General features: G+C 41.2%; 5 protein-coding genes across 9 annotated transcripts; 3 read left to right on the top strand and 2 right to left on the bottom strand.

Moving 5' to 3' along the window:
- The first annotated feature begins 10,148 nt into the window (after positions 1 to 10,148).
- Positions 10,149 to 18,534, top strand: LOC141770864 (extracellular calcium-sensing receptor-like). Its single transcript, XM_074640709.1, has 12 exons — positions 10,149 to 10,174; positions 10,490 to 10,566; positions 13,447 to 13,606; positions 13,797 to 14,103; positions 14,279 to 14,365; positions 14,483 to 14,590; positions 14,722 to 14,888; positions 15,053 to 15,530; positions 15,646 to 15,876; positions 15,984 to 16,107; positions 16,198 to 16,670; positions 16,762 to 18,534. The coding sequence occupies exons 1-12, from the start codon at positions 10,149 to 10,151 to the stop codon at positions 17,200 to 17,202; spliced, it is 2,679 nt and encodes an 892-aa protein (XP_074496810.1). The 3' UTR covers positions 17,203 to 18,534.
- A 17,999-nt stretch (positions 18,535 to 36,533) lies between these two features.
- LOC141771715 (neprilysin-like) lies at positions 36,534 to 115,952 on the bottom strand. Of its 5 annotated transcripts, none has more exons than XM_074642270.1 (23): positions 115,811 to 115,952; positions 69,425 to 69,601; positions 67,658 to 67,693; positions 65,642 to 65,803; positions 54,119 to 54,199; positions 53,597 to 53,692; positions 53,382 to 53,500; positions 52,549 to 52,617; positions 51,905 to 52,039; positions 50,460 to 50,561; positions 50,229 to 50,365; positions 49,972 to 50,065; positions 47,937 to 48,065; positions 43,847 to 43,945; positions 43,659 to 43,736; positions 43,340 to 43,443; positions 42,947 to 43,005; positions 42,732 to 42,851; positions 41,031 to 41,164; positions 40,560 to 40,625; positions 39,568 to 39,663; positions 39,139 to 39,215; positions 36,534 to 38,969 (listed from the first exon to the last, which is right to left on the bottom strand). In XM_074642270.1, the coding sequence occupies exons 1-23, from the start codon at positions 115,935 to 115,937 to the stop codon at positions 38,870 to 38,872; spliced, it is 2,397 nt and encodes a 798-aa protein (XP_074498371.1). In that variant the 5' UTR covers positions 115,938 to 115,952; the 3' UTR covers positions 36,534 to 38,869. The 5 variants fall into 5 exon arrangements, with proteins under 5 accessions (XP_074498371.1, XP_074498375.1, XP_074498372.1 ...); XM_074642274.1 differs by lacking the exon at positions 115,811 to 115,952 and adding an exon at positions 90,717 to 90,781; XM_074642271.1 differs by lacking the exon at positions 115,811 to 115,952 and adding an exon at positions 80,508 to 80,658.
- LOC141771714 (putative G-protein coupled receptor 149) lies at positions 98,208 to 111,689 on the top strand. Its single transcript, XM_074642269.1, has 6 exons — positions 98,208 to 99,972; positions 101,451 to 101,631; positions 101,745 to 102,244; positions 107,451 to 107,594; positions 108,786 to 110,427; positions 110,460 to 111,689. Exons 1-5 carry the CDS (start codon positions 98,962 to 98,964, stop codon positions 109,287 to 109,289), a joined length of 2,340 nt encoding a protein of 779 aa, XP_074498370.1. The 5' UTR covers positions 98,208 to 98,961; the 3' UTR covers positions 109,290 to 110,427; positions 110,460 to 111,689.
- Positions 115,953 to 121,236: 5,284 nt separating the features above from the next.
- dhx36 (DEAH (Asp-Glu-Ala-His) box polypeptide 36) lies at positions 121,237 to 151,156 on the top strand. Its single transcript, XM_074642267.1, has 26 exons — positions 121,237 to 121,834; positions 123,409 to 123,566; positions 123,682 to 123,795; positions 123,932 to 124,166; positions 124,782 to 124,820; positions 124,969 to 125,139; positions 125,322 to 125,401; positions 130,837 to 130,911; positions 132,075 to 132,241; positions 132,339 to 132,420; positions 132,524 to 132,664; positions 134,046 to 134,151; positions 139,504 to 139,591; positions 140,551 to 140,606; positions 140,745 to 140,809; positions 141,387 to 141,530; positions 141,935 to 142,052; positions 143,313 to 143,411; positions 144,322 to 144,495; positions 144,625 to 144,711; positions 144,801 to 144,884; positions 146,302 to 146,401; positions 146,561 to 146,651; positions 147,865 to 147,985; positions 149,386 to 149,538; positions 150,582 to 151,156. The coding sequence occupies exons 1-26, from the start codon at positions 121,562 to 121,564 to the stop codon at positions 150,804 to 150,806; spliced, it is 3,246 nt and encodes a 1,081-aa protein (XP_074498368.1). The 5' UTR covers positions 121,237 to 121,561; the 3' UTR covers positions 150,807 to 151,156.
- A 370-nt stretch (positions 151,157 to 151,526) lies between these two features.
- Positions 151,527 to 180,925, bottom strand: LOC141771713 (rho guanine nucleotide exchange factor 26-like). The gene is made up of 15 exons (XM_074642268.1): positions 180,696 to 180,925; positions 178,500 to 180,250; positions 177,266 to 177,317; positions 176,979 to 177,121; positions 175,035 to 175,091; positions 174,345 to 174,505; positions 171,552 to 171,704; positions 171,285 to 171,414; positions 170,679 to 170,753; positions 170,263 to 170,352; positions 168,787 to 168,941; positions 162,421 to 162,630; positions 153,915 to 153,985; positions 153,618 to 153,722; positions 151,527 to 153,242 (listed from the first exon to the last, which is right to left on the bottom strand). Exons 2-15 carry the CDS (start codon positions 180,147 to 180,149, stop codon positions 153,100 to 153,102), a joined length of 3,195 nt encoding a protein of 1,064 aa, XP_074498369.1. The 5' UTR covers positions 180,150 to 180,250; positions 180,696 to 180,925; the 3' UTR covers positions 151,527 to 153,099.
- Between the last annotated feature and the right edge of the window lie 31,345 nt (positions 180,926 to 212,270).

Here is a 212,270-nt window from a genome sequence, read left to right as displayed (position 1 = left end):
AACTGTGTGTGTACGTACACACAGACTTGCATATCTCAAATTATAAATTAATACCATTCAAACCTCCCTGCTATGAATATTCTCAACCAGATAGTGTTTATATAACTGTTCCATCTTACTTATGAACACTTTGCTTCAGGCAATACGATGGTAAATAAATAATACATTTTTGTGGATTTTAATAGTGTCTACAACACCAGGCAACCACATCTGATGGTTGGAAAGCCTCTTGACCTTAGGTAAAAACATATTTAAACCACAGAGCCTAAGAAATCCAACTGAATACTTATCTGTCTACTGTAACCACACTGAAGCCTAACAACAGGGTGTAATGTAAGTTCTCTTTAGCCTGTATACAAATAACTAAAGGTTGATTAGTTAGGCCAGTCACACATTAAATATAGTATAGTGAGAAGTCTCTTTGAGGAGGAAAAAAGTATAAATTTCACCTCCATAATGTTAAAATGTGAATGTAAAAAACGGAAACTATTTTTACAGCACAACTGAATATTCTTATCGATAACACTTAATTTTACAGATCCGCAAATGTAATGGTAATTAGGTGATAATTAGCAAGTAACCTATTTGAAATTTCTTTGGAATAACTGCCAATTTACCCCAATATTTACCTCAAAATCTATCGATAATTACTTTATTATAAACAATATTTAATAAGTATATTTGCTATTTCCAAATAGCTTGTTATTTATGTAATACATTTCCAGGAAAAGAATACAAAGTTAATTGATATGCCTTATGTCCATGTCTGCTGATAAATAAATAACAATTTGCAAATAACTTATTTGAAATTTCTTAAAAAACTCCCTGAATCATTACATTAGCTACCAGGTTACATTTGTGTAGACAATAAGTCGCACAATGGTGAGATTTGTGCCTGATCAGAAGTGTCTTCTATTAATTTTGGTTTTCCACCGCCGATGAAGAGCAGCACACAGCCACTTCTCAATCTTATAGGGCCACGTTTTAACGATTATATGCTATTTTAGCATATAATTATTAGATAATGTTTATAATAAATATCAAGGTAAATATGGGGGTAATTTGGCAGTAATTCCAAAGAAATTTCAAATAGGTTACTTGCTAATTATCACCTAATTACCATGAAATTTGTGGCCATATAAAATAAAGTGTTACCAAAAGAAGCATGAAGGCACTTTATTAATCCCCTGAGGGGAAACTAAATTTTTTCACTCTGTTATTTTTTTACACACAGTACACAGGCCTGAAATACACACATGCACAAACAGGACCTATAGACATGTATTAATGGAGAGATGTCAGAGCGAGGGGGCTGACCCTAACAGGCACCCCTGTGCCTTGGTGCCTTGCTCAAGGGCAAAAGGCAAACTGGCATCTCTCCAGCTACCAGTTCACACGCAATACTTGGTCCATGCGGGGACTTGAACCGGCGACCCTCCCCAAGCCAAGTCCCTATGGACTGAGCTACTGCAGCCCCAAAAGTTATTTAAAAAAAAAAAGGATAATTCAAGAGCCAGGCCTACAGTATTTTCTCACTTCCTGTCAGTGGTGTCAAAGCATGCAGATAGTTTTGGTCTCATGTGACATTTCGCTCTCTGAAACTGCAATGAATGCATTGAGAGTGACTGAGATTGTGTTTGTGCTACAGCACTGAAAATTGACGTGCAAAAGATGCAACAGCATTATACCTTTTCACAAACAATTTATATAATGCTTAGCTATTGAGACATAGAATCAGAATCAGAATCAGAATCAGAAAGGTGTTTATTGCCAGGTGTAAGGGGTATACACGAGGAATTTTCTTTGGCTTTTTGGTGCGAGACAAACAGTATAATAACAAAGAATAGATAAAACGTTAGAATAAAATAAGAATAAAAATGTACAATTTACAAAATAAGCTATAAAAATAAACATGGTATAAACAGATAGTGCAAATAGAATAGAATACAACAAATGAGAAAAAAATCATGAATAATACCCCTTTATACTGTATGTTTAAGATCCAAATCATTCATGATGACACTATTTAGTTGTCATATAGGATATCCAATTATTACTTGGTAATCATGTTGTCTGCATAGAAAAGATGCAACAAAGAGACAAAACAAGACAAATGTACTGAACAAGTCAAACCTTCTTTAATCTTTTTTCAGATTGTATCACCTGTGTGTGATGCCTGAGTACTGGGTTCTATAGTGCTGTTAATGGCCTTTAGGGCCTCAATTCCTGTTTGTAAAGTGATTAACGTGTTTGAGCCTCTACAGCAGAAATTCAGTGTCCTGGGTTTCACTCTCATACAAGTTATCATATGTATCCTCTAGTTAATTTCTCCTCCTTTTCCATCCATGAATCACTTTTGTCCCAGTGTATGTCTCCTAAGTTCAGTGTTGCAAAGAATATAATAGGGAAGGGGGCACTGCTGTCAGGATATAATTAACCGTTTTATGAAAATAACTTTTTGAATTATATTTGCTCCATTTCTACCTACAGCAGCATTTAAGAAGTAGTTCAATTTGAATACATTATCACAATTACAATATATTAAATGTCCAACAGGTGTCACTGAAGAACAGCCAAGATTTAACATGCAAAATGTAACAGCAGTGTGGTAGGGATCAATTGTTGTAAGTGTAAGCATGCTAACATAATGATAAAATAACAAAAGCTCAAAAGTACATCTAAGTCTAAGGACGTACTCCTGCGGCTCATTGAAATACAGCTTAAACTGCTGTAATTTTTAGGATAATTGACATTTGAAATAATGCAATCACAAAGACAAACAGTGATCAGACATCTTAATACTAATGTGGGCTGTTTTTGATTATTTGACCAAATATACATGTCTAGATTTAACTGTTTATATAATATAATCCATCCATAATTTGTTTTAAATGATTTTGGCACATTTAAATTAAATTTTCTTTACCTTGCATGTTACATCATTTTTAGGGAACTCTGCATTCGGATAAGGGAATTAAAGTTACACTTTTGACAACTGATCAAAATAAACAAATTAACACACCTGATTTAGCAAGGCATTGGGCCATGTGATATTTAATTTGGTGTTATTGTTATTTTTCAGTCAAAGGGATGTTTAATAGTCAGCTGATATGCCTCTTAGGCCCTCTTTAATTAAAAAAGAAATTGTTGTTTGTGTGTTTGTAGAGATGCTTGTTAGTTTATGAAACACTTCGGACCTCTCTAGAGGTTATGTCCTTTGGGGGCTGATTGGAGCACATGTGGTGAAGTGCATGTGCCTCAGGCCTGACCATGACTTGCACCTCAGGCTCTTCCCACTCACAAGCGCTCTAACGAACTAACAAACTCCCTCTAGAGTTCACAGTGTCTCCAGCCTACATCCACACACCGCACCTATCCTCTCAGCTTACACTGGAAACTCCCCGTCATGGCTGTTTCATCATGATCCCCTTACCCCAATGAGACCCGCGGGATTGCTGGCGATCCCAGCTGAGATTAGAGGCTGTAGCGGGCTCGGTTTCATCATATGAAACTAAAAGGCATCTATTGGAACCAACCATAGCATGCTAGGGTCCCCTTGACCTCTGACCTCAGGTTATGTGAATGAAAATGGGTTCTATGGGTAACCACAAGTCTCCCCTTTACAGACATAAATTGGGTATCACTGTTAAGCTGATACTCTTGTGGATCCAATGAGCCCAACTGTATTCATGTGTGATGATGTTAGTATCTATAGTGGCCATTTCATTGTAGTGAGACCATTTTTGAAACTTGACCTCACTGTGTAAAATGACCTCTTGTGACCTCTAGGATAATCACAGCCTCATGAAACTTTACAACCACAAACTACAGACCTAGAATATTCAGAGGATGGATGGGGAGTTTCTGAGCAGTTTCCAGAACAGAAGTGCTCGCCATCCAATCACCGAAATATGCAATTCTTAAAGAAATCTCCAAATGTCAAAAGTTTGATACCAAATCACAGCATGGCTTTTTCTATGGTGTTCCTCAAGGTCTAAGTGTCTTAATGTGGTATTGTAGAGGGATTATTGATCATTTTTATCAATTCTCGAATGGTACAAATGGTTAAATTTAGCACCAAAGCTGTATAACAAATGGTATCAAACCAAAAAAATTGCTGTTCAACTTATGAGACATAAGTGAGCATGGGGATGGCCATCATATACTTTCATCATAATGTTCTAAACACTTGTACACTTTCACAATTCATCTTAATTCATTCATTCCTATATTCTGTCATTTATATATGAATAAATCTAATGGTCAACCTTGTGAAAACATTTTTGTCACCACAATGTCATAATACAAGTATGCACACACCATCACACATTAGTCTTTGCTTTGTAAACTATGAAGCATAGCCATAACATGGACAATGTTGCCATCTCCTGGAAATATTGTGCAACTGCAATAATGTTTGAAATGATGCTGCTATTGATGATGATGATGTTTATTACTAATAGTAGTGTTATATTTTCTTTATATTAATAATAATAATAAAAATAATAATAATTATTATTATTATTATTATTATTATTATTATTATTATTATTATCAAGAAGAAGAAAGTGTTTACAAAGTGCTCTTTTCAATACAATGAAAGCACAATACTCAAAAGTATAAAGTAAGGCAATAAAACAAACACACATTAAGAGACAAATATAAATGTAAATACAAATTAATACATAAATGCAAAATAAGAGATACAAGTATAAAGGTTGAAATGGACCAACATATAAGATAAGATATAAGAAACATCAAGAAATGTGAAATGATAAAAAGAAAAATCGAAATCAAAATATAAAAAGATAAGATTCTGGTAGACCAGAAAGAAAGCTTTTCCGTCAAAACACTTCAAATCAGCCAGAGATTTTTGTGGCCCAGGTGGTGACACTTGGTGGTCCTTGACCAGCCTCCAACAAGCTCCAGGGTACTTATGTGTCTTAAAATAGGGTATAATTACTGTGGGACTCCAGGAATAACTGACCCCAATAAAGACATTGTGCTGTTAGCAAAACCTGCTCAAACTAGTTTTGTCAGTTCATGGTGGGTCATTATAGGAACTTTTCATTTAAGGTCTTTCATGGAGTTTTGTGAACGTTTTCTAAAACACTATTTCCTGATTTGTCAAAAATCTTGACTTTTTTTTAATAAGGTATAACTTTAATAAAGACAAATACAGGGATAATGTATTTAAATCCAGTAAAGCTGTGTCTAAATTCGGGGGCTGGATGCAGCCTACAAAGGCAGGTCATCCAGAGGACTTCTAAAATTCCTCTCCCAATGAGATGGTCAAGCCTTTAGATACCCAAACTACCCAACTATACAAGTGTGCCTCATTAACTTGCAAAATGAAAAAAGTGTATTAACAGGCAGTCAATATATATATAGAATACCCCTGACCTAGAGCATCTATAATGTTAAACAATATTTTAACGGTGCTGTGCTGTTGGTGCAGGGGGCTTTCTGTGGAAAATACCACATAAAGGCCCCAAACAGTGGGCACAGCGTAGGCCAACTCTCAGGGGCCCACATGGGATTAGTATGGGTTTGCCCCTGTCCACGCTGCCCACGCTGCCCACTGTAAACCCACACCTACCCACAGTGGGCATGTTTGCTGGGACCTGGCTGTCTGATAATCATTTTGACACCTAGAGAGGCCCACAAACCTGAGTGTCTCTTGACCAATATCACAATTGGCAGACGATTTCTAATGGTTTGGGGGTGCTGGTGCTGCTACCAGGCTGAATCCCCTCTCTGAAGGATATATGAATACAAAAACATGTGAAAGTGCTTGTGGAGAAAAACCTGTTCAGATCATGCCTACCAATCTGGATGACCAGGTGTTACAGCAGGACAATATTAATTAAATAACATCCAAAGATGAAAAGTTTTTTGAATTATGTGCCAATGAGCCTAAGCCAATGAATTACAAGTTATATCATTTATTTTCTGGATATAGACTTATACGTTACTACTTTGTGTTGCCAATTATGACATGCAGTACAAATTGAACATGTTTTTTTCAGTTATATTTATTTGGCTTCCAATTAAAATAGATGAATCAGATTCCGGTTTATTGCTATGTAGGTTGTCACATACAAGGAATTTGCTTTGGTGTATTAACATAAACATAAGAGAAACATAAATTAAAAATAAAAGGGAGTACAAAGATCAAGAAACATAAACTTAGAATAAAAGAAATGTACAAGTAAAATACAAACAAACAATACTGTAAAAACTATGTACAATATATCTGAATAAAATTTTATAGGAGAAAATTACAATTAAAATGTGGAAAAAATTAGTGTGTTGTTTTAAAGCTACATGATAACTCTGGAGTGTTTTTAATTATCACTTAGGAAAACCATTTGTGTTTTCAATAAACACCTTGTAATTGCACTGAGAATCATAGTGTTAGATTGTGTTGATTATAGACTTTGAGAGATTTGGCACATTTAACCTAAAGATTTTATTCTATTCAATATCAAACTTCATAGTGTTGCTGATATTGAATAATAACTCTAGAACTTTAGAAGTCTTGCTAATTAATGCGAGTGGCTTGTTTTGAAAGAGGTGAGATCGTCTTCCATTAAAATCTGAAAATTAATTAATTTCCAACACAACACCTGGTGAGCTCTCGTTTCGTAGCCTCAGGCCCAGATGTCATCAGTCTTGTTGGAGACACTTGCTTGTCTTTGCTTGCCCAGCCAGCCCCTTGTTCCCTCTCAACCCCCCTGGGTAAAAGGTAAATTGGCAGGTTTAGGATGATGCCATGATGCCACCTCCGGAAAATACACAATAACAAGCTTAAGTGTTTCCCAAGTGTGTGTTACGCTTCAGTGAATGTTATCGACCCCCCCAACACACCACACAAACACACTCATGCATACCTCCTCTCCATATGGTGCACGTCCCAAACATTTAATCATGTCTTCTGTTGTTTTTGTTTCGTAGCTTGTCAAATAAAATATGGAAACCTAAAGGAAGGCCTAGATTATAACCAGCAGTAAATTTCTGGAATATATCTATTTTATAATAAATCTGATCCGGAGTGATTGTTAGACTACCTGCCAGATTAGCCATGGAAGTCCACTTTTGCCATTGGGTTTTATGAACTGATATTTGTCTAAATTAGGACAGATTCCCTCTGGTTTCTCCTCTACCTAAAACTAAATTAATACCGTTTTTTGCAAATGCCAAGAGAACAAAGTTTGAAATTCAAAACACACTGTTTTCAAATAACTACACATGGTCACATAATTCAAAACTAAAACCCTGTGTGTGTTGCCTGCTAAACACTGCCATTGAAATACCTACACTCAATTATCAATCACATGCACCTAGAATGCACCTGTGAAAACACCTGTAACAAATTAGATCATTTAGAAATAGGATTCAGGTTTGCTCTTTTTGTTGTGCACAACAATGGAGGCCAATTTTGAAGAGAGAGTTAGAGGACTCTAGGTGCAATATACTGTATTTTGTTCACAGTACATTACAGTAACTATGTTCATGTCACCTTCAGCTGAAGTCACTGTGTATGATTCTGTTACGAGTATATGAGTATTGAGAATAAACAATTTGTTTGTTTCCCCATTGCATTTGTGTCCATAGTCTATATTTACAGCATGCTCCACATGAAAATATCAAATACTCTAGATCAGAGGTCTTCAACAGGGGGTCCGTGACCCCTAGGGGGTCCACAGAAATAAATACTGCAGCTCCTCCAGACCAACAGAGGTTTCCCGTGTCTTGTGAAGTGACGGCGCTCTGCAACGATGCAGGAAAAGCCAACACTAGGATCAGATCTAAATCATGTTCATGGAGAGACCTTCGTCTGGTCAGCTAACATTACTGCCAAGCAGCTGAAATATAGAGTGATATTGTGGTTTTAGCTGACGTGTGTCGCCTCACTGTTTTGAGCGATGCTCGTTCAGGTATATTTAGAGCGAGCAAGCGCGAGCCCGATGCTGACTTTTGTTAATTTCACGGCCACAGGTGTCGCTGTTAACAAGCATTTCTGAAAGTTACAAATAGTCCCTTTAATTATTATTATCCATTATTATTATTTTATATAGATTTTTGGTTGATTAGACAATTTTTTTTGTCCCCCCCCATTTTTTCTATTGATTCATACTACATGTATGTTTAAAATAACATGAATCTGTCAATTATTTTAATAGCTCAGTATTGTATGCAAGATAACAGGTATGTTTATGCATGGCAGTGGCACTAATAGGCCATCACTCATTTTCGATTCCACATTTGTTTAAAATAAAAATGTCAATTTGAATAGCTAAATATTTGACAGTGACAATAAGCTCAATTTGATAAAAGTTCTAAACTCTCAAATATAAAACATCTGTGGAAGTCCTGCAACTGCATTGGGAACGGTCACAGACATAAACACCTGGCAAAGTACTCAAAACTGATTATGTGGTAGTTCCTGCTACAGTAGGTGTCTCCAGGACCACATTTTGCCATGATGACACACACACAGACTCACTAGGTGAAAACAATACCAGCCTCATGCTGTTGCGGCTGGCAAAATAAAATCAACATTGTGAAACTCACACAATGCTGAAATGCGATGTAGGTTGTTTGAACCTGCTGTTTTAAAAACTTAATGTATTTTGAAATATTTACATAAAAAATCCAGGTTTAGATTTAGGATTGCAACTTGAGTCCCTGAAGAAACTTGTGCCAAAGCGTTTTTGGGAACTGCTTTGTTCCACGGAGCACACAAACCATGAATGAATGCATAATTGAATTAACGAATGAAGCTAAATGTGCAACCCTTAAAGGTGCAATGTGTAATACCTAGCCACCTGCTCCAAGAAATAGGGGGTAGCATTTCACCTCTACTTGGTCTGTAAAATCTAAATTTACAGACATCTGTTATTTAAAAAGGCAACAACTAACTAACAGCAGGGCACGAATATGCAAAATTCAACCAAACTGCTGAAACTCTGAGAGCCTGTCAAAATAACACTGTTATCATATAATCTTCACATGTGGTGTCGGCCTATTTACATTAGCCATCTGTGTGTTTGTGCCACTAACTGGGGTCTGTGTAAGCTTTGATAGTTTGTTTATTCGACCAGGAGACCACCCCTACTAGGAGGAGAGTTTTTGGCACGTGGCATTGAAGTATTTGGCATAACATCAAAACTGTTACATCTCTACACAGTGTTGATAATGTTAGTTCATGTTTTGAATGTTTTAAACTAAAATTATGGCCAGATCTTACATGTTGCACCTTTAAGTGGCCAGAGAAGCTTTTTTTTTTTTTTCTAGATCACTTGATATGGTATGTAAGGTTCAGCATGTGCCATCTAGTCAACAGAGGAGGATAAAAGAAATCAAAGCTTCAACCTTTCATTTTTCAGTCAAATCTCCTCTCAGAAATCCTATTCAATTTTCAATTTCCATGGACTTCCCAAGCACTCCTTCATTTGTGTGATAAAGAATGGCCTTTATGATTGAAGCACCAACATCTCTTTAAGGTATTTTAAGGCTATTGGCCATGCATGGAATAGCTCCACTGGGAGGAGGCATCGGAAATAGATGCCTGTACTGCCTCAACTGAGCAGTGGTTCTACTCAGAGTTCCTTCCAGATATCTAACTTCTGACCCTATCTCTAAGGGTGAGTCCAGATACCCCGCAACGGAAACTAATTTTGTGAGCTTGTGTCCATGATCTCGTTCTTTTGGTCATCACCTAATACTCATGGCGATACCTGAGGATTGGAATGTAGATCGACTGGTAAATCGAGAGCTTCAACTTCAGGTTTAGCATCTGCATCACTGCTGACAAAGCAATTATCCATCTGTAGATCTCACAGTCCATTTTACCCACACTTGTGAAAAAGACCCCAACATACTTGAACTCCTTCACTTGGGGTAGTGACTCACTCCCAACCCCAAGGGAGTATATAAATTTCACCATGGATTACCATCGAGTCAGATCGACCAGGCTGCTCTTCCTGAATCTGATGTTCAACATTAAGGAGGAGTCTTCTTGTCAAGCCCTCTGGCATGATTGTTTCCTGGGAAGGCTGAGCAATGTGATATCCTAGTTGAAGCCAATCACCAACCTGGGCTGCCAGTCTACAGGGTGGCAAGTCAACCAAAACAGCTCCACAATGTCCAGAGCCTTCAGCATCTCAGGGTGAATCTCCTCCATCCCCAGTGTCTTGCCACTGTGGAGCTTTTTGACCTCCTCAGTGAACTCTACCAAACAAAATAGACAAGGTTTTTCCTGTGCCTTCTCCATGTAGGACGCGTCATTCAGGCTTAGAAGTTCCTCAAAGTGTTCCTTCCACCATCCAACAATATCTGTTGTCTGATCATGATTTGCTAGAATCTCTTTGAGGGCAACTGAAAGTCCTTCTCCATAGCCTCCTCCCATACCCAAGTTTTGACATCAGCAACCACAGAAGCTGCAGCCCTTCTGGCCTCCTGATATACTCATCTTCTGCTTCAGGAGTCACCCGAGCCCACCAAGCCCTAAAGGTTTCGACCACAGGTGTGCACTAGTGGGTTCTTTGGTGGCCACAACAAGTACAGACGACCTTCTGTCCATAACTCCAAGAACTCAACTTTAAACAACGCTTCCATTTGTCCAGCCTCCCCCTGAGTGCAAGTGTGAAAATGTTTCATATTCAAAACACTGTTATAATTTCTTTATTGGGGACATTTTGGAATTTTTTTTTTTTTCATCAAAGCAGAACATGTGGGTTTTGACATTTGGTTCTGGCAGAAAAATCTTGTTACCTTTTGGGTTGTATACATTTTCCAAAACACTGACAACTAGAATGGCACTCGGAGAGCGCAGACTTCCGCCAAGGTGCCTGACTTTAAAAATAGATCACAGCTCACAGCTGGCGGTACCGTGAGGTGGTCGGCTTATTATTAACATAGTGTGTTTCTGTGTAACGTATCGGCGGATGCCTCTCTCATTCAGCAGCCTTGTAATGTCTGTATAACGTTACACAATGTTGTCTCTCAGCCTGTCATCTACCGTTGTTTTCTTTCTCACCACGAACGGCCAGCAGCTCCCACACCTCGATGTCTCTCCACACATCCACACACTTATCGCTCTGCTCTCAGAAGGAAGGAGGCTGGGTCATGCGTCATCAATGCGTTATCAGTTACACTGCGCATGTGTTAGACCCAGTGGTCTTAATGTTCTGGCTGATCGGAATCCTTAAAAAAATTCCTGAATTCGGATCAGTATCCGGATCGCCACCAAAATCTAATCGATTGTTAATTATGCCACAACCCACCCCTCCAAAAAAGTTTATTCAAATCCATCACGAACCTTTGGAGAAATCCTGCTAACAGACAGACAGACAAACAAACAAACAAACAAACAAACAAACAAACAAACAAACAAACCAACGCTGATGAAAACATAACCTGCCTTGGCCTTAGCGGAAGTAATGAGGAATCAAATTTATGCAGACTTGACAATCTTTCAAATATAACCCTTAGATATTTTAATACACAAAAATTACTCCTGATTGTTTCTTTGATCCCCTATATTTGTTTGCACCCATCCCCATTTCTCTTTCTCTTGTTCTTTCCTGCTCTAGTCTGTCTGTCCGACTGTCTGTCTTTATTTTCTCCACATCATTGTCTATCTCCCTGTGTATAGCTAATTAGCCTATGTTTTAACTCAGCATACTCGCCATATTTCGCTTCTTGACTGGCTCTCAACTGTTTGTATCTCTCTGTTAGAATCATTCTCACGGCTCTATCTATATGACTGTGTGTCAGCCTGGTTTTCTTTTTCTTCTGTCTTTTTGAAATAACTAATACTCAGGGGCTTTAATTATCTTGAATCGCCCTTTAAGGACAACTGCGATACAATTGCAAAATCCTTTTTGTTCACTTCTAATCAGCTTGTTTTCAGAAAAAAATAAGGCTGATCCTTTTCCCCTGAGTGCATAGAACCCCTTGAGTAAGATCCAGTTAAAGGCATTCTTACAAGAAGAGGAAACAACTGTATCATAATACTAAGCTTTCGCTCTTAGGGCACCTCTGTCCTTCCTCTTCTGAGCGTCACACAGGGACATATTAAATGAATAAGGAAACCTACACATGACCTGAGGCAGTACAACATACAGCACTTTGCTACACACGCTGTGGTGCTCTGTTTTGTAGCCTGCAGGGTTTGTTCTGATAATGATATGCACAACACCCTAATGACTCATTGATTTCACCTTATTAAACCTGTTTAACCCCCCTGAAGGATATGTTACACAAGAATAAGAAAAAAGCCATAAAAAGGACAGAATTTCTGAAAAAATCGTTAAACAGTAAGTTAAAAAAAATATTCTGGTGAAGTTACCGTGATTTTGAAAGCAAACACTGTAACTACTTAAAAGTCACACTGTATGTCAGGTAATGTAATATGCTCACATTAAATGTACATTGAAAACAATACAATGGTGCATCGTACACTATGTAACTCTTTCTATCTGTCACAGTGAACAATCGATGGTTTTGATAAAACTTTGAAGTTTTCCTCTAACTCAGTTCGCTGTGTATCAAGTATGTGTTTATGTGTGTGTTTTGAAGGCCTTGTGACATGCAATTAACGCCTGCTCCACATGCAATTAATGTAATTGGACTGTTGGATGGTACACTACATTTCTGAGGTGTTTATGGTCCACTTGGCTTTCCATAGTTTAGCAGCCCCTTGTGACATGGGTCTGCTACCTGCCTCTTCACATCACTGAAGGATGAGTTCGGCCTAGCCAGGCATGACAGTGTGACATGACACAGCTCTTGTCTTTCTCCATTATGGTCAAGTGCTCGTTCTAGTTCCTTGTTGTTGTTTTACTTCCTTTGAAACTAGGGGCTCTTTTTCCATTGATTTGGGGCCCCGGGGAAATTAGGTCAATTTATTTGACAGTTGTGATAAGAGGCAGGTAGCATACAGTATATATATATATATGTAGGCCACAGGGCAGCATCACCCACTTGACACTTAAGACTGGATAGCTTGTCTGTGCAGTGATGTAGCACTGGAAGTATTTGCTGAAAGCCTTCAGATAAGATTTTTTTTTGTACTAAATGGTTTGAGTTAAAGATGATTTTCCTATCTGACTTTACTAGACATTTTACACCTCTAAATTTCTGTAGATAGTGTGTTGGTCTGAATGGGGTCGGAATGAATTATTTTCTGTGCACTAGCTCTCTCTTTTTACTGACCACTGACAAATTGTTTGGTGCTTTGTCAGCTTACAGGGTGTTCCACTGTTTGCATGGGTTATCCAAACATCTTGAACTGATATAGACATGGCTATCAAGGTTATATGGTGACTTGGCTTAAAGAAGGGATGAATACTTTTTTGATGAGATCATGGAGAAGGACAGAGTTTGTGATTTTGAGTCTCCTATGGTGTGTGTTTTTTCCCAACAACTCCCACCAAGACCAGAGCCAACAATGCAAACTAATCCCAGGCTCCATGTCCCTGCCTGTGCTGGAGAAAAAGGGGGACATCATGTTGGGGGGACTCTTCTCCCTTCATGACATGGTGGTGGAGCCCAGTCTGTCCTTCACCTCTATGCCTCCTCCTGCACAGTGCACCAGGTAAGCTGTTTTATTATCTAGACTTCATATTGCTGTAGCAGCATTTTTTTGTAGTCTCTGCTCACATGGCTACATATGGCAGTCTTGCTTCCATAGTTCTGTGCGGCAAAGTTTTGTGAATTATGTTGAGTGAAATAAAGTTTAATTTAATTAATTGTGTTGAAAATGAACTTCTTCTCTTTTCTTCCAGATTTAACTTCCGGACGTTCCGTTGGATGCAAACTATGATTTTTGCCATCGAGGAGATCAACAGAGATGGCAAACTCCTTCCCAACATCACACTGGGCTATAAGATCTATGATTCATGCAGCACACCCCATCAGGCTCTGAAGGCTGCGACGGAGTTAGTGGGGAGTGAGAAGGGTTCAGTTATTGAAGGAGAGACACAGCAGGGTAAAGGCACCTGTCGTGGGACCGTACCAGCAGTGATAGGAGACGGAGGCTCAACTCAGTCTCTCGTCGTGGCCCGTTTCCTGGGAGTCTTCCATGTGCCGCAAGTAAGTTAGTCATAGCTACTCAACAACTGTGTTTGCCAGATTAGTTTTTTTTTTGAGTTACTACTTCAGGGGATGGTCAACATCAACAGTCTAAATTCATAGTAGCTTTGAGTAATAATGTTTTAATGTTGGACATTGTAAAATTAAATTACCATGCGTGTTTTCTTACATTCAGGTTAGTTATTTCTCTAGCTGTGCCTGTCTCAGTGACAAAAAGGAGTTTCCTGCCTTTTTAAGGACCATGCCCAGTGACTTCTTCCAGGTTAGAGGCACTCAGATCACTCACAATGTGACATAACCTCCATACACAAACAAAATTGTGTCCACATTTATATTTTTGGAACTATCTCTGTTTGTGTCTCTCTTCTTGTATCTCAAGGTAGATGCATTACTACAACTTGTAAAGCATTTTGGCTGGACTTGGGTGGGTGTGATTGCAGGGGATGATGCTTATGGCCGCGGCGGGGCAAACATCTTTGCCAATGAGGTGGGTCACACATCCATAAATAAAGAATTGAATAAGAATAAATTGCCATTTTGTTATTTTCAATGTTACTGAATATATTGTGAACTTAAAATGAAGTAATTTGTCATGTATCCCTTCTGTTGCTCTCTTAGGTAAGAAAGTTAGGTGCTTGTATTGCCCTTCATGAGGTCATCCCAAAGAACCGAGCACAGAGCACCATCTCATCCATCGTTTCCAAGATCCGCTCCTCTGGGGCTCGGGTGATTCTCGTGTTTGCTGTGGAACAAGATGCAGCCGCATTGTTTGATGAAGCTCACAGGCATGACACATATGTTTGGAATCTTCCATAACGCTATAGTAGTTATAAAACTCGCTATCAACTTTTGCTTTTTGTTGAGTTTTTGCAGATAAAGGATAACTGAGTTTGAATTTATGATATATTTATAATTGCAAAAATGCCATCTTCATATCTCTTTAATTCAGAAAGGGGCTCACTGGGATCCAGTGGCTGGCCAGTGAGGCTTGGAGCACTGCCGCCGTCCTCTCCACCCCCAAAAAGCACCACCACATCCTCCAGGGCTCTATGGGATTTGCTATTCGGCGAGCACACATCCCTGGATTGCAAGACTTCCTGCTTCGCTTGCATCCCTCGAGCCCAGACGCCCTTGCAGATCCCTTCCTGATACCCTTCTGGGAAGAGGTGTTTCAGTGCAGCCTGGGTGGGCAGGCTGAAGGTCAGGAACATAATGTCGAGGGTAAACCTCAATGCTCCGGAGCAGAAGAGCTGGGGAGTGTGACGAATATCTATTCAGATGTGTCACAGCTAAGGATTTCCTACAATGTCTATAAGGCTGTGTATGCCATTGTCCATGCACTCAAGGCTATGAGAAGCTGTGAGAAAGGAAAAGGGCCATTTCCTCTGCAGGCCTGTCCAGATGTAATCAATATACAGCCATGGCAGGTACCATCCCACATGTTCATAAATTCAGTCTAGATAGACAAAAGTTATAGTTATAGCTAAAACATTATTTATAGATCTTAATAATGTGGGGAAATGATGCACTTTCTTCCCTTAGCTACTTCATTATATAAAACATGTGGAATACTTGAACTCCTTTGGTGATGAAACCAAGTTTGATGAGAATGGCGACCCTGCAGCCATGTATGACCTGGTGAACTGGCAGCTGAGACTAAATGGAGAAATGGAGTTTGTCACTATCGGCAAATTTGACGAGACGGCCACAGTTGGAAAGCAAAAACTCCAGATCCAGGAGCATATAATTGTGTGGAATGGCAACCAAACCAAAGTAGGGTTTTCAAAAGAATAATTTTTGAATTTTATTTTGTGCAATAATATTTGTTATTATGTGACTGTGTTGTGACTAGTGTAGTATACGTTCCCCCTTTTGCTTAGATTCCCTTGTCAGTATGCAGCAGCATTTGTCCCCCAGGTACCCGGAAGGCAATCAGACCTAACTTCCCTATCTGCTGCCATGATTGTGTGGTTTGCACAGCTGGGGAGATTAGCAATCAGACTGGTGAGGAAAGGCCACTTTGAGAATTTGACCCCACAGTCGCGGTGGTAAAGCAACAGTACAGCAGCTAAAGCTTTCTTGTCATTCCTCCAGATGCCATAGAGTGTGTGCGCTGCCTGCCAGAGTTCTGGTCCAATGCTGACAGGACGGCCTGCATCCCAAAACAGGTGGAGTTCCTCTCCTTTAGCGGCACCATGGGCATCACCCTGACGGCCATTTCCCTCATTGGATCCTTCTGCACCTGCGCTGTGGCGTTCATATTGTCCTGTTACAGAGCCACCCCAATCGTCAAGGCCAACAACTCTGAGCTGAGCTTCCTGCTGCTCTTCTCCTTGACTCTGTGTTTCCTGTGTTCTCTGACCTTCATCGGCCGGCCCTCTGAGTGGTCCTGCATGCTGCGACACACAGCGTTCGGCATCACCTTTGTCCTCTGCATCTCATGTCTTCTCGGGAAAACGATAGTGGTGCTGATGGCCTTCAAAGCTACACTTCCAGGCAGTAATGTGATGAAATGGTTTGGGCCTGTACAGCAAAAGGCAATCATTACCTTGTGTACACTGGTCCAGGTAAAGACTTGTGACTCTTTACATGCTTTGAATAGTTATTATAGGAGCATTTATTCAAATGTTTGAATAAGATGTGTTTCTTTTTATGCAGGTAATAATTTGTACAGTGTGGCTGGTTGTCGCTCCCCCCACTCCGCGCCAACTGATGCCACGCAAGAGCGTCATTGTCATTCTCTTGTGCGACCAAGGTTCACCCGTAGCATTCTCTCTCGTCCTGGGTTACATCGGCCTGCTGGCCTGCCTCTGCCTCCTCCTGGCCTTCCTGGCAAGGAAACTCCCAGACAACTTCAACGAGGCCAGACTCATCACCTTCAGCATGCTCATTTTCTGCGCCGTGTGGATCGCCTTCATTCCCGCTTACATCAGCTCTCCGGGGAAGTACTCCACGGCCACGGAGGTGTTTGCAATCTTGGCCTCCAGTTATGGACTGCTGGGCTGCATCTTTGCACCAAAGTGTTACATAATCCTTCTACGGCCGGAAAAGAACACATGGAAACATCTGATGTCGAAAGCTGCCACTGACAAATTTTAGGAGATCACAGACTTTTACTGGCTTTTTTCCAGATGACTACAATACATATACACTATGATACTTCAAAATGTGTGATTTTGTGGGGGAAAAAAGGAGTGGTGGCAGAGACAAAGTCTGTAAGCCTGCTGTCCTTGAACATTAACAATTACTTCTTACCACTAGATGGTAGGAGTGTTCTGTTATTGCTGCCTTCTGTCATTCATCATGGCCCATCACACACCTTAATCCTAACAAATAACTTTCCCTAATGTCTTTTGTAAATTTCTCCTATAATGTAAATTCTTACCAAAAATCTACTTTAACTTTATTAATTCATTTGTCAGTGGTGTAGGAATAAAAATAGGCAGTATATTAAGATCGGATATCTGGCCGATACTGACTCGGATGCCTGATGTTGCCTTAGACAGTGAGGATCGGTACTCGGTATCGGACGATACCCAAAGTCCAGGTATCGCTATCAGTATCGGGACTGAAAGAGTCGGATCAGTGCATCCCTATTTAAGACTTACAAAAAACATGAATAAACATACTCCTCTCGGATCAAATTGTTATATTTTTCCAGCCATATGACACTCCATTGACGTTGTCCATAGAAATGTGAAGGACAGCTCATGAATGGGATTTGGCAGCAGTGTCCGTGCTGATCTGACCTGAGATAGAATGATGAGGCCCGGGGTCTCTGAGGTATGCTCTGTGGAAATCCCAGCTGTCATTGGTTAATTAAACCCTCATACTCCAGAGGCCTTTACATATAAACATCACGCCTGGCTGTTCCCTGCAATAACAAACTAAAACGTCAGACATTTTTCCGTCTCTCCACAGCTGCTCTCGGGCTAGCATTGATTATCCACCACTGATTGATCTGTTGTTCCTCCCCAAGGCAGAGGAATAAATTGGAAGATGGAGAGACATCGTGTCTCTGACGTCCATCAGGGGCAGAGAGGAGGAGAAGGTGTTGGTGGGGGGCAGATGGACACCAGTGTTTTATTGACTCTGTATTACTCGATTTACATTTATTTCCAACATTCACTCTTCTTATCCCTTGCATTTTTAACTCTTTCCTGTACTCTTCTGCATCATGCATTTCAATGACTATATAAGACAGCAGTGCTTTATCCTCATAGTATACTGTCTGTCTTTGTTACCAGCCAAGACAGCATGTGGCTGGTATTGTTTTCACCTTGGGAGTCTGTGTGTGTCCTTACGCCCCTGGTCCCATCGCAAGATTTCAAGGAGTAATCCTTCAGATCGTAGCACTATTTTCTTGATTTAATTAAGGAAACCAGAATAGATCATCTCCATCTGAGGGTTAGATCATTTGAAGGAGAAAAGACTGTGTGGTAATTTCTTCAATAAGACACACAGATGAAAAAAGAAGTTTGCATGGTATGTGGAAAATATTAAAAGATAGATTGAGTTCAGAGAAAACTTCCAGAATTCATAGAAATCCATTCCTTCAAATATTGAAAAAAGATAATTTGAGACGTGACGACATCGGTTTGCCGACAGCGTAGAGGTAAACACAGGAGGGAGACTGAAAGATGTAATAAGGGCATGACTTCAAGTACGCATGCAGCTATTTACTCAATCTTGTCATCGGTGAGCTTTTGTAATGGGGCCAATGCTGACCAGATGTTTGGACACATGGGGGTTTACCTCATCAGAGATGGAGATTAGAGTAGTAATACAAAATACTGCGTTGTGAATATGAAGTTGTGATATTATATCTTGGGGTGAAAGGAAGTGTTAGCTGTGACCGGGCTAGAGATACAGGGATGGATTTGGTGCAGCCTAAGGCTGGCTTTGTTTTCAGGCTTTAAAAAATCTAGGAGACTTTGGCCAATCACAGGTCATTTCAGAGACAGAGCGTTCCTATTGGCTGTTCATTCAATGGAGGCAGCTGTCAATCACTCGCAAACTTCGATCAAACGCTCAAACTAGGCAGCACTGATCAAATATAAATCAATATTCTGTACTGTAATGCCTATTTCTCAACTCAAATGTTTTCAGAAACATCTTGTAGTGTACTGTTTAGCTGTAAAATGAGAAAGTTTGTGACCCGACCACCATGTTGAGACAACATTGATAACAGTCAGCCACAAGATGTCATACTCTCCGTCCCCCGTTCCATTGCATTCACTTCACGACACGCGGTTGCCCGTTTGTTGCACAACCTGCATTTTTTATGGTCATCAAGTGGCAACTTGATCGCTGACAACACAGAGATACCAACGTTGTTATACTATTGGCTCACAAGTCTTGTCAGAAGTGAGAACCGAATGTCAGATGTCTTCCACAGAGATAAACAAAACATTAATTTTGGACCTGTCAAAAAAATGTTTAATGATTAATTCGCAGTCATAATATATATATAGGAAAAGCCATACTTTTATTCTGCACCTTTCTAAAAGCTCTATGGATGTGTTATTTTATTTGTCTACATAAAAATGTTATCAATAAGATCTTTAATATTCTGTTTTGAGGAAATAGTTTGTAGCAAATATCCTCTGTTAAGTGCCTATTGACCACCCTCTGGACTTGTACGTGACAACTATACTACTTGAGACTTTTTTCCTCCCACCTAATTCTGAAGTGTTTGCAACTTAACACCAGCAATTCATGAGGCACATCACAAAGCAGCAATTAGCAGTATGTGTCAGTTTCAGTCTGACAAGCACCATTTTTGTGAGTTTTTAAGGCAACATAACTGGCAGGAGAGGTTTAGAGACGCGAGATATCTCTTTGCCTAGATTGCTGATGCATCGGACATAAACACTGAACAATGATGTATAACAAGGGGAAAGGTCTCGAAAATGATGACGAGATTTCCAAAATAAAGGGGACACAGATTAGCAAAAGGGAGAAAATATTCACAATGAGACCTATATCATCATTAGGCAAAATACAAATAATTCATTTTGTGACTGCATAAAAGGACATGATGTAGCATGGCAGAAAAGGGTTTTAAAGGTCTAAGGTAAGTGCACGTATCAGTGGCTTCTTTGCATATAATCGTTATGTAAGGCTACAGAGTAGAGTGAGGGAATCATGTCTTGCACAGATTCACATCCATGACCTAAAATCTCTTTTGTGATGATGGCATTTCTTTCACCATAATCCTGGCTTTCTGTCATTTTTTTCCTTCTTGAAACTCACTCTTTTCAGGTAGCTTTTTCTCCAACTTTCTTTCACCTATTATGTAGTGAGAGCCAGCATCACAGAGGAGATGGACACCATAGAAACTGCAGCCGAAGACTAATGGTCTCTGCCACAATAGCACCATTCACCGAGGCCCATGTGGCTGTCTGCATTATATAGGGCAGCAAATGATCTGAAGGTCTCAAAAATCCCCCCAAAATTGAAGCAGCGGTACTGATGATGGCCAGTATGAGTCACTATGCTGATCTAATTAGGCGCCAGGTCCATGTCCGGGTGTTTCTAAAATGGGAGGACAGATAACGAATGTGTTGACAGAATGCAATTGAGAGAGAGCAATGCAGAGTTTCTCACACTGAATAATATCTGCGAGAGCAAACAATTATCACAGTGCGCCACACAAACACTCACACATCCACTGTCTGATGAGTGAATGCTTATGATGGGCTGTCAGGGTGGCACCACACCAACTCATGAGCTGATAATATGATGAAATGTTCATTTCCATTGCAGAAATACATATGCAGATATTTGTGTTACAGTACATTCAGCAGCAACGTTTAATAGCTTATTTAAAATTACGTACACTGCAGATAAAATGAGCGCAGACGAAAAGTGACGATATTTGAATACAAATAACATTGAACATTTATTTATTCATTGCTTCTTTCTTTCTTTTGTTGCTGTTGTCATGATAGACACTATACAGTTTTCAAAAGTCGATACTTGGGCAAATTCTGTTTTTATTTTCATTTGAAGTCTTTTATGCCCTCATCTATTGACCATGACGTTTTCCCAATATATTGCCATCAGGTGTTTTTTTAGTGTTTCTCTGAGGCCCCAGAAGAATAATAAAACAAAGATACAGAACAGAAGACCATAACTTGAGGCCAGGATAGCAAAAATCTTCACTGCAACAGTGTATTTCCCAGGAGAGCTAATGTAGCTAATGTAGGGCACAAAAGCCACCCAGACAGTACAGAAGATCAGCCTGCTGAATAGTGAACAGTTTGGATTCATTAAATTTGTCAGGGAGACAGCTGAGACAGGCCAGCAGACCAACCATGTGAGAAGTCCCCCACAGAGCCCATCACAGATTCAAGAATCTTCTTCCCCAGTGGTACAGGATGTCTCTTTCTGCAGGCTGAGGAGGAGCCAGGGTCAGCCACAGCACACACATCGGCACCTGGGAAAATAAGGTTGGGTCAAGAAATGGAGTGGGAGATTTGTTTAGAATACAAAGAAAATGAAAACTGAAGTAGATATCTTGTAGGAAACAGAAAGCAGTAACCCGCAGGACCTTGCACAAGATGCAAAATCTCTATTTCTATGATCTCTATACAGTAAACGCAACAGGACAAGATTTTGGTATCGGAAGCGTTTTTGTTTCTGTTTGTAGTCCAAGTAGTATTGACCAATCACGTTTGAGCATGCTTTGGTTGAATGCAGGTAAACAGTCCATATGGAGAGCAAAAAAGACGGAACACATCGGCCGAAATGCAATCTCGGAACCCATCGGCTATCGTCTGACAATGATTTAGACTTTTATTGGTTTACAATTTGTAAACTGGGTCCTTGTGAAACAATCCGGTCGTACACGAACTCCGGTCTCTCAACTCCAACTTGCATCTGAAGTTGCTAATCGGACTGTAAACAATGAGCGCATGGAACAGGAGGTCTATGCCCGGATATCCGCTGGCTACATCGGAACCCCAAAAATATCGTCCCCTGCCCCCAGAGGCTTATCTGTCATCAGACCGATAGCCGATGGATTCCAAGATTGTTTTAAATGACCCTGTCCTCATATGGAGGGAAGTGTGAAAATAGATTCCCTAAAGTAATAAATAACAGAAACACAGAATCACCTGTACCAGGGTGCAGACAGAGATGCCAAACCACTGCTGAGCAGGACCCACATAACGCATCAGGTTCTCCTCCGGCAGTATGGAACGCTCAGCAGACAGGAGAAACACAACACAAAGCTGATTCCAAACAGCATATGTCTCAGCATACAGGATCAAGCCTCTGGCTGTCCAAAGAAAGCCAGCGCACATAGGAAGCACAACTTGAGCGACAGCAGGAGCGCGAAGCTCACCTCTGAGTTGTTGGCTCGCACCTTAAAGTGAGGGATTTTGAAGCAAGGAGAAACAGGGATAAGTTACAGCATGGGGTTGGATATGGGCTTTTTTTCAATTTTGATATTAATGGATCAGAACACTGCAATATCATTCCACCATTATTCTCTCAGCATGATGAAACTGCATTGTAATACTCTCCAAAATGTAATTTGTCATCATCTGGGATGGTGCTACACTTTACCAAAGGTGTGTGTCGGTAGTAAAGGAGTGTGGCAAAATGTGGAAGCTGTCAGTGCTGCACAAAACAGCTGAGACAATGAAGAGGAAGGTTCCCACGGTGTCATTGTAAGAAAAGAAATCCACCTGCTGGGGACGCACACTGTTTGGTCTGAGTTGAACCAGAACCGCTCAGGACACCGAATACACTCCAGCGATGCTACAGAGAGACTGAGAAAGCAGATGGGTTATTATTGTTTTCAATATCTGAAGGTGTTGCTTTTCTCTTTTATGAATGTTAAACAGTACACTAGAGTTGAGAGCCTAAAGTCACAGCTTTTTATTTACCTAAACCTCACTCACTCCAGAGTGAACATAGTCAAAGGCACCTAGGATCACATAATCAGTAATATCATAGAAATATTTCATCATAATTCTGAGAATTCAGAGACAGAGATGATGGAAAAAAAGCGATAAAATCACACACCTAATGGCCTCTGCCGGCCGAAGTGTAGACCTATTAGGGTAGCTTCTTCCTGAGGCAGCAGTGTAATACTGTGCAATGCAAATCACAAACGTGCAAGAGCAGAATAGGGATATGGTACTGTAATACAGTATTAGAAATATTTTGCAACAAGCATATGAATCATCATTATGTTTGCAACACATCAGTTATCCATGCCATATCAAACACCCTAAGGGTGTTTGCCACAACAATGGAGGCTGTAGTGCGGGCACCGCCAGCAATAAATGGCACCGTAGGCACAGATCCACATTCTGAGTTTGCCAAAAGGACTTCCTGTCCAGTTACCGTAGCCATTGCTGCTGATAGAGTGGTTCTCTCTGCTAGGCGAGTATCAGCTGCCAGATAGCAGAGGGTGAAGCTTGTCAATTTCCTCCACTGCAAAGATCATATGGCCTGAAGCCAGCGATAAGCTCACTGGTTAAAACTGCAGCAGTAAGATAATAGAAAAAAAGGATGAACATCAGCAAACAAGACATATGATGGTAGAGTGTATTAAAAATAGACTTGGTTCAGCTAAACAAGAACAGAAATTACAGTATATAACTCTTCAAAAATCTTACATTTCAAAGGAAGCATTAACCGTCTCAGTCGGAAAATCCAACTCATGTCCAACAGGGAACGGAGCCCCCAATCTCTACACCTCCTGCCTGATAAACGCTACCTGGAATAGACTTCTCCATCAGCTGGCAGGGCTCCCCTCAATAAACCCCCTGGATAATCCCAGGGAGGCAGCAGAGGAGCAGAGCACAGATAATGCATCACTTGGAAGATAGCAGCGCAGCGAGGGAAATCCAAATGAAGGACAAAGTATAAACAGCATTCATTAGTTAGCAGGTGAGACACGGCACGGTAGTACAGCCAGATAAAAGTGATGAATGTAACACAGGCCAAGAAAAATGCAATATCTTTGTGACCTTTATATCAAACGCTCTTTCTGTTTTTTGTTGATGAAACAGAGGGCAATATATAATATAGTGTTATATTGTATTTGTTGCTTGCTAACAGATATGGATGCTTACTTTGAGCAACAGTGGTTGAGGGTTATTTCTTGTCACACCAAAGAGAGGAAAAGGAGGGCGATGCACTTGATACAAATAAAATCACTGCCACATGGGAGAGGAGGAGAAAATTAGTTTGTTATTGAAGGGAGAGTGAGAGTAATTTGGAACTAACACAGTAATGGAGCAAAACCCAGGTGTGTTCATTCAAGTCGCCGGGATGGCAGTTTCAAAATTGTGTATTCAATTGTGCACACTTCTAAAAGCTTCGGCTTTTCTCCCATTATTATTTGGGTGGCGGCTGTGGCTCAGGAGGTAGCGGTTCGTCCTTTAACCACAAGGTTGGCGGTTTCATCCCCAGCTCCTCCTGTCTGCATGTCCAAGTGTCTATGAGCGAGACACTGAACCCACTGACACTGTAAAAAAAAAACTTTTTTTTTACAGTTTTTTTCAAGAAGTTTTACATTTTTTGTCTGTATTTCACAATGACAGAATTTTTTTTTTAAAAATACATGTTTAATTTGTGATTTATATGTAAATGGTCTTAGATTTACAGTATTTTTTTGTAATCACAATCGTAATTATCTGTATTTAAGCTTTTCTTGATCATTTTTAAAGATAATTATTCTGTTTTTTAAATGTTTATGACTCTATTTTAACAATTAATTTATGTTAGAAGAAAAGGATTTCATGGAATTCTAAAAATATTTCTTGTGAAAATACAGATTTTTTTTGCAAAACTTCTGAGAGTTAATGTAAATTTGGGCTTTTGCAACGTAAAATTACATGTTTCTTTTGTAATTTATATGTAAATGGTCTTAGATTTACGGTGTATGACTATTCTAACAATAAATATATGTTAAAAGTAAAATATTTCTTGTAATATCACAGTAATAAAGGCTAATTATATAAAGATAATTACTGTGTTTTTTTTTAATGCAGTTTATTTATGTTAATTAACGGACAGTATTTTTCCGTTTTTTAACAGACATTTTCTGGTGCCCCTGCTGCCGGAATATTTCCGTTATTTTACACTTTTTTTTTTTTACAGTGTATATATAAATGCAGTCCATTTACCCTTTTGAAAGATCCAGCAAAAACACCTGAGTACATTTTGGATATTTGATGGTCATCAACAACCACACTTGTCAGTGATAGCAGGGGTTTTGTAATTCCATGCAATCATGCAATCAATTTGACCCCATACCTCTCGAATCTCACCATGCTAATGACGGGTTATATGCAGGCATGCTGAGATGTACAATTAGCAGGAGAGATGGATTGGAGTGGCCCATAAAAGATGAGCTGTGTTAGAGGGAGAAAGAGAGAGCTGTCATTTTCAGGAGCAGGCACTGTCACTGACAAGTGTTCATCCAATTACACCATGAGTGCCCTCTCCTCTGCGCTCTCTCTTTCTTCCTGTGCTCTCCACTTTCTAGACCACCTGATCTCTCTCTTCCTCTGCTCTCCCACTTCAGCCTTTGTTGGTTCTTAAAGAGTCCCCAGTAATTACTGCTGCTCTGCTCTCCTCTCATCTCTTCTCTCCCCTGCCCTCTTCCTAGCCTTGAAAGGAATAGTTTGATATTTTGCGAAATATGAAGCTGTGAGCTGGTTAGCTTATCATATCTCATCTTAGCAAAAAGACTGAAAACCGGGGGAAACACAGCTATAGCCTGTCTCTGTCCGAATGTAACAAAATACTGCTCCCAGCACCTCTAAATCTCCTTAATTAACATATCATATCTCATTTACTTAAAGCAGCAGTAAGTAGAATTGGAGCAAATATGGTTAAAAAAAAAAGTTATTTTTATAAAACGGTAACTATATCGTAGCAGTAGTGCATGAGACAGGTAATCTGAAAAGAATAATGTGCCTCTGGTGCTCCTAATGGCATCTGCAAGATTACACAAACCGGAGGAAAACAACCAATCAGAGCCGAGCTGGAGCCTTGCCGTCTCTGAGCAGATGTCAATCACTCACAAAGTCCGATCAAGCGGTCAAACTAGGCAGCACTGATCAAATATGAATCAATATTCTGTTACTGTAATGCCTATTTCTCGCTTCAAATGTTTTCAGAAATATCTTGTATTGTACTCTTTAGCTGTAAAATTAGAAAGCTTGTGACCCGGCAGCCATGTTGAGACCAGTTGAGGAAATATCAAGCACCGCCCACCATCCAGAATAAACTTTCTCGTTCTCCAGTGATTGACAACTGCCTCTGTTGAATGAACAGCCAATAGGAACGCCCTCTCTCTGAAATGACCTGTGATTGGCCAAAGTCTCCCGTCACGGGCTAGATTTTTTAAAGCCTGAAAACAGAGTCATGATGAGGTGCAGAAGTTTAGATTTCTCTCAGAACACTTGAATTACAATATGCTGAAAGGTTATTATGGAATTTTTGCCCAATGATGCCAAAAATATCCTGCCTACTGCAGGTTTAATCTGCAAAAAAATCAAAGTGTTAAGGCACGGTCACACATGCTGGAATGCCGGCGAGTGATCTTCGCCTGCTGAGGCGATATTAGTCTGAAAGTTCACCAAATTCAAAGATGGATTCGAGCCACCGGAAGCAAATGTTTTTCTGCCCCTTTGCTCACATACTGTATATGGAAAAGAGCAGGAGATGAATGTTAGTTTTGCACGTTTGTGATTGTGCCTTTAAAGCCACAAGCTAAAGCTTTATTCCAGGTTGCCATGCAACCAGCTGAGACTACAAGAAGTCACAGCTACCGGCCAAGAAAGAGTTCTGCGCATAACCCCTTGACGTTTCTACACATTCCCAGGTTTTTGTACAGATTAGACAAACAAGATATAACAATTTAGAGGTGGTTGTTGGCGAACTTTGTTATCTTCGGACAGAGCCAGGCTATATGTTTCCCCCTGCTTTCCTCTTATCTTTATGTTATCTGGAAGTAGTTTCATATTTATCCTACAGACATGAAAGTGGTAGCGATCTTATCTAACTCGAACTCGAAGAATAAACAAATTGCTCAAAAAATGTCAAACTTTTCCTTAAGACGAGTTGTATTTGTTTTCCTGTGACTCTGATTTTGACCCATAGTATTGACCTAACTGAAGAAGACCCTCTAGAGAGGAAGTTGCCAGCCCCAGCTGCAACAGCTCCTCCAGGGAAATACAGGAAGAGGATCACAGGGCCTAGCACAGCTGGGACCAGGTCCACAGAGAAAATGATGTGACGGGAATGGCCTCACCTCCAAAAGATGAGGGGGAAAAAAGTCAGTTTCTCTCAGTAAAGTAATGCTTTTTAAGAATGTTAAAGAGAAGGGAACAGGCTAGAGTTAGATGGGACCGCTGAAGGGCTAAGGATGGATTTAAATCCAAGTCCCCCAGATTTGTTCCACCCTTCCCTGCCGGATGCCAGCGTCAACTCTTCACAGCACGGAGCCTGGCATTGCACCCATTACGACAAAAAGATTAGAGCAGAGAGAGGTAAGAAACCCGCATTCCACAAATTGAGGAAAAAGAAATGATCCAGAGTTTAATTCAATACATTGTTCCCACACCCTGCCAACTTTGTCATTATTTCTATATTTGTCTCTCAGCATCGTCCCGCAAACTCTTCCCGGTTCTGCTGATGGTGGGATGGATTGTTGGCTGCACAGCAGTTATCTACTTTGTCTTCATTTTTGCTTGGGTACATGATTCCGTCTTTAAAGTATACAATATGTTTGTATATACATGTATCAGTGTATGAACAACACGGTAGATGGCAATGTCGGTCGGTCAGAGTGTCCACCACTTTGATCCAAAATGAAAATATCTCAACAACTATTGAATTGATGTGAAACTTTAAATAGACATCCATGTTCCTCAGAGTATTAATTCTTGATATTTGTGGTTTTGAGAGAAATCTTTGACAGCTGGATGGAAATCTGATTCACATATTCATGTCTCCCTCAGGCTGAATAGTAATAACTTTGGTGATCCTTCAGTTTGTTATCTAGAGCCATCACCAAGTCAAAATAACATTCCCATCAGCCTCAGCTGTGCTTTGTATTTCGCGCAAATCAGCAAATGTCAGCAAATGTCAGCATGCTAACTAACGAAACTACACCTTGTGGCGTGTTTTTTTTTTTTTTTATGCGCTTAATTTACACGTCAGTATTTTTTCAAACTGTTTTTGTCATGAATACTTTCAACCAGAATGCAAATATTACGCGAAAGAGGTAGATTTTTCTGAGCTTTCATGCCGCAAATAAACCAATCACGTTGTGCGGAACGGGTTGAGTTGTGCCTACTGTATATGTGAAACAACACATAGGCTCCATAGTCCGAAGACGCAACTTTATTACTCCTTTCAATCTTGACAAAGGCAGCACATACCAGATCCACTTATTCCGCCCTTACCTTTCACAATAAAGGCACGGTCACATATGCGTGAAATTATCAATTGCCTTTCGTTCACTTCCATCCTATGCAAGCAAAAGGGTGAAAAAACATTTGCTTCTAGTGGCGAAGCAAATTCACATCTTCGCATTCGTGTGGATTTCATATTTGGTGAACTTTCAGCGCGAATATCACCTTGGCAGGCGATAATCACTCTACTACATTTGTGCATTTGTGACTATGCCTTAAAAGCCATATATATATAATATTTTGTAGTTTATTTATCACACCCCAGTGTAATGTAGTGGTGAAAAGTTGGTGAGCATGTTAGCATGCTGAAACTGCTAAATTTTTAAAACTTACCAGCCAGACTGCAGCTTCAGCCTGCGTGTTTGTTCTACTAATGGATTTTTGATTCTCTTTCTTTGGCAGAAAAGAGGTGCGGGGGGGAGAAATTAAATTCATCACAGAAATGAAGTTCTCCAACCAGGGAACACGGGACAAAAAGATCATCTCTGTGTTTTCATGTTCACTTTCTGTCAGATACATACTGTCAGCTATTTTGGCACATTTGGAAATGCTGGTATAAAAGTGAGCATTGGATATCTGCCATGGTCCAGTGGTAATGATGATTTGCTGTGAAGGAACATGAATAATTGTCTGTCGTGTTATGAATTAATCAAATCAACCTATTTTTCTGTGGTTTTCTCCCCTTCGATTTAATACTTCATATAATCTTTTAGAATTCTGTTAGATTGAAATCCATTAACTCAAACCCTCAAATAGATGTCCCTAATGAGAACACCCACCGTTTTCTATGAACAGTGTCAGATGTGATGCATTTCAGTTTCTGCGTATTCAGGCTGCTGCACTTCTCTCAGCGGAGCCTTTCAGAGATAAACTAGAAAAAAGCAGTGTTTTGTAACTAAGGGGTAGCAAAATGAGGAATGGATACCTGAGTGTGTGTGTCTGTGTGTGTGTGTTTGCATTGCTGTGTCCTCTGTGTATTCATGTCACACTGCTGGGCGTCAAAACTATTGGGTGTTAGTGTTGGCAGCGTCGTTGCCATGGCTACCACAAGTCCTTATTTTGAGTAGTCCCGCACTCTCATAGGATGTGGAGAGAAAAACAATGGAAAGAAAATTGGGTGGGGAGCTGCACTTAAACACTTTTAATTTTAATGTGCAGAGACGGCCTGGGGGGACTTTTTGCTCATAATTTCTTTTATCAATTGTAAGCACTTGATGAACTGTTTTACTTCTGGCACATTGCAGAACTCGAGATTAAAGCTGCTGAATTAAGCTCAAAGATTTCAGCATTTGGATTCCAGTTTGAAGCAATCAAACAGCTAATGTTTGCTTGACATGTCAGCTCATAACTTGCCATTACAACTGAGCCTTCCAAATCCGTAATAGCAGCGTGGTCAGCTTTTAAAGAGCATTTTCGAGGGTGCGTTTAATAACAGGGAATTAGATCGTCTGGTTGTTACTGCAGGTTGTGTCACACATCCACTTTCCAGTAAGCAGGAGGTGTGTATAAGCCTTATAAACCTGCACAGGGCTAAAATCTGTGCACTTGGTGTCACGTTGAACATGTGCGCCGGATGCAAACAGCCTGACCGTGTAACGAGGTTGATATGGAAACTTTCTGTACCACAGCAATGCAAAAGGGGTAGGAGAAACACATGTGGTCCAGCAAACACTTGCACACACATGTTCACGCAGGCAAACACATTAAAATATACAATCACTCTCACACATGCCCACAGAAGCTTATATTAAACACACACACACACACACACACAATTCTTCATAGTAATTGAGCTGAAGCATCTCAGCATCAGGTTATTTGTAAGTGGATAGACTTGTTTAGGCTGTTACCATGCCAAATCTGTTCACGTCAACAACAGCAAAACAGCACCTCCCACTGCCACACACCCCTCCCAACTCTCCCACTCCCAGCCCCAATTTAGCATTACTGTCCTCAGAATACATCATTATGCACCACATGGTGCTGCGTGACAAGATGTCTTCCAGGTGGGGCACATTCATGTTGTGTGTCTACTATTAAGATTCCGTGTTAATTGCCGTACTACTTTCACGATGGAATGGTAATGGAAACCGTGGTTAGCAACCAGAGGTGACAGATGTTCCATCCTAAGATTAGGCTACTTTTAAAGGTGCTAAATTCGATACCCGGTGCATTAATGTAGCAGCAAACAACTGTTTGCTATGTAAAGATATAGAGGAGTAATGGCTACCTGAGCAGAGAATGAAGTCGCTCTCCCTCTGTATGTGTTGTAAACCGAGTTTTTCTGTGCTTTGTTGACATCGCCGGGACGGCAACGCGTGCTTTTAGTGCATGTTCATGCACGTGAGCGTGCCCCGCTGGCTGCTCGGCACTGCTCTCATACGGCGGTTACAGCTGATAACATCGCAGAAGCGTAGCACCCACCCTCTGCTTCCCCGTCAGGTAAACACTGTTATCTCTGTCAGCCCTTCGCTGTTGTTTGCACTGTTAAGCGCTGTTAGCATCGTTAGCTATGAGCCGCCGGCTTGCCGTCGCAATGCTAAAAGCCATTTAGAGGCAATAGAAATGCTCCCAATCCGGTATTTAGCACCTTTAAAGGAACAGTGTGTAACATAGGGCGATGTATTGGCAGAAATGGAATGTAGTATTAGTATGTTTTCTTTAGTGTATAATCACCTGAAAATAAGAATTGTTGTGCTTTCGTAGCCTTAGTATGAGCCGTTTATATCTACATAGGGAGTGGGTCCCGTCTCCGCGGAGTCCGCCATGTAGCACCGCCATGGAACTACAGTAGCCCAGAAAGGACAAAACCAAACACTATTAACTTTTCCTGCTTGGGCCGGAGATGATTACGTTACTCACTCCCATCGCCGCCGCTCTCTCTCTCATGTTTCACCACTCCCTTCTCACGTACACACACATTCTTCCCACTCTACTCTTAGAACAACTGGCTCTAGAGAGGGCCATTTGTGTTTTGGCGTCGGGCACCGTAGCAAACCTACACGCTTGAGTTGTAGTTAAGTTGTAATCTGCAACCTCACTGCTAGATACCATCCAGATCTTACACACTGTTCCTTTAAACACTACTAAATAACAACACAATTGATGGTAGTAATTATTATAAATGGATCTTTTGCACAATTACAGCTTGTTAAACTGTTTTAATCATGAGTTTTTATTAAAATATGTGCTATAAAAACATTCTATTGTTTTGTTTTTTTCATATTTTAATAGTTGTAGCAATATTAGTAACAGCCGTAGTATTAGCAGTACCAGTAGTGGTGTTTGTAGACACGGCCTTGCAACAACCTGGCCTACGGCAGGTGGATTCAAAGCCGAGGGGGAGTTGAGGGAGAAGCCAAGTCTCCTTTGGTCTTAAACGTGTTGAGAATGCAAAAAAGGCCTTGCATGTGAACGTGATGCTCTTGCCTGACTCACAGGGGACTCTCAAGTTGGTTATAACAGTAGCTTTAGGCCAGATCCGACTGCGCTTTAAAAGAAATCAATAAAACCTTAAAATAAATCCAGATGCCAAAAGCCACCATTTGAGTAATGTGATTTTGTTGTGTAACTACAAGGCAGCCACATTTTGATGTAAGCATTACAGCCAGATGCCCAGATGCATTTGATGTGAGGAGATTCATGTACAAAAGGCTTTCTTTAGGAACTGGAAAGGAAAGATTGCATGTCTCTCTTTTAAAAGCCACATTTTTTCCAAACATCTGGCAGTTTATGCCTTCCTTTGATATCCTTATAGCGTGACTTGTCAGCTGTACAGTATCTACGTATCAACCGTGTGTAACGATGCAAGATGAACTACTGTGTTTATGGATTATTTGGCATAACAAGAGCATCGAAACGGAAAGCAAAATGAAAACTGTGACCTTAAGTGGCCCCACGGAGTGCCGCATGTCAAAGAAGAAGTGGCATTTCCCATTGTGACAGAAAAAGTGTTATATCCGCTGAACCAATTAAGTGCTGTGACCTTCATGCCAGTCCCGAACTTGAAGCAGTTAATTAGAATTGCATAGTCTACAGTGTCACTGACTGCACTAAGATGTAAAAGTAATGAAACGGATCTTTCACCTGTCTGCAGCCAACAGAGGATCAATGGTTACTATAATGACGGGAGTTTCTGTAACTGTACCCGATTGTATTTCTCAACAAATGTTGTTTTGTTTCATTAAAGCTGTTTGCTGGTTTGGAACAACGTCTAACATTCTTAGATAGAAGCTTTACTTATTGGGATTAGAGGGATTAGTGCTCCTTTTTGTGGGGATGAGAGGTTGGAAAGGAGAATGTAAGCGTGCTGCTGTAGCTTGGTCAAAACGTGAGGAGAAAAAAAAGCACGAATGGCTTATGCCAGATTGCTAAATTATGAATGGCGTCAGTGAGCTGTCAGTACGTGCGTCTTGAAGTGAGTTAGAAAAAAGCTGTCATGCGGCTTAACCTGTGAGGAAGAAATTAAATTAAATGCAGAAATCAACATGATGTTTATATACTGTTTGAAGGAACAAAATAATGTGTAATATTTGAAGAACATTGTGTTTTGATGTAACCTTTGTGCTACTTAGTCAGCCACCACATGGCTCGGCACAGATATATTGAACAACCACAGGATGTCACTGTTTTACATTAATTATGGAGGGAGCACATATACATTTGTGACAGCTCAAACAGGAGTGTATTCTGGGATGGATCAATTGCAGTTTCTAGATTTCCACTGTCAAATGATAGAGACAGGCTGGCCATTAATGGAAAAACATTTTGAAAGGGTTCATCATTTGTCATGACTCTAATAATTATATTTGAAATAGGCATTTGTTTCTGTCTGTCTTTGGATGTTCACAGTTAAACTTCATATTTTTTTGTGTAAATATTGATTCTTTGAGGCTCGCTGTGTTGCTTGTGGTGATATCAACATTTGTAATGCACAGTACGTCATATCTGACAGGCAAACCACTGGGTGCACAGTGTCCCACTTATTTCAAAAACATAAATCCTTGACACGAGTAAAAAAACACACATTAAAAGGTATGCTGTTTTCTTTGGCTCCCTGTGCACTTACTGAGTAAAAGCAACATGTTTTTAAATGCTGGAACTCATTTAAGCGTTAAATCAAAAGCACCTAAAAAACAGTGAGACTTTCAAACGGGCATGGGACAGAATTATTATTTTTCTTTATACTAGTGCCTGAGAGAGTATTAAAGCAATGGCAATTAAAACCTTTTATGGTAAATCCAGCCTCTTTAGAATCAGAATGGATGGTTATCAGGGGCCTTTAACACTGAGAGCACAGCGAGAGTGCACTTCACAATAAGAGCTCCTTTTGAATAAAGTGTACAATAGCACGGTGTCCACTCTCATTATCTGAAACGCCGTCTCACTTATTATCCTCATACATAATTTGCACGTGTATACGCGTGTACGTGTACCTTTTGTGGTGTGTGCGCACATATGCTTATAATTGTGTCGTTCTCCCCTTTCCTACACCTCAGACACCACACACTGCCACACACACACACACACACACTCTGACAAGCATTCCAAAGGCTGCATGCCCGCCCGCCCGCCCCACACACACATACCACTGGACCCACTGTTAGGGTCGCCCAAAGGGCAGAGAGTCGTTTTATGACCAGAGGGCAACAGAGGGGAGCAGAACTCTGTGTTCAAAAAGAAAAGGAGGTCTAACACGGGTGACTTCCTTAAAACTGCCTTCAAGATTGGCAGGTTTTAAGTGCAACGGTGTTAATTATGATTTTATTTCACTGACACCTTTATTTTCAGTCAAGTCATGCTCTTATTATCATTCTCATTAAGTTTCAAAGTTCCAAACATCCTCCAGGCTCCGTGTTACTTCAGGATAAAACCTCAGCCGTCTATTGATGTACAAAGTGCAAAACACTCTGTTCTGCCTCCCAGGAACATGCTGAGGTGTTGTAATGTTAGCTGTGATGTTAGCAAGCCTTGCTGCTAATGACACGGTGGGTGAGAGCACGAGGAAAGTGGGTGGTGTGAACCTTCAGTTATCCAAGTTCTGTAAGCCACCAAGAGTAAAAGGGGAAGCCAGGAAGTAAATAAGCAACTGACACTGAAGCTGAAATCAATACTTGAAGAGCCTCAGAGTCACACATTCACACAGCCTTGTTTTCATACCTACCATATAAATAAAGTATAAAGAATAAGTAACCATTTGGAAAAGGTCAAAGAAATGTAGTCTGTAGTTTATTTTTAAAGTCAACCTATATGTAACTAAGCCAAATTGGTCATTTTGGTCATAATGACATGTTGTATAATGTGGAGTAAAACCCAAAATATGACATTTCTATATTGTTGTAAGAATGTTTTAAGAATGAATACATAAATAAAATAAAGGTCATGAACTTCCCAACTTTACTTATGTGTATTTTCACAAGTGTGTTGGTTCTGGCCCCTGCTGCACTCCCCCATTCCTAGATATTTTTGACACATGGCTTTAAAGTTTGGCCATACTTCTGGTGCTCCTACTTGGCACCATTGCCCAATACTGTGCATTGCATATATTGTAATTCTCTTTGGCTCTCTCTTTTTACATCTGAAACATTTTTTCTAGACGTCCCTGCCTCTCCAGTTTCAGCCTGGGTACAAGCCTTCCCCCATGCCAGGATATGTGCTCGCTGGTTCATTGCAGCATTGGGTACATTTACCAGTAGGCAGCTTGGGAGCAGCCATAACGATATTGCACATTAATTTGTTTGCATCGTGCCTTGGACTAACTTCACACATTAGCCCGTGCTCCTCCAATGCTTAAAGGTCCAATTAGTGAGGAAAGAGTTTGGGCTAATGCTGCATTAAAATCAACTTATTGTTTTTTTTCCTGTCTCTGTGGAAATTACAAAATGAAACCCCCATATTCCTAATACTCCCCTCAAGTCAGTTCATGCTGTGAGTGAAACAGAATGTAGGAATATCTCTCTATAGCTGAACCTTTTTTTATGAACATCACAGACAGCATAAAAGTAGAGCAAAAGGAAAATGCTGCAGAATTTCTGCTCCGATGTAGATTTCTACAAAAGTTCTATACGTAAAGTCTCTGAAGTCCAGAAAAAGAAAAAAATTTCAGCAGCACTGAGATATTCTGTACACTCACACTGTTATGAAGTATATAATTTAAGTCTGACATTAAAGGAATGTTTATCATTTTGAAGCTCTCTGACAAAAATAATCACCAACTCTCAAATTTAAGAGCTTGCATTTATATGTAAGCCTGATTCTGATGCTAAAACAACCAATGTATCCTCATTCTCGTGAGGTTTCCTACGAATGTAGGTCTTTTCAAAACAAACCTTTTCTTCCGTCTTCAAAAGAAACAAAATGGTTAGGTTGAGGCAACAAATCTACCTAGTTAAGTTTAGGAAAAGATCGACTTGGTTAGGTTTAGGCAACAAAATGACTTGGTTAGGTTTAGGCAAAAAAACTACTTAATTAGGTTTAGGCAACAAATATATTTAGTCAGGTTTAAGAAAAGATCGACTTGGTTAGGTTTAGGCAACAACACTACTTAGTTAGGTTTAAGCAACAAATATATTTAGTCAGATTTAGGAAAATATTGACTAGGTTAGGTTGAGGCAACAAAACTACTTAGTTAGGTTTATGAAAAGATAAACTTGCTTAGGTTTAGGCAACAAAACTACTTAGTTAGATTTAGGCAACAAATCGATTTAGTTAGGTTTACGAAAATATCGACTTGGTTAGGTTTAAGCAACAAAACTACTAAGATAGGGTTAGGAAAAGATTGTGGTGTGGGAACACCGGAAGCAGTGTAACTTAAGTACTGAAGTTACGTGACAAATAATTGAATGTTGACTTCTGGTTACACATGGGATACTAACACCAGTCTCCTCGGCGAAGGTCTGGTGTTTTTTGACCCACCCATCCACCCCCTCCCTTACAAACACACACAAGTACATAGACAAACCTTCGCCCGCAGGCTCAGCATGTTATTTAAATATTTATTTTGAGAGAAAGAAAAAAATGCTCCTCAAGATGATTATCTGTCATTATTATAAAGTATCTAAATACAGGCAACTGAGGTATATCTGTCTTTCTACAGGTGGAGTGCGAGAGAGAGAGGCAGAAAGAAAGAAAGAAAGTCTGAGGGAGTGAGCGGCAGTGACAGAGACAGAAAGCTTGCACAAACAATGAAAAGAACGAAACAAGGGGGAAACAGTGTTTAAAGGCTGGACATGGATGGTGTTGTATACTGTCTGAAAAAGTGGTCTACATGATCATGGCGCATCATTCATTGCACTAAATTTTATATATAAAAGGCAAAGGCTAAAATGTCCACAATTAACGACCTTGTGTTAAAGCCTCAGTAACACTTTGACGTAGAAAATAAAGCCATACAAAACCATGAATACTAAACTCCCCCGACCTTCTGCCTTCAGAAAAATGCCTGCGCTATTAAAAAGTTCATTAGGTTCCAGCAAAGACTCAGCCCGCAGTTTAAAATAGATAAATCCTTCGAAAGTCTAATTATATCACCGTCTGTCAATTGACTTTTGCTTCAATGTTAAAAAGAATCATTAAAAAAGATGGTTCTCTTCATGTGATTAAAGAAACTGAAAAATTGCTACACCTTTCTTAAATAGTTCAACATTTTGTGAAATACACTTGCTCACTTTCTTGCCAAGAGTTAGTTGAGAATAATGATACCACTCACATCACTCTGTTAAATATAAAGCTACAGCACAGGAGATGGTTAGCTTAGCTTAGCATAAAGACTGGAAACAAGGGGAAACAGCTAGCCTGGCTCTGTCCAAAGGTGAGACCAAATCTGCTTACCTGCACATTTAAAGCTTATTAACACTTTATGTGTTGTTAGTTTCATCTGTAGAAAAATGGAAGACTCCAAGTCCTGAAGTCATCACCATTAGGTTGCCAGGCAACTGGCGGAGACTCCAGGAAGTCACTGCCTTCGGCCAAGAAATAGTCCCACACATAATGCCCTATAAAACCACTACTGACTGTTTTTGAACTTTGTTTTTGTACCGATCAAACAAACGAGAAGTAACGTGGTTATTGGAGAGCTTTTGAGATTCTGGCAGGCTTTTTATTTACCGTTGGTCAGAGCCAGGCTAGTTGTTTCCAGTCTTTATGCTAAGCTAAGCTAACCGGCTGCTGGCTGTACCCTATTGTGGAAAGACATGAGAGTGGTATCAATCTTCTCATCTAACTCTTGGCAGGAAAAGGAAAGTAATTGCGAAAAAGTCAAACTATTGCTTTATTGATACATTTTCTTATCCTTTGTTCTCCGGCAAATACCCACACTCACAGCAGCACAACAGATCATGTAAGGCATACCAAATTTGCTTGACAAACAGTAGGCAGCAATCAAAATGACTTAAAAAAGACTGGAAAGCGCATGGAGACACACATCAGGAGGCTCAATGAGCGTATAAAAAGGGGTCTGGTGACTGTCGATTGTCTGCTCAATGATTCATGACCAGCTGTCATCTTTAAAGGCAAAAATTTAATTTTGGTTTATTTGACATACTGCTAATGAACAGCAGTCGCCTGTCAGTTAAATCATCATCATTAAATATAGAACAGTATTGTGTAATATGTGATTACGGTTATATAATGATTGGTCTATTCAGCAAATTTTGATTTTCTCTTATAATCTAGCTCTACGTACTAACAAGGAGTACATTACGAATACATTGTAGAGTTTATCAGTGTGTAGATGGAGGCTGAAACCAGCTGAGGTCTTGCTGAGAAGCATACAGCTCAGTCCCACATACAGTACAGTGGTTCAGCCCTGTTACATGGGTATGAGTGTGAGTGGGTGGGTGGTGTATTCATATGCCAGTGGATTAGAGCACATTTGTCCGTCTGCCCCTCTCTTGACAACTACAGTATTTTGACTGACACACTCTCTCACACACACACTCACACACTCACACGCACACTGGCAGACGCACAAATGATGAGTAAAACAAGATGAAAATGGAGAGAAAAAAAAACAACAAAAGGAGTGATTGTATCCAGTGAGTAGCAGAATAATCAGGCTGATTGAATGAACTACAGTATCAAAGTCGGAGAGACAGTGCTCCGTCTGTCCGCAAGGGTACAGCCCACTGCTTTCCTTCGGAGGAGGTGCATACTGCAGTGTCAGTCCACCAGCCCATGTCCATCCAGTAAAGAGCTAAGGGGAGCTTCCACTTCCCTGTAGCCCCCCCACGAGTGCTCCAACAGTCAGAGGGGAGAGAGGTACTGCAGGGACAGGGGTGACCCACGTCAGAAAAGTCCCCATCCCGGAGGTCTGTGGATCACCACACACGGCAGATGTTGTCGGAGACCATGGCGCTGCTCTTGTTGCAGCTGAACGCTCTGGCAAATTCTGGGAAATTCTGAATGGTGCCCAGTACTCTGTAACACATACAGGGGAGATGGGGTTTAAGTTGCTGTATTAGAAGGTTACTTGAAATTGAAATTTACACAGCATGTCATTTTTCAAGGTTTTAAAATGTTAGCTACTACTGTAATTTACTTCCTATACCCTTTGCCTCACATGGCTCATTGATGTAAAAGAATTTACCTGAATTTCCCTGGACTGTGTACGTCTGATTTAATGGAATTAACAGCTTGCTCTGGTCGGTACGTTCCACACCACACCTAAAAAAGACAGAGATTAGGACACACTGCATTAGACCGGTATCATTTGCAATAGACTGCCCTTTTTCCAATTTATTCCATTCATCCATCAACTAAATCTTCCATCTGTTTCATTCCATCCATTCATCATTCCACCAAATTATCCATCCATCCATGTATTTATCCATCATCTATCAATAACTGTAATCCATACATTTATCATCCATCCATCCATCTATCCACCAGCTAATCAATCAATTCATCCATCCCTTCATTTACCATCCATTTATCTATCCATCATCCATTGATTTCTGTAATCAATCAATTAATCAATGAATCAATCCAACAATCCAACCATACATCCATCAACTACCTGAGCAAAGTTTAAGAAGAAGAGTTGATCGTGGGAAAGGTCGATGCCAGGTAGTGAAGGCTCCTCTCCGTTCGCCGCCTCATAGTTCTTATAGGCCTGCAGTATTAATACGAGACAAATGTTCTCATCTTATGTCACCGCTGTTTAGAAAAATACCAAAAAATGACCTAATTGTCAAAAAATCTAATTTCCGAAGATACTTCCTGTAACTCCTTCACATGCTGAGCTGTTTGGTGAATAATGCATGTTTGTTCTAATGCTGCATTCCAGATAACTCTGAGGTTGGAATTTTCCCTGTTGAAATTTCCAACTTCCGACCTCCAAGAGTTCCAGATGCACGACACAAAACGTAAACAAAAATCATGGCTGAGTGTGTACACACAATTGAACTCGCCACCACATTTTTTCCCAGGATTTTTAACGTTTTACGGAATAACTATTGTGCAGAGAAGATAACTTTCAGATTGTTTACCGTTACCAGCTACCTAATAACATGGCAACATATTTTGATACCAATGTATGTGCAGAACAGGTTTTACTATATGATAGATGGATTTGCCATGAGTTTACAAGTGGGAACTCCGAGTTTGAGTGGCGATTCATTTTAGGCTCCTATTTCTAGTATTAGGTCGTACATTTTCGAGTTCTGAGTTTTCTTGAACGCAGCATGAAAATACAACTGTGTTGTTTTGGATATGCTTCATGACATCATGGTTGGCCTAAAGAAAATTATCTCGTATTGAATTCAAATCTGTGAATACCCTTTCTCTATTCACCTCTGGTAAAAACTGATGAAATCAGCAGCAACATCATGCCCTTCATTGTTGTGTTTACAATAGCTAATGAGCCTATCAGCGACCTGGCAAAATGACACATCTATTAACATTAGCAGGCAGACGACGATAACAAACCACATGCTGAATCCCATCCTCTGTCATCTTTAAACCAGGGCTCATAAACCGAGTTCCCTCCTTTGTGTTCAGGCTCATTACCTGATATGCCTGCCGTATCCCTCCATTGTCAGCAATGTTCTCCCCGAGAGTGTTGTTACCATTTAACTAGAGAGGGGACATAAAGGAGAGAAAACACAAAGATTGGCAGGGGAGAAAAAAAAGAACAGAGGGAGATGTATTTCTGTATTTCCAGCAAATCACTTTTTTTTTTGAAAACAAGAAATCATTTTCCCAGGGGATAAAAGAAGCATTGTTCAAAGCAACAGGACAGAGGAGGAGAAACAAAGAGAGAGATGGATATGTCAACACGAAATACTAAAGGCACCTGAAGCAGCTATAGAGAAGAGATGAGCCTGCAAAACTGTGAGAAAGATGGAAAAGGATAGGCTGGCAAAGGTAACAGGAAAGCAAATAAATGAGGCAATGAGCAAGTTTGGGATAATATTTGAGTAAATTATATAAAAACTATAAAAAAGAAGAAGGAGAGAGAGATTGTCTACCAGGACATACATGGAGTCCATTGGCCAGGTCCCAGGAAAAGTTACCATACTGATTGACGATGCACTTGGAGAGGTCCAGAAATTTTTGAGTGGAGCCTGGTGTCCACCAGTCCTTCAGGTCACCATCCTTATCATAGTTACGACCTAAAGAAAAGATGCCAAATGAATGAAAATTTGGTTGGTTGGATTTAATTAACCCTCTGAGACCCGCGGGATTGCGGGCCATCCCAGCTGACTTTACTGTTTTTCAAAGGCTGTCGCAGGTTCAGTTGTAGAGGTAGAGTGAAGTGACAGATATTATATGAAACTAAAAAACCTAAAGAATCCATTATCCAACCATGTCATTCTAACTTGTTGGGAAGGAGTTTAAATAACGCACCAAAGTTAGGCAAAATTTTGTCGGGGAAAAACTGGCATGGTGATTTTCAGAGGTCCCTTGGCCTCTGACTTCAAGATATGTGAGTGAAAATGGGTGCTATGGGTACCCACAAGTCTCCCCTTTACAGACATGCCCACTTTATGATAATCACATGCAGTTTTGGGCAAAAATCCTGCAGTTTTTTGAATGCAGTATACATTTTTTGCCTCTAAAATGGTGTATTTGAATATTTCTACATACTGGGGTCCCTAAACAGTCTTGGAATTACATAAATTGGGTATCACTGTAAAGCTGAGACTCTTGTGGATTCAATGAGCCCAATTGTACTCATGTGCGATGATGTTAGTCTCCAAAGTGGCCATTTCATTGTAGTGAGACCATTCTTTGAAACTTGACTTCACTGTATAAAATGACCGTCGGTGACCTCTAGGATAATCACAGCCTCATGAAACTTTACAACCACAAACTAGAGACTTAGAGCATTCAGAGGATGGATGGCTTTCCTAGGTAAATTGAGAATAAGGGGATTTCTGAGCAGTTTCTAGAACGGAAGCACTGGCCATCCAATCACGTAATGCAATGCAATTCTTGCAGAAATCTCCAAATGTCAAAGATTTTTGATACCAAATCACAGCATGACTTGTTCTATGGTGTTCCTCAAGGTCTTGGTGTCTTAATGTGGTATATTGGAGGGATTATTGATAATTTTTATCAATTCTCGAGTGATAAAAAATGGTTAAATTTAGCACCAAATCTGTGTAACAAATGGTATCAACACCAAAAATTCCTGCAACAACTTATGATATATAAGTGAGCATGGGACTGCCCATCATATACTTGTATCATAATGTTCTCAGCCCTTATACACTTTCACAATTTACTTTAATAAATTAATTCAAGTTTATTTCCGATTTATGACCAGAACAACAGTGACACACAGTGTTGACCTGCTAACTCCCCATAAAGATCACATCTACCCCACTAAAAAAAAAAGACAAAAACGGGTCTATTGTGTATTGTGTCTCAGAGGGTTAAAAAAAAAAAAAAAAAAAAAGATTGTGACCTTTCTCTGTGCCCACACACCCATTATCTTGTTAGCTGCACTGAAATGCTGAAAGTGATGTCAATTACATGTTTTCATTGCCTTTCATCCATTTCCATTGTGTTTCTGGGTGGCATTTTAAAAGAATCCTGACATTGAACATAATAACTTCACATAACCCAGTTGAAACGCAGTGGAAAATGATCTGAGGCGGCATTTTAAAAGGCTTGTTTTCTGTGGTACAAGTTTCAGTAAAAAATTCTACCCAAAGGCTTGTTGGAAAATTATACCGTTGTCATCAAAGCCATGTGTGATCTCGTGACCGATCACCATGCCGATGCCGCCGTAGTTGAGAGACTTAGACTGGCCTTTGCTGAAGAAAGGCGGCTGGAGGATACCTGCAGGGAAAACTAACACCGGAGAAAAGCATAAAAAGGTTACAAAACTTTACAAAATGTTGAATAATTATACACACGTATGTATGCATGTGCACATGTGGAGATACCTATTTGGTTTTTGCTGGCTGAGTAGAAGGCGTTGACGACAGCGGCTCCAGTTACCCACCTGCAAGGAGGGTGGAAATACAGTAAAGTGGCACTATAGAGCAGCACGATTCAGATTTGATGAAAGATATTAAAATTAACTTGCGATCAAAAGCAGCGGAGCTAATATTAGCATTCCTGCTGTGCTCAGTGGAAGGCTGAACTGTATGTGTGAGTAGGAGTTTGTGTGGGAGAATGTGAATGCACTGTGCTGAATGCAAGTTGGTGTGTCACACCACGAGCACCATAAGTCATTTATTATTAGGGTTTTAGTAATACTTTAACATTGTCACTTTAAATTACTACACAGATAGAATAAGTATGTTTGCAGAGCAATGATTTAATCCTGCCCTTACTCCTCTTTGTTGACTTTGACCCTGAGTTTCCGCAGGCGTTTCTTCTGCGCATGCTCCGTGTTCTGCAGGATGTTTTCAAAGTACTCCTCTGCACTGTAGCGCAGCTAACACCAACACACACAGCCAGAGAAACAGGAGGATTAGTCCTGACGAGAGCTATCAACACTTGGTCATATGTTCTCTAGCATAACTCATAAAAGCCAAAGAATTCAGCAAGATGTTATCATAGAACTTGATATGCAGCTACGGTGAACCCGCTCTTGCACTAATTCGATGAAAGAAGAAAAACATGCGCGATCGCATCTTTTCAGACACTCACAGCTTTGTACTCGTTGTTAAGATATTTGTCATCCATGATGTGCTCGGAGTAGCCGATTCGTTCCCGAATGGCTCGGGCCTGCAGAAGAGTAGAGGAGACAATTTGACAAAACAAACGTCTTAGTCATCGTATATCCTAAAGAACAACAGTACAATGCAATACAATAGACAGTTCATTATAAGCAATACCTTCTCCTCAGCTAGTTTCTTGGTCTCTGCATCCATCCAGGTCTGGCCTTCGAGGTCACTAATAAACACTGCCCGAATGTCTTTAATCATCTCCTCCATCTGATGCCCACACACACACACACACACACACACACAAAGAGAGAAAGAAACAACTGATATTTGACAATCAAATGTAGGCCCATATCATGAAAAAAAAAACTAAGTGTCAGTCAGTAGAGAGTGTGGGAGTTTTTCTCATACGGTCTGCAGATAGGACCCAGTGGAAAGCAAACACACACAACAATCTTGCAACATATTGTGCAACACAGTCATAAAAATAAACTTCTCTGAACCAGGCCTCATCATTGCATTAACACATATCAATATACAGGACAAGCACTCTGGGTCACACTCCCTCTGGGTAGAAGTGTGGTGGCCCTGGGTAATATTACCGGCAGTGTAATAATGTTTTGTGTGATTAATGTGACAGATGGAATACAAACAAAAATACAAACTATTTTTTAGGCCTGACAAAGTTAACGCGAATTTGTTTTAATGCCAATAACTTCTTTAACGCATTAATGCAACTTGCCCTTATTAATTAACCTCTTAAAAATCAGATTTTTCAGAGGTTCTAGTGGGCTCATTTTTAATCCATTTGAATCCATTGGTACCCACCATGTCATACTAGCTTGTTGCTAAAAAGGCTAAATAACGCTCCAAACTTACGCAAAATTTTGGCGAGGAAAAACTGGTATGGCCATTTTCAAAGGGGTCCCTTGACCTCTGACCTCAAGATATGTACAGTAAATGGGAATGGGTTCTATGGGTACCCACGAGTCTCACCTTTACAGATATGCCCACTTTATGATAATCACATGCAGTTTGGGGCAAATCATAGTCAAGTCAGCACACTGACAGCTGTTGTTGCCTGTTGGGCTTGAGTTTACCATGTTATGATTTGAGCATATTTTCTATGCTTAATGCAGTACCTGTGAGGGTTTCTGGACAATATTTGTCATTGTTTTGTGTTGTTAATTTATTTCCAATAATAGATATATACATACATTTGCATAAAGCAAGCATATTTGCACACTCCCATGTTGATAAGAGTATTAAATACTTGACAAATCTCCCTTTAAGGTACATTTTGAACAGATAAAAGCTGCGATTAATCGTGATTAACTATTTTAATCGATTGACAGCCCTACTATTTTAATGTATGAGGTGAGTCTCATCTTGCGTTTTAAAATGTGCTACAGTCTGCTGTACTGCAACTTTGCAGATGCATTATTGATAATGCTACCGATTTACATTTAAATATTTAAAAGTACTTATACAGCGTAGCTGCATCCAGCAGTTTAGGGATTGTGTTACTGGAATAATCCAAAGCTTTACAACTCTAAACTATCGAAGAGGTACAACTGAACAAATATTTCTACATCAGCATACTTGTCTTCGCATAACATATTGGTCGATAATGAGATTTTCTATTTTCATATGCAAATTCACACAGCAAGGTGCTCCAAAGTCCACATCCAAAGCCCAGTTTGGGCAGGAAGCTGTGGTGCAAGTTTAATGTATTGCTCTTGAGTTACAGTATTTACAAGAACGCGCCTGCACACGGAGAGACAGACTGCCTGACGCCAGCGTGATGGCATAACGCTGTGCAAACCACGTACTGTACCATGGTGGTCATCGGGCAGTAAAAAAGTCAGATCTTGTCCACAAACAAAATAGATTTAGAATAATTTACAATACCTGAACCAAGAATGAAAGCAAAATAGGAAGGGGGAAGAATAAAAACTGCAGTGACTGCGAAGGTCACCCCTCAAGAAGTTGTTTTCTGAGACCGCAGCGAGCTGACAGAGACATTCCAGCGTCTCATCACATTAGCAGACCGCTCGCTAACACACTCCATGACCACTCGGACAACACGCTGCGGTACGCCACAAACAGCCAGGGACCATACTGATGAGGCTTCTCTGAAAACCTTTTAGTATGCAGCATGTGTGTGTGTTGTATGCACGTATAGATGTTTGTGGTCACATGCATGCCTGTCTGTTTCCATGTGAAATGCAAAAAAAATATGATTTACATGGGTCAAATGCAGGGTTTATATACAGTGGTAAGCCTACTAAAGCTGTATCTATTATGATGGATTGAAATGTAATGATTTCTCATTATGGGCACTAATCCACTGCTATTAATTGGGATTGAATTCACTCTGTCTCTAATGAACAAGTACACGTCTTGCATACAAAATCCTTGAGTAAAGAGATAAATAGCATAATCATAATGTACTCTAAGACTCAGAAAGTACTCAACAGTGTTGTAGTACTCGAGATCGATCTTGGTCTCAAGACCACTTTCTGAAGGTCTCGGTCACGTCTCGGAATCAATCACATTTTTACTCGGTCTCGTCTCAGACAAAGAGGACATTGGATTTCATTTCAAGACCACAACTGCGGGGATATCACTCAATTGCCTGTGTATTGTCTGATTTATTTGTTAACATTACGGTGATTGGATGTAAAACATTCTGCTTCAAATGCAACCGATAACTTTACTCATTTCCCGCCCCCCTTTACACGCTAAGGTAAAGGGAAAGGTAAGCTGAGTGTAAGTGACACTAGCAAAGCTAGCTAGTTAGCAATCATAGCTTTATTAAAGGGGAACTACACCCATTTTCAAAGTCCTTACATGTTATTCCTATGGTCTACGGCAGTCAAATAATATTAGTTAGCATGAACAACTCTCCTAAATCCAAAAACTAGATTGCTAAAACTCAAACTTGTGATGTCATAGGGTATAAAGTGTGGAGCTGCTCCATAGACAATGAATGGGGAGAGATGTTCTAGATGATGCTGAGAGCACCCAGAGGAATGTTCTGAGTATATGGGAACATTTTCTGTTTCACAACAGAAAACACTACAATAGAATAAAGCTCATTTGGGTATAAAAAAGAAAACAAACATTCTGTGGGTCCATAAAATCAGTCTCCCATTCATTGTCTATGGAGCAGCTCCACACTTTATACCCTATGACATCACAAGTGAGACTTAATTCTCTGTTTTCTGTCTTTGAGAAAGAGTAGCTCATGTTCACAAACATCGATTGAACTTTACGATGCCATGGAAATAACATATTGGATTTCTTAATTTAGGTGGTGTTCCCCTTTAATGTGTACATAAATGAGTAGTTTACTGTTGTAGTCGGTCATAGTCTCTAAGAGAACATCATGTTGTAAAAGCTGATGACATTTGTTTGTGAAATCTTTATCAGAAAAGTAAGTAGCTGTCAAATAAAGGTCATGGATTAAAACATGCAATGTTTGCTTCTGAATCATAGTAAGGTATAAGTATTAAGTAGCATAAACTCAAGTAACTTTACAATCTATTCAAGTGCAGTACTTGTGTAAAGGTACTTAGTCACATTCCACTGACGATCATATCTGAAATAAATCTCCGTGGCTGAGAGAAGGTTGGTAAGTGAGGAGGGTTGCATGTGTGCCAGCTGCAGGTCAACTCAGCACACACGTATAAAGTACTGCCATGTATTTGGGGAAAGGGGTGTTGATACGTACTTGGAGATTCGTGTGTCACTTTTCACACACACACAAAGGGTGCAAAATGAAATCCACATGGTAGAGTGGGTAAAGGTCAAGAGGATTTACGACGTGCGAGACACTCAGTGTTACGGCAGATGTACATGGTCGCACGCACAAGCTGACACGCATACACACACACACACGTGCGCCCCAGAGTTGAGATTTACAGTGTGGGTGTGTGGATAACAAGGACACCATGTTCAGCCGCTTCCAACGGATTCAAGCAGAAAATACAACACACAAGACGCAAAGAGTGAGACACAAAAACCCACTTAACAACTGAAACATATGTTCTCATACTGTATGCATGAATAACTGAATACATTAACACTCAAACTGTTTTGTTTGTTTTTTTTGCGAAAATACCCTGCAGATTCATTTCTAAGATTCAGTAGCAGTTCCAAGTGTCAACAAACAAGAAAACATTCAATTATGTATTTCACAGAATCCTGCATTAAATCTAATCAAATCATATAAAGTCTCATCCATCCCCCTACTGACCAGCTCTTTGCTCTTTTCAGAGAAGGCCTCCTGCACATACAGCCGTCCCACAGCGTTGTCCAAGTTGTTGTTGACGTAAACTGCACAGTGTCGCCACACCGCTAACTCTGACGTCGTACCATACAGGGCCTGCAGGGAGAGTAACGAGGCACCGATCAATTAGAGCTGCAGGACAAACCACTCAGCATGTTGGTTTAAGAGGCTCGGGATAATTCTTTATTTGCACCTCCATTATGCATTGCCATTATCACCATTACACTTAGGACTATAAGAAATAGGACAGAAGGGAAATGATTAGATTATGAAGAGGGTTAGGATTATAAATGTGGAGGATAAATATGAATGGAGCCGAGTGTGGACATTTAGTGTTTATTAGAGAGCCCGACTGATACTTCAGTATCTGCGTACATGTCAGCTGATACGGAAAGTAGCAAGAAACTGCAGTATAGAATAATTAAAAAACAGTTTTACATCGTTTTTTTTCACAAAGGCACCAACAAGTTTATGTTAGGCACATCGACGTCGGTACAACTTTGATCCATATTAAAATATCTCGACAACTGGATGGGCTGCTATGGAGTTTAGTGCGACATCCGTTGTCCCTAAAATCCCGCTAATTTTGGTGATACCGTGACTTTCCATTCGGCGCCACAACGATGTTGACATTTTTGTTTTTGAGTGAAATGTCTTGAAACTATTGAATGGATTACCATGAAATTCGGTACAGACCATAAATTCACCCCCTCAAATTAACTGTAATACTTTCGGTGATCCCGTAACTTGCCCAAACATCCGCATGTTTGATTTTGATTTTATTTGATGGATTGAAAATACTGTACACAAAAGTGCATGCAGTAGTTAAATTCATCAGGATATCGCAATAAAGTCGCATGACTTATTTTCATTGCAGTCCTGTAGTAAGGCTAGTATGGAGGACGGAACTTGTCAAAATCCTAAATAGATAAATGAATACATACATGCATATAAAAATACCTACAATTTAATAATGAATACATACATTTAAAAAAATTAAAGATATACATTTTAAAGTTAATTTAAATAAATAAATAAAAGGGAAAATTAAATAGAGAAGTAGATGGATAGGGGAAACAATACAAAGGTAGATGGTGCAAGGTAAGGTAAAGAAGCAAATTAAAACAGAAATATCAATTTCTGTCACATTTGATCAATGAATTAATGCATACATTTATTTTAATATAATTTTTGGTACATTTAATGGCGTATCTATTTTTTTTTTTTTTAATTAATTAATTTATTTATTTATTTTTTATATTTGGAGGTTCCTTCCTCCATAGGCTAGAAGGCAGGCAGGAAAAGGGGATGACATGTATATGCTACTAATATCCCATTTTTACACTAATACACTTCACTTCAATCATCAATGTTATACAGTCATAAAAATAATCTAAGAAACACACACAAATTCAGAAACCAGACCAAAGCTTTCAACTGTCATGGAAAGGATGCTTCACTACTCAGCATCCAGTTTTAAGCTGTGTTTTTAAAACTATTCAGAGAACGGGCAGATTTAATTTTGTTTGGGATTTTATTTCACTCCTCCGCACCTGTTTAGAGAAATGTGCTTCGCCCTACTTTACTTCTTAGACTGGGTTGTTTCAGGTCAGATAGTATTCAGGCATGAACATACTAAAAATACCTAGTAAAATAATTTGTACATACACCTTGTAAAATCTCGAAGAACATAATAAAGTTTTAATTGTTGAATTCTATCGTCAATATGGAGCCAATTCAACTTGTTTAAATGGTTTGGATTTATTTTCATTCTTGGACTGAGATTAAGGACGACCCTTGTTAGTTTGTTCCGAGCAGTTTGAAGCTAATCTTTTGTTATTTTAGTTGTGCCACAGCGCAACACTTGTAAAAACACAATGTTGGCATTTTCATTGCATGTGTGCTGCATTTAGTAGTACATTTTCTTTTTAACACTCAAATTTCGATGTTGTCATCCACCTCTAAAATTCAGTATTAGGTTCAGGGTCTTGGCTTTGTTTACCTTGCGGAAGGCCTTTCTGGTGTCCCTGTAAGTTCTGCTCAGACCCACCACCATGTTCATAGCAAAACGCCACACCATGTAGTTCTGCAGATCCCTGTGAGGAGAGGAAGGACGGTCAAAGAAACTCATTTATTCACACAAAGCTAGAATGGGTCAGTAATGGTTGAGCAGCTGTTTTCATTGCAGTGCTCTCCCGCCCCCACAAACAGGCAATCATACAAAAACACAACCACACAGACTCATACAACCACAAACACCTCTTGTTGTATTTGGCCAAGATAAGGTTCAGTCTTCGGAAATAGTTGGGGGAGTAGTTTATGACCTTCTCCGTGTCAGGAACAGTGATGTTGACTGTATCCATTATCTTAGCTGTGAAGTAACTCCAGTCAAACACCTTCAAGACAAAAGAGAAAAACAGTATTAGAAAGGAGGAAGGAAGGTGAAACAAAAAACAGCAAATTCTGACAGCAAGAGGAGTCTATTTTTACCCGTGATTCAACCTCGAGGGTGAAATTGGCGTTCAGATCGCCCAGTTCCATCTTGTTGTAAAGCAACACTGGGTTGTTACGGTCCTCTGGAGTATCAGTAGCCTTGGAGTGAGTAAGACAGAGAGGTAGAAAATCAAGAATGCTGTCACAACATAACCCTCCTGTTTCCTGACACGTGTACAATTGCGGTGCAGGTCCAGCAGCAACAAACATATCTGGAGTCCCGGGAGGCTTCAGGTCTGTAAATGTCAGAGCTCGGACGGTGTGACTGCCTTGTAAAAGCCAGCAGGCGAGTGGAGGGGGGAAGTGAAGCGTGGCAGTGAGCGGAGCACAGAATGACAAACGTAGACTGTGGAAACCTGTTGATGTCTGAGAAAAGTTGTTGTGCGGGGATCAAGCTGGTTAACGGCTGCTTTTACGCAGCAGCTGCTCCAGACTGGAGCCACAAACACACGCAGAGGAGAGAGGATCGGGCTACAAATGGAGGAGTGGAGGGTCATTCGCTCACAAAATTCTCCATTTGTTGTGTGAAGCTGAAGAAGATATAGTTTAAAGTGCATGGCGCAAGTGCATTTTGGACGTGTCCAACTCCACTTTTGCTAGTTAAGCGGCGCATAATCTGGGCGCAAAGTAAGGCACATGGGCAAAGGGGTTGCATTTCATGTCTTTATTAATCATAGGAGCGTTTTTGGCGTAACAAATCAGAGCGCCATCTCCCATTCCTTTTAAAAGCCAGGTGAGCCTGCATATTGGTGCATTGCTATTCAAAAGACGCATTCGGCATTGTAAGGTATAATGTACAGCGAGCCGGTCATTGTTGTGAAATAAACCCTGATAGCTGAAGGGGTTTATTTCACAACAATGACCCGCTAGCTGTACATTATCCCGCTTATTACATGGCTACTTACTTAAGAAATCAATATTTTGACACAAAAATGGGCCGCCAAAGTCCGACATTAGAACTGTGCCCATAGCAACGGTCTGTTATACATAGCAACGGTCTGCTATAAAGAAATAACAGACCGTAGAATGCCGTGATTAACCAATCAGAATCAGATACTCAACAAAGCCGTGTAACAAATGATGAGGAATGAATTTTGCATTTTCCTTAAGATAAGCCTCAAGATAGCGATGCGCCAACAAAGCGCCTGACCACACCTTACTTTAAGACCATGGGTGCACAGATGGGTGTAAGTACATTTGCTACTTACACAACGTGGACGCGAAAATGACAACTGCGTCAGTCTGAAACTAGCAATGAAAGTTGCGTTGCGCTGTGTGCCACTTTTTACCGGGTGTAAGGTAGGGCCCATTGCTGCTGGAAAACATGATCAACTTCTCTGCAGTTTCTCAAAGAACAAAAAAAGTGTTCTTTTAGAGGAAGTTGTCTAACCTGACCACTTATTTAAGCTTCTGCTGGGGAAAAAGAATGAATGCACGCTTACGTTAGCGATGTCCCTCTCCAGGTCCATAACTCGTGTCACCTCCTCTCTGATGCGGGTCTCATTGATGTTCAACTTCCGGTCAGTGCGGATCAGCTTAACCAGGTCAATCATGAACTTCTCGTAGGCCCGACATGGCTGTCAAACACACACACACACACACACACACACTCATTCATGATATTCATGTCTTCAATTTACTTAAACAGGAAGGACAGGGGGTCACTAGTTTGAATTTACGTAATGACCAAAAAACATGTAACTGTAAAGTAAAACCAGAGCAGAGGATGTTTGCTCCGATCACACACATCTGGTCCGGATTGAGACACAACCAAATCAGTTGTTTTGCCTCTTTGACTTTAATCATCACTTACTGCCTCAGAGCGCATTTTTTTTTATCGCATAAACACATGCTCGTAAATGCATGTAAGCGTGCAAATAAACAAAGTAATTTCAAGTGCTGATGTTTCAACTGATGCCCTCCTCATTTTGTGGGGGGCATAAACTCCTGGGGACATAGAACCCTGACTCAGCGGCACTGGCCCAAGTGAACACATGGAGCTGTTTTCACCGTGCAACGGTTGAAATCCTCAATTATATTATATAAAGTATGCGTGCATGTGAATGTGTGTAGACCTTTAACCTACCTCTGCGTAGGGTCCGGTGCAAGTGTAGTAATCTCGGGACAAGAGGCCGAGGTTTGACTGCTGGTCGAACTGCCAAAGAGGAATACAAAAAAGGATACATGTTTATTCATTAGGGCTGTCAGTCGATTCAAATATTTTATCGCATTTTTTTATCCGTTCAAAGTTTTAAAGGGAGATTTCTCAAGTATTTAATACTCTTATCAACATGAGTGGGCAAATATTCAGCTTTATGCAAATGTATGTATATATGTATTATTGGAAATCAATTAACAACACAAGACAGTGGCAAATATTATCCAGAAACCCTCACAGGTACTGCATTTAGCATTAGGAAATATGCTCAAATCATAACATGGCAAACTCAAGCCCAACAGTCTGTAAAGGGGAGACCCGTGGGTACCCATAGAACCCATTTTCATTCACATATCTTGGGATCAGAGGTCAAGGGATCCCTTTGAAAATGACCATGACGCGCCAAAGTTTTGCACAAGTTTGGAGCGTTATTTAACCTCCTTCACAACAAGCTAGTATGACATGGTTGGTACCAATGGATTCCTTAGGTTTGCTAGTTTCCAGTATGCTAGTATCACTCTAGCTTTAAAACTGAGCCCGCTACAACCTCATAAAAGATCAATTGTTTTGATGAAATTAGTGACGTTAAAACAAATTTGCGTTAACAACCCTATTATTTATATACTGTAAGCCAAAAAAAATCAGATTTGAAGAAATTGGTGGGTGTTTATTTTCCAGCTGGATGGATATGATGTGTGAGTTTATATGAATGTAACAGAGAGAGAGAGATGAGCGCTTTCTGGCTACAGTTGCACACCTACATGAATGATGTGCGAATTGGAGTCCCTGTCATCGGTGCTGACGAAAAAGTTAACCAAGAGTAGAGTCCCGTATTTCCGATTCAGCCTGGCGATGACGTCCTCCAACCTCCATGCTATACCTGATTAACGGAGATGGAAGGAAAAGTGAGAAAAAAAAAAAAAATTGCCTGTATGTGACATCTGCTGTGCGTGACAGTGGAAAAAGATTACTCTACCATAGGTGCTCTCCCAGTCGTCCATAGCTATGGGCCACTCAAACACATCATGCAGCATGCTGAGCAAAGGACCCCCTCCTCTGAGCTCAATTAAACCTTAAATGAAACGGAGATACAAATAAGCAGAAATATGTTTCTAATGATGGATACATTTATTTTATGCCAATCAAAATTCTGGAAAAAAAAAGAAAAGAAACCTTTTTATTATTCATATATTGGGCTTGTTATCAAATATAATTAATCTATGCAAATTCAGGGTTATTTGAGGAGTTTAATGATGCAACTTCAAAATGCTTTTGAAGAAAGCGTTTATTTGCATCACATAATCCTGTAAAGCTGAAATATTCTTAATTTTAAAACTAATTATTGATAATGATTGTCATTACAGTTTTTAATGACAGTTTGACAATAAGATAAACTGAACAAGAGACACATAACCTTTGATGTCTAAGAAAAAAAATTCATTTTAGGACAATAGATGATACATAAATGAATAGTGTGTGTTGACATCTGCTGACTCACTCTCATTGGTACAGGACTTATAAAGGGTCTTAGCCTTGGTGAGAGCGGTGGCTTCCCCCTCCACTGTTTTTTCAAGGACACCTACAAACAGAGCAGAGAAACAGAGCAAGCATGAAGGAAAGCAATAAAGAAAGACAGAATGATAAAGGAGGAATGCGCGTATGAACACAGGGAAGGGGGAAAGATAGAGGGGTGTAATAACATAAAGTGTAACGTATACAAATATAATGTAAAGTTTTTTCATGTTTGTTGATTCAAAATAGAATCCAGCTGTTGTCCAGATGCATTTAATCATTTTAATTAAGGCATGTTGTCTGTCCCTGTGTCAGAAAGCGCCGACAAAAATAAAGTGATGACTTCAAACCGCGTCAATGCATAGACACCAGTGACAAAACAGACAAAGACAAACATGTTAAGAATTAATTTAAAGGGGAAAATAATCTGCAAATCAAATTCAAAGCTGCTATGCACAAAGACATGCTATGAAACTGATAGAAAACAAGCAATTCTATTTTTACCTAATATGTACAGCTACCTGAAAATCTTGACCTATAAATGAAGACACTTTTTCCAATGACATCTGTTGGGAAGTTAATGACAAAACTAGCTTTAAAAAGGTGCACTGTGCAATGTCTAGCCACCTGCTCCAAAGAAATAGGGGGCAGCATTTCACTTCTACTACTGGGGCCATTGGATCTCTATTAACAGTGTAGTACTTTTTTACTGAACAAAGGAAGAGACTGATTTCTTTGAGTTCCTTGTCTGTTTATTGAGAGATGAGGGACTCAGTCTGCAGAGTGAGAAAAAACCTGACACTTGCATACTGCATGCTCTTTTTATACACTTATGACATCATCTTATCTATTCTTTCACTTCCTTAACCTTGAACCAACAAAGACCCATTCAATGTCTCTGTTTTTCACACAGGAAACAAGTGAACATGTTTTTGCAAAAGCTTTGGCCTTTTACACAGCAGTAAATCAAATATACTGTATATTATAACAGTAAAAAGGCTGATTATACACTACAACATCAGTTTAAAAAACAAACAAAGCCAACTTCTAATTAACAGCAGTGCAAGGATATGCAAAATTCGACCAAACTGCTGAAACGCTGCGAGCTGGTCATAATAACAATGGCCGGGGCTAGCTGGTTAGCATGCTCATTTCAGTAGATATCTCTGCAACACAACACATAGACCTCTTCACACTCTTTTGATAATGTTAGTTAATTTTTTTAAATGTTTTAAACTAAAATTCTGGCCAGATCCTACACATTGCACCTTTAAAGCTGACTTTCCCTTACTGAACAGACATAAATCAGTGTTCACTATTTTTTCAATTCTGCAACATCATATTATCAAGTCCACTTGACAACTTTGGAAATATTTTATCAACATTTTATCTATCATTGAACACACTGGAATGTTGGAATAATTCACCGATAGGCCAGGAATGCATAACAATAGCTCGTACACAAGTACACGATCATAAAATGTTCCATACTGTGCACGGCCAATCTGCTTTGAAGCATTGAATAAATGATTAAACATGAACTATTTATTAGTTGCAGTGCAATTAATCTTTTCATTAGAGTGGCGAAGATTGTTTGGGTCATTTGTTGTAGAGGTCAACGCTGTCATATAGACCACAAATTGCAATATGAAATGCATATTTTAATCTCTGGTTGCTATAAAGTGATTTCTCAGAATGCCAGTGGCCTCAGAGCGTCGACGTCACAGCAACAAAAAAAAGGTGAAAAGGTGAAACGAAATCAAGGAGCAGCAAAGCTGAAGGTGAGGCAGTAAAAGGCCATTTGAAAACAAGAGTGAACTCCATTGCTTGCTTTATTGCCTACGTTCAACACCTGTTGAGGGCATGGACGCCAGTTAGCTCAGCTTCAGGCTGGATAGCGTTTCCAGGTAGACAGACAGCTAATCAAAATGAGTGATAAGTGTTGGTGTGTAAACTTGCTCAACTGAGGGGGAGGAGAGTGGGACACTTTTCTTTCACTACCTCAAAGCACAGAGTTGCATATTGTAGTTTTTAAAGTGTAACCATTCCTTCAGGATGCGCTGTCGCAGCATCCAACATGAGAGGGAGCGATCATCAAGATTTAACCGAACACCCACATGGTAATTTTGGTGTTTACTAAAAAAACACTGTGGTGAATGCAAGTGTTTTGTTGTGTTAGAAACTCTGTGCCCTCTAAAACAAGAAAACCTCACACCTACTCAACGAGTATCTCAAACTTTAGCTCAACTTCAGCTTAAACTATCTGATGATTTGTCATTCTGTACCACACATAACAAAACATACTTCAACTACTATGTCGAGCCTCATGGGTTGCACGGGGCTCTTTTTAAAGACAATTTTAGAAAAGGATTGTCCTGTCAGGAATTAGGAGCTCAAATCCTGACTGAGTCACTTCAGCAAGTTAGTTCCAGCTTTTATGATTTACAGCACATAGATGTTTAAAGGCACAGTATGTCATTTCTGCCGCTATGGGGTCTCTCAATCAAAACAATAATAAAAGACGGACTTTGACGTCATGAAGTAGCATGGAATCACGAGTGATCAATGAATAACAGTGCTCCATCACGAGTGAGCAATACAAACAATAGTAAACAACAGAATGGATCGCTGACTTCCTTTCCCCCACTCTAAGTCATCGGTCACGGTCTTATCTAGAAGGGAACCCATGATTTGGGCAATTTTGCGAGATGGTTAAGGTTAGGCATTGACCTCGAAAGGTTAAGGTCAGAATAGGTCGTCGGTCGTCTCACGAGAGTTTTTGCAAGTTTTTGCCAGATTTCGCAATTTGCGGGTTACCTTCTAGACACGACCCCCTCGGACTTATCTGATATTTCCTGTGTTTCCCTGGAAGTTAGAGTAACTAGAGGGGGTAAAGAGGATATGACGCCATTGACAGGCGTTCAAATGAAACGCATCATTACCTTGAATAAAATCACAGATTTTGCTCTGTTTGAACATTGTTGGAGACATTTGGAATAATCTAAGTACATAATTCAACAAAACAACATTTGCCTAGTTGTTTTTCGACATTTGAATGCGGAAATGTTACATACTATAAGTACAGAGAGATTTGGGAGGGTTTTGATGTGATCCCTTGAAATCCATAACACCTGGTTATGGCTCAGTGGCACAGCACTACACTGAACTGACATATAAATCACTATGTAGCTACAACAAGAGAGCATAATCATATATTTTTATGTTTCACTGTAGGACTGCGTCGTGAATAATGGATGATGTAAATTTCTTTAAAGTCTAAGCGCATGTGGTAAACATCCTGTACATGCAAAATGCAAATGGTAGACCTCATAACTGCTGTTGCTTATGGTAATTTAGAGGCAGTTAAAGCAGTCAGAAGCCTTCGTGAATTCCACATGTAAAAATGATTAAAATCCATGTACATTTACATTTATATCACATTTGTATGTATGTGCAAGGTCATGAATTCCTTATATGTTTTCTGCTACTATTTCAGAATTATGCATTTGGGTGGCTGATGATTGAGAGCTCTAACATTACTGTTTGATGTCTGTAGTCACATTTGCATGTACTCCAGCCCTCAGCTTTTTGAAGTTTGAAAGTGCTATGAATCATGGGTATCAGATAGCTTAGCATAAGAATCTGCTTCTATTGTGAAATCCCAACGCTGTTGTTGACATCCACCAAGTTAGCTCTCCGAGTTAAGCTATATGCAAACAGTGTGTGCTTCAGTACAATGCGTGTATCAGTCATCGTGACTATCTATTGCTCAAGCTCCCTCGTTCTATAAAGAATGCACAAACTTGGATTAAGGTTAAATTTGCATGTGGCTTTCAGCTCGCCAGACAAACCATGAAGCAAACACAAGTAGGCTATACGTACCTGCCTGAAACTAATCCTGCCTCTTTTGCAACACAATGATCGAAAATAAGTTATGCCGCAGCTCACGTCATCGAAACTAAATCTCTAAATGAAAGTAATCCAACTAGGATTGAGGCTTAGTTTTAGGACTCATGTGCTCATTGGCTTTCTTGATAAGAGTTAGATGAGAAGATTGATAGCGTTCTACATCCAGCTGCTTCCACAGTTACCCTGGCTCCGTCCAAAAATAACAAAATCCAGCTGCCAGAACCTCTAAAGCTCACTCATTAAAAACAATTTGCCGTTTTATGGAGGGTTATGTGCTGGACTATTTCGTGCCAGGCAACTATAGCAGAGACTCCAGGAAGTCAAGAAATAGTCCGGCACATAACCCCTTTTAAAATGGTGATCAGATCATACTGTTCAGATTAAACAAACAAGATAAAACATGTTAATTAGAGATCTTTAGAAGTGCTTGTAGGCAGGTTTTTTGTATCATTAATCTAGGGAGTGAACAGAGTGTTTCTGAAAACGATGAACTTTAAATGTCATTACCGATTAAAAGGAAACCCGCTAAAAGTGTAAAGTGGGACAAGCTTTTGGCTTTGATAAACCATCAACTCACGGCTTCAGTATTGTCTGTCACTTATAAAGTTATCTCTTATAAATGTTGCATCGGGATCAACAGACTGCAGATCTCAATGCAACGCCAAGATCAATACAGGAAAGAGGATGGATCTTGAATTACACAGCCAGCTGACAGGAGACTCCCCCGAGTCCATCACTCATGTCACAGAGAGTTGAGATCAAAGAATAAAGATGAGGAAAATTAGATTTTTTTTTTCTTTCTTTTGTAATTCTCAGGATTTACTGACAGGGCCAATCACAATAAAGACAGTTAGATAAAGTGTATTTAAAACAAGGTTTATCCCTTTAATCTCCAATTTCATTTAATGTCACGTCAGATCATCGTGTCTTAAAAACACCTTTTCTATTATTGCATAATTCATGGACTATCCACGCTCATTCAGTTTAGCGGCCCCAAAATATTCTAAATTTAATTCAATATTAAATCATGATCTTTTTCATTTATTTTCATTTGCTCAGTCAGTTCTATCCCTTCTTTCTGCTTGCATGACTGCCTTTCACTTCAGGCTCTTTCTACCCTTTCATTTTTCTAATCCTCCCATTTTCTCATTACCATGTGTGCACTATTGATGTGCTCATTTAATCTTAATGAAGTCCTGAGATAGGGACCCTTCACGGGGCGCTTCCTGCAAAAGGGCACAGATCATGTGTGTATGATTGGATTACTGACTGCCTGGTGCTAATGTTTAACCACAGCAACGGCTTAACCTCTCTCTCGCTCTCTCTCTCCCTCTCTCGCCCCATGTGTGTGCATGTCTGGATTTATTTGAGAATGGATTTTGTGCCACCTGATGTTTGTTTGAGACATCACGTCAACTGAGCCAAACCGCACGGCATGATACAGAATCCGAATTTCGTCTCTCTGCATTGCCATTTTATCCTCGACCGTCTCTCGTCACACACGGCATTTCACTTGCTGTGTTTTCAGTTCAAGTTGTGCTTCCAATTCATCATTATGAAGCATGTGTTTAAGGTATATTACACGCAGAAGCCGTAAATGAAGTTTTTAAGTGAAATGAGTTGACACTTTGTGAGAATGATTAGTCTCAACCAGCTACAATAGAACTGATTACTGGTCTGTGTGTGGTATAAAAACATACAAAGAAAAATGTTTTTGCATTGACAATAAGCCAAAATAACAAAGAAACAACAAACAAAAGGATTGCATTTAAAATTCTGGTGCCGCTAAAGGTAACCAAAAGCAATGGTTTATTTTTTGCATGAACAAAATAATATTATTTACTGTACAGTGCAAGATTATGAGTAAAATTTGGGGACACATTTGGCAACTGTGTCATGGAGTTTTGTTCCCAATGGCGATGTCAGAGCAGTCTGAAGTTGCCAGAGCACTTATCCGCATCTCTGACTGGCTTCTGCTCCATAGCATTGGCGGCTAAAGACCAAGAGTGCCTTAGGCTACGTTCACACTGCAAGCCCCAGTGCTCAATTTCGGATTTATTGCTCAGATAACTGAGTAGAAGCGCTGCTGGGTCTTTGTGGTAATCACATACAGGTGCTCTTTGGATCCTTCAGGTGCACTGTGCTTATTCATCTTGTGAAGGGCTCAATGCATGGGAGGAATATGATCTCAAAAAAGTACAAAATGCAAGTCTCCTTAAAAAATAATAGGCACACTGTAGAGTTTGAACAAAATTAAAATGCCTTTCTTTTATAATATTTTTTTTAAATGACCAACGCATTGCGGCCGACATGTCTTCGCCAGGGTCATTGTCCCGGACCCACGCAATGAGCCCTTCACAAGATTAAAACAATAACAAATATGTCACATGCAGCATGCTGTCATAGTAAGTAAGTGAGTAAGTAAACATGGAGTTAACTTGAGTCAGCATTTATGGTTTCATTTATAAGCTGATGTGCAGTGGAAGCCAGCAAATTTGTGAGCATGACAAGAATGATCGCTTGGCGTACATCGCCGGTTGGTTGTTTTGGGGCGATTTTTGTCATTTTATTTTGCTAATTTAATGGTTTAACGGTCTTAAAGAACGAGAAAACAAGAGAGAAATGAGAGACAGCGGGGGGAAACAGCATGTTGAGCCTGGCACATTTTCTATATAACTTGGTGAATTATGGCTTTATTTAGAACAAACCAAAATCGGTGATTGTTGGAGTGGATAAAGACTAACCAAGACGGTTTTGGTGTTTTTACTTGAATGATGTGTGTTTTATGGTGCCCTGCTGCTCAAACTCAAAACGTATGGCTTTTTTGGAGCAATAGTTGCTACTTCTGCACAGAAATGTGTGCGAATGACTTAAATGTCGCACGACTTCTGATATTATTCAAAATGAGGTCGCATTGCAAAAAAATCTGACCTGTATCTGATTTAGAAACGGCCCAAATCAGAAATGAAAAGATCAGATTATGTGATTTGTGCTGTTCACACTGTTATGAAAATAAAAACTGATCTGAGTCACATATGCACCAAAAAGAAAATTGGATTTGGGCCACTTTTGCCGTCAGTCTGAACATAGCCTTGGAGCCATCTGCCATGTCGAACTGCCAGACAAAAAAAACATGATTTCTCAGATTTCTTAGAAACAAATGCTGTTGAGGAACATTATGGAAAATGTAAAAAAATAAATTTAAATGGGAACAGTGGGGGAAAGTACGTCCAGAACCAGACGGCTCATCCCACTTTGCAACTATGGTGTCAGCTAAAATCATTACAGTTGTCAAGCAAAACAGTAAACTCTTAGCAAGAATCAAACCATTGACTTTGGTGAGTTCCTGACTTTTCCACTAGCTTTGGCCATCTACACCATATACCAATTCTGTCATTGACTCAGTACCATGTTGTCAGTCAAAGTAATGCCCCTCGGCTAGTGTTACAGCTAATAAAAGTTATGCCCTGTACCCAGCACAGAGAAACAGCTAACAGGGCAGATTTTCACCTTGGTGGAGGTCTAAACTCTTTCCTGTTATTCATAAGCATCCTTGCTGGCAAAAAAAACATATTCAATTCAGGGTCTTTTTCTTCAATATGTTTTTGTTGGCCAAGAATTACCGCATTAATATTCATATTATTTTCCTTGGCCACACTGCTATCTTTATTTGATATGTTTATGGGACATGTTTATGGCATTGTGCAACAGTTCGGACTGGAATTCTGAAGGTCATGTGAACAAACCGTTTATCTCAAAACACTCATTGTAGTCACCAGTATTGTTTGACATGAGTTCTGTTACAGTTATCGCAGGAAAAAAACACAGTCCGAGAGACTGAATGTCTGACAAACAACTCATCTGAACACTATATTCTGACATCACTACGCTCTTTGGTGAGGCCAAATTATATAAGAAACATAAGCTGGTTCCTGTGTCGCACGCCTCTGGGTTTAATTTTCTCTGTACAATGAGATTTAGACTTGGAGTTGTGCAAGAAGCACCTCGTGTATTACTAAAGCGCTCAAGCAGATGGATGTACGCACATAGAGCTTTGCTTGGAGATGACTGCCACATGCTGTGTCACATTTCCTCAAAGCTTTTCTCAATGTACCATCATCCTCTGGCTAAAGAGCTCTTCCTCACTTCACCCCAAAGCCTCCTGGTTATGTTTACTTCTATAGCTCTCCTGTTTGTTCTCCCCCTTCGTCTTCCTGGCGCAAACTAGCTAGTAATTAAAACGCTCACGGTCAATTGGGAAAATCACTACAGAGAACGCCACACCTGAGTATAGGGTGAGGTGGAAAAAGCACAAAGCTGTGGTCCCAATCAGAGTCCTTATTATGAATCATTTATGGCCTTTTTTACAGCAGCGGAGAACAATTCCGAGGCATTTACAAGCGCCCACAAATCTACACAGCTATTCACACACACGCAGCCTGGAGCGCTGCAGTGTCCAGGTGTTTCCAGGCCCCTGCAGCTGTTGACAGGAAGAAAGATCCCTCCGTCAGCGGGCGGTGGTTATCCAAGCAGGTGGCAGCAGCCAGTCCCGAGATCGGAGGTCGCATGTTTGATGTCACCTCCGCAGTAGAGGTCGCGGCTCTGAAGCTGAGGCGCTCCCACTGCCGGGGCATAAATTCTGACAGCTCTTAGGTCTTAATTGCTACTGCACGTGTTCAAGAAAACAGAAGGCACACATACCTCGGTTTGGGATATCAAAGTATGATCTTAAATACACAGCATTCTCTTATTATTTCTCACCCCGCACGCACAACGTAGACCTGAACATGTGTGTGTACAGTACAGTCAGAGACATTCCAACCGTGACTGGTGAGCGAGACACCCTGAAGGAATGAGCACAACAACATCGGTTGGTGGGGCTTTAAGCTGCTGAATGATTGAGACCAGTTCTTTGGCTCTTTCCACTCCTCCTTTCTGCAGTAAATGCAGCACTTAAATTAATCTAAAACATCAACCTTTGCACTTTTTGCCCAATATCTATCATCGTTAGTTTTTTGCAGGAGTGTATTTTTCCTCCATCCCCGCTTTCAGACAGGCCGCAAATACCAGCGCGAGGTCTCTGATAAATCTACCCGGCCGCTGTAAAAATAGTGTGAAGTGACGCCACGCACTTACACGGAGACGTGCCATGTGCGTAAATGCACATGCAGTAACAAAATGCCAAAAATGAGCCCTTGTTGAGCAATGTTTATTTTCCCCCCTCTGTGTGAGTTTTATGGTTGTTAAGCCATGGAGGAAGAGAGCAGAGCGGAACAGAACAGAACAGATAGACTTGAAGTTGTTAGCGATGTTACGACAAAAAGTAGTACATGCATTATTTTTCGGACAATTCCCATACATGCTTTTTTTCCCACAGTTCTATACCAGCACGTCCTGATGGTATGAAATCCAATTAGAGAGCTCTGAATCGCACAGAATCTCATGTTCAAGCAAAGCATTGTGAGCCTGAATTTCAATAACCCACTTTTATAATTATGCTACGCAAAGTGAATGAAAATGCAGTTTTTCCACTACAAGCACCCTCGAAAGAAATGGTGTTGGATACCGACTACATTACATGCAATCTCTAAAAAAGTAATGAATGTTCTATCGATCTGTAAAAAGGTGGTTATCAAGAAGTAGAAGGAAAGCAGGAAAGGAAAAGTGAGGACAGCGAGAGCTGTCAGTGCACAAAGAAAAATCTAAGCTGTAAGAAAAAAGTTAAGACTTAAACCTGCAGTAGAGAGAACATTTTTGTCATCATTGGGCAAAAATTCCATAACAACCTTTCAGCATATTGTAATTCAAGTGTTGAGAGAAAACTAGACTTCTGCACCTCCTCATGGCTCTGTTTTCAGACTTTAAAAAATCTAGCACGAGACGGGAGACTTTGGCCAATCACAGGTTATTTCAGAGAGAGAGCGTTTCTATTGGCTGTTCATTCAACGGAGGCAGCTGTCAATCAATCTCGAACTCCGACCAAACGGTCAAACTAGGCAGCGCTGATCAAATATGAATTAATATTCTGTTACTTTAATGCCTATTTCTCACCTCAAATGTTTTCAGAAACATCTTGTAGTGTACTGTTTAGCTGTAAAATGAGAAAGGTGGGCGGTGCTTGGTATTTCCTTAACTGATCTCAACATGGCTACCGAGTCACAAACTTTCTCATTTTACAGATAAACAGTACACTACAAGATGTTTCTGAAAACATTTGAGGCGAGAAATAGGCATTACAGTAACAGAATATTGATTCATATTTGATCAGCGCTGCCTAGTTTGACCGTTTGATCAGAGTTCGAGAGACAGCTGCTCAGAGACGGCAGACTCCAGCTCGACTCTGATTGGTTGTTTTCACCCAGTCGGTGGAATCTTGCAGATGCCATTAGGAGCACCGGAGGACACCGAGGAACATGTTTTTTTTTTTTTCAGATTACCTGTCTCATGCACTACTGTCAGGACATAGTTACTGTTTTATAAAAATAACTTTTTTTAATCATATTTGCTCCATTTCTACCCACTGCTGCTTTAAGATATGATCATTATCCTTTCAAACAATAATGTATTTGAAAGGATAGCGATCATATTAAATATTTATAATTTTGGAACTACATCTAGCCACTACCGCCCACGTTCAGGTTTATCTTTAGGCAAAATAATCTGCCTGTCATCACAAGGGCAAATGGCAAAAGAAAAAAAAAATAATAAGGTGTCCCAAGACACCAGTGTGTTTTTCAATCAAGATCGAACAGATAAAGTGCTTGAGGCTGCTGCAAATTATCTGAGTCCACCAGACAGGTCGCACTTTAAACCCAAGTTTTCCTTTCCCACTAAGAATCAATCTCTCTCACACGTCCAAATCACTCTGTTTCTCCTGCAGCCAATCTGCACTCGTCGTTAGGCATAGGCCTATATATTGTAAATTTATGGTGGACGAAGAGTTTCAGTTGTCCGTGGAAAGTTTGTGCCCCACTGAAGATTTAGCACCCGCTGCTCAGGAATCGACTGGCCTTCTCACCCAACAACTTCAGGTGAAGTATGGACCCTCACACAAATCCACAAGCGCTCACACATGTGCAGTGTAACTCGACCCTCTCTGTAGCAACCATGCCACTAACAAGACTCTAATGCTCGCTAAAAGCTGGCAGAACACCTGAGACACACACTTGCAATTAAGATATTTCTCACTGCCGGGTTGACGTCTTTAGAAGACAGCTTGAAAGCGATGTCTGCACACACACACACACACACACACACGCCGACAATGCCAGCTCTGTTGACAAACTCTCCGCTCACATGGTGTTACTGAAGTCAAATTCCCATGGCATCTGTGATATCTATATAGCTGCACTCCCTGAAGGACAGTCCTCTTTAGCTTGTGTTCTCGAGCAACTGAGTCAAGCTGTTTTCCGTCCTATTACAAAGCAGAAAAGGGCTCGCTATTCTAGGTTGCTTTACAACTCTTAATCACCGACTAAATGCAGCATCATTGCTCTAATAAAAACAGGCACCACAGGTCTCCAACTTTCACAAATTAGCACCCCTGCCCGTCTGTGTTACGGCCTTTCGGTATATGTGTGTGCTTGCATGGGTGTCTGACCTTTGAGAATGACCTCCATTTCGTCTCGCAAGATGTCAAAGGTGCTGTATCGAGGGCTGGTCTCGGGGATGATGTTCTTTTTCAGCCAGCCTCCACAGGCGTACTGGTAGAAGTTGTCGCAAGGGTCCACGTTTGCGTCCATGTTCTCGATGAGGCGAGACGCTGCATGGACAGAGAGGAGATGCTTACCTAAAGAAACTATGATATACTGCGGGATATAGGATGTGAAATCAACCAACACAAATTATATCAAAAAGCCTCGCTAGTATGATATACAGCATGTGTAGTGATGTTCTTCCTGAGAGTTAGATGAGAATGTGAACACCACTCGCACTATTCAATGTACGGCTACAGGAACACAGGGAAACAGCTAACAGGCTCTCACCTCTATCACAGAGCTTTCCTTAACGGAGATTCCAGGAGGGCCCATAAAACCAAAATGTGTCAGTTTCACAACTACGCTTTTAAACGTATTAAACCAACTACGTATAATGTGTTAATTTGTGAACTTCAGAGGTGTGGAATTTGTTACCTTCAGACTGAGTCAGGATAGCGTTTTCCATCTGTTTTTGATCTTTGTGGTATAAACTAAGCTAACCAGCTGCTGGCTGAAGCCTTACAGTGAATGGCCGAAGATTGAGCTTCTCATTTAGCACAGTTGAGATTATGGATTACTTTAGATTACTTTAATTCCATAATAACCTTTCAGCATATTGTAATTGGTAGTGTTCTAAGAGAAAACTAGACTTCTGCACCTCCTCATGGCTCTGTTTACAGGCTTTAAGAAATCTAGCCTGTGACGGGAGACTTTGGCCAATCACAGGTCATTTCAGAGAGAGAGCATTTCCATTGGCTGTTTATTCAACGGACGCAGCTGTCTATCTCTTGTAGTGTACTGTTTAGCTATAAAATGAGAAAGTTTCCTCCGGCTGTTGGGCGGTGCTTGGTATTTCCTCAACTTATTTCAACATGGCTGCCAGGTCACAAACTTTTTTCATTTTACAGCTAAACAGTACACTACAAGATGTTTCTGAAAGCATTTGAGGCGAGAAATAGGCATTACAGTAACATAATATTGATTCATATTTGATCAGCGTTGCCTAGTTTGACCGTTTGATCGGAGTTTGCGAGTGATTGACAGCTGCTCAGAGACGGCAAGGCTTCAGCTCGGCTCTGATTGGTTGTTTTCCATCTGTGGAATCTTGCAGATGCACCGCAGAACACCGGAGGACACTGGGGCACATGATTTTTTTCCCCAGATTACCTGTCTCATGCACTACTGTCAGGATATAATGAAAGTTTTATAAAAATAACTTTTTTTAATCATGTTTGCTCCATTTCTACCTACTGCTCTTTTCAAAAGTAAAACAGTATTGTGGCACTAATTGGGTTAAGTTCGTCACCAGTCCTCGAGATGTGTGACCTTTTTTGAGCTGCAATTAAATTACAGGAGGCAGCTGACAGATCTCTAGTGACAAGGCTGTCCGTCAAATCTGACTGAACTGGGACATAAGTTTCCCAAAAACGAATGACTGGCCCATCTGTTGCTGGAAACTCAAGGAAGAGTTAGAGATCTTTAATTTAGTAAGGCAGTGTTTTTCATGGGAAATGAACTGTTCTAACTGCAGTCATGTGGTCAATGAGTGCTTGTCAACAAAGTTGTAAAAGCTGAAAACTTGTGAAACACTTCAGTTTTGGACACACGTTGCACATACTGTATATCCTAATAGATTTGCCTAAGCTATATATACACAAGCTTCTCAAGTTCTCTTGATGCGAGAACAATAACCCTTTGCAACATGTTTCTGCTGATCGGGACCAGTTCTGTTTGATCACTGTTTTGACTTAGAGGCAACATATTCACAGTTGAAGTGCCTATTTTCTCTAAGTATGTCTGAAATCCCCCGGGGCTCCTGCAGCCGTCTCAATTTTCGCAATCCGTCCCCCTCTGAGAAAAATCAAAGCCTTCAGAATGAGACAATAAAGAGGACGCACAAACAAACACACGATGCTTACCTGACTGCGTGCAGTCAGCTGTGGTGCAGATTTCATCTATGGGAAAAAGTGAAACAAATCATTATGTAGTGGGATTTTTGCAGTCATCAGTCATCATGTCAGATCTTCATATTGTCCTTCATCTTTCCCTTTCCCTTTATTTTATCGCTATCTCATCTTTCTCACGCATACTACCCCAAGAAGTGTTGCTTTCACTCTGTCAGGAATAATTTAGGTGCTAAACTGTTAATCAAATCCAGTGTGACATGTACCGACACACACACACCAGCGAGCTGTCATTTGACCATAAATACACTGTTCCATGCATTACGTGAGAATGCACATGATGTGCACACAGTTGAGCGCTCACATACAGGTACAAACATGGTCATTAAACTTTCTCGTTTTGCTGACATGGCAGCTTACACATTTATCAAGCACAAGTTTTGCAGAAGATAATAATAGCGCAACACACACACATATGCCAACCCAGACAGTTTTTATGCATCATTAGAGTTCATTATATTGACTTTTTTGACCTGCTGAACTTCAGAGTTGCTCCGTTAGTCAATAATTAATTTGCAGATCTACAAAAAAGCTGTTTATTGTCCATGTTAATGTCTTACCACATCACAGTGACCTGTCATCCTTGGACTTTGTAGATTAATAAATCATCATGTTGCGTAACAAAGACTTTGTGTCAGTACCTGTTAAATAGATCTGATACCTAAGTGCAGAAAGCGAGCAAAGCCGGGATATTAATGATTAAAAAACCCTCATATTGTGAGATTGATCTGAATGAAGCAGATTCGATTGGTTTCCCATGGCGAGGGAAGGCGAGTGGGGGTGTCTGTTCAATCCATTTTAAATCATCCATTTCTCATACTGTGAACTGATGACATTTGCAGCAAGATATTAGATACACTATTCTTCATCATTTACAGAAAAGTCTGAAATGTGAGATAGCACAATGTTTTGAGGTTGTTGTTGTAAAAATGTCTGAGACCACGAAGGAAACTCGAAAAAAGGACCTTTGCACACTGAATTCCTCTTTCTGGCTCAGTGGTTGTACTTTTGCACTATATGTTTTAAAAGCTAGAGTGTCTTCTGTTCACCTGACCAGACGCAGCACGCTCCTTCATGCTCGCCATTAACCACGAACTCAGCTGGAAGTGACAGTCAGTGCATGACATGTGCACAGCTTCAAAAGTTCTGAAAGGTTTGCTGAATATTATGGTGACAACAAGAAACAGATGCTGAACGGCTCCTCAAATATATATATTGTTTTTTTTTACATGACACACTTTTTTTGATCACTCTGTTTTTTCCTCAGATTTACTCAGACTGTATAAGTGGACGTAGTCACAGTGATGTCACCCATTGGTTTGTGGAAGCCTTGAGTTCAGCATCCCCTGCTTTATAGTCTATTTGACTCTATATGGGACCATAATTTACTAAATGAACATCATGCTGTATTGAAGAAGACTTATAACTAGTGATTGAGACCATAAACTCATGTTTACAATGTTTACTGAGGTAATAAATCAAGTGAGAAGTAGGCAAATTTTCTCATAGATTTCTATACAATCGGACTTCTTTTTGCAACCGGAGGAGTCGCCCCCTGCTGGCTGTTAGAAAGAATGCAAGTTTAAGGCACTTCTGCATCGGCTTCACTTTTCAGACCCAGAGGTTTACCAAATTGTGAAGTTGTTTTTTTTCGAGGAGCCACTCAGGTTTTCATATATTTCTCAGTCTCACTCTGTCCTCTGTCCTCTCTTTGGCACTCACCAGTCTTAGTTGTGGCAAAGAGGATGATGAGGGCGACGATGACGATGAAGAGCAAGGAAACGATAGTAATGAGGCCGACCTCCAGGGAGGTCCAGCGGAGCTTCTTGGCCGAATTGGGGGGGCTGGTTTCTGTCATTCTCAGGACTCCTCCTACAACTGTCGGCTCTATCAACTCACCTGAGGAGAGAGGGAGAAGCTCAGAGGTCATTTATCAAGCTAACATGCCAAACATTTGCTGGTTGCAGCTTCATAAATATGAGAATATGCTGCTTTTCTCTGGTTTATATAAATGTAAACTGAGTCATTTTTGGTTTTGGACTCTGGGTCGGACAAAACAGGCAATCTTAAGATTAAGATTAAATTTTTTTACTATTTTCTGACATTTTACTAATTGATTAATGGATTCATTGAAATTGACAATGAAAATAATCACTAGTTGCCGCCCTAAACAGAAGAAAAGAAGCACACTTACATAGATAACAGATGTTTGGTAAAAAAAAAAGGTATAATTCATATGTGAACCAAACATGAACTAATGAATCTAAAGGATTCATCTTGATCACGTGTTTTCATCGTGTCAGCATCATTTAAAAATCCAACTCTAAAAATCAATTCATCTTTGACGTCATCAACCAAAAACCAAACACAAATGTTAGGATTTTGGTACTTTGACAACATACTATTTATTTTCCATCAAAACATATTAATCTTGACATTAATAAAGCAAACATTCTGTTAGATCTTGACACTTTTTAGGCACAAACTCAAGAGAGAAAACACAAAGAGTGAAAGCGAGATAAAAGACACCTGGAAGCGATAAGAAAGCAAATGAGGAAAAAAAAAGACAAAGAGTATGTTTTTTTTTTTTTTAAACCAGTGTTGGAGCAAAAGGTGAGAACAATGGAAGTTCTTACCCTCTAGTGGCTGTACACTCCAGACAAAAACAAGAAACACACACTTCTGAAGAACGGAAAACAAGAGAGACCTTTCCTCTGCTCCTCTCTGTTGTTTTCCTCTCTGGGGCCAAGTGAGAACTTTACAAAGTTCATGTAACAAGCAGTTAAATCTATCTCTGAAGGCAATTAATCCTTAATCCCTTACCGAAAGGCACACACGCACACTCTTGCAATTACGACACACACACACACACAGCCATGCACTCACACTTTTACAAGCTGGTGCCATGAGGCAGATGGGTGGGTCTCTCTAGCGTGCTGCTGGGCTGTGATGAGAGAGCCGCCTGACCAAAGGACATAGTCTCTTAGCTTCCTTTGAACGAGTAGACAGACACACACATCACCTGCTGCAATAACCACAGTCCTGCTGAATGCCAAACCCCCTATCATTCTTCTTCACGGCTAAACAACAGCCTGATGTAAAGTAAACTCCCCCCCGGTTACAGTCATTATCCAGTCTGCTAATTGGCCATCACTGTATACACTGACCACATCTCCCAACAGGCTGATTTCCCAACTCCACACCAGCACTATACAGCATGCATGACCTCACTCTGGGTCAAACAATTTACTATAGGACAGCGATGGCGCCCGGCGTGTAATGGATATCTCTCCTTTTGCAGTGTTTGAAGGGTGTGATTCTACAACAGCCTTACAGTAAAGCAAACTGTGGGCATAAACAGAGTGATTGAAGGCCTGAAACGAGAAGAGGAGACAAGTAGAATGACACAAGCTGATGTGTTAATCAAAACTTCCTGTCAACCCGCCTCTGGGTGGCTGCAGGAGGGGGCAGAAACTTTGCGTCAACTTTTTTTTCTTCTTCGTGCAAGCACACACATCACTGTGACAGCAGTCCCACAGCTCTAATAAAACCATGTGTGCATGCCAGCGTCGGAGGGGCTTTGTATTAGATCCATTTGCTCTAATGAAATGAAAACATGTGAAATTTATTGGAAAGGAAACGGGACGTAAAGGCGGAGTGAAAGAATGTGCAAAAAATGAGCGAGAGTGAAAAACAGAGAGGACACTGAAATCAGAGAGGACACCGAGAGGCCCTAAATCATGTTTTTAAGTGAGCCGAGGCATGTTAGGTATTAACCTTAAGGAGCACTTACTGTACATGCACTTATGTATCACTCATAAGGCTTACTGGTATGCTTCTTCAGATGACTCAGGAGGAAATAGGAATTACATGTGCACGTTTAAAGTCAGGTAATGCTCAATCCCTCTCAACATTGCTTCTGGGCGGATTAGGGCAGTGATTCTCAAAGTGGGGTCCGGGGACCCCCAGGGGTCCGTGGCACTCTGTCAGGGGGGATCTGTGAAATAGTTTTGCTATGAATTATAAAATTCTGCTCTATCATTAAAAAGTACAGATCTATAGATGGGGAACATTACCACAAAATAGAGTGCTCCAGGGATAACGTATATTTTTGTAGGCCAACCAAGGCCTATTGAAGGAGGCTTGGACACGGGTGGACATGGGTCTTGGGGTATGGGGTAGGAACCATGTACAGTGTAACTGAAGCTGCGGTCGTGCGTTGCGATTGGCTCAATTTCGGCGAGTGCAGACCAGATTTTACTGCGCATGTGTTATACCCCAAAGATATGACGCGTTGTTCAGGCGTGACTCAGCCTCTTTCAATAGTTCCTTGTGGCCAACCAGGAAGTTGGCATCGCCCTGGTTCCCTTGACAAAAAGCCAATGGGATTTTTCCATTGGGTTTTGGATTATTGCAGAAAATAAGCTCTGTACATGGCAAACAAACGTTTATGATACTTACAGTAGTATATTAGTACACAGAAAAGTCTAGTATACTTGGCTTATACTGACAATTATAAAGAAAAGTCTAAGTATACTTGGCTTACAGTATACTGACAAGTATACAGAAAGGTCTAAGTATGCTTGGCTTATACTGACAAGTATACAGAAAGGTCTAAGTATACTTGGCTTATTGACCTACTTACTTAATCTTCTGATCAAGATATACTCAAGAAAAGTATAATTAAGTATCCTTGCCTTGTAGGCCTACAAAAAAGAATACTTGGCTTAAAGTTGTCCGTACTTTTTGATAGAGTAGCCTATTAAAGTGTGTGATAGTTTGTAAAAGGATGTTTGGATATGAATTTACTTCAATTCATCAAGTTTTTGGATTATCCGTTCACCGTAGAGGCATGCGACAACAACACATTTTAGTTAATTTTTTTTAATCTCATCACAAATCGTCAAGTCATATAGCAAAAGGAGCAAGTATCTTTATGTATTGCAAAAATCATTGGATAAGTTAAAGTATAAAAAGTATACTTTCATGAACTAAAAAGCAGAGATGCTCACAAGTAATTTTTTTGAAAGTCCAAGTCAAGTTTCAAGTCTATAGCCAAGCTTAAGCGACATCTGATTACAAAGCACCCGGAATATCAGGGCAAAACAATGTGGTATTAACATGATTCAAACTGAAATGTGTTTGTTTATGATTATCAAACAGGTCTTAAGGTATTTCAGATGAAAAGTTTTAGAATAGTTCCAATGGCATCTAAGAGTACAAATGGTAGTAAGGATTATGCTTAAAACTGTGTTACGTTCACGAGGGGGTCCTTGGAAAATGTTTCCCTGTGTAAGGGGTCCCTGGCCCCATAAAGTTTGAGAAGCGAACCTGTTAGCGTATAGCGTATATAGTGTGTGCATGGCACTGATGCCTTTAAGGATGTTTGCTCTGTGAGTGGAAGACAGCCTATAATGTGTGTGAATTATTTGTAAGGTTATATCTGCTGCTAGTGTGACTACTCCCGTTGCAAGACACAAGTCATCGGTTTAACTTTTTGTGATGTCGCTCTGATGAATTGTCCCGAGTGTTTTTTGGAAGGTATTGAACCAAAACTCTTTCCCTGTTTTTTTTTTGTGTTTTTTTTTCTTTCTTGTCTGTCTCTCATGATATATCTGAAACATAAACAGTCGCCGTGTCTTGCGAGACCTCGCAAACCCCCTTCAAAATTAAACCCATCATTCACTGAGACGCCTCAACGCACCCATGCTCCTTCACACACACACACACACACACAGGAGTAAACACGAGACTACTTGCACAAAGTCACTTTTTTTTTTACAACCCTACATCCGTGAGAGCCATGAACATGTCATGTACCTAATTGAGTTTGAATAAAAACAGGAATGTGGCCTACTTTAACTTAAAATAACACCTTCTCTGGGACTTGATGTTCAGCGCTGCATGGGCCTGTAGCTGCACACTGAAGATGGAAATCTTTTACTTTTTTTCTTTTTTTGAGGAGGAGGTGACTTGATGGCCAAAGGTGCTGTGATCCAGCTGAAATGAAGTCCACCTCTTCATAAATTGCTTTCCTAATGGCTTTTCTGATAGCAGTATGAATGGGAAATAGGGAAAAAATAACTTTTAAAGGGATATAACACCAAACTTAAAACATCACCAGAGCCCTTATTGCAGCTGGTAAGATAAGATAAGATAAGATGAACCTGTGAAACACAGGAGAGGTATAAAGGTATACAAAAATTATATAAAAAAAAAACAATAATAGAGATATAAAAGATACAGAGTGAATGGGTGAACATAATGTGTCAATAAATAAATAAAGGTAGTATGTGCAATAAATAAATGTAATATGTACATATGTGCAGTCTATAAAGTTGCATATAGGATGTATAGTGTAAAGTAAGTGTAAAGCGCACCAGTGAACCAAAAAGCACAGGCTTATAGCTGTAGGTCTATGACAGTAGATTAAAGTGCTTTCTGATAGGACCAAATGCAAAACTCGAGAGTGATAAAAATATGCATCTGCAGCTTCGCACACACACGGTGAGCAAGAAGAGACGCAGTTAAATGCCAGATCCACATCTCCTGTTGCACGTCGGGAATTCCAATGGGGGGGTGCAGTTGCATGATCAACTGGTGCATGCTGCTGCCCCGCGTGTCACCCAGCCGGTACACGCGCGCACACGCAAAAATAATGCACTCACACACACACAGAGAGACAGACGGAGACTCACACACAGATGGCACCGCGTAATGAGAAAGGTGCGTGAGAGCGACTTACCAGATGTGTCGGGAAATTTTCGGTCGATGATATATATGGGCATCACATCCACTGATCCATCAAATCCACCAAAAGGAGAGCTCGAAGTGCTGATCGATCTGTTCTGTTCCACACACTTGCTTCAGCCGATCCTTGCCTCTGTCTCCTTCTCTTCTCTTTCTTTGGGCTTTATATTCCAGGAGCGCACATTCACACACTCACTCACGCACTACAACTACCTATACTATAGGCTTATACTGTACCACATCCAGCCTATCTATATCCACCACCCACAGAGGATCACAGCCGAATTCAAAATGACCCATCGGACTCTTGCGCGGCGCAATTGGTCAAGTGTGAGATCCACAGGAGGGGAGATCCCATATTTATACTATACAGCCCTGTGATGACATATAGTGAAGTGAGGAGGCAGTGAAGTGAAGCAGCTCCTCTCTCTGAAGTTCCCCCTCGTCCTTCCTCCGAGCAGAGCCCGTTGCCTCCTCCGTCAGGGCGGCGTTTAGAAGTGACCCTGTTTAGCAGCACTTGCTGTCAGTGACACCCTAAATAGCTCCAGGGCGCATGCAGGTTCAGGTGAGGAGTGTGATGCTGCTGCTATACTCACAGAGCTGCCAATAGCTTTTAAATGCAAAGCACTTTATGGTTAGAAAGTATAGAGTCCCTGCTTTTAGTGCAAATATTGACTACAGTCATTAAAATGTAGAATAACAAATTATTAGTTAATAAAAAAAAACATTTATGAATATGACCAGTTAGGGGTGGAACTAAAAAAAAATTTCATTGTGGATTAATCTCTCAATTATTTTTTTGATTAGTTGTTTAGTAGATATTCCGTTTACTGTCGTCGAGGAATAAAGAAATCAGATAATATTTCCCTTTTTTAGAAGCTGCAATCAGAGAATTTCGATGATGACTCGAACCAATTAATCAATTATCACAATAGTTGGCAGTTAATTTAAAGGGACTGTTTGTAAGAATCAGAAATGCTTGTTAACAGCGACACTTGTGGCCGTTAAGTCAACTAATGTCAGCGTCGGGCTCGCGCTTGTGCTCGCTCTAAATAGACATGAACAAGCATCGTTCAAAACAGTGAGGCGACACACGTCAGCTAAAACCACAATATAACTCTATATTTCACCTGCTTGGCAGTAATGTTAGCTGACCAGACGAAGGTCTGAATCACTGCTGGTCCTAGTGTTGGCTTTTCCTGCTTCAACCTCCCGACCGCGGCCGGAGGGAGACACCGGCCCCCGGTCGGAGACGATAACATTTCTCGCTGCGGAGCCCCGTCACTTCACAAGACATGGGAAACCTCTGTTGGTCTGGAGGAGCTGCAGCAGTTATTTCTGCACAAACGTCCACTGTACATTCACTAGATATTCTCAGAGCTACGAGGTCTTCTGCAGTGTGTAGTGTGCGCGCATGCACGTGAGGTGGAGTTTTGAAGTCTTGAGTTCCGCATTTTGGCCATCTTGGTTTTTGGCCGTCACCATGTTATTTTTTTGCAACCAGAAGTGACACGAGAGGGTGGAGCTAAGTACAACCGAACCCTGAATAAGAATTTTCATGCGACCATAAAGGTTATAATTAATTTAAATGAACTGAAAACACACTGTGAAAGGGTTAAAGTTGTAAGACGGAAATACCGACAACACCCTTGAGCAGACAACGCTGTGGTAGCGACCTGTCAATTACAAGGTAGCCACGCCCTAAAGCATCCTCTGCTTTACCATCTATTCTACTTTAAATGGGAGCATAATTTACTAAATGAACATCATGCTGTATAGAAGAATACTTGAAACTAGTGATTGAGACCATAAACTCATGTTTACAATGTTTACTGAGGTAATAAATCAAGTGAGAAGTAGGCTCATTTTCTCATAGATTTCTATACAATCAGACTTCTTTTTGCAACCAGAGGAGTCGCCCCCTGCTGGCTATTAGAAAGAATGCACGTTTAAAGCACTTCCGCATTGGCTTCACTTCTCAGACCCCGGACGTTGCCCACATGGTGAAAATGTGAATGGCCCTATGGAGCTATGTGTTTGGTTTGTCCATTCTGGGCTACTGTAGGAACATGGCAGACTCTGTGAAGAGGACCCGCTCCATATGTATATATAAACGGCTCATTCTAAGGCAACAAAAACACAACGATTCTCCTAAATGTCACACACTGCTCCTTTAAATCCCCATCCCAATGTAACCACGACTGGAAAAGTTACACAAGGTTATACAACATATGAACTTGATTATAGGCTTCTACATTAACTAGACATCAAAAAAGCTTTTAACCTACAGATACCTAAACATGCACTCCTTTGACATGCAAATCACCGTACTTATGGGTTCCTTTACTGCTGGTCGCAACTGCCCTCAATCAATTACAGAAGCAGCTAACTGCACTATATATGGAGGCGTTGTTTAAATGATAAACGTTTACTGATTGGTGTCACATATAACAGGGGTTTAACCGAGGCGATTGCAACTGCGCTTCCATGCTGAGAGATTAAGGCCGTCACCAGCACTGTATAATGTGTTTGATTCTACTTCAGTAAAAAGCCTGCTTGCTCTGCGATGCTTCGTTACTCTAAACCACAAGTGGTTCAAGAGCCTACATCCATTATTACAGTACCGTGACATGGCTCGCTATCTAGCCCCATAAAAAAAGAAAACTTTTACTTTGATCCATTTACTCTGTTTTGTTGCTAAAGTTCATCAGAGGGTCGATTCCGTGAGAGCAATTAACTCTGCAAACACACGAGGATGTCGGGTCTAAAAGTCAAAGTTAGCATTAAAGCGAGAAGAAAGCAAAGACTACATCCCGCTGCACCCAATTCAACTGGTATCAGGCCATTAAATGGGCGTGCAGAGAATGACCTTCTTTTAGAGGAAGCGAGGGAGTTTACAGGATGAGAACTTGTTTTTGTCATCAGTGACTGATCATAGTCATGCGATCTATGTTAAGCTAGGGTTGCTGATGTGCATTTATATATTTATGTAGGGAATTTTACCACAAAGTTCTACTGTAAGTGAGGGGGAGTATTTATCTGCTGATATAGACATATAAGTAATGAGTATACAGTAATGTCATTGTGAAACTGCACCCAAACCATGTCATGTGGCCCTTAAACTTCATCTCTGCATATGCTTATCACACTATCCATGTTCCATTGCTTCTGATAAATAATGCCATAATTCCCCACTGAGGTATTTCCATATGTGTGTATGCCTTTTTGAATATCTGTGAAGCTGAACTGACAGCATTTTTTTCGCAGCAGCTGCCTGTCAGTGCATCCGAAAGATGTTCACATTTGCCGGCAGTGCAACCTCTGTGATCACATTTTCCATCATTTTGTTGCTGTGCTCTTCAAATAAAACCCCCTCGCCCCCTTCTCTGTTGGCCATTTGAGCTCAGTTCGCTGTCAGTAAACCCAGCATGTTATGGACTCCTGGAGAGCATTGGATTTTAATTGCGCTGTGCCCGGGGTGACACAGGTATTAAACAGTCTTTTGCTACAAAAAGAAATAATAAAAAATAGGTGCATGTGTGCAAACACAGATACACAGACCTGAATGCACTCTGTGTTAGATCGGATAGTATTTCTCAATGAAACCAACCAGTGCCAAACAAATCCGATACACGCATGTGTCAAGTAGCAACATGCACAGTGCGTCAGTAACGTTGATGTGAACCATGCCTCTCTAAGGTGGATGATTTAATGGTGTCTTTCTTAAGAAAACAAACATCTACGCATTTACTTTATATCTGGCGCATCATCACAGTTTTGAGTGACAGCCTTGTGGTTTTGCAATCAATTAGCTCAATTGTTCAGTTTCCATATGAATGATATGTACTGGAGAACCGGACTTGCAGGAAGCAAAAAACCATGACTAATAAGCAGTTCTGCATTTGGTCCACATATGCTTGTGAATCACACAGACGAGCAATTGTGTCACAATTCCAAGAAGTTATTTTTCATCAGGTTCTTTGGTTGGATCAAGGTCACTCAGACAGCTTGTTCTATCAGCACCTCCCCCATCAGGAACTGTCAGGGGAGTAACTGTCCTATCAGCAACAGACGGGCTGTCCAGTTCTGCTCAAAGTCTGCTGTCAGTGTACACGCACGCACCATCTAGCACCAAAGTACAGAACCACACAAACACACCCACAGGCGAGGACTCACATATGCTACACACACATTAATAAGCTCAGTGCTGTCACTCAGAGAGAAAGAGGGGCTTTCAGACGGAGGTTTGTGCCGGTCATGAGGCAGCAAGAAGAGGAACAGAGAAGATGGACTGAGAGATAAGAAGTGGAAAATAGCTAAAAGTGCCAACTTGCCCAATATTTCCAGAGTGGCACAAACAGTTTGGGAGTTTTTTTTCATTTGCTTTTTTTATCGAAGAGGAATTGGATGGTTGGAAATAATGTATTGAGTGTCTCCAAGAAAAGAGTTCCACTGTAATAACAACACTTCAGTGACTTATGTGGTGCAGTTTGAAATACAATGTGTGATAAACATTAGCTGAGTGTACACATGGGAATTAGTCACAAAATTGAAGCAAGGCTGGATGATCAAATGTTCCAGACACACACACACGCAAGCTTGGTTTTGTATATTTACTTCATTCTCTGAAGATTTACAATAACCAGTGTACGTCTAATCAGAACAATTACCCATACCAAGAAACAAGCTTTAAAGGAACAGTGAACATGTAACATTTCGGGGGATCTAATAGCAGAAATATACACAACACTTTATGGTAAGGGTACATAAATGATCATGAATTCAGGCGTGACTTGATGCATGAAAAAGCATTAATTAATCCATGTCGTTCTTCATGAACTATCAGGGATGTACAAGAATTAAGAGAATGTCATGCATGAGTTTATGCAACAACAATACGTTCATTATTGCAATAACTAAGGTTTCTCAATCATCATGACTTCTGAGGTATTAATGATGTCCATGTCTTCTTCATTACGGAGGATGGAACCAAAATCAAAAATAAATGAAAATAATAAATAATAAATGTTGCAAAAATAATATAAAAATATTATGTAGCCATTAATTAAATCATTAAAATCTGACAATAATTTATATTTCTGTTTTAATCCGCTTCTTTGTATTAATTTCCTAATTTATTTATTCTTTTGTTTAATTTTTTATTTATTTATTTATTTTTCTTTTATTCATTTTTAATTTTATTTATTTATTTTTGCATTTATGTTTTATTTATTTTTAAATGTATGTATTTGTTTATCTTTTTATGCATTTAGTCGTCATTCCCGCCTCCATAGGTGAAAATGAAACAGAAGAGAATACAAAGATGAATAAATAAAGAAGCAAATTAAAACAGAAATATCAAGTTATGTCACATTTCATTTCATTTAATTAATGGATACATTTATTTTTGCTACATTTAATGACATTATTTATCGAGTCATTTATTTATTTATTCATTACTTTTTTTATTTTGGCAGGTTCTGTCCTCCATACTTCCTTGGTAAGTCTGCAGTTAAAGTGACTGACCAGTCACAGCAGTGCACATGTTTAACTCCAAGTGTTGTAATCATGATTAACTAAGCTTAATTTTTCATGACTTCATCATGTTGTGGGCCTTCAAATAAAGTGGTGACCTGGTCCCTTTTTAATAGCCTACTGATAAGAAGCATATGATTAATGGTGGTGTATTATGTGTCTTTTCGACCCCTCAAAAAAGGTCATCCCTTCTGTGTATTTAGGCATGCATTTAGAAAAATTACAAAGTCAAATTAGATCATAATTTTGGATTCCATTTCAATTATCGATGCTAGTTAGGAAAAGAGAAGTTGTATGTATCACATATTAGCTTAAAGCTCATAAACCATTTAATAATAACAAACTTTAAATGATAATTCAAAGCCAACCGAGTCAAATGTTCACATACCATGTCACACAAGGAAGCAATGCCATTGTCTTTGCAAAGACACAAGATAGCAGAACATACATGTAAATTCATCATGACTTTTTCTACAATTAGTCACCATACGCCATCAAGTTGCAACACGCAGGTACTCACATTTGTCTATCTTCATTTTCGATTTTCTTCGTAGCTTGCCCGGAACTCCGAAAAGCTCAAAGACATTCATAAATAAAACAAGTGAAATTGAATCAAAGAAAGAGCAGAACTCAAATCAAATGATTGTCTCTAAAACTTCTTTCTTCAGGCCTACATTTGTCTCTTGTACTCCTTTGCTGCATGTGCTTTCTGTTGAAAACTATTGCCTGATTGCTCCTTGCAGATACCGGTTGCACCTGTTTCTATATATGGACAGGGCGGAGCAAGCTATTTCCTCCTTTATTCCTTTTGCCAACATTAAACGCATAGTTGGCATTAATTTCTTAAAACAAAACAAAACAGGCTCTAACAAACACCATGTAAGTCATCTGTCAGAGGGGCAACAAATGGTTAATACACCGTCATTAATCATGTTATTTATCTATATTAAAGAGGGACCAGGTCACCACTTTATTTGAAAGGCCACAAACATGATGAAGTCATGAAAAAGTAAAGCTTAGTTAATACTTAATGTTGTGACTGGTCAGTCACTTTAACCGCAGACTTCCCTTTGAAGAAGACATGGACGTCATTAATCACTCAGAAGTCATGACGATTGAGATACCTTAGTTGTTGCATTATTTAATGTATTGTTTTTGTATTAAGTCATGCATGCTTAATTCTTTCATTTTTCGATAGTTTATGAAGTACTACATGAATTAATTCATGTTTTTTCATGCATTAAGTCACGCAGGAGTTCATGATGATTAATATACCCTTACCATAAAGTATTACCATATTGATAATTATGTTTAAACTATGTCTAAAACTTCTTTATTTAGGCCTACATTTGTCTCTTTTACTTCTTTGTCGCATTTGTTTTCTGTTGAGAACTATTGCCCGATGGCATCTTGCAGATACCGGTTGTACCTGTTTTTATTCGTTGGACACGGCTGAGCAAGCTATTTCCTCCTTTATTCCTTTTGCCAAAATTAAACCCATAGGTGGCATTCATATCTTAAAACAAAACAAAACAGGCTCTAACACACACCATGTAAGTCATCTGTCAGAGGGGTCACAAAGAAGATTGATTCATAAGCAACAAATGGTTAATACACCATCATTAATCATATGTTATTTATCTATACTAAAGAGGGACCAGGTTACCACTTTATTTGACATGATGAAGTCATGAAAAAGTAAATGCTTAATGATGTGACTGGTCAGTCACTTTAACTGCAGACTTCCCTATGAAGAAGACATGGACATCATTAATCACTCAGAAATCATGATTGAGATACCTTAGTTGTTGCATTAATTAACGTATTGTTCTTGCATTAAGTCATGTATGCTTAATTCTTACATTTTCGAATAAATTCATGTTCTTTCATGCATTAAGTCACGCATGAGTTCATGATGATTAATGTACCCTTACCATAACGTATTACCATATTCATAACTATGTTTTCATTACTGTATAATCACCTGAAACTCTGAAATATTGGCTGTTTTCGAAACCGCATACTGCATACTACTGAGGAGCGCAGTATGCAGTATACAGTACATACTGTATACTGCGTTCCTCAGTAGTATGCAGTATGTGACAGTTAAAGTGATGTATTTAGCAGTATGCTAGACGAGGCTTAAGCCTTCAAACCAGCTCTTAAAGCACAGGACAAAAAAACTAACTTGTACCACTATTACAATATTATCAAAAAATACAACTTTGATTTTGTTGTTTATGATGTGCTTGTTTACTTTATAAGATACTGCAGGTTTAAACTATTTATTCTGACAGCTCATAAAGAAGTCCGACAAACAGGATCATCAACGAGGAGAGACGGGAAATATAAAACATTCATCCACAACGTTTACTTTACTCAAACTGCTTTTTCAGTTACAGCAAAAGGACTGCTCTCCCTCCAGATATTAGAGAAATGTTAAAAAAGTGTCATGTTGTCTCATCAGGAACCTCTCTGCCCCGTCAGAAGCTGCTCTTTCCCTCTCCTCTTCTCTCTCCTCTTCCTCTCCTCTCATCTTCCCTCGCCACTCTGCAGCTCTGCAGCCGCTCTGTGAGCGTCACTGGCCGGCTCTCCAGCGAGCTACGCCCGCGGGTGATTGTGGAGCTTTTTAACTCGAAAAAAGGCAAATAAACACAGGTTCCTGTTAATTTATAATGGACATCTGTGTTGTGATATTTAAACAAACTATCCGTCAACAAGGAAATCAAAGCCTCTCGTCTACAGACCGGTCTCTAGAGAGCTCCAGCAGCTCATAGCGGTCTCTGAGCGTGACTACCCGGCTTGCTGGCAGCGACCCGGGCAGGCGCTCGCTGGCTGTCACGGTATTCTGTGGAGCTTCTAAACTCCGACAACGGTGGAACAAATGTTCGATTCGCCATCTAACTTCGTAAAACTGCCGATATTAATAATCTACACAGTTGATTTCTCGCCTCAAAAACTTTCAGAAGTGAATTTAGTGTTGAAATGGCTACAGAAAACGTAAAAAAAGAGCAGCTTCTGGCTGCTGTTTTTATACCCGTAGCCTGTGCTGTTCCGCCGCTTTGCATTGTGGGATACAGTAGGCGAGATAGACTGGTCCGATGCATACTGGAGAATTTTTCCAAATCAGTACGTCATCCGGGTATTTCTGGCATACTGGAGATTTTGCTTTTGTTCGCATACTGCATACTACATACTACATTTTGGCCAAATCAGTACGTACTACTAGTATAGTATGCGGTTTCGAAAACAGCCAACGTGTTTTCTTTAGCTTAGAATGAGCTCTTCACGGTGTCCGCCTATGTTGCTCTGCCATGTTTCTGCAGTAACACAGAACGGACAAATCAAACGTTGGCTCTAGCAAGAGCCTTTCGAGTTTTTACGTTACCCATAGGCCACTGTAGTTCTTCGACGCGCTTGTGAAACTGTGATAACGTGAGTCGCAGAGTGCAAAATCATGGTGCCGCCAGCCCTTGGCTGACTTCCGTTCAGCGTCGGCGTTAGGGGCGGGCCATGGGGGTTACAAATAAAACGTGTGTTTTCTGATAAAGAAAAAAAAGTACGAACGTAGGAAGATAACAAGTACTACTAACCCATCTTTGAGGTGGTTACGTCTTCAGCTCCAGTCTGATCTGGAGCTCACAGCTGATATGTTCCTGGTTTGTTTACATGATGTAACAGAAGTGCAGATTTAACGTATTCAGTGGACAGAGAGCGTCAGATGCGCGACGCAGCGCGGTAGTCGGACGCTCGCATCCAGTTAGGACACGGTGTTAGTTTATAACCTGTTTTTGTGGACATAACAGCATGTGTATGCGTGCGTGCGCACCAGTGCGCATAAGTGGCAGTATGTATACACCTCTCTGTCATTTCTTTCACGAAACATGATAATGTTAAAGATACACTTAATAAAGGCTATATGAGGTGAAAAAAAATGCCCCCCGTCAAACCTGATTTCCCGTCCGCCCCTAACACTCTGGCGCCGACCCTGCTTCCGTTGCTCCTAAAGTTGTGTTATTATGCTTCTGAGTGAGGCGAACGGCGTTACCCTGGTTTCGCAGTCGAGGGCTCACGATACCGCAGTCTTGGAAATGGAGTGAACAGAGGGATACTCAACTGGTTGAAATCTACAACTACACCACTAGATGCCGCCAAACACACTGTACCTGCAACCATATACAAGCTTGTGTCCCCACATGGGAGGTGAGTCCCTATATTGTTACTGTGTAGCCTTTGGTCCCCACAACGTGATTAAGACACACACACATTTTTTTTGTGCAGAGAGTTTTTGTGATGACGTTCTCAAGGTTTTTCCAATTTCATTTGAAATGCATAAGTGGGACAAATATCCATTTTCTCTCTCTTTCGTTTCTGCAACTCCCTGTTTGTTCTCATCTGCGTCATTGCTTTTATGATTATTAGTTTAGTAGTTGTCATGAACAAAACCACAATTGTAGAGACATGTCCTTTCATCAGTTACTATCCTTTTCACATGCCCACACTTGCTTTGCCACAGGGAGTTGATATCTGTAGGAATCTGATGATGTGGAAAGGAATGACAAGTGACTTACGCCTGTTTCAAGGCCCCCCCTTGTGGATCAGATAAACATACTAAAACACCCGTAGTTCTACCTTGAGTAAATTTCTGAGACTCACTTAACACACTAATGAGTGGTAGTGCTAAACCCTCGTCATGCTTATTGTGCTGTCACATGCTTATCCATTCTCTTGAGACGTCTCTTTGTTTCTCCTAACATTCTCTCCACGCCCTCCCTTCGTTTATCTAATTGCCAGTACATGTTGAATTCATTCAGATGCCAAAGACAGCATAAAGTTTTCATGTCATGTGTGTCCACCCAGAAAATACACATATACACTCTGTAGTTGAACCCAGAATATGAATATTTTATTCCATCATCCATCCATCAAGTCTATTTAAAACTGCACTAATGGATGTTTTTAACAATGGATCTAATGACTGAGCAATGTGAAAGGGGTCACCTGTAGTGATGAACGCAAAGAGAATCATCACCCACTCGACTCAGTGTTTTAGCATCTTTCAGTTTATTGTTTTAGATCTAGGGCCATTAGTCTTTTAGTTCACTTTCTCAGCACTCTCTTCAACTCGATTTCCAGCCTCAGCTTGCAGCTGTTTTAAACTTCTGATAAGTCCATTGCTACCTGTCCATGCAGCACCAAACAGCAAATAGATGAGGTTAAAATGTGCTGCTTTAGCAACACATACTGCATCCATTTTCACCAGGATTGTCTAAATATTCTAAAAATGAAAACGTATCCCATCACAATAATTTCAAAGATACAATAATCACATAACAATTCTAATGTCTTTCGTCTTTAGATGAGAAGCATCTCACGGACCTGGCTTGTAACTAACTCACAAACTCACATATGTTGACCTGAGGTTGCTGCAGAGCTGCTGCTTTTACTTTTCTTGGCAGTATAGGTGGGTGGGTGCAGGTTGGACCGGAATTACAGGTCCAAAACGGCAGCTCTGAAATTGCCACTCTGTACTTGGATGATATCTAGAAGGTAGGTGCTTCACATCAATGACAGTGTGCGTCCTTGTTTACTCCATTTCTCACACACACACACACTTACTTACACACAGACAGTCAGATGCTGACAGCTGGAGGTCAAGCCGGTCAAGTCGGTTTTTCTGATCTTTGATTACAGACTTAGAGTGATAATTTGTCCTGGACTAAGTCCCACTAGTTGTCAGAGTCTAGTACAGTATGTGTTGTTGGGTTCCATACTGTACCAGGGACAAGACTGCTCTGCTTAGGAAGAATTTCCCAGTCTCAGTGTAATCTGTCCCAATATGGCCCTTCCATACATGTGCTGAACCCTAAATAGCTCTCTTGCTCTTAATTGCTTCCTATAGGACACTTTAAACAACTAAATATGCATTAATTCACAAATTTGTGTTTATTTGATTGTCTATTTGTTCATGTATGTCCGTCTTCTTGTGTGTCATTGTATTCATGCATGTGTGTGCTGTTCTGAAATGGTCTGAACTATGAACGCTCTCTGATAGCTCTCTTCTGTCAAGGCCACTTAGCATGCCTCCTCCTGAGTGTGTTCTCTTACCCCCTGGCATCTTTGTGCCAGTCTGATAAGCGACTGCATTGTGTCCCACTACTGTACATTCTGTCTTTGTACATAAATGACTTGACAACGGTTGGTGTATGTGTGTGAGTGACTTTCCTTTCATCTCAGTGTCTGTCATTTATAACTAATGTATTCATCAATGGTTAATAAATCACTTGATGGTGCTTTATAGAACACTCATAAGGCATTAAAAAGACATCCTGACTGTAACCATTTCCTTATGAATTTACACCCGAAGTCTTTCCAATTCAGCAATGCCAGCACCAGCCGATTAGACTGTTATCAGGCCATTAAATAGTCGTTATCCATTACTGTAAGCATCATAAATGTGGGTGATTAGCGGTCTACTACATTGTAAAAGTGAAAGCAAAACTTAAAAGCAACACATTGTAAATGGCTTCTTAAGGTTTAGGCAACAAAACTACAACTTCTTCAGTTTTAGGCAACAAAACTACAATGTCTTTGGATTTAGGCAACAAAACTACAGCTTATTTAGATTTAGGCAGCAAAACTACAACGTCTTTGGAATTAGGCTACAAAAGTACAGCTTCTTTAGGTTTTGACAACAAAACTACAGCTTATTTAGGTTTAGGCAACAAAACTACAACTCTTTTAGGTTTAGGCAACAAAATTACAGCTTCTTTAGGTTTAGGCAACAAAACAACGTCTTTAGGTTTAGGCACAAAACTACAACTTCTTTAGGTTTAGGCAACAAAAACACTTAGGTTTAGGGAAAAACATTGTGTTTTGGCTTAAAATAACTAAGTTTCAAAAGCGAAAGTGAGACTTAAAGCTTGTCAACACAAGGACAACTAAACTCTGCTTCTGCCTCTGCTCTGTCATAATTATTACGGTCTCTAGAGGTCGCTGTCATGTTCTTGTATACCTTTTTTTCTGTGATCTGCCATGTGAATAGATGATAAAACCTTCTAGTGGGTGTAGTAGGCCCCTACTGACCCAAATCTATGGTGCTTAAAGCGATAGGTGACGGCTATACAGTGTAATGGCCTGATAACAGTCTAACCATCTGGCATTGCTGTTGAACATGAATACTGTGTTTTCCTTGTAAGAAACTTTTTTCACCTTCAAGGAAAGACGATGGAAGCAAGCGGACATTCAAAAACTTCCTGATTGCTGCCTAATTGCATAAGATACCATTTTTGAAAAGATCTATTCAGTTACAGCAATGAGAATACTTATTTCACCTGTCACTTCACTGCATGCACAGGGTGTTCTGATAGCAATGAATTGATTTCCACACAGATTCTGTTCCTTTGTACCTTTTTAGATTTGATCTGTCATCGCGCCACATGTTTCAGCAGGAATCTGGGCACGACATCATGTGGGCGCGTAACAATGCAGATGCAACGGTGGGATACATGTCTAATCCTGATACTGAGGATGGATTTGACTGAAAGCAGCCACTGATCAAAATGTAAGGCATGTCTAGACGGATTTCCAAAACAAGTTTCTTTGTCCACAGAGAACCGCCACGGTTCTTTGAGTTGATGCTGTGGTATTTGGGGTCTGGGCTGTGTGACTATACTTGCTTTGTGACAAACATCCTTGTGAACGCCAGTGGTCACCTTTGTGTGGTGTTCTGTTTTCTGTGAGTGGACATCACACGGTTTCAAGCAATATTTGTCTTAACACTCCAACACGATTTGTCGTCCACCGCTGACATTCCTACACCACTATTTGGGTTTACACACTCCGTTTCCTCCCCCTCTCTTGTCTTCCCCTCTGTTCTAAATTTTCTAACAGGAAATGTTTTACTCAACTTGACTTTGAACAGTCAGCACAGACAATGTGTCTATCTTTATTTTTCACTCCCAATGCACCAGAAGACTACTTAACTGCTATTTTCCATCCTCCTCAAAGTTTTAGCAGCATACATGTACAGTATGTTAAGTGAGCATATGTTGCGTAGCGGAAATTATGCAGCAAGAAAAGGGCATGAAGGTGAAACACACAGCAGGCTGCACAGACAGACTTGTTAACACTAACTACTGAGTGCTCTCCAATATATTTAAAGGGTTCTGGTTGATCTTGAAGCAGCTGTGGTGCTTTATGTAAAGCCACTGCCCTCTAATGTTCCGCAATGAAAGCACAGTAACATCCACTCAGTGTAAACCTCCTGTGGTGAAACATGCTTGTTATTTTTAGTGATGTTCAAGAAGACCGATCTTTTACGCCAGCCAAATTTTTCAAACTGCTCATCTCTGTCGGGGATGCGCACTGGATTGGAAAGGACCAAGATTGAAAACATATAGTTCCCCAAGATAAAAATCTGCTGCCAGTTGACTTGCTGGGGAGTTGCAACACTTCCACAGTGTTTTGAAGAGTGTTCAAGTTTGATTGCATGCCTGCTTGAAAGGTTTTTAAAAGTTTGCCCAGCCGTGCCTGTCAGCAGGGTGTGGATGATGGCCAAGCTAGAAAACCGTTAGACCAAGGCTCAGTCCCGTATCTGTTTGTTTTAGATAAGTCAGTCAAACGCCTAAAGCACAAATTGTTTATTAAAGGTGTGTAACATTTCGGGGGATCTATTAGCAGGAACGTAATATAATGTTCATAGCAATATTTTCATTAGTATATAATCACCTGAAACTAAGAATTGTGTTTTCGTTAGCTCAGAATGAGCCCTTCATGTCTACATAGGGAGCAGGTCTTCTTCATGGTGTCCGCCATGTTGCTCCTCATGTTTCTACAGTAGCCCAGAACGGACAAACCAAACACTGGCTCTAGAGAGAGCCTTTCGCTTTTTTACGTCACCTGAAGGCCACCGTAGTTCTACGACGGCTAGTGAAACTGCGGTAACGTGAGACACAGAGTGCAAAAGCGTGGTGCCGCCAGCCGCCATCTGACTTCCGTTGCTGCTAAAGTGATGTTATTATGGTAAGGATGGCCTCTGAGTGAGGTGAACGGCATTACCATGGTTTTGCAGTTGGTGGCTCACGTTACCACAGTTTTATAAAGGGAGGAGTGAGCGGAGCGGTTCCCAGTTGGTTTCAATCTGCAACCACACCAGTAGATGTCACGAAACCCTACAAGCTGTACCTTTAAAGGGAATGTACTGTATGTACGTTTTTACATATATAAACATGTTTTAATTGTTTTTATTGTCAGTGTGTGAACAGGTTGTAACCTAACCTAAAAAAACGAGACCTTTCACAACTTTTTGGGTTTCCTCTATCAGCCTGTAGACTGCTTTATTGTTAATAATAACGGCCGTTTTTTCCGTGAAAGTCCAACGGATGTGACGTCATCCGCGCTCGCGATCGCCTTTACTATCTTTAGCTCCGTTACAGGGCTAACAGTGTGCAACCATAGCTAACGTTTGGTTAGAAATGGAGCAACAAACAACCAGCCCCCACCACATCTTAGACTCCAACACAAACTCCACGGAAGCACAAAAAAAAAGTTATATCCAGTTAAGCCTGTCTTACAAAACAGGAATGTGACCGACGTCGGGGGAAAATTAGGATCAACATTGGCCGGGCCTTCGGTTCATGGAGGGATCTTCGTCTGGTTTTTGGTATCAAAACAGACCCTGAGCTGGCAAAATCCCTATTGGACAGATAAGCTAACATTACTGCCAAGCATGTGAAATATATAGTGATACTGTAGTTTTAGCTGTCAATCACGTCCAGACTCGTCTGTGTCGCCTCACTGTTTTGACCGATGCTCGCTCACGTCTACATAATGCAAGCACGAGCGCGAACAACAGGACGCTGACTGTCGTTGACTTACGGTGTCACTGTTAACAAGCAATTTCTGATTCTTACATAGAGCCCCTTTAAAGAAACAATCATATTTCATAATTTACCTCTCATCACTCTGCCTTTATGGCCTCATTTCAAGCTGATGTCTTTCTGAAAACCCCCATTTGATGTTTGAGTTCAAAAGAGTTTATTTCTCAAAGCAATGCTAGATATATTGAAGTTTACCAAATTCCTGTAACAGTGAGCCATGTCTGCTGCCACTCTCTGTCTGCCTCTTTATGGTTATTGCATCAGAGGAATGAATGAGAGCGCAGTAGTTATGGGGCCCAGAGGGGAAAACAGAGGTACTAATGGGACCTTAATGAAAATCTCCAGTCTGCTCATTAATGTAGAAATATACACACATCATGCACACGGTCAAGGGAGGGGAAACAAGACTCAACGCTTGCACTCACACAGAGAGAAAAACAGATGTGTTTGTCATATCACCTCCTTATTACGCCCTCCTTTTATGTCCTCGCTCTCCCTTCACTTACTGCTGTCTTTCACTCCAAAAACAAATGATGATGAGTCTATCACCGTCAGTTTAAATACTCAGACAAGCTACGTTGGTTTGCCTTAATGTTCTCTCTGTAGCCATCCAGGTAAATTACTCTGGGCCGGTTGTTTTCTTGCCAGATGTTTTCTTCCTCTGCAAGTAATTGATTCCATTAAGCCAGGCATGCTGGATGAATTCATTATGCCGATTAGCGCGGTGCAGGTTGTTGGGATGGGAGGTTTGGAGATGGTCAGAAAAACAGAGAGCTAATTTGGCACATTTCTTCACAGTCAGATACCTTGATAATTTCCGTCCCTGAAGGACTGGAGCTGTGACCCACCTGAAGCAGCACTGGATCCTCTACAGTCAGGACACCAGCGTCCTCACATAACACCAGCAGGGTTGCAAACCTGCAGGATAGCAGATATGAGTTCAGAAGACAAATCTGGCTCTGGTTTCGTTCAGCTTATACTGGCTTTAGGCAACACTTGACATTGACCATACTACTCTGGTCCATCACAAAGGCCAGCTTTTCCACAGTGCAATAGGTCCATCTGGTGGACAAATCAGGACTATTTGTGACCTGGTAATACTTAAAGGATACGTTCACATATTTGAATCCTGCTTAGATCAATAGTCAGGTAAAGCCCATATGTGCACTCATTTCTCCTCTTCATACAAGCCCCAAAGAGATCCCTCCCTAGAACGATGTAAGTGATGGTGGACAAAATACACAGTCCATGTTAAAATATGTTCGAAAAATCCGAGTCATTTCATACCCGGCAGTCGAGCCATTTTGGCTTCAACTGAAACTATTATCTGCCTGTTTGGTACCGGCGGGTACCTGTGACAGAAGCATATTAGGAAATTATCTTTTAATGGGTAGTATGAAAAACAACGGCATAAGTATTGTCTTATTAAAGCAGATTTGAATTTGTTTTGTTTGTTTGTTTCTTGCTTACTGAAGCGTAGTCTCAACAGACAACTGTTTATGTTCGGGATTTGTTACAGTAATGGTATCTGTAATGACTGATTAAGGCTCCCAGTGTCACTATGAGCTTTCTGCTTTCACTGTAGACAGATTACCACTGCTCATTAATGTGAATTCCCAGTAAGCTATTGCAATGCCCCTCCCGAGATGGGCCTCCATACAAATAGCACCATATCATTCATGACTGATCCCTCTTTAAAACTGTTTCAATGTGAGTTTAAAATGATCCCATTCATGATCCATTTCGAGTTATGGGGGTGCGAAGTTCTACATATTGAACAGAAAAAAAAAGATGCTTATCCAAAAGGAGGATTTGCGAAAGGGCACCTTATAACTCCCCATAGACTGGATGGGTGACAAATTAAAGGCAAAGCTAACTTCACAGCTGCATGACAGTTATCCCAGCTCAACGATGAGGCGAAGGCTTTTGCAAAATGCAAATGAGCCTAACTCTGCACTAAAACTAAATCTCCTTGAAAAACTTTGAAAAACTTGATGTTGTTCACCTCGATTAAATTTGAATAAATTTGTTCAAGTATTTGTGGTAAGTAGGCAGAGAATGTTCGTTTCCATGGGTACTGCTACTGTTTCACCTAAAAGTCTGATACAGTTTGGCTCACTGATGAGGATGTCACCTTCTCTTAACCCTCTCATAGCACACCATTAGTCACTTCTGCGACTCTCTTGGAAAAGGAAGAAAATTAATATTCAAACTCAGTCAATTAGTGGCGATGCAAACTGAACATTATTGTGCGTGAGAAAGAAAGAGTCGAGGGCGAAAGGTGTTTGTGTATGACCATAAACTCTAGACATTGTTTCCGTGGAAACAGATGCTGTGTATGTGGTCTAACATTACTCTCTGACGGTCTTGGCTTGGAATGGCACACACACACACACACAAACACATACATACATAAACAAATGCAAAGAAACACATTCTTACACTCAACGTCATTTTCTTAACTTTTTATGCTCCCGCTGTTTTTTAATATTTATGTAATAAAAACATCAACATGTAATGGAAACATGCTCAAAGGTTTGGCCTTCAAACACACTTCCTCATGTATTACAGATGACACACTGATGTGCGCTGATTAACACATGCACACGCACATACATAAACAAACACAAAGAAACACATTCTTACACTCAACGTCATTTTCTTAACTTTTTATGCTCCCGTTTTTTTTTTTATATTTATGTAATAAATACATCAACATGTAATGGAAACATGCTCAAAGGTTTGGTCTTCAAACACACTGCATGTATTATAGATAACAGCTCTTAATGTGCACAGATGTGTGCTTTTCACAGTCGTCATCAGTACAGGTGCACGCACAAGTGTTTACGTCCAAATGTACGATGTAAGAATTGCCAAAATTATGCTCTGAATTTGAATTACGCCATCAGAATTTGTCTGTGCATCTGTGAAATTAATCGTTTTGATTTATGTCTGAATTTTAGAAATTTGGATATCTATTAACTTTTTTGTAATTTAGATGCTGTAACATGAGGGCGTCCTGGTGGCTCAGTTGGTTAAGATGCAAACTTCATGTTTCAAATTCATCTACAAATAATTCAAACACTATAGTTCAGAATCATAATTAGCTTTACAGGCCAAGTATGTGTACACAATTCAAGGAATTTGACTTTCACAGTTCATTTAGTGGGCACAACTCATTTCACTCACAACTCAGTTTCATTTATATTTCAAATTAACTTTAAGAAGTGTACGTGTTTAGTTTTTTCATAATTTGAAAGTGGTCTTCAAGAGTCTTTAAGAAATAAATTTGCCCATGAATAATTTAAGTCTCCTGTTTATGTTTCCAATAGTGGCACACAATATGCTGCATAGCCTAAGGTGTACTCAGCAGACCAAATATACAATACAATATGCAGTCTCTGTCCCTGAGAGACATCAGTAGCAAATTGAAGCTGCACTAATCAACGTTTGGCCACTAGGGGGCAGAACACATCTAAACAAGCTGTCAGACACACAGCCACCATAACCATGGCTTAAAGACTAAAGTTGTTGTGTCTGTGCTTTTGCAAACAGTTGATTACTTTCACATCCAGCAGACCCAGAGGCACATTAGCATTCATTCTGATGTTTATATTCACTGTATTAATTTAAAGAGGATCTATTATGCTTTTGTGCTTTTTCCCTTTCCTTTAGTGTGTTGATTTGTGTATGTAAAAGGTCTGCAAAGTTATAAAGTCCACACCAAAAGGGAGTTACTCTCCACCACAGAAACACTGCTCCTGAACTGCTTGAAATGATTTGCTTGAAGTCCCGCCTTTTCTTCCGTAAAGTGGTGATGTCACCAAGTAACCTATTTGCATAATGACTAGTTTGGCATGCCCTCGAACAAAGCTAGTAAGAGCGGAGCTGGAGCGGAGTCCAAGGAGTTTTGTTCGGTTGCGCAGCCGGTATGAGAAAAATAAAGTGTTTCATTTAACATTAAAGCATGTAAACATGTTTTAGTAGAAACCCAAAGTACAAGTATGCACCTGAAAATAAGCATAATAGGTCATCTTTAAGTCCTACAATCACTCTCCTTTAAGCTCTGTTTTGGTCTCCACCAATTCTCAGAAAATATGCCTTGTTCTACCTAGATTTGGCTAGATTCTCACTTTCAACCACGGGCTGATGGTGTACATACAGTAGGATTTATCAGAGCCATAAAGAGTTAAGTGATGCTTTTCTGTGATTTCAGCACTGCGAGAGATACCTTTCTCACAGCACAGTCATCTGATTCAGTGCCATGCCCTGTTTTCCCCTTCTACATCAAGTATATTTTGGTTCTCAAAGTCAATCTCATTCTAAAAAAAACAGCATTTAAATAACCCTTACATGAACTGTCTGTATTTTACATGCTGCACCCTGAAGAACACCTCAGCAGAGAGTCATTATGAATTCATGGCACTAACTGTTCATCCTCCAGTCCTCATTCAGTTTTACTTCTATCTTTTATGCAAATACAATCTTCCATTCTGTTTCTGTCTCTGCATCAAGTGCTGCTTCATTAATATTTGATTCGGCTTAGGATAATGATGCACTTAGACTGTGTGTGTGTGCATGCAGGTGTGGGTGGATTTGTGTTTGGTGGCAGAGAGAGGGAGGAGGAGACACGCCAGTAGTTTAAAGTTACAAACTGCTGGATTTAGGATGCACCACCAGAGGCCAGTAAGCAACAGAGTAAAGACAGTGTGATTTGTGCAAACATGTATGCACATATGAGCATATTATATGTACAACTCAGTACATTATTAATGATATTTGAAGGGTATTCATACAACATATCGCCATCATCTATCATTGATTAGGAGCTTCCATTTCATGGTCCAGATGAATCGTTGCAGAGACACAATGAGGTTTTTACGTCAGAACATTCCCATGGTTTCATTTTTATTTCCATTAATCAAAGTCTCGCTTCATTTAGTTGTAATGTAATTTCGTTTGATTTCACGAGACGTCCATTAAACGTTTATTGAAGTAGACACACAGCAATGAAAGTAGACGCCGTCGTAAAAAACGTCAGGTTTTAGTAAACACCTTTTTTTGGTGTTAACACAAGAACAATGTCGGTCATAACAGGCCTCATTTCACAGATTTTATTTATCATAACTCTACAAAAGGACTCCGCAATCTGAAAGGAATGGAACATTCTGTTAGTGTTTACCAAACAGGGTTGCACAGGATTGACTCTGTTTATCGTTAGACAGGAACATCTGGATGTGTGTCAGGCTGCAGATGGAGAAATATATTTCTTTGATCTAATTTTATTCGGTAGAACGTGGATATTATAGCTAGAAAACATTGTGCTGCAGTGTTTCTGTTCACTGTTGTCAGGCCATTAAATAAGCGTTATTGGTCGCTATAAGCACCATAGATGTGGGTCAATAAGGGCCTACTACACCCACTAGTAGGTTTTATCATCTATTCACATGGTAGATCACTGAAATAAGTCATAAAAGAACACGACAGCAACCTCTAGCAACCGTAGTAATGACAGAAGCAGAAGTAAGGCGCTGTAGTATAGACCAGTGGTTTTTCAAAGTGAAGTCTGGGGACCCCCAGGGGTCCCTTTAAGGGTTCGATGGGGGGTCCCCAGCAAAAGTAAGAATAATTTAATTTCACTATAATTCTATTATTATATTTTTGCTTGTTCAAAACGTTTCATTCAGTTTTACAACATGTTACTTTTAAGTTTCGCTTTCACTTGAACAACGTAGTAGGCGTAGTAGGCGTAGTAGGCCCCTAATGACCCACATCTATGGTGCTTACAGTGACCAATAATGCACATTTAATGGCCTGATAACAGTGGAATTAGTTGAAATGTGATCAATGTCTGGAATTTTACCATTTAAATAGGACAAGTCTGATGACTGCCTAGAGGACTCTGATCTGATTTTCATTTTTGCATGAGGAAAACAGCTATGGCTAACCATGGCAGATATTGCAAATTTGCCATAACTTTAACAAAATGAAGTAGACTTTTTGTGTAATAAATTTCATTAAAACAGGTAATTGCCAAATCTGCTTCACTGTTTATACTATAGGAAATATATATAATAGGTAATATGATTGCATCTTATCCAGCGTTAGCTCATAATGCATCCATAATGCGTGTAAGATGTATTATTTTGATTTGACAGTGCAGATCTACACTGACACGTTATGCATGAATCAGGACTTCAGTTAAAACTGCACTTTTCATATTCTCATATGGAAAATATGTTTCAGTGATTTTATGTCGCTTCCTTCCCATCTCATCATCCAACTACCTTGATATAAAATGTATTTTCAGTCTCCCCTCCTATGAATAGACGATGGGATGTGTTTTGACAGAATGTAAGCTTTTCATATTTTCCAACAAGATTCAGTGTCATTTCACTTATTACTCCTCACCACCAATGCACTTGTCTATGAAAACCTTTACAGAGTTGCACCCTCACCTTGTGCCTTTTCATGCACACATTGCATGCAGTATACACAAACACACACACAAAGTAGGTCACTTTGCTGTGTGACGCTGAGCTCAGCTGGTGTATTTCTATCTGTGTGTGTGTGTGTGTGCGTGTGTGTGTGTTTTGTGTTATGTTCCTCTTGTGTTCCTCTCTGTGTCCTCCTCTCTGGCCCCAGAGAGAGTGTAGTCATTAGACTGGCTGTAAGTCCCTTAGCCCCAACTCTAATTCCATTACAAGACCTGAAGTCAGATGCACTTACAGTCATGTTTGCATTCACATCGATACATGTTGCTCAAGGCTGAAAGAGCTGAACAACCAGTAGTGGTTTAATGATTGTGAAAATGATGGAGGGGTGTATATAAATATGCATTGGGCTGTCATCATGCATGTCCATGTTTGCATTCACATGGAAAAAAAAAAATCTATCACCATAATAAACAGAGCACTTACTACACATGGAGTATTATCTCTTTATCTGACCACTGTGAGGATAAATGAACACCCATGACCCATGTAAACAAACTGAGGAGTCCTTCAGCCTGAAAATCCTTGAACACTACGGGGAAGTATGAGACAAGGCCAACACCGGGGTACAGCATTCACACACACACACACACACAGACCAATCTGCCTCTGTCCAGCCACAGGGAGATGTTTGTCCCTCTGACCTGCTTTAATGTTGTATCTAATAAAACTATCCGGCTTATTTTAATTACAACTTAATCATCCATTAAATTATCGTTTAAAACACACGTGTCATGTGAGGAGTGTGAATTTACCATGGAACCCAAACGCAGAGTTTACAAGCAGAAAAGTAGTTTAAATAAAAGCGAGCTTTAATAATATTAAGCTGAATATCTAAACAACAACCAAAATGCAGGGAGGGGAACAAAGTACAAAAGAACAAATAGAAACATACAACAAAAACCAAACAGAAGACAAAACCAAAAAATCACAAACCAGGGAAACACGAGGATCAGGGCAGGAGGTAACAGGCAAACCGGAGGGCTGGAGAGACAACGAACCGACAAAGACCGAGGGGAAAACACAGGCTTAAATACAGGACATTGATTAAACACAGGTGAAACAAATCAGGGCGGGGCAGACAATTAACAAAGGCGGGAAAACAAACAAAGGTAGGAAGTAAAACCAGACAAGACACAGGAGGAGTGAATTACAAAATAAAACAGGAAACATTGGAATGAGAATATAAAAGAAACCAAACACAAACCAAAATCACATAAACATAACTAATAACAAAAGACTGGCAAAGCCAGAACATGACAACACGCTTCTGGTGACAAACAAGGTGAATATACTGTTCCTAGTGTCCATTTGGATGAGTCAAGCAAGGATAACTTGCTTTACTTCATTGCCTTGAACGTGTCCTTTGCCCTCCCGCCTTATGAGGGCTGCGCCACTCGACGGTAGTATAACATAAAGCAGCAGTAGGTAGAATTGGAGCAAATATGATTAAATAAAGTATTTTTTTTATAAAAAGGTCACTTTTTCCTGAGCATGAGACGTAATCTGAAAAAAAATAATGTGCCTCGGTGCTCCTAATGGCATCTGCAAGATTTCACAGACCGGAAGAAAACAACCAATCAGAGCCGGAGCTTCAGTCTGCCTACTGAAGCTTTAAATATACAGACACACATGCACTTCCTGTAAACTGGCCTCACTTTGTTTTCAATTCTGACTCAGAGAGCATCCACCGTCAACTCATCTCGGATTCAAATCTTATCTAATTTATGTTTCCATTATTAGTTTAGCCCTGGCATTTAGTCCCCTGACTACATTAGGGCCCAAAAAGGTATTGAAAATAGTTTTTGGCATGACCTGAGGAAGAGGGTCGACCCCCCACTCTCTCTCTCTCACACACACACACACACACTGCCCCGCCGACACTGACTCTCCCCCTCTCTCATACACTCTCAATACCACCCTCCTACTGTATCCCTCTCTCTCTCCCTCTGATACCTGATTGTTTGCACACCGGCAATATTTGCACTATCTGTTTATATCATGTTTATTTTTGTTTATAGCTTATTTTTGTATATTGTATATTGGTAGAAATTAAATTTTTTGTATTCTTATTTTATTCTAACGTTTTTATCTATTCTTTTGTTATTATACTGTTAAGCAAATTCCTAGTGTATACCTCTTACACCTGGCAATAAACACCATTCTGATTCTGATTCCGATTCTGATTCTCAAATGAAAACGCAGCCTGATGCTATAGGACTGATTCTACACAGAGAGTGTAGTAGTATAGTAGAATACGCAGCGTTTTGGCCCAACCCCAAACGACTACAGTGGAGAGGAAACGATGATGACGACAGCGCGTAAAATCAGCAGCTGGAGACGAAAAGGTGCTCTGGTTGCGCGGTTTGAAACGGTGGACACTAAATGCCTGCCAGCACTGTACCCGGAGGCTCATCCAAGCATCTGAGACGGATATAAAACCCAAATGTCTCTATCATCATCATCTCCACTGTGTGATTTTTATTTTTTTAAGAGATGCTGTGCCATCTATCCTCACATCTTTTTCCAGCTCGGTAAACTTTTACCAGATAATGAGTCCGATTTGACCAACTAAAAAAAGTTAATTCACTGGAAAAAAATGTCCACGACGCACCTCCTCAGCAGCTCGCCTGCGCCCAACCAGAGCTACCTCTCCACGGCCACTTACGAGAAGAAGACAGACTCGGAGATGGAGGAGAGGCAGATCCGCCTGCTGCTCTTCGGCTTGTGCGTAATCCTCGCCGCGGCTACGTTCATCGGAGGTGTGTACTCGCTGCTCTCTCTCATCCGGATGAGGAGAAAAAAAACCTCCCTGTGTCTTATCGTTGCTTCCATGTCGGTGGACGACCTGCTCAGTGTTGTCCCACTCTCCTTGTTCATGCTCCTGCAGTGGGAGACAGATGTTGGAGGTGGAGGTGGAGGCATCCTGTGCGCTTTATCTGGACTTCTCTACGTGTTCCAGGGGGTTTCCAGCAACATGAAAGCTTGCCTCATAGCAGCATACACTTTTTATGTCACCAAGAGATTCGGAGTGCTCCAGTCTGTCCGCAGGCCTCTCAGAGTGATGTGGTTCATCGGCGGTGTGTGGACGCTCAGCCTGGCCGTCAGTGTGCTCCCTTTGTGCGGATGGGGCAGCTTTACGCAGGCCTCTCTCGGCTGTTTCCCGGAGAGCGACAGCTTTTACGCATTGCTGCTTCTCTCTTTATACTCCCTGTGCTTCTCCGGCTTGTTGTTCTTCTTCATCTCCCTCACCTACCAGCTGCTGTGCTCCAGGGAGCCCCAGAGGACTCTGCTGTACACCCCATGCAGCTATGTGGAGATGGCGAGAGGACTGAGCGGTGGTGGTGATGGTGGTGATCTTCTCCCTTCCTCCTCTTTTTCCCGGGACAGCCTGAACAAAAGTTTCGGTGCCTACAACGAGCTGAGTCCGAGCTCCTGCGGGACGACGGAGCTCAGGGACAAAGAGGACAGCTGTCTGTCTCCGGTGTCCGTCAGCGGACAGCAGAGGAGGACAGCTGCTGCTGTAGGGGACACACCGGTGGTGTTTGCGCAAAAGCGCTTTTCCATGATCCTGGCGTTGGTCCGAGTTGTTTTATGGATGCCAATGATGGTAAGCAGCAGCAGTGATAAAAAGCTAAATGCTACAGTGGTTTGAAGCCAAAAGTGATAACTTTCAGCAGATTCCCTGCCAAAACCATAATCTAATAGAATTCAAATTATTATTATAATCAGAATCAGAATCGTGTTTATTGCCAGGTGTAAGAGGTATACACTAAGAATTTGCTTTGGTTTTGTTGGTGCAAGTTAAACAGTATAATAACAAAAGAATAGATTAAAAACGTTAGAATAAAAAAAATGAATACCAGTTGTTTATACCAGTTGAGTTATGTTTGTACTTATTTCCAACTTGTTTCCATATTTTAAGTATTATAGTTGGAATGGTATGCCCTATTTTTTGTACTGACAGAAAATTCATGAAGTGGAACTGCCTCATTATATTAGAACAACCTCTCACCTCCTATTCGCTCCAGTGAAGCTCACCCAACTTTTGATGTTACTTATAGGTGATTTAAGTTCTTAATGTGGAAGGTGAGCAGAACTATAGGTCCTGAGGGTCAACAAATGATATACTTTCTACCCAAAAGAAGATAGAAGGAGTAAATTGTTTCCCGTATAGGGGCAACAGATGTCAGAGAAGTGCTCAACAGCCAACTAGAAACTCATGGCTGCCAAACATGTCAATGCCATACATCCCCAAATCAAATCACAATTTTTTTGTTTGTTTTCTGCATAGGCTATGAGCTGTAAGAGTTTATAATGTGGACACAAGTAACACAATATGGGATCTTAAGTCAGAATAGTCAGTCAATTATTTAATTATAACCAATTTCCCATTAAATGAACACCCCCTGACGGCCTTGAGAACAGTATTTTGCAGCTTTCAGTCAACACCTAAAGGGCAGCATTCATTGGGTTGCATTGTGAAACAACTTCCATGATTTCCACACAGTGAGTTGTGCTGTTTCAACATTTGTCTTTGCCCGAAAAAAAAAGAAAAAAAAAATTTTAGGTGATAAATGTTGTGCAGCCAACTAGCAGACAATGATCGACAAACAGAATTGGCAAACTTGCAACACTGAAAATGAGCAAAAGCCCTGGATATGATTAACACAGAAAATGCCAAAAAATTCCACTGATCAGAAATACAATAAATACAACTTCCTTAGATATCCACTCTTTGTATCTGTGTTTGCATTTACAGATATGTAATTTTCTCGAAAAAATGTAGAGGTCAATAGGAGCACAATGCTAAACCTGTTGCAAGGCCACAATGGCTGAGTCATAGAAACACTGCAGGCCTTTCATTCTCTAATAAGCAATATAAATGTATACATTCATTTTCAATTTAGTACACCCATACACAGTACACCTCTCTTATATTGTTATATACATATTTTAATAAAAAACAAAGGAGAATGAAAAGCAAAAAATCCCATTATGGGCTTTATTTCCATGTGTCTCCCTCATGCATATTGAATCACGGACTCCTCAGTGAATTAATTTCCCCTTCCCCCCTTTCTTTCACAGACTTTGGTGCTGGTGCGCCACGCCGTGAGCGCACGCAGCTCGTCCCTGGAGGCGCTGAGCTTCTTTCTCACTCTGCTTGCCCCCGCGGTCACTCCATTATTCGTGCTGTCTGAGCGCTGGATCCACATGCCATGTGGCTGTTTCATTAACTGCAAACGGGATCCAACGGAGGAACCCTCAGGTAAACCATGAGGTTATAGTTATTCACCAACAAGTGTGTTTTTTACATAATGAAGTTGTGATATAGAGGGAAAGGGCACTAAAGGTGTAATGAATTTATCTTTTTTTGCACAGCAATGAAAAGAAGATTTGAGTTCAACCTTTCTTTCCAGCAAGGCTATGGAGTTTACAAGTTGTCCCACGCCACCACGTCTCATGACAGTCCACCCCTTGAGAAGCCGGCTTATCACAGCCTCTTTAACTGTGATTTCCCTAACGCCAGGCTTGATGCACTGGAAAGTGGTGGGCTCTCCGGCCTGGGGCCTGATTTTGATTTCAGCACCCCCTGTCCCGTGGACAGCTCCTCTCAAGCTGACCTTCCATTGGAGGCCGGTGGAGGAGAGGCGAGGGCCGATTGCCCTCCACTCCCTCACAAGGACCACGGAGATGACGACAACTTCCGCTGCGTCCCTTCGCTTTCCACTCATCTCCAGGATCATGATCATCTCAATCTCACTGACACGTCATCTGTGTTTGAGGGCCCAGAGAGGAGGCTGTCGCACGAGGACTGTCGGAAAATCGAGCTGACAGACTGGGAGTGGTGCAGGAGCAAATCAGAGAGAACACCGAGACAGGTACGCCACTTGTCCAGAGTTTATTAAACTGATGTTGAAACATTAAATTAAGCCATTTGTACCTGTCATTCTTAGGTGGTTTATGGCTGGCATTAATTGATTTTCCACACTCACACTCTATTGCCCTACCAAACAACTGCAACATATGGTGATGCACTCTAGAGATGGAGTGATTAGCATCTCAGGACCATAAAACAAATGGATTTTCAATCTCCCTTTCTGTGTTCACATTTTGTTCAAAGGGAAATTAGATGCTGTCTTATTGCAGCGCACCTGTGCAGAGAAACAGAGACACACAGCTGTTGGACTAGTCTTTACATAACCAGGCTTTAGAGAAATGGGTGCCTATTTGTGCATTTTTGTCCATCTGAATGCCTGTCTGACTTCCTGTTTGTTGGTCTGTTGGGCTTTTTTTCCGCATCTGTGAATATGCCTCTTTATGATCAAGCTGACAGACTGGGAGCTGAGCGTGTGATTTAGATAAAATGGTTAAAAATCTCCTCTCCTCTCTCTGCACATCTTGTGTTTGTGCTAAGCATCAATGGGTTCTGACTAATAGAGCAATTGATCAAGATACTATCCGTAACAAATGTCAGCCTGTCCTTCAAAACAAAATATTCATTCATTGCTGCTCCTCACTCTAAAATCATCAGACCGACTCTCAAGGCTCAGCTCAGGTTCATTGCTTGAGTCGTGTGGTTTTTATGGGGGATTCAAAGGCGGCGTTTACAGTTTGAAGATCAGTATGAATGAGATTTAGCTACTGAAGGTTAGCGCCCTTATGTGCTCGTGAATGTTTTTGTGCATAGCTGTGATTTGGTATGAAAACTGAATGGGGAAATTCAACACAAAGACATTTTTTAATCATGTTTCAGCTGAATTAAAGTAGAACTGTCAAAGCGGTAATAAACGTGTTAACGCAAATTCCTTTTAACGGCACTAATTTCTTTAACGCGTTAACGCAGCTTATGATTTTTATGTTTTAGCGGGCACAGCTTTAAAGCTGGAGTGAAGATCTGGGATCATATGATAATCGTCATAAATAGCGTTCAAAACTGTTGGGTGAGGAAAAACTGGCATGGCCATTTTCAAAGGAGTCCCTTGACCTCTGACCTCAAGATATGTGAACGAAAATGGGTTCTATGGGTACCCACAAGTCTCCCCTTTACAGACATGCCCACTTTATGATAATCACATGCAGTTTGGGGCAAGTTATAGTCAAATCAGCACACTGACACACTGACAGCTGTTGTTGCCATGTGTTTTATGCTAAATGCAGTGCCTGTGAGGGTTTCTGGATAATATTTGTCATTGTTTTGTGTTGTTAATTGATTTCCAATAATAAAGTTATACATACATTTGCATAAAGCAAGCACATTTGCCCACTCCCATGTTGAAGATTATTAAATACTTGACAAATCTCCTTTAAAGGTAGATTTTGAACAGATAAAAAAATTGATTAATTGTGATTAACTATAGACAATCATGTGATTAATTACAATTAAATATTTTAATCGATTGACAGCCCTAAATTAAAAACATGCTGTCTATATATATGTATCTATAGTGCAGCATTATCTGTCTGCCAAAGTTGTGCTCAAAAAATGTTGCTCAGTCACTCAATATTGCTCTAGAATCGTACTAAATGTAAACAACGCAGCTCAAGACAGCTTGCCACATGCACATGGATCACTATCCACTAATCCGTTTTTAATCCATTTCTTTCTTTGTTGTTGACATCCTGTTCTCTTGTACCAGAAGCTTAATTCTCTCTGTGCTTTGTTGGACCCAATTGAATTGTTAAAGCGAGGTATATCCTGGAATTGTAGACACCAGACACGGTTGAGAAAGCAGCCTCACTCTGTTCCAGAGAAACAGCAGAGCAGCCACAGGCATTAGCTACCTTTTAAACTGCATGTCAGCATAGTAATTGTGACTGTTAGAGCAATGACACCATGAACTCGTTTCCAAAAACTAACTGGGACATGAACAGGCGCGGAAACATGCGTGCATGCATGTGCACACGCACCGACACACTCTCTTCATCTCCGTCCCTGCTCTACTTATAAGTCTGAAATGTTTCGGGTTGAAAATCACCAGAGGGTGCGAAATCCATGGAGCATGCATCTACGGCTCAGCCCTGGCACTCACTTTGCATCATGTATAAGTCTGAGATGCTCACTGCCAGCTTGTGTATATATTTGTGTGTGTGTGTCCTACATCTCAGTAGCAAACTGTGTATATTGTGCTCCCTTAGGCTTTTATCATTGATTGGGGTCGGTATATACAAGTACAGTATACAGTGTGTACGTGCAGCCACACATAATGGAACAAACAAACAAACAGCAAAGACAAAAAAAAAGAACAAAATGAAGCTACACGGATCCAGCAAGCTTCCCCATTGCCAAACACAGTCATAAAAGACATAAAGCTGTATATACACACACAAACCCAAACGCCAGATGAAAGCAGAGCCTAAATAGTTTGGGATTTATAGCGCTTCCTGTCTGTGTTTTGGTCCTCGTTAGCAGGCCAGATGTCATTACCCAGCGTCTATCCTCCTTACTGTCAGCCCCTCTGGCCTTCGGGGGAGGGAGGAGTGGAATTAGAGCTTAAAGACATCTTTACCCTCTCTGTGACTTTATGCTCTCTGCTAGCGAGCACAGAGCTTGGGGGCGCGTTCATAAGCCCTCTCTCCCAGAGGGGAAACAGAGATGTAATGTGCATTCAGATGTAGGGAACTGGAACCTGTTTACCCTTCTGAGAACACATCCCAAACAGTAAATGGATGTTGTTCTCGCCAATAGGCTACAAGGTGGAGGATGAAAAAGAACTATTGATTTGGAATGGACAGGGAAAATAGGAAAAATAACACAACAAGAATCAATAACATGCCAGGATTTATATGCATCAATAACAGACACCTGACAGTGTTGCTTGTATAAAATAGGTGGTAAATGTTTATACTTCATTCAAGTGTTATAGGTACAAAAAGAGTCCACAGCCATGCAACAACTATGCTAACATGCTGATGTTTTGCAGTTATTCTGTGCGTTCCAATACCCATACTACCATACTATTTAGTATGCCAAAAAAAAGATGTAGTATATCAAATGCAATATGCCAAAAATACCAGGATGTACTACATCGGGTCGCATTTTGCAGCATGCTTTTCTAGCTATTCTGACCCACAATCCTCTGCACAGCGAATATATGAGCAAGAGAGTCAAAGGCGCAATGTTATGACAAAGTAGTACGTTCCAATTGTATGCATACTGCATGCAACAGTACATACTTTGTAAGGGCATCTGCAGTATGTACTAAAAGTAAAAAACAAACAAAAATGTCAACCTCATGGTAGTTCTAGAGGAAAAGTAAGGGGATCACCAAAATCAGTAGGATTCTTCCTTTGGGGAACATGAACGTCTTTACAAGATTTCATGGCAATCCCAGTGGGCAACCTCCGGGTCCGAGAAGTGAAGCCAATGCTGGAAGTGCCTTAAACTTGCACTTTTTCCAGTAGCCAGCAAGGGATGCAAAAACAGGTCTGATTGTATAGAGGTCTAATGTCCCTACTTCTCACTTGATTTATTACCTCAGTAAACATTGTAAACATGAGTTTATGGTCTCACTCGCTAGTTTCAAGTATTCAGTACAGCATGATGTTCATTTAGTAAATTATGGTCCCATTTAGAGTCAAATAGACCATAAAGCAGGGTATGCTTTAGGGCGTGGCTACCTTGTGACTGACAGGTCGCTACCACGGCGTTGTCTGGTCTGAAAGTTGTCTGTGTTTTCGTTTTACAACTTTAACCCATTCACAGTGTGTTTTCAGTTCATGAAAGTTAATTGCAATATTTTGGTCGCCTAAAAATATCTTATTCCGCGTTCAGTTGTTCTTAGCTCCAACCTTTCGTGTCTCTTCCGGTTGCAATAAAAACAAGACGGTGACGAACACAATGGTGAACTCGAGGCTTCAAAACCGCAGTCCACAAACCAATGGGTGACATTACGGTCACTACGTCCACTTCTGATATACAGTCCATATGGCAATCCAATTCAAAAGTTGTTGAGATATTTCTGTCTTGACCGAAGATTACAACCGGTTCATTGCCATCTATAGCGCCATGCTGCAAAAGCAATACAGTAAAAGTAATGCAAAATGGAAATGTTTGCATTCATGTCATGCAGGTTTTTATATATAGTGAACTGATTTAGAGACTGGCAACATTACATGTTATAAAAATAAGTACGTGTTGTGAATATACCCAGAACACACATCCATCAATGCACTTCCCACATTGATGGCTTCTGTATTTGATTTACTTGACAATGTCTCTCTCTCTCTCTACAATGATGCAGACAATGACAGGAAAACAGACAGAGTCAGGGAGGACAAGAGATTGACATCCTCTTTGTGTCTATTATGCGTCATAGTCACAATCAGATCATTACATTAAACTAATCTAAATAATTTAGAGGGCTTAATGGGACCTGCCGCAGTCTCCCCACTGTCTAACCGCAGGACGCTTCCCCTTTCCCTCTGCCAGCAATATCTCAAATGTTGACAGAGGCTCACTTTGATGTACTGCGTGGTGAATTAATCTCTATGAAAACAATATGAACATATGACTGAAAAATCTGAAATCTGATTAAAAATGTGAGTGATATAAATGAGCCCTCTAATTTAAAAATGATGGCGAAGTGATAATAAATCTGATTGATGCTTTATACACTGAAATTGTATTATCCAGATTAAATTATTAAAAATTCTGATAAGGGCTAAATAGCTTATAGATCACATAGATCTTTTTGCTGTGTGCCTAAAAGGACTCTGGCAGCTCGTAAGCATATAGAGCCCTATTCTCATTTTACCGGCAGAGTGCTGTTTGGCAGGCCTCTCATGTGTAAGCCTCATTAACTCTTGGTATAGAAATGGTCAGTCAACACATTCATCTCCCTGCCCTTGACAACGCGGACACGATCTCAGCTCAATTAGTTTGAACAAAGGAGACTGGACGCAAAAGGGCCATTACGCTTTGAACTTCCTGTCAATAACATGATGAGCAGCAAGAGGAAATTTAGTAATACGCATCGTAATAGTCTCAAGTAATGAGACCTGCTAGGTTAATGCATAAATAAAGATGTTGTGCTGGATGTTGACTGAACTTTATGTTGCTCTTGTCATTGGTTTTCCTATATGCAGCGGTCAGCAGGTGGTCTGTCAATCCCCCTGTGTGCCTTTCAGGGCACCGTGTCTCTGCATTCCCCCACGGGGAAGACCCTCTCTCTCTCCACCTACGAGGTCAGCAGCGATGGACTCAAGATCTCCCCCAACTATGCCAAGAAGGTAAATGGCCCCTCGGCGCAGACTCTTCTAAAATGTTTAGGGTTCCATTACTATTAATTAGAAGCAATTTATCAAAGGATTTGGAAACAAGTTGTGGTTTTACAGTAGAGATGCTGGTATTTTTGAGCTTTGGAGAGAGTCAGACCAGTGAGCAACCTCCGGGTCTGAAAAGTGAAGCCAATGCAGAAGTGCATTCTTTCTAATCTAATTCTTTCTGGTTGCAAAAAGAAGTCTGATTGTATAGAAGTTTATGAGAAAATGACCCTACTTCTCACTTGATTTATTACCTCAGTAAACATTGTAAACATGAGTTTATGGTCTCAATGGGTAGTTTCAAGTCTTCTTCAATACAGCATGATGTTTATTTAGTAAATTATGGTCCCATATAGAGTCAAATAGACCATAAAGCAGGGGATGCTTTAGGGTTACCGCATTTTCCTCTTACAACTGTACTTTTCACAGTGTGTTTTCAGTTTATGAAAGTTTATTATAACATTTTGGCCACCTGAAAATATCTTATTCAGCGTTCGGTTGTACTTAGCTACACACTCTCGTGTCACTTCTGGTTGCAAAAAAACAAGTTGGCGAAGGCCAAAATGCTGAACTCGAGGCCTCAAAACGGCAGTCCACAAACCAATGGGTGACGTCACTGTGACTACGTCCACTTCTTATATACAGTCTATGAGTCAGACCAGCTGTTTCACTCTGCCTTCAGTCTTTATGCTAAACTAAGTGAATCTCCTCCTGGTTGCATACTTAACACACAGATATGTCATATCAATCATGTAAATCTCTGCAAAAAGAGCAAATTAATGTAATTCCCAAAATGTCGAACTATTCCTTTAACAATTTAATTTTATTACTATCAATTACTGTCAAAAACATCTAGTTTAAATAGGCTTTGTAAATGTCCCTTTGGCATCTGGGGATAATACTATATAGTTGGAATGATTTTGGAGTAGCGATAAATTGAATAGCCCTAAAACAAATCTGTTGGATGACCTGATATGGGACATAAAGTGAAATAAGACACAGTATACACTGTGTGCCAAGATAAAATATGATAAGCCCTGAGGGATCCCTGTGGTGACATTGGGTTAACAGAATTAAGCAAATATTGTAGTTGAATTAAATTGTAACCCCATACAGTTTATGAATAACTCGAATCATAAATCTGCCTCTTCTTGAAAGGTGGAAGTGTATCGTTCCAAATCAGTCGGCCACGAGCCCAGCGCAGACGACCCAGCGTCAGGAGGCCACGCTGGAGATGTGACCGTCAGCGGCGTGGGGATGGGCATGGAGATCGGCGTGGGGATGGCCGGCATTGGGGACACCAATGTCAAGATCCACCTCGAGGTTTTGGAGATCTGCGACAACGAGGAGGCCATGGACAGCGTCTCCATCATCTCCAACATCAGCCAGTCGTCCACCCACACCCGCTCGCCATCGCTGCGCTACTCTCGAAGGGAAAACCGCTTTGTCTCCTGCGACTTGGGCGAGACGGCCTCCTACTCTCTGCTCATCCCCAGCGCCGGCAACCCAGAGGCGGAGACCATCAATATCACTATACCTGACACTGTGGAGGCCCACCGACGGAACAGCCGACGGCAGACGCAGGAGACCTCAGGGTACCGCGAGGAAATACAGCTGCTCAATGAGGCTTACAGAAAGCAAACTGGGGAGAGGGAAGACTGACATAGCCTTCATACAGGATGACAAAAACGTGTCTCTCAGGAGGAGGAGGAGGAGGAGGAGGTTGAAAGAGCCCAACTGACAGCAAAGGATTACAGACAAATTTCCTAATCATTCCATATTTACTTCTTTCTGATCACCACTCTAGGTCAGAGATTCTCAATCTTTTTTCAGCAAAGGACCCCTTACAAGATAGAGAAAATACCGGGGCCCCCTCCTGTATGTATCTTGGAATAGTTTGACACAGCCTGTTTTTCACACTTCTATAGTCTTAGTTATGGGAAAGAACAACACGAGTAATGTATTAAAAAGGTATTAGACATGTATTAAACATATATTTGCAGATTCTAAGAGGTACAGATTTGTTAGATTAGAACGTAATCTATGAACTATTATACCAACCCAGTCGCCAGAAAAAATGTTGATGCGATTGTGCGTTTCTGCAAACCACAGGTTACGTTGATTGTCAACGTTTTGTGAACCCAAAAAACGTTTCATTATTACGTTTCATATAAGCCTCATATCTCGCTTGCAGAAATGCAAAATGAAATGATAGGTGGTTAATGTCGTGAAATGATTGGTTAGGTTTAAGCAACAAAACTACTTCGTTATGGTTTTTGGTAAAATAATAACGTAACAACTGTAACAACCATAACAACGTAACTACATAAATAAACAACAAAGCCCTTACAACGATGCGTAGACGGTACGTTAAACAACAGTACGTTAAACAACGGTACGTAAAACAACGGTACTTAAAACAACGGTACGCAAACCAACGGTACGCAAAACAGCGGTACGTAAAAAGTGCAACGTCGACGTTTACTTTCACACCGGACATTAACAGCGGCCTCCTGGGTGAACATGTAGATTCAAAAATTATAAAATTATTCGTTGAACTATAAAGCCTTTTGTAAGAAAAAAAAGAAAAAAATAAAAAAGATATAATCATTTAAATTAATGAATCTGAAAACTTTTCACAGACCTCCTGGCAGAGTGCCACAGACCACTTGGGGTCCCCGGACCCCACGCTCTAGGTGACCCAAATAGAGACTTAGCTCAAGACTGTTATAGCAGTCTGTTGTGCTTCCTCCTCTGATAGCAACACCAGAGCAAATACTGTACATCACCTGGGTGTAGAGTACATAGAGACAGATTAGCAGTGAAAGGAAGAGAAGTGGTTGTGAATTGGGGTAAACAAGAGTGTGAGAGAAAGGAAGGAAAAGGTAGGAGAGAGAAACAGTATTCCAGCAGAGCATCTGTATCCCTGGCACCATATGGCATCCTTTCACGGATCTAAAATAGATAGATTCACTTCGACGTGGAAAAGGAGGGGCCGAGGTCTGTAGTCACACGTCTGATATGAAGCCGTTGCCGTAGACTACGTCACCGGTGACTCAGCGGTGAGGGGAGGGGTCACTTGACCCATGTGTCTGACTCATCCCGGTGTGTGTTGTTGTGCATTTTTTGGTGTGTGAGAGGTAGCCTCGCCGGTAAGGACGAGGGTATGAGAGTAACGGTTTGTGACGTCAGCTACCAAAAGTATTCACATGTTTCCTTTATATGAATGTGTTTATTCTGCTTAATATTTCTTGGTGTGTTTTCCTTTGCGTCCAGGTGCTATGTCCATCATGTATTCACACAATTAATGTTACTACTATCAAATGAAAAAGACAGACAGGGAGAGCACTATAAAAAGGAAAGGAGAGGAGGGAGAGTGCAAGTGATTATTGAAGAAGAGGTCGAGGGGGATACTTATGCAGAGCAGTTTTCTAGCCTCATGCACATTTAGTGCAATTTAACTGAGTGACAGTGTGAATATTTTACTACGGTAGGCAGCATATGAATGTACATTTCAGAGCCACTCTGGGGGATCATCTCTCTGCTGGCTCAGTTCACTGCCCATCCAATCAGCGAGCCACCGGGGCCTCTCACTTTCTGTTGAATACATGCATACATTAAGGACTGGGATAAAATGTTCAGATATATATGCCTATTTCAGTACTGTTTTTGAACGGTGACATGGACAGTCAGAAGCATATAAATCGTTATTCTTTTTCACAGATAATACCCATTACTTATGCACATGTACATGTGTGTGTATATAATTGCAGTAAAATAGGCTATTTAATATATATATATATTTATTTAAGTTTGTTTCATGATGGTGTCTTTTAAATGTCAGCCGTTTGGTTACTTGAACACAACACTTTGTGGACTTCATTTGCATTTGCTTTTTGAATTGTCCTTCAGCGAGTCATGTTCCATCCTCCTGAAGAATGTCGCCATTAAAGATTCATACCAGAAAATTGCCTCTAACTGGATTGCAATGTCTCCCGCGGGCGAAAAAAAAGAAAAAAATAATGTACAGGTGTATGAATCATAAGGAATGTATAGTTGTGTTCAATGTCAATCATTTTCAGCTGTTAATGGTGCCAAAGGTTTTCAGCTTGAGAGCGCAGCTTCATCTTCGCAGCCTAACAGAGTGGAAGTGACTCGATCATCTGCTCATTCTCACTTTCAAACAGTTCAGCTTCTGGTCAAGCGTTCTCATAAATCCATGTGATCAATAAAACTGTCATTTGCTTTGTTTGTGAGAAATTGAGAGTTGTATATTATAGCTGTACAAGAGCTTCTTTGCTCAGTCGTGCCAACCATCTGGACTAATTCTGCAACACAAACTACTCAAAATGGGATTCTTCATTGCAGATTAAATAAATAAAGTGCAATAATGAACTGTACTTAAAGAGACTGACCGATAGTTAGTCATTGGTTGTTATGCCCCGAGGATGACAGTAATATGACTAATCCACAACAGCTGTAAGGGTCTTTTTATAATGCACTTATCTGTGTTTGAGCTGGCATAAAGCCAGCAGTAAAGACATGACATTTTCTTGTTTTTTAAGGAACAAATTATATTTAATCTTTGTGTTTGTGCAGACATTTAGAGATGTGTCTTTGTGGAAGGTGAGTAGACTGTAAAGCAAATAGTAGGAAAGCAGGAGAGAATTTGAGAGAAGGGTATAAAGCAGCAAAAACAAAAAGTGAAATTATATAAAAACTGTAGTTATCAAAGGCTTTGGCCAGCAGCTAGTCCTAAAGTTTTATCATTTCTCTCTGATCCAAGGACTTTCTCCTCCCACTCCTCCAACCTCTGATTGTGCCGAAGCGTTAAGGTGGAGGTAAGCCTGCATCAAAACGTAGCACCAATGGCACTGCTCGAGACCTCCGGTTCAACACATGCACCATCAATGAATGGCATTTATTATTGAGAAGTCTAAGCCAGAGGAGGAAAAAAAAAAAAAACACCAAATGTTAAAACATGATGCTTTTCATCTGAGGTTTTTCATCTTGGTTAAATGATTCATTACGGTCAGAGGTCATTTGTATGCATCGGAGGTGTAGCCCTGAGGGTATGACAACAAGGTGTGCAGAAGAATCTGTGCGGAGAGGGGGAGGGCGGTTTAGAGCATACCGAGCAGTCCTTTCCCCCTGATAGCCTTTTATCCCCCTCCTCACAAATCTCAGCTTCATTCTCAGCATGTTCCTCTATACTTTCATCCCCTAGTTTCTCACTATTTTCCTGCCTTGCTTACTCTCTTAGCTCATTTTCAATCCTGTTCCCGTCAGTGTCACCAGCTGAGATATTGATTGTGCTTCACACATTTCACAAGAATGAAACCGTGAGAGTCGCTGCTAATTCAAACAAAGTTTAGCTGACAACAGTTGATTTATTTTTATTTTTCAACTGCTCAAAGACAAGACTGAATATATTTCTGTCAAACAGAGCCAGATATGGATTTAATGTGAGACAGCGGATGAAAACAAACTCCTCAAGATGCAGATTGGAACACAAATTTCCCATAAACTAGGCGTATATCTTTCACACAAAAATGACAATAAAGTAATTAATATCATCCGGAAATGATCGGCTTCCACTGTATCTGTGTGGGCAGCTGCATTTCCTTAATTACAAAAAATGGTTCATGACACCGTGAATGTGGACATGCTGCACAATTTTTCATTTCACAGGTTAAAAAATCGATCGTTTCACAACCTCGAATGTATCGTTGCTGTGTGTGAAGGAGAGAAGTTGATTTAAAAGTGGTGATGCGTGATATTTCATGACAGCGACGTTGAGCTCGAGGGCGGGATGTACTCTGCAACCTCTCATGGGCGTCATGTATAAAAACCCCATGAATGACACTCACATCTTTCATTCCTCTCTCTATTCTCTTGTCTCTGCCACATGCTGCATGGCACTAATTGGGCATATATTGCTTTTATTTAACAAGACAAACGCAGAAGGAAAGGGAGAGAGAGGGGAACGAACACATCTTTCACTCATTCCAGCTAATTTAAAACCAGATAATGTTGAGTACAATCCAATTTGTTATTGGCTGTAAGTGTGAATATTCAAAAACAAACAGAGTCAGTGAAGGGTGAAGAGCAGAAATGAGAAAACAGCGTAATTACTAGCCACCATAAAATTCAGAAACAAGAACAATGCAGAACCAATTATTGACTGAAAAGGAGCCTGTTACCTGCTGATTGTATTGCTATATTGTTTTCAGACTAAGAGATGGTTTATTAAAGACATTCAGCCTGAAGCAAGTCATGTAGAGAGGCAGTGTTTTACTAATTGTTGTTATTGTTATTGTTGCCAGTGCATTTTCAGTTAGAGGGTGATAGATTGCTATTGTTTATTAAACGCATAATTTGAGTAGATAAATTACCGTCCTATTTTAGAACAGATTACAGTTTAACTGAAAAGCTGCAGACTTTTTAAATGTGAGGTAATGCTTTGAATCTGCTGATGATATTCACCACAATGCCAACAATACACAACAGAGCCAGAGCCCTAAGGTGATACAGTCTAACAGTCATGGTAGATCTTTTTCATCTGGCTGTAACCTTTAAGGCCCAGACAAGAGGTCATTCCCTGATGCTCCGATGAGCTGGGAGCGGGATGAGCCGCTTATACAGCAGTTGCAGCTCTGACCGTCTCTGTCTGGGCATATATACTGTATACCCTGGTGTGGATTTTTAGAGCTGTGGGACGTTTTTTAATAAATACATTTTTCCAATCCAGTAATCCTAAATAGCCAGAGGTCTCTTTTTTTTGTCTGATGGTCTATAGAAACCAAACAGATATGGTGTGATAATAAAATATACCAAAGAAACATGCCTGACAGAAAATCCCTGTTAAATGAAGAGAAAATAAAATATGAAAATACCATATAATAAACAGAGTATACTGGGAACTAATCAAAGTATGTTTCTAAGAAAATTAGTTTTCAATCGCTTTAAATGCAGGAGATGACTTATAAAGTGCATTTTTTAGTAAACAATATTTTGAGAGCAACGCTTTATTGTTTACAAGATATTCCACCTTTCTGTCCTGCATAAATAATAAAGATTGATGTGATACTACCAAGAATTTGAACATTTGTTACATTGACTATGTGTTATACAATGTGAAAAATACAACAAAAAAAGAAAACAACTGAACCTAGCCAAAAATGTTTCAAGATAATGATCCCTATCAATAAAATATATATGTGATCAATGACAAACCTCTGATTAAGAGTCAGTACATAATTAGTGTCATTGGAGATCCTTTCTTTTTGAAGGAAAAGACAATGCTAAACATTTGGCTCTAATTTTGGTAATGTCAACTTAAAAGTAGACTATAGCTTGCATCAACTACCGTCTTCCAACAGAGCGAGCCCACAATCACAGCAGCTCTAATGATCTTGTTATTAAATTATCTGTCATCAAAGTTTTAGTTAAGATAAGATAAGATATTCCTGTATTAGTCCCGCAGTGGGGACATGTGCAGTGTACAGCAGCAAAGGGGATAGTGCAAAAAACAAGATGCATCAGCTAACACAGTAAAAAAAAAAAAAAGAGCTAAACAAAGTGATAAAATATGAACCATTTAAATAGAAGGACGTATAAAAATAGGAGCAGTACATACAGTATTGATAATAACTATTAACAAAATCGCACAAGTTTTACTTTTATATTGTAGCGACCCTGCAGGACTAACATAAGAGAGACACTTGGGGAGTTCATGGGGGGGGAGATGTTGCCCTAGTTAAGCTGGATAGGTCAGGTTCATTAAGAGGGGAGGGGGCAGGGAGAGCAAACAGTTTAGCTGATTAGCTAGTTTCGGCTACCAGCCTTTTGTTGTTTTGGGCACTCTTCCAACCCCGGGGTTAGCCTGTATCATAGGGTAATAAAACCCGGTTCTCCGGTTAAACTTCAGCCACCTTGTCCTCATCATTTAGCTAGCCAGCCGTGCTACGGAGCCGCGAGCACTACACTGGTGTCAGAAGTGGGATTCCCCACGCCTCCACTCCCCGCACGACAGCTGGCTACCACCGCTAGCTACCGCCGGAGGAACGAGATGGCTGAACAGATTGAAAAGTCGGACTTCTACGCCCCAGAAACACCAATGAGAGAGCCAACAGATGATGGCCCGGTTGTACGGAGAAAAGTGGTGAAGATAACTCACTCACCGCTCGCTACACTGCTGACTGACGTCCCTGCTGTGATGGAAAACAGTCCGTTCCAGTTGGCCGCAAATCCCGGACCATGCTCTGGAGGAGCAGATGTAAACAATGCAGCCGCGTGAAGACCGCGCATCGGCCAATCAGAAAGCGATGACGTCACCAATCTGACGGCTCCCGAAGGTAAAAGGAGTGGCCAACCAAAGTCTATCCCAGAGTTAGAGAAAGACATTACAGCTACAATTGAGGATGGCTTTATGCAGAGAATGAGCATTGCAATGGAGCGTGCTTTTGGACATTTCCTGAATAATTCTAGAGGCAGCCTTATGTCCAGGATGGGAGGAGAACCAAAGAGTTGTGTGACTAGTCCTCTTGAGTCAGAGAGCCATGCTAACCCGGCTAACACAAATAATGCATATGTGGGCACCAACCAAGCCCGTACCAAAACTATCAGAGCTAAGGATGAGTATGCTACTGTTGCTAACATCCGTGACGCTAATGTTCCTGTTGACTGATGGCTGCCGAGTACCCGCCTTGGTTAATGGTCGGTTGACTCACGCCCTGCTCGACACAGGCTCGACTGCAACCCTCCTTCACCCTGATCTCCTGCCGGCTGGAACTCAGCCCCAAGCCACCAATCTTCCGCTAATCACAGTCACCGGGGGAGAAGCTCCCATGCTGGGGAGGTGTGAAGCACAGATACAATTGGGGGCCTATTCACCCTGCCAGCCAGTCTGGGTCGCCGAAGTTAAAGAGGACTGTTTAATCGGACTAGACTTTCTGTGTAGTGCAAGGGCAGTACTGGACTTCAACAAACAGACCATTACGTTCCCGGACGGGACGTCCATCCCCTTTCTGAATGACTCCCTCATTCCTGAAATGACCGAGAAGGTAGTTGGGGACGACGGAATGGAAGGGGACCCACCATGTTCTCCTGATCCTCCTCAGTGGGAGGCCCCTTTCACCGAAAGCCTTTTGCCACTGTCCGAAGACAACCTCACAACCCCAGACACAGCGGTTCACACCAAGCCACATTTACCTGCAGTCGTACAGGCCGCAAATGTGGCCCCAGACCTGTGGGAGAAGAATCGTGAGGGTCTGCACTCGGAGCAGCAGGATAGGCTCTGGAACCTCCTTCATGAGTACCGACACAGTTTCTCCACCAACCCAAACGATGTGGGTCGCACACACTTGGTTCAGCACTCCATCAATACTGGGGATGCACGGCCAATCCGCCAGCGGCCTAGGCGACTTCCCTATGCCCGCCAAGCTGCAGCAAACCAGATGCTACAAAAGATGAAGGATGCTGGCATTATCGAGCCATCAGAAAGTCCGTGGGTGTCACCAGTCGTTATGGCCCTAGGAAGGATGGGAAATTGAGGTTTTGTGTCGACTTCCGACCCCTGAATGACAAAACAGTGAAGGACTCCTATCCACTGCCGCGGATAGACGAGTCTCTGGACTATGTGGCTGGCTCAGCATGGTTTTCGTCGTTGGACCTCCGGAGTGGATATTGGCAGGTGGCCATGGCTCCAGAGGACAAGGCCAAGACCGCCTTTACCATGGGTCGTGGCCTGTGGCAGTTCACCACCATGCCGTTCGGGCTGTGCAACGCGCCAGCAACATTCGAGAGGCTGATGGAAAAGGTCCTTGTTGGTGTGCCCCCTGAGCGCTGCCTCGTCTACCTCGATGATCTCCTTGTCCATGGGCCCAGTTTTGATTCTGCACTCGAGAGCCTAGGAGAGGTACTGGAGCGGATCAAGTGTGCGGGCCTGAAGCTTCATCCCGGGAAGTGCAGCTTTCTGCAGCGGGAGGTCTCCTTTCTGGGTCACAGAGTCAGTGGAGCTGGCATTATGACAGAGCCTGACCAGGTGGCGGCTGTCCGAGACTGGCCTACCCCCACTGATGTCCACCGGCTGAGATCCTTCTTAGGATTAGCGTCCTACTACAGGCGGTTTGTGGCTGGATTCTCTACTGTGGCTGCGCCCATGTTCAACTTACTGCGCAAGGACACACCCTACAAGTGGGGACCAGATCAGGATGCGGCCTTCCACCAGCTGAAGCAGGCCTTATGCAAAGACCCGGTGCTGGTTGCACCCGACCCAGAGCTGCCATTTATCCTTGACACGGACGCCAGCGACACAGGCCTTGGCGCTGTACTCTCGCAGCTGACCCCGGAGGGCGAGCGTGTTGTTGCTTACCATAGTCGCACCCTCGATAAGCCAGAGAAGAACTACTGTATCACTCGCAGAGAACTCTTAGCGGTGGTTGACGCAGTGAACCATTTCAAACACATCCTCTGTGGTCTTCCGTTCACCATCCGTACGGACCACGCTGCCTTGAAGTGGCTCATGTCATTCAAAGAGCCGGAAGGGCAAGTAGCCAGATGGATCGAATAACTCCAGGCCTTTCAGTTCACCATACAGCACAGAGCTGGTGAAAGTCACACAAATGCAGACAGTCTCTCCCGTCGACCGTGTGCCCCGGGCTGTCACCACTGCAACCAGGCCGAAGAACGTGAAGCGGCAAACCTACACACTGGAAAGGTGATCTGTCGGGCTCTGTTACCCGACAATGAGAGAGGGTGGAGAGAACTGCAGCTCAAGGACCCTGATCTTGAAATGGTCATAACGTGGCTGGAAAAAGACATACGGCCACCCTGGGATGATGTGGTTGCCCAGTCTGCCACTGTCAGAGGACTCTGGTCTCAATGGCCTGGAGTGGAACTGCAGGAAGGAGTCCTGAAGAGGTGCTGGCGTGAGCCCGCCACCGGAGAGCCACGATGGCAAGTGATTGTACCCAAAAATCTCCGCAAGGGAGTTCTTGAGATGCATCATGGATCCCCTGGAGTTGGTCACTTTGGAGTGACAAAGACATTGAGACGGCTGAGACAGACATTCTATTGGGGCCAGAGCAGGAGGGATGTTGAGGACTACTGCCGCCGCTGCGATGCCTGTACTGCCCGTAAAGGCCCCCAAGGTCAGTCTCGCGCACCCTTACAGCAGCATCGTGTAGGGGCACCAATGGACAGAGTGGCAGTCGATGTGTTGGGACCACTACCCCGTACCAGTAGAGGGAACCGGTACGTGCTAGTCGCCATTGACTACTTTATAAAGTGGCCCGAAGCCTACCCCCTTCCTGACCAAGAGGCGACGACCATGACTGAGGCCTTGGTGCAAGGAATGTTCAGCCGCTTTGGAACGCCCTCACAGCTCCACTCAGACCAAGGGCGGAACTTTGAATCACAGGTGTTCACTGCGATGTGTAGCCAGCTCGGCATCCAGAAGACAAGGACCACCCCGCTTCACCCACAAAGCGACGGATTAGTGGAACGGTTCATGCGGACCTTGAGTGCCCAGCTGGCCCTCACCACTTCCGCAGACCAGGGTGATTGGGACCTGCAGATACCCCTCATCCTCATGGCATGCCGCAGTGCAGTCCAGGAATCCACCGGCTATACTCCTGCATTGTTGATGTTGGGCAGAGAGCTAAGAACGCCACCCGAGCTGGCCTATGGTCGACCACCCGATGCACCGGACGCCATGGCTGGGCCAGAATATGCCAGCCAGTTACAGGACCGATTGGAAACGGCCCACAGCTTTGCCCGGCATCAATTACAACAGGCCGGGGTCCGTCAAAAGCGCGGCTACGACGCCCATGTCAAAGGTCAGGACTTCCAGGCTGGGGACCTTGCCTGGGTGTATGGACCCAAGAGAGTGAAGGGCCGCTGCCCCAAGTTGGACAGTGCATGGATTGGTCCCTGCTACGTGGTCGAGAGAGTGGGGCAGGTTGTCTATCGTGTCAAACTGGCACCCAGAGGACGCACAGTGGTACTGCACCGGGACAGGATGGCACCGTACCGGGGAGACCAGCAGCCAGCCTTCCCAGGGACACCTACCAGAGCGCAAGCCAGGCCACCTCGCCGCCGGAGAGACCCACCCAGGCAGCAGCAGGGTGTTCTTCAAGAAGAAGTGGTGACACCGCTTGGTGCTGTAGTGCCAAGGAATGCCTCTGCCACACCCAGAGCTCCTCTGGGGGATCATGGAGTCCGGAGGTCGCAGAGGGAACGGCGATTGCCGGGTCGCTTTCAAGACTTTGCTCTTCCTCGGGGACGAGGAATTAGAGGGGGGGGGGGGGCATGTAGCGACCCTGCAGGACTAACATAAGAGAGACACTTGGGGAGTTCATGGGGGGGAGATGTTGCCCTAGTTAAGCTGGATAAGTCAGGTTCATTAAGAGGGGAGGGGGCAGGGAGAGCAAAGGAGTGTGGGAGAAGAAGAAGGAGGCAGAAGAAGAAAGGCAGCAGGAACACGCCACGAATGTTACGGCCAGTTTAGCTGATTAGCTAGTTTCGGCTACCAGCCTTTTGTTGTTTTGGGCACTCTTCCAACCCCGGGGTTAGCCTGTATCATTGGGTAATAAAACCCCGTTCTCCGGTTAAACTTCAGCCACCTTGTCCTCATCATTTAGCTAGCTAGCCAGCCGTGCTACGGAGCCGCGAGCGCTACAATATAGTTTACTAGTAGTTTACTTTTGTATACATTTTGAAAAACATGAATGAATGAATGAATGAATGAATGAAAGACTTTATTTCGAACATAAAAATAATTAAAAACAGATACAAAATAATAACAAACAAAACAAGAGTAATGTGAAGTCAGATCAAGGAATGTCAATTATTCACTTCAACAGTAGAAGCTTATATGCAAAACATCAGAGAATACTTAGGTCAATTCATAAAACCATTCATAGCAATATCTGAAACCTGGCTCAATTCTGAGAAGGAAGCAGATTTCAAGTTGAAAGGATATGAATTAAATTACATGAACAGGAAGTGCAAAACCTGTACATGAACCTGAGAGTAAAAATAGCCTACAAAACATCTTAAAGAGTTATAGTAACATGTGTTTGTGGATTAAGGAGAATTTAACATCAAAGAATAATAAACAGACTATAAACAAAATTGCACAAGTTTTACTTTTATATAGTTTACTAATAGTTCACTTTTGTATACATTTTGTAAAACATGAACCTGAGAGTAAATATATATATATATATATATATTGGAATGAATGTGTAGATGTAGTGTTTTTTTACTCAGACTCATGTGTCTTTGATGTTAAATATCTCCTCAATCCACTAACAAAATGTTGCTATAACTCCTTAATATATATAATACATTATATATATATATATATATATATAATATAATATATATATATATATAATATTATATATATATATATATATATATATTATATTATATATTATATTATATATTATAAATTATAAATTATATATTATATATTATATATTATATTATATTTGTGTATTGAGGAGTTATTTAACATCAAAGACATGAGTCTGAGTAAAACACCACCACATCTATACATCAACTCGAACAACCAATCACAGACACGGAGCGCTGCTGAATAAACTCTGACATCATTTCTGTGCGACATGCCGGATGGAAACCAGAAAGCATCTGCATGTTGTTGATGTTTTATATGAGTTAAAACTAGTGATTCAACACTTTAAATGTACACGTAGCGTTAGCTATCAAGGAATTAGCTGTCGGTAGCAACGTAGGTGCAGCTTCGCATGTTTAACTTCAGTCTTTGTTCCATAAATCCACCACAATACATATATATGTGCAACGTTTAGCTACGTTACCATTAGCGACTAGACAGCGTTGCTTAGCTACTGGTTACTGGTTATTCTGACCAACGCTGGTCTCTGACGCGGGTTAAAGGTGACGTTATGAGTTATGGATATGGAGGTCGAGGAGGACGAGGAGGCAGGAGAGGAGGAGGTCGAGGAGGAGGTGGAGGCTACAGAGATGGAAGCAGAGAGAGATGGGACAGAGGAGGAGGAGGAGGATCGAGAGGACACAGAGAGGACTCTGACCAGGACCGAGGAGGAGGAGGAGGAGGACAACGGGACCGTCCTCCTCCTCACCTGAAGGGTCGTGAGATCGGTCTGTGGTATGCAAGATATGGAGCCGTGAGGAAGAAGCAGAATGAGCGCAGATCGGTATGGATGTTGTTTTGTTTGCATGCTTGTTACACATGTAATAGTGTTGAGCAGTCTGTTAGAAACAGAGATCAGGACCTTCAGCACATACGAGTCTGAAAGGTGACAGTGCCTTCCTCACTTAGTTATTAACACCTGCCCTCAGGTGTCAACTGCAAAGTGTGAGGCGACTTAATTGGAAAATGGTTCATTCCAAAATCCTGCAGATAAGTGGCCACTCAGATCCTGACACATCTTGTCTCCTGATCAGTTTAGTGGGTAGACGATGACCTAAACCAGGGGTCAGCAACCTTTACTATCAAAAGAGCCATTTTAGGCAAAAAAGAAAAACAAATTCTGTCTGGAGCTGCAAAACATTTGATCATTGTGATGAAGGTAACACAGTTTATAGTCTAAGTATATAGTATATAAGTCTAATGCAGTGAGGGTCAAAATGCAAATGTATTACGGAGTATTAGGGCCACATTGAGGGTAAAGAAATCTGAGATATCCAGAATAAAGTCATAATATTACGAGAAAAAAAGTCGTAATATTACGAGAATAAAGTCAGAATATTACGAGAAAAAAAGTCGTAATATTACGAGAATAAAGTCATAATATTACGAGAAAAAAAAGTCGTAATATTACGAGAATAAAGTCATAACTTTACGAGAAAAAAATAAAATACCACGTAAAATTACTACTTTATAATATTATAACTTTATTCTCAAAATACTACGACTTTTTTTTTCTTAAACTTATGACTTCATTCTCATGTTATTACTTTTTTTCTCTTAAACCTATGATTTTATTTTCATAATATTACGTCTTTTATCTCGTAAACCTATGACTTTATTCTCGAAATCTCAGATTTTTTTTTCCCTCAATGTGGCCCTAATACTCCGTCGTACCATAGACCTACAACAATGATAAAAAAAATAAAAATATAAACAAAAAACAGTTATTCATTTCCATTTTTAAAAATCCACAGGGAGCCACTGCAGAGGGGCTAAAGAGCTGGATGTGGCTCCGGAGCTGCAGGTTGCAGACCCCTGGTCTAAACAATAGACACTTTACCTGAAAGTTTTTCAGCTTTGAGTCATAAAACTGAATTCATTTTTTCTGATGATCTAATACTAAATAGTGTGAGAGAAAAAAGGATTTAGTATGTCCCAATACATGGTATGTCAAAAGCAGTATGCCAACAATACCAGGATGTCCCTACTGTATTTTGCAATATGCAAGCCAGCATGCTTTTCTGGCTAATCTGACCCACAATCCTCTGTCTAGTGAGGGTCAAAGTTCAAGATGCAATGTTATGACAGTGTAGTATGTGTGCGCGCACTGCATGCAACAGCACATACTTTTTAAGGGCAGCTTAAAAGTAAAAAGAAAAAGTATGCGATTTGGAAAGCAACCTTGGTTTCAACCCCTGAAGCAAACAAACTTTATTTATATAGCACAGAATCTGCAACAGAAGTTTTGTAGCACTGAAATGCAAAAATAACTAAACAATTTGTATCGTTGTTGGATTTCATCGTTTTTAACTGCAAGGTTACGGCTGAACTTTCCCCTTTTCATGTGTGTGTGCGCAGCGGGCGGTGGTCGGGATGGATGAGGCCAGAGAGCAGCACATCACCAAGCTGCTTAACTCTGTCCAAAATGATCAGCCCGGTCCATGGAGGGAAGGCAGGGATGCAAGAGCCTCTACGTCTGACAACAGGCGGACAGCTGCCAGTAGCAGTGGTCATTGGTAAGAACAGCTTGCGTAGCTATTCCGTTCGTGACTTGTACAGTGTAATTTCGACCTTACCATCAAGAAAATGGGAAAGCTAGATACGATCCAGACTCTTAATTTGTGCATGCAGTTTCTTTGATGGGGATGCGCCTGAAGAAGATAAACTGAAGATGGAGTTGAAATCTGACGAAGAGGAGGAAGAAGTTACTCCAGGCCAGAAGAAAGCAACTCACAAATCACAACGGTAACTTTTTGCAAAACAAATCAGCTCTAAAAATATAGTTTAATATGTGATGGTGCTCTGCTCCACAATCACAGAACAACCAATATTGTCTGGTGGTATATTATGTATAATTACACACTTTGATGTCTTTGTTTAGTTACTTTTCTGCAGCAGTCGTTAAAGATGAGACTCCGGACGCGTGGGATGAAGACGAACAGCAGCAGCAGCAGCAGGACGAGGAGGAGGAGAAGGAGGAGAAAGAGAAACTGAGAAGGAAAGACAAGGACCTGGAGTACTTATATCAGGAAGTAGTCAGAGACGAATCACTGGATGACCGCTTAAAGAGAGATCTGCAGAGCAAGAAATCCGATTATAAGTACAAAGAAATGCTGGTGAGCATCACGCTTTATATACACAGCGGTAAAAGCTAAGGCTTCAATCCTGACGACCTTGGCAGTGCCTTGGTTGCATCTCTCTAACATTTCATTATGTTGAATGTAATGATTATATGTGCCTACAGAATTCAAAATGTCCTGCCAGACATTTATTGTGGGTTTGATGTCCAACCTAATTGATTCTTTTTAGATAAGATGCATATCATTTTAAAAAAAAAAAGTTGCATGATGATTTCTGTGGGGGAGAATAAGGAATATCTGAATAAGGCTGGGCAATATGGTGAATTAATATCTCAGTAATAACAGGAATACTATCATAATATTCCTTATATATGCAAAATATTTTTTTATAATAATAATATTTTCAAAATGACTGCATGGCAGATTAGTCACAGTGTCACAATATTGTCATGTCATATTATTCCACTGAGTGAATTTCGAGGGAATTACTGAATTATTGCCAAACCGCTACACAGAATCTGTGATTATAAGAATTAACTAAGAGATGTTTTGGTATGTAGACTGCACCCATTATCAAGTTATAAAGATAGAATATCTGCACTTAATTTTTATTGATTTTATTAATATGTTTGCTCATTTTTTTGTTTTCAGAAATTCAGGGAAAAACTACCATCTTATGGCAAAAGAGAGGTATGTTTTTGATTTCACACACTCTGAAAGCAAACACTCATCATTGTTTATTCTGCAGAATTCAATTGTATCCTCTATCATCACCCTGTTTCTCTTCCTCATCTCATTATCCTTCCTCTCTCACTTGCTTCTATCTTTCTGCCCTCAGGAGCTGGTTGAGCTGATCAGCTTAAACCGTGTCCTGGTGGTGAGTGGGGAAACAGGGTGTGGAAAAACCACCCAGGTCACCCAGTTCATCCTAGACGACTACATCAACAGAGGCGTGGGCTCATTGTGTCGCGTGGTCTGCACGCAACCTCGACGCATCAGTGCCATCTCGGTATGTACTCTGTTGGGCTTTCAGGTCTGACCGGATTGTGCGTTGCTTTGTGCGTACAGTGGATAGATGTGGATGCACTGCATATGTAATTTCCTGCACGTCATGTCAATTAGATGACTATTCTTTCACAATGCTGATTGTGTTCTTAAATGTTTTTGTGCGTGCGTGCTTCCTCTTCTCAGGTAGCAGAACGTGTAGCAGCAGAGAGGGCAGAGAGTGTTGGAAATGGAAATTCTTGTGGTTACCAAATCCGCCTGCAGAGGTAAGGAAGGCTCTTCAAACATATGTTGCATTAAATGAAATGCTCTGAAGAGTAGAGTCACTATTGTTTGGGTTGCTGATAAACTCTTTTTGTTTAACTGCTGTTCTTAAAACGCTTATGCTCATGATATAATGGCTAAACCCCATGTAATCATAGATAAATACTGAGGATAAAGAGCCTTGATGTTTCATAGGTGCGATGAATTTCCGTTGCAAAAGCATGTGGGGTGTTTTTCATTCCATAGATGCCATTGTTTTGCATTTGATATGAACTGCATCTGCAATGATCCATGTATCGAGACTTTAAAAGTTACATTCTCAAAGATCTCCGTTTCGTTCTCTTTGGTGGCACCCATGGCGATAAGCGGTAATTGCAGGTGTGCTTTTGGATTTGACTTCCCAGAGATCCAAACAGTGGCGTCAGTTAGTTGACAGTCCTTTGGATTTGCACTTGTTTTTGAAGTTTTGTCGTCTGTAGTCATCGGCCTTTTCTTTGTTTGTTTGTACATAGTAACCGTTTACTCTCAACACGGGCAGATAGGGATGTCATGATACCAGAAATGTAGTAGTCAATACGAAATACCAGTGAAATTCCACGATTCTCAATACCAATTTGATACCACAGTAAAACAATAAATACCATGTACTTCAACATGCTCTCCTTTATTACCGTTTGCATACTGGTTCTTGTTAAGAAGTTAGACAGCTCATAATTCCCTCTTGCTGTGAAAACATATCCTTCAATCAACTGTATTTATTCAAGTTTCTTGCCCAAAACTACATTTTACAAGATTACACTTGAACACATCATAACGTTAGAATTTACCTTTGCCCAATAATACTAATTTTTACTCATTCAATGGCACCTCCCGTGTTGAAATCGGCAGGATGGGAGCTAGTTAACGTTAGCGGTGAGCTCCGTGCAGGACTGTGCTGCTTACCAGCTGCTAACAGCTAACGTTAACTAGCTCTCATCCTGCAGATTTCAACACAGATTTGTCGTTCGCAATATAGAATTATCAGGGAATGAATAGGGCGATAGTGAGTTCACTGCGTCCCAAACACATTTTCTATTGTCTCCGGGACGACGTTAGACTTGAACCCCGACGGTACTGAAAGCCGCATATCGTCAGAATTCAGAATTTATTCACCGACTTGGTACCAAAGTATCCCTTCTTGTGAAATCCCTACTCGCAGAGTCCGGAAAAAAACAGTACGCCACTTCACACACAAGTGAGTTGAAGAGCAAGTCTGTTGAGTTAGCTCCGCCCCCACCTTCTTTGGCGGACCAACCACTGCTGGGTGATGGAAAACGCGTCACTAACTGTGCGCAGCTTGTGATTTTTCCCAGGAATGTCGCCACAGAAACCCAGTTCGTAATACTGCAAATGCAAGGGCTATCATCAGCGAGCCATTGGCTCAGTCACCATTGTGTTACCTCATTCAGTGATAGTTACTTAGAGTGGCAGTAGGCAGTATATTTTTGGCATCATTGGGCAAAAATTCCATAATAACCTTTCAGCATATTGTAATTCAAGTGTTCTGAGAGATAACTAGACTTCTGCACCTCATGGCTCTGTTTTCAATCTTTAAAAAATCTAGCCCGTGACGGGAGACTTTGGCCAATCACAGGTCATTTCAGAGAGAGAGCGTTGCTATTGGCTGTGCCCCAGTCATGTGACCTGAACTTCCTTCACAATGGCGGCGGCATCACAAACTTTCTCATTTTACAGCTAAACCGTACACTACGAGATGATTCTGAAAACATTTGAGCCGAGAAATAGGCATTACAGTAACAGAATATTGATTCATATTTGATCAGCGCTGCCTAGTTTGACCGTTTGGTCGGAGTTTGCGAGTGATTGACAGCCGGCTCTCATAGACGGCAGCTGGACAAGGGACCTCAGATCAGCTCTTACTGCTTGTTTTCCTCCGGTATGTGAAATCTTGCAGATGCCGTTAGGCGCACCGGAGGACACAGAGGCACATGATTCTTTTTCAGGTTACCTGTTTCATGTACTACTGTCACGATATAGCGACCGTTTTATAAAAATAACTTTTTTTTTTAATCATATTTGCTCCAATCTCGCCTACTTCAGCTTTAACAGACATTTATTTAAATGAAAACCTTCGACATTATTACTTGATGGATGGGCAAAATTCAGATGGATAAGGAAACTGTATGGGATAAATGAATACCACAGGAAATGGATTTATTTTGAAGGACAGGAGATATACAGTAGTAGATGGGAATGATCTGAGACCATGCGCTTGGGGAGAGAGGCACTTGAGGTGTGCAGACCGAGTGAGCGGAGAGTGACAGGAGATGAGAGGGTGCAGCAATCTAAAGTGAATTATATACAATAGAGGATGGAGTCTGAGATGGATGCAGTAAGAGGAGAGGAAAAGAGGAAACGAGGCGACTGATGATTACTGACGGTCTAAGAAATGGGACAAATAACAAGGTGCTAGACTGTGAATTTTCCATATCATTAAGTATTGACAGAAAGGCATCTCTTAAAGCTTGCTGCTTTGCTGTCACTGATGGAGACCATGGGTGTCTCTCAGCGGGTATACGCAAAAGCTGGCAATTTGTATCTCAATCTTTGTAAAACGTCTATTGATAATCCTCCACATAGCCACTAATTTTAAAAAGTACACACTTCCATCCACACTCTTTACTCTTCTTATGTTGGTCTCTCAGTGGGTAATCAACGTCTTTTTAAAAGCTGAATACAAATTGGCCAGAATGGTAAATGGACTTGGACTTATATAGCGCTTTTCTAGTCTTCCGACCACTCAAAGCGCTTTACACTACATGTCAGTATTCACCCATTCACACACACATTCTTACACTGATGGCAGAGGCTACTAAGGTGCCAACTTTGCCCATCAGGATTTAATCTAAATACTCATTCACACACCGATGGCTATGCCTCCGGGAGCAATTTGGGGTTAAGTGTCTTGCTCAAGGACACATCGACATGTGACCCGGAGCAGCCGGGGATCGAACCACCGACCTTCCGATTGGTGGACAACCTGCTCTACCCTCTGAGCCACAGCCGCCCTTAAAGACATTAAATCTAGCCGTTGGGAACTTCAGTTGCATTTGCAGGGAAGCAGCGTATTAGTCTACATAACTCAGTAAGTGTAGGCAGTCACTGAATTAAATGTGTTATTTTTGGTGTAGTGCAGCAAATGATGATGGGTGGTTATGATAAACATAAAGAAGGAAACTGTTTAGAGTAAATAAGATTGATCTGATTCGTAATATTTTCTCTTACCTATGAGATTTTAAAACTGTCAAACTGTCACAGATAGCGGAGAACATCACCTTTATATATGAAAGTAGCCCCCTTTTAGCTTCTCTACTCTGGTTGAAATTTAGAATTGATGTAGTTTTACTGATCACTACACATTTTAGCCTGAGATTCTCAACCACAATCCATTTAGTTGTTCCACTACCTACTTGAAAATAAAAGGTGATCGTACAATAAAAATGAAAAATGAAAAATGAAAGTACAATATGAGCTGACTAGATGAGAGCCTTAATGTTGGTGCCGTTTACCTGATACCGGGCTGTGCCTTGAAGAGGATCCCCGTGAGAAGACGTAGTTGCAACTTTGCGCTTACATGTAGCTAGGTTCTGTCTCGATAAATGCTTTTGTTGGACATATACTGTCCAAGAAATGATTGCGAACAATGATTAGGAATAGACAGGACTGTTATGTACACAAGTAGTGGAAAAATAGGTGTATATATATATATATATATGTATATAAAACATAGACTCTTGGGCTCTGTTGGCTAAAATATTGGTGATGTTCTTATTAGATTAGATTGTTTATCAGCCACAGGACCAAGGTCGGTGGATTTGTTTTCAGTACATTATCTTGTTCTCTGCAGCACAAATGCATAAATGAACAACATCAGTATGTAAACAACCACATATTTAAACACAAAATCGATATCAGCAAAAATGCTTTTAAGGTCCTGTCCATGTATTATATGATAAGTCATAACGTAATTAACGTGACAGGCCTACATGCAGCATATTACTAAATTAATTTGTGATTAATCAAATCACCGCACAGCAGACCTGCCGCCAGTATTGCAGTATTGAAAAACTGTGCACATTGCACAGAGAGCATGATGAATTGAGGGTTTAATAGAAGCCCGGCAGCTCCTATTTGCCCCGAGGCCCCTCAGCAAGTTAATCAAGCCACAGCGCCTAGCCCCTGGCAAGCTGCTCCTTCAGGAGTTTTATTATGAAGATGATTGATTGCTGTTACCACTCTATTTCACTGCCATTTATTATGTTTACTTGTATTTATTATCTATATTGCTATTGGTGATCTATAATCTTTTTATCAGTGAGGTATAATTAGGTTGACTGTTTATTTGCTTTGGTTGTTTCATTGTTTCCATTGTGTGATGATGTTGTGAAATACTTTGTAACCCCCGTTCAAAAAGGGCTTCATAAAAAAAAAAACTTTATTGTTATTACTGTTATTTCTCCTGATGATACGCTGAATTCATACCAGGCAGCGGCGAAGTGCGGCTCACCGCAATGATTACATTTTTCTGCAGCCTGGAGAATGTGTTTCAGGGGGTAAGAAATTCTTTGTAACATAGGTCAGCATGTCACAGGAGTTACAGGATCTGTGCACTGATTGGCTGCGGGTCCTCTCTGGCCGCACTTTGCTGCTACAAGTTAAACTTTTCACAACTTTTTGTTTGGCCGCACTTCACCACAGAATCAAACGGCCGCAGCTCGCTGAGCTCGGGAGCTGCCGCCGCAGCTTTTCATAGACATGGCAGCTCGCCGCAGGCTGCACTGCGCCACTGCTCTGGTGTGAATTCGGCATTAGTCTAAGTTTTTTTCGGGAAATGTCATGCTTGCATGAATTATACAATAAAGCCTTTAACTTAATGTGGTTTAGGTGTGTCACAAGAGAGGCCGTTTATTCTCTGTTTGGGATTAAAATAAATGAGAAGTCATTTCACGATTGCTATTCAATGGAGTTTTTCATCACTAATACTTATGCAAAGTATGAAGATAGTGTGAACACAAGTGCCTATTACAAGCCATTACATTGTTTGTTAGAAAGCATTTTCTGTATCGACAACATTTTATAGCAACACCAATCTCAGCTTTGTGTGTACTTGTGTGTACAGGCTGAGCATCAAGATACTGCTGCTATGAAATAATCTTTGAGCAACCAACTGAAAAATAAATAAAATAAGTGTGTGCAGAATCCTGAAATGGAAAAGGAGAGTGGAAATATAAGAAAGACAGAGTATTTTACAGACTCATACACAAATATAGAAAAATTAACAGAGACATTTCTGCTAACCTTTGTCTTCACTTTATACTAGTCTTAATTTGTGTCATTTCAGAAATGTTAAGTCTTTTTTTCTCCTCTTATTCCTCAGCCGGTTACCACGGAGACAAGGCTCGGTCCTGTACTGTACGACAGGCATTATTCTTCAGTGGCTTCGCTCAGACCGGTAAGTCGCCCCCTCCCTCCATCCCTCCCTCCCTCCCCCCGCCCTGTTTCCTCATCCTCGTCACATCTTCTCCCAGCATTTATTTCTTCTTCTCCGCTTTTCCTCTGCGTGTCTCGGCTCCAGCTGTCCTTCCTCCGCTCTCTTATTCCATCTGTGTCACTCTGTGTTTTTTCATCCCCATTGATTTGTGGTTGTCTGTGGAAGGAGCATTAGTATGGCTCCCCATTCTCATAGGCAGAGAAATGAAGACACACACACACACACACACACACACACACACACACACACACAGCTTCTGTTGACTCATCCCTGCATGCTCATCCTTGCATTTTGAGTGTCTTCAGAAAAAAACCCACAGAGACTAAGTGAGGGTGCCAGCTTTTCTTGTTGTCTTGCTTCATGGTCTTTCAGAATTGGCACGACTTTAGTGAGTCATTTTAGTACTCCAGCCGTCTGACAAAATGCTGTGACTTTTTGGCATTAAGACACAGCAGCTGGCTTACAAGCTGGCAGTCTGTATGGACTGCAGCTATGTTGACACATGTCAGTTTTGGTGTGACTATTTGTCTCCAGCCATCACGTTAGCGATGCATTTCAGTCACACAGACCCTTTTGACTTATCATTTGACTGCTGCCGTACGGATAAGCACAGAAAACCAATTGTAGTTACAAAGATATCAAATATGTCTGACTGACTACAGGGAAATGTGTATGCAAAATGTATAATGTGTAAACAAAGTTGTGTACACATTTTTTTTACTGGACCTATTTAAATATTAATAAATCTAAAATATCAACTTTTAGATTGCGAAAGATTAGATGACATCTTTTGAAAAATGAGGAAAAATGGCATCTAATTATAGCTACTGACTGGAACCAAAGAAAAATAAAAAATAATAGGAATAGTATTAATAGTAATAAGAAGAATACAAATAAAAGAAATTGCATCTGCTTCATGGTTCAAGAATTATGCTTCAAAATATAGAAAAAAACAGAAACAATTTGACAAACAGAACTAAAAACATTGGTCATCTTGGCAGATGTATCAAATATAGACAGAATGGACACAGAATTGCCATTTTTCAGGCCTAATGAGGACGTACAAACACCTAAAATCAACCACAGACTTAAAACCATTTCCCCTGTTTTTGTGTGTGCGTCAGATTGCTGTCCAGTATCAGCCACCTGGTGTTGGACGAGATCCACGAGAGGAACCTGCAATCTGACGTTTTGCTCGTCATCGTGAAGGACATACTCAAGCATCGAGACGACCTCACGATCATCCTCATGAGTGCCACGCTCAACGCAGAGAAGTTTTCCAAGTATTTTGGTATGCGGTCCCAAGTGTTCAGCATTAATCTCGCAGGTTCCTTGTTGTAGATTGGTCCTCCTTCTCATCTACTCATTTCCATGTGTCAAACCTTTAGACAACTGTCCAATGATCCACATCCCTGGTATGACGTTCCCAGTGGAGGAGTTCCTACTTGAGGACGTTGTGGAGATGACCAGGTAGAACAACACACACACATACAAAGACACAAATGCAAAAAGTGGAAATGGAACCCCTTTGTTTTTATGTGGTCTTATATAAACTGGTTTGTACGTATGCCAGTTATCGCTCCCAGAATCAGGACCGTCGCCCCTCATGGAAGAGAGGCTTTATGCAGGGACGCAACTCCAGACCTGAGAAGGAGGAGAAAGAGGCTGAATACAAGGAGAGCTGGCCTTGTTACGCACGCACACTGCAGGGCAGGTGAGTTGTTGAGAACAGCAGCAGGGTAGTTCAATTGTCAGAGCAGCTGCCAGGGTGATAGATGTGTTGTTTCGGTGGGGAACGGGAGGATTTGGCTTTGTGACATTCACAATTTAAAACAAATAACTTGTTTTATTTGTGAATTTGAACTTCGAGTTTACCTAAATGTGTAAAAAGCTGAATACAGAGCAGGGTGAGTGCTTTGGAACACTTAATAGATTCGTTACGTAAAAAAACTAAATTTATACATCTGCATTGAAGTGTACCCACGCCTCAGGTGGCTGAAGTGTCTCCTGAAGTACGAAATGTGTTTTGCAATGTTGTAGCTTATTTGCGCCTCTTCAAAAATACAACTGATTGGAACACGGGCTATACAAACACTGTAATAACTATAATTTACTACTGAATCTCTGTGGTGCCGTTTTCCCTCCAGCGACTGCCTCAACATTTTTGAGGAGACCACTTAAGGTGTCATCCTCTTCTCAATGACACTCAACAAACATTCTTCTTCATTTAGTGCAGCTATTCGCAGTGCAGTCCCTTTTCTTTGCCACGATTATTGCTGCTCTGTGTCACAAAGTGAATGCGAGAGAATGTAAACATGATTACTTCTAGTGTACTTGTGCTTGTAGAATGTGTATACAAACACAACAATGCATTCATGTTATGACAGTGAGTGGGCAGAGCTCTAGGCAAAGCTGTATGTCTCTTCCTACACTATATGCAGGTACAGCAAGTCCCTGATGCCCAAGTATAATTCAGGCTCAAGTGGCAAATCAAGGTTATATTGCCCATTTCATGGCTGTAACTTAAAAAAATGAAAACATTCCTCCTGTTCATGCTGAGGTTTCATCAGTTTTATCTAGACAGATCAAGTGGGTATCTTCCAAAGTTAGTGTTTTTAGTACAAAGCTTCCCTTTGTGCTTCCTTGCTGAGCTGCAGTGGAGGGATTAGAGTTGTTCCAATATCGATACCAGTATCGGAAATGCGTCCGACATTGCCCAAAATTCAGGATCGGGTATCGGTGAGTACGCCAGTCTATGCACCGCTCCAAAACCATAACTTATTTACCCAGAAAAAAAAAAACTTGTTTCACTGGAAATAAATTCTTCTTTGCCTCTCCAAAACAGTAGCCTTTACTGGGCTGTCACACCTGGATGTATCATGGCTGCCACTGGCAACTACTGTTTTAGAGCAGCAAAGAAGAACTGAAGCAGCTATATTTTTTTATCACGCTGGGATCGGATCAGTACTCGGTATCAGAAACGGTATATCGGGAAGGAAAAAATAGTATCGGAACATCTCTTGGGGGGGATTGTAGCAAGCACGGAAGATGGTGGATTATTTATTTATGTGTTGTCTGTGTCCCATGTTTTACAGATACTCTGACAACACCATTGAGACACTGGAGATGTTGGACAACGATGAGAAGATTGACCTGGAGCTGATCCTGGCACTGATTCGCCATATTGTGCTCAAGCAGGAGGTGAGTTTATCTTTGTGTGTCCGGTTTCAGGGCAGCCGTCTGTAAGTGGATAAAATTCTGGTGTCTTAAATTAGATTTTTAATGAAGTACATTGGTACTCCATTTAGTTCTTGTGCCGCGGAAACTTGTAACATTTGTGTTCTCGGACTTGAAAAGCTCCCGACATTTTGATCGTAGACAGGCCGACAGAGCGGCGGTCCATTAGGAAGATGGTTTCAGATCAAATAAAAGTGAATATTTGTCACAGACGCAGACACTGACTAAAGGAGAGGAGTACAGTGCATTCCTAGGTAGAGCAGATGGAAGGAACAGGAGGGCGAGTGACATTAGATCAGAGGAAATAACACAGATCCTGGCAGCAGATCTGTGCTAATGAGTGATCGAACAGATGCTCTCCCAACGCACATCCAACCCCCTTTTTTCTTTCCAGTTCTTGTTAAAGGAGGAGTGTGTAACATTTCGGGGATCTATTAGCAGAAATGGAATATAATATTCATAACTATGTTTTCATTAGTGTACAATCACCTGAAACTAAGAATTGTTATGTTTTTGATAGCTTAGAATGAGACGTTTATATCTATGTATGGAGTGGGTCCGGCATGTTGCTCCGCCATGTTTTTACAGTAGCCCAGAACGGACAAACCAAACACTAGCTCTAGCGAGAGCTTTTCGCATTTTTCCATTACCTGAAGGCCACCGTAGTTCTCAGACATGCTTGTGAAATTGCGGTAACGTGAGCCGCAGAGTGCAAAACCATGGTACCGCCAGTCGCCGTCTGAGTTCTATTGCTCTTAAAGTTGTGTTATTATGGTAAAGATGGCCTCTGAGTGTGGCCAAACGGTGTTTCCGCGGGTTTTGACCTCAGCGGCTCACGTTACCGCGGTCTTGGAAAGGGAGAAGTGAACGGAGGAGTATTCAGTTGGTGGCAATCTGCAACCACATCACTAGCCAAACCCTACACACTGTCCCTTTAAATTTCCTCGTTTTTATGTAATTTAAGTGTTCAATTCAGACTTTGAATGAATGAATGAATGAAAGACTTTATTTCGAACATATAATAACTAAAAACAGATACAAAATAATAACAAACAAAACAAGAGTTATAGTGTCCGAAAAGGAGTAGGTAGAAGAAAAACTTATATTACCCTACCCCTTTCTCACTTCTCCTCTATTAACTCATATATCATAGAATGATAATATAATATAAAAACTATCTCAGATTTATTTACATCCCAAGTTGAATATATGAACAGCATCCCACATTTATTTACAACCCACAAATACATCCGCAGTTAAAAAGTATATAACCAACCTTTAACACAACTCTTCTTCAACCATGTACCTCCCAAAAATATCTTTCTTGTATAGCTTTTTAAATTGATTTATATTTGTGCTCCCCTTCAACCCATCACCTAACCCATTCCACAAATCCACCCCACAAACTGAAATACACATACTCTTCTTTTTTGTACGAACAAAATGCTTTTTAAAATTAGATTTTCCTCTTAAATTATAACCCCCCTCCCTGTCACAAAACATTTTTTGAATATTGCCCGGAAGTGAATTATGTCTTGCTTTAAACATAATTATTGCGGTTTTAAATTTGACTAAATCCATAAATTTCAATGCATGTGACTTCAAAAACAGTGTGTTCGTGTGTTCTCTATATCCCACATTATTTACTATCCTGATTGCTCTCTTCTGTAGTATGCATAATGGTTGTAAGTTGCTTTTATAAGTGTTACCCCAAACTTCTACACAGTAATTCATATATGGTGATGTATAGAGTATAACGTAAACTAAGTCAGATCAAACATCTCTTTTCTTTGGTGAATATTTTTCAGTAGACACAGTAACACATAGCCTAACTACACTCACATCAGGAGTTGTTTGTGCAGAAGAAATGAAGGCAGAGCAAAAAGTTTGAAAATTGGTTGTTATTTCAGTAAATTCTCTGTTCAAATTTCTATTTGCAGCATGTTTCTTATGTTTTTCAACAAGTGTGAAAACAGAGCTTCACAGTGGAATAGATCATCACAATCAATACCATTCGGTGAAGCCTATTGTCACTGTTAAAAAGGAGAATAACAAGAAAGTGCTAGAATCGAAGAAAGTAAAACAATGACTCGGTCCGCTCTCACTTTTCCTCTATTTTTCCGAGTGAAGTGGAACTAGTTTCACTTATTTGTTTGGCGTATACGAGAGAGGAACAGAAAAAAAAGAGACGTGGCCCAGAATGAGGAGTGACTAACGCAGACAGACAGAATAATTATCCCTTCCCGTATGAAGCTGTATCTCTATCAGTCACGGCCACCCTGAGCCAGTCGAACAGCTGATTCGCCGTGGCATTGTCAAACGGCCGAGAGGGAGCCGGGCTGATTCTCTGTGACGGCGTTCTGAACCGAGGATACGGGCCGTCTGCCAGGCTTTCGACTGTGATGATTGGTTAATTATGTTGCAGGAGTCTGTGATTAGACACCTAGGGGGCTGACATACAGGCATTAATGAACGCCTGCTGGTGCAGCTATGTGTGTGTGTGTGTGTGTATGTGGGTGGCGTGGTGTGTGTGCTAAATAGTAGGCCAACACTACGGAGCTTACTGTGCTGTTTCTTGATTATTTAGTTGGAATTAATCAAAGCCTCTTTCTGTTCTGCATGTGCGTGAACATGTGTTTCCGTCAGGTTGTAACCAGGCACAGTGCCTGCATCTCTCTTCTCCTCCTCCTCCTCTGTTTCACAAACACATGCACAGGCATTAACACACGCATATGCAGTCCCACGAGGGTGCCAGTGGTCGAGCACTGGTAATAATAATTAGCTTTAATTAAAAGGAAGGGGTGCTGAGGGGCCCAGAGGTTACTTTTCTAATGTCTGTTCTTCATCTCCCCTTCCTCTCAGGAAATGAAAAGTCCTTTTTAAAGCGTGGGTTGTTTTGTACCAGCTTAATATTATCCTTAGTATAATTGTTGTTTAAATTTAGGTCTTTATTTCCAGAAACATATCCCCACTGGTGATAACATAAAAGTTGGATTTTGCTCAGGTTTCCGAAGTTTAAAGCTTTTTTACATTATTAGTCTTTAGTTGATATCTGTGCCTTTTGTACAATCTGATCTGCATGTTGTGAATGTCATAAATTGCAGCCTTCATATTTGTGTCTCATGCTTCTAAACACCTTTCAAGACACCCGGCTGTTTTGGTTTATAACTCTTGATTATGTGAGTAGTTAATGATTCCAGAGGCGGAATCAAACTTCACCAACTGAAATGTGTTTGTAGCAACTGACATCAAAAGTCTTGGTTAGGTTCTGTTTACTTATTCTTTGATCAGATATTTTCTGCCCTAATTCAGGAAATGAGGAAACTTTGTTAGTTTTAGACATTAAAAAAGGACCTGTTATTCAGTTTCAAGCACATGCTTGTATTTTGGGTTTCTACTAGAACATGTTTACATGCTTTAATGTCCAAAAAAACACTTTATTTTTCTCATAACGGATGTGCTGCAGCACCTCTTTTCAAACCTACGTTTTGTTTGAGCTCCTGCCCCGCCCCCTCCCAAAAGCCCAGTCTGCTCTGATTGGTCAGCTGGTTCACTCTGTTGTGATTGGTCAACCAAACCAAGCTCTTCAGACTCCGCTCCAGCTTCGCTCTAACTAGCTTTGTTTGTCAAACTAGCCGTTATGCTGGTCTTGTGCAAATGTGTTACTTGGTGACATCACCATGTTACAGAAGAAAAGGCGGGACTTCAAGCAAGACGTTTCAGACAGTTTAAGAGCAGTGTTTCTGTGGGGGAGAGTAACTCCCTTTTGCGTGGACTTTGGGCTTGCAGACATTTTACATAAACAAAAAACTATAAAACACATTAAAGGAAAGAGAAAAAGCATAATAGGGCCTCTTTAAGCACTGATGCATTGAGAAGTTTGGCATTTTATTAAAGGGACAGTGTGTAGGATTTGGCGGCATCTAGTGATGTGGTTGCAGATTGCAACCGACTGAGTACCCCTCCCTCTCCAGGACTGCGGCAACACGAGGCACCGAGTGCAAAACTGTGGTAATGCCGTGATATCTTTCAGGACCTTTGCCTCGCCTCTTTTAGGAGCAACGCAATTCAGAGGGCGGCTGGCGTTACCACAGTTTGGAACAAGCGTGTCACAGAACTACGGTGGCCTTTAGCTAACGTGAAAACGCAAAAAGCTTTCTCTAGAGCCAGCGTTTGGTTTATCCGTTCTGGGCTACTGTAGAAACATGGCGGAGCAACATGGCAGGACTCTCTGAAGAGGACCGGCTCCCTATGTAGATATGAAGGACTCATTCTTAGGTAATAAAAACACAACGATTCTTAGTTTCGGGTGCTTCTACACTAAAGAAAACAAAGTTATTCATTTTTTCATTCCATTTCTGCTAATAGATCCCCCGAAATGTTACACACTGGATCTTCAAGTGAAAAAAGGTTTATAGAAAAACATGTTTATATTTCTCAAAGGTCAAATCTGAGGTATTGTATTGGCACCAGTATCGGAAACTTTCAAACAGTACCTGGCCCCAAATTATATCCATTTGTACATCTTTTCCGTATATCTGATAATATGGATGTCTGCTCTGGTAGTTGACTATAATTTAAAAACAAACTGCAAGCAACCCGTAAATCTCTTTTTAGATGTTCTTTCTTGCAAGTTTGATGCATTGCCTTATTCTCTGTGTCCTGTTCTTTGCTGCTACAATAATAGAGTTGCTCCTCATCAATCATTAAAGTTATATTTATCCATTGTACCATTATGTGATGTTGTTTTTTTTACGTTTGAGGGGCTGACACCTACTTTACGTTAAGTGCTCATCCGTTGCATTGTCAAGACAGCTGAATGTGCAAAGATCTGTTCGCACTGGAATACCTCCAACTCTATTAGCCACCATCATCTGTTATCCTGCTGATGTTTTCTCAGCTTGCATTTGTGTGCCTCTATATATTTTCCAGGTGACTAATTGGTTTTCTTTTCTTTTTTTTTACTGCTGCTGCTTTGAGTGAGTCTATCTCGGTGGTAATGTGAAGTAGCAGAGGCTGCCCATGCCTTGCAGTGGGAAGATGTTGTTGTCATAATGATGTTGGCAGCCAATGTCAGGGCCTATTGTGCGGCTGAATGTGGAGGTTTGGAGCTCAGGGCAAGTCTTCTCCATCTGCCTCGGCTCAGCTCCTTCCGAGGACACGGGCACCTTGTTCGCTTGGCTCAGTTGTTGTTGAGGCTCCTGCGGCTAATGACTGTTTGTTCCTTGTTGTGTTTTCTCTTCTGAAACCCCCGCCGTTTTTTTTTTTGTGAGTCTTTCAGCTGCTAAGTGTTGATGTCATATCTTTGTCTGACAGGAAGGAGCAATCTTGGTCTTCCTTCCTGGCTGGGACAACATCAGCGGCCTCAATGACCTGCTCACGGCTCAGCAGATGTTCCGATCAGGTACACGCAATCATGGCAACACACAAATATATGACATAGAAGTGCATACTAGTGACTTACAGGTTAATATACTGTAGAAGATATCATTATTCTCTTATGGTTGTGCTGTTTTGCGATTTTTAAAGTCCTCCGCCACTCAAAAATGTGTTTTCCCTATTGTTACTTCACTTGGATGTTTGACCTTCAATGTGCAGGCGGATGTTTTTGCAGAGTTTGACACTAGAAGGCTGTTTTCACATTCAGCTGCTGAAGGGAGAAAGTTTCTCTGTGCTCACTTTATAAGAACTTTATAGTACGTGTAAATACGATGAGCATGACTTTGTTACTAGTTTGGAAGCCAATTCCGGTCCAATATCCAACTTACAGAAGTGTGTAGAGCTGAAACTATTAATCAATTAGAAATTAATTGGGTTTTGGAAAATTCTGAATGGCAATGTCACTATTGTCTGATATTTTATAGACCAAGCGTAACTCGATAAATCAAGAACACAAAACTAAATGATACTACGACAAACTGTGACTTTCTTGACTTGCAAAAATGATCTTTTAAATTGACAAACATCATATGCGTGATTCATGGCGCAATTCAAACGGGATCACAAAAATATTTGTCTCTCGCCATTGACGTTCGTACATATTTTTTTCCGAAATAAGTTCCCATGGGGTCCACCAGAAGGGGAGGGAAAGTAGTTCAACTTTTTTTGTGAAAAAAATAGAAATTATTAATATGTCATAAAACATGACTGAAGGGGATCTTGAAATATATTTGATTTTTTAATTAATTAATCTTTTTTTTTTTATTTTGCCAAAGATGAACAAATAACAATATTTACCAGGATATTCAAGGTTGTGTTTTTAGACATAGAATAATGGTTCAGCCTCACACACCAGCAGTATAATCTTATGTTGGCAAATGGTGCTTTGTTTGAGTTTTTCTTGTGTGTCCTGATGTGTTTCAGACCGGTTCGTTATCATCCCTTTGCACTCCCTCATGCCTACCGTTAATCAGACGCAGGTCAGCATTCTTCTGTCTCTCTCTGTGCCTGTCTCTCTGACTATGTCTGTCTCTCTGTCTGTCTGCCGATTGTCCTGCTTTACTCCCTCTTCAATATCAGAAAAGTCCGATCTCATGCTTCTCCCTCACTCTTCTCAGGTGTTCAAACGGCCTCCTCCTGGAGTCAGAAAGATTGTGATTGCTACCAATATAGCTGAGACCAGGTATGTGAATGTGTGTTTGTTTGGGTTGTCCAGCTGTTGTACTTAACTCCCTTTGAAAATGTATTTGTGACTGTTACTTTCTGATAAGTTTGAGAAAAATAAATATAAAAGTCATTCGTGTAGGCGTCTGTGTTTGTGTGTACAAGTGTAATGCAGTGGGTCCCAGTCATTAACAGGAACAGCTGATTTTTGGCTAATTAGCATCCATTTCTTGGATTGATTACTGTAATATTGGCATGGATGGAGCACACTGAGTCTCCGTCAGGCAATTTGTTAACATATTCACAAACTGGGCAAATTAAGAAGCTGCTTGCACTCCCTCACATCACTCCACTAAATATAAACTCTAAACCTACCAGAGGGCGACAATTTATTTTTACTTCTGAGTGATTGTGTGTATGTGTATGTGTGTGTGTGTGTGTGTGTGTGTGTGTGTGTGTGTGTGTATGTGTGTGTGAGAGTGTTTTAGCTAAGCATTCTTGACAGACTGCTTTGAAGTAGTTTTTTTTTTTGGTCTTTATTCCATCCCCTTTTTTTCTTTCTCCCCCTCTTCGTCTCTCTCCACTCTTCCTCGCAGCATCACCATAGACGACGTTGTTTACGTGATCGATGGAGGCAAGATCAAGGAGACCAACTTTGACACCAACAACAACATCAGCACCATGACAGCAGAGTGGGTCAGCCTGGCCAACGCCAAACAGAGGAGAGGACGTGCTGGCAGGTATGTATGTATGTGTGTGGATATCTTTATAACGTGGTCACGCTGTATAGTAATGCCTCTGGGGATGCAATGCTAATCTGGAAGGATTATTTTTTTCCTTCTATTCGTCATCTCAGCTCTCGCTTGTCAGTCTTCCCCTGTCAGCCCACTCCTTCCTGCCTTCACCATCTGTAAACACTGAGAACAGCAAAGCGTAGTCAATCCCAGGTCGTTTCCAGACGTCTTTTCCGTTAGCTAGCTCTGACATCAAAGTGGAGGCAAGGCCCAATTAGCAGGAGATGCTCACTGAGTGACGTGTCATCCAATTGATTTTAAATCAAGCTCTTGTCACAGGGCCGATGTAACACGTCTCCCCTCTCTGTCCCACTTTCTTCTTCTTCTTCTTCTTCTGTGCATATATCCAGAGTCTGTCCCGGGAAGTGCTATCATCTGTACAACGGTCTCAGGGCCAGCCTGCTGGATGCCTATCAATTACCCGAAATCATGAGGACACCGCTGGAGGAGCTGTGCCTGCAAATCAAGGTTGTGTTTGTGGAGAGAAAGAGGGAGACGGTCTGACAGAGAGAGAGAGAGGGAGAGAAATAGGTGTTGGCTGGGGAGTTGAGATGAGGACAAGATTGCTGTGAATGAGTGTTGGGAGTGCAGCGGGGGCGGGGTGGGTTGGGGGGGACGAGGACAACGCTGCTGCTTTTGGTCTTGGCGTTGAATTACAGCCTCTCCTGCTTAACGAGAACTGGGGATGAACAAACTGGGCTGACTCACGCCCTTCACTCTCCAGTTCTCTTTCTCTCTCTGTTTTTGCCGACAACATAATCGTCGTTCTCTCTCACGCTTTCTTCTTCATATTTTTTTTTCCCCTCCTCTTTTTAAAACCCTCACACTCAACTCAGACATATTTCAACCCATGCTAATGGAACATTAAGCCAAAGTTCACTCAGATCTAGTGTTTGCAATGATTGTTCTTTTCACCAGTGGTTTTATTGGATATGCATTTGAGTGTGTGTGTCTTCCACTACTTCAGTTGTGATGTATTGGAGTGTGTGTGTGTAAATGTGTTTTTTTGAAGCTGGTGGGTGAGAGGAGGACTAATGCATCAGTCTGTCCTTTAAAGTGAGAGAAACACTGACAACATGCTAACCCTGAGCGAGCAGACTCTCTAATGCACAAGCACTCCAACACCAAGCTATTAGTCAGACACAGAAATGTGGCCATACTCTTCAGTTTGTCACAGGTAGATGTTTGATGTAGTTAAAAATCTCTATTTGATATGGAAGTGGATACATATTTAGAGAATTTGGTTTTTCATAATATAATATAAGCATGTTAAAATGGTTAACCCTACACAGTGTTGGTTGTTTTGTCACGTACATCTTGTAAACAGCAATATAAAGTAGGGCTGTCCTCAACCAAAGAAATTATTAGTCGACTAATCGATTAGGTGATTTGACAATTGACTTTTACAAATTATTTTATTTATTTATTTATTATTACACAATAAGAGTTTTGATGATTAATTATCAGTAATGTGGATATAATGACAAATAATGACGCTTATGCCATTTTCCGATATCCAAAATCTATGTCAATATCTAGTCTCATATCGCTGATTTCGATATTATATTGATATATTGCCCAGCCCTACTATATTGCCCACAATTCAGTGTTTGCCACCAAATGACAAGCACTTAGACAAAGAGAGGGGAATTTAATGTAAAAAATAATGACATGCATTGCTGATAAATGTATATTGTAATGTAATGTAATGTGATTTGTGCTGCCTAGATACTGAAGCTTGGGTCGATAGCTCGGTTCCTGGAGAAAGCCCTGGACCCTCCCACTGAAAAGGCCGTCAACCTCGCCATCAAGAACCTCTCAGACCTGGTAAGAACGAGTAAAGATCATTCAAAACGTTTTTAAAGATATGTTAAGAACAACACTTAACTTTAGGGCTGCGACTAATGATTAGTTTCATTATCGACATGGTATCTCTGGGCCGTTAGTTAGTGTGGAAAAAAAACGTATAAACGGCTGAGATTGACGGTAAGTGCCTGGGAACGACTTGTTGTGATGTAAATGCGACGGAACGGGGAGGGAGTTATCAATGTTATCAATAGCACCTTTAAAATTATGTCTAATAATGTCTTCAAATAGCTTGCTTTGTCCATTCAACAGTCTTATGTAATAGTAAATTTATATTTTTAGGTTTAGGAATAATAAATACAACAAATCCTAACAACTTGGAAACTGAAATTTTGGAATGTTTGGTCTTTTTGCTTGAAAAATTACTGAAAAAAATTATTAATTTTCTGTCAATTACCTAATTAATTAGTTGACTTATTGTTTTTTTATCAAAATCTATAGTGCCGGCAAAGAAAAGTACAATAGTCATTTGGGAAACAGTAGCATTTTAGCAGAGACACTTTATTAAACTGAGCATGTGGTTTCAAGGTCTCCTGTCTGGAAGCATTATCTACAAATGTGCTAGTTTCAAGGATGCCTATCCTCTAGTGGAGGAGGAAGGTTGGAAAAAAAACAACTGAGGACTAAATGAGAAATCAGTACTCATTAAACTGATTAAGAGGATAAAGCATGACAATTATTTCATGCTAACAAGGTTAAAACACAATGAAAATCAGTGGAGGAAGGTGAGACGTTACTGTAACAAAACTTTAAAAAGAGAGCCTTAAAAAGCCTTAATTAATATGCTATGTTAGCTTAACAAAGGCTTTTTTCCCACTTTATATTTTGGGATGTTAATTTGTGTAAATTCCGTGTGATTTTCTTCTGCTAGAACGCCCTGGACCGTTCAGAGAACCTGACAGCGCTGGGTTTCCACCTGGCTCGTCTCCCCGTGGAGCCTCACATCGGCAAACTCATCCTGTTTGGAGCTCTGCTGGGCTGCCTCGACCCCGTGCTCACCATCGCCGCGTCACTCAGCTTCAAAGACCCTTTCTTCATACCCTTGGTAGGGCACTGAGATGAAAGCTTGTGTCGGCAGCGACACACAGGCGCACTTCAACCCGTTGCCGCTCTCAACCTCCTTCTTCTTCTTCTTCTTTCATCGTAAAGTATTTAATGCATCTGTCTCTCTCAGGGTAAAGAGAAGATGGCAGACATGAGGAGGAGGACCCTGTCCAGAAACTCCAAGAGTGACCACCTCACTATTGTCAACGCTTTCCAGGTAAGACGGCCCCCATCTTTCACATCTGACTTTCATCTCTGTCTGCTGCATTATTTGATCCTGTCTTAATTTACCCATTGATTGACCAGGGCTGGCAGGAAGCCAAACAGCGCGGTGCCAGGTATGAGAGGGAGTACTGCTGGGACAACTTCCTCTCTGCCAATACACTCCAGGTGAACTCAATACTGATGTGAAAATAAAACCACATTACATGTTTAAGTTGACTTCTGCCTGGACAGATAAGGACTAGGGCCAGGGTCTGCCAAATGCGGGGAAATTGTTGGCACTGGCGGGTAAAATCGTCAGGCCATCCGCCACTTTGGCAGGCAGGGAAAACGCTGGGGATGGGAACAGAGAACCGGTTCTCAGTTGTCCGATTCCTTGGCATCTAATGCTTCTGTGTCTATCCATTCCTCTTCAATACTTTCCAACTTTTACGCATGCACAATGACACATACACAAGCCGTGTCATCTTTCAGTTTGTTTGGGACTGGAGCAACGGCAGAAAGAGGGAAAAGTGCCTAAAAGCATGGCGCTACTATTACTAAACCTGAGGGGATGTACCTCTTTTTTCCCCTGATAATGCTACACTGTGAACAACAAATTAACAGGAAGAGAACTAGTAACGTTACCTGTTAGAAGTTGGTGGGCAGCACAGTCCTGCTTGGCTAAATAACGGAGCTACTATCGTTAACTGAGGTTCCATGAGTTACATTATGAGGTGTTCGAGCTCTGTTCATTAAAAATGACTATTGGGTTAAGTTAAATTACAACGTTATCATGAAGTGTTCAAGTGTAATCTCGTAAAATTAGGTTTTTGGCAAGAAACTTGAATAAATCCAGTTGTTTGTAGGAGATGTTTTCACAACAATATAGAATAGATAAGAGAGGGAATTATGACCTGTTTAACTTCCTAACACTAACTCTAAGCAGCTTATAATACATTATTAAAACTACTAATGCCAAGATTTTTTTAATCAAAGCAAATATTTAAATAATCATAATAATTTTAATTGTGTTTTTATGCAAATAACCATTATAGATGACAATAAAAAAGTACACTGCTGTGTACAGTGCCCTCCCACCGACGAAAAATAGGGCCCCCGGAAGCTATGGTGTAATTCCAACACTGTCATTTACCATGCATACAATGTTTTTCATGTAAAATATATCAAACATTGAATGGCATCGGATCTAAAATGTTATTTTATCATTTAGCGCAAAGATTTAAAAAGTGGCAGATACAATTTCGGAGTGGCAGACAAAAAAATACTTGCCTGCCACAGTGGCAGCCCTGACAAGGGCTGTGTATTAGCAAGAATCTAGCGATACGATATGTACTGTATCATAATACAGGTGCTATGATTCAATATATCGTGATACTGTAAGCACTACGTTTTGTGCAATCTGAGCCATTGTCTGCCATGAATCTTTGCATATAAACTATTAATTAAAAACGATAGTGTTTCTGAGAATCGATACAATATATCAAAACATAACATCGCGATACTCAGGGGTTTCAATATTTCCTTACACCCCTAATAAGGACACGCAGCCTTTTCAGTAATAATTTGTCTTTTTGTCATTCAGATGCTGCACAACATGAAGGGCCAGTTTGCTGAGCATCTAATGAACACAGGCTTTGTCAGCAGCAGGGACCCCAAAGACCCCAAATCCAATGTCAACTCTGGTAAGTAAGGGGAGAGTTTTGGTTGCGATTCAACTGTCAGAAAAAACGCTCTCTTAGGAATGTTAAAACCAGGCTGTGGAGCAGTAATGAAATCATATGAGACATGTAAATGTACCAGCTCTCATTTGTTCTTTCTCCAACTCCCACTTCCTTCCTCAGATAATGAAAAGTTGATCAAGGCGGTGATTGTAGCCGGTCTGTACCCGAAGGTGGCCACGATCAGACCGTCTGGCAGCAAGAAGAGGCCCGGGTGAGTCAAAGGCAGACAGGAAAGGGACTGCAAAAGCACAAGATAGAGAAGTGCACAATCATTCTTACTGAACTTTAGACAGAAAAGTGGACTTCACACTGCAAAATCTCATCAGAGCTCTCAGGTAAGAGTTCTGTAAGAGTCCCTCCTGTGACAATCACCTGAGGCTATGCAGAGACCACGTTAGGAAAATTGTCAAAAACAGAGGCGCTTTTGCAGCTGAAGATCAATGCACTCATCATAAAACTGCCCTCAGGCAGCTGCCATGGGCAACGGCAGTGACCCGCGTGCAAAAGTCAGACGCACGCAACAGGGAGACAGACACATCACAGTAGGGCTGTCACTTTTGTTTGTCCGTCTCAGTGACAGCTTTAGACCCAGCTGCGCAGTGAAATTGCCGGGATCGTTTCCCCCTGCATAGATAATTCTCAACTCGTGATACCAAGCCAGTTAAAGTTTTGTCCGCACCACATCTCTGCAGAATTTAATGGATTAATTGCTCCATGAAGCACTTTTTGTTTGTTGCTGCTGCTAAATCAGACTGCTGTCTGGTACAGGCAGCTTTGTTCCCAGCAGTCGAGCAGTCGTTTTTTTGTCTGGCTGACACATACAGAGTTTGAAACGCGATGTTACTTTCATGTTAGAGATGATTTGCCGACTGCATCACAACTTGTCTTTGGTACATGCCATGCTCAAATGGCAGGAGGCATTCTTTGTGCTTCGTATTAACAAGGCAAAAGCACCTGATGGGTTGTTTCTGGAACGACTTTTTGATTCATTTGAGGAATTTTCACACAATTTGGGGCGACAACATGTGCCTACAAACACACACACATGTAGTAATGTAGTAATATAACATGTAGATATGAAATTTGTACAATTATTTTGTTCAAAATTGTACAAAAAATATATGTTGCTACTGAAATAAGATGAAAATGTCTTTACATCATTGCAACACACTAAAAGAGTACTCTAACATTGTTGGACTCACAATGGACAGTTAAAAGAAAGTATCAAAATCGATGCAGCAGAAACAGAGTTATTGTCATTTTCTGGTGCCCACATTACATACAGTGGTTTGGATTACAATGACGGTGATAAAAACTATTAAGTTTTTGTTGATCAAGTGTTGGTGATGTGACTTTTACCAGCATACCTAACCCTAACACCCAGACAATCACACACACACACTCTAACATCTTTTCTCTCTCAGGGTGAAGGCGTACACCCAGGCTGATGGAAAGGTGTGCATCCACCCGAAATCAGTCAACGCTGAAGAGACTCAGTTCAACTACACATGGCTCATCTACCACCTCAAGATGAGAACGAGCAGCGTGAGTAGGCGACGCCGCTGTGTGTGCTTTTACACTCGAGTGTGTGTGTTGATTTTGTTCGTGTCCGTCTGGAAAGAGGGACCCGGTGGTTAAAGGTTGGCGGTGGTGTCACGCCAGCTTTACACTGGATGAATATTTGATTAAAACGCCGCCTTTCAACTCTCTCTCAAAGGCTCTTATGCTTCAAAGCGTCCAGACACAATGTAAGAGGTGGTGGTGGTGGTGGTGGGGGAAAACGGTCAATGCTGCTCCCTGACTGCCGCCTCCACTCCTCTTCCTCTTTCTACCTTTGCCCCTCTTCAAACTCCTATTTCCCCCTCTCTTCCATCTCTGTCTGTCTTTGTTCTTACCGTGCCGTCTCTCTTTGTGAATGTTACCATTCGGCAGGAAAAAAAAGACCTTTCATGTCCTCTCTGATTGCTGCCTGTGCCTTTTTGTCTCTCACTTTGCTGCCTTGGTCTTTATGAAGAAAAGTGTTTTGCTGGATGTCATCATTATCATTATTATTGCCACTGTTACTTTTTTTTTTCTTGTGCACAATGCTATGCGTTTGTGTCTATTATAAAAGTAAGGTTCTCTGAGAGTGCAAGATTGTCAAGGTCATTTGTTTACTGCGAGAGAAAGAGAAAAAGAGAAAAAGAGAGAGAGAGAGAGGAGACCAGAGGAAGAAAGTGAGGGATGACGTTAAACTTTATCTCCTCTGACGCACTTGCCCCTGGTGGTCCATTACATTACACATTCATGGGGCAAAAGCAGTTGTCCCTGCTCTCTCCTTGCTTCTTTTTTTCTCTTCATCTGCCACCCACTCCCTCCACATTTCTCTTCCTCTCTCTGATGCTAATTTTCAACATTTCTGTCTGTTGCCTTCAAAGCTGAAAGAGGTTTTGTTTGACCTCGGTCTGCTGCTTATGTAGTGTCTGTGGCTTTTAACCTTAGAGCTAAGCACTTTTTGAGAGTGTGTGCATACAGATCAGTGCATTACCTACAGAGTATTACTTCTCTGAATATTCCGAATTTTCAATAATTCGTGAAACATATTTACTTTTGTCATTTGTTTAAGAAAACTGTTTTCATTTTGGGTATCAATAGCCAATCTCCTCTGCAAAAGCAGCTGTCAGTTGAGCACAGGGAGGAAAATGGATGGAAAAGAGTGCAACACATTTGGGAGACTCACAGACAGGGCAAGATGACATTTCTCTTAACAATGGAGGCACTTAAACACATTTCAAACTGGCACAGCCTCTCTCCACTAATGGGACACTTTCAGCCCACACCACAGAATAGCTGCCGGGCACGGTGTGTCATAATGATCCCGCTCACTGTCGCTGACTGTTTGCTGTAAAGCTCCTGTCGTTGTGCGTTAGCGACATCTCTCTCTCTCTCTGTCCGCGTGTCCTCAGATCTTCCTGTACGACTGCACCGAGGTGTCCCCGTTCTCGCTGCTGTTCTTCGGGGGAGACATCACGATCCAGAAAGACGAAGACCAGGAAACCATCGCCGTGGACGAGTGGATCGTCTTCAGGTCCCCGGCGCGCATCGCTCACCTCGTCAAGGTAAGCGAAGGACGCGACAAAAGCGAAGATTAATCTCTAGGGCTGTCCTCGACCAAAGAAATTCTTAGTCAACCAACACTCATACATTTTGTCAACTAATTGATTTGATCGACAGATCTGTAAAACTGAGTTTCTCCACAAAGATTCACACAAAAACACCACTTTAAATCTTGTGTTTACCAGAGATGTGCTCATAAGTTTCTTGGAAATAAGTCATTCAGCATGAAAAAAAGCACAAAAAAACGACTAATCGACTAAAAATTTTAGTCGACTAAGACCAAAATGACAGGTTACTCGACTAATCGACTAAGGGCCGGGCCACACAGGGAACGCCAGCAGCTGCAGATCCTCTTAGCTTAGAGCAGTCACACTGCCTACGCGAGCAGCGCAGCTCAGCTGCATGCCAGCTGTGTTTCTTCTAGAGATCCGAGGTCTCGCATATTTTTTCCGTGTGCCGTTCATGGCAACAGTGAAAGTGATCTTTTGACAGTATATTACATCATACCAGCAACATTACTACAGTTTCATTGTCTGTGTCTGTAGAATACAGTATGTCACAGACATGAAAAAAAGTAAAGTAAATTTATTTTTAACTCAACACTACCTGCTTCTGTTTCAAAATAAAAGCCCTCAAGCGTTTTTTTCTGTGGACGGAATTCCTTCATTGTTAACATGAGGTTTTTATTCTGACATATTTGCAGGACAGTGTTGTAGAAAATGCAGTGACTTGCAGGGCTCCATGAATAAACAAAGTACCGGGTTTTAATTGTGGATTATTACTGTTATTTACAAATGAGCACAAGTTCTTAACCTTTTTCTGTCTAAAATAAATATAAATTACATTTACAATGAAGTGAAATGGCCATTATGAAAGGAAAACTCAATGTAGAAAGAAAGGGCTGGCAGCAGCAGCGTGCAGCACAAAGGCCGGTGTGGACAGGCGTGAGAGACGCAGCAGTTCAGCGAGGCAGCCGCCACGTGCTGCTGGCGTACCCAGTCTGGCCCAGTCAGTTACTGACCTCCCTTTCCTGTCTTTTTTACAGAGTTTAAAGAAAGAGCTGGATTCTCTACTGGAGGAGAAAATCCGTAACCCTGCTCCCGTGGACTGGCAGAACCGTCAGTCCAAAGACTGCGCGGTCATCACAGCCATCATCGACCTCATCACCACCCAGGAGAAGCCCACAGGCAGCGCTCAAGGCTATGACAGAACGTGGGCCCCAAGAGGACAACGCATTCAGTTCAATGACGACGAGGACGACGAGGATTAGAAGTGGCCAAATTTCGAGCTGAAGAGAAGAGCCTTGGAAAACGACTGGTTGCATCCTTGGACACAGAGGTCAGTTGGGATATTTATGATAACCAGCTGGCCTCCTTGATGGTGCTCCTGAATGCCAAACCAAGCACGCAAGAGCACTGGAAAATGTTATGCACTTGAATGACTCCCATTATTCTTTTTTTTTGTGCCTATTCTGTCGTTATTTTGCAAGGACCAATCCATGTTCGAATACACTCGGCAGCGGTTTTGTTTACTGTTTTCATTTGTATAAATGTTGCTCGTTTTTAAGCAATGTCACTTAAAAGTCTGCGCAATAAAGAAAGGATGTTAAAAAAAAAAAAACGCCTGGTTTAGCTTCACCTGCCTTACTAGGCTGAAATTTAGAAATTAAAAAATAACCATTACCCTGAAATATTGCAGGTTTTATGGTGGGAAACTAATTGGTTCTGTGATGGGAGAGCACCATTTGTTTCTGAGCTTTGAGAGAGCACTCACTGAAGTCACCTGGGTAATATTTGGTTGGAATGAACACCTGCATAGCTCATAAATATCTGAAAAGGTGCTGCTGGTCGGAGGATTTATGCACATTTCTGATTAATCTGCACAGAGTACACACGGCTAATTTATTGCTACTGGAGGAATAACAGTAGCATTTTTCTTTTTATCTATCTAGCAGTGGTCCTCATGGGAAGTATTGATCATTGAGAGTACATACCAAGCAATTGAGATTTTATTTATAGTGACTGGTTGAAATATACAAGGTTGACTAAACAAGTTTCTGCAATATAAATCTGTATTTTGGAAAAACATATGTTACAATTCAGGCTGTTTTACATATTTACATGTTCACAGGTTATTCACAATAGTTACAAAGTACAGGAAGTGATTGAAATAAAGATCAATTCATGCTTAGATATGTAGTTTTCCCTGAGTGCAAATGCAAAGCTTCTTCCGGGGTTCTCGTGTCCTTCCCCGCTGAGCGCTCTGCCCGCTAACCGTCACACCTCGCTTCGTGTAGCTCAACAGTTTGTGGTTGTCAGTTGGGCCGGGGCCAGAGCATTGGGCTTGATATATGGTGTTATCATCTCACGTTGACCAAAGCCATCCATTTAGTTCGGCTTGGCAACACAAAAAAAAAAAAAGATGACTCGCGCCGGACAATCACATTAAAAGCAGGGGCGCTCTTTTCTTCCGGTCGCACCATCAGCAGCAGCAGCACAAATTAATTCAGCTTGCCTCTGGAACATCACAGATATAAATCCTGAGGGGGATATTTTTAAATACACCCCCCCCCCTGGCTGGCATCGAGTGTGCGTGATATTTCAGGCTGTCCAAACTCATTGAGTGGATGGGGGAGAGAAAAAAAAAACGGCGTTTGTGACACAAATGTAGAGTCTGATTCACGGCGGTGACATTAACCGGTGACAAACGGCAAGGCGGAGAACAGATACTTGGCCCTTGTGCTTAACCTGTGGATGAAACATGAGATTATACCTCCCAGAGGACTGTAATTCTTATCATCCAATTCATTAGGACTATTATTTACACAAAAGCGTCAAGACAATTCATGTTTTTTTCTTCTGCGACTCAAACGTACACCCTATTGTATTTAACTTGCCATCAGATGCTAATGAAACAGAATTTCTACACTAACCCACACACTTTAAAGAAGCTGCCAATCCCCACCGTCCTGCCTTATTAGCACTTTCATAATCAACATCTTCACAGTTGCAGAAAGCTTCTAATTACATGGCGTGATCCTCATTATCAGGCTGCTGTCATTTTCACACTATTTTGCTCTACCTTGCCTCCTATAGCGGATACCGTGGTCTCCGTTATTACACCGCACATCACCTTACACTCAATATGTTTGGGGAAAAAAATAACAAAAATTACAAATTCACAAACAGTTGTTATGTAGCAGAGTGTTGAAAGCAGTGACTCCGGCAGTGGGTGTGAATTAATGAATGTGACAGATCCCACCCACACAGGGGCCGATCGGTGATTAAAGAAGATCTCTGTTCATCTGCTGTGTTTGTTCCCGGCTTTGCTTTGAAACTCAGATATTTCATGGACGCTGAGCAAGAAGTCTTAAAGAGTTATGGCTTCATCTTTAACCCGCTGTAAACAGTCCAGCAGCCCCCTCAGAGTCCCTGAAGGCAGGTCACTGATGTTGTAACTCATTCACTTCTTAAAAAAAAGGGAAGGTCACCGGTGAGTCAACGGATCTCTACCAGCTGAGAAAAGCCCTCTGTGGTTGAAGCGCCGCTCTCATTCATCTGCTCTCACACGTTCGTCTCCAACCCCTGCAGGCGGTCCATCCTCTGCATGTTGCGCTCGATGGTGGCCTGGCACGTGATTGGCTGGGCGCACTCGGCGAGGAACCACCCCCGTTCTCCGTCACGCAGCCGCTCGCCTTCATACCAGCCTAAAGAGGAGAAATTGCACTGATGACGTGAAAACTGAAGCATTTCTTCACTCCCTGCTTTTGATGCTCAATGCCGTCTGTTCTTTAACATGAAAGTCGGTTGCTATGGTCACCGAAAGGGAAATGACCTCGGGCCACTGTGTTTTTGTTTAGGTTTAAAAAAAAAAAAATCTTCAAACAGGTGTAAGGTCCATTATGTGTGTGTGAGACAGACTGGTATTGAAAAGGAGAGAGCATAAAAGTGCATGATGAAAGGACGCAGTTGAAACAGGAAGGTGGGAAATGAGGGGAATACTAAAGAGGGTGAGTGAAGTTATAGAGAGCTACAGAGACAGAGCGATAACGGAGAGAGAGAGAGAGAGAGAGCTAACGTACCGTCTTCTACAGTCTGCGAGACCAGCACCACATCAGCCACCTGCAGGGACAACTCATCCGGCTGCTTGGCTGTGTAAGTTCTGATCACCTCCACCTGCATGACATCTACAAGAACACACAAACACAAATCCATAAATCACTTCAGATAGGTTATTTGAATATATCTGAATTAACAAACCAATTGTGTTGAAATTAATCTAAGAAAAAAAAACAGTTCATCGAATGACCACAAGGTGGTGCAATAGGCTAAAAGGAGAGGTCAGTTAAGAGTGTGTGTGTGTGTGAGAAACAACTTACTGGTTCTGTCCTGACTCTTGTTGTTGTTGACATTCTGGCCGAGAGCGCTGATCCATCGAGCACGCTCGTTCCTAAAAGCACAAATAACGGCACGTTATTTAACCCTCTGAGACTCACAGTAGACGTTTTTTGTCTTTTTTAGGGGGGTACAACAGGTGGTCTTTAGGGGGAGATAGCAGGTCAACAGTAGATGTCACATAGAAGTGGTGTACATCATCTGAAAGCTGAGAACCTGACGATTAATGTGAGATGCAGCTCAGCACTGTGTGTCAAGTTGTTCTAGTCATAAATCAGAAATAAACATGAATTAATTAATTTAAATAAATTGAAAAAGTATATAAGGGCTAAGAACATTATGATAGAAGTATATGGTGGCCATTCCCGTCCTCTATTATGTCTTATAAGTTGCTGCAGCAATTTTTGTGTTGATACCGTTTGTTACACAGATTTGGAGCTGAATTTAACCATTTTTTATCACTCGAGAATTGATACAAAATTATCAAAAATCCCTCCAAAATACCACATTAAGACACCAAGACCTTGAGGAATACCATAGAAAAAGCCATGCTGTGATTTGATAACACAAACTTTTGACTTGGAGATTTCGGCGATTACATGGCAAACACTTCTGTTCTGCAAACTGCGCAGAAACCCCCTTATTGTCAGTCTACCTAGGAAAGCCATCCATCCTCCGAATGCTCTAGGTCTCTAGTTTGTGGTTGTAAAGTTTCATGAGGCTGTGAGAACATACGCAGCTATAAAGGACAGTCCACTTAAACTAAGCAACATCTTGCTTGCATGCCGACAGGCTATTGAGGCAAATAAATAATTAAGTTGGCCGGCGAGTTATGCCTTCCCTCCCTCCTCTCTGTCCCCCGTCAGAGAGAGAGAACAGAGGTGTGTTTTCAGTCACAGAGAACTGAGTAGCACAAGGCCGATTCCCAGGAGGGAACAGACCTGCTTTTGCTTTCCCTTCCTCTCTTGTGGGTTTCATGGGAAAGAAACAGTGGGTGGAGTCGCACAGGTCAGATTCCACGAAACTCTCTAATTTCACCTGTTCTCATCGGCTACTGAAGGAGGGGGTTGAGGATTTAGACAGAGATAAAGGGGGTTCAGGAAATGAACCAGAGGGGGTCGTTGAGGCCCCCTGTGACTCAGCACCACCGGCTTGAATCATGCAGATAGCTGCAACATGCAGACAATCACAGACGGAGCGGCATTTTTGTGGACTCTTCTTCACAACGGCCACAAATGGACCTCGAACATGTCCCGTGAGTCAGACCTCATTATTGTGTTCCCATTGTACACAAGCTGTTTTGATCCTTTCCAGGACACACAAGCTGTAAAACACAAGGTCACGCCATCCTTCCACCACTAATTGGACCGTTTGAAATCACCATAACGCTTTTATAACTTATTACTTTCAATAAAATGATCAACTTAGAGGCCATCAATGTGCATGCACAATGCAATATTACAAGTCTGATAAAGTGTGACCTTTGGAGTAGAACGATACCCTTTACACTCTAGTGTAGTTATGTTCAATAACTCCACTGCCATTTTATGTAGTCCATAGTCCAGGTGGAAAATAATCGCTCACTAGTAAAGTGACGTCATTTTCCACGTTGATTATTTCATATTCATAGTTGGTGTGTTTCAAGCTCTCCCGCTCTACCACTGATTTTGGAGGTTAGCTAAACTAACATTTTGGCGGTCATATTCCTCTGATACTAATATTTTTCCTACCCGTTTTTAAGTTATTCCTTTTGTGAGCCATTGAACTCAATTATGAAGCAACACTTATTTATATCCAAAGAAAAGAAAATATCAAGACTCAAGCAAGGTTATAATAGTTTTTGAATTTTCAATTTTTTATTTAATTTTTTGACTTTTCAAAGTCATTTTAGTTTTAGTTGGTTTTCAGAGTGTGTTTGCTAGTTTTAGTTTTAGTTTAGTTTCAGTTTTTCAAAAATGTTTAGTTTTTTATATATTTAATTTAATATTAAAGTAGTTTTAGTTTGTTTTTGTCAGGGCCAGCTATAATGTCTCAGAAGTAAACAAAATCAAGTCCATTCAATTTCTGTGATTCAGTGTCACAAGAGTTGATGGAAATTCATGCCGTCTCTTTTTTTAGGTTGTGATATACTGTAGCTAAAAAACAAAAAAATTTAAATTAATTAATTTATTTTTATTTTATTTGTAATAGTTTTCACACAGGCAATATTGTTTCAGTTTAGTTTCAGTTTGTTTTACTTAAAGGATATAGTTTTTAATTAGTTTCAGTTTACTAAAAATATTTTTCATTGATTATTGTCATTTTAGTTTCAGTTTTAGTTTATTATAATAACCCTGGACTTTAGAGGCTACAGCCACGCTAGCAGCTCTGTGAGGTAGAACGTTTTTGGCATCATTGGGCAAAAATGCCATAATAACCTTTCAGCATATTGTAATTCAAGTGCTCTGAGAGAAAACCAGACTTCTGCATACAGTAGCAGGTATTTCAGTTGCAATACATCCCGACTGGAACATGGACGTCTGTACCAAATTTCATATGCAATCCGTCTAATAGCCAATACCACAAGTGTGAAACTGCTGGTGGCGCCAGAGGAAAAGGGGCTCCGTACTGAATGTGCAAGTTCTTCTAACATCCGAGCTGCTCTGTGGGAACAGCATCTGTTAGCTGTTGCTTCAGACAGCTGGACACACATGCCGACAGATTCATGTGCACATACATAACACGCCGTCATGACGGGTCGCTTTCTCATGCTTAAACAGCTGAAATACTTTATCCAAACTATGAATGTATTCCATATATTTCACGAGCAGCACAGGGCGGGCAAACAGGCAACCGCTTGTGTTTGAGAGGCACTTAATGGTTATCTGTGGAATGTGAGGCACATACCAAAAGAGGTTCAGGTGAAAAAATAAAAAACAGCTTTGGAACTGTAGAGCGGGTGTATATGTGTTTACACACAGGCATGTGAATACTGCATTAAGGCACAAACGGCAGGTGCTTGCCCTCTTCCCCTTCTAGATGACTGCAAGCCTGTGCAGGATCAGTCTATTCAAGAAGTAGAGGGAGTAAAGCTCCCTCTGCTTTTAACCATTCATGATCCCCATGTGCAAGAGAATGCCGAGAATCATAAATCCATTGTCGGAGGTTCTGGTTTCACCTCTGAAAGGAAGAGGAGAGGCCTCGCGTGCTGCACTGTAAAACCTCTTTCTCACAAGCAGATAAAGAGCGATGACAGCCTCTTTCTAACCTCTGCCAACTTGAAATCACCACCAGACCACTGTTTTATAAACTCTCCCCTCTCCCCCTAACTCTTTCTGCTCTCTTCTATCAACGTGTTTACTCTCAACCAAGGCCCTCCCTTGTTTTCCACTTAACCACAGGTCAGAACGGTATTCGGGTGCTCCTCCGACAAAAAACATGACATCTCTCTGACCGGAGCCGACCGGGCCGGGGGAAACTCCCAGACCGAAGGGAATGATTCCCATCAGCAATTTTCACGTTATCTCATAAGCAAAAGCAGACATAGTAAGATTATCAAAAACAATAACACAAACGAAAGCAGACGGAGTAAAAAAGAAAAAACAAAAACAATGCCAAAATGTGCATAAGACTCCCTCCTCCGGGTTACGTAACCGATGCTGCTTTGTGTTACAGCTGCATAACAGAACTGTTTTGCTGCAGACTTCTGAAGCTGCTCTGTTCCACTAATAGAGAAGCACTATTCACTGACTCTGGACAGGACACAGCATCAGGGTCACGGGGAAGACGCGCAGCGGACAAAAAGGATACAGACAGAGAAAAGGAAGAGGACACAGACAGAAAAGACAAGCGTCCTCCTTGTGCCATCTCCGATCCAGCTGTCTCGTCTGGATTCCTGATGTGTTACGTCACTGCTGTGGTCAAGGATCAAGTTTATTGTATGCGTGCTTCTTAGACCTCACACAGTGATGCACAGACACAGGTATGGCATAAGATAGCGAGTAGAGAACAAATGGAACTGAAAGCGAAAAACGCCCACGCTGACCAGCATGAGAAGAAGGCCATTGCTACTGTTTCATTTCCACAAAAAAAAAAAACACAGACACCGCCTTCAGTCAGAATGTGTGGAATTTCACATTGTAACCCGACTTCAGCTGCACTTCAATTCAGTGGTGAAGTGAACAATATGGGCATGGGTATGCAATACAGTCACTTTTTATTCCAGTAGAGAATACTTATTTTTTCCCAAGCAAAATAATGCATATACCTGCAGAGAAATCATGCACAAAGTAGACCTGCATTGTTGTGGTCTTCCACTTTTGAAATGTGACAACAAGAACAAATCAGCTGGCTGTCCTGTCCTTTTATATTATTGCAAATTGAATATGTTTGGGTTTTGGACTGTTAGTTTTGGTACTCTTAGTCGAACAACACAATTTCAATTCAACACCTACAGTTCTGAAATTAGTTTTCATTTTTCATAATGTTCTGGCATTTTATTGACTAAACAATCCATTTATTGAAAAAGAAAAAAAAAAAAAAAAGAATCAACCGATTAATATATAATGAAAATAATAGTTAGTTGTAGTCCTGCCAATAGACCGTATAGTGGACGTAGTCACTGTGACGTCACCCATTGGTTTTTGGACTGCCGTTTGGAAGCCTCGAGTTCGGCATTTTGTCCGTCGCCATCTTGGTTTTTTGCAACCCGAAGTGACACGAGAGGATGGAGCTAAGTACAACCAAATGCTGAATAAGTCATTTTCAGGCGACCGAAAAGGTTATAATTATCTTTCCTGAACTGAAAACAGGGTGTGAAAGGGTTAAAGTTGTAAGATTAAAAACACGGACAACGCCCAGACCGCACAACTCCCAGACCGGGCAACGCCGTGCTATTGACCTGTCAATCACAAGGTAGCCACGCCCTAAAGCACACCCTGCTTTATGGTCTATTTGACTCTAAATGGGACCATAATTTACTAAATGAACATCATGCTGTATTGAAGAAGACTGAAACTAGCGATTGAGAACATAAACTCATGTTTACAATGTTTACTGATGTAATAAATCAAGTGAGAAGTAGGCTCATTTTCTCATAGACTTCTATACAATCAGACTTCTTTTTGCAACCAGAGGAGTCGCCCCCTGCTGGCTATTAGAAAGAATGCAAGTTTAAGGCCCTTCAGCATTGGCTTCACTTTTCAGACCCCGCAGTTGCCCACTGGTCCTGCCTGATTGTTATTCCATCAAAATAAGCAATTTTAACATGTCATCCTAGGCTCTTGGAACTTGTGATAGGCATGCTTTCTGACATTTTATAGACTTAATGAGTAATCAAAATAATAAGTAGTTTCATCTATAATGAAAATAATCATTAGCTGCAGCCCGACTCTCCACTCTTACAGCCTCAACACTCCTTATTGTCCTCTCTCCCTCATTTAACTCTGCCAGAAGCCCAAAATAGGCTGGCTAATGTAACACCACTTCCATGTGTCATGTCGCGTTAGATCACTAAATTGGGGATGAATGGCCGAAAGAAGAGGAAGTTATCTGGTCATCAAAAACAAAGAGCAGACACTGGCTGCTGTCTAAAAAATGAGACACGGGGCCGTGAAGAAGAGGAGGGGAGAGTGAGGAAACGGGCGAGGAGGAGGGATAGTCGTGGGAAACTGCCCACAATGTGCCGCTGCTAGGCAACAGCTTAAACAATGCCTAGCAACCGCTGTAACAATGGACGGTTGCCAGGGTCTCCTCTCCTCGGTTCATTCAGGATTACAGTGAGTGGAGCGCTGCAACCCTCACATCATCACATCATAGACGAGGGCCCCAAACTCAAGCTATCTAAGGAGGGAGTCTAGGGGCTTTCCACAATGACACACACACACACACACACACACACACTAGACAGAGTGGGCCGTTAAGACCAGGAGACCCCCCCATGTATACATGGGCAATACATAAGGCTCAGCAGGCAACACGTTTAAGTCATGTCAGAAAGATTCCCTCCTACACAGGCTCATAGCGGTCACACTTAACACGATTACTGCAGTTGCTTTGTCAGGTTTCACTTAGTGGCAGCACGGGGGCCGAACATCAGCGGTTCACACACTGCTGTTCAACTAGAAAACAGGGTTTCATTTCCAATAGCAACAGGGAACCAACACTAAACTGTGCGGTGGATATTTACAGTAGTGGTTCCACATAAAATTACAAATATCTGACTTTTCTTTCAGCTTTGATTTTTTTTTCTTTTTTCAGGCTTCTCAATGAAACAATGGGCCTCGTGCAGGAAGCGACATACAAACAAATGTTCTGTTATTTTTGTTCGTATCCACGATTTGTTCTCATTTTGTTAGTAACCATTGATTTCTGGGACTGACTGATGTTTTTACTTTCGCTCTTCTCTTAGGTAAGAGGAAATGATATGAGTGGTCGAGAGCACTCTTACCAAAATAAGAAAAACACGTCTTGTTTTCACAGTCCTCAAATTTGTTTGTCCAACGCAAGGAAACATACATTTTAAATGTGAGGAATATATATAAAAAAAAAATGCATGAATAAGATAGATTATTAAATGTTTTAGAGTAATTATAAGGATTGCATCATTAGATTTGTGGGCTAAAGAAATACTGTTGATTCATTGATATCAATTAAGATTTGGATGAAATTGTGTATCCATCCATCTGTCCATGTATGTTCTTCTCATAGCTTTTTTTGGCGGTATCTGTCCAATTCTTAGGCATGTGTCGGAGTATTTGCACATAGCACAACACCTGCATTTATAGTAGTATAGTAGAGTATAGGATAATATTTAGGGGGCGTTACCAGAGCTAATAATAACAATCACCCACAGGCCTCCAATTTATGATCAAGTGGTATTCATCATTCAGCACACCTAAAGCAGATTTGGATTGTTATGAATGTTTGATGCATCTGGAGTTGACTTCTTATTTTTTCTCCAAACAGCAAATTAAAAGAAAATATAAGAGACATTTAAGAGAAGATGTTGCTGCGTGAGACCCAGTGACACACGGACCTTTTATGAGGGGTTACAAGAGGACATAGCATGGCTGAACGGATCACAGGCTGCAGTAGGTGATGTTGAAGGGTGAAACGCAGTTGCATCTTAAAGTTATCACATTAAAAGGGGTTTCTTCAAAATGCTTCTGTCTACCGTCACTTTGACATGTTTCTGTTCAGCTGTTGCACCTGCACCATGTGCTAAGCTGTTGTTAGAGAGGCTTACTTTATGTTCTGCCTTTGAAAATAATAAGGTTAACATGTTTAATTATATAATTATATAATTGACTGAATCCCTTCTATTATCTTTAACAACTTACATCTGAAAGTTGTAGTAAAATTCAAACTCTTATAGAAGTCACAAAATAACACAATATGTACCTGTGGAACAAAAAACGTAGAAAAAGGCTTTATAAAAAGAGCAAAGAGACATTTTTAAAAGGCAGTGTTTTGTACAGTGGAGCTGAAAAACACACCTGTATAATGAGAATACAGGAGGCGGCTCTATAACTACCACAGGAATGAGGAGGAACAGGCCCCCGTGCTTATGAAAACACTCCTCAACAAAGCCTTCAACCACAGAAAATAATTACAGTGAAAGCTGAGTGTGTGTGTGTACATGTGTGTGCGTGCGTGCACATGGCCTATCGCTAACTAGAACAAATAAACCCTGCATGAAGCCCAATATATGACAGATCCCCTTTGTTTGTGCGGGTTGTATAATCTATCTAAACAACCTTGTGTTTCACTCTATTTGCTGTACGAAGAGAGATGTGTGTGTGTGTGTGTGTGTGGGGGGGGGGGGGGCACAGCTACAGGCATAAATGTGAAGGAAGCTCAAAACCAGCTGACTGTGTTTCTAAGTCAGGTCTGTGAGTAATCATTTACGCTGCACATGCAAAACATGTCAGCCGGCAGACGGTAAACAAAGAGAGCTGCTTTTCCCTAGAATAGATGGTTGGGTTAGCAGATGCTCAGTCAACAAAACAATGATCTGGTACAGCCGGTCTGCATTACAGGATGACTGCAGACAGTACGACTGTATAGCAGACCAATAAACTTCCCTTTCCTCGGCCACATAAACAACAAGCAGGAAGGCTCAGGTTGTAGCTTGAGAATAGATGTAATAAAATATCCCTGTGACCTCTAATGGACCAAAAAGAGACTAAGAGCTGAGGAGAGAGGGATAAAGGGATTTTCTTACGTCCAAGTTCATATTAGAGCACATCAAGGAAAGATAAGGGAGTAGGAGTAGTGTTTTATGGATGAAGAGAAGGACCTGAGCTGGGGAAACACTCTGCTTTCTTGACTGAAAACCCAAAATATCAAACCTTATGAGTAAAAGATGCAGGGCTAATATTATGTCACAGGAAAAAAAATTATTCATCACATCAGCTTAACATGCAGAGCTCGTAAATCTGTAATCGAAACGCAAGTGAAACAAAAAAGACAATTAAGAGGGTCAAAGGTTACAAAATAAAAGTCACTCACAGCAGCTCCGTCCCCAGGATCATGGGCACCTTTTCACCGGAGTGGTTGCTGCGGAAGCGCAGACGGAAAAGGTGGTTGGCGCCGGCTTGCCGCGAGCTCAGCATGCTGGCGGTGCTCCTGACCGGCGACAGGGCGAGGTCCTCTGGCTGGCAGGAACCCACCCAGATCTGGTCCCTCAGAGCGTAGTCGATCACGGCGTAGCTGTCCTCGCTGAAAGAGATGGAAAGATTTAATAACATTTCACTTACTGGACTTAATTCACCCAGTTAAGTCAAGTAAAGATTTATTTGAGTGGGACAGAAGTTTTAGTGATGGAGGCCTTGATGTATGAGACAACATTTATCACATTAAGTGCTCTTGGACAAGGTAGTTAACAAACTGCAAGAGGATTCAGTTATATATGGAGACATAAAAAAACAGTTCTACTACATGGAAATGCAATACCAACACTTACAAACGGAGCTGTAGTTATGTGTAAATGGACTTGCATTTATACAGGACTTTTTTTTTATTTCCACCACTCAAAGCACTTTACACTACATGTCAACATTTACCCCATTCTAGAGCTGTCCTCGACCAAAGAAATTCTTAGTCGACTAACACTCAGCTGACACTTTTGTCGACTGATCCATTAGTTGATTTAATCGACGGATCTGTAAAATTGAGTTTCTCCACAAAGAATCACACAAAAGCACCACTTTAAATATTGTGTTTATCAGAGATATGCTACATACGTTTCGAGGAATGAAGTCATTCAGCATGAAAAAAAGCAGAAAAAACGACTAATGAAATCTTAGTTGACTAAGAGTGGGCAGCCCTATCCCATTCACACACACACACACATTCATTCACACACACATTCATACACTGGTGGCAGAGGCTACCTTGCAAGGTGCCAAACGGCTCATCAGGATCTAATCTCATGCTCATTCACACACCCACACACTGATGGCACAGCCTTCGGGAGCAATTTGGGGTTCAGTATCTTGCCCAGGGACACTTTGACATGCAAGAATCGAACCGCCTGTCTTCCGTTAAGAGGGCGACCCCGCTTTACCTCCTGAGAGCCACACCCGCCTAGTTACTGTATGCATTAAAAAGCAGACTAATGTTATCTTACACACAAACACATACTCACTCACACACACACACACACACGTTTCAATGGCAAACTGATGTAAACCGAATTTGACAAAATGTTAAATTAACTCCAAAACATTTTTTTCTTGGAACTGTATCCCGCCAGCCAATGCAGTTAGATACAGATACAAAAAAAACATAAAAAACACAAATTAGACCAGTGCATTTTTTCATTTTAGAAGTTCAAGATGAAACGGGTTTACTTTGAGTATCATGAAGGCAGATCTTCAGATACTCTTTTGGCAGGTTGGTATTCAAAAATAAAAGTGGATTCAGCTGCTTTTCTCCCTGTTTTTTTCAACTTCTCTAAACATGTATACAACAACCATACAACCATGTCATTTAACAGAAGGCTGTTCTTTATTTAGAATTTTTGGAATTACTTATTTGTGGTTTGGTAATTTGTATAAAGACCCAATCCACAATTGCTGTAATGCGGCCTCCAGCCCCCAAATGTTTGCATTCCTGTTTCTGCCCCAACATGGACCTGATACACCAGTCACCAACTGGAGCTTTAATAAAAATATACTATGTTGTTGTTACTTTGTTTTTCCAGTATTATATTAAATCATAATGTTTATATACAGATTAAAGTGTTTAAAGAATTAATGTCTGACATGGCAACATTATTATTTTTTTCTTATTGTCTAATTAATTTAGAGCAAATACAATACATATAATCATAATATAAAACCAAGGCAAATAAACCAAAGAGCACAAAATCACATTTGAAATACATAATATTTGCTGCTTATTGTGAACCCAATACACCATCCACCCGCTCCCTCTTCTACATCACATTGAAGCTCATTGTTTTCAGTAGAGATTTAGTTTCACGGTGCCTCGGCTATTCAACCCCTGAGAGGATAAAGACTGGGTGGTTAATCGCGTTCACCTGGACGATTAATAAATCACCTGTCACATTATATGCCAGTCAAAAGTCCAAGCATTCAGCCGTCTGCATACCCTTACACTAAATCAGCTGCCCCCTGGTTTCTTTAGTACATGCCTACATTTCCCATGAGTACCTTTACCGTGACCCTGTGTCTAGCCGTACACAGAGTCAGTTCGAAACATCTGGAGCTGATTGTGAAACATAGTACCTCTAATGTGCCATTGAACCTGGAGAAAAAAAGTATGTTTTCATAGTGCTCTGAAGCCCAGCCCATCACGTTTCATCAACCTGAGACTGAAACAGCAGCCGAGATGAGAAGCTACCGGACAGACAGAAACTAGCCTCTTGTGAGCCAGCATGTCCATTAGTGTGCTGAACACACAAACACAGGAATGGACAAAGGTAGCTGTTAAACAAGCCATAGTGAACAGTGTATCTGTCCATGTCTTACTGTCTCGCTCTTTCACACTCACACACACACACACACACACTCTCTGGGGTCATGACTGGTTGGAGAATGCAGTCACGGTCGGGAGGTTCTCAACAAGGTTCAACTGTTACCCATCAGCCCCTATTGTCCACCAGTCAATCAAGTTAAAGCCTGTTGCCCACAACCAATTAGACTTCTAGGAAGAGGAGATAGAGAGAGTTCAGGGAGAGACAGATCAGATAAAAGCACAGGGAGTGGACGGGAAAGAGAGTATTTGCGGTAAAGCTTCATCCAACTGTAACCACAAGCTGCTTTCTGCTTCGGGGCTAACCACACTGACCCGGAGCTTCACGGGGGAAGAGGTTGACATTTGGGAAAACACGCTTATTTGCTTTCTTGAGGAAGAGTTCGATGAGAATATTTCATACCGCTCTCATATTTGTCTGTTAAACATGATTTTATTTTACTAACCTTTTATTAACCCGTTAGATCTATCACAGCATATTTCTGTCAAAAGCTTACATGGTAGTGACAATTGTTAAATTCCTTTGTACATGATCATCTATGATACAGAATCCCTTATTTTTTATCTTAAAATTCAATAAAATAAAATTCTAATTAATTTATACTTTAATAATAATAATAAAGGTATTTCTAATGGGATTTGAAAGGGATTTATATTACGTTATTTTGAATGGGTTATATGCAAAGTTTGTGATTTTTTTAAGAGTAAAAACTAAGGCTGTCAAATTGACGCATTAAAGCAAAATTTGTTTCAACCCCATTAATTTCTTTAACGCAACTTGCGAGTTTAGGTTGTAATTTTTTTTTTTTACCAATTAAATACACCTTAAATATTAAAATCAATTAATTTATCTCCATGTTTGGCATCAGAAAACATTTTGGGTAAACCAAAATCCAAGTCAAGACAAGTCAGTTTTATTTGTATAGTCCAGTATCACAAATCACAAATTTGACTCAAGGGGCTTCTGTACAATCTGTACAGGATACGAAACCCTCTGTCCTTTACAGTATGACCTTCTCATTTAAAAACTAATTTGGGATCCTAATGATCCCAAATTAGTTCCTAAAATAAAACAGAGTAATTCCAGATGGTAACATTAGAATCTCTCCGTTAGCTGTATTTTATGGTTGTCAGCATTTCGGCTCCTGACAGGCCTCCAGGTGAAATGCCTGGAATGCCATTCACATGACGCTGGGGAATGGGATGATGGGTGGGGAATCTGCATGTTTGTGGGGTGAGGTTTCTCATGTGTGCGGCTGGGTGTGCATGCGGTGTTGGATAATTGCTGAACAGAGGAATGAAGGTGGGAAATAGTTTAAATATCCTATGTCGAAATGTCGGCGCGAGGTGTTTAGAGAATATTATAGGCGAAAGAAAGTATCCACCGTTTGGCTTCCCCACAAGCTACTTACACAGAAACAAACACAAAGACTTACTTAATATCAGTCTAGAGATAAGAGATAGCGCAGGCATCTACAAACACGTCATCACAACTGTGCCAGCTACCATCTTACTGGTGTACAATCAGTTCCTCAACATAAGCCCTCTGAGAGATGCTGAGATAGGACTCCAAGTCAAGCATGCAGGCGGACACACACACACACACTGTATGAGCACAATGTCCTGGTGCAAAGTACAGTAGGAGTGTTGAGACTATGGCACAGTCAAACAAACAGAGGGCGAAAAACAGAACGTGTTGGGATTACAGGCTTGCATACACACACACACCTTCACAAAGAAAAACCACAAGGTCATGACTAGCAGAAAGAGAGGGAAATAACTGAGAGAGAGATGAAAACCTCAATAATAGTGAATGTTTAGACGATGCCTGGCATCACACAGGAAAAAAGGGGGGAAGTGGAGATGAGAGAGGAGCCAGCTGGTGTGGACTCAGTGTTATGTAAGTGTTCCTGTGAGCCAGAGAGCAGAAGATCAAAACTTTCCCCCGCTGCGTGACAATAGCCTCGTCTGACACGGGCTCGGTTTCCAATAACCAGTTTCATTGTGGATCCAGTTCCTGATAAATAAGCTGAGAGGGTATAACGAAACTTATCTTCTAGAAAACAATAGTAAAGTAAGTAAAGTAAGTAAACAAACCCCGAGGTTCAGATCTTTCAATGTCAAACTTTGTTTTTATTATTGTTGATTACACAATTATTATCTTGAGTAATCAATTGTTTGGTTTAATAAACATCAGATAAAAAGGAAAATAATCACTGTTTCCCAGAGTCAAATGTCTTATTTTATCTGATAAACACTCCAAAACCCAAACATACTTGATTTGCAGCGATATGAAAACAGAGAATAGCAGCAAATCCCCACACTGGAGAACTGGAACTAGATTAGATTAAAACTCGTTTGGCATTTGTGCTTAAAAAAATTACTCCAACGATTAACCGATTATCAAAATAGCTGCTGATTAAATTTGTTGATTGTCTAACTGTTTCAACTCCAACCCTCAGGCTGCTCTCATGCACCGTTCGTAGCTATGCACGAAAAGTGATGCACTGTAATTTGTATATAAAAAAATGATATAGAGGAATAACTTGATGTAAGATATCATACAAACCGTTGTATGAGGATATGTTGAAACCTTATAACCATTATTACTTAAAATTGTTGAATCAATACAGATTTGATGAGAGATTTGGAATAATTTAGATTTGATAAGCGGACACGATACTAGATTAATGGTTGGTTAGATGCTATTGAACCCCGACCAAAGACAGCATACTAACCTTTAAGATTCCCAATCAGCTAACACAGGCTACCACACTCCTCTGTGCTCTCTTTCTTCTGAGTATTAAGATATATAGTCCTATAAAAGTGAAACCATTCTCAGGTCATAGGTATGTTTTCTCTCTACTGTGTAAGTGCTTTGACCTCCCCTCCCACCCCTTCATTCCTTCTGGTGTTCATGGCATTCCTTGAAATGAAAGAAAAATGAGACAAGAAGAAGCCGAGAGGATTCAAGCACACAACATTATTGCATTTGGCAACTAGGTTGGGTTAGCTGCTTGGGCACACCAAGTCCTAATGACTAAGAGCTATTACACCATTATGTCTCTGACCTGGCTGTGCCTGGCTAGCCTCGTGTACCCCTGGAGTGTTTTTGTTTGGATTACTGCAGATGGAGTGCAGTAGAGTAGCGTGCCGCAGCAGGGCTCCAGCGCTCACCCACAGCACAAACCAATATTATAACAGCGTCTCCCATTCAAACGCACACACGCACAAACACACACCGCGATTCCGGAGCACTCCCCTTTTCCCAAATCTTTCTTTCCAAACACAGGCCTGACACCACACACTGTTGGAGTCTGCCGTTCCTGGATCAGATTCCCAGAAAAATATCACATGGAATGTTTCTTTTCCCTTTTTTTTTTTTTCCGTTTTAATGATTCTTAGGAATTCTTCATTTTTGCGAGTGGCGGGACAATCAGTTCCAGACGCAGAGGGAGATGGACGGGAAGGGATTTTAGTTTTTTTGGCAAAAATAGAGCGCGCACACCCACGCTATACACACACACACACACGTGAATGAAAACCACATCATTTCGAGGAAGTCCTCCGTATGGCTTGTTTCATGGTGCTGCACTGAAACTAGAGGAAGCAGGGGAGACTCGCAGACGAGGCTGACAATAAGCAGGTCTACTACCTCCAGATGATTCACGTCACCAGGACATGTTGAAACCTCTGCGACATTTAGAAAAACAGGCTCAGGTTCAAGGTGCCAAGTCGCGGCAGTTTCAGGTGACTGCACCTGTTCCGCTAAATAAACACACCCATAAAGCTGGGGGGAATCTGTGGGCGTCAATTCCTTTTAACTTAATAACAAAAATCTTACTGATCAACCATGCTGATAATGAGCAGACTCACCTCTTCTTCCTGGTGACAATGAAGACGTCGTTGAAGAGGAAGAAATAGACCTGTTGCCGCGCCGTCCGCTTGAGGAAGATGCCGTTGTCCTCCACAAACGCGGTCAGCTCTCCTCTTTTTACCATCCACCTGGAGGACGAGACCAGGGGGAATGGCTGGAGGAAGAGGGGGGAAAAAAAGAACCTGATAAACAAGAAATGGCAATGCATCTAACAACCAAATAAAATGTCTGAAATGTTGGCGCATGTCAGCACTTCCTGAATCACAATGTGTGTGTCCACGTGTGAACAGCTGGCTATGCAGAATGAGAATATGTTCGCGAGACATCTTTGAGTCCCAAATGTGCCAGCAGCTATTTTCCCACACTACTTAGACACACAGAGCCTGCCAAGTCTTGTGTGTGCATTGTGTGCATAGATATTCGCCAAGCGAGTGACGGTGGTGTGTCTGCGTGTCAGTGCATGCCTGCATGAGCTCATGTTTTACATACTTAATAAACTTCAAAAGAAATAGTGTGACAGTTTGGGAAATACATGTTTGCCCTTTTGCTGAGAGTTAGATGAAAACACCGATACCACCTGGTAAAAATGAAGATACAGCCAGTAGCCGGTTGGCTTAGCTTAGCATAAAGATTAGAAATGGCCAGTGGGCAAACTCCGGATCTGAAAGTGAAGCTAATGTGGAAGTGCCTTAAACTTGCATTCTTTCTAATAGCCAGCAGGGGGCGACTCTTCTGGACGCAAAAAGAAGTCTGATTGTATAGAAGTCTATGAGAATATGACCCTACTTCTCACTTGATTTATTACCTCAGTAAACATTGTAAACATGAGTTTATGGTCTCAATCGCTAGTTTCAAGTCTTCTTCAATACAGCATGATGTTCATTTAGTAAATTATGGTCCCATTTAGAGTCAAATAGACCATAAAGCAGGGGATGCTTTAGAGCGTGGCTACATGTGATTGCCAGGTCGCTACCACGGCGTTGCCCGGTCTGGGAGTTGTCCGTGTTGATCGTCCTAGAACTTTAACCCTTTCACAGTGTGTTTTCAGTTCATCGAAGTTAATTGTAACATTTTGGTCACCTAAAAATGTTTTATTCAGCGTTTGGTTGTACTAAGCTCCACCCTCTCGTATCACTTCTGGTTGCAAAAAAACAAGATGGCGACGGGCAAAATGCCGAACTCAAGGCTTCAAAACGGCAGTCCACAAACCAATGGGTGAGGTAATGGTGAATGTGTCCACTTATTATATACAGTCTATGGTCGGTGGGCAGATTTTTCTTACCTTTCTATACTAAGCTAAGCTAAACTAACTGGCTGCTGCACATGAGAGCGGTATTAATCTTCTCATCAAAAGTGAATAAGCGCATTTCCAAAAATGTCAAACTACTGTTCATGTCAGTTGATAACTGGAATTATGTTGTTTTTAAAAAAAAATACTAAACAAGATGAAAGTGTGTAACAATATGTGTCAGTACCTTGATCTTGAACTCCAGCTGAGAGTTGATGGTGTACATCATCTCTGTTCTCTCCATTCTGCGAGCTCCTTCATTACACTTTCTCACCACCTGCTCACACAAACAGTCTCTATTAACCACAGTGTACAGTTCCCTGATGACAGTTAAAGCATTCCTTGATTGACGTGCTCATCTTTATCAAGTACAAGAAGTGCTGGAAAGTGCTTTTATTGTGTTTTTGCAGAAGATTATTTACCAAAATACAACATTAAATAGGAAGTGATTGCCTCCCAAGCTAATCCTAGTCTCCTACTGTATGTCTAAGGCAAGTCTCCTAAGACATAGCATAACTATAGCGACATAATACATATAGATATGCAGGTAAAAATGTATGAATATATAAAAACATTTGTGGTCGACTCCTTAAACCCACGCACCTTGCTGACTGCTTGTAAAGCCCTCTTGCACTCTTCATATTGTGCCGAGTCTTTAGGTGTCTTCTGACAAATTGTCTGCAACACAGATAGTCATCGGTTACACTAAATTTGTAACCAAAAAACCTAAAAATGCACAAAAACACACAACAATTCATTGCACCCATGCACACCACACTCTTACAGAAGCTTGATAAAATATTGATGCTTAAAGAAAGCTGTGGGAAGCAATGAATTGAAAACCAAACTTTCTCAGGATCCAAAAGCCACTGAGTGTACAAGCATAAACCCCCAGAGTCCCTAGAGAGACACTGACGGAGGAGGAGGACGGGGGGAGAGGGGGGGATGGAAGTAGAGCAAAGGGAGAGGAAGAGAGGGAGGACAAAATAATGTGGTGCCAAAGGAAGCATTAAACTGAAGAAGGACAAACATTAAAGGAAGAGGAGAGGGTAAATCAGTTAAGAATTATCAAGGAGGAGTGATGTAAGGTCACATAAACATCTTTGAGGTTAGGACACATCCTATGTATAATTAGTCAGGGTAGTATGAATAAACAAACTGTTGTGTAAGAGTTTTGTAATTCCAAAATTATGTCCTCCGTGCACTCACATCCATGAGCAGAGGCAGGCGAGTGATCCTCTGCATGGGTAGGATAAGGAAGGAGATCATTGGGAGGTTCCTGCAGTCTGGGTGGCTCTCTATCCGGGTCAGCACCTCCTTAAAAATGGGATTCTTGGAGCTGTAAGAGAGGACGGAATGAGATTCAGAAAGAGGAGTCACTGGTACAAATAGAGAAAGAGGAAAAAAATGAGTCATGTTGGATCAAATCCATGCGAGATATGATAAGAACATCTGTTTGTCCACTCGGTCACTCACACCAGCCTCTGCAGGGTCCTCTGCTGGTAGACCTCGTTGGAGCAGTACGTCACGAAGGGATCGAAGTTGGACTGAGAGTGCTTGTCCATGATGTCGCTGATGTCGTCGATCACGATGTTCTGCTGGTGCCTTTCCTCCAGTTCCTTAAAGAACCTGAGTGCATAGAGGAGGAATACGGGTCAGTGTGTCAGGGATTCGTATACCGAACATAGGCGGCAGCTCGAGTCAGAAGCATTAAATCATGAGTCATCCCACACTGGGGGAAAATATAGGATACAAAATCAGGGAGGGCAGGAAGCACCGCCAACACCTTTCTTCTTCTAAACCAGCTGTAGGATCACAAAAGAGGAACTCCCCGCCTCTTAAAATAGACATAGCCTACCATTAACCATAACACAGAGGCTTTTCCTCTTCCTGAGCTCCACCAGATGGCCGGTTTAACGGCACGCCACATGGCCCAACTTCAAGAGAAGAAGTTGTTTTTGCATGCACGATCCAAGGTGACAAACAGGAAGCTGCCGCACAGACAGGACGCTGACTTTGACCACTTGGACCGAGTTTGAGCTCATCTGCAAAAGCGCTCCTACCCATCCCTACCGACTCCACCCACACACACACTATGCTATATGACTATCAATGGGACTCTTCTTGTGACCGTGTAGCCTTGTGTCTGTGCCTGACTCCACAGTCTTTGGACTTTGAGGGCACAGGATAAGAGAAAACACACACATGTTGTCCTGACCTCTGACCACATGTCCTAAAGGTGTATAGGGCTTTAACAGGTCAAGGCTGCTCAAGTTCAGGTTGCGCTCCCTCCTGGGGCAAAAATCACCGACCGAAATAACAGTGTGTTGTCACGAGGGAAGAGGTCAAGGGAGGGGAGTTAAATCAGGGTGAGGAGGAGTAAAAAGGAAATGCCCAAAATTAGGCTGCTGACCAAGAATTATAAATGAAAATCAAAGAGTTCTACCAGCACGTACTGAAGAATAATTTAAATTAAGTATGTTAGTGGAATGAATGAGTCATATCCCAAGGTTGCAAGAGAATTGCAATCAGTGACATACCATTTAAAATACTCAACAGCCCCCCCACTCACTATCCCACACAGTCTACACAGGAGCTTGCAGGTGGAGTGGTGTTACTACTATTTTCTTTGAGAGGCTAAACTCAAAGCCAAAGACTATCTGTTCCAAGTAAAACATCTCGTTTAACCAGTGCCACAGGCCACATTTATATCTTTAGAGTTGCTGCCCCTTCCGTCTCCATGCCCTCCACTCTCCACCCTGGAGGCTATGCTGGTCTAAGTATTTAGGTGGGGAGTATCGCATTAATGTGTGCGTGTGGTCTCCTGTGCATAGGAATTAGATAAGGGAGTGAGATGGGCTGCAGCACGTCTGAGGAATTTACAGATACCACCATTCATGCAAAGTGGGAATGAGGCGTAAATAAATGAACAAATAATGTCCTTGTAAGTCCACATAAGCTGCAGAAAGTGAGGAGTATTGTTTGTTTTTTTCCTTCATGATAACGGAGAAAAAAGACAAATGTACATGCAGGTGGTGTTACTGTATGCAATGAGGAAATCTTTAACCCTGAGGACGGGGCTGCAATGCCGACATGGAATCCTGAGCAAATGTCATGAACAGTTGCACGGCCTGGGGAGTCAGTGAATGCTCTGGGTAAATTTACAACCAAGGCAACAGAAAGACTAAGGCTAGCTTAACCTCATTTCATGCTCAGATGTATTAACCCATATTATTATTATCACTGGGTTTTTGAGAATAACCCCGGAAACTTGGTAGCAACTTGTTGGCAGAGTAGGTTCGGTAAACTTGTGGCTAAGGGAGGAAGAGTGTGAAAAAGACTGTAAACCTACCAATTGTGGAGTCTTTAGTCCCAATAGCAGGCTTGTGAGAACAGATATATCCCATTATCATACTGAATAGTAATCTCATAAAAAAAAAACATGAGAAATGATACCATAGTTAAAAGCACAGACACATATGAGCCTAACAAAGAACACATGGGCTCAGAAATCCTCCTGTCAATCATTGTAGAAATAATGGAGCAACACAGTAATTGCTGAGGCAGCACAGTTTTTCATCAGTCTCAACTTTCATGGCCTCTCATGCATGTGAGTGTTTGGGTTTATGGGATCCTTGGAAGTGCATGGTTACCTGGCCACGAATGCCATTAAACAGTCCCAACACACGCATGCTCTATAAATCACGATGGACGGGGAAACTCAGAGGGCTCATAGCAGCACATTTTGGCCATTGCATTTTTCATACACTCACCTATAAAAAGAGGCAAAAAAAACAGTCTGCTGTTGAGCTCTCTCAAACAGCGAGGAATGTTGATAATGAAAATATAAGCTAAATTTGTTCTTTTATCCTTTCACTAAGCATGTGACCACACATAGACACAGAGAACAGTTCGTTCAGTGCTGCCTACCCACAATCCCTCACACAAAAAATGAAAACAACTCTGATTGAAGCTAGACAATCATGCTGAAAGAATGGTGTCAAGTGTTTACAGACACACCCCCACATGGAATGAGTGCGGTCTACCAACTTTTATGTGCTGTTAAATAAGAAAATGATCCAGCTCATTAACCAAAACCACAAACCGCAAACACGGATAGACGTTTAGGGAACATGGAAGAGCAGCCGAAATATACCAGCCCAGCATGGAAGAACCAATACTTGCAAGTTCTCGACAAGAAAGCACACAGCGAGTACCAAACATGACAACACACAGCGAGTACCAAACATGACAACACAACCTACTTACTTTTTGCTAGCCTCGGAGACGTCGGTGATGTTGGAGAAGAGGTGGTGGTGTTCGGTCTTGGTAATGGACTCTCTGAGCTCTGCAGAGTTCTTGAACATGCGGATCAGGATCTCCAGACTGTGGAGGTAGGAGTGCTCTGATGAGATCACCTCAAAAATGGCCTATTGGGAGGGCAGGAGAGAGAGAAACAGGAAGGAAACAGTGAGACGGGAGAGACTGAAAAGACAATAGTCAGTTTATTACATCCACTAGTGACTTTGCGTGCTCCGATTACCCCACTAGGTCCTGACTCACTCACTCACTGCTCTATGAAATGGGCTTCGTCATGAACGTGCTCGACATACCTGTGCTCTACAATCATGTTTGGAATGCTATTGAACAATGTAATATATGTCGGTCTCGTCATTCCTCTTACGACAGCGATTCAGATAAATACTTATTGGAACACCTCTCCTTCTCCTCCCCTTACAAAGCATCTGCTTTAATGATATAATAGTCCATGATGCATGTGTCCTGCTGTGCTCCTTTAATGGCTTTTTTATTGGTCTAGTAGAGTTTACAGAGACCAAATGGACAGCCATATCCCCCCCCTCAGTGTTTGGTAACTCTTAACTTAGCATGCATGTAACTCCAAATCTAATTTTTCCTAAATCTGAACCAAACATCAAAGTGTAAAAATATGATTCCTACCTCTTGTCTTTTGCGTTCCTCCTGACTCATCCGGTCAGAAAGACCACTTTTCTTGACCTAAAACAGAAAACAAAATCAGAAGAAAGAATGATTTTAAAGTCATGAAAAGATTTCGAAAACAAAGTCACACTTGTTTGACTACTCTCAGGGTTTTTTTCAGGTCAGAAGCCTTTTTGTATTTGTAGCACTCGGGTGTGTGCATGTGCGTGTTTGTGTGCCACTGTTGTCCTCACACACAAAGAAAGGAGCACTTTGCATACCACACTGAATAGAGAGGCAATAAAGTTGCTGTAGGAAACGGGAACAGAAAGATCTTCACTGACTAAAGAGGCACAGGGCGAGCGTAGAAATGGGAAATTTGTTGTAAGGTAAAAAATGTAATTTGGCCGAAAGCATACGGTTAAAAGGAAAGTGCATGACGGTATGTGGCTGGTGAGATCTGCTCCAGACTCCAGAGATATTTGAATAAGGCTGAAACAAAGCTATCTTGTGGAATGAACTAGGTGTGGAGGGCAATTGAGTTAAATCATCCATGTGGCTGAAGGTGAGGTTGAATAAAAAGCGTGCCTGTCTCCTGTTCCACAAATATGACCCTTGGCACATTCACATTATACTTTACCAGATCACACATGAGGGCAGAAATCCAGAGAGGCTATCTTTCCTTACTTCCAATAGCTTCTTTTCCCTTATACCAAACACCATATCAGCAAAATCAGCAATCAATACAAGGCTGTAAGGTTTTACTGAGCAATCCTGTCATCATGCCAACTGAACTTCACCCTGTTATGCAGTTTCACTGGGCGTGACTGAAACTCAATTAATTAGGTCGCAATATTCAATAGCTAATTATATTATTGTTTTTCCATGTTTCCTAGCTCCAGGGAAGCTCCACCTCTTGAAAATACAGGTGGGGATTCTTGTTAATGTGAAAATTCTGGGAATGTGACGTGATTTCATCGAACCCTGAATTGCGCGAGGTGCCGGGGGACAGGAAGAGATGGGAGGAGACTTGTTGGGAAGGCACCCGATGACGACTTGCATGTCTGGTTCTTGCCTTTATTGGAACTTAATTTATTTCCTAACACACCGGGAAAATTAAAGTATCATGCCAGCATTTCCTACGAAAAGCAGAGGAAGAATCCTGTGGCGTTACATCATGTATTGTCTGGCCAGAGACATTCGCAGTAACAGATCTACAACAGCTGTAAAGCAGCTGTGACAGAAGAAGAGAATCAGCATGGTGATGTCGGACTCTGCCCCATTCACCTCTGCTGGTATACACAAGAAGAAAAACAACCCAAGACATTTTCCGAATGTTCTCTTCTTTGAATCCAATTTCCCATTTATTCGAGTCTGAGTGCAAATCATTCTTCTCTCAGCAATTTCAGAACTAATCCTAATTGCCTCCATCTACGCCCTCACCTGTTTTCGCTCCCGCACTTTCCCTCCTCAACAAGTAAACAAACAGATGGGAATGCCTAAGTAGAAAACTAAATTAGCCTCCGCTGTATTCTTCTCTCCGTCCATTCCAATCCCTAACTACATTATGTAATGCCACCGCACTTCTCTGTAGAGGCAACATTTTAAGCATATTTGCAGTCTGACGAATGTGTAGAGTATGCCAACAGACTGGCATTAGGCCCACCAGTCGGTGCTTGCAAGACTTCCTGTGGGTCTGGCTGGCTGGCTGTCTGCCTCCCTGCCCACCCGAGTCCTAGAAGAAATGCTCCTGTACTCCCTGATAAACAGAGTGAGGGGCAGAAGGAGGCTGAAACAGTTGGAGGATGGGTATGGACTGTTGCCAAACTGGATATGACGGCATTCTTCAGATCACTAGCATTCCAAGACTCCACAGACACAGCATTGAGAGCGCATACTGTATGCTTACCGGATGTCGAGAAAGAGTGAGAGAGATAAGAGAAGAATGGAAGCTGTACTACTAACCACACTGAGCTGGCTCCAGGAGGTGCGTATGGGTCTGTACTGCACCACGATGCCGCTATCGGGTTTGGGTTCTTTGGAATCGGCATCCTCATCCGAGTCATTATGCAACGCCTTCTCCTGGTAGTTCTGGTACAGCTCCTCCTCTGAAAAACAGTCATTTTAAATATCCATCATGTTGAAGTTTTAAAAAAAAGGAAGTTTGGTTGAGAGAGACAGATGAACAGACACTAAAGGAGTAAAATGAAAGGGAAAGTGTGGTGGAAACAAGATGAACGGGTGTGACTCACCCTCGCTGTCAAATGTCCGCTGACTGGTCAAAACTTTCCTCTTATCTGGAATCTGAAAGAAAAAAGGAACTAAATTGTCATAACTATTTGGACAAACTCAGGGACACACACAAACTTGAAATGAAATAAGCTTCTGTATTTGGGTCACCTGTCCATGACCTGCCTGTGTCCTTTCTGGTGACCTCCTCCATTGACCCAAGTCTAATTACAGAGCCATTGTGTGTATAAGTGTGTATGCTTGGGCATGGTGTCACATTACGTCACGTCTCCTAACAACCACATTAATTGTTTCCTTGTAAGGCCCTGTCTGACCTGCTGCTGCTGCTAAGTTTGCCCCACAATGCTCAGCCTGTGTTGTCATTTTACAATGTGGACTTTAACCCCCCCCCCTCCCCATACTGAAAAGACCATATAAAAGCAATCTTTGTGCACAATCAAATATAAACCCATCAGATGGAATAACTGAGTCAAGAAATCTGTTTTAATGAAAGGGAAAAAATGCTAATGGTCATAGGGTATTTACAGGGCTGTGCGTGTTCATTGATTGCTCAGCAACAGGCAGTTGTTTGCAACTGAATGCTATAATTGATTTCTTTCTGCATCTAAAACTTGTTGTATAGAGCCGGTCAGGTATGTTAGTAACATATTCTATATGAGCAACAGAAAGTCAACCCAAACACGTACAAAATAGCAAACTTCAGACCTTAATATGGCTGCTGCTAATGATTATTTTCATTGTTGATTAATCTGTTGATTATTTTCCCAATTAATCGATTAGTTGTTTGGTCTATTAATGTAAACAGTGTTTTCCAAAGCCCAAGATGATGTCATCAAATGTCTTGTTATGTCCACAACTCAAAAGATATTCAGTTTACGGTCATAGAGGAGTAAAGAAACCAGAAAATATTCACTTTTAAGAAGATGGAATCAGAGAATTTAGACTCTGGACTGTTACTCAAACCGATTAGTCAATTATTAAATCTGTTGGCGATTAATTTAATAGGTGACAATTAATCAATTAATCATTGCAGCTCTTGACCTAGAATCACATTAAGGTTAAAACTATTTTAGTTTTTAACTGTTTCATGAAAAATCCATGAAACTAATTATTATTAATTTATGGTAACTTCCAAATAGCTCCTGCTCCCATAAGTTGTTTTTTTTTGTATATTGTGGGAGATTTCAACCCTTTTTTCTTCAAGACCAATAGTGTTTGTTTCTTGAGTGCACCCACCTTTTTCTTCCCAGTGCTGGTAGGCTTTTCTTTCCCAGGGCTAGCAGGCTTTGAAATCCTGGGGCTGGCAAGTTTGGGTAACACAGGGCTGGTGAGTTTGGCGAACACAGGGCTGGCACGTTTTGGTGTCCCAGGGCTGGTAAGTTTGGGTGTCCCAGGGCTGGCAAGTTTTGGTGTCCCAGGGCTGGCGAGTTTTGGTGTCCCAGGGCTGGCAAGTTTTGGTGTCCCAGGGCTGGCGAGTTTTGGTGTCCCAGGGCTGGCGAGTTTGGGTGTCCCAGGGCTGGCGAGTTTGGGTGTCCCAGGGCTGGCAGGCTTGACAGTTCCAGGGCTGGTAAGACTTACAGTACCAGGACTTGCAGGGCCGACTGGTGAAGCTAGTTTTTCCTCATCTAGCCATCTGATGACCGGCTGGGACAAACGATGGGCCTTGGGATCTACCGATGGGACCTCCAAGTCTACTCCACTAACAACTGCCCTCCTGTAGGACGTACTCCTCAGGCCTCTTGTTAGTGTCCCAGGGCTCTCACTTTCCCCATCCGTCGCCTCACCGTGGCTCCCTCCTGTAGAAAAGAAGGCCCCCGTTTCTACCATGCTGAGGGTTTTCAACGCTCGCTTGGAATGATCCAACCCTAGCAGCCCTGCCAAACCTTGTCCTTGCGGCTCAGAAGGAGGCGCCGCTTTGCTCTGTCGGATGTCGGACGCTAAGCCCTTGGGGATGAGCTGCTGGGTGCCCATCTTCAGGGCGACGGGGCTGTGGGTGCTGAGTAGGATGGAGGGAGAGATTGATGGGGAAAGTGAGGGAGAGGGGGAGGTGGAGGACATGGAAGAACAGGAAGAGGCATGCCTGGCGTCCTGTGAGGAGGCGGGCGAGAACGAGGATGGTCTAAGGGGCACTTGTCCTCTGTCTGCTGGCGACATGGAACGTGGGGTTGGGGGGTCTGAGGAGGTGAGGGAAGAAAGGGAGGGGATGCTGGAGGTGGAGCTGTGGGAGGGAGTGGGGGTACGCCGGGCTGGAGGAGAGGGGCTGGATGCGGACGAATGGGAGGACAGTTCATGGTGATTGTAGTTGTTGTTGTTGGGGGTGTGTGGAGACAGGACAGGAGAAGAGTTAAGAGCTTCAGTTGAGGGTGAACTCCTCCCAAATGCTATCTGCTCTTTCCGCGAGCCGAACGGGCTGGACATGCGTTTCTGAGGGTCCTGGAGACGCCTTTCCTGCCATACCGCCATACCATTACCGTTTTTCCCATTGTCTCCATTACGCACTCTGTTGTCCAGCGAGGCGGATCTGTTGTCCTCAGACCTAAATTTGGACAGCGAGAAGAGTCCGTTGGAGAGGTGTCCGATGCTGATACTCCGGACAACTCGGGACTTCTTGGAGGGTTTGTGCAGAATGTGCTTCAACACCACGGTGTTCTTGCCCCAACTCGGGGGCGCAACCACCAGCCTCTCAGCGGGCTGGCTCAAGGTGAAGGAGCACCTTTTGTCTTCCACGACGGGGAAGTCCGTCGTCATGACCCCGTTGGTGTGGTAACTGAAGGGTCGCGGTTTGGGTTTGCTCGAGTCCTGGGCTTTTTTACAACCGTCCGTGCGGCGTTTCCACAACGGGGTGATGTTTTTATTGGACAGATCCACATCGTTGCCGATATCCATGGCGCTAAATGATTTGTCTGTGACCTCTTCGCTACCTCTGTCCAAGCCTTTTCAGGTCACACAGTGCAAACACTGCAGCCCTGTTGAAACCGATCCCTCCCCTATAGGGTAAACAAAAAAAGAGGAGCTCAGTGCAGTGTCCAAATTCCCACAGTTTACTCATTAACAGGGGATACAGTGCTGCCAAACTTGAACACATGAGTGGAAATGTTGTGGAGTTGTGCAACACAGAAGCCAAGCCAGTGAGAGAGACAGCTGATAATACTTTTTGTATATGTTCACTGGGGTGAAATGGCCTTATTACAAGCACAAAGCTGACAGGGTATTGTTAGCTGTGAGCAATCACTGTTATTCCAAAAGGGAAACAATGGTCTGCGGCTACAGTGAGTTTAGTATTATTTTTATCTCCTTTATCACTTTTTCTCTTCTGTTAGTGTACAAACATCACTACATAAACAGGCATTTTACAGTTATTTACTGCACAACAGAAGAGAGATTTTGATTCAGATGTATAGGCTGATTGTGCCAAGTGTTGGTTCAACTTACCTCTAATCAGTGGATCTGCTGCAGAGTGCGCTCATTGTAGTCAAACAAATCCGTTTTTGGTCGAACAACAACCATTAATGGGCTTAATCCAGCATGGTATCGAAACCAGGTGAAGTTTGTGAAACCAAAGTTGGAGCCGCAGAGTTACTGTGAAGTGTGGGACCGACTGGAAACTGGTGTGAGCGCGTCTGACGCGCTGCTGGCTGAAGCTGCACAGTTTCTATGAACAGGAGGAGGAGGAGGAAGAGGAGGAGGAGGAGGAGGGGAGCTGAACAGAAGTGAAAATTCGCAGGAACTCACCTCCGGTACTACTTGAGGGCGTGGTTATGGTTTAAGTGGGTGACCTATTTATATTAAACACATTAAAGTGCTTAATAAAGCTGCACAATGAGATGACAAACAAGAATAATAAAGTTAAAGGGGAACATCACCTAGATCAAGAATTCCAATATGTTATTCCCATGGCCTAGGAAAGTTCAGTCAATATTTGTGAACATGAGCTACTCTCTCTCAAAGCCAAGAAAAAACAGAAGAAACCACATACCAGAGAAGTAGCCTGAGTCTCGAGGTTGTGATGTCATCAAGAATAAAGTCTGGAGCAAGATAAATAGTTTTGAATTTATTTTTATTTTTAGTTAGTGTTCAGAGTGTGTTTCCTAGTTTTGGTTTCAGTTTTTCAGCAAGGTTTAGTTTTAGTTTTTATTCAGTTTAGTTTGTTTTTGTTAGGGCCATATTTAATGCCTCAGAAGTATGTAGCTACATATAAAAACAAAATACATGGTTTAGTCTTCATGCTACTTTGGTGAAGCAATCGCAGCAGAGCGTCATCTCCTCGGAGGTCAAGTTTGTTCAGTTTTTGTTGTTCAATGTCACAAGAGTCAACAGAAATTCCTGCTATCTCCTTTTTCGTCTAGCTATAAAAACTAAAACTGAAATGAAATTACGTACATTTTTTATTTATTTTTTTAAAGTTGTTTTCACCATATATAATTTTTTAACCAGACAATATGGTTTCAGTTTAGTTTTAGTTTTTCTTAAAACACATTTTTATTTAGTTCCAGTTTACTAAAAAAATGTCACTGCTTATTTTTGTTTTGGATTTAGTTTTTGCTTACTATAATAACCTCCGTAAGCAATGAATGGGAGACTGATTTGGACCCATAGAATGTTTTGTTTTTGTTGTTTTTTACCCAAATGAGCTTTATTCTATAGTAGTGTTTTGATTTTCAGTTGTGAATTAGAAAATGTCCCCATATACTCAGAACATCTCCCAGCGTGCTCTCAGTGTCATCTAGAACATTTCTATCAATTCATCGAGCAGCTCCACATCACACCCTATGACATCACTAGTTTCAGTTTTAGCCCTCTATTCTTTTGGATTTGGTAGAGAGTTGTTCATGTTTACTTATATTTCGGGACTGTCTTCGACCATAGGAATAACATGTATGGATTTTGAAAATGGGCATAGTTAGCATTTAATATTGTGATATAGGCTTAATGTTATCCTATGCAGCTCCCCCAAGAAGTCTACACACTGTCCAGGTATAGGTTTAAAAAAAAGTTAATTTCAAAACAGTCTTTACATTTTTGAACACACCTGCACAACTGCATTAATACTAAATTGACCCGTTGCTGTTGGGCGCCATCATGTGTTTTGTGGCGTAATTGCAAGAGACCTACAGTGATAAATGTGATTAAAAAAAAATCAAATGTATTTACGGATTATCACAAGAATGTCCCAAAGTAGCCAACTTGTGATCGCACTGATAGCCAGCAGGAGTGAAAGCAGAGGCAGGAAATCATAGCAGTCCCCATGTTTTGTTTTTTTATCCTAATGACAAACCACCCAGCACTGTACTATTCCCAAAATATGCCACTACAGATTCATGGTTTGTCTACAATAGTGATGTCTTTATAATAACCTAACCCTCCCTGATCATTTAATCACCTCTCATATAGCATAGCATCCATACAACATCCCTTTTTGTCTGTTTGTTTTGCAGTGACATTTGCAGATGCTAAAAAGTAAACAGATGATCTGGAAAGATTTATAGTTTTTAATTCCCTCTCCAATAATAATAATAACAAATCCCTGTTGTGCAACATGAGGCTGTGGTTAATTCATGCATCACAGAAAAGTTGAGATTGTGAAATACTTTGTGTGTGACAAAAGTATTTTCTCATTAAATCCAAACACATAGCCTATAAATAACAACCCTCTTTCATAATGACACAGATAAAACACTCACACAGACACTCCAAGGTCAACTTTTACACTGTGTTTAACTGGTACTAAGTGTAAATAACTGATCAGGCTGTATGTTGTATGAGTGGTGCCACCGCGTGGCTCTTGTGCGCCAGTATTTCACCTATTTGACTGCCAGAGGGAGCCATTGTCATGTTTATTAGCCTACTTCTTCTCATATGAAAGCACAGAGACCATTAGGAGTTGAACATCATTCTACAAATGAGTTCATATGTTTAATTTAGGTGCAAATTAGTTATACACTGGTCACAAGTTTTGCTCTCTTTGATTGCAGTGCAATGAGAGAGGAAGGAATATATTCTCTATTTCCATCTGTGAAGTATCAAGGTGTTTTAGGCAAACATCAGGCAGACAATGTATTGAAGTGATAAGATCAAACAAATGTCAGCTGCATCACAAACATACAGACACAGTTACATAAAGCAAGAAAGAGATCACACAACTCTTTACACAGCTTGTCAGATGACAGCATAGTGGACATTTTTTTACAAGATGTCAAGGGGAAGGACACTTTAATTGAGAATAAAGCATTATTTAATGTGTGTCATCGTTGCTTTATTCTGTGAATAATTAAATGAAACTTACATACATAATTATTCTAAACATGGATTTCTTCCATCTTGATGTTTATCAATTGTGTATGCCACATTTCCAAATGTCTCCCACATGAATCCACAGCAACATTAATGTCATTGGCAGAAATATTACCCTCGCTTCATTTATGAGGGAAAAATTCTAATTAACATTGCTATCATAATTATCATCATCAATTACCACAACTATATTCTCATGCATTCGTCATATAAAGACCCCACGTGGCGTGACAATCCTCATTATGTTCTATAGAGGAAGTGCAGCAGTCTATCCTGTTGTATTGTTTAACAGAGCTATATGTTTCCTCATGTTGTTTTGGTTCCTCTGCCACCAGACGAGACACTCACCTCGGACTGGAAGGCCCAAACGCTCGTAAGCTCCCCTGAGCCAGCGAACATCCGCCCCGATGAAGAGGTCTCAGGCGAGACGGTGAATCTATCACCAAGCTGTCGTGTAACTGACCCTGAACCCCGACTCTTTGTCAGGGGGCAAAAAAACAAACTTTGTGGATCAGTGGAGTGGAACAATGAAAAAAAGGATGAAAATGGTAGAAAAGCTAAGGAGTAATCATTGGTGTCTTCTCCACTGAACCATTAAAACAAGGACAACTTTAAAGTCCATGCTACAGAGCAGACTGAGCTTACACCTCCAGCTTCACCTCCAGATCTTTATACTTCCACACATCAAAGAGTGATAAGGGCAGGAACATCAGCTTTGTCTCTCTGTGTGGGCTTTTGCTTGTCTGAATAAAAGTCTGCTTCAAGACAATTTGGAGCAGCAAAGTTAAGTGACAATGTGATCAATAGATCCTATAAAAGAAGCCACTTCCATCCTCCAAATGGAGTGGAGGACTATGGAGGAGTTTGCAGCTCATAAACACAAAATAAAAAAGTCAATTTCTGACAAATAGATCGCACTTAAGAATCAAAATGTCTTGTTGAACAGGTGAGTAACTGAGGTGCTGTTGTTTGTGGAGCACGGTGATGAGATGTATTGACATAATGGGCTCTAATGGCACCATTTTCTACACAGTCGTGGATTAGATTTTTAGTTAAAGCTAACGTGTTGGAGGGGTGAGCTGCTCTGAAAGCGGTTAAAGTTAAACCTCAGTGGTCGGGGCAGATGAACCAGTTTTTCTGGTGGAGTTATGTTTCTGGGGAAAAAGACAAAGAGGTGTGAACCTTTGCATCCCTCCCACTTTTAGTCACACAAAGGTATCTGGTCTACATATCTAAGTGGTCTAGTTTATCTTCAAATGAGTCATCTTTGCTATCTGCAGGTATAAACTATCCACCCTGCTGACCCTCTATGAATAGATCTTAAATGAAAATGCGGTCCAGTGTTCCCTGCAGGTTTCCAGCTCTGCTCCGACTGATAACACTCACTCTGTTCATTAAGTTCATTCTAAAGAGAATACTTAGAAAAGATATCAATTGTTAGCAATGCATTTCTTAAAGAACCTTTAGGGGGGATCTATTGGCAGAAATTGAATATAATATTAATAAGTGTGTTGTCTTTAGTGTATAATCACCTGATGATAAGAATCTGTGTGTTTTATTACCTCAGAATGAGCCGTTTATATCTACATAGGGAGTCCGCCATGTTTCTACAGTAGCCCAGAAAGGACAAACCAAACTCTGTTAACTTTTCCTGCTCGGGCCGGAGTCGATTTACTTTACTCGCTGCCGTCGCCGCCGCTCTCTCTGTCTCTTGCTTCACCACTCACTTCGGCACACGGAAGACGCCGTGTGCCGACTGCCAGATTCTACACACTGCACCTTTAAACAGTACAAACATTAAAATATAAAAAGATTCTGATCCTTGTTAAATTAAAAATAAATAAGTAAATGCTTTAAAAAAATGAATTTAAAGAAAAACACACTCACAAAATGTTTTATTATGGGTTATAGCCTAAATCTAGTGTAAATTACAGGAATAAAAGAATATCTTGTTATACCAAATGCCAAGGATTACTGCCTTAGCCTCCATTCTTTTGTATTTAAGCTGCTTAACCTGCAGGGTTTAACCTGAAGTGTTCTCTGCTGTTGTGCATTTGCATTAAACTGAGTCAGACCCCACTGGAAAGACATCTCTGTAGCATTTTGAAATTGTATTAAGTTGTGAAATCTTATTTTAGATACATGATCCGTTGTTACTTTAGGTTAAGATTCTTGTTTTCTTAAAGAGTTTTCCTACACACGGTCCTCTGAATTCATTTACAGGAACTGTAATGTGAACAGGTGTGTACGTGTCAGTCCGAGAGGGAAGTTTTTCACCTGTTTTAGGACCGTTAAAGAGTCGTTTCACCCAGATTACAAAAACAAACAAACTAAAACACTAGCCTCTGGTTTTCAGGGAGGCTTTCAAGATATTTGTTTCTGGTATTTCGGCTTCTGCCCGAGTACAAAGAGGCTGGATGGAATTACACCTGGAGTGCTCGCAGCAGTGGAACAAACAGATTTAACAGCAAGACCAGTAACCGTTTCCTCAGGATGATCTAAAGAACACACCGTCAGCCGTTTTTATAGAGGCTATTTCTTTGGGTAAAACAATGCCCCAATGAAAATTGTCCACAACAAGGCCTATGGATTAACAGGCTGTGGTCAGAGAAACAGGAACACTGTCTCTGAAAAGACAGGTTGCTGTTGAATTTTTAAATGTAATTCTCCAATGCTGTGAGCACCACCCATTCATCTCCACTGTATTGGTCTGGAGGCAGAAATCTCAGAGTTGGTTATCTAAAAAAAAAAAACACAACTATCTGCATGGTTACATAACTTAATACTTAACCATGTATTCCTGCCAGGCTATTAAATAGCCATTATCAGTCGCTATAAGCCCCATTAGTAGGTTTGATCATCTATTCGATCACCAAAAGAAGGTATAAATGAACATGATAGCAACCTCTAGCGACCGTAGTAATTACGACAGGAGCAGAAGCGGAAGTCAGGTGCTGTAGTATAAACATGTGAAACTCCATAACGGGTGGAGTTTGGGGATGATGGATGGGACACAAAACTTAACAAAAAAGAAAACAATTAAAAGTGTTTTCTTTTTTGCCTAGTCCTAAAGAAACCTTTTTGTTTGTGTTGAAAACATAACATTCAGCATTACAATGTGTTAGAACGTGTAGCTTTTAAGTTTCACATTCATTTTTACAACCGAGTAGGTGCAATAGGCCCCTATTGACCCACAACTATGGTCCCTATAGCAACTGATAACGCCTATTTATTGGCCTGATAACAATCGAATCGGGTGCAGCAACAACCGCAATTAAACAATTAAAAGAGCAGTGTGTAACATTTTGGGGGGGTCTATCTATCTAACTATGTTTTCATTCATTTATAATCACCTGAAACTAAGAAGCGTTGTGTTCTAACTCACACAGGCTCCTCCCTCTACTGGACTCTATGGGTAATACTCTCCTCCAATCACACGCATGCCCACTGAGATGTGCATACACATTGCTGGCCAATCATGACGTGCCAACCTAATACGTGTGTTACTACAGTATATAAGGCGAAGGCCACCTTAGTTCTCCGACACGCTTGTGAAACAGCTGCCGTCTGACTCCCGTTGCTCCTAAAGTAGTGTTATTATGGTAAGGATGGCCTCTGAGCGAGGTGAACAGCGTTACCACAGTTTTGCACTCGGCGGCTCACGTTATAGCAGTCTAGGAAAGGGAGGAGTGAGCAGAGGGGTACTCAGTTGGTTGCAATCTGCAACCACACAACTAGATGTCGCTAAATCCTACACACTGTACCTTTAATGCAAATACTGTACATCAGTAATGTTCTTGACAAAGGCAGATGTTTGGTACTCTCTAATCAAGATAGACTGTTGTCAGCTCTGGTATTGGAGAATTTGCTCATCTGATAGACCCAACCGAATCTGTGTCAGATGACATGTGAGATGAGAGCGAATCACACAGAAGATGGGAAAGATGTCAAAGTCCGAGCTGTGCATATGAATAGCTTGGATGACTGTGGTGTGTGTTTTCCTGCTGGGTGTGCAAAGCAGTGTAGCATATAATTTAGTCAAACAGACAATGGGGATAACAACAGTGTCTTGGGAGTCAGGAATGCAGGGGTCAGATGATTCTTCATCGTGATGATGGTGTGGCAAAAAACAAATCAGTGAATGGGGAAGCAGAAGAGTCGAGAAGTCAAGAAACACTCGCACCTGCCAAACTATATGAATGTGTTCTGGATTCATAGTTGGGTTTCGTTTAATACATTTTCATGTTAGGCCTCGGTTGAGTCGCGCCCCCACTCTCTCTCTCCTCTGTGCATCGTGAGTCACCTGCTCAGCCAGATATTAGCATTAAAGCCATAAAACAGAGAGATAGTACGAACACAACATTCCTGAGCTTTCTCGTCTTCTGGCATTTAAAAAAAAAAGAAAAAAGCCCTCCACACTGACCTTTTCTCAGCCTACCTATCTCGTTCTCTCTTCTCTTTCCTCTGACTCACAGCTCATTGTACTTCTCCTACTCAGCAGTGCTGTTTGCTCGCCGTCCTTGCCTCCCCTCCCCTCACCCTTCACTGCCACCCACACGTCTCCTCATCCATCCTCTCGGAGAACAATGCAGAGGAGAGCTAACGACCGCAATTACCACTGCTATAAGTTACTGAGAAACAGAGTGTGGAACAAACAGGAAGCTGGAGAAGAAGCATGTCCAATACATGGACGACGGATCACATTATGAATGCATAAGCCATATGTTACCAAAGTAGGACAGCGGCTCATTATTGTGTGTGAGTTCATCTCAGTGTCCGGTGATAACAGCTCCTTCATGCACCCACAGCATAGTGTCTACCGTCTATGTACACAAATGCATAAGGAACCAACACAGGGGGGGGGCATCTGCCACACGTACACATAATTTGAACCCGTGCTAATCACCATGGCTACGGGGCCTTTTAGCTCATGCCTATTGGCCAGCGTTATTGTGGTGACCCGAGATTGACTCCCCCCCTGTGGGTTCTCATTGGCGGTTTGCCCCGGGATGATGATGTCATAATGTGTGGCATGTTGCAGTAGATGTGGCATTGAGACATGCACTGCTGGGCATGGGTGGAGAGAACTGAATTAGATCAAAGCTGGAGGTGATGGCTGTATTTATGTGATTTACAGGAGTTTTAGCTTCCTGACCTTCCTAGAAGAAGAAGAAGAAGAAGAAGAAGAAGAAGAAGAAGAAGAAATGAAGAAGAAATAAATAAATAAATAATATTAATAATAAATATAAATAATAAATAAATATATATAATAAATACCTGTTAAAGGTGTATTTTTGTTTGAATCCGATTTCTTGATAGATTGAATGAAATAATGACAACTATAACCAGTAGAGGGCATGTTTAGAGAGATTTAAATAAAGAAGATAGCAAGACAGTAGTGAGAGAAACACATGCAGATGCTTTAATTTACACTTTTTATGATGTTTCATAAGATGCCATTTTTCACTTTTGATTGAGTCATTTCCCTAAAGCCCAAATATTCCTGTCACAGTGGATAAAATCAAGTAAATTGTCACGAATTATAGATAATTTTGATGCATTATTCAGCCCATCTGGTCCTCAAATAATGACTGTATTCATCGGTGTAATGATTGTTGATAAAGTGGGTGTACTACTAGATAGATGGGTTGTAGGTTACAGAGGAAGACGTGTATACTCTCCTATATATTCCAATGGCTTTTTGGCTGATAGGTGGGTATACTGTAAACTGCCAGAAAAAGAGGTGCGTATATATACCGTATACCTGCGTATACCCTCCACTACACCACTGACTGAGTTTGCTTAAAGACAAACAAGGTGCCATGCCTTTGGTACACACAGTGATCTACGCTGTGGATCTTCACCGGTCTTCCAGAGTCAATAAAGTGCACTCATTGATCAGCTCTGCTCCTGTGATCAACAAACAAAAACAAGCATCTTGCTCTAAAGCTACAAAACAGAGATATAAATGAAGTACAGCTCATTGACTGAATGACAGTCTGAAGGTGGTATTGCTATGAGCCCCTGTGGAGCTTATTATGTTGCCATGGATTTTGGAATTTGAAGTACAGTAGGTTTTGACAATAAATGTGATAATGGGACTCTACGGGATCTGAAGCAAACATCTCAATAACTCAAGAGGCACGCATAAAGATCACTACACACAAAAAAAAGTTAAGATAAAAATATTGTTGTGCAATTAAATGGGCAGAAATTACATACAACTAAACACAGTCATATTTCTGAACAAAGAAAATACAATTTTGAATGTTCTCTTATAAAAGCACAGATGTGCTATTTTCATACTAGGAATAAGGAGTTTAAGTATAAAAATAATGTAATATGCATTATAAGTAATAATTAGCATAGACTTATGAAACAACAACAAATAATTTCATGGCAATCTTATGTGTTTTGTGCTCCTCGATTCTCTTCATGTTTTATTTAATTCATTTTCAAATCGGTTTTATATGTTTTGTAACCTCTATGTTTTGTGTTCTATGTGGTGCTGCTATTTTGTCTGGGATATTTCTGTAAAATGTTTCATCTCAGACGAGGCTCTATCCTGGTTACATAAAGTTATAAATACTGAGTTTATACATTTGTGGGTTAAGAGAAGAAATTAAAGAGGACCTATGCTTTTGTGCTTTTTCCTTTTCCTTTAGTGTTATATCATTTTTGTGCATGTAAAAGGTCTGTTACAAAGCTCAAAGGGAGTTACTCTCCCTCACAGAAACACTGCTCCTGAACTGCCTGAAAACACCTCGCTTAAAGTCCTGCCTTTTCTTCTGTAACGGTGTGATGTCACCAAGTAACACATTTGCATAATGCCTAGTAGTTAGTTTGGCATGCCCTCAAACAAAGCTAGTTAGAGTGGAGCTGGAGCAGAGTCCGAAGAGTTTGGTTCGGTTAACCAATCACAACAGAGTTGGCCAGCTGACCAATCAGAGCGGACTGGGCTTTTCGGAAGGGGGGGGGCAGAGGGTGAAAAGAGGTACCGCCGCACAGCCGGTATGAGAAAAGTAAAGCGTTTTTATTAAAGCATGTAAACATGTTTTAGTAGAGACCCAAAATACAAAGTATGCAACTGAATATGAGCATCAATCCTAATGTATTCCTCTCTGTTGATGAATTGAATGAATGAATTCCATACTGAGTTATACCCATAAGCATACATGTATACTCTACATATACACACCAGGAGAACCAACAACTCCAACAGGAAGAGGGGATAGCATCACTTCCTCCCTGATAACTGTGGAATGGAGTCTGCAGTTGAGTGTGTGACAGTGGGAAAGAAATTGTGAATGTGTGTGTGTGTGTGTGTGTGAGTGTGTGAGTGACAACCCCATTCACTTCCCACACGCAGTTCCTTCACACTGCTGGAGGGTGAAACTGCAAAGTGAATATTCTTTTATTGGCTCAGTGTGAAAACGGATTACTGATGAATCCTGATACATCTCTCCCTGCAGCTAACGATTCATCATTGCATTTTTAGGTAAACAGCTGTAACAACTGAGAGCCATTAGCAATATGTTGGCTGTAATTAGGGCTAATTGCTCACCTTTGGGATTTCCTACAAGACACAAGTCCCAAGGTTCGCACCTCTCTCGTGTCTTTCCACTCACAAACACACACATAATAATGCAACAGCAGGCTTACCACTCACCCTGCAGCTTCAGTGTGAGTCATCTGGTGGCAGAGAGGCTCATGTAGGAACAGAGGCGAAGCAAAAAGAACAGATTCTGAGATGGAAGGAAGGAGGAGAAGAAGAAGAAGAAGCTATCTTGCACTTTTTATTTGTGGAAGTGTGAAAGGAGACAAGAGGAGGCAGGAACGTAGGTGTGTTGTAAAGTGATTGTGTGTTTGGACAGGAGGTCGCCAAACAAGCGGCAGCAATTTACCCTCAGAGGATACGAACAAAAAAAATCATTGTTTGGTTTTCTCACACAGTGCAAACATACACTGACAGGTAAATCAGGGAAGACGCAGTCATGAAACTAATTTTCTCCAAACTGCATTATAAGCGATATCTTTGTATGGAAGATAAACAAGGAAACGGCTACACGTCGCACACAAGCAAACACACACACAATAGAGGGCCACATCTCTGTCCCTCTGCAATTAAAGTCTTAGTCATACTGCGCCAGAGGCTATTTCAGTCCTCTTGCAGCCCAGTTTCCTCAGCCATCTTCGTAGCGTGTTTTTCCCCTCTTCCATATTTCCCTCTTTCTGTCTCTTTTGCTTGGTGACAAGGCTGTGAGTCAAAGTCTATTGATGCTGATCATTATTGACGCATGCTACAAAGCCAATCTGAACTCTGTATCACCAGACTGGTTATTGTAATGTTTTGCTATCAGGCCTGCCTCGTTCTAACTTGACCATATTACGCCAGTTTTAGCTTCATTGCAATGGCTCCCGATCCATGTCAGAACAGACTTTAAGGTGCGTCTGATGACCTTTAAAATTGTAAACTGGCACGCTCCTTTCTACTTGTCAGATACCTTATACTCAAATCAAGACTCTCCGGTCTCAGAATACGGGGCTCTTGTCTGTCCCCAGAGTGAAAAAGAAGTCAGCAGGCCAAAGGGCCTTTTCTTATCGTGCCCCCTTCCTCTGGAATAACCTCCCTATGGACATCAGACAGTCTGTTTCTGTGGAGGCCTTTAAATCCAAACTCAAAACCCATCTTTTTGCCCTAACTTTCAATTAGTTAGCTAGTTATTCTTTTATTATTCGGCTGGCAGCTCGGTCTCAGTCGCAATGTATAATTTAAGCCTCGTAGTCCTGCCGATGAGAATAATATTAACTTTAGGTTCCATGGAGGAGAGGAGGTTGAGTTGCTCTGGCTCTATCAGTTTGTTGTGAAGAGGAGGTTGTGTTGCTCTGGCTCTATCAGTTTGTTGTGGAGAGGAGGTTGTGTTGCTTTGGCTCTATCTGTTTGGTGTGGAGAGGAGGTTGTGTTGCTCTGGCTCTATCAGTTTGGTGTGGAGAGGAGGTTGTGTTGCTCTGGCTCTATCTGTTTGGTGTGGAGAGGAGGTTGTGTTGCTCTGGCTCTATCAGTTTGGTGTGGAGAGGAGGTCGTGTTGCTCTGGCTCTATCAGTTTGGTGTGGAGAGGAGGTCGTGTTGCTCTGGCTCTTTTTATTTGGCGTGGAGAGGAGGTCGTGTTGCTCTGGTTCTATTTATTTAGCGTGGAGAGGAGGTTGTGTTGCTCTGGCTCTATCAGTTTGGTGTGGAGAGGAGGTCGTGTTGCTCTGGTTCTATTTATTTGGCGTGGAGAGGAGGTCGTGTTGCTCTGGCTCTATCAGTTTGGTGTGGAGAGGAGGTTGTGTTGCTCTGGCTCTATCAGTTTGGTGTGGAGAGGAGGTCGTGTTGCTCTGGTTCTATTTATTTGGCGTGGAGAGGAGGTCGTGTTGCTCTGGCTCTATCAGTTTGGTGTGGAGAGGAGGTTGTGTTGCTCTGGCTCTATCAGTTTGGTGTGGAGAGGAGGTCGTGTTGCTCTGGCTCTATCAGTTTGGTGTGGAGAGGAGGTCGTGTTGCTCTGGTTCTATTTATTTGGCGTGGAGAGGAGGTCGTGTTGCTCTGGCTCTATCAGTTTGGTGTGGAGAGGAGGTCGTGTTGCTCTGGCTCTATCAGTTTGGTGTGGAGAGGAGGTCGTGTTGCTCTGGCTCTATCAGTTTGGTGTGGAGAGGAGGTCGTGTTGCTCAGGCTCTATCTGTTTGGCGTGGAGAGGAGGTCGTGCTGCTCAGGCTGTTTGGCGACGCCTGGAAGCTGCTTGACATCCTCCTGGATCCATCTTCTCATATACTGTATGTTCACATTATATGTATAATTTGTTGTCATATGGGTTGTCTATGTTGTGTTTTCATTATGTTGTTACTCTGTACACACGTCTATTGCAGGATAGGGATCCCTCCTCTGTTGCTCTTCCTGAGGTTTCCCTGAGGATAATTTGGGATTTGGGATTTTGGGCTACACAAATAAAATTGACTTGCCATGACTTAACTCACAAAACTGGATGGAGTTGAAGAGTGTATTTTGAGGGACAAGCAAAACCGCTCTTTTCACTCCCGCCACAGACACACGCATTCTCATTGAGAAGCATCCAGTTTGACATTTCTCATCTGCCTGACATGAGCACACAACATGTTCAACACTAAAGTCCTTCTAAATCACTTGAACACACACAGCCATCTCACACACCTCACTGTCCTGTCACTCAGTCCTAACACAAAGAAGCTCTCTGAATAGATCCCTCCTCTCCGTCTCTTGTCAGGCTTCCCTCCCACACTTCTCAGCTCGCCGTAGATCCACTGTTCCTGAGCAGCCCAGAATATACCGCTGAATGACAGCTTTGTCCAACATGCCACGTCTGCTGCCGCTGACAAATTTGGCAGCATCCCCTTTCTCTCTCATCTGTTCACATCGTTTTCCTCTCAGGCTAAATTCCTATGTGTTTTTCAGCTGGTGTTCATTCCTCAGACCGCTTTCTAAACACTGACATTGTTATCACTTTATAATTTTTTTTCTGTGGGATCTATAATTTAGGGATGTAAATCGTTTAAAATATTTATTCGCGATTGATCGCATGATTGTCCACAGTTAATCGTGATTAATCGCAAATTAATTGCACATTTTTTATCTGTTCAAAATGTACCTTAAAGGGAGATTTGTCAAGTATTTAATACTCTTGTCAACATGGGAGTCGGCAAATATGCTGCTTTATGCAAATACAGTATACTGTATGCATATATTTATTATTGAAAATCAATTAACAACACAAATCAATGACTCATATTGTGCAGAAACCCTCACAGGTACTGCATTTAGCATAAAAAATATGCTCAAATCATAACATGGTAAACTCAAGCCCAACAGGCAACAACAGCTGTCAGTGTATCAGCGGGCTGACTTGCCTAAAACTGCATGTGATTATCATAAAGTGGGCATGTCTGTAAAGGGGAGACTCGTGGGTACCCATAGAACCCATTTTCATTCACATATATTGAGGTCAGAGGTCAAGGGACCCCTTTGAAAATGGCCATGCCAGTTTTTCCTCAACGAAATTCAGCGTAACTTTGGAGCATTATAGTTTCATACGGTGCCAGTATCTTCACTCTAGCTATAAAACTGAGCTCACAACAACCTAAAAAGGGCAAGTTATATTAATGCGTTAAAGAAATTAGTGGCGTTAAAACAAATTTGAGTTAACGCGTCATTATTGCATTCACTTTGACAGCCCTACTATAATTGCAAAGTTGTAAACGTGCACGTATTTTTTTAACCCTGTGACAAAAAGACAAACAGCTGGAGGAGAGACATGACACTCGCCACCACCGTGTCAATGCTTCCCAGCACTCGTGACACATTATGAAAGCAGCGCAACGGAAATTTTCTTCTGTCCTTCTCCAAAATGTGATTTTCTGGAAATACCCAGCGGGATGTATCGACACGCAGCGTATACACTCTAAGACTGAGGCGGTGGTATGAAGTCACTGTCACATAATCAAAGTCTGCAGGGTGCTGAAGACGCCAACAATAAATGATTTAAGATGGCTTGCCTCCACAAAAACAATGATATCATCAGGGTACACAGACTGACATCACGCCCTCCACTGCAGTGTGACTAAAGCGATAGAGGGGAATTTTAATTTTAATTCACCATGGTGAGGAACAGGTAGAGGTTTTTTTTTTTTTAAAGAAGCAATCTTGGCCAAGAGTGAACAAAGACACTGCAGCATGAGCTCACCAGTGAAAGAAGTGAGCTCATGTCTTAACCGTTAAAGCGGTACGCCATGAGACTGTGATTTGGTTTTTGCAACATGATCAAAAATAGAGCGTTGCCCAAAATCACTCCCTTGTTCACTCACTCATTCATTATTAAACTGTTTAAAGTTAAATAGTGAGCAATACATGGAAATTTTGCAGTGTCTGTATTTTTTACATCTATCAAAGCTAGACCATTGCAATGGGAGATATTCATGCCTTTCAAGGACTCGCAAGACTGTTGAACACTCCTTTGTCTTGTCAGTGTTCAAATACATTTTTTTTATTGCTCTGTACCTGACAATGAGCAAATTTGGGCATGACATTTTGTACTTTTCCTCATGCAATAAGATATAAATTTGAAAGGGAGCTTTCAACAGTGTTGCAAGTCCTTGAGAGGTAGAACTCAAAGTTTTTCGGTTGACCAGAAAGATGAAATATTTCGCTAAAAGTAGTGCCTAAGGTATGGACAATAGGCATTTTAGAGGACACTATATAGTTCATAAAATTCACAGGGAGAATTTGGTTACATATTTGAAATGGTGGAATGACAATACCCTGAACTACAGCATACAAAAGGTGATTTTTGGAGACACTGCTATAGTGTTTTTTAGCGCTGCATCAGCCTTGTATTCCTCTTGTTCTGTTCAGCCCAAGTGGCTGTCACCTTGCTACCTACTTCATTCTTCCAGCATTTTTTCCAAACAAAGGGTAGTCTATTGCCAGAAATATGAAATGTGGTATTAAAATATCCATCTATCCATAACTGCTTAACTGTGAGACAGATTAAAGGGATGCTACCAACTTCAAGCATAAAGATGAGTTTAGTTAACATGGAGATTATTAGCATACTAAATGTGTAAAGACGGTTGTATAACATCCTCTGTGGCTCTGGAGGAGTTTTGCCAAGTCTGAATAATAATTCTAGTGATGTTATCAGGGTTATCATCACCATCAGGCTTGAAACTTGCAATAGTTGACAGAAAACCTGCGTTATCAACTCGGGGCATGAAGTTTGAAAGACGAGGGCATGCAACTGGCAATGAAAGACACTATTGAGTAACACACCAGAGAATAAAATCTATATCTAGTACCTCAGATATCTCAGTATCTGCTGGACCAATAATCTGTCACTCACAAGTATTCCAACTTTATGTAAATGCAATAATATTGTTAAAAACAGGTTAAAATTGATGCAGCAGAGGCCAAAATATCCAGATTTTTAGTCATTAGCATGGGTTAAACTAAAAAAAAGATGGATTGTAGCCTACAACTCCCATAATGCAAATCTGTAGCACCACTTATTAGACCCTTTCTGCATGGTTAGTGCCCCTGTCTTTCAAACTCCATATTCAGGCTGTTCTCACCGTTCGTAGCTATACCTATGAAAAGTTAATGCACTGTAATTTGTATATATCCTATGAAATCAATTTGTATGTAATCCACTTAATTGTGAACCAGGAAGTATAAAGAGCAATCTAACTAAGTAGCTTTGTTGCCTAAACCTAACTTAAGTTATTTCCTAAGAAAACGGTAGTTTATTTTGAAAAGACTGTATGAGCGGAAACCGACATATGTTGCTGAACAAATAACTTTTCGCTATTGACATCATACGAACCATTATATATATATAAGGATACGTTACCATTATTTCCAGTTTGCAACACAGGCTTTTTAATAAAAACTTGACACGCTTTACCTGAGACAACCTCTTGACATCACCAGGTTATTTTTTTTCTTAAACTCTTTCCTCAAAGTACCTCCAGCATAGGAAGTACATTATTCAACTGTTTTCACAGGCTTACTTATCCTCCCCATGAGGAGTAAACTTGTGTAAAACCGGTGGAGTGCTCCTTCAAGACTTTAAAAAAAGAAAATCGATGCGGCAGAGGCCAAGATGTCCAGACCTTTAGTCCTTAATATGCCTCCATATATATACCTACCATAACACAGCACGCTGTATGCCCACGTCTTTCAAAGTCTTCATGCTAGGTTTGAAATTTTCTCAGTCTCAACAAAGCTCCTTCAGAGCCACAGAGAGCATTATACAACTGTTTTCACAGTCTGTGTAGTACTCGCAGCTGGTAAATTGGCTTTGACGTGTAAAATTGGCAGAGTGGCCCTCTGATAACACCATTATTTTATATCTGACAGCAACAGCAACAAAATCAAAACCTATTTATATGAAAATATCACAGATTATCGCACTCATTATCGTCTTTGTTCCAGTACTTGCGTATGCCTCATCTTGTTTTATGTCAGCCATGTGATGAGTTGTGCCATAATGCAGATGCTGGTCTCCATCTAGGAACAATGTAAAAGCTCCGCTGACTGACACTTAACGCGCCTACGCAGCAGGAGAGAGACGGACGCAGGGAAGCAGAAAACAAATATTTAGTCTAGATAGATGGATGGATGGATGGATGGATAGTTATAGGTGGATAGATAGATAGATAGATAGATAGATGGATAGATGGATAGATGGATAGATGGATAGATGGATAGATGGATAGATGGATGGATGGATGGATGGATGGATGGATGGATGGATGGATGGATGGATGGATGGATGGACGGACGGACGGACAGACAGACAGACAGACAGATAGACAGATAGATAGGTGCCTTTTAGCCGTCACGTTGCTCTGAGCAACAGTCTTTATTTTTGTACCTTTCTTTCACGCTTTTGCAATAGGAGATAAAATAAAAAGCCTGAGGGTCCAGAGAACTCTAATCTATTTTTCCTGCACCTACACACAGTGAGTCATCTAGCCACACTCAGCTAACCTCTCCTTTATCTCCCTCTCTCTGAGGATGGCACATCGGAAAGAGAGGCTCCTCTCCCAGACGAGCTGTTTGACGGTTTCCCTCGCGGACTAATGGAACACTTCACCGTAACACCCTTTCACATCGCAAACTAAATTAGAAAACAGTATGTAAAACAGGACACAGGGTTCATTTTGCCCGCAGGTTGTAATGGATTCAATACAGTGTTATTCCATATTTCTTAGGTTTGTGCATGTGGTGAAGAGAAGGACACACTTTGTTTATAGTTGTAGACACATGCAGCTTATCTAATGTCCCCCACTTGGTTTGTCTGGATTTGGTTAGTGAGTAATACCATGTAATAGGTGGGGCTTATTTCTTCTGTATAACTGTGACTAATAATAATTGTGGTCTGATGTGTTGCAATAAATTCATTGGATATTTGGAGTAACACCTGACCTTTTATCCTGGGAATATTCCCACGGCTTTCCCTCAGTCCTTCTAACACTCACATGCTTCAAATTATTTTATTCACTACCTGACAAAATACGTAGTCTGTTCACACCCTCTAGAGTGACTCATAGAAGTGTTTTCTGATCTGACGCCCGCTATCAGCAGGACGATATAACCGTCAGAAAATACTGTTGAAAAATAAACCCGTTTTATGAGTTGACAATGCTCTGGTTAAGGTTTAGGCCGTAGACTGTATATAAGAAGTGGACGTAGTCACCGTGATGTCCCCCATTGGTTTGTGGACTGTCGTTTTGAAGCCTTGAGTTCAGCATTTTGGCCGTCACCATCTTGGTATTTGGCCCTTGCCATCTTGTTTTTTGCAACCAGAAGTGAGACGAGAGGGTGGAGCTAAGTACAACCGAACGCTGAATAAGACATTTTTAGGCGACCAAAATGTTATAATTAACTTTCATGAACTGAAAACACACCGTGAAAGGGTTAAAGTTGTAAGACGAGAACACAGACAACTCCCAGACCGGACAACACCGTGGTAGCGACCTGTCAATCACAAGGTAGCCATGCCCTAAAGCATCCCCTGCTTTATGGTGTATTTGACTCTAAATGGGACCATAATTTACTAAATGAACATCATGCTGTATTTGAGAAGACTTGTAACTATAGTGATTAAGACCATAAACTCATGTTTACAATGTTTACTGAGGTAATAAATCAAGTAAGGTAATTTTCTCATAGACTTCTACACAATCGGATTTCTTTTTGCAACCAGAAGAGTCGCCCCCTGCTGGCTATTAGAAAGAATGCACGTTTAAGACACTTCCACATTGGGTTCACTTTACAGACCTTGGAAGTTGCCCGCTGGTTTAGGTGTAAAGACGGCATGTTTAGGTTTAGGGAAACATCGTGGTTTGAGTTAAAATGACTTACTTCGCTAAGGTTAGGGGAGCTTCGTCGTCATGGTTACAATTATAAACACGTGATTATGAATATTACAATCCTGGTCATACTTAAAAAAAAAGACGTTGTCCCTCTATATTACCGTCACCTTACTTTCTTGTTTGCTCCCCTTACAAAAAAGGGTGAAATCCATGTTGTCACATGCGAAATAACATATGTCATATATATCAGCACATGTGCCTGGTTATGAGTTAATCACACGTAATACTAGATGTGAAGTTCTTGTTTTACATTTTACACGGAAATATGTAAAAATCACATGCTCCTATATCATTAATAATTCACAACACAGCACTTGAACCCAGTGACTCGGATAGCAAACAGAGCTAGGTCAGTGTGTTTGTGGGTCTGTGTGACAGGGCCTTCATTCACCAGAATACAATAGTGCCAGCTAGTACAGTCGCCCCACTGTCCCGTCTGGTGGCCAAATGGCAGAATGCAGACTGAACCTACAGTATGGCTCCTCTCTCTTTTACTGTTTTTTTGGGGGGCAGACACACTCATTCACGCAGAGCACAAGAGCCCACTCAGCCCACAAGTGAGAAGAGGCATTCATCGAGGGAAAACAGATAATTTGGGGAACCGTTTGGCCAGCGTTTGACAGGAGGGGAGAGGGCAAATGGTCACACAGACAGACACAAACAGGCATGTAGATTTGGAGCCGCACCATCCCACCCTGTTTCGGTTTCCTGTCAACGGCCACAATAGTATCTGCCTGCAAGCTGTGCAACCCAACCCTATCTTATCAACTGCAGGCTCAGACACAGCCACAATACTCTACAGTGTGTGTGTGTGTGAGAGGGAGAGAGAGAGAGAGAGAGAATGTGTGTGTGTAAGTCAGTCAGTGTGTTGGTGTGTGTGTGTGCCCCAGGAGGCATGGGGAATGAATTCACTTCACAGGAATGCACAGCTGAGTCTGGGTGTTTTTACATCAAAACACCTACTGTGTGTTTTTGATGAACGGTTGCTACTTTCTCCTCATTTTTCTATTAACGCTCGTGTTTTGTTGACTTTACTTTCTTGTTGTTTTTGGGGTCCCAGAGACCCCCTCGGGTGTATGTGCAAAGAAATAATAATAATAACTGCAAAGTCAACCCTTTTCTTCTTCAAATATCTTATTTCTTTTCGTCTGACCTTATTAAAATCCAATATGTAGAAACGTATTAAAGTTGCCACAAATTTACAAGCTTATGATGAAAGTGACAAAATAATGAAATGAGCAGAAACACTATACACCATAAGGAAATATTTCATGTTTTATAAGTCATTGGGGCCCTACATGAACAGACATACACTCCTTTGATTTGCCATTCACAGAGAAAGGAATGTAACTTGTGTTTGGGGTCAGTTAAAGGGGACCTATTATGCTAATTTTCAGGTTCATAGTTTTTGGGTGTTTCTGCTAGAAGATGTTTACATGCTTTAATGTAAAAAAAAATGCTTTACTTTTCTCATACTGGCTGTGCTGCAGCACCTCTTTTAACCCTCTGTGTGAAATGGTTTGTTTGAGCTCCGCCCCTCCAAAATAGTCCAGTCTGCTCTGATTGGTCAGCTGGCCCACTCTGTTGTGATTGGTCAACCGAACCAAACTCTTCGGACTCCGTTCCAGCTCCGCTCTAACTGGCTTTGTTTGAGGGCGTGCCTAACTTGCCACTAGGCAGGTATTATGCAAATGTATTACTTGTTGACATCACCACATTACAAAAGAAAAGGCGGGACTTCAAGCGAGGCGTTTCAGGCAGTTCATTTTCAGTGTTTCTGTGAGTGAGAGTAACTCTCTTTGGCGTGGACTTTGGGCTTTGTAACTATGCAGATCTTTTACATGCACAAAAAACTATATAACACACTAAAGGAAAGGGGGAAAAGCACAAAAGCATAATAGGCCCTCTTTAAAGCCCAGTGAAGCCTAACTGCCTGCTACTGTGGGAGTTGGGCCTGTGGGAGTTGGTGTGTTGAAAATGTTTCAAATTTAGGGGAAAATTCGCATCCATCTTGGAGCTTTAAGAATCTGATTCATTCAATGCAAAGAAAAATAAAAATCATGTTTAGAAGCAATTCTCATGCAATTAGGAAATGTCATGAAGAATCAAGGTGATGAAAAATCTATCTAGGCTTGCAGTTGTGTCTTTTATAACCTACACAAGAATCGGCTATAGTGTGTGTTAGTGTGTTGTTTGTATTTAACTATATACAGGCTCCTTTCATCCTATATATTTGATTTGAATCTGCTTATTGTCTTCTCCACATGCATGCATGTACACTGTCACTGCAGCTGTTACATTCTTAAAAGAACATCTCATCTTGTCCTGGCTTGAATACTTGCTTCTTCACCGCCTACAGTTTTCTGAAAATAGACAAATAACCCGTGGGGAGCCTGAGAGAGACTGCACCTTGAGAAACAGTAAATTGCCGTTTGCCATCTCCTCATCTTCCTTCTCGCTTTTCTCAAATGTTTTGGGAGTGTGCGCACCTATGAACAGCTATTACACCAAATACTGAAACCCGAAGAAAGAATGATTAGACAAGAGGCTGAACACTAGACATGCTTGAAGCGAAATGTCAAAAACAAAAACACCGTCTTCTGTTTTAAGCTCTCCAGACTTGGATTTTGTGCATAAGCCTGGAGCCAGACCTGTGCATCACATCAGCTACTCTACACGCAAGTCCCGACCTGAAAAACTGCAACAGAAACATTTTGGATTGCTTGGATCTTAACTGCTACTTGGTACACTAGTATATGCAACATTGATGTGTATGACAGAGACAGGAGGATTTTGTGCAAAGGTTGCCTTTAGGCCAATCGTTCAAATAAAGAATCTACACTGAATTCAAATATGCTGGAAAATAAGAAAATGATAGCTTATCTTATGTCCAGTAAAAGCAACTGTAGGAGTTAAAAGGTAACTTTGGTATTTTTCAACCTGGACTATTTTCCAATGTTTTTGTGTCTAAGTGACTTGTAGGGACAACAATTTCCAAAATTGGTCCAGTATTGAGAGAGAACGCTGTAGACGGCAGCTGCTCATGGGCTGCAAAATGGTGCTATTGGGGCAAGCTGGCACCGTCATTTACGTCCACTAAAAGTGCTTGGTTTTGCCAAGACAGACTATGATTGTTATTATAAATGTCTGACATTATGGAAAGGAAAAAGGAGAAGTTCTGAAATCTAGTGAGGTGACGTGTTTCCAGAAGACAACGGTATAGAATAGTGGAATATATCCATGGTGGAAACGCCAGAGTTTGTTGTGTTGTAGTACAGAAAGCATAGCTTAGTGTTATCCTAAAGATTTTTAAAGTCATGACTGAATATTTATATGATTTCGACAATGTGGATGAGGTCTTTGAATTCGATTGCATCTGTGGATATTCAGATTTCATAACGAGACTTCTACTTGAGCGGGACTTGGACACCATAACAAACAGACTGGATCGAGCTAAAGGTAAGACAAACGTTTTATTTCTCTGTAGGGTTCTTTCCATAATGTTGTCAGACACTTATAATAGCAATCTGGAGCCTGTCAGTGGCAAAAACAAGCACTTTTAGTGGACGTAACGTTACATTGACGCTGCTCACTTGCCCTTACAGTTCGTTTCATGGCTGCAGGTTACAGCGTTATCCCTCAATATTGGACCAATTTCAAAAATTGTTGTCCCGATTAGTCACTAATACACAAAAGCATGGGGAAATAGGGTCCAGGTTGAAAAACATGAATACATGAGACACCTATTCTCTCACACATGCAAGCACAAACCAGTATAAACATAACCCCCCTGTCCTTTCACAGAAGCTGAGGATCTTTACCAATTATCTGCCTTGTCTGATTTTATAAGAAGCCTGTGGCTAAATCTTATCACCTATCATCTGACTGTAATTGCTCTCAAAAGATCTCTCACATAGCACTCCTAAATCCTTAAATGCTGCCTGGTAAAGGAAATTCAGTATACATAGTAGCCTACATGCACCATATCCCTGACCTTTGCATTTAATGGTTAGTTAAACCTAATCTGAAGTGGCAGTCACAGTAAGTTGAACGGCAGTATTACAATATTACTTTACAAAGCAAACACAATAATATATATACCATATTGTAGGCAGGTCTGTGCTGGTACATGATACCCATCACACTGTAATTATATACTGTACACAGAGGGAGCTGGATGGAGATACAACAGACAAGTGCAGACAGCACCAATTAAATGCTGGTTTAAGTGTGTTGTTGTCATGGTGACTAAGCTAGTAGGCTACCTCTGAAATTCTGTTTCATATTAAATGCTGCTGCTTTTGTTCCTGTGCCCGTCTCTTTATCCTTCACCTCCCTCCGTGTGTCTGTCTCTCACTTCGTCCCCGGTTGTATCCGTCTGACTGGCTGAAAAAACATCAAAAACCAGTCAAAAACAGCCCCGGTTAACCTGCCTTCAAACTGCCTCTTCTCCTTCTCCGCCCCTCTCTTTGTATGTCTCTTTCCATTCCTCCTCCAGCTGTGCCCTCATCCATGTTACCACGTTCGACAGTTAGCAGACACTGTGGCACACAAGATGCGGTGGGGGTGGAGGATTTGTGCCACGGGGGTTTACAACATTTCTAAAGAAAACACCATGTTGTTCTTCGTTTACCCCGGTGTTCTGAGACAGCGAGGTAAATGGTTTTATGTGATCTGTCTAATTGGGGAGAGAGAGAGAGAGAGAGCCTGACTGGAGGGGAAGCGTGGGAGTTTTAGAGTACTTTGATTTCAGTGACCTTCCCTTTTCATGCAGTCTGGCTGTGCTGCAAGTCTACGCAGGTACTGTATGAAACACAGACAGACAGACCGGATGCAAACATCCAACAGGTTGACGGATCGTAGCAGTGGTTTTTGCAATTCTGAACTTCTTAACAACAAATCATATTTGCTTGCTATTTTCAAATGCATGCTGCATGTATTTTATATTTTAAATATAAATTTTAAATTCAAACCATTCCAGGCATCCATTGTTTCCATTCATTTCCATAATTAGCCGACTGGAAACTTGCTTCAGATGTGTCATCTATCACAGTGAGCGTTAAGTCTGCATACTTATTTATCAAAGCTACATTACTGCTGCTTGTTTTCCGCAGTGCAGATGTTTCAAATCAATTAATAATTCTGGTTTATCGCAACACGGGTCTCACGGTTTTGCCCATACTTTCTAACCATTATGTTTTACCCACCAAAGTAGTTGATGAGATCTGGCAACACAGGAACATTAACACGGTCTGACAGAAACACGAGAGGTCAGACAGATGGTAAGCAAAACCACAGTTTAGCCAGATTATCTAAATATTTGGAGGTAAAATGTGAGTAAATGGCTATAGTACATCAATGTTGAACCAGGAAGTCGGTCTGTAAACTGTGAAGGATGTTTGCAACGCACAGTTTGGATAATATTTTTACCTTTCCTATCTGTTCCCTCTACCAAATACATGTGGCTAACCTGTACGGTTGTCTATCCAGATGTGCTGAGTCGAGGGCAACTGGACTAGATTCTTTTGCCTCTCATCCAGTGAGCAACTCTGGGGTCAGAAAAGTGAAGCCAATGTGGAAGTGTCTTAAACTTGCATTCTTTCTAATAGCCAGCAAGGGGCGACTCCTCTCCTTGCAAAAACAAGTCTGATTGTATAGAAGTCTATGAGAAAATTACCCTACTTCTCACTTGAATTATTACCTCACTAAACATTGTAAACATTAGTTTATGGTCTCAATCGCTAGTTTCAAGTCTTCTTCAATACAGCATGATGTTCATTTAGTAAATTATGGTCCCATTTACAGTCAAATAGACCATAAAGCAGGGGATGCTTTAGGGAGTGGCTACCTTGTGATTGACATTTCGCTACCACGGCGTTGTCTGGTCTGGGAGTTGACCATGTTTTTGTCAGAACTTTAACCCTTTCACAGTGTGTTTTCAGTTCATGAAAGTTAATTGTAACATTTCGGTCGCCTAAAAATGTCTTATTCAGCATTTGGTTTTACTTAGCTCCACCTTCTCGTGTCACTTGTGGTTGCAAAAAAAACAAGATGGCGACGGCCAAAATGCTGAACTCAATGCTTCAAAACAGCAGTCCACAAACCAATGGGTGACGTCACGGCAACTACATCCACTTCTTATATACAGTCTGCTCTCATCCAAAAAGCTTCCTCAATTCTGTCTTATTGGCTAACTACTTGTGTTCATTGCCACGATCAGATCAGACAGAACTGATGACCAAATTGTTTAACCCCAGTTGCAAAAAAACAATAAAGACTAACCCTTTAAACTAAAGTACATGAGCTAGAGTAACTAATAGTAAATCAATGCAGATTTACATTGTGACACATTGCACAACTCAAGCAAGATTTTATAGCCTGCTACTTGATTTTCATACCATACAGAAATTAAGGAAACCAATGTTTGCATGGGAACTGTAGGCAGAAATACAGTACTTCCAAACAACTGTGTGGTTTTCAAAATGGTTAGCTGTAATCTGCAATCTTAAGCATACATGCTTAGTAGTAAATGGGCTAAAACATTGTAATATTTCAAATTGTATAAACAGAGTCAGGGAGATGGAGGCAGAGAAACAGCAAAAAGGACAAAGAGAGAGAAAAAAAAAGACAGAGCGTGAATGTACGGCTCTCTGAACCGACAAAATAAGATAGACAAACCTCCATATGGGTGGTTGAACGTGTGGGAAGAAGGTATTAGTTGACTTCTGCGTTATGGCTCAGGAAAAGGCCAGATGACTCAGGTAGGCTGGGGGCAGGTTCCTTTGGAGAAAGATGGAAAAGCATGAGACATAGACAAGTATAGGCAGGCAGGTAGAAAGCAAATCAGCCCAGAGAGGAGGAGGAGGAGGAGGAAGAGGAGGAGGAGGCGGAGGAGGCGGAGGAGGGCCGACAGCGTGGGGAGAAGAGAGACTGACAGATGAACATGAGACAGGCCTGTTGGGTATCGCTGTTATACAACAACAGACGTGAAAGTGCAGACTAATTGCAACGCACAATACAAGTACATGATACTGAGGTTGGGATAAAATGTGTGGTGTGTGTGTGTGTGTGTGTGTGTGTGTGTGTGTGTGTGTGTGCGGGTGGCTCTGCTGCCTTTGCATGCGGGATTTATCTTTGCCCAGCAGGCAGTGTTGCACCATATGGTCCACAGAGAAGATATTCCTAAAACAACACACACTCACACTCAGACACAAAGACGCGTAGGCTCACACATGAACACAGACATGTGCACACGAAGAAAAAAAAAAAGTGATGGAGTGATGGAGAGAAGAAGAAGAGGAAGAGGAGGAGAGAGACAGAGAGTCATTGGTGAGTAAGATATAGAGCCATCTGGCCATCCTGGATTGCGGAGATCCACAGATCACAAATCAAAATGATAATTACACAACAAGCTAACGTCGTGCTGAGTCAAGCAGCGAATTTTTATATTTGCTTACAAATTATGCAAAACGTTCGGATAGAATCAGACAGGCGGGCAAAAGAGAGAGAGGAGGGGGGGAGGGAAAGTGAGATAACAAAATGATAACCCCCCCCCTCAGGCTTTTTTTCATTCTCCAGACAGGAAGTTTGAACATGAAAAGATGACAAGATGCCCCCCTGGATTCCCCTCACACAACACAGCAGGCCCTCCAAAGGGGGGCTGGCTGGCTGGAGGTCGCCTAAGCCCCTCAGAGCCCATATGGTCTGGAGGCTTACGCACCCTGAGATGACATGAGAAGGGAAGCCCAGAGGCTGGATCCATGGACAGGAAGAAGAAACAGGAATAGGGGGGGGGGGTCACTCAAGGAAAGGCGTGATATGCCTGAGCCTCTTTAGATAGTTATTTGTCTGGTTTCAAGGCTACACTGTTAAGAATTTCCCAGTAAAATAACAGTAAAGAACTGGCAGCAGGGTTGTCTTTATGTTACTGTAAAATTAACAGCTCCAGGATGTGTGACATGGTGGAATTTATGTGTGTGCGTGTCAGGGTAAATAAATAAAGAGCAATAATGACTCTGTGTCATATGATCCGCCTGCACGGTGACACTAATAGCATTAGCCTGAATGAGAGACCTGCAGTGTGGCCTCCTCTGGTCCCCTCATATATCCCTGTGTTTTCTCCCCTCCCTCTCCTCTGTCATCTCCAACTCGTCTCCAACACTTTTCTCCCTCTCCCGCACTCATTTGCTCAATCTGGTTTATTGATTGGTTTTAGATTGTTTTAGACAGACTGTTGCCTGCGATGATTAGGCCTACTACCCACCTTCTTAATTGGATGGTATCTCATTACAGCTGACAATTCACGCGCTCGCGCGATACACGTCCTGGATATCAATCAGTGTTATCACGATCGGAGTCAACTCGCAGTTCCAAATTGAAAGAGGATCAAGGGAAGAAATTAAGATACTGAAGATGAGATGTGCCTGTTTAAGTAATCATCCCTGTGAATTCACAGGACTTTGTTGTTTTTTGTAGTCTCTTAGTACCACAGAAGTTCTGTTTTATAATGTGGATAACAGCTTTGAAGGCGCACTGTATTGTGGATTGTTGTGGTGTTTTATGGAGTCTTATTATACAGAATACAGATGAAAGAAACAGTTTGATTTTGGGAAATATGCTTATTCGCTTTCTTGCCGGGGGCGTGACGAATAAACAACACAAAAATGCAAAATACTCGCCTGTGACTATTACATGTCTAGGGCTTTTATTGTGACAGGTAAGAACAGAAGGAATAAAGTTTGCTATATTGGACTACGAAGCCTCTGTGTTGTTGTTTTGTAAATATAGGCACAACTCACATGATCGGTTGATGTCTTTATTTGTGGTGCCAAAGCTCAAAGAATCGACCTCGTTCCAAAAAAAAGTATGTTGCTTTTTCAATGCGTAATATTAGCGATCTGTGTGAACGTATTCATAACACGGGGTTATGAATACGGTTTTACGGGGGTTATGTGCTGGACTATTTCTTGGGCACGGTGACTTCCTGGAGACTTGTCATCATGTGCCCAGTCAAGAAATATTCCAGTAGGTAGATACCTTATACCGTATACCTTTGACTGTATATAAGAAGTGGACCCATTGGTTTGTGGACTGCCATTATGAAGCCTCGAGTTCGGCATTTTGGTTGTGGCCATCTTGTTTTTTTGCCACCAGACGTGACACGTCAAGACATTTTTAGGCAACCAAAATTTTACAATTTCAAGAGCTGAAAATCAATTTTGAAAGGGTTAAAGTTGTTAGACGAGAACACGGACAACTCCCAGACCTGACAACGCATGATAGCGACTTGTCAGAAATTGTGACTTGTCTATTTGACTCTAAATGGGGCCATCATCTACTAAATGAACATCATGCTGTATTGAAGACGACTTGAAACAAGCGATTGAGAACATAAACTCATGTTTACAATATTTACTGAGGTAATAAATCAAGTGAGAAGTAGAGCCATTTTCTCATAGACTTCTATACAATCAGACTTCTTTTTGCAACCAGAGGGGTCGCCCCCTGCTGGCTATTAGAAAGAATACACGTTTAAGACACCTCCATATTGGCTTCACTTTTCAGACTCAAGCTAGGTGTTTGCAGTCTTTGTGCTAAGCTAAGCTAATCGGCTTCTGGAAGTAGCGTCACTTTTATCGTGTAGACATGAGAATGGTATATATCTTCTCATCAAACTCTTGGCAAATAAGTTTAAAAAATTGTTCCTGTAACGGGCTAAAAGACCTGGAGGCGCAAGATATATAAAAAAATGATTATCGCAGAATGCAGCTAGTCAATAACATGTTGACTTTCAAAAAACACCTGGACAGTTGCAATCACAACTAATAAAGTAAATGAAGAAAAATGTGAGTCAGAGAAGAGAGTGAGGATAGGCTGAGGCATGGCCGGAGGGAGGGAGGAAGAGAAGAGTGAAGGGAAAAGGAAAAGAGCAGCACAAGGACCGACACTGAGTCACACAGCAGGACAGGAAGTCTTAGATGGAGACACCCTTCCTTCCTGTCAGCGCACTGATCACCAACACTGGTCACCATTCAGTCTCACATCACTTGACACATGTGACAAGTATTATGGTGGACAGTATCGTGCAGTTGTACATGGAGCAGTGCTCGAGGCTGTGTTGCCCATAGTAACTTGTTTTAGTAAAACTGCCACATCGAGCCCAAGACGCCGGCTCCACGTGAAGCCAGTCAGTGTGCAATCTTCTCAGGGAACAGTTGGTTTTTCCCACCTTCTGCTTTTGATTTCAGTGCCTGTGATGATGAAAAATTGATCTCCCGGGGGGTATATATTTTATCTGTCCTCGTGTTTTCTTTTGGTAAAAGCCCACAGGCAGCAGGATTAGGACACGCTGAAATCTCAGCAGCCAGACAGTGAATTTGAGCACACCCATTGATCAGCAAATTACTTTGTAACCAAGCACAGGGTGCCAAAGGCAGAAAGGAGCACTGAGCTACAGATTTATGTGCAGCTCCCATCTGTTAACATGCTTTTCAGTTATCTTATTGTGCCTGTAGCCCAGCAAGATATTTGCATATGAGCAGCAACAGACTGCAAATATCATTTTGACACCTTTAAAAAAAAAGTCAGCGGGGCTGGATGTAATTTTCACAGGCAGACATTGGCTGAGTTAGATCACACCACTGAGAGTGGGATCTGTCATAATGGAGGAAAATGGCTACAATGGCTACAAATTGGATACCACACACACCCGACATTGCGCCACTATTGTACTGGAGGCTGGAGATTTCGGCACTGAGGGACTTGAATTGACTGTGAGAGTTATACCGCATTCACGTCATATCGATCAGACCATTATTACATGCAACCCAGAGGGAAAACCCGAGACGCCTCGGAGTCGTAATACTGAGTCTGAGATATTAGGAATTTCTGACAGTTGCACCAAAGAACTACAAATGTTTCAACAAACCGCTGGAAATATGGCTGCACAGCCACAATCGCTGGCAGTTACATCTAAATCAAATACATTGACACTAATGGAATCAATTCAGCTGATTTAAATCTAGCAGTACCCTATTTTTTGTTTCTGGTTGCAATGGTTTACAAACATAAAACTCAACAAAATAAGCTAATTTAAGATATGGTTTGACTACAAGGTTAACAGCGGGGGGTGACCATCTTGGAATATAGCGTGAATGCTCCCAAATCAGGTTAACAGGAGGTTTGTCCTTCCATTGTGCCAACACTGCATGAATGCACTATTAAAAGGTGCTATACGCTTCCGTGACAATGCCGTGGGTCTGGACTGCATTATCTTATGAGAGCAGTGCAGAGTGGCGGCCGTGAGCTAGCCAGTGGGGCAAGCTCACATGGTAAATGGACTTGCATTTATATAGCGCCTTTCTAGTCTAATTCATACAGTGATGACAGAGGCTGCCGTGCCCATCAGGATCTAATCTAAATAATCATTCACACACACGATGGCACAGCCTTCGAGAGCAATTTGGGGTTCAGTGTTTTGCTCAAGGACACTTCAACGTGTGGCCTGGAAGAGCTGGGGATCGAACCTCCGACCTTCCAATTGGTAGGCAACCCACTCTACCTTGAGCTCCGCCCCACATGCCTAAACATGCACGAACATGTACTAAAAGCATGTGTGGACGGCCCGGCTCTGTCAACAAAGCGCGGAGAAGCTTGGATTACAACACACTCAGAGGGACTTCATTCTCTGCTCAGGTAGACATTAATCCTCTATATCTTTACATAGCAAATAGTTGTTTGGTGTTATATTAATGCTGCGGATATTGGATTTAGCACCTTTAAGGACCTTAAAGATAGCCTACCCTGTTGAGTTTTTGAACACTACTGATACAGAGCAATGTTTTGATGACCCATATGCATGCAAGTGGCAGTTTCATGCTGTTCCAGTGATCCAAAAATGACGCCAATGCCAAGAAACACAGAAAAGCACGAGCAAAAGGCAGAGAAGAGAAAGACTGCTAGCCAATGTAAACAATGCAAGTTTCAAAACATTTTTTAAAAATCGCCTTTGCAGATGTTTCACGAGGAAGGAAACCCATTTAACATGTTTGACAGGCCTCAAGTATCCAAATAATGCGATTTGTAAACATTGAATATAAACCCAACTGTTGTTTGTTTACATGCAAACTCCACAGGACACGTAAAGTATAACTGCACCGACATATCAATGCAACATGTTCTCCAATTAATGACCAGAATTATGACTACAAAGAAAATTCAATAGGTCCAAAGTATTTTCTTTAACACTGCAAAGCAATAGTGCTGGCAGCCGTTAGAGCAGCGGGATCCAGAGCCCAGTGATGTGGGTCAGTAGACTGGAGGTTCCCAGTGTCACAGGAGACTTCCTCTTCCACAGCTCCACACAGGATATGAGTAATTTCCTCAGAGCCTAGCTTCTCCAAAATTCCCAGAATTCAATTCAATGTACAGGGTCATATCTGGGACACCCGCTACATCTACAACATAATAATGACAGTTTCATGTATGATCATTATGCTCCTGCGTGTGGGAACAATGAGTGTACATGCAGGTGCGATTGCACATGTTACACAGTGTACCTTGTCAGCACAAAATTATCACAGCGGTTTCGGCGAAAATGAAAGAGACCGACGTGTGACTCATGTCGTAATGATCTGTTGTTACATTAACAGTGATTTGGCTGTAGAGGTATGAATGTTTGATTCCGACTACTGCGTCGTCATGCTCACTTCCTGCTGCAGTGTGTTGGTGCTTGAGACAGATACTCTGGCATTCTGGGTGGGGCTGCTGTGTAAT

The sequence above is a fragment of the Sebastes fasciatus genome, chromosome 7 (assembly GCF_043250625.1).
Source record: "Sebastes fasciatus isolate fSebFas1 chromosome 7, fSebFas1.pri, whole genome shotgun sequence".
Taxonomy (NCBI): domain Eukaryota; kingdom Metazoa; phylum Chordata; class Actinopteri; order Perciformes; family Sebastidae; genus Sebastes; species Sebastes fasciatus.
Note: the sequence above shows the minus strand (reverse complement) of the source record. Positions and strands in the feature narration are given on the sequence as shown.

Bases quoted from the DNA above. Each gene is read 5' to 3' on its own strand.
- LOC141770864 (XM_074640709.1), top strand. From the start codon at position 10,149: ATGTCCAGAGCCTTCAGCATCTCAGG. The intron at 14,104-14,278 runs GTAAGTTAGTCA...TCTTACATTCAG, and splicing joins GAGTCTTCCATGTGCCGCAA to GTTAGTTATTTCTCTAGCTG. The intron at 14,591-14,721 runs GTGGGTCACACA...TTGCTCTCTTAG, and splicing joins CAAACATCTTTGCCAATGAG to GTAAGAAAGTTAGGTGCTTG.
- LOC141771714 (XM_074642269.1), top strand. From the start codon at position 98,962: ATGTCCACGACGCACCTCCTCAGCAGCTCGCCTGCGCCCAACCAGAGC. The intron at 101,632-101,744 runs GTAAACCATGAG...TTTTTTGCACAG, and splicing joins TCCAACGGAGGAACCCTCAG to CAATGAAAAGAAGATTTGAG. The intron at 107,595-108,785 runs GTAAATGGCCCC...TCTTCTTGAAAG, and splicing joins CCCCCAACTATGCCAAGAAG to GTGGAAGTGTATCGTTCCAA.
- LOC141771715 (XM_074642270.1), bottom strand. From the start codon at position 115,937: ATGCGCGGTCTTCACGCGGCTGCATTGTTTACATCTGCTCCTCCAGAG. The intron at 69,602-115,810 runs GTGAGTGAGTTA...CTCTCTCCTCAG, and splicing joins AGTCAGCAGTGTAGCGAGCG to GTGAGTTGATAGAGCCGACA. The intron at 48,066-49,971 runs GTAAACAAAGCC...CTCTCCCTGCAG, and splicing joins CCAGAAAGGCCTTCCGCAAG to GCCCTGTATGGTACGACGTC.
- dhx36 (XM_074642267.1), top strand. From the start codon at position 121,562: ATGAGTTATGGATATGGAGGTCGAGGAGGACGAGGAGGCAGGAGAGGA. The intron at 124,821-124,968 runs GTATGTTTTTGA...TTCTGCCCTCAG, and splicing joins CATCTTATGGCAAAAGAGAG to GAGCTGGTTGAGCTGATCAG. The intron at 140,810-141,386 runs GTATGTGAATGT...TCTTCCTCGCAG, and splicing joins ACCAATATAGCTGAGACCAG to CATCACCATAGACGACGTTG.
- LOC141771713 (XM_074642268.1), bottom strand. From the start codon at position 180,149: ATGGATATCGGCAACGATGTGGATCTGTCCAATAAAAACATCACCCCG. The intron at 171,705-174,344 runs GTAAGTAGGTTG...CTATGCACTCAG, and splicing joins GTCTCCGAGGCTAGCAAAAA to GTTCTTTAAGGAACTGGAGG. The intron at 170,353-170,678 runs GTGCGTGGGTTT...TTGTGTGAGCAG, and splicing joins CTTTACAAGCAGTCAGCAAG to GTGGTGAGAAAGTGTAATGA.